The following is a 288,358-nucleotide window of genomic DNA, read 5'->3' as shown; positions in this document are numbered from 1 at the left end:
TGAAGAGGACCTTATATCCAGCCTCAGATATGACAGTATTTAGTAAGCTGTGTTTTAAAGGACCAGTAATATAAAAAAAATTTATAGGAGCACCGGCCCGGGGTTTCAGGTAAGTAAATACAATCACTTGGGGGTGCCTAACATTTGGCATCCCCAAGTGCAAAAATACTTTGCTTCTCCTTTAAGATCTTTCTAGGCTAGGCTGCAGGATTGTCACCATACCTGATCTAAAGATTTACTATAATGTGTGACAAATTTTTCTTGTGTGAAAACATTTTTGTCTTGGGTGATACTTTCCATTAGATGGCCATCTTAAGAAAAATTATCTTATGTTGAAAACAAAAGTGTGGAGAATTTCTGAATCAAGATTTTGACAGACTACCAGAAAACTTGCTACAATTAGGTCATAAATTATTATGGTTTCCAACATAGCACGGAAGACACGATGGAAGAAATACTAAAAGAAATGAAAAAAATACTTCAGAAATAGCTGTATGCATTTTCATTAAAAATAAGTTTCCTAAAGTGATACTGACACTAAAAATGTTCTTTTCAAAATACTTCGGAAAAAAAAATTAGACCTTTCTGCCCCAAATAAAGTAGATTCCTGCCAACTCCTATGTGTTTGCAATAGGAAAAAACTTAAAGCACCAACACATAATTTAGATGGCTACAGCTGCCGTTAGAGCAGTTTTTTTGCTTCACACTTTAGCATTTACCCTGCTCTATTACCTGGCTAAGTGAACTGGATCAGGTATCAGCCTACACCTGGGAGGGAGATCATGTTTGTAGCCTTGGTATACTATCACACTGTAATGTGTACCCTGCTTCTAGAACAGATTGAGAGGAGTAAGCAGATAAGTCCTTTGGAGCAGGAATAAAGCACTTTATAATACTTCACAGAACCATAATTCAAACTGAATAAGTTAAGCATATGTAAGGCATGACTTTGCTAGTGCAACAATATTTATTATATACATTGATCCCATCCAAAGCAGATTTCCAATTCTGCGGTGGGAAACAGATACCACAGGTGCAAAGATGAGGGAATTCATCTACAGGCGACTAAATCTCCTCGAATCACCCAATGTGCCCCTACCCTTAAGAGACAGCCAAGACGAGTCAGACTCTTGAGGCCAACAAGTTCACCCGGTCATGTGTCAAGTTGAAAAAACAGTAAGTATAAATGGCATTGCCTACTCTATATTTTCAAGCTGCAAAAAAGTCAGACCTGAAGCATTTTCATTATTCTGCTTCTGATATGCCTTCTTTACATTGCCCTATTTTAAAAATTGACCTCCTATTTCTATATTTCTTTCATCCCATTCCCAAGTTCACCAAGGCTGATTTCATGTATAGTGGTTTCTCCACCTGCATTAATCCCTAATATTGGCCTTTGTGTGACTGCAGTCCGTGTGTTACTGTGCACACCGAGTAGATTTTGTGGTGACATTGCATACAGTGTACTTTTGGAAACAAGAATTTGCCTTGATGTCTTTTCACGTCAGTTTATTGTATTGTTTGTACAAAATAGTGCCAAGGGGCCAGTTAGCCTGTATCACTTGCTTGTATTTTACTTTAAGAAGCCACCATACACAGACTTTCCAAGCGTTAATATAAGTCATAAATTAAAAAAAATTTAGCCTCTCAGAGCAAAAGTTTATGGGCTACTTGCTCAGTGGGGTATCTGGCCACAGAAGCTACAGGGCTGTGTTTGTATATAGGCACACAAGGGCCTGTTCCTAGCGAAGAGTTATGGAACCAGCTCTCAGTTGCCTATATGTAAAGAAATATATGCTGGTCATTTGCATCTTAATATATTAACAGTGCTAAGAGGGAGAGTGATAAATGATGTGAGTCATATGGTTAAAGGAAATAAAAGGAATAAAGCAAAATAAAACGAAAGAAAAAAAAGAACAGTTTTTAACCATCTGAGCCTGGGGGTTGTTTGGGGATGGAAAGGGGGGAATAATTATGGTTATACGGCCCCAGTCTATTATTTTGATCTGAGGAGGTATTGTAATTTAGTGACACGTTTACTGGGATTTTTTAAGATCCCTTTTTTAGTTATTAAACATCAAAATAATAAATATGTGTTTATATATATTTATATTATTATTGTACTTCTGATTTCTTCTGATACAGGGTCTGACTATGACTGTTACTCAGTAAATGGGGATGCTGATACAGACGGATCTGGCAACTTTGACAGATCAGCCACTGTGCCTCGGAGTAGAAGCCTACCTCAGAACTACATATGCTTCAGATCAAGCGCCCAGTCTCTACAGCAGGTCTGCCCAGTGCCACCGCTCCTTCTGGGTCTGCACCACCACCACCACAAGCAGCTTCTACTTCCGGAATGGCAACCATTAGATGTACTCCAGCAGGTGGGGTACAGTTATGCCGGACCCTCACCAACGTCCGTTCAGCTCCCTGCATTTCGTGATTTGGTTTGGTGGGGTAGTTAGGATTGGTGCTCTGAGGGGGGGAGGGAAAGATCATAATAACAAATACTTTGATGAAGGGGGCACAACACCTATAAACCAAGTGTTGCTTAGACCAGCAGTAGAAGTCTTTAGATAACTAACTGACCAGCATTTAATCCATTCCGTGCTGGAGGAATGCAACCTAGTTTGCCATATTTACCTTATACTGTATATTACCTTGGCTTGGATAAGGTGGTGTTTTCAAGCGTGCTACTTACTGTAGTAAATGGGAGGCTATGACATTTTAAAGTAAATAGACTGTAAGGCATATGTTACTGTCTGCAAATTACAGCAAAGTACAGCAGGACTCTAGGACATGTTTTTCCTAAGATCTCCATTATTTGGCTGCACTGGACATTGGCTAGTTTTGTTAGAGGAAAGCAAGATAATTTTCCTTTTGTTGCCTGTTTTCATAGGTATAACACATATATTAATAGGTATGAACAGGGACAACTTCAATGAACCCTTTTGAGCTTAAGCAGATAAATATTGTTTTATGCAATAATAGCCTTTTTAATTTATGTTCTCTACCATCTACCTAGGCTGCAGTGTTTTCAAGTATTTTGATCTACTGGCCTTTTTTAGTGCACATAAACGTTGATTGAATGTAAGATTTAATAACTGAATGTGGTGTTTTCCAAAAGGATAGAGGTAGTAAAATGGCCATTGTAACATACCAGTTAGATTAAGAACCCAAGAATGAAGCTACTTAATGTTTGTCTGGCATCCAGCCAAAAACAGGAGGGCCCATGGGCACTGGTTGTCACAGCTGTTAGTGGCCCAAGATCTATGTGGCAGAGAACAGGCCTAGACCAATAGTCAGGGCAGGCAGCAAAGGAGCAGAGTCTGTGCACAATCCAAAGGTCAGAGCAGGCAGCAAAGGATCAGTCAATCAACAAATCGAAGAGTCTTTTAGGAGCTATAAAACACAGACAGCAGTTTGGGCAAGAAAGTGAATCAGGAAAGGGAAGTGCATCATGGGTGTCCTGGTGATCACATGTCCAGTAGGGTACAGGGAAGCCACAGGACAGGCATGAAGCAGGCACATCTGAAAAGAGAGGTAGAACTAGAGAGGCATACCGGTAACCCAGTACAAATGTTATTCTGTTTATATTAAAAAATTGCCTCTCTAAATGTGAAGGAAAGCTACAGTCTGCTGAATAAAACACATTTTAATTAGTGATGGGCGAATTTATTAGGCAGGCGCGAATTAGCGGAGAATTCCCGTGATTCGCTGCTGGCAAATAAATTAGCGAAAATTCGCCGGCGTAAATAAAAATGGACGCCGGCGTCAAAAACAATTCGCCTTTGCGAATTTTACGCCGTTTTGTGAATTTTTCGGCGCAGCAAAACACCCCAAATTCGCCCGTCACTAATTTTAATTTAAGTTATTCTATATAAGGAACATGTTTTAAAATATGTGAATATTCAAAGAATATAAAGAATAGATGTGAATGATATTTATATATAAAGGATAGTGGTAGAATGTAAGAAAGCACCCAGTTATTTCCATGTGGAACACATGATTTCAAATGTCCTGATATTTTTTTACTGTTATCATTCAGCTAGATTTGATATGTTTGCAATGGGCTATGGCAAGCTCTGCCCCTGTTTGTATAGAACTTGTGTACCTCCCAGGTTGTGGATGTCATGTTACTGGGAACTATACTGTTTAAAAATATAGCAGCGATGGTCATGTGGCCTTCAGCTTCTCATGTCTGATTTATGAAGAATCAGAATGTTTAACAAAATCTGATTGATACCATATGGAAATGAAATACTTGAATATGGTATATCAATCAGAAATCTTCTTTGTACCTAGACTTATGTTGTATATAGGGAATAGTACTGGCTACTGTAAAACAGAAGGATTTTCACAATTCACTGTGGAGTTCCAGGTCCATATACAGGCAAAATGCCACAGGCTAAATCATAAAATGCCAAGGTTCTCTCCAATATTTTACTGAAAGAGGAATGGTATTTCTTATAATACACATGTTCCATTGAGTCAGGAGACCAAGTAGCCGTTATAACTGATGACACCACTAAACACTATTTATGAAGATCTCAGGTTATTCATGACTTTTGTGTATCATAAAGAAATCAACAACCAACATAGTTATTGTGTCAAGTTCACACTGGCACTTGTAACATCACCAAACTGTGATTTATTATATGCCCCTAGGAATATAATACTGTAGTACAGTACAGATTCTGTAGTTTCTCAGATATTTTTATCACATGGTTCTGTGAAAATCTTTTTTTGAAAATACCCAAAAGTGTGTGGCTTGCAAGATGTCAATTATAGATTTGTAGTGTAAAGGAATGGTGCCATGAAGCTCTATCGCTATATGTTGCCTCCTACTGTGAAGTGTCAGGTGAGACAACCAATGGCGGTAGTTGCCAAATAGAAATTGCGTAGCTAAGGTGTTTTCCCAAGCTGCTCCGAACATTACATTCACTTATATGAAGTTTAGAAAGCTGTTTTTATACTTTTCAGTAAGGTCCCTAAAATCAGGTTTCTGATTTTAAGAGTGAGCAAGCCTTAACCTGTATATTTATATATGAATTAGAATAGTGTATTAATGCGTCTTGCCTTATTTCATAATTCTTTACACACATATAGAACTATTGACCGTTATAGACACTGACTTATGTTGAGAGGCTTGTCTAGGTTGGGAGGCTACATGTTTCCTAAAGAACAAATCCTAAAATACTGATTAATAATCATTCATAGGGTACCCCTGCTTTTGGATATGAGTAGTTCACTAGCATGTCTTATGTGCCAGTAATTTAAAAAAAAAAAAAATTGTGCCATCTTTGTTATTGCTTATAAACAGTAACGCCTTTTTAAATGTTATAAGTGGAGTCGGTATGCTCAGTTCAGTTTCTTCTGGAGTTCTATACTTTAAAGGACAAATCAACTGAAATTTACTGGGTGTGCCAATGTGTTAGGCTCCCCCTAGGAAATAAAATCCCTTATTTTAGACCCCGGCCAGTGCTCCTGTTTGCTGAAAAGTGTGTCGGCTTGGTTTGCTAGACTTTGAGAACGGTGCCATCATCTATTCCAATCTCATTGCCATGCATTTTGCTGTCTAGGACACTCGGCATGCACAGTAGTTTACTCTGTTCAGGAAAGTGCAAATGATCCCTGGGACATTGGAAGAGATGTCGGCATGGTTCACAAGCATAGTACCTATGGCTGGTGCACTTTATGGCAAACAGGATCACTGGCCCGGGCTTGAAGGTAAGTGATTATATTTACTGGGCGTGTCTAACACATTCACACCCCTCCCCTAGTATATTTCGTTTGATTTCTCATTTATTATAAATTTCAGGACAAATGTGTATTCACTTGGATATTCCAAAGTATTCTACTCACAAATTTTTATTAATTTACAGAAATTTTTACACTGTGGGGGTTATATTTCAAAGTCCGATTTTATCTCAACCTTTTCTGCTGCAAACCCCGATCAAATTACTCTTATTTATTATTACACTTTCCCAAAATTTTGCTTTACGGGAAAAAAATCAGATTTTCACGATTTTTCACTTGAAAACTCCGATTTCTTAAGCTTTTTTGCCCGAAAACTTCAGGGTATTGCACGAAACCCAGCGCACATCAAAAAATCATTGGGACTTCTCCCATTGACTTATATGCAACCTCGACAGGTCTGAGATGCTGGATTTTCTGATTCAGACTTTTCTATCCTCGGGGTTTAATAAATCCCGAAAAATTTGTCATTTTTTAAAATATTTTTTATAAAAAAAAAAAATCCCTAATTTTTCAGGAAATTTGCATTCAGAGTTTAGTAAATAAACAAAAAATGTTTAAAGGGATCCTGTCATCGGAAAACATGTTTTTTTCAAAACGCATCAGTTAATAGTGCTACTCCGGCAGAACTGTGCACTGAAATCCATTTCTCAAAAGAGCAAATTTTTTATGTTCAATTTTGAAATCTGACATGGGGCTGGATATTTTGTCAATTTCCCAGCTGCCCCTGGTCAAGTGACTGTGCCTGCTTTCTGGCAGGCTGCTGTTTTTCCTTCTCAATGTACCTGAATGTGTCTCAGTGGGACATGGGTTTTTACTATAGAGTGCTGTTTTTAGATCTACCAGGGAGCTGTTATCTTGTGTTAGGGAGCTGCTATCTGGTTACCTTCCCATTGTTCTTTTGTTTGGCTGCTGGGGGGAAAAGGGAGGAGGTGATATCACTCCAACTTGCAGTACAGCAGTAAAGAGTGACTGAAGTTTATCAGAGCACAAGTCACATGACTTGGGGCAGCTGGGAAATTGACAATATGTCTAGCCTCATGTCAGATTTCAAAATTGAATATAAAAAAATCTGTTTGCTCTTTTGAGAAATGGATTTCAGCGCAGAATTCTGCTGGAGCAGCACTATTAACTGATTCATTTTGAAAAAAATGTTTTTCCCATGACAGTATCCCTTTAAGGTCAATTACCATCAAAGTCAAACATAATAGTTCAAACACTGGGGCAGTGCAATTCACTAATACTCTACATCACCTGTAAAAGTAAATAAGTATTTTTAGGAATTCCATCAGCTGAATGTTTAGTCAGATATCAAATCATTATAGAGAATAGATATCATTCAGAGAATAGACCTAACAAAATAAAAAGGAGTATTAAATGACATATAGGAAGAAGCTTTTTTAAAGGAAAAAGTACTAACACAACTTTGCTGTTGTTATCTTTTTAAATACTGAGATGTTCACCATATAAAAAAAGGATGAGTAATCAGTCTGACAGAGAGATTTTACATTTATTGACTGGTTGGTAATATTATTAAGTACAGGAACTATTGAATAAAATTTTACCTCCCCAAAAGTTAAAACAAATACTTCTGTTACAACAAAATAAATGATGTCTTATGCAATGTGCTGGGAGGGTATGCTGAAACGGAGCTTTTATTTTAGAAAATTAAACTGTTTTACAGCAATGGCAAATATTTCCAGATATTAACTGGTTTATTAATTGGTGATACAGTAAAGAAATCACTAGATGCTGATACTTGCAGTATGGCTTTCAATGCTCCATATCAGCATGTGATGCATTTTTGGGCTATTCTTGCCAATGTATGTTTTTGGATTCTTTAAAAACACATGGATGCCCCATCTCAGCCCTGCAGCAGTTGCTGAACTATTTTTATACCTTAGAAGTTGTAGTTCAGCAATAGCAGGTGGGGGATGAAGACTTGACATCAGTGGTTCAATTGTGTATAGAGAGACGGAAGAGTAATTAAAAGCGGGCATTAGCATAAGTTCACATTACATTAGTGTGAACATCATAATATAACATGTTACTTAGTTGCACGGGAAACCATATCCCAGTCCTGTAAACCAAAGCAACCAATGAGCAATTACCTTTTGACTGAACTGCTGTAGGAATGATGAAAGCAAATATCTGATTGGTTGGTAAAGGTTACTAGATCAGAGTTCCTTTTTGCCTCATAATTGTGAGCAAAGGATTCTTCTACTGTAAATGTTCTCGTTGGGCTGTGTATAAAGGGGGCACCATGAAAATTGTGTCTGTGTAGTGAATTACTTTTTGTAGTCCTAAGCAAAAAAATATATTTGTAGTGATTATTCACCTGAGATACAGAGGTTATAATGGAATACTGAGTTGGTTTTCTGACCCCTAATTGTAGTTTATATGAAGATGAGCACATTTCCATATCTAAATGTGCATAGATTCCTAATGTAAGGAAAGACACACAAGTATCCAATAGATGAGTTGGAGGCAGAGGAAGGTTACAGTTGTACCCCCCCAAAATGCAGGCAGATATACTTTGCTTGGGATAGATACATGTAATCCTTTACTAAATTCCAACAGTTATGTATTATTCTGTGTTACACCCTCTTGGCGACCCCCCTGGTGCCAAGGTTGTACCAGCTTACCAACTCGGGTCCTGAGTTCCCTTTGCAAGTTGAAAGGGTACTGGGAAAACTCTTCTCTGGCAGTGCCTCCACCTAATGGGGTCCTGGAATACTCCTGAGGATATTCCCATTAGGAAACAAATCACCCACACACTTCATTATATAACAATATAACTTTATATAAAACAAGTGTACTATTAAAGGGGAAGTAAAACACATTCACATCATATAAAATGACCCACTCCCATGGGAACCTATGCAAGTCCAATCCTGACACCTCCCTGCCAGGCAAAGTCCCGCACTACTCCTTTTGGCAGCCCAAGAGTTCCATCCCTTGTCCCCAAAAGAGTACACTTGGTCCCAGGTAGTGCTACAGCCCAAAATACCTTTCCCTTCGGTTAGGTACTGGCTCGTGGCCGGCATCAACAACAGCCTGTGTCATAAACAGAAACCATCCTGGATCCTCTCTTTTTCTACCCTCCCCATGGCACACCTTACCCTGGGGATTCACACAGATGGGTATTCTCATCCAGAGCTGGAGCAGGCATCCACAGTGATGAATCCATTCCATGAAACACATGCAGCTTGTTTGATCCTCCATTCATAGCTCCCAGCACTGTCTATAGCGCGAGCACAAATTGACATCATTGCTGAACTGCATCTCTCACCCATCTCCAAACGTGAATACAGAAATCCGGCATCCAAATTCCAAACCATCTTAGTTGAGTTATCCAGGCACTGGAGGATCCTGCCCAGCCTTTGGCAGGCCTATCATACTCCATTAAAGGCCTACATTTTGCTGGTGTTGTCACTCTATCCCAAGTGAAACAAATATCTGCAGCAGTCACTGTAATCTGAACTGTAACCTGAACTGTAATGGCTGACAGAGCACATGGCATCATCTTTTATAGGGTTGCACAGCACCACCTTGTGGTTCCTTTTGGGATCAGCCATGTGCACCCAAAGGCTCTGCCCCTGGAAAATTCAGGCAGAAAACCCATATCTCAAGCCATGAGGCTCAGGGGAGGGGCCCTTAACCTTTTAAACCGTGGATTAACTCTACGGGTCCCTACATCTGTATAACAGAGTTTTTTTTAACTTGGATTGGGAATATGCAGTGTGACTGTATATAGGGTGAACATGAGCATTTCTCTCACGTCACACTTGTTTATCATTGTGGGATACACTTGTGATCATCAAATAGCTTCTAGATGTATTTTAACATAGAGCCACTTGATGGAGTCACCATGTCTAGTCATAACCAGGATGTTACTTAGCAGCATAAACAAATTCCATTTTACTAAGTCATAATTTTGCTATATAATTATAAACGTTGCCCACTGCTACCATGGCAGCCATTTTAGGAATATCAGTTTTTTAAGGCCATGAAAAAGGCCTTGTATGGTGGGAATTATATTTTTAAAAAGTTGAATGACTACAGATTGGAAATCCATGATTTAACTATACCTTTCCTGCTGTCCTAATGCTTTTTGCCCACATATTGTTTATATTTAAAGGAACAGTAATACCAGAAAATGAAAGTGTTTTAAAGTAATATAATGTACAGTATGTTTGGCTGCACTGGTACAATTGGTGTGTTTACTTCAGAAACTCTACTATAGTTTGTATAAACAAGATGCTGTGTAGCCATGGGGGCAGCCATTCAAGCTGGAAAAGGAGAAAAGGCACAAGATACACAACAGATAATAGTTGTAGAATACAATGTGATTCTTCAGAACGAATCTTTCTACTGTGTATCCTGTGCTTGATTGGCTACCTTCATGGCTACACAGCCTAAAAATTGGTAGAAGACTCACATTGACAATCTGTTAACTAGAGGGTTAGAAAAACAAATATTATCAAGAAAGTCATGATTGTTCAGAATCTTTATCGAATTTTGTTCCCTAAGGGGCAGATTTATCAAGGGTCGAATTTCGAAGTGGAAAATACTTTGAAATTCGACCATCGAATAGAATCCTCCGACATTCGAAGTCGGACGATTTTATTCATCGTACGATCGTAGTACGATTGTACTTCGAATCGTATAATTCGATCGATTTTATTGTACTATTGGGCGATTTTCCTTCAATACCCAAAAACTTAGAAATATGCTCTGGCAGGTCCCCATAGGCTAACATAGCACTTCGGAAGTATTGCGAAGTATTGAAGTCGAAGTTTTTTTAAAGAGACAGTACTTCGACTATCGAATGGTCAAATATTCAAATGATTTTTACTTTGAATCAAAGTAAATTCGAAGTCGTAGTATCCTATTCGATGGTCGAAGTATCCAAAAATTTTTTTCGAAATTCGAACTTTTTGTAGCCCGAAAATCCACTCGATCCTTAGTAAATCTGCCCCTAAATGTCCCCTGACAGTTTCCTTATATTTTAAAGAATCAAAAACAACATTTATTTTAGAACTATTTATTAAGGAAAATTATAGCTACATAGTAGCTAAAAAATGTATTTTCAGATTTTTTTTCTTCAAGAAAAAGTTGTGGGAAGGCCATAAAGGTATGGGTCTAAAGAAGCAAGTTTTTAAAGTTTATCAAAATAGGAACATAACTGTATATACACAGTCAACAGTATACACAGTAGTCTAAGTATGCCTCTCTACTTCTGTTGTCTCCTTTTTTCTTCCTTCTTCTTCTTCTCCATGTCAGTCAAATTATCAGATGCCATGTTTGGGCATGGTGCATTCCTTTCATTATATTTTTATGATTCTTCGCACGCTTTTGCTCAGCATTTGAGCTACAGTTTTGATAAACTTTTTAAAGTTTATCAAAATAGGAACATAACTGTATATACACAGTCAACAGTATACACAGTAGTCCAAGTATGCCTCTCTACTTCTGTTGTCTCCTTTTTTCTTCCTTCTTCTCCATGTCAGTCAAATTATAAGATGCCATGTTTGGGCATAGTGCATTCCTTTCATTATATTTTTATGATTCTTCGCATGCTTTTGCTCAGCATTTGAGCTACAATCGTCTTAATGTCCTGATAATTCTATTGAGCAAGTCCTATAACAGCAGGCATAATAAGTAAATATTCTTACATAATTGCTCCATATATTTAGAATCAGCTTTTACTCAATTGTTTACCTTCTTCAGCTGAGACTATGTCACTCTTTTCTCTGAAAGGCAATAGATAATAATTACAAATGAGATCTTCAAATGGAAATAGATCAAAATGGTAATAGAAAAAAAGCAGAATTAAAACTAAAATACCTGCTGAACTTGATGATCTTCCGTGCCAAGTAAAATATGGAAAAGGAAATAAACAAACAACCAGCAGCGATGATGGAGCAAAGCATAATTAGATAGAGTCTGTTGGACTCAAGCAGATCCTTCTTCATCTCCATTATTAGCTCTGAAAAGGAATGAGATTGTTAAACCAATCCTCACTAGATTATAAAGAAGAATACAGACTATAAATTTTTATGGCTATTGATAACTAATAAAAATTTCTGGAGTTTATTCTCTGCTTATCTTTCCTTGATCAGTTAGTACTGTACAAACATAGACCATTGTATACACCAAACATTACAGAGTATGAGCTTTATTAAATTTCACTGATAAATCTTTTGTTCACACAAATATCCATTGCTTTATTTGGATTACAATAAAAATATATTAAGCGCTTCCTCACGACTACGAGGAGCAACAGAGTTATTATCATCATTAGGCATAAAAAAATAGCAATAAAAAGAAATGGATTTACTTTGTTTTGAAACTGTAATTTCAGGTGCTGCTGTCCTTATGGGCTTCTCAGATAAACCTGTAGGAAGGAAGAAAGCAAAATATTTATTATTAGAATTTGCAACCAACTACTAAATACTTGTGGAAAAGGCAGCACAAACAGAAACCAATCTAGGGGGGTTATAGTAAAATTCAAATGTATCTCATAATATTAACAACTTGACCAAACCAAATTTAACCAAATTTATTATTAAAATAACTCAAATTAATTGGATCGTGAAAAAAACTCAAAATCGAGTAAAAACTCAAATCAAATTTTTTTTTAAGTTTTTTTTCCAGAATCATTAGATTTTTTTAAAGTTTTTGCCTGAAAACCCTGAAAAAGTTGGATTTTCAAGGCTAAACCCAAAGCAGACCACAAAAACTTCAGATTGGGATAGCTGTCTTTCTCGTTTACTTACATAGGAACTCGACAGGTCTGAGATGGTGGGTTTTTAGATTCTGGATTTTTGCAGCATTGGGTTATAATAAATTTCGAAAAATTCAAGGTTTTATTTTTTACACAAAAAATTTGAGTTTTTAACAAAAAAAGCATAATCAGAAAAGTTCAAGGTTTAGTAAATAACCCCCTAGGTGTAATTATGTGAATTCTACTGCAATGTAAAGCAGTCTTTCATCTAAAAACAGTAATTCTAACAAATTTTCCAATATTCATAAAATAAAAAAATGTATCTATTTAGGGTTAATAGAAAATATAATTGCAATTAAGTGTTGTATTTGTTTATTCCTTTCTGTTATATTTTTTTAATCAGCAAATGCTACATTATTTCTGGTGTCAGAAATGGCACCTTTAATACTAATTACATTAACAAATCATTTTAACACTACTAAACATATTTAATGGCTGTATATTGGAAAGTTGCTTAGAATTAAATAACCAAAACAAAATTGAAAAGCAGACTTGGAAGCATTATTAATGGCAGATGTGTCCCGATGATACAATCACATAGCTATTCTATTCAATCTCATACAGATAATATAAATGGGTCTTTAACATGATTAATAATTAAACTATTCAGCCTTCTTCTTAATAATAATGATATGGTATCTATCAAGCTTATATCAAAACATTAGTCATATTTTATTCCCAGCTCATTTAATTGTCAGTATAAATAATATATATTCCAGTATGCGCTTTATATGTATCCTAAGAATATAATTCAAGCATTAGCTAAAACTATAAATATATATGAATGAAACCTTACTTCTTGATGCTTGCTGAATTTCAGAATTTGTTTGAGATTTCTTGTCGACTTCTTCATCAACATCTGGGTAATAGTCTCTGTCTTCATAGACATTAAATTTATCATAATTGTTGACATTTTCTGTATTGCTATCATCAACAGAATTTGCTTCTATGACATAAGAAAAACAATCTTATTATAATGTGTATTATAATGTGAAAACAAGTTCTCTATGTATTCTAATATAAATTAAAAGATCATACCTGATTTTCTATTTAACGTTGCCAATAAGAATAATAGTATGAAATACAAAATTTTTCTTGATTGATTCATGATTATTGTAGAAATTAGTGTGTAAACTGCAAATGAAAGACAGGAAAATCCTGTGTTCCTCCACCGCAAGCTCACACAGCAATGAGCACGACAGTTGGTAACTTGATATCATGTCAACATGCATTGTGATGTCATCAGGTTGTTTTGCATAATGCTTGAAGGATTAGCAATACTATTATGATGTCATCAGGTTGTTTTGCATAATGCTTGAAGGATTAGCGATACTATTATGATGTCATCAGATTGTTTTGCATTATGCTTGAAGGCTTAGCAATACCATTATGATGTCATCAGGTTGTTTTACATACGGTTTTAGCAATAATATTTGGTTGTTTTACATACTGCTTGAAGTATTATAATACCATTGTGATTTCATCAGTTTGTTTACCATACTTTTGAAAGATGGTCAGTACATTACCCAATACCAATCCCATAATCTTTGTAATTTTAATAAATAACCAAACATTTCTCATTGCTATCTGTCCAATAGTAAATCATTAAACTATCATCATATTATTATGGCACACACATAAAAATATTATTAGGTAAATGTAATCTTACCTGAAAACGATCTGCTCGATTTATTAGGAATAGCAGCATCATCCTTCTCATCATCAGTGACAAATTGTATGTTAGCTCCTACATTAAGAAAAAAGGGCCTTAGAGTCAAGGTAATCTACACAATTAGAATGTTGAATTAAAAAAATTGATATAAAAATAATTAAAAATTAAATTAATGCTATATTAAACTGGTGTACAGGTATGGGATCCCTTATCCAGAACCTGATATCCAGAAAACTCTGAATTACGGGAACGCCATCTTCCATAGTGTCCATATTCAGTAATAATTCTTATTTTTAAACATCTTTTTTCTTTGTAGTAACAATAAAACAGTACCTTGTACTTGATCCTAACTAAGCTGTATAAATCCATACTGGTGGCAAAACAATTCTATTAGGTATATTTCACATTTAAATAATTTTTAGTAGACTTATGGTATGGGAATCCTAATGCAGAAACCTTCACATATTAGATCCAATACCTATGTTTTCTATAACATTCATATTAGCTAGTGTTTAGTGTTAAAAACACATTTTACATTTTTTTTTTATAGTAAACATATTTGTAAGATCACTTTTTACACTGAAAGCTCTTGTGGCAGGGCTCTCTTTACCCAATCAGTTACTGATTGTTTTTGTATGTAAATCTGTGTCTTTTATATGTACACCTAATAAATATATGACAATACTAATTTCATAATGGTTGAATCACATTACACCTATAATATTGACATGAAAACAAGTTCTCTATGTATTCTAATATAAATTAAAAGATCATACCTGCTTTTCTATTTAACGTTGCCAATAAGAATAGTAGTCCGAAATATAAAATTGTTCTTGATTGATTCATGATTGTAGATTGTAGAAATTAGTGTGTAAACTGCAAATGAAAGACAAGGAAAATCCTGTGTTCCTCCACCGCAAGCTCACACAGCAATGAGCACAATGACAGTTGGTGACTTGATATCATGTCAACATGCATTGTGATGTCATCAGGTTGTTTTGCATAATGCTTGAAGGATTAGCGATACCATTATGATGTCATCAGGTTGTTTTGCATAATGCTTGAAGGATTAGCAATACCATTATGATGTCATCAGGTTGTTTTGCATAATGCTTGAAGGATTAGCAATACCATTATGATGTCATCAGGTTGTTTTACATACTGTTTTAGCAATAATATTTGGTTGTTTTACATACTGCTTGAAGTATTATAATACCATTGTGATTTCATCAGTTTGTTTACTATACTGTTGAAAGATGGACAGTACCTTACAGAATGGCATCCTCATTACTTTGTTTCCATATAAGCAGAAGATCTAAATATATTAGAAAGCTATAGTATTTCTATACTAAAGATTACAAATTTGTAGGCCCACATAATGTTTTAACTGCAATACAAGGGCCTAAAATATTCACATAAAAATGAGTTCTTTATATCTTCTGAAATACATATTTTTTTAAATCGTACGTTGTTTTCTTATGAAAGTCACCAACAACATATGCGTGGTAGAGCCTTCTTGAAATTCCTCATTTCTAATCAGAGGAAGGTAAAGAGAATGCCAAAATTGTTTACATGCTATATGCCATGTTTGCCAAACTGTATATATCAGGGGATTATCAATCCAGTTATCTAAGAGTTCCTGTTTGTGCATGTGTAAAAAATAGATTGGGTGGACCAGATATAGGAATTGGGCGTCCAAGTCGCATTTTGTATATAAAGAAGATTCATGTATCCAGTCCATCAGAATCCTCATAAGTGCAGCCAAGTTATATTTCCTAATGTCCAGGAAATTATATCCAGCATTAGTATGTGGTTGCTGTAGCTTGGATAGGCCTATACGGGGTTTCTTTCCATTCCAAATAAAATCTGTGAAGATAGAGTTAAGTCGTTTAATATCTTTAGGTGTTAAAAGGACTGGGGATATAAGAGTTTGGGGAAGGAAATTAACTTGAGTAAATTTATCCTGACAGTGGGGGGCACATTTACTAAGCTCGAGTGAAGGATTCGAAGTAAAAAAAACTTCGAATTTCAAAGATTTTTTTGGGGTACTTCGACCATTGAATAGGCTACTACGACTTTGATTGAATGATTCAAACTAAAAATCGTTCGACTATTCGACCATTCGAAAGTCGAAGTACTGTCTCTTTAAAAAAAACTTTGACTACATACTTCGCCACTTTAAACCTACCGAGCTACAATGTTAGCCTATGGGGAACTTCCCCATAAGTTTTCTTAGCTTTTTCTGATCAAAGGAAAATCCTTCGAATCGTTCGATCAAAGTATTTTTCGGTAAATCCTTCGATATTCGAAGTCGAAGGATTTTACTTTGAGGGTCGAATATCGAGGGTTAATTAACCCTCGATATTCGACCCTTAGTAAATGTGCCCCTGGGTGTTTGTGCCATGAGTGTATTTCTTTTGCAATTTTGTCACTAGTAGAGGTTACATTGGCTGAATATAGTTTTTGTGGGTTCCTTGTGATTTTTAGGCCTAGTTAAGTTATGGAGTCTTGGTTTTGAAGGCAAGCTTTAGTTGCATAATAACCATGTGTACTGCCAAATAGATTCTCCTTTAGGCTGCCTGTCCACATAGGGACTATCAATAGCCAATTACAGCCCATATTTGGCACCCCCAGAAACTTTTTGCATGCTTTTGTTGCTCTCCAACTTTTGGTAAAAAAGGTTGGCGTAGAGAATGTCGTAGATTTGTTCATGGTTTTTTAAGCTTGATAAATACTTGATTTGAAGTTCGTGTTTTAGCTCACAAAAATTTTAGTAAAACCCTGATTTTCAGAGTTTAGAAAAAAATCATCTTTTTATATTGGGAAATTACTGCTTGATGGAGTCTTCCTACTGCTTGCACAATATGGCTCCATCAGACATAGGTATTGCAGGCATATGTTTCCCATGTAAAGTACATGTCTTAGGCCAATTGTCTGCTAAGCCCCAGTCATAAAACAACATTTGGCAGGCACCTTCCATACAAAGTAACACTCACCTAGAAGAGCCCCAAATAAACAAATAGTTGTATATACAATAGTTCAAGTTGCTTGCAGTAAGTCCAAACATGCTTAAAGGGAACCTGTCGCTCAGACATAAAAATCTGTATAATTAAAACATTGAAACATGAAAACATGAAACCTAATTTCTTTTATTTTTAGTGAAACACCCATACCTGTGATAAACTTTGGTAAAAATCTCAGCTGTCATTTATCCCTCCCCTTTCTTTCTTCTGTATCCCCCCCTCCATTTGTTGGAAACCATTTCAATAAAAACTATTGAAAGAAAAAAGAAAAAAAAATCTCAGCTGTCAATCATTTATTACCTGTCCGTCCTCTTTGCTTTAGGTATAAAGACAGGGCAGGCAATCAGGTCTTTCCTTCTTCAGTGACCCTAGGCCACCAGATCTTAGCTTCCGCCTGCTTTCACTCATTTCTCCCTCCCCTGTGAGAGTGCGCAAGCTGTGAGTCCCCAATGCTCCCTAGAATGTAGCTGGGTGGCATGCCACCCTAGGCCCAGGCTTTTGTATATTACATTCTGTATTTTCTAGATATCACTTCTCCCACTTCCCCTCTCTCCTCACTGTCTATAATTGTGTAGCCTATGCATGGGCATCAGGTCCCCCATTCTGATACATAAATAAAGCTTGTTAATAACAGTGTTCACAAAATGGCTGCTGACTGCTTTCTTTGGTTGTGAATTCCAAGACTGACTGAAGGCAGCAAAGATTTAAATAATTTATATAAGGAAAGTACAGTTTATTTTGCTTAAAAAACACAATAGAAAAGAATTGGGAATTATTTCTTAGGGTGACAGGATATATTAAATGGAATGGATTTGATGAAAAAATTATTGTCTTAATGAAATGCACGTCAATGCAAATTAATATTTGTCTTGTACTACATTTTATAGTGAAATGGCATTACAAGTTAGTTTATTTGTACATGGGTGTTTACATGATCTGCATATTCCTCTCACCTTTCTATTAGACAGCGATGTCAAAATATAATGGTAAAGTTCAGTCAGCATACCCCCACCACCACCCATTTTGAATGCCACGACATTGACAATGGGCCTCCACTAATATCAGTTATCACACATATACTGTATCTATGGACCACTACACTATTCACTTGTTTTCAAATTATGTCCTGCTTTTGTTCTTTCCTTCTATTATTTGTCCTAATTATTTTCCCTCTGATTTTTCTACTTACCTCTCATATTTCCCCTCTTCTTTTTGTTTCTTGTTCTCCTTTCCCCATCTCTTTTGCCACTTCCACCTATTTCCCACTTTTAAAATTCTTGTTGTCCCCTCTGATTCTGATCTCCAGTCTCAACAATTCCTTTCTTTTATCTACTCCTCTTCACCTTTTCTCTTTCACCGTGTTGTCTCTGGTAACCCTGCATGTCCTGCATTTTTCCTATTTGTTGCATGCCATATAATTATAGATTTCATTTTATTTAATGTCCAAGAAATGTGAATAGAATAGAGCCTGTTAGAGCCTTATTATAATGTACAATATGTGAAAAGCAGGTAGTTGTCCCATGACATCATCATCATTTCTACTTTTCATCAAAGACACATGAGCCAACAGCTACTACACTTCATTATATGTACTTCCAGAGCAATCCTCTGCCTGTTCGTTAAAATAGTAGAAGCAATATGACACTTGCTTGTGGGGTCCCAACACTTTTTACATTTAAATGTTGCTCAAAAGTAAAAAAATAACCTTCCCCCAATGTATTCCCTGCTCCAGGGTGCCATCTAGTGACTGTAATAAGTAAAACAATAAACTATTATAAAATAGATTAACATCTCATACATGCCAACCACCAGGCCCGGACTGGCAATCTGTGGGTTCTGGCAAATGCCAGAGGGGCTGCTATAAGTTCCCATAGAAAGTCAGTATTTAGTGGGCTGGTGGGGGCTGTTTGGGCCTCTGTGTCGGCTGATTGGGCCTCTGTGTACCTGAAATGCCAGGGCCTATTTTAATTCTCAGTCCAGACCTGCCAACCACAGCCACAAATGTGCTATTATATTCATTCCAGATGAAGATGTCATTTTAGAGGTATCCATGGTCCCCTTGGCACCTCTGGTTCTAATGCCTATGGTCAGTGGTGTAACTATAGCAGTATCAGACCTGATGGGTCTGCTGTATATAAACCCTTTCATTGGGCCCTCTCTTTTGTAAAGTACGGCACAGGAGTGGCTGGGCAGAAGGGGCTTTTTAGTTAGAGCGTGTGCATTCTAGGCCCCCGAAAAAAGACAGGCATGGAATTGTGATGAATTTCTGCATTTCGCCACCTGCACATTTTTTGCGACACTGGCACTAAAATTTTATGCAACGAAAAAGTCACATGTGTAAAAATTGTTGCGCATCAAAATAATTTTGACACCCATTGACGTTAATGCATTTGGACAAAAGAGTTGTGCATGTAAAAATTTTGCATGCATAAAAATTGCTGCACATCAAAATTATTTTGATGTCCATTGACTTTAATGCATTTGGACAAAAAAGTCGCACATGTAAAAGTTGTCGCGTGCGTAAAAATTGTCACACGTCAAGATTATTTTGACGGCCATTGACTTCAATGTGTTTCAAACATTTTTTGCCGTTTTGTAAATTTTTTCGGATTTGCACGAATTTTTCGGCAAAGTGAAACAGGACAGATTCGCCCATCACTAGTCACTGCCTATGGTGCTTTAAGGAGCAGTACTATTATTTTGCAATAATAAGCAAAATTCACATTTATACAACATTGCAAGGTAGTTTTAGAGGGAGGGAGAATAAAACAAAATTAGAGAATAAAATTGAAGTAAAAATCAAAAAGAAAAAGAGGAAAGAGTATAATAGGAACTTTAAGCCTTTAAGTTCAAAAGAGAAGAGGAATAATGAGGTTATACATTTGTATTGCATTTATGACTTTGTTTGAAATACAATTCTGCTATACACACCCATAAATATAGCGCATACCTGTGATGTGGGTCCATTAAGTACCCAAGCAGACCAAACCTTCAGGTAGTTGGGAGTTTTGTTTCGTAGAAAATCTATTCTTTCATCAAAAGTTGTGTTGTTATGGTGATTACCTCTGCTATTGTTGGAGGGTTTGGGGTCTTCCATTTGGCTGCTTTGGCCATACGTGTGGCCATTAATACATGATTGACCAGAGATTGGGTCTGCTTGGGTAACACATGAAAAGGTTTATCCAGAAGGTAGGTGAGTGGGTCTCTGGTAAGGGTACAAGTAGTTAGCTTGGTTAGTAAGACTGCAATATTGTCCCAAAGTTTCTGTATCCTGGAACAAGAGAAGTCCAAAAGATATGAAGCGGGGTTGCCACTTCCTGCCTCCAACAGGAATTAGGATGGTTCAGAAAGATTGCATGCAACTTATATGTTGTCTGTGATATTAAAAAATTATTAAAAAGTATTAGATATCAGTATTTAAAAAAAAAAAAAAAATCCAGTTTCAAAGTGTTCTTGCCTGAAACTTGTTATCTGGCACATTTTGTAAGGCTCCTAAAAAAAATCTTCAGCTAGGATTTTGCAAGGGTCATTATTGCTGGATCACTTAGTCTTCTGAAGTTTTAAGTTATTATCTACAGAAATGTTTTACTGGAATGTAAGGGAGGGCAAAACAGGTCCACTCATGTGATGGCTGAACAACTAAAATAATTTGGAGGAGCCTGTATTCTTCCATATTTTATGTAACATGATTTTGGGCTATTTAGGCCAACATAGCTACCAACCAGCTAGCTCACTAGAGCATGGAATACATTTGACTATAACACTTAAAGAGAAGCTGACACCAAAAATAAATAAATAAATAAATAATACTTCATCTAAACCTACCTATAGGTCATGCAAAAGATTTTCTCCTTAGAGTTTTCTTTTGCACAGTAAATGCAATACTCAGTTTTTCTACCCGACTGTCTCCGACTGTTTCTCTCCCCTGCTTCCTGTTTTCAGTGTGGCTGGATGACATCATCCACTTACTTACAAGGGCAACAAAGTAACAGGCACTGTTTGAAATTCAAATTTCGCGCCTGCTACAAGGAAAGCCGGTGCAGGCGTTTCCTATTGGCCGGCGATGTCACATGGTGCGGCGCAATGCGTGATGACGTCACGCGCGCCTGAAGCAGTAAGGGCAGAATCTCTTCAAGCAAGCAGACGCGTCGGATTGGCTCTTACAGTTTTTTTTCCAGCAGGAGGCGTTGTCGACAGGAAGCGCTGAATGGACTAGCCAACATGGATACCTCAAAGGCTGAACTGAAGATCGTCTTGTTTAGGTAAGTGAATCATCGTTTTTTTAAAAAAAAGGCACAGTAACAATGCTGAGAGGATACAGGAACCCACAGCAAGGTTAAAAAAAAAAAAAAAAAAGTGTCAGAATCGCTTTAAGGCAGGGCCTTCGCAAATTGGAAGAAAGGGAAGTGTGGTGTAGTGCTACTCCAACTCCCACAGGCTAATGTGTATAAAATGCTAAAAGTAGGAGGTTCTTGCAAATCACACAGAACAGAATAGTTTATTTGTCAGAGACAAATGATCCACAGGGGTACTTACAGTGCAAAAAAGGCATAGACAGAATAAATATTCACAAGGCTAGGACAGAACATCAGATCAGCTGAATGTGGCTCCCCTGCAGGTGTAGTCAAGGTAGTAAGAGAATTAGTATTAACAGTGGAAAGGGGTAACAGATACTGCCGCTTGATGAACTCATAACTTGAATATTGCATTCAGTGACTACAGAAAGATATCCCTGTCCAGAGAAGGGTGCCTGCGTTGTTGTACTGTGTAAATAACAAAGCATACAACAGGTTTCAACATATACAGTTTGGTGCTATACCATAATTGTCCAAATACACAACATTAATGGATTTACCAGATGTGATGAAAGCATTATTTATATTACAGGTTTGCCATATATGGTATCTCAAAACCCAGAACAGATGCCAAGGTTCTGGTCACGGCTCACACTTTCACCTATAACAACTGCTTTCACCTGTGAGAGAACCAAGGCGAGAGTTCTGGGCAGACAAGGGAACCGTAACGTGTGACAGAAGGGACGGGGGTAGAGTTAAACGTAATCATAGAACAGGCCAGAGTCAAAACCAGTCAGTCAGCACAGTACAGAGTCAGGATCAGGAATATTCAGTAACAGGCGAAGGTCGGTACAGGAAGCGATTCAACAGAGGTCAGACAGGCACAGGTCAAGAACAGGAAAACCAGACAATAAGAACACCCAGGAACTATCTGACAATAGGCCTACATTGGGCGATGGGAAGTAGGACATAGCACCTTTAAATATTTGAATTTTGAGCCAAACGCAATGACATCATGCACACGCTGAACAGAAAAGATGAGTGCGTCAAACCTGAAGAAGAACGTGCCAACCAGCAACTCAAGAATAAGGATGTGGGTGTCCCAGCCGACCCACTAAACCACCAGGCCTGGATTTACAAACTGGGTGCCCCTAGGCTGGCTCGTCTCCCCCTCCCCTTCCCCGTCTATTTCCCCTCTTCCCAATCTGCGTCCCCCTTACTGTCCTTGTCCCCCTCCTCTTTACTCCCCATCCCCTTCTTGTGCATGTGTGTATGCGCACATTGTTATCTTTAGGGTCCGTACAGCATTGGAGACTGATGTGTGTGTGTTCTCAGTGCTCCTAACTAACTTGAATGCGGCTGGGGGCATTCGGCCCATGAAATTCTACCACAAATCCGGCCCTGTAAACCACCCAGTTCCATTGGGGAATTTTGATTTCATTTTGATCTAATTTTTTCTTTTTGATCAGCCTATGACCACAGTCATATCTCATTGTCCATTTATTTTATATTAGAGATCTGTTGGTAGATTGGTAAAGGGTAGGGATAAAGGGTCTGTTGTGAAAGAAGGGATATGGGCTCAGAATATCTATTTCAGCAGAATGTGGTATAACAGTGTCGTGCACGGCTTTCAGAGGAGACGGTTTCAGTACTCATTTGTTTTGTTTCCAATCCAGAATTCAGTTATATAAAAAGTGGTATGTTGGGGGACAAGCATAGCTTTGTAGTGTCAGTGATTTGCTTTCTCTGCCATTTCATAGGAAATAGAAACTAAACATTCCTTCACCAAATGCTCACAGATGGCAATGAGCTGATAGGGAGAGAGCTCATCATCTGAAGGACAGCTATTGGTTTACTATAGCCATTCTCAGTCAAGTATATGTACCATGTATATTCCTGAGCTGAATCAATGTTTCAGGAAGTGGATTTTACAAGTCCAAGCACCAAAACAGCTATCACTGCATGTGGACACCTCAGTCTTAATTCTGTCTTTATCTTTTCACTGATAATAAGGGATAGGACAGGATTGGCTGGGTAAATCATTTAGTGCTAAGTACACAAATGTAGTCCTGATTGTGGTTACTATAATGTAGAGGTTTTAGTGCACAAGTTGGTGCACAGCGTCAAAATGCACAGCATCACTCTGCACATGCACATTCATCTTAAATAGATTTCACCCACCATACTTCATTACAAAGTATTTGGCTCATATCTGAACTGACTTTCTTGATTGTTCTTTTGTTGCTGACCTGTGCCTATTTTGTTGTCTTGCTTTGATTATCTAAATTTGACTATTGGCCTAAAGTTTTAGAATTTCTACCACCTGCATTGGCCTGGCCTGTTCCTGACCTATTGCTTGCTGATTTGGCTATTCTAACTTGGATCCTCATGGTAGTTGCACTCTATCAATAAAGTCCTTCCATCCCTGTACACACCCTCAAGAGCTAGTGGGAGGTGAAATACAGGCTGTTCTTCATCTCTGGATTCCAGCCTAGCTGTGATAGAAAGACAGGGCAAGCTATGTAATAAAATGATAGAGAATAAAAAAAATGCCTTTTATTGAGTTTTTAAAACCAGATGATTTCATTTCAGAATCTGTAGAGATGTTATAAATCACATAAAACATATTCTTACATAACAAAAAACAAATAATGAAACAACTTGGCTCACTTGGCTCAAATTGTTTAATAGACTGTGTTGAAATAAAAAAAACTTAAGGGGTAGTTTATCACAATATATATATGGAAGGTGAAGACAGCCTTAACATAAACAATAAAAAAAATAAGACTAATGTTAAAATTGAAGCTTTCATTTGCAGTTGTGGGCCATAAAAAAGTACAAAATGAAGACCATTTCAACAGTCCACATGCACACATCTCATCCACCTACCTTGGATTGATAAGGTACATCGCCGAATACTCCACGCATCCCATCCAGCTCTAACTTATACAATGGAGGTTTGGGATGCACTAAAGTATCAGCTGCACCTCTCAACCTCACCTTCTCCTCTCACTCCGGTAACCAATAATCCGGCATTCCCACCTGCCTTGAATTCTAATTCATTCCAGGAGTGGTTAGTGGATGGCCACCTCCAAATGATACATCTCATGATAAATGATCAATTAGCAGACCTCGAGAAACTGAGACAAGCCAGACCGACCAGTCACTTGCCAGATTACCAATACTTCCAAATTAAACATTTCTATCATTATTTGGGGGGGAACGCCTGCCTGGGCAGGACCCTTACATCTTTTGAGCAACTATGCTTAGCCCCTGATCCTCCCAAACACTCTATTTCAACATTATATGGTCTTCAAACACAGCGGGAATTAATGACACACTTAAACTTTGTCAAAGCTTGGGAACGGGAATTGGCGGTGCAACTTTCAGAAGAAGATATCGGGAACGGAATAAAGGCATTGCTTTTCAGTTCGCGATGTTGCCGAATTCAAGAGATGAATTACAAACTCCTATCCAGGTGGTACTACACACCCCAGAAATTGAAGCAGATTTATCCAACAGCCAACAACATATGCTGGAGGTGTAAATCAGATGTTGGCACACTTCTACATATTTTCTGGGACTGCAATTTATTACGACCCTACTGGGAATCAATCCTGGATGCTTGCTCCCAGTTACTAGGCCGAGAAGTAGTGCGTACCCCAGCCCATTCCTTACTGAATCTTGCAATAGACCAGTCCGAGATACCACCAGATTCTGCCTTAGAAAGATGTCTGCTTAACGCTGCTAAAATTCTTATCCCAAGTAGATGGAAGACGACCACCTCCCCCTCCTTTACGGAATGGCTAGGTAAGGTAAACGAACTGGCAAAATTTGAGGAATTCTCAGCTAGAACTGAACGACAAAATCAATCCTTTAGGGACACATGGCTACGATGGTTCCTATTTAGAGACTCAGACACATACAAACAACATAGCCAGGGTACCTGCTAAAGTGCTAGATACTCATTAAATATTCTTAGGAACCTGACTATTTCGTCCTAAAAATCAATAAACCATTCCATGTGATGACCATTCAATTAGATGTGCAACAGTAACATATTGGAGTACTTACTGTGGTAAATCTAGGCAATGGGTAGTCCCTATACTCTTTGACTTTCCGATACCACATACTGCTGTAAGGCATTTTATACTTCATAGCGTGTAATTGTTTTGTGATGCCATGTTACGTGAATGTTGATATTTCTATGCAACCAATGTGTGGCAACCCCTCACCTTCATTTATTTTGTAATTTTTCTCCCTTTGTTTTGCTATATACCCCTCTCCCTTTCTTTCTTCTGTATCCCCCTCCATTTGTTGGAAATCATTTCAATAAAAACTATTGAAAGAAAAAATGAAGACCATTTAAAAAAAGTTACTTAAAATAGATTCATATATAAAATTAAAGGTCCATCTATAACGTGCTAAAAGTTCAACTTTTCCTTTATGGATATAGCAACTCAAATGTTTTGTTTACTCTTGTTCCTTAAAGGGGTGGTTCACATTTACGTTAACTTTTAGTAGAATGGCCAATTCTAAGCAGATTTTCAAATGGCCTTCATGTTTTTTAATTATTTGCATTTTTCTTCTGACTCCTTCCAGGGTCACTGACTCCCATCTAAAAACAAATGCTCTGAAAGGCTACAAATGTATAGTTATTGTTACTTTTTATTACTATTCTTTATATTCAGGCCTCTCTCTCTATTCATATTCCAGTCTTTTATTCAAATCAATGCATGGTTGCTACCCTAGCTACCAGATTACTGACATTTGCAAACTGAAGAACTGTTGACTAAAAAGCTAAATAAAGAAAAAAAATACAAATAAAAATGAAAACTAATTGCAAATTGTTTCAGAATATCACTATCTACATCATACTAAATGTTAATTTAAAGGTGAACAACCCTTTTAAAAAAGGTGAGCAGAGAGACATAAACCACAAAGTTACATAGTAGGTTGGAAAACAACAGACGTCTATCAAGTTCAGGGGGAGAAAATTCCTTCTTCACTCCCAATTCCTTCTTCACTCCCAATTCCTTCATCACTCCCTTTTTCCCTTTTTAAAAAATGAAAATTTAATATAAGCTTCATCATACTGAAATAAGGAACTTAAATACAATCAATTAAATATTCTGCATTGTTTCTGAAGTAATTAAGTTTATGTTCACTATTCCTCTCACTGCATCTGTTTCTCTTGATTCTGTCTTCTTGCAGCAGTTGGGTGTCAGATTGTATGTATCTTATAGGGGGGTTCCTTTCCTAGTAGATGAATAAGAGCTCACTCAAATAACTGATTCCAGTACAACAAAAAAAATCGACTGCAATAACTGCCTTTTGCACAAATTCTGCATGTAGCGAGATGTGATGTCTGGTTATTTTACCACTAACATGAACTATTCAGCAGTGAAATAACTAGTTATTGGGCCCCACAGAAACATCATTGGACCCCTAAACACAGAGCTGCCAATCAACCCCCATGTCATGAGGAAGATAATGATTCAAGGTTTTTTTTAGGCCTGAATCTACCTTCACATTAAATGATAACATAAAATAAGGTCTCAAAAAGGCCTGGAGTGGATCAATATCTCTCTTGGGTCAATTGACAGTTCTGTGAATGTACACAATTTAAATAACTTATGGAAAGACTTGCATTACTTTTGTAGAAACGTACATAATTTACATAACAAACCAGAGCAGTGTGATGAGGCATGAGGGTAAGTAGGTTTTAAACCTTAATAAGCAAATGAATTCATGGAACTATTTATATGAAATACTTATTATAAATATATATATATATATATAATATGACAGTGGCGTAACTAGATTTTACTGGGCCCCACAACAAATTAATTTTAGGGCCCCCAACATAAGCAGAGGTTGTCCTTTTTAACCAATATATGTTGAAATTGCTCATTATTTAGGGCCTCCTGTGGCCCCTATACCTCCTGCCCCCCTGCAGTTGCAGGTTCTGCTTCCTCTGTAGTTACACCTCTGCAGTAATATCAACTATTTATTTTGGGAGCTATTTACTGAATTATATGAATTATCCTACGTGAAATTTGCAGCAGTGGAATGACTAGTTATTGGGCCCCACTGAAAGACATTGGGCCCTAAACTTATATAAACACACATTGAAGCTGCTTATCAGTCCCATGGAGCCCCCTATATTTGCTGGGCATCCAGCAGTTGCAGTTTCTATTTAGTGAAAGATGAAGAAAACTGGAGAGCCTTCCAGTGTGAATAAATGTAGTTTATTTTTTTTACAGCACTACATGTTTCGGACCTCAAAGGTCCTTCCTCTGACGCAAGTTTCTATTTCCTCTATAGTTGCACTCCTGTTTTTCAGCACAAATGGCCAGGTTCAATTCAGTGAGAAAAAGGTTTAACATGAAAAATCAAGGACGATATTCAATTTGAGATGCAATTCAATTAAGAAAAACTTGTCTCACGGTTTATCACATGAAAACGCTGTTGATGTCTATGGGAAAAAAGCTGGAACTGAATTAGGAGTAAGGTTTTTTCTCCATGAATTGAATCTCATCCATGAGTTTTCACTTGATCAACCATGAGATAACTTTTTCTCACTGAATTGAACCTTTTGCCCCAGCAAAACAAACCTACATGTTAGTTGATCATTTGCGCAGCATACTCAAAGGGTATGGCCAAAATTGTTGGTACTGTGTGTTTTTGTTCATGTGGGCACTATATAAATACAAAATAATAGAAAGCATGGACATTTAAAGGTATAAGGATAAGCTTACCGCTTTTCATATAGGGTCTTGGAGCTTGAAGCACTATATAAATAACTTGTACGGTTCCCAATGGTGGCATTGAACATGGGTTCATATAGAAAAGCACCTATGGACTAAGCCCACTTTTAGAGAAATTCACAAAAAATGTTGGTAATGAAAAATGTTTTATGACTAAATATATGACAATATCACAAATTTATAGATGGATTTTTACAAAATGTTACAAATGTTGTTAAAGGGGGCATTGTTATCTTTGTGACGTGGCTATGACATGAAGAATTAGTTGTAAATGAGACATTATGAGCAATATTTTTTAACTTTAAAATTACACCAGCACCATAAAAATGTCAGGCAAGCAATATTGATACTCCTGCCCAGCAATAATGACAGATTTTTCCCATTTATATAACACTTCCTTATGAAAAATCTATAACTACCAGATACCTGCTGTGAATTTGTTGTACCTAAGATACTAATACAATTGGGTGACCATAACCAGCTTCCTTACTGACATTAACCCGTTTTAGACAGAAAAGACAGGGAACTGGAAAGATAAGAATATCAAAACTTTTAATCAGTTATAAAATGATGATGATGACACTCATAAACAAAAGAAAACTCTCATAGTGTTACAAAAATATTATTCAGAAAGATAAATATTTCTACAAACAAATTAATTTGCATTTTTCTTACATTCAAGAGCCACAAATGAAACGTGTGCCAGGAATTTTTATTCACAAAGGAACAACACGGTACAGAATATCATTGTCCCTTACTTCCCAAAGAACAGTTACTGGCCAGTGGTGTAACGAGAGGTACCTAGGACCAAGGGGGAAATTCTGCCCTTATTGCCACCCCATAATTGCCTACCTGATGCCACCCCCTTATCCCTGCATTTAACAGCTGAAATTTCAGCTCAAAGTTACCAGGATTGGCTTATTGATGTCCCTGGTAACCTGGGGAGCACTGCCACCTTTAGACAAGTTTCTCTTGACTCATGACAGGAGCGCCCTTGCATGGGACCCTGTGCAAGATAAACTACTGGCTCCCTACTTGCCATTCTAAAATATTCATAGCATGGTAACCAACAATTTCTTATTCCTAGAATCTCTACCCTTTACCCACCCATTAAATAGAAATTATAACCCTAAATATTGCAGGTATATAAAAATAAATTGCATAAAACAGTCCATATGTAAACTACTGTTTCATGTAAATAAAGCCATTTGATTAAAAATATACTTTCTAGTAGTATGAGCCATTGGACAATCCAATACAGAAAGACTGCTATTTAAGTACGAATTTCCAGACCTCAGGGTCTCTGGCTTGAGACCCTATGTTTTTATTCTCTTTCACTGTAAATACATTGAGAGCTGAGACTGACTGAAAAGTATCTGGTTGGTAAGCAGTTTCATGACTATTCATTCAGCACTAACTACTTTGCACATAGAGCATGGTGCAATTTGGATTATGGGAGTAGGAGAGGCATTGCATGTGATTGATTCCTATTAGTCACTCATTACTCACAAATGTGTAATATTTGGTTTAACAGTATTGTTCCAGGTTGTTCTTTTTGCACTCTACCTTTTAGATGTTTATTTTTGCAAAATTTTAAATCTCCTGCATGCCAACCGATCTAATTGCAAGTCTCTCTCTCTGTAAGGAAACAATGCTTATAGGTAGATATGTATTTGACTACTTTAATAAATGCACAGTGCCAGGCTAGCCTATGCACAGTCTGCGAAAAAGGACTCCAACAATAGGGGAAAGGGCTCCAGAACCAGGGAACCTTGGCAGACTCATATGTCCCAATCTATTAACCTCCAGATTCTTAATCCCAAACCCGCTATACACAGACTATATATGTATATATATATATATATATATATATATATATATATATATATATATATATATATATATATAGACACATACATCATTCATTTAAAGTTTTTAAAGCAGTTTTTTTCTACTACTATATTAAAATATTTAATTATATATGCCTGGGCCCTTGACAGTTGTCAAAGGCCCCTGCAACCCTAACTGTACGGGGAAAAAAGTTAAAGTTTCTTAAGATACATTTTAAATATATATATACTTTGGTTAGGGTTAGCAATAGATAATATGGATTCTACATCTCCACTGACTGAATACCCAGGCTAAAACCTGGGTAAAGACAATCAACCTGTGACCGAGGGACCAGAAATTACTGCATCCATGTGGCGAAGAGGGGGGGATAATATTGTTTTTCACGGAAGCCAGGAAAGTGGCATAATTCCATTGAGGAGAACAGATTTAGGTCCAATACAATCCATTCTTTAAATTTTAATTAAATATCTTCAGTCTAAAGAAGGCAAACTTGCAATACCCTCACACACCCTCTCAGCAGTTATGCCATTAATAAATATGACAACAGGCTTGTAAGTACCCTCACATCAACTCTTACCACTGATGCCATTAATTATTGTAAAATGTATCTGTTGTGGTGTGGAGAAGAAGAGTTGCATCCCTCATTTCCATGATATCAGTTGACAAACATACACGTGCACAGAGAAATCCCATAACCGGTCATGCAGCTTTGGTCATGCGTCTGAGCTGAGCTCACAAAGCCATAAGACGGCTGCTATGCAAATAAAAGAAAGCAAGAAAATGGTTAGAGAGCATGTATCCCATGGTGGGAGCTCTGACAAAACATCAAAACATCAGCACACTCTGAAAAAGGTTCCCTCAACAGCAGTGGCAACAATTGAATGTTACACAGATACAGAACATCCACTTTGTATGCATGAAACAGTTCAAATAAATTATTGAAAAAGACAGCAGAAGCAACAGTGGAAGCTTTAGTAGTGCAAGGTAATGGATTTCACCTACAAAATTATAAATCCAACTGCGGTTAGAATATAGGAGGCTTGTGTCAATGCAGGCCATGAGGAGACATAAGATGCTTCCATCAGGCAGTGCTTCTAAAAGGGCAGCAAAAAGCCACCCACATAAAAGTGTTACAGTACTTGCAAAGTCAATAAAGAGTCAAACTTCCATTTTTTAGCAGAGAGCTTGGTTGGTTTAGTCAAGATCCAGAGCAGAAGGACTGAAACAGATGTAGAGAGGGAGCTGCTGGGCTAAGTGTTCTGTTGGATTCTCCTGAATTTCTTGGCAAATAGGGAATACAGGATTTTGGAAGATAGCTCATTCCATGCCATAGTCAGGAAGGAATTGTTTCCCCCTCTGATGCAAATTTGAGAGGCTCCAATGGGATTTTTTGTCTTCCTCTGGATCAACTGGCAGTTAGGCAGGTTAAAATAGAGTTTGAAGGTTGAACTTGATGGACATGCGTCTTTTTTCAACCTAACTTACTATATTACTATGTAAAAGGGCCCCCAAATTAGAGGGGGGATATCAAGGATGTTCAACCCTTGGCCTTCCAACTATTGTTAAACTAAAATGCTGTAGTTTTGTGTCATCTAAATCTCCTTTAAGTAGGTCATAGCCTTCCTCTATTGTCAGGTGCTTCCCTTCAAGTAAGAACTAGCCTTCTTCCATTGTGAGGTGATCCCTCTTCTCCAGCAATGGTGCTACCCATTACTAACCTTCAGTGCTGTCCTTTATATATCATTTTTTTCTAAGGAACAAGACATATTGCACTAGGGAACAACGTGCCAAGCAAGTGAAGAGCAAAGCATTAGGGAACGACACACCAAGCAGTAGGGGAACATGGCGCCATTCATTAGGGAACAATGCACCAAGCACTAGGGAACAATGCGCCAGGCACTAGTGAACAATGTGCCAAACAGCGTAAAAATCTATTCAGAGAACCTTTACATCTATTGCATTTTTATTAATCTGCATTTTTGTAGCCAGTTTTCACAGTACTGAATGAAAATCATAGTGTGAAAATTATATTTATATCATTTATATATAGTTTGTTTTAATCATAGTGTGAAAATTATATTTTAAAAATGCAATAATAAAAATAGTACTAAATAGTGCAATACCATGGAAATGTATATCTATATTTTATCCATGAAACAGCATTCAGATATGGCACTTTAATAGAAACCTTCAATTCAGAACTGGTTTCCATATTCATTTACCCTTGCATGCACTGCAATAATTATTCCATAGTGTCTAATACATGGTACAATGCAATTGTCTTTAGTTGTACTAAATAAAATTATGTATTGAGAATGGAAGGAAGCCTTTTACTGGCTTTCCTGATTTTCTAACATTTGCAAAATCACAAAACTGGATTTTACTGTATTATCTCCTATCATATGAGGAGCTTTCATAATCTATTATAGGTGGCATTGTCGCTGAAGGACACAGTGTGTCATCCTCGGCTTCTGACCTGGGGTTACAAAGATTACATTCCTCCTCATACAGTGCATACAGGACTCGGAAGCAGTTATCCAGCAGTGCCTTGGGACGAACTGATTTTCGTGGTCCTGTATCATCTGGTTTCCTCAGTCTTTCCATGATATCCTGAATGATTTCTGTTTGGTGCTAGCAAAAAAGAAATAAAACACTGCAATAAATTCCTAAGATCACATTGGCTTAAATGAACCATAATAATTAAGAGGGTACATATTCAAATGAAAAATCTTTTATTGTCCTTGTTTAACAAGCATCGCTCAAGTGCAAAAATTAAACAGATTGCACCGTGAAAGTGACATATTTCATGCCCTTCAGGGTACAGTACTTCATCAGAGATGATGTATTGCCTCCTGCATCCCCATAAATATCCACATTACACATGATTTTTTAAGAAAATAATTGCTTACCTTAAAGTAATGTCCAATGAGATGGTGAATAGGTGGAATTCAATAAAAACATCTTTATTGCCAAGTATCTTTAAAAACATGAACAGGTATCTTCCTAGAGGCCTTTAACTAAACCATGATGTGTCTAGTCACCTGACGTGTTTCGTGCCTCACTATGGCACTTCATCAGAGGTGGAGTCTAGTCACAGCTCTCTACCTTATATAGTGTGTATAATTAAAAGCATGTATCATTTAAAATTTATATAATACACTTTTAGTTTATCACAGGCTGTTATTTACCATTTTAATTAGTGGGAATTATATATACTGTCTTTTAAATGCGGATTAATCTCTAAGGGTATTTTCCTTATTGAAATGTATCTATACATATTCAATTTAGAGGAAACAGGAAACCTCCCAATCACTATTTAACCCTTGTGGGTGGTGAGTTTTCAGTGTGAATATCCAATATACCTCTCTCTGGTCTATTATTCTCTGCAAATCCCCTTCTCTCACTCCTAATTTGACATGTCCAATGCCTTGAAATTTCATTAAGCCAAAATTGCCATTGTGCTTTAAGATAATATGTTTGCTTATAGCTTAAGCTCTCCTATGGTTGTGGCTTGCTTGGTCAGAATCACTTAAGTCTATTGGTAATGAAGTGCCATAGTGAGGCACGAAACGCGTCAGGTGACTAGACACATCATGGTATAGTTAAAGGCCTCTAGGAAGATACCTGTTCATGTAGATACTTGCCAATAAAGATTTTTTTATTGAATTTCACCGTGGTTGTTAAGGCTTCCGTCTATTCACCATCTCATTGGACATTGCAGATTTTGGCTGGAGCGGAGTCCAGTCGGCAGGAAGCCACCACGAGGGTAACTACAGAACTGCGCACATGTAAGTGCCTAAAGTACCTTAAAGTAATACCCATTACATTTAAAGGGATTCTGTCATAATTTTTTATGGTTATATGTCATTATTTTTTATTTCTAAAATACACTGTTTACACTGCAAATAATTCACTCTACCATATAAAATTTCTGTCCTAACCCAAGTCTATTTTGTTAGTTGTAATCTTGGTGTGTAGGCAGCCATCTCAGGTCATTTTGCATGGGCATGTGCTTTCAAAAAGAGCCAGCACTTTAGGATGGAACTGCTTTCTTACAGGCTGTTGTTTCTCCTACTCAATGTAACTGAATGTGTCACAGTGGGACCTAGATTTTTACTATTGAATGTAGTTCCTAGATCTACCAGTTCACATTTAAGTTAACTTTTAGTATGTTATAGAATGGCCAGTTCTAAGCTACTTTTCAATTGGTCTTAGTTCCCAGACCCACCTCGTAGCTACACTGTTGGTTCAGCTCAATCTAGTCAGTAGCTGACTCAGGATATGGTTCATAAAGATTTACTAAATATTCATGTAAACAAGGCACCAGGGTCAGATGGAATACACCCTTGGGTTCTAAGAGAGCTTAATTCAGTTTCAGAGCTCTATTTCTGATATTCTCATACTCACTTTCATCTGGTATGGTACCTATGGATTGGAGGAAAGCTGATGTAATTCCTTTATTTAAAAGGGATTTACAGGCCAGTAAGTTTGACATCTGTGGTGGGCAAATTATTTGAAGGCTTGTTAAGGGATCACATTCAAAATGTTGTCCTAGTGAATGGCATTATGAGCAGCAATCAGCTTGGCTTTATGAAGGATAGGTCATGTCAGACAAATTTGATTGCTTTCTATGATGAGGTAAGTAAGATGCTGGACAGTGGGGTAGCAGTAGGTGTGATCTATTTGGATTTAGCCAAAGCATTTGACACAAAATTGGAGAGGCTTCAAATGGGTTTTTGCCTTCCTCAACTAGCAGTACGGTAGGTTATATATGGGCTTAAAAGGTTGAGCTTAATCAAACTTAATAGGTTACTAAATAGCTGACAAACCTTTATATTGTATCAACAGTTTAGGCTGTTTTAGCAAATAATACCCCTTGCACAAAATTAGATCTAGACACAAGGTTTTTGGTAAAATGGGGATGGAAAAGACTATTGTAGCAGGAAAGGGAGGGCCAATTTCAAATGTCATACTATGAAATATGAAGAATAGAAGTCACTGAGGTAGTAATAGCCCAGTGAGGACTGACACATTGGACATAATACAATACGTGATTAAATAAAACACTTTTTTGATCATTGAAGCACTATTGGTAAAGAAGCATTCTTGTTATATATACAGTATCACTATTTGCACTATTTCTGTTGAAGGTACCGTTATAGTGTCCAGTAGCAGTTCTTTAAAGATTTTCAGAAGTTCTGTGATGTAACCAAAGGAGGGGTGTCTGTCTGGCAATACTTCCTTGATTTTTATCAATATGTCTTCATTTACTATACCCCACAGGTAACGTAGCTCTTCTACGGTGATTCCTTGGTTAATCTGCAATAAATATAAAGGTAAAACCAATAAATCAGACCTGCAAAAATATATAATGAACTTTAAAGATATGAAAACATGAATTAAAGTCAAAATGCATGTCTAGAATAGCAAAAGTTATGTTAATTATTATAACATTACAGTATATCATCTGCACAATTTCTGATATTGTTTCAGTCCATGTAAACATTAGCACAAGACAAATGCCATTGTTTTGTGTGGAAAAAGCTTATCTGCCCATCAATAGGGTCTTCCAATGGGGCTACACCCCGAATATTTGGCCAAAAATCAGTCAGATGCAGGTTTGATTTTTACATTGGATCAAGGACCACATCAGCTCATTGATATGGTCCGTTCAGACTTCCCCATTCTGATTGTTTGGCCCTAGGGCATATTGGGGGAAAGATCCGCTCATTTGGCGACCATACCAAGAAAGCGGATCTTATAATGCACATGACCAACTTTATGCTTACTTTATTGGAAAAAAGTATAGGTCAAAATTGACTGTCCATTGCAAAATGCTTTTTTTATAATTTCATTCCTGCTTTTTTTTTTCTTTCTTTTTTTTAGCAAAATGTGCTCTGATACTTTTAAATAATTAAGATGTTAGGGAGAAATATAAAAACGAGTTTACCAGGCTGGTGATGTTTTGGCAGCGGAGAACTTCTTCATACCTAACAATCATTTTGTAATCCTTTGGAAAGTAATCCCCCTGTACCAAAAAGAAACATTCAGGTTAAATGGATACTGTCACAGGAAAATATGGGGTTTTTTTTTCAAAAAACATCAGTTAATAGTAGATTTTCTTATATTTAATTTTAAAATTTGGCATGGGGTAGACATGATATCCATTTCCCAGGTGCCCCTGAGCCACGTGACTTGTGCTCTTATAAACTTCAGTCACTCTTTACTGCTGCACTGCAAGTTGGAATGATATCACCCCCTCCCTTCCCCCCAGCAGCCAATCAACAGAACAACGGGCAGCTAACCAGATAGCAGCTACCTGACACCACTGCTGATGGATTTGTTTTCATTGCTAAAAGATAAACCCAGCTTGGGTCATGGTTAAATACAATGGGAAGGGGAGAAACAATAGCCGTGTCAAAGCAGTTCCATCCTGAAGTGCTGGTTCCTTCTCAAAACTCAGAATCATTCACAATGGCTGCCTCCACACCAATATTACCTTTAGTGGTTCAAGAATACAATTTTAAATGGTAGAGTGAATTATTTGCAATGTAAATCCCTTTAATTTAGAGCTGAAGAACTGAATATCCCCATCTTTTATATAACATATTAGGTACCAGTATGGGATCCATTGTCCGAAAACCCACTATCTCAGAATAACGAAATCTCCCATAGACTCCATTTTAATTATTCATTCATTTATTTTTTAGCAGACTAAAATTAATTACATTTTTTAGCAGACTTAGGGGCCCATTTATTGACCCCTGATTTTTTAGGGGAAAAACCAAAAAAATATTGTGGAAAAATAAAAACTCAAATTTTTAGAGATTTATTATACTCCAAAACTGCCAAAAATCCGAAATTACGCCATCTTAAACCTGTCAAGGTCATATAGAGGTCAATGGCAGGTGTCCCTTTTACAATTTGAAGATATCATGATCTGTACTGAGTTTCATCTGATAATCTGAAAAATTTAGGATTTTTTGTGTGACAACTAAAAAAATGTGAGAGATTCAGGCATCAAATCCGAAAAAATCTATTTTGTCGAGGCTTTTCCCAACCCGACTTGAGCTGATTATTTGATAAATGAGTTAAAATCATGGAATAGAGTTTGGTCGGATTTGTTTTCATTAACAAATTTGATTAATTAGAGTTAAATTAGAGTTTTAATAAATGTGCCCCTTAATGTTTGGTGATCCAAATTACGGAAAGATCCCATGTCCAGAAACCCCTGGGTCCCCAGCATTCTGGATAACAGGTCCCATACCTGTAACATACATTAGGGATTGTTTGTTAAATTGTTAGGGGTGACTTGTTTAAAAGCTGAGTTGGGCTCATTTAAGGTTCAAATTGATTGAACTGTTTGTCTTTTTGATACGTTAACAGCCTCTAGTCTTATGGGAAAGTATTTCACTAGGTGTTATTACATTTTTGTTGAGATTTGCGTTGATTTAGCCCAAGTGAATCAAAGTTGTGAGATTAGTGAGGATAGATGCTGTTATTGGGTGATCAGGCCTGACTTGTAGTTGCTATTGCAATTTACGGCAAGGTGTCCGGTTGGGTTGATGTTAGGGCTCTGTTTAGGCCAATCAAGTTTTTCTATTTCCTCTACCACAAACCAGTTAATTATGCATGGGGCATTGTCATACTCCAAAAACTGTTGCTAATAAAAATGAAGTGCGAGTGTTAAGGTTTGAGTTCACTAGAACCAAATTCCCTATTAAATACAGCCATAGACCTTTATTCCTTTTCCAAAAAATGTTACAGTATCCATTACTTATTCAGGAAGCAGAATTTCCCCAAAGTCTGCCAATTCAGATTGCCAGATGATGAAACATTATTCCAGAGAACAATACACTTTACATCAATCCAGCCAATGCTGTGTATGGTGATGTCAGGCGTGTGTGTGTGTGGCTGCTGATCCATGAAGAAAACAACTTTCTATTAAATTGCACTTGTGCTTACTTTGCTTAAAGAGACAGTTTGAAACGTAACAGTGAGTCTGCAGCATGGGATTTTAGAAACGTTTAGATACTTTTGACCATGGGGGTATGTCTCATTGAGTCACCCACAGCCGGTACATACAGTATGTCACTGTGTTACATGTATATTGTTTTCTTTTTATAGCACTAGCATTTAATACATTCATTTGACTAACTGTCTTTTCACAAACATATTGCATTCCCTCTAATTATATTGTGCACAGCGAGCACTCTTTTAAATGTAGAAGATGTTGCCTTAGAAGGATGCTGGCACAAGTATAGTACTTGATAACAAATGGAGTATAGTAGTGGGAGATTGCAAGCTGCATCCATCCCTGTTCTCCCTTGTGTAACATGTGCCCACTATATTTATAGTAACAAGCAATTGTTTAACATTTTAAAAAAACACCGTAGTTGTTTTGCTCGCCAAGGGGTAAATTTACTTACATGCGACTTTTCAATTCAGAAAGGCTCTGCCAGAACCTGGCAAAATAGACTTTGGGAGAAAAGGGTAACGTATTGTAAAGTTCACACTTTGGTAAACTCGCGGATTAACGATCCTTCACCTAAGTGAAAATTTGCCTGGTGAAAAGGCACAAAACTTCCTTAGTGCTGAGCTTTTTCACTAGCGAATTGTTTTCTTCAACTTTTAGTAAATTGGCGATGTCCCTGCAAATTGTCATTTTGGTGAATTTTTGCTAAGTGTCTGGATAGTGCTGAAACCAGGACGCAACCTATAGGAGGCTGGCAAAATACATATTTGGGTTGAGCCCAAACTTACAAACCCAGACCATTCCAAATGAATTTGAATAGTGAGCAAACAGCAATCACATCCCCATCATGTCAGTCTCATTCTATGGAATAGCATACTCTGCCACCTCCTCACTCCAGTCACATACGCACACAAAGACACAAACACAAACAGGATATCCATTCATCCAACATCTATGACAGTCTTTGTCTTTAAAGGAGAAGGAAAGCTACGGAGGCATTTTATTGCCAATAGATTAGCTGCAATAGTGCAAGCTAGAATGCTATATTTATTCTGTAGAATGTTTTACCATACCTGAGTAAAAAGCTCTAGAAACTCTCTGTTTGTTTAGAATAGGAGCTGCAGTATTAATGTGGTGTGACATCACTTCCTGCCTGAGTCTCTCCCTGCTCTGGGCTCAGATTACAGTAGAGAAGGGAGGGGTGGGGGGGGGGAACAAACTGAGCATGCTCTTGCCCAGGGCAATGAGGTTTAAGATGAAGGCAGGAAATCTGATACAGAAGCCCATGTGTACACAATAGAAGGAAAAAAATGCAGTGTTTCTTTTGACAGGGGACTCAGAGCAACATTACTTTGGGGGTTTATGGTATATTTAGATGGACCTTTCTGATAAGGCTTACTTAGTTTTAACCTTTCCTTCTCCTTTAACATCATTTCCAGCAGCAGAGTTAATCCAATTGTAAAATTACTTTCTACAATCAACCATAAAACAATTAAGTTCTATCTTCTCATTCACAAGACTCGTTCATTGTTTGTGTCCATGATGTATGGGCTTTTATAACCCACATTTCCTGTAGTTATTTTCCAGTAGAAAATTTGCCTTGCAAAATGGCGAAAAACTTCTCTAGTGCTGAGCTTTTGTCGCTAGCAAATTGTCTTCTTTGCTTTTTAGTGAATTGGCGATCTCCTTGCAAATTGTCATTTTGCCAAATTTTCTCTAAAAAAACACGCTTCGCTCTTTAGTAAATTTGCCCCAAGTGTCTGGATATTATACATATTTAGGTTGGCCCCAAACTTACAATTCCAGACCATTCCAAATGAGTGAGAAAACAGCAATCACATCCCGATCATGTCAGTCTCATTCTCTGAAGTAGCATACTCTGCCACCTCCTCACTCCAGTCACATACGCACACAAAGCCACAAAAGCATGCCCATTCATCCAACATCTATGTCTTTGTCTTTGAATTTGTCTATAACATTTCCAGCAGCAGATCTATTATAAAATTACTTTTTCACAATCAGTCACAAAACAAAAAAGTTTTATCTTCTCATTCACAAGACTCTGTTGTATGTGTCCATGATGAATGAGCTTTTATAACCCACCCTTCTTGTAGTTACACATCTTTATATTTTATTATGCTGGTCCTGCACTATGTCTGCCCAGCAGCATGTCCATTACTGTGTATGTTAACATCAATATATGCACTTTTATTCTGTACATATCAAAATTTGCATTACTGTGCTATCCACATTATTTATATTACTGTGTGCTATATACATAGAAATAAGTACATTACTGCACAAATTACTGTATTATTTATTATTATTGGTGCTCACGTAGCAATATTTACATGACACTGCTGTGCATACCCTGCAATATGTGCAATACTGAACTGTGAGTACTAAGCAATTGGTGAAATTCTTCACTGGAATTAGTATTTACCAGGCAATATGTGCTTTGTTTGCTTTACTGTATATATCCATCAATATGTGCAGTAGTATAAATGCCAAGAAATATTTGTACAACTGTACTGTCATACTCAACAGCTGCTGTGGAATCTGTCTTTTATAGTATATAATAAAGCTGCCATTACAGATGTGTTATATTTACTGTTGTGTTCACAGTGATACTTGTGTAGGAAACACTGGTAATGCTTAAACAACTTACACTGAAATCTCAATTTTTACATACCCTGATTTTAAGTTTTCCTGCATTTTACATAGTTTTTGTGGTCCCACCAATTTATAATGCATTTTAATTTATGATTTTCTCCCCCCATAGGCTAACCTTCGTGCTGCAATGCTCAACCCTTACAAATATTGTAGTAAAATCGACTCCTGTGCTTATATCCTTTGAGTGCGTAAGGAATATGTTGCTTTGACACAGTTCCTTGATTTTACAATGTCCCAGATTTTACATTATTTTTTTCTAGTCCCCTGAAAAAAATTAAATGGGGGGCTGGGGGTTCTACTATATTAATAGAGCTCCAACATGGCAGACGTTTGCAAGAAGGAATTATATCTAACCATAGAGATCCAGTAGAAATGAAGATAGAAAAGCACATCCATTAACAGAGAGAATACATATTTATGGAACATCATTTAGACATGCAGCTCCCTCTAGTTATACACAACAATTACCAGGTAGGTCAATCGCTTATCATAGAGTAGTTTGTCATTTAATGCACGTGTGACTTGACACCTTTTGTAAATAACTGCTGTTCTCCCCAGAGCTAGAATACCTGTAAAACAAAATGAATTTTATGAAGGTTAGTGACAACTGCAAGGGATATTTGGTGAACACAATTTAAATTGCCAATATTAAAATACATCACAAAATCAGGAAAATTAATAAATAAATATTTTTTTATTTGCCAGTCATTAAACTGCACTTTTCAATGTGGATAGGACTTTTTAAGCTTGAAGAGGTAGGGGGTCTTGCCACAAAATAACTTTGATATTGTACAACATACACTGTACTATAGATTGCTCAATATTTTCTCCACTGGCAGATGAGTCACTAAAATATTTATTTGCGTCACAAACCTTATGTTATGCTTAATACAAAGAAATATGGCCTGTATTGAGCATATTATTATGATTAATAATTTTTCATAACCTTACACATCACGGTTGCTTAGCTCTGTATATTAGTGTCTACTATATCTGAAGCATAACCTTTACTCATAGTGCTCCCAAAACATTAATGGCCTCAAACTGAGGTCAAGGTGTAAAATGCCAAAAAGAAATAACCAGGCCAGTCATGGAGATTGCAAAGAAAAATCTAGGTAGCCCCCTTTCAACATAAGATTAATGATGAGCGAATTTTTTTTTGGCAGCCATGGATTCGCAGTGAAATTGCACATTTCACAATCTACAATTTTTTTGTTAAACTGTGGCAAACATTTTCCACAGAAAAATTTGTTGCCTCAAAAAAGTTGCAGAGACAAAAAGTCGCCATTAGAAAAACACCCAAAAGAAAAAAAAGTCAGTTGACTGTAATGCATTTTGAGAAAGAATATTTATTGTGTGTAATAAAAAATGTTGATGCCAATTTTCCGCAGTTTTGCTAATTTTTTCACAGTTTCACAAATTTTTTGACAAAGTGAAACAGGACAGATTCGCTCATTACTACATTAGATGCCCTAGTTCTGCAGCACCACACTTTTATGATACTATTACAGGTATGGGAACAATTATTTTTAATACTTCTACATTTTTCCGTATAAGAGATCTAAAACCTTAAAGGGATCCTTTGACATTTTGTCAATTTCCCAGCTGCCCTTGGTCATGTGACTTGTGCCTGCACTTTAGGAGAGAAATGCTTTCTGGCAGGCTGCTGTTTTTCCTTCTCAATGTAACTGAAGGAGTCTCAGTGAGACATGGGTTTTTACTATTGAGTGTTGTTCTTAGATCTACCCGGCAGCTGTTATCTTGTGTTAGGGAGCTGCTTTCTGGTTACCTTCCCATTGTTCTTTTGTTTGGCTGCTGGGGGGTAGAAAAGGGAGGGGGGTGATATCACTCCAACTTGCAGTACAGCAGTAAAGAGTGATTGAAGTTTACCAGAGCACAAGTCACATGACTTGGGGCAGCTGGGAAATTGACAATATGTCTAGCCCCATGTCAGATTTCAAAATTGAATATAAAAAAATCTGTTTGCTCTTTTGAGAAATGGATTTCAGTGCAGAATTCTGCTGGAGCAGCACTATTAACTGATTCATTTTGAAAAAAAATATTTTTCCCATGACAGTATCCCTTTAAAGGAAAACATGTATAATCACTTACAGAAGTATACTGGGTCAATGCAGTTTTCTTCTCGCAGGAGCACCAGCCTGGGGTATCAGGTAAGCTATTATAATCACTAGGGGTGCCACTGATTTTAACTTCCTATGGGTCTGCTAAAAATCATTTAAATATTGAATAAACTCAATAGGATTGTTTTGCCACCAATATGGATTCCTGCAGTTTAGATACCATCAAGTACAAGGTATTGTTTCATTATTGGTAACCTAACTAAGTGTCTTTGACACAAAATGCGTCAGACATGAGTAGTTTATACCAATAAAGATTTCTATTTTTACTCCACTCCCTGCGTGACCTTTTGAGTGTCTTGCTCCAACATCTTTGCTTTCTTATATACTGTTTCATTATTACAGAGAAAAGGGGAATCATTTTTAAAAATTAGAATTGTTTGTTTAAAATGAACTCTGTGGAAGATCGCTATCCCCTAAGTCGGAGCTTTCTGGATAAGGGGTCCCATAGTTCAAACTACAAGAGATTAAGAATATCCTTGCCCAAAATATGCCAAATTGCTTTACATACAAAGTTGCTGTACTTACAGAGAAAGAGTAAAATTCCTCTCTGCATTGTCACTTTGACAACAACAATTCTGTTGAAGTTAGTCCTGCATATTAAATGGGGGAAGCCAAAATGAATCGCGTAGATAATCCCTTTCTGTGTATGTCCAGTGATAGATGCCTTATGGATTGTTTCCTTTACCTGCTGAACCAGAAACAAAACAGTCATTGTCACCATTTCTATACGATGAGTATAACAGCAGCAGATGAGCACAGAATAAATCAGTTAGCTTGATATTTATACACTCTGCTGTTATAATGTAATACAGAAAAAGTTGACCCCTGTTTGATACAAGTTAAAGACAAATGCATCGTATTCTAAATGACTTATTTGTTATCTGATGTGTAAAGTGAGACCTGCAGCCCTACTGGACCTGTGTCGACCTTGGCTACTGCATAGAAGATTTTTTTTTGGAGAGGGAATTTTACAGAGTACATAACAGAGTACATAACGTAGAGAGAAGCTGAGCAAGCACAACTTCTGACATGAGAGTAGTACACTGAAAAAGCAGGTGTCTCTCTAGGACTTGATCAGAGATGTCAGTAACCATATCTAATTTCTACAATAATGGGGGATGGGGTATCTGTTACCTAAGGAGTAAGGACCCATTACTACAGGGCTAAAATGAAAAACTTAATGCCAGTATGATTTAAGCAAAGTACAGTTCCAAACGATATGTGCCTATATCCACATCATATCTCTAGCACATCACTTCCCCTATTCATTACATCACCGCCTCTGGGAGTGATGTCATACCTTCAGAATCGCAGACTGACCCCCTCAACTCGGCTACCAAATGTATGCAGGTAATCTCTGTCTGCTGCTGGGGAGGTTTTTTTTTAATCTTTCTAAAAATAAAATTAGCAAATATATAGGCACCACAAAGCTATTGCCCTGGGCACATGCCCCTTGGTGCCTATATATAAATATGGTCCTGAGTGTTGACAATTCCGTATTCAGAGTCCATTTTATTAGGAAGGTCAGAGAGAAGGGCTTGAAAAATTGTGTGGCCCACTGAAGCAACGCAGGAATGTTGAGACTGGCCATTTTTTAGTTGCCTTCAAACAATATCCCAATAGAAGCTTATTTATAAGACTACTGGAGTTTCTTTTTACAATGACTGTAAATAACTGTAAGCCCTTTTGACTAAACATTGGATTTACTGAGGAGGACCCATTTCTGTGGGGGTTTATCCTGTTTGTTTCCCGTTGCTTCCAGGAACAGGTAACTCTATATTTGAAGCTGAGCATAGGTTTTGCATGTTTTTTTCCCTTTTATTTTATAAACTGTTTGTATTTTGTTGCTTCTGATGAAGTGACATAATGGTCACGAAACGCGTCAAGCGCACATCCCCTGACCGCTGGTGATTTTAATCTATATCTAATAAAGCATTTACGGTTTTAATGCTGGTTCCCTGAGTTTCTACTGTTCCGGTGGAGTCCGTCCCTGATTTTTTGCAAGTTGTATTTTTTAATGTATTTCTTTTTGTAACATATTATTGTTCATTTGAACTGTTATACTATATACCACAACGTTACACAGCCACTTATTGCCATTGTATAAGTAAATAGCCGTTGGATATAATTCTTCTCTATAAGCACATCTGCACTTTATCATGTTCTTTATCATGTTCTTACTACTATCATATCACCATGATACACCCAACATGTCTGACATTTAGCATTATTTACTTAACATATTACATAAGCTGAGTGTGCACTGTCTTGTCCCTGCACTGTGCTGTCCTGTCTTGCAGGAGTTGCACTTGCGTTTGTCTGTTGTTACATCTATGTTGTGTGTAGCACCATGGTCCTAGAGGAACGTTGTTTAGTTTCACTGTGTACTGTACAAACGTATATGGATGAAATGACAATAAACTCTCTCTTGACTATACTTTTAATAATATTAAATATAAAGTATAGTAAGTATGTCTTTGATGCTCTAAACAACTCCAGAAACGTATAACTATGAGCCTTAGGCCTCTGCATGCTGCATGTTGATTAATCAATTGATTTCTGTAGGAAGCGAGTGTGTCTTAAGTATATTAGCCCTTCCACTACTAGAGTGCCTGATCTCTCTCTCATCGCCAGGGTATGTGAAGTGCTGGCAGAAAGTTTTGTATGAGTAGCCACACCGCAAGTCACGTACAGCTGGAAGTGCCATAATCATGTCAAACAGTATAATTGAACTTTTTTACAAAGTTTGTGGTCACACAAGAAAATTATTTTCCTACGGAATATTGTATTTTCTACTTCATGTGCTGCCCCTTATTGTGAGCTAACTATTGCTGCTAAGACTGAAGTGATACAGCTGGGGTAACTGGTAAATGCCATGTGTGTATATGACTAATATGAATAAAGTGAATATGCAGACACTAATTAAGCAAACCACATTCAGCAGCAGCTAAGGGCAGATATTGAAAGGATTATTTATGGCTGTGTTCCTTCAGTTGCTAGGCTGTATGTTCCATCCATCTATCTGCCTATGTAACATAACACATATTTCTGCTTTCGTGACCTCACTCACAGACAGTGCTGTGTCTGTTTTGTTTGGGCCGTCTATCTTCTGTTAGTTGGCTACATAACATAGGCATAAGCTGGTTTCCAAGGCAGGTGACCAATTGGGCACTCATATAGTAACACATACTCTGTACTTTACCTGGGCTGTACCCATGCTTTGCTTTCCTCTTAATATAATTTTAAATGCGTTGTAACCATTTATCTAATCAACTGCAAAGAATTAAGCAATGAGTACTACACCCGAACTGCCAGTTACTAAGTTCACTTCTTTCTGCTTTAATAGTCTTTGTTCCTTATTCTTCTTTTGTAAAATTCTACATGCATTAAATCAGACCATGAATGTGTGATTGGTCAATACTGCAGTTATAGTTTTATGTAAAAATTTCTCACCTCAAAAAGTCCAAGCAGTACACTACCAAATCTCCAAAGCACTGCTCCACAAAACTGCATACTTCTGATTTCAAGGCCAAACATTCTACTAACAGTAGGTTTACCCTACAAAACTACACATTTTTGAAAAGAAAAGGTTCTGATGAATCCAAAATGGGTAAATATACCTTTGCAGTCCAAACTACCAAGCCGTAATTCTTTCCTAAACTTATTTTTTAATTAAAATTTGTGAATTTTTTTAAAAACAGCCTCAAAGTTTCCAGTCTACAGCATCATATCTCACACATATCATTAGGTAACAAGCTTTGTGTGAAATAATATGAAGGCTGGACAACTGGATCCTGCAACGCTGGTGAATATCTGCGACGTTCTCCTGTGCAAGTCTCTTCCTGTGATGCTCACGTCGTGGGACCAGTGTGGCAGCCTCCTTGGCTCATTGCCTTGGGGTTTGTATCACTGCCTAATCCTCTATGGAAGCGGCAAAAGCCGCAGATGCAGAGGGTAATGCTCTAAAAGGGTAGAATGTATCTACTACATTCTTGGCGCTTAGAACACTTGTCTGCTAGCCCATATGTGCTTGGCAGGCAAAGTGTTAAATGCCTGTGTCCACTATTAATATTATCTCTAAAATGTTGATTGCCCAGTCACATTGTGCTTGCACACCATTTTATTTATGCCTTTCTCTTTATGTTCTTAAGTATAACTAAAAAGAAAAACACGTTTGTAAAAGGTTGATCCATTTGTCTAAAAATATGTTGATTGTGAGATACACATCTGCTATGTCTGATAGATTGCATGAGCGCTGGCGTCAACTGTAGTCAAAACAAACTGAATCAGATAAAAGTGGCCATCCCTGAGACAGGCATTGTATGTATGCTATGTCTATGTGACCCAGATTCAACTCTCAGCAGTTTCAAGGAACAGTAACATCAAAAAATGAAAGTGTTTTAAAGTAATAAAAATATAATGCAGTGTTGCCCTGCACTGGTAAAACTGATATGTTTGCTTCAGAAACACTACTATTGTTTATTTAAATAAATTGCTGTGTAGCAATGAGGGCAGCCATCAGGGCCGGATTCACATAGCAGGTGCCCCTAGGCCCGCTGCCATTAATTGCCCCCATCCCCTCCCCTTCCTTTGTGCTGGGGATTCGTGCACATGAAATTTCAAAAACTATTATCTCCTGTGAATCTCCAGTGCTTCTGAACCAATGCAAGTGTGGTTGGGAAGCATGCCGCCCCCTAAAATTCAGCCGTCCTAGGCCCGGGCCTTTGTGGTCTTTCCACAAATCTGGGCCTGGCAGCCATTCAAAGAAGAAAAGGCTCAGGTTACACATTAGATAGCAGATAAGCTCTGTAGAACATAATGGTGTTATCTGTTATCCATTATTTAACCTGTGCCCTATAGCCTTTTTTCAATTTCCACCATTGCTACACAGCAGCTTGTTTATATGAACTATAGTAGTGTTTCTGAAGCAAACACATTAGTTTTACCAAATGAATAAATATATAAATATATATCACATATGAAACGTAACATATACTGTCATATAATCAGATACTATATATAGCTCCATATTACTGCAATCAAATACATAACAGAGGCAGAGAATATCAAGTGTCTGGACTGAGAAAGATGACTTATGTAGTATTAAAGGGGACCTGTCACCCTAAGAAATAATTTCAAATTCTTTTCTTTCTTTTTTTTTTGTATTTCAGAAAGCTTTTATTGAAAAGTGAAAACAATCAAAAATACAAGGAGTAGCATTAATCCTTCAATAAACACGAAATAAGGCAGAAGATTACAAGAGAAACCGAAAAAGAAAAAAGAAAGAAGAGTGAAAAGGTGAGTAGAGGTAAGTGCATATTGAATCAAGAGGTTTCAAATTCTTTTCTATCATGTTAGTTGAGCAAAATAAACTTTACTTACCGTATATACTCGTGTATAAGCCGACCCGTGTATAAGCCGAGGTACCTAATTTACCTAAGAAAACTGGAAAAATGTATTGACTCGTGTATAAGCCTAGGGGCCCCATGTCAGATTTCAAAATGTGAATGTGACCCGGCCGCAACAATTGGGGGACACTGGGCAGGTACCTGTTAAAGGGTCCTCTGTCTACCCCTATTTCATGTTTGCTTCCCTCTGCCACTTCCCCCCCCTGCCCTCCCCATCTGTCGCTCTCCCCACCCCGGCCCTCACGTCTGCTGCTCTTCCCTCTGTCACAGTAAAACGTGGCGGCCATGGGCGCCGCCATTTTGGGAGCGAACGCCGGCAGGGAAGGACGCGCCGCCCGGAGCTCCTGGACCTGCTCCGGGCGGCGACACAGTCAGTCACAGACAGTCCTGCTGGGGCCGCGGTAGGAGGTATGACCCGCGTATAAGCCGAGTTTGAGTTTTTCAGCACATTTTGGGTGCTGAAAAACTCGGCTTATACGCGAGTATATACGGTACACTGTATTTATTATTTAAATTTTGTTTCCTTCTGTCTTGGAATTATACAATCACAGCAAACAGGCCGCAGCCATTTTGTGGACACAGTTATTAAGAGAAATTGTGTATCACCCCAAAATCTTGTGTATGCACCAGAATGGGGGACCTAATGTCCATGTGCAGTGCCCTACACAATTATAGAGCCTGAGGAGGGAAGGGGGAATGTGTGGAGTGCAGTGACACGTAGGAAGTGCTGAATGGAAAGTGAAAGTAATTGACTGCCCCTCCTCTATGCCACGGGCATAGAGGCGGGGCAGGTAATATTTTATTGACAGTTTAGATATTTAAACACCTTTATAACAGGTATGGATGTTTTAATGAAAAAAAATTTGGGGGTTTCATATTATAATTTGAAAAGGACTTTCATTATGCAGCTTTTTATGTATAGGTGACAGGTCCACTTTAAAGGATAAAATATAACACTTTCAAACAGGCAAACAACACTTTAAGGAAGGGCATGTTCATGCTGCTGAGGATGCACCTCTGATTCTGTCTCCTGCACAAGGTCAGACTGGGCCGGCGGGTCACTGGGAAAAAACCCGGTGGCCCCCGGCTCTTGTGGGCCCCTTCGGCCCAGATCTGCACCCAGATCTGAGATTTGCAGGGTCATTCCTGCCGCTCCTTCCTGTTGCACCAGCCCAAAAAACATAGTGTGCGGCAGGGCAGCAGGGGGGACATCAGCCCTGGTGGGCCCCAGGCCCCCCAGTCCGACTCTGCACCTGCATCATATAAATTGTGTGGCGTCTGCATTATTACGCATGAGCTGGGAAGCCATGTGGTCCAAAAGTTGGATATTTAAACCCCACTGATATCAATAGACGTTGCAAGTTTTGTGGGCTATTGCCTGGACACTGAACCTTGCACCTTGAAATGAACTTTAGACATTTTTTCCTATTAACCGTGCATGCGCCAGTATTTATCTTGAGCCTTTCTTTGTTACCTTTCTTTTGTGCTTTTGCCTAATTTCTGTTAACCATGCCTGTGCCTCAGTAAAGGACTTACTCCCAGATTTCCACCTTGGCCTCCTACTAGGTCCCTACTCCAAAGGTATATCATAGTAGCACCTTTAAGGGCTATGGCCTGCACGTGCGAATTAGAAAGTGGTATTTCATCCATTGTAATGATGTGTATATAACTTAAAGATTTCCTTAGTGTTGTGTGTGTGTGTTGAAGTACAGGAATTTTTGCTTGAATCAAAATTATAAACCCTAACCCCTTTCTAACAGCAGGAATGTATGCTGGAATTAAAGTTATAAACTAACCCTAACCCCTTTCTAACAGCAGGAATGTTCCCTCAGTATAACAGATGGTATAGAACCGAAAGAAAAAAGATTCTTTAATGTCCACTGCTAAGAAGAGATTATGCTTTTCCTGATATTTAGAGATCAATTTTGTAGCAATGTAATGAGGGAAGTTATGATAATGTACAATAAATATTCAGATAATTTTACGCAACAGCACACCTGACTCTTACTTCAGTGCAGCTGGGTGCTTAGCTTGACACCCACCCATTACCAAGTAGCAAAAACTGACCAGCACAACAAGACTGTCATAACTAAATAAAGGCAAGAGAGATATTCACATTCACTGCTGCCACTAGGAGGGCACTGGTGGTACTGTTGTAGTGGGCCTGGGCCTAAAGGGGGACTCAGCTGTGCTGCACTTTTTGAATTAGCCGTGCCCCCCCCCCTTGACAGCAGAGAAGTCATGCACCAAAGAAGCGCAGAAGCACCGAAGACTCAAAGCCATGAACAGAGTCAAAGCCGCTAAAAGACCCAAAGCCACAAAAAGACCCGAAGTTGAAGTACTGAAGCCGCGAAAAGACCCAGAACCACAAAGGAGCCAAAGCTGAAGCAATGAAAAGACCCGAACCATGAAAGGAGCCTAAGGTGAGTTCCACTGAACACCAATGTGGTTTTTTTTTTTAAATTTTATTAAACCCCTGGCCACCAATGTATTATTTTTTAAAACTTCAGTTTTATTTGCAATATTTGAAAAGAGAAATGGTCATGCAATGACATATACGACATCATAGGGATATGATTTCTCACACGCAGAGGACATCTCAATATGAAAAGTACAATTGCAGATAAAATCAACCTCCAACAGATAAACATGTCAGCTAACCAATGTATTATTTTAATACTCTATAGGCCTCTGGCCACCAATATTTTTTTTAAATATTCTATGGGGACCCTGACCACCAATGTTTCTTTTTGATTTGTATGTGGCCATGGCCACCAATGTTTTAATAAAAAATGTTAAACATATATACCGTAACAATATTTTGTTATATACAGGGCCTAGTGATTTCTGATGCATGTTCACATTGCATGGTCTTGTTCTGCCGATCAATTATTTGGTTATACAGATATGAGACCTGTTATCCAGAATGCTCGGGACCTAAGTTTTTCCAGATAACATATCTTTCCATAATTTGGATTTTCATATGTAAAGTCTACTAAAAAATCATGTAAATATGAAATAAACCCAATAGACTGGTGTTGCTTCCAATAAGGATTATTATATCTTAGTTTGAAGTACAAGGTACTGCTTTATTATTACAGAGAAAAAAAGAAATCATTTAAAAAATTTGGATAAAATGGAATCTATGGGAGACGGCCTTTCCATAATTCAGAGCTTTCTATATAATGGGTTTTCCCGATAACAGATCCCATACCTGTAATAAATATTCGTCCCAGATGCTTTTATTTGCTGTCTGTTGACTCCAACAACATTAAACCGAAAAAACACCAGCATTGTGTGTGGTCCACAATAACTGTCCTGATAGAATCAAAAAGAATATTAAAACACATTCAGCATGATTTACACAAGGAATTATAGGGAATTTCTTCCTTATTTGATAACTAAGCACAGAGACAAAACTGAAAATAATTAATCCCAGAAAACAGCCCAAGTTTAAAACACTTAATCAGTCAGGGCCAGATTTACTACTACTATATGGCGTCCCTAGGACAGAGAGAGCACTAGCACCTCAGATCTGTCCATGCTGGTTGCACCCTCACTCCCTCCACTGCTTGTACCCCAAAACAGAGTGCATTTTCTGGCATAGGCCTTACTGGCATTCCCATTAATCTGGCCCTTTTTGCAATTAACTAAATAATATACAAAGTGCTGAACATACATTCTATAGGCAAGGGAATGAACACAACTAGACAAAATAAATATATATATTTATACGTATTAAAGATAAAGGAAATTTATAATCCCTGTGACATACAATAGGCACCACCCCTGATTACCTGATACAGGTGTAGTAAACTATGGCAACCCATGATATGAATGTTTATTAACAGATGACCAGTAGATGCTACTGCAGATTGTATTAGCTGATAAGAACTGTAGCAAAATGTTGCACCTTATATTACATATCCCCCAAAGTAGGAAGGAGGGCCCTGTCCAATGAAGCTTACAGTTATAGTAAAACTGCAAGTATTTAATTACCGGTAAAATATCTATTGGAATAGTCATTAACAATGTTTGGCACTAATATATTTCTTATAACAGGCATCTTTTGGAAAGATTCACTTCCACCTTTTCATAGGGAAGGAATTGTCAATTATTGACAAATAATTATTGCCAATGAACAGTAAATATAGTGGCTCAGTGGGTAGTGTGTCTTCCTCGCAGCACTAGGGTCCTAAGACCCTTAATTAAATTAATTTAATTAAAGCAATACTTCCATGGGAATTTATTTTTTTCAAAACACATCAGTCGATAGTGCTTCTCCAGCAGAATTCTCAAAAGAGCATATTTTTTTAGATTTAATTTTGAAATCTGACATGGGGCTAGACATATTGTCAGTTTCCCAGCTGCCCCCAGTCATGTGACTTGTGCTGTGATAAACTTCAGTCACTCTTTACTGCTGTACTGCAAGTTGGAGTGATATCACCCCCCCCAGCAACCTAACAACAGAACAATGGGAAGGTAAACAGATAACAGCTCCCTGGTAGATCTAAGAACAACACTCAATAGTACTCAGGTCCCACTGCAACATATTAAAGGGATACTGTCATGGTAAAAAAAAAAATTCAGAATGAATCAGTTAATAGTGCTGCTCCAGAAGAATAATGCACTGAAATCCATTTCTCAAAAGAGCAAACAGATTTTTTTATATTCAATTTTGAAATCTGACATGGGGCTAGACATATTGTCAGTTTCCCAGCTGCCCCAAGTCATGTGATCTGATAAACTTCAATCACTCTTTACTGCTGTACTGCAAGTTGGAGTGATATGACCCCCTCCCTTTCCCCCCCCCAGCAGCCAAATAAAAGAGCAATGGGAAGGTAACCAGATAACTGCTTCCTAACACAAGATAACAGCTGCCTGGTAGATCTAAGAACAACACTCAATAGTAAAAACCCATGTCCCACTGAGACACATTCAGTTACATTGAGAAGGAAAAACAGCAGCCTGCCAGAAAGCATTTCTCTCCTAAAGTGCAGGCACAAGTCACATGACCTGGGGCAGCTGGGAAATTGACAAAATGTCTAGCCCCATGTCAGATTTCAAAATTGAATATAAAAAAAATCTGTTTGCTCTTTTGAGAAATTGATTTCAGTGCAGAATTCTGCTGGAGCAGCACTATTAACTGATGCGTTTTGAAAAAAAAACATGTTTTCCGATGACAGGATCCCTTTAAGTTACAATCAGTAGAAGAAACAACAGCCTGCCAGAAAGCAGTTCCATCCTAAAGTGCTGGCTCTTTCTAAAAGCACATGACCAGGCAAAATTACCTGAGATGGCTACACACCAATATTACAACAAAAAAAAAATACACTTGCTGGTTCAGAATGACATTTTATGTGGTAGAGTGAATTATTTGCAGTGTAAATAGTGTAATTTAGAAATAAAAACATCATAAAAATCATAACAGAATCCCTTTAAGTACAGTTTTCCATGGTGGCATTTGGACAGAATAGAAGGTAATCCAATTTTTTCATAATGCGCTGGAAAGATAACTATATTGTTTATGACAATTTCAAATCAAGGTCATTAAGGTAGAGATGATACAGGACAACTGGGTTCCCAGGAATGCTGTATAGTTAATTAGGCAGTTGTCAAGGTACATGGTGCTAGACTGTACAGAATGCTCGGAATTTCCAAAAGAGCAGGGTTGGCAAGGTTATTATAGAACAATGCTGGATTGAATAGCTTGCATTAGTTGTTAGGGAATCAGCTTTTCTATGTAGTTGGTTCTTAATGGTGTGAATGGAAGGTGAACCTTATTGAGCTTGGCAGAAATAATGCAGGAAAGATTGGATTAGACCTTGCTGTAATTTAGAAGTAGAGACATATTCCATCTGATACAACTCAGATTACTCAGAATGCTCTTTTTGTAAAAAAAGAGCATTTTTCTCCTTTTGTTTCCATGCTATTAGCATATGTACAGCTTCCATCAACACCTACACAATTTTCATGATTTGTTACTTTCAACCGCCCAAGTGTCCAGGACAGTAATTTTTATCCATAATTCACTCACCGTTTATTCTACATATCATCAGTTTAAACTGTTTCCAAAAATTCCCGGTTTCCTTGTTATTAAAAAAAGTGCACATTTTTGTTTATTTTGCAGTGTTTATAAAGTACCACTTGTGACTGAGTCATATAATAAATCAGCCTTGTAATTATTGAGCCCTTTATTTTGTAATATACACAGGAAACAGACAGGGAGAGCAAACTTCCTGCAAAATGCCCAGGCGACTAGAGGTTACTGTTTTCCTTAAAACTCTATAGATACAGGCCTCTCACAGTTTTGCTGCCGAAAATAGCAGGAAAATGAAATCTACATATGTGAGGCAGAGGAATAGTCACTTAATCATTGTTGTTTCACTTGCCTTCAGTTTGACAGGCAGAAATAACCATCTGGAATAATTGTCAGTATTCCCGGTTGTAACATTCTGTATAATCTTTTGGGTAATGCAGACATAACAACACACATCAAAATAGATAGTTTTTCTGAGGAAAATTATGATCTAATGCTATGTAAGAAAACATGTATTGCAAAAGCTTCTCTCTGTATTTTAATATTTACCAATCATTGGGGCAACAGCAGGCACTCACAGATCCCACATGCCTATGTCCAAGTGCCTAAGTGCATGAAACACGTAAGGCATTTTCGTGTATTAATTTACTTTGTGGCCTGAAATTAAGTTCTCAGTTCTTTTACAAGCCTGTTTTGGGATCTGTGAGTGCTTGCTGTCTTCTGTTTTGGTTGGATACCTTCACCTTGAGCTGTAGGTCTGGGGCATCTGCACCAAGATCACACGTACTACTGGTGAGATTAGAAATTTATTGGCCTTGCATTGGGAATTTCTTTCTTTGAATGTATCGTTTATAACAGTCTGTATATAGTACCAAATGGAAATATGCGTGTTGTTCCAAGTCAGAGTTTGCCACCAATTAGAGATTAAAAACACCCACGTGCAGGATAGGAAAGAATCAGAATAATAAGAATTAATGCCCTCTCCATTGTAAGGTCTGGGAGCAGCCAGTTGAATGCTTGGGTCCCAACTATTACAGTGTAAAGTAAAACTGCAGCATGAAAGATTATGAATGTTGATTTAATTATTTCGAAGGATACAATGGAAGGTAAAGTTTCAGAAGAAAAGACAGTGGCCTTTCTCAGCGCACTCTAACAAAATAATAAAAGTCATTTTTTTCTACTAGCCTTAAAGGGCAATTAAAGTTTAAAATGGAGTGAGGCTAGAAATGATGTATTTTGTATACTAAACTTAAACGTGAACCTACTGAACCAGAAGTCTAATCAAACAAATGATTTATGCTTTGTAACTTTGTTAAACATCATTGCAAGACCAAGACTGTGAACATGCTCAGTGTGGTCTGGGCTGCTTAGGGATCGTCATAAATCATCAAAACAGCATGAGTCAAATAATATCTGCCCGAAGCCGATACAGCAAGACAGATTAATAATCAGAATATGCAGACTGCACTGGGTCCTGTGTTGTCATGTGGATTTTATAATTTTTTGTATTGTTTAATACAAACTTTTTCCAACTCTGCAGAACCAGTGGCTGCAGCAAAATAATCCTCCAAATAGAATCCTAGTTTATCTGTTTAAATCTGGCTCCATGATCTTTGTCCCTGCAGCTGGAGTTGGAAACATTAAAAGGGATGTAAAGGCAAAAATATAATCCAATACAAATCTCTACACAGTCGCCGACTGCTCTACAGGGAAAAAACCAAAGCTGCTTGAGTTCTGCATGGCTGGGAAGTAAGGCGGGGGCTCCCCCTGCTATTCATAAGTATGATTGTTTCTCTGCACAACAGTTAGGCACAATCTGACAATTCCTATCCACAGCAGTAAATGAAGGGAGAATTTCACTGCATACAATCAGGTTTCTTATAAAAAACGGTACACATTTTTCATTTAAGGTATATTTGTGATAGGTTTCTTTTTCATTAAAGAAAGTAAAAATGGAATTTAACTTTTGTGTCTTTACATACCCTTTAATGTGAAGGTGCCCATGAGAGAGCATATATTGAGTGCATTCAATTGGCACATGGATGGGACTAAAATTATTGCCTTTCCAAATTAATATCTTAGCATAACTATAGATATATGAATATATATACACATTAAGGCTAGTAGAACACATTTAGTTTTATTATATATAAATGCACTGCTGTCCAGGGATCACTGTACAGCTCACTGTAAAAACAGCATAATGATAAAAGGATAGCCACTTACACTTGAATGGTTACTTGTGCATTCCTATTCTTAACATGTGGGAACACACAAATTAACAGAGCCCATTTCTTAACATTGGGCATGTACAGATGAGAATATAGTGAAGCTCTGAGCAAACATGAGATGCTGCATGTTGCTCAGCATAGTCCTGGCAGAACATATAAGAAGCCATAGTACAGAATTCTACAAGTAAATGCTCATTTAAAGCTCACTTAATATGAGAACATAGATAACATTTTGATATACTTTATAACACTGAAAGATGCCCAATTGTTAGCCTTGTTTGTCTATAGACAGCTATATCCACATATACTGCTTCACTGTTGTGATCTGTGGAGAAAGATGAAGGGAAACATCATCCAAATTTTATTACTCTAGATTTCTTCAATCCTATGCAAGCTCAGAAACATAATATTTAGAAGGTGAAAAGACAAGGAAAGGTAGAATCGTTGAGGGGTGCTACCATGTTATTTTAAAGTGATTTTAATCACTTACGTCAGACCTTGGACTGGAGATCCTTTTCTTCTACACTAGCTTGTGGTACTTTTCTTCTTAGCACCACACTGAACTAGAATTGAGACTATTAAGAAAAAACCTTCATTAACTGAAAAAAATAGCAGTTCAGAAGCTCTGCTTTTTCTCTGTTCTCATCAACCAACTGACCCTGCGGCGATATAAAGGGTTCCACCCCATCCTGCTTAATTTCTTTACTGTTTACATATAGTTTAGTTTATACACTAAATGGCAATGTGTTGGGAGTTTCCTTAAATGAAAAGGATCTAGGGGTCTTTGTAGATAACACGTTGTCTAATTCTGGGCAGTGTCATTCTGTGGCTACTAAAGCAAATAAAGTTCTGTCTTGCATAAAAAAGGGCATTAACTCAAGGGATGAAAACATAATTATGCCTCTTTATAGGTCCCTGGTAAGGCCTCATCTGGAGTATGCAGTTCAGTTTTGGACTCCAGTCCTTAAGAGGGATATAAATGAGCTGGAGAGAGTGCAGAGACGTGCAACTAAATTGGTTAGAGGGACGGAAGACTTAAATTATGAGGGTAGACTGTCAAGGTTGGGGTTGTTTTCTCTGGAAAAAGGCGCTTGCGAGGGGACATGATTACACTTTACAAGTACATTAGAGGACATTATAGACAAATGGCAGGGGACCTTTTTACCCATAAAGTGGATCACCGTACCAGAGGCCACCCCTTTAGACTAGAAGAAAAGAACTTTCATTTGAAGCAACGTAGAGGGTTCTTCACAGTCAGGACAGTGAGGTTGTGGAATGCACTGCCGGGTGATGTTGTGATGGCTGATTCAGTTAATGCCTTTAAGAATGGCTTGGATGATTTTTTGGACAGACATAATATTAAAGGCTATTGTGATACTAAACTCTATAGTTAATATAGGTATGGGTATATAGAATTTTAATTAAAAGTAGGGAGGGGTGTGTGTATGGATGCTGGGTTTTCATTTGGAGGGGTTGAACTTGATGGACTTTGTCTTTTTTCAACCCAATTTAACTATGTAACTATGTAACTATGTAACTATATATTTAAAAAATATTTTTGGATTCATTTTACTCCTCGCTGCAATAGCATGTTTATTTGGAGCATTTTTGGGACCTTTAATGCAGTTTTTAACTATTAGGAGAATTTAACTATAAGGAGATTGTTTAATTGCTTTATTAAAGTATATCACTAACCTTTATCTGATTTTCCAAATGAATGGAGCAAAAACCATATTATGTTGTAATTGTAATGCCCTATAAAGTATTATATTTACATATATTTACATTCTGGGCTCCTCGCATGTTCACTGTTAACTTTTAATATGAAATAAAAGCGATATTTTCAGACTAATTGCAAATGATCTTTATGTATTCCTTTTGTATTTTTTAAATGATTTTACTTTTATTAATTATTTAATTGTCCAGCTTCTCTCCAGTTCGGAATTTCGACAGATATCTGGTTGCTATGGTCCAATTTACCCTAGCAACCAGGCAGTGGCTTGCATGAGAGACTGAAATATTTAAAAAATGCAGCCATTTTTTGGCTGCGGGGGGCAGTAAGTCCAATTAGAGAGCTGAAAGGAGGCAGAAGAGGAAAAGCAAGTAATTCAAATAATTAAAACTATAAAAATGAGGACCAATTGAATATTTGCTAATAGGCTATTTTATAACAAAAAAAGTAAACTCCCCCTTTAATTACCTATTACAACACTCATACTAGTAGCTATTGTGTGTCTTCATTTAATAGGCTTCCATTTCCTTTTTTGTCTGTTAGTTTTGCCTGCAGATGCCCCTCTTATATTTACAGTATTTTTGCATTATGTATATTGGAAAAATATTTGATTGTAGGATTGAGATACTTTTATATTTTACTTTTTTTTCTGCAACCTACAAAACTGTTAATAAATCTATTACTCAAGCCCTCCCATAGTCTAAATTCTGAAACTCAGAATTCTACACAGACATCATTATTCTAGTGAATGATATTATTGTGGGGTTGGCTGGTCCAGACAAAGAACACATATAGTATGCAGATTGCAATAGAACAAAGTCAGTTTAGCAATGTCTGGAGCATATTTATAATCAAAGGGTTCGCAAATCTCTGGTATTTCCCTTGTTAAATCTACAAATAAAAACGAGAACTTGTGCAGACATGAAAACAAAGCATTGATTGTTTATAAAATATAGCTGAATGCTTTGAAGTTTATCAGAGCACACTTATGGCAACTATGCATTTTCTCAGTTGGTGTATCTTTGGCAGGGGAGAAAATGCCAATCCACTTCTTTCTGCCCCATCATCAATGTGCACGGACAGCAATGGCATTTCTCCATTTGTGCACTAACAAGCGGTTAGAACTAACAGTGGTTTGAATGAGAGAGGTCTAGGCTGGAACAGAAACATGAATTATAAAAAGTAACACTAATACTGCCCATAAGTTGTCATATGATAAACCATAAAATAATTGTAGGGACCTATAGGTTCTGCTAGCCCCTATAGAGTTAATCCCCTACCTTTCCTTTTAGTTTCTCTTATCCTTTGTTATTGGGCAAAGCCCTTGTTAAAGTGTAACTCCCTCACCAATTGGACAAAGAGTGTAATGACACTCCCCTGCCACACTGCTATATAGTGTTGTACAGGGAGTGGCCTCTTCCTCTTTGGCTCCTGGTGCTGCTGCTATGTGAATCCCCATTGAGCCTGGGATCACCATAGGCCCCAGTAAGTCATTTACCCCAAAGGGACCTGACACCTTTGGTGCTTAAGTCGGGACCAGGTAACCCCGTGAACGAGGAACAGCTAGCATAGTAAGCTCCTGTAATAGACTCTCTAGGAGAGTAAGACAGAGAGGTGTAGCAGAAAGAGCAGTTGTCACTCCAACAATGATTTTAGAAGGAAGAAGCTTTCACACAAGGCCTGTTTGCCTTTAGAGCAGGGAACTCAGTTTATAGGCATCTAAAGTACTACTTGTACCCTACCTGATCGATCCCCTCACTGGCAACGTCGGTTAACTGGGAATTGATGTACACCTATCTGCAAATACCTAAAGGAGTCGCTTCTGTCTGACTGTGATCCTTACTATGTCCCAAGTGATTTCCATCTGCTGTATCCAACAACTCCTGCGTGAGTAAACCTGATGTCATTTGCCTCTGGCATAATAAACCATCTCTCTAGTTTACTATTCAAGAACCTCCTGGCGTCCAATTCATTTATTTTACACTAATATGCCTGTGGGTTGTAGTTTTACAACATCTTAAAGGGCAAGCTTCCATTTAGCGGAGGCTCTGCCCTGAGTGTAGTTTCGCAGTGTAACCCATGCTCATACACTAGCTGGACACCTTTAACTATCTATGTACTGAATAGCCCAAGAAAGCATTACATAATATTTACTAATAGAATCGATTTTTGCCTATAAGTGTGAAGAAATCCTAGGATTCCCATAGAAGTCCCTCGTTTTCTTTTTAGCGGAACAATATGACCAACAGACTCCCAAGTTAAATGGAAATCAGCATTGCCATGTTTTTGTTTAATGGATTCAATAACATACGCACCTTTATAAACAAAATAGTATTTACATTCTCAGACAGTTATACAGCATTTTGACACAGACCTTTAACCCTGTGGTAAGTGATCCGCATGTCATCAGATACAAGAGGTAAGATCTTGTCTTGTAAACTCAAGGCTCATTACACCATGACGGTATGGAAAGTGTTACCTCCTGTTGCCTTAAAGTTCCATTTGATACACCAGGACAAATAAGCATGCAAAATATTGTCTTCTTGTAGGTTTTATGGGCCATGAAGCTCTGATTTTCCTGTTTGTAAAAAGGGTCAGTTTTCAGAAATAACCCAGTTCATTATGTTCTCTTTCTTTCTTTCTTTCTTTCTTTCTTTCTTTCTTTCTTTCTTTCTTTCTTTCTTTCTTTCTTTCGCCATGTCATGGTGCGATAAATTGGTATAGGCAACAATGCACAGACAAACATGTTCTCTTACGTTAAAGACCAGTTATGCAGTTATTAAATCTGTTATCTTTAAAACCCTTTATCCAGAAAGTTCTGAATTACAGAACTGCCACTTCCCACAGACTTCATTTTAATCAAATATTTCAAATTTTTCAAAATGATTTCCTTTTTCTCTTTAATAATAAAACAGTACCTTCTACTTGATCCAAACTAAGACATAAAAAATCCTTATTGGTAGCAAAAAATATCCTATTTAGGCTTAGTTATTTATAGCTGATTTAAGGTATGAAGAGCCAAATTACGAAAAGATCCCTTATATAGAACACCCCAGGTCCCAAGCATTCTGGATAACAGATCCTATACCTGTATCAACAATCTGGATAACAACACCACATTCAGTAGCATACAACCTATAAAGGGGAAAGTTGGGATTTGGGTTTATGAAACCTGGTACAGGTATGGGATCTGTTATCCAGAATGCTTGGGACCTGGGGTTTTCCAGATAAGGGATCTTTTGTGTAGTTAAGATCTTCATACCTTAATCTACTAGAAACCCAACAGGATGGTTTTGCTTCCATTAAGGATTAATTATATCTGAGTTTGGAACAAGTACAAACAATTATTTTATTATTAAAGAGAAAAAGGAAATCATTTTTAAACATTTGGATTATTTGGATACAAAGGAGACTATGGGAGATGGCCTTCCAGTAATATGGAGCTTTCTGGATAATAGGTTTCCCGGAAAATCGATTTCATATCTGTACAGCATTAAACTCACAAGTTCTATTGTTTCAAGTAAATGGAATGTTTTTTGTATCTCAGTTAAGTGTAAAGATTGTCACTTTCTCAGCAGCATCCCAGGGCCATATGCTCTGCATGCTAGTGCACTCACCTTGTGCTGTGTGATTGGCTGATCCTCTTACTCTGGTAGCCACTTGGTGCTCTCTCCCTAGATCCTGTTCTCACTTCTGACTTTGTCCTATTCTTGCATGGCGTTCTATATATTCCCTTTAAACCGTGTGTTGGTATGTCATGTCTGAGTCGGATGCTTCCACTGTCTGAATTTCTCTTTCGGTACAGAGGGTAAGAGAAGGGGAGGGCGCAGTAAACAGCAGACATGCAGAGAAAGGAAAGGAAGAGAAGCTGTGACTGTCCCTCCCTCTCCAGCCTTTCCCAGCTGCTCCAGCGTGCTGCTAAATTATCTCAACTTCTGTGGCCCCAGTGTATTCTACAAACTGCAAAGTCATCTCTCTGTACTCTGCCCAAGCCCATAAAGAGACTGGTCTTCTTCCCCCTAAACTGTCTGTAGCTAACAAAAGACGTAGTGCGGCTGCTTTCTTATTTCTTTTCCACAGAAAAGAACAGCACATACTCCCTGTGCTCTGGCTGCAGTCATCCAGCTGATGTCAATATATCCTGATCAGTGAGGTTACACCTTTAATTCCTAAGTATCAACCTCAGACTAACCCCCGTGCCCCCCACTCATAAAGTCCTCTCTGATGCCGCCCCACGTGTGTACTTTTTACGGATCATCAGCGCGAACAGATTATGGAAGGAGGTAAGTAGTGGGAGTGGTGCAGGTAGCATGTCTGTGCCGACGGGGCCCACTGGATTTTTCCCGATATCCCACCGGCCCAGTCCAACCTTGCTAAGTATGACCCATTACTAACCTGTAGACTGTCAAGTTATAAGTACAAGCACCAGAAAACCATAGAAAATACCTTCAATCTGCCTTGTCTGACATTAGCAGCAAAGAGCACACTCCAGCAAAAAAGGACCACACTCAACAGGCTCAGAGCAACTGATTTTAATAAACTAACAAAATAAATTCCAATATTTCGAGCATATTGTGATCTTACTCATGGAACAGAACTAACAAGAGTGTAAGCAGTGCAAACCCTTAAGAACCCTCCCCCTGTGCAGAAAATGGCACCAAAAATCCCATTAATTACATTAAAAACCAGAAGTGGGTGTAAAAACAAAGGAAAACCTTTAAAATAAATAAAATGAAAGAACATGTTAAGTGTAGATACTGAAAGATGTGGAAAGTCAAGTAGTTCAAGCAGCTAGGATTATTCATAACAAAATTCAGTGGAACACAGTACAAATACAGTGGAACACAGTACAAATACAGTGGAACACAGTACAAATACAGTGGAACACAGTACAAATACAGTGGAACACAGTAGCTAGTCTTGTTTCTTGGGAATAACCAGAAAGCCTTGTGAGACAACTGTTTTTGGTGCCATTTTCTGCACAGGGGGAGGATTTTTAAGGGCTTGCACTGCTACATTCTTGTTTGTTTTCTTCCTTGAGAAAGATCACGATGATGTGATCGAAACGTTGGAATTTCTTTTGTTAGTTTATTAAAATCAGTTACTCTAATTGAGCCTGTTGAGTGTGGTACTTTTTTTCTTGCTATATATGTATGTATATATAACTTCCAAAAAAGAACCAGCAACACCGGGATATTCTTGAAAATGAAAAAAATTATTTAGTGAAGCATGTAAAGCAAACATAATGTTTTATCCCCATTGGGACCCTACTCAAGGGACCCACACCCTACACACATTGTGATATATATATATATATATATATATAGCCAATAAACCGCACCAGCAATTAAGGATCATATTCAAAGAGATGTATCAAAGTGATTGGTGCAAGACATTAAAATGATTAGTGCAAGAAATTAAGCAGGGGAAAACTCCTCTTACATTATTGAATGTGACAAATGCTTACTAATTTACTATATTCATATGAATATTCATAACAATAGAACCAATCCAATTAATGCAAATTGTGATGAGAGTACTGTGCATAAAAATGTTAAAAGTATATCCAATATATACAACAGCTACAACAGTATCCTATAATGCTGACTCAACCTTAGGGGCCCCCTAGTATACCTTTCCCTAATTCTCTAAAATATCAACCATTTCAATAGTACACTGCGTTTCAAGCCATCTCTGGCTCATTATCAAGCTAAATTTAATTTTAGCTTGATAAAGAGCCAGAGATGGCTTGAAACATTGCTACTATTGGTCTGTGCCATGTTTTATTACATTAATAAGGTGCTGTTCTTGTCTACATTGAATCTTCTACGGTGTGGGGTGGCCACCATTGAACGTGCACCAGAAACAGTGGAGGAGTTGTGTGCTGACACAGAATCACTAATAATAGTACATTGTGTAACGCACGATACATAATATCTTATAGTTAACTCCATATCATGTGCAATACATATAAATATATAATTATAGATACATATAGGTATAAATATAGCGTTACAAACCCATGTACACTGGAGAAAAAAAACATAAAACAATTACTAGACCCAAATAAAGGCACCTTCATGTTAATCCCATCCGGCAACTGAAACAATTCATACACAGAAGATATGTCCACAAAAAAAATCCATCATGTGGATAAAAAGCAATTCAGTTGTAATGCACTGTTCAAACTGCAGGGGAATACACACTCCAGTTCAAATGTCCAGAATGCCCCCCTTTGGAGTAATAATCAATTCCCCCTTGTGATAAATCTTGAATGCAATCTATGGGCACACATTTAAAAGACTAAGCTGGATGTATAGTTTGTAGCCAATGCTGTCCCCTGTAATTTGGGTATTACATTTAACACAGTTCCCACACTATATATACTGTATATAGTGATAGTGTGATAGTAAAGAATTATGTTTAGTACATGTGGGCCTGGGAGAAGCCCTCATGGGTGCAGTACAATAATTTTGACAACCACCAGAGGTCAAGTAGGGCACCCAAGGCCAGTCCCATTACTTGATCACCCCACCACCCATATCCGCTTCTCCACCCACTCATCACCTCCCCCTCCAGTTCATGCATCACCTCCTGCACTCCCCATTACTACAGCTGCTGCCGAGTTATAGAACGGCCCAAACTGAATAAGGAGTAGGTAGACAGAAGAGGTACGTGCCTGGAGCCCACCACTGTTTCAGCCTTGGCATGTGAATCTCCTGCCTACCCCTACTTCCAGCTCTGGGGTTAGATACAAGGTTTCTCCACAACTATAAAGCTGTGGAGCTAGTTATCGGGCAGATGAATCGCTAATCATCATCATTTATTTATGTAGCACCAGCAAATTCAGCAGTGGTTCATATTAATGTGTAACAAACAGGGGCCTTTAACAAAGGGGTACAGAATAAAATCAATCAAAGGGCTTACAATCTAAACTTCTTAACCAGAATTTTTAATCAAATTTAATGATACATTATTTATAGGAATTGTACAAAAGCAAGTAATGTAAAAGTAATGACAAATCCATTTTTATCCAAATTTCCATCAAGTAAAGTTTCAAATGTCGACATGAGCTGCAGCCCACAAGCACAGAACACACACTAACTGCAGCCTGATGGTCCATGTCAAAAACTGCAACATCAGAAATTTATGTGACAGTTCAAGAGGAAGGTCAGTTAATTACTATTTAGGCATATAGCCATGGAAACTTTTTTAAAAATGGTTAAAAAAAAAAGCAAATATATTTCAAGAGCGTGAGAGCAAGATTGTGTTTTATATGGAAACCCCCTATGGAATTCTGAAGTCAGGGTAATTTCCCAGATTCTAAATGAAAGGTTTTTGAGTTGTTGCACGATTTCTACTGGCATAGTTTCAGATGGTTGATAATGTAAGTGGACTGTGTCGTGTCATGAACCAGTATAGTTTAATTACAGCTCAGAAAGCCTATTGTCATGACAGTCAAGAGTTCTTATATCATGTTATTTGGTGTTGAAAACCTGCTCTTTTCTTAACTAAGAACAAAATCTTTGGTTTTATACTTTTAGCAAATTGTGTGCTTACTGGGGTGGCTGCTTCAGAATATTGTATATACGACTGTACAGATCAGGGCTCATTTACATCTGCAGGCGTAGTGGGCGACTTGTGCTTTTAACCGCAGCGCGTTGCATCTAAAACAGCTAAAACAGCTTTCATTAAAGGATTCAAATGCGACGTGTAGTTCCGTATAGTTGCACTCAGCACCAATCTGTCATTTTTTCCTTCTGTGTTTAATTGAGCGATATTGCAATTTTTGATGCATGGCAATGTGCAAAGTGGAGCTGCCTAAAGAATCAGGAGCAGGGTAATATTTCCTTAACTTGTTTTCTTCTAGGGTACCCTTTTAGTGCCTGCCGTATGATCATACCTTAATGTGGTCAGTGCACCCCTTGACCTTAAAATAAAAAGAGTCAGCCATACACATACTTACAGCTTGATTGGTATGCATTTTTTCTTCTTATTATTGCAACTTGCATATTCTACACAGGAAGCCCTGTGTTTGGAAAAACTGGAAGATTTGAAACGGTTCTCAACATAACATTGTCAAAGGAAGCAAATGTAACCCTGCACATGGCCCCATCATCATTCACAGACCCTGGGAACGGAGGGTCATCAAAACCCTGACCTCTTTTTGAAGTTTGACTTCTACTACCTCCCAATGTTTTAGAGCTGATTTAAAATTTCTACACCAAGAAATTGAATTTAACTCCATAAATCAGTAAACCCCAACCAGTGACTCACAAGCAACATGTTGCTCACCAACCTCTTGGATGTTGCCCCAGAGGCCCCAAAGCAAGTGCTTATTTTTAAATTCCTGCCTGGAAAGCAACTTTGTTGAATATAAAACAAGTGTAGTGTCAATAGAGATTCATGTAGCCTGCCACATAAAGGCTACCAAAAAGCCAATCCCAGTACATATTTGACACCCCCAGGAACATTGCTCCACAAATCTTTTTACATTTGACGGTGGCCAGGCCCGGACTGGCAATGTACCCGTTCGGGCAAATGCCCGACGGGCCGCTCAATTTTTTATAAAAGTGGGCTGCTCCGAGGCACCTTCCTCCCTCCCTCGGTTGCCGTGCAAGAAAAAAACCAGGCACAACTCTAGACAGCCTGTGTGTGCAGATCTGCTGCTGCTGCACGGAGCATGGGGGCGGAGTCGGGGGCGGAGTCGGGAAGCGAGCAGGAACTTTCTGCACAGACTAAGGAACGAGGTAGCTGGGCAGGAGAGGAGCAAAGAACAGTAAAGGTGGCCATACACGGGCCGATAAAAGCTGCCGACAGACCAAGTCGGCAGCTTATTGGCCCGTGTATGGGGGCCCCCCGACGGGCTTCCCCGATCGAGATCTGGCCGAAAGTCGGCCAGATCTCGATCGGATAGGGTTAAAAATCCCGTCGGATCGCGGCCGCATCTGTTCGTTGATGCGGTCCCGCGATCCGACCGCCCGTTTGGCGAACGCTAGGATCCGATCGTTGGGCCCTAGGGCCCACGATCGGATCAGCCCGATATTGCCCACCTCAAGGTGGGCATATCGGAGGGAGATCCGCTCGTTTGGCGACATCGCCAAACGAGCGGATCTATCCGTGTATGGCCACCTTTAGTCTGCTCCCATAGTGCATACAAGCCCCTAAACCATGGTGCTATTTTTCTAGTCTGTCACAGTAAACGATGACACAGTATTTGAATTGTGGTGTGTGTTGGGTCCCCATGTACAATTTCTATTTGCAACACACAAGTCCAGCTTGAACGTGAATTCATGTGATATTTTGATTAAATAATGTGGTTCTGCACCATTGAATTATATGTTTTATTATGACTAGTGTCAAAATACTCATGTATTATAAGGGATAATGTACCCCCTACTGTAAATGATAAGGATAATATAAGTCACTGAGGGGTTGTTCTGTGACCATATAAAGGCACAAGGCTGCAGGCTGAGTTATACAGGGAACTCTCAGTATCACTTGCATATTAAAATAAGTAATGTACCACCTACTGTAATGGTAAACTATTGAATAGTTGTAATTTTTAAATAAGACATTCAGCTTATAATAAATGGCAAATCAATAAAATGGTTAATAAGGACACACTAGATTTGTGTGGTGCCAGTAAAGAATATTTTACTGTACTGTAACATAATAATAATAAATTAATATCTGTAATATTTTACATTAATTAGTTAAGCGAGAAAGGCAGCTCTTTATGTACATAATTTTTGCAGTTTTACCCCAATATATGTGTGGATGAGTACAAAACCATTGTGTGTTTACATGTGGGCTGCTTTGATTTTTTTGCCCGGGCTGCTTTTTACTCCCAGTCCGGCCCTGACGGTGGCTCACAGGTAAAAAAATGTTGGGACCCCCACTCTAAAGGAATGTGGAAACCCTGAAAAAACTCCTCCTTCGATAGCTTAGCCGACCTATCTTTATAGATAAGGGTGCATTTCGGCAACAATCACCAGAGTCCTCCCTTTTCTGTTAATGGCATCTCCCTTGTCCTGTCTTTTAAAGCAATCTGAGCACTTGTGCTTGAAATGGCAGGTGCTCTCAAATTTATAGGATCCTTCATTGTAACCATATATTGTAATCCTTCATTGTAGCCCTGTCTGTGGGCTGTGAACTCCCACTGAACCCCCCTCCTAAAAAGGTTGGTTGATTGGGGCACATTAACTTGAGCCACAGACCGACATCTCTGTGGTCCCATTGGATTGTTGTTGGAACTGCTCGTCGTAACATAGCCAAGCAGATTCCCACCAAGTGTCCTATATGCTTCAGAAATACTGCCTAAAAATAAAAAAGGCCAAAACAATTATTCGGTTCCTTTTCTCCTTTGGTGCTGGCCAAAATTACAAAAGCCTGTAGCCAATTAAAAATGGTCCTAGGAATAAGGTGGTAATGTTTTTTCTCTTCCTCTTCCTTCCTGCTTTCGTCTAACTTGCCTGATCTGTTCAGATTAAACTGTTTCAAAGAAACCAGTGAAAATATCTCTATGTACTCCCCCTTCCATATCCCATATCTTTTACCTCTTTTTTTAAGGTGGGCACCCAACAGCTAAGTTCTCTATTGTTTATCCTTTTTTCTTCTCCTTTGCCCCCTCCTTCTCATCTGTAGGTGCTGCATTGCTTGATTCCTTTCCCCCTCCCTGTCGGACATTCTCTGTCCCTTACCCCAAACTACTGCTGGATGGGTTGTAACTTGCTTGGGCACTGACCCCTGCACCCCTGTCCGCTCTGCCAAGCTATTCAAAAACTCCTTCATGCCACCCAGGAACTCCCATAGCATGTCAGTGCCCAATCTCTATGAAGGTGCCATGTAAAAGTTACCAGGGGATCATGTACTGCAGTCTCTGCTGTTCTTCTACCCATAAGCTAACTTGGAGCTGAGATCCTGGCAGATGCCCCTGTATTCCCTTGATGAGGCGTTCCTGTGGTGGGTGCACTGCTCTGTGATGTTGTTACCAGAAATCCCAATCTGAAACTGCTGCTGTTGTTGCCTGCCTCAACTGCTGTGCAGTCTTCCATCTGGGTGCCAAGGGTCCCTGGAGCTCCTGCCCAGCCACATGGGGGCCTCATTTTTTCCCTGCTGCTCTGTCTGGAACTGTTCTTCAGATGATCTGGACCACAGCTCTCTTCCCAGTGGTGTGTGGCAAGCCTCACCATACCTCCCAACATTTTGAAAATAGAAAGAGGGACAAAAAGTTTTGCTGCTCGCAGTGCAGCGTCCATTTTGCAATATTTGGCAGGTTGTTGAAAGTTTGAACACATTTCTGGGGGTTTTAGGGTTCAGGTTTTATGTGTTATTACAGTTTTGCTAATGAAGGTGAATTGCCCTTTAAGCTGCAAGTCACAGTTTCCCCAAGAGACCTGATTATCTTAAATTGTTACAATTGTTTCTTTGCTTATCTTAAATTGTTACAAATATATCTTAATGCACCTGCCACGTATTCTGGGCTCTCTGCCAAAAGCCAATTAAGTTTTAGAAACTTTGTATCTTTTTCTGGTTGTTCAGTGCGGGAGATCAAAGAGAAAGTCGGAGTATTTCGGTAACAATCTGGGACTGCGAGCTGAGTCACAGTTGGGAGGTATGGCCTCACCTTCGGAACTCTGTGTTGCTCAACCACCTGCAGCCCCCAGAATCCAACTGTTTCATTACTGTGCATGTGTCTGCATGGGGCACTGAAGAAAGTAGAAGAGGATCTCTCTGTGGCTCTTGCTAAAAAGTATTTGGCCTTGCAGTTTTCTACAATTTGGCACCCTCAGTGATAAATAATTCCTTTATAAAATGTCAGTGTTTTTGACATTATGGAAATGTAATGGCAATTGAAAGCAGTATTTGCCTATCCTTTTCTATTCCGTATGCTAGCTCTGACTCTTGAAAACAATGCAGCAGACGCCAGCAGATTAACAGAGCTGTAAAGAAGCATGCAGGGCAAGGATTTGAAAATTGCAGTCCTGGCTGGAGGAGAGCGGACTTCTGCTACATGAGTTGGAAACCTCAATTTATAAATAACTAAGCCATTAACATTGTTTAGATAATGCATATTGGAAAGTTGCTTAGAATTAAATGAACAATCCTACATCCAACCTGCAATTTTATGGCAACACCTTGCAATAATATACACAGGTGCGTGTGCTGATACTGTATATGAGCTCCTACATATTGATATATATATAAATGTTGATGGATAGGCCCTTACCTGTCATACAGTGCTGGTTTTAAAGTTTTAGCCTTATGGGTATGTGTAATAAATGTATATTTTAATGTGATTGATTGGTAATTGTGATAATTAATTTAGGTTGAGTTCTGGTGGGGTTTAGCCTCCATTCAGTTGTAAGGTATTGTTTAGTCACTCACCTGACCCAGATAATTGCTAATCTTTTTACTTTGCTCTCTTTCGATGTGTGTGGGAGAGAGTAACCTGATATCCAAACTTTTTTCAAATGCCAAGGGTGGTGGAATCCCAGAGAAGATTAAATATGGGAACAGGAACCAATGATTGATGAATAGCCAGAGCAGGGCTAGATCCTAAACTGAAGTGACATTTTAGCAAAAGTTGCTTAGTATTCAGAGGATAACAGATCTCATTCCAGGAGCTTCTTGAAGAGCCAAGGCACTGTCTGTAGACTACCTTATATGACTAGTACAATAAGGTAGGGCCAGACCATCACTGATCTCAGCCTGCAGAGAAATGCAGTCAGATAATCCTCTTCCCCACTGCTCCTCCACTCCTGCTCTACCTGCTGGAAGCCTGGTCTTCGATCGGGTGCAGGGAGGCACCGCGGATTTCATGCCGAAATGCGACATTTTGCATTTCGCGACCAAAATCTGCCCTGCATGAAGAAAACAAGGGGAGCATCAGCAGGACTGTATTTAGGTCTCCTAAACAAGCCCTTACGTTGTGCGAGTGAGATCAGTGCATCATGAGCGTGAGGTCAGCGTGTTGTGCACGTGACATTACACACCGTATTCAGCAGAAGTGTCATCAGCATCCCATGCACGTGACATCACTTCCACATGCTTCCTTTGCACCCCTCAGCTCTGTCACAGGATTTTTTTATTAAAAAAAACAAAAAAAAACACAAATAGCACCCCTTATATAAATACGGCCCTGAGCATCAGGAGAGCAGCAAGGGAGAATTTGCAATCGTAGTCTTCGTCTGGCCCTAGCCTAAAGAGGCATTTTTTAGAAACCATGGGTACTCAACATTTGTGTCTGATATAGGTGTCAGTAGATTTTACAATTATTACATTCAACAGTTAAAATAATGGCCAGAGTTTATTAACACACATGATGTTGTAGTGACTATGGGCCATTTCAAAAGCGGGATTATGTAAAAAATTACAAAGTAAATGTCATTTTTCTTTTTTATATGTATGGACCCTGGAGTTAGACATTTCTCAGGCATTTCATCCTTTGTATTTTGGACGCCTAAAGAGATCCTTTCACCAGGCAGCTATGTCTCCTTCCTGAGTCCAGGTAATTTGGTTTAGTTATGGTTTGTCCACTAGGTGGCAGCTTATGAAAGTATAAAGAGGTATAGCCCCATGTGCTCAAGGTCTTTCCTGGGACCTCACCTCTGAGAGATTGTCATAGGCCCAGGGATACCATGGTCAAGATTCAGAAAGTTTTGCTCTAGGAGCAAGAGGAAGGCTCAGGGAAGGTAGTGAGCAGGTTCCATTCCACCAAGGAGGAATAGTGGGGTTAGGACCCCGTGGTGAGTAAACCACTAGTGCAGGGATTTCAGTGGGTGAGTTGAGGACCAGTTAGGGCAGTGCCGGGCCACGCTGGGCAGGCCCAGCAGTCGCGGCGCCTGTTTAGTGTGCGCGTGCGCAAACTTGCGCTTGCATGCGCAGAAGCGCACAAAGCGCGAAAAATACATAGAGTCAGCAAGAGAAGGGAACCGGACTTGGGGTAGGCGACAGAGGAGGTACGTGCCTGGCGCCCTCCCAGCTTTGCGCCCTAGGCACGTGCCTACACTGCCTACCCCTACTTCCGGCCCTGAGTTAGGGTGCCATGATACAAGACCCCAGGCTGAGGATCCCTATGCACAAGTGTGGTAACTTACATTTTGCCTACTTTACAGCTGGGAGGGATCTGTCACTACTGTATTTGAATGTGCCTTAAAGGAGTGACTGCTCATTTCATTTAGAACTGTTCTACTGTGCTACTGTTAATAAACCAGTTATTGCTGCAAAGAAACTTCTCTGGTGATTTGGATTCTTTGATGCAAAGAGGAGTCCACAAGGTATCCGGAGTTGCCCGGGTACAAGTGGGTCAGAGGCACACCAGGAATTAGTCCTGGTCACACACTATAATTCACACAGCTAAAGTGCACTGAAGGGTGTGCTACATATATTTTTAATTTATACAAAGGACAGACTTTACATCTTGTGCAGACGGCTGTGGTCTATGCATTGGTGCCTTATACAAAGTAGACCATTTATACTTCATGGTCTCACAATCTCTAAATATTTTAGCAGAAATGTTCCAATCTAAGATTATTCAACTTTACAAACAATACAGTTGTACTTTAAAAGAAAATAAGCAATTCAAACTACAAAGTGACTTTGCAATGGAAAATAAAGCCCCTGGCTATAAGCATGCCGGTAGTAACTAGTGGAGAATGCTCACAGAAAAGATGTTATTTCAGGTCTTTACATTGCACAATATAAACTAGAGGAACTTTGCTATGGATCAAACTGTTTTCTTTATTGCACCGCTGTATCACATCCATTCAGAGCCGCCATTAGAAATCACGGGGCCCCGTACAACAAAATTTTGTACTCACCAAGTCCCCAATCCCCACACCACAGTTAAAAGACCACACAGACATCAGCGCTAAAAATGGTAAACCCCCCACACACACACAAGTTAAAAAAAGCCATTTTAACCCTATAAGTTAAAAAAAACATTGGTGCCGGGGACCCCCATAAAAGTTTTTTAAAAATCATTGGTGGTCAGGGCCCATATGGAATCGTATGAGGCTCAGCAGGCCCGTATTGGGCAAGTTCTTGAAGCTCTCCACACTTGCATGCCTACGGCCTCTCCCGTTCCAAGTAATCCTCCTACTACTGTATCCCATCCTCCTACGACTTTGGCTTCTACAAGTGAACCCCGTATTCCTCCGCCTCCACGCTAAATCGGAGATCCTGAGGCTTGCCGGGATTCGTGAATCAATGTCTTCAATTTCAGCCTTCGCAATATATGTCCAAACGTGCTAAAGTGGGTTATATAATTTCCAGGTTGGTTGGAGGGCAAAGCCTTGGATTGGGCATCTCCTTACTGGGAAAATAATTCTCCCCTAATCCATGATGCCAAGCTATTGCTTCAGATATTGCTTCAGGCTTTCTGTAGTGTATTCGATGCCCCGGGTCGTGTGGCCTTTTGGCTCCTGCAGATCCACCAGGGGAATCCTATTGATTATGCCCTAACCCTTGCAGCTGAGACTAATTGAAACAATGATGCCTATGTGGCTACTTTCTATCAGGAACTTTCTAATAAATGTAAGGATGACCTAGTGTCCAGAGATCTCTCAGAGTAGCTCATTTTTCAGATTTAATTGCTCTTGCTGTCAAGGTGGATACTCGGCTAAGGGAGCATCAAGCTGATAAGCATCGGGGCAAGAGATTTCAACCAACCCTTGCACCACGTTTCCAAAGACCTCTTCTCGAGCCCTCCTACACTACCCTCTTCTAGCTCCACAGAGGAACCCATGCAGATTGGATGAACACGTCTTTCAGAGCAGGAAAAGTCCCGTAGACGATCTGCTGGTTTATGCCTGTACTGTGGTGGCAAGGCCCATTTTGCCAATAGCTGTGGGGAAACTCCAGTGCCTAGGTAAGATTGGGGAGTCTTATCTGAGCGGTATTAGATCCTCTCCCCAAATGAAAGCTCATAGATTCATGCTTCAGTTACAGATCCAACTGGCTGTGGGAGCTGTCTATGTTTAAGTCTTTCTTGATTCAGGAGCTGCAGGGAACCTTATGGCCAATCCTTTGCCGAACGTTTGGAGGTTCCCCTTCTTCCATTGGCTCCTCCTCTGCGGGTTCTAGCTATAGATGACAAACCACTGTCTACTGCCTTCATTTCGAAGACCACTAAGGAACTGACCTTGACAGTCGGTTCACTGCGTAAAAAACAATTATCCTTCTTTATTATATCTTGTCTTTCCACTTCTGTGGTTCTAGAATTGCCTTGGCTTCGGTTGCACAATCGATGGAGCCCCTATTGTCAGAAAAACTGTCTTACTCCTAATGGTTTTCAATGCATTTCCCTTGCCTCTCCCTGCTGTACGTCTGGAATATCAAGACTTCACAGATGTGTTTTGCAAGAATTCTGCTGAAATTTTACCACATCATCTTCGTCCCTATGACTGCCCCATCGACCTACTCCATGGTACTATACCTCCTTGTAGATGCACCTACCCTCTCTCTCCCATCGGAAACTAAGGCTATGAAAGTATATGTTCTGGAGAATTTACAACGAGGGTTCGTCTGGCCTTCTTTCTCACCAGCTGGTGCGGGTTTTTTCTTTGTGGTAAAAAAGGATGAAAGTTTATGGGACTTAACAAGATCACATCCAAAAATCGATATCTGTTACCCCTCATCTCTGAACTGTTCCATTAACTCAAGGGGGCTTGTCTTTTCACCAAACTTGATCTTCATGGGGCATACAATCTAAACCATATCCGGGAGGGCGATGAATGGAAGACGGCATTCAATACTCGTGATGGGCATTATGAATATCAGGTAATGCCCTTCAGTCTTTGTAACGAGCTGCCGCTTCCAAGAATTTGTCACTGTCATATTTTGAGATTTATTGGGCCAAAGTGTTGTAGTGTATCTGGACGATATCTTAATTTTCTCCAAAGATCTGCAGGTGCATAGGGCCCAAGTACGGGAGGTTCTTTCCTGGGCAAACTGGAAAAGTGCACCTTTGAACTTTCCAAGATTCCCTTCCTGGGCTATATTAACATATGGGAAGGGTTCGAGATGGATCCAACCAAGATTGGTGCAATTCAAGATTGGCCTTTTCCCACCTGTACTAAGGCTAAACAGAGGTTCATTGGATTTGCTAACTATTATAGACAGTTCATAAAAGGATTCTCATCTCGAATGGCCCCTATTCTGTGCCTCATTTGAAAGGGGTTGAGACCTTATTGTTGGCCTCCACAGGCCCTTGAAGCCTTCGAATTCTTGAAAAAATCCTTTGCTTCGGCTCCAGTCCTCAGACATCCAGATCCCCTTCTACCCTTCCATGTTAAAGTGGATGCATCCAACATCCAACGTCGATTTTGTCGCAAAGGCAGACTTCTGATGGGAAGTTTCACCCATGTGCTTATTTACTCAGAAATTTACTTCACCTGAACAAAATTATGATATTGGCAATCGGGAACTTCTCGTAGTCAAATTAGCTTTAGAAGAATGGCTGCATTTATTGAAAGGTACTACCTGTTACTATCTTTACTGATCTAAAAATTTGGAATATATTCAAGCACTCAGAGGTTAAACCCTCGATAGGCTCGTTGGGCTCTTTTTTTCTCGTTTTACCTTTCAGCCTGGTTCCAGGAATAAGAAAGCAGACGCTCTTTCCAGAAGTTTTTTCCCTTTAAGTTGTCAGTTGGAGGATAATGATCCTATCATGTGAATGTGCTCCCACAATTTGCTTCCCAGATCCTGTCAGCCCAGTCAGATGCACCGTCCAACACTCCTGTAGGTACAGCTTATGTTCCTTTGGATCTTCATTGCGCTATTCTTCACCAGACTCATAGCTCTAAGCAGGCCGACCACCTTTTGATAAGAAAGACGTTAGATCTGTTTGGTGGCCGTCCATGCACAAGGATGTCAGAGACTTGGTGGCTTCCTGCTCCATCTGTGCATCCTCCAAATCTAGTCATTCTCTTCCAAGTGACTAACTCCACCCATTACCTGTTCCTTCTCGTCCCAGGACTCATCTGGCTATGGACTTTATTGTGGAGTTACCACCCTCCTTATTTAACAAGGTCATATGGGTAGTAATAGACCGATTTAGTTAAATGGCCCACGTCACTCCATTACATAAATTACCCTCTGCTGTAGAGCATTCCCAGTTGTTTATCCAGCATATTTTCATGGATTCCCGGCTGAAGTGGTATCCAATAGATGAATTCAGTTTGTTTCAAAATTTTGTCTGTCTTTATGTAAATCTCTGGGCATTTCTCTTTAATTTTCTTCCTCCTACCATCCCCAATCAAATGGAGGGGCTAAATGAGTAAATCAGGCCCTTGAACAGTTCTATAGGAGAAGGAAACCCTTTTGCAAAAAACCCCGTACCCCCCTCCCCGTGGGGTAGTTGGCCTTTCTACGTGTGGTGGGGGGTATGGAGTTTTTTGCAAAAGGGTTTCCTTCTCCTTTAAGGTGCCATGTTTCCTTATGCCAAGACGACTGGTCTGATCTTCTTCCCAGGGGCGGAATATGCTCACAACAATATTTCTCATGCTTCTGGTAAATTACCTTTCCTGTGTGTATATGGACAACACCCTTTGGCTTTTCCCCAAGATCTCCTGTTGTCTGATGTGCCAGCAGCCAATGATCAAATTGTCCATATGTCTGCAATTTGGCAGGCTACAAAGGATAATCTGGAAAAAAAGCTCTTTGACTCAAAAAACATTTGCTCTGAGCCATTGCCCGTGAATAGGTTCTGTTTCGTGCGTTCCTGGGTGCACTCTTTGTTATCTGTGGACTGAATTCTGATCCTGACCTCTGCTTGTTTCCTACTACATATTCTTTGCTGCCTGAACCAACCCCTTTGCCTGGATATGACCACAAACATGTTTAACCCCTTGGATACCTCACTTGGATTATATGGCTCTCTGCTTCCTCCTTGGCCCCTATTTCAGAATTGGAGCCATTCAGCCCTGACAATTATAAATCCTCGGAAAGAACCTCCTGTACAATTATGCTATGTTATGTTTAACCACTTCTATTTGTTTTTCACTCCAATGACATTCATTTTCTCTCAGTATTTACTGTACTTGCAATTTTCTATTCAAGGGACGAACATTCTATTGACATTCTCTTGACAGATTCTGTTGCTTGTGCTGGAAAAATTTAATGAAAAAAAAAAAACTAGTTTAAATCCTTATTGGTGGCAAAATATCCGCGTATCTAAAAAACCCCAGGAAGCATACATTCCTTTATACAGTAAAAGATCCTACATGTGTATTTAATTCAGTATAAATTGCTGCTCATTTGACTCATTTCTCAACAGTCCTCATCAGGAGAATTACCACCCAAAAAACCCCAGATGCAATTAAAAGCTAGCCTACCATATCCCAGTTATGTATAAATTATACTTCCCATGTGTGACAAAACTATATTATTATTTATTATTATTGTATTATCATTCTTATAACACTGTATTATATTTAAAAGCTGAACTGGTATCTGCCTTTTCTCCTTTTTTTCAGCTGAATGGCTGTCCCAGTGGCTACACAGCAGTTTGTAGCCATACTAACATAGTTAGTTAGGTTGGAAAAATACACCAATCCATCAAGTTCAACCTTTTAAGTCTATATAAAACCTGCTAGTTGATCCAGTTGAAGGAAAACAATAACTTCTGAACTATGAACTATCTCCCATAACCCTGTATTCTCTCACTGCTAAAAAGCCATCCAATCCTTTCTTAAAGCTATCTAATGTATCAGCCTGTATAGCTGATTCAGGGAGATAATTCCACATCTTCACAGCTCTCACTGTAAAAAAAACCCCTTCCAAATAATAAGACAGAACCTCTTTTCTTCTAATTGGAATGGGTGCCCTCATATCAGCTAAAAGGGCTGACTTGTAAATAAAGCATTAGAGAGATAATTATATGATCCCCTCCCCCTTATATATTTAGACATAGTTATCATATACCCCCTTAAGTGTCTCTTCTCCAGCATGAACAACCCCAACTTGGCCAGTCTTTCCTCATAGCTAAGATTTTCCATATCACCTTTTACCAGCTTAGTTGCCCTTCTCTGGACCCTCTCAAATTCAATAATGTCCTGTGCTGGAGACCAAAACTGCATATTCTAGATGGGGCCTTACTAGCGCTCTGTATAGCAGATGAATAATCTCCTCATCCCACCAATCTATGCCTCTTTTACTACAGTTTGCCCTTGAAGCTGCAGACTTGCAATGCTTGCTACAGCCAAGTTTATTATCCACATGGACATTTTCCATTATCCTCCTCTTTCAGAAAATCTCCTCTCCCACACTGCTCAGGTTTGTGTTCTTTTTTTTAAGATCGTGCTTTTAATGCATTCCCTCTTACTAGGATATATATGTGTGTCCCTTTTCTGCTTGCTTTTCCTGCACTAACATAGTTACATGGTTACATATTTAAATTGGGTTTAAAAAGACAAAGTCCATCAAGTTCAACCCATACAAATAAAAAAACCCCAGCATCCATACAATACTCTCAGATAAATTCTATATACCCATATCTATACTAACTATAGAGTTTAGTATCACAATAGCCTTTGATATTATGTCTATCCAAGAAATCATCCAAGCCATTCTTAAAGGAGAACCAAACCCTAAAAATGAATGTGGCTAAAATGCCATATTTTATATACTGAACTTATTGCACCAGCGAGAATAGAGAATCTATTGCTGATCCATAACAAGTTAGGATAAATAATTGGAGCACAACTAATTTTGTAAATAAGCATGTGTCACTTATTTATGCACACATGTAATTAATTGTGGTTGATTGAAACACAGTAATTGTTTTTATGGAATTTGGTTTTTAACCCACCAAGAATGAAGTCACTGTGGTAAAATTGTAAGCACATGTCACTTTGAATTTATTTATTTGTACACAGCTGATTTATTAAGTCATGGACTACATTTATGAAATTCCTTTTTCATTTCATGAAACAATAATTAATCTATACACAAGCTAATACACCTAATTTTATACCAGGAATTTTTTGCTGTAAAAGGCCAATGAATTGAACAACCTTCATTATAGTATCTAATATTAATTTTAGAGTGTGGTTTACTTTTGAGGGCAATTGTAACCACAAAATAAGGGCCTCTTTTCCTTTGATTCCTTAATATCTCTTCTGCAAACAGTGACTTGCCACAACCAAGAAAAAGTTTGCACTTCTAGTTTTTGGCAAGTCGCTGTTTGCAGAAGTCACTGCTTAAATTTTCTTTGTATTGTTCATTGCAAGAAATAACAAAACACATAGGTATTTCTTAATTAAAACAACATGCAATGATGAGCACAGGCTCAATCCCTCCAGCTAATGTTCAAAAACGTGAATATAATTTCCCTTTAAAGTTTCCATAGAAATGTAATGTCATTTAAAATGGATTGGGAGCTGGGAGGGGGCAAAATAATGACAGTATCCCTTTAAAAATGGTTCCTGGCATTAGTTAGACTGCAGCATAATACGAGCAGCAAACAGTCCTGTACATATTTAACAGTGTCTCAATATGGCTGTCCCAACCTGCTCTAACACGCACAGCAGTCTGCGTTAAATGCAAAAGATCATTTGAGACACTATAAACACAGGGTAACTTAAGGTCTACAGTTCTTAGGTAACACTATTTAAAATATGTACATGCTATCCGATGATCTTTCACAGTGCTCTGATATTTTTAGATGCCATATACACAAAGAAAGCGTGACCAGTAACAATCTGTACCGGTTACAGACTTACATACTCTATATGATTAGCTAAACAAGCGATTAGACACCAATTCATACTACCTCTGTATACAGTAAATCTCAAAAGCAATAAACATACAGTATAACATCGACAATATGTTAGGGTTAAACAGACAATGCTTCGCTTAAATATAATTCTAAATACATTTTGTTGTATATATATGCTTGTAATCAGAGAGGCAAGCAAGTTGAGATACTCAGTTCTTAGTAAAATACTGGTTAAAGAGCGAGCATATCATATATTTATTATAATGTAATAAAAAGGCACATCATTTGCCCAGGAGCAGTAACCTGTAGCAACTAATCAGCAGTTACCTCTTACTGGTCACTGTTTAATAGCAAATGTCTTAGTGGTTGCTGTAATTTAGAAAATGAAAATATCATGTAGTATTGCCCTGCACTGGTAAAACTGATGTGTTTGCTTCAGAAACACTACTATAGTTCATATAAACAAGCTGCTGTGTAGCAATGGTGGAGATTGAAAAAGCTTATATGGCACAGGTTAAATAGTGGAAAACAGATAACACCATTATGTTCTACAGAGCTTATCTGTTATCTGCTGTGTAACCTGAGCCTTTTCTCCTTTGAATGGCTGCCCCATTGCTACACAGCAGCTTTTTTATATAAACAATAGTATCCAGCATGAGGTAGTGCTCTTTATTTCTTCCCCTTGTTATAAATCCCCCTAATCTATGTAACATAGTAAATTAGGTTGAAAAAAGACACACTTCCATCAAGTTCAACCTTTTAACTCTATTTTAACCTGCCTAACTGCTAGTTGATCCAGAGAAAGGCAAAACCCCCATCTGAAGCCTCTCCAATTTGCCTCAGGGGGAAAAATCCTTTCTGACTCCAAAGTGGCAATCAGACTAGTCCCTGGATCAACTTGGACTATGAGCTATCTACCATAACCTTGTATTCCCTCACTTGCTAAAAAGCCATCCAACCCCTTCTTAAAGCTATCTAATGTATCAGCCTGTACAATTCAGGGAGAGAATTCAGGGAGAGAATTCCACATCTTCACAGCTCTCACTGTAAAGAACCCCTGCTGAATATTTAGACAGAACCTCCTTTCTTCTAATAAGAATGGGTGCCCTCTTGCCAGCTGGAAGGACCTACTGGTAAATAAATCATTAGAGAGATTATTATATGATCCCCTTATATATTTAGACATAGTTATCATATCACCCCTTAAGCGCCTCTTCTCCAGCGTGAACATCTCTAATTTGGCCAGTCTTTCCTCATAGATAAGACTTTCCATACCTTTTACCAGCTTAGTTGCCCTTCTCTGTACCCTTTCCAGTCAAGTCAAGAGAGTCAAGAGTGAGTTTATTGTCATTTCATCCATATACGTTTGTACAGTACACAGTGAAGCTAAACAACGTTCCTCTAGGACCATGGTGCTACACAACACAACATAGGTGTAGCGGACAACAGACAAAAAGCGCAAGTGCAAAAATATGCAACTCCTGCAAGACAGGTCAGCACAGTGCAGGGACAGGACAAGACAGTGCACACTCAGCAGATGTTATAGTAATATGTAATATGTTAAGTAAATAATGCCAAATATCAGACATGATGCCACGGAATACAATACAATAATGTCTTGTTTTGGCACTAGAGACCGAAACTGTATGGCATATTCTAGATGGGGCCTTTCACCAGTGCTCTGTACAGTGTCAAACTGGGACATCAGGGGTCAACCCAAAAACCTTAGACCAAGGGCCCACTAAAAAACCTTAGATCAGGGTCCCACTCTCAGTACTATTATTCTTTCACTCCTTCCTCAACCTCTATTCTCCTAGTCTCTTTTCTCTACATACTTTAATCTATTATTCCATCTATTTAGCCTTCTCATAGAAATAGGGAATGGCCATGAAATAGGCCAAATGTTTAGCAGCATGAGGGGCCACTGACACCTGGGCCCACTAGGAGTTTTTCTGGTATCCCAGTGGGCTCTGTACAGTGGAAGAATAACCCCCTCCTCTCATGAATCTATACAAGACCTCTCGTGACAATCTAACCACTTCAATATGAAACTGAGATAGTCTGGTTACCACCATTTTCCACCACCTCCCAAAGGTGGAAACCCCTGAGGGTCAGCACATGGTGGTCAGTATTGGGTCATTTAATGAATTGGTGGATTTCTGTCTTTAGACAATTCTAGATTTGTTTGTCTAGAACTCCTTTGCCTGTGCTGATTGAAACAGTGCTGATACTGATTCTATAATTGTTTCAGCCTTGTTATTCCAGTTAAGGTAGCCATATAAAGGCCAAGGCAAGCTGCTAAATCGTTCCCTCCAGGCCAAGATTTTTGGTTTCTGTCTGGGGTATCATTTTCACAGGTCTGAACTTATGATGTTTCGGAGGTCTGGAGAGCTCAACACTTTATAACTAATCCATCTTGCTTATGGGAAGCTTTATCATTCAGATAATGACTTGGGTCAATTATTGTTTTGCCCCAAATGCAAACAGGAAAAAGTAGACCTCTTCCATTACCTTTGGAGTTGTCCTCATATTACCTTAGTATGACAACAAATAATAGACTTTGCTAGAAGATTAAATTAAATTTAGTTCTATCCCCAGTGTATGCCCTTTTAAACATTGCTTCTCCATCTTTTACATTGAGAAAACATTGTAAATCTAACCCTAATTTGATCTCGAACTTAATTTACCGTTTTATGGCGGCTACAAAAAAGGCCCTATTTCTGTTCTAGATTTTAGAGTTTTCCCCTTCCATAAATTCAATTAAATCAGTTATTAATTGAATTTTGGAGCTGTTACAGGTTTAGTTAATTTATTTTACTTTTTGGGCCGCTTTAGTGGCTCTTTATAAAGCTTTTCGATTTCGTATTTCCACCATGCGAGGTTTACTTTAATGTTGGTCAGATTTATTTATTATTACTTTATTGGTTTAGTTGATTATCACCCTTGTACAATGAAGTAATTGTGCTTATATTTATAGAAGTGTTTTATTTCTTTGCGTTGTAAGCTGCATATACTTTCATGATATGATGGTTAATATGAACTGTTAAATTGAAAATCTTTTATGCTTTGGAAAACCTAATAAAAACGATGAAAAAGACACAGCACTCAGTATTCTAAATGCAAAAATCCAAGTGTATTAGAAAAATCCATAGCACAAATCCCCTGACGCAAACCCGCAAACACGGACCACCAGTACCCCAACTGGGAGTCCTTACCGCAGAGACTACTCATGGGTCAGAACCGGGCCCAAAAGTGCGCCTCTGAGGCTGCAACTCGCCTGGAAAAATACGCTCGGGATGGTAAAGCAAACCAAGATGGCGTCGGAACCTCTAACCACGAGGATGACGAGCTGGACCAAGAGCAAGTGCAACAGCCGACCCTCTTTGATATTATAACGGAGATCAAGAGTACGAAGGAGGCCTGCACTGCATTAATCAACACAAAAACAGATGAGATTAGGCTCGATCTCTCCATTATTAGGCACCCTACACTACCAGGACTCCAGGATCTCTATCTATGCAGACTTCTCATCGGAAGTTCAGAAGATGAGGGCCAAATTCCAGGATGCCAAGCGGAGGCTGAGAGCAGAAAACCTGCAGTACGCCATGATGTACCCGGCGAGGCTCCGAGTTACCGCTGAAGGCTCCAACCACTTCTTTATCACACCCAAGGATCTGAACGACTGGCTCGACTCCCGCAACGCCAAGCCCTGAGACAACCCACGGATGAGGGGATGAGGGATCCTCACAGACGGGCATCGTGACAGCTCCACAGCACCGTTGGTTCAGCACCTTGTTCTTCACTTTTTTGGCCTTTTTTTCCTATTTTAATTTTTATTTTTTACCCCACTATCCTGTTGGCTTTCTTTTTTTTTTTTATCTCCTTTTTTTTTGCCGTCCCACCTGGACCCTTCATGTCCCGTTTCTGGCCCCCTGCCACGAGGATGGTCCCGGATTCTCCTCAACCATCTACGCCCCTCCGCACCACCACTACAGTACCGCCCGGTTACGCTGGACTATGGACACAGGACACAACTCGACACCATGGGCAGGTTGTATATGGCCTTTTTTCTATTTTGCAGGGGGTCCCACAAGACACTAATCTCCGTAGACTAAGGGGTACAGATCCTCATCATGGCGCTACCGCTGGCCCCGGGAGAGAGGAGAGAGGGCGACCTGAGTTTTAGCACCCACCTCTCGGCTCTTCTAGGCCCAAGTAGGCCCTACACCCCCCCAGCGTTGTCTGAACAACGCATTTAGAAACTCTTTGGTTTTTTGTATGGGATATAAGTTCTGCCTGCGTTTAATGGTGGAAAGGGAGGGAAGGGGTTGTTGGGTAATTCATAAATGATGTGTTATAAATGTTGTAAATGTCAAATGCTCAAGACGGGGATACACTGATATGTTGCGGGTAGACAATACCAAGCCGGGGATTAGGGTCGTGAGACACCCCGGGGTGATAGTTAAGCTCAAACGACTCCATGGCAGTTAACATACTCTTGGAATGTCAGGGGTATAAATAACCCCATAAAAAGGAAACTAGTGTTAGACTTTTTGAAGCAGAATAGTGCCCATATTGCCCTGCTACAGGAAACCCACCTAACTGGGAGTAAAACGTTGGCGCTCCGACGTCCGTGGGTGGGATGGGCGTACCACTCCACCTATTCTAATCACTCATCGAAGGTTTCTATACTAGTCCACAAAAAAGTCCCCATTGCTTCATTTACGTTCAGATGTAAAAGGGCGATACCTGTTCCTCCATTGCTTGGTGGGCCAAACTGAGCTGTTACTGGCAAACTTCTACATCCCACCCACGTATGCAGACACCTGTATCAAAGAATGGGCCAAGTACCAAGTAGACTTCCCCCGGGCCACCCCTATTTGTGCAGGGGATTTCAACACGGTCATGAATCCCAAAATAGACAGAGTGAGGCGGGCAGGTTCCCAAGGTCCGGAGGGGTACTCCAACTTAAAGCCTCTTATGCAGGAGCTCGGTCTCTTGGACCTGTGGAGGTGTCAACACCCAAATATTCTCCAGTACTCATGCTATTCCACATCCCACAGTGTACTCTGTAGACTTGATATGCTGTTCACCACAGCGGCATTTGCTACTAGAGCAGGTACGTCTAGGTATTTACCCCGGGGCATATCGGATCACGCCCCTCTGCTCACCCCACTCAATCTATCACAGCCCCCAACCCGGGCGAGATGGTCCTTCAATCCGATTTGGTTTAGTGTACTTAATAATCAGCAGGACCTGGACGACGCAATCAATACCTTTCTAGACGCCAACCTTGGCTCCACTGACACACTTACACTCTGGGAAGCACTCAAGGCATATCTTAGAGGGGTCCTTAATGCTCAGATTGTCTGCCACAAGCAAAGATCCAGGGCTGCCACAGACATGCTTGAAGCTAAAGTGGCTGGGGCGGATTGGGAGGCAAGCCAAAATCCATCAGATTCTAACCTGCAGGCCCTAAAACAATTGCAGGAGCAATACGCACAACACATGTGGGAAAGGGCGCACCGTAAACATCTTTTCTCAAAGATAAACGTCTTTGAACACGGAGAGAAAGCTGGTAAAATGCTTGCATACATGGCCAAACACCAGGGGGGTCCTGACCCTATAACAGCCCTTCAAGACACGGCTGGGCAGCTCAAAACTGATCCACTAGAAATAGAAAGCATACTTGTATCCTTCTACAGGGAACTAGTCCTGCTCTGTCAGGACTATGTGTTAGCCCCACAAAATCGGTGCTATTCCTACTAGACCCACTGACAGACTCTGAAAACCTCACGCACTGCCCACTGCAGTTGGTGAACAAGTTTACTTACTTAGGGATACAGGTTGTCCTACCGGTGGAACACTACTACTTACACAATGTGGAACCTATGCTCACCTGGGCAAAAACCAAGACTGATCTATGGGCCAAGCTCCCACTAGGACCAATGGGCCGCATACAATTGATTAAAATGCTAGTTACCCCAAAAATTCAATATCCCCTCTGGCATTCCCCGATCTGGATTGACAAAGATTCTTTACAGCTCTCAATAATACTCTTAGAAACTTTATATGGGGGACCGGCCGTAGCAGACTCTCCTTTGAAATCTTAAGACTCCCACAACAGGCAGGAGGAATAGCACTTCCAGACATGTTCCAGTATTATATCTCAGCCCAGTTAGCCCACTGCAGGCAAATGCTACCCCACATAGCAGATGAGAGCCTCCTGCATCTATGGTCCACTGTTACCCCACAATACGAGACGCCCTTCCAGGGCTTACTAGCCAGTGGTTCGCCAAGGGGACACGCACAAATACATCCCTTACTCACACTGCAAAGGAAAGTCTGGACCATAGCACATCGGCAGATTGAATTTTGTTCCATGCATCCCCACACCCCAATTACGAATAATCCGTCTTTTCCAACGATGCGCCAGGTTGTACTCCACAAGGTTTGGGAAACTGGGGGTCTGACTGCTATAGGCAAGATATGGGATGAGGGCAGCCCAGTCCCTTTTAGGACTTTGAAAACCGAACACCTCCTTCCTAATTCACAGTGGCTGGCATACAGAGCCATCTGTTCAGCACTGACCAAGCATAATAAAACCAAGCCTATCCAAGTTGACAGTTCCCCACTGGCCAAAGCTGTAGCAGCTACTACCCACAAAGGGCTAGTGTCCAAACTATACAAGGTTACGCAAAAACATAGGGCAGAACACTATATGATCAAAGCACAGGATAAATGGGACCATGACCTGGTTTATCTTTCTGACGCCCAATGGGCCCAGGCCCTAAAGGTACCCTCACTAGTCTCCCTCAACTACAAGTACAGGTTAATACAACTCTACATATTGCATAGGGCGTACTATACTAAAACTAGATTGCATTTAATCAATCCGAGCATATCCCCTCTCTGCAACCGTTGCAACCTACACCAAGGCACTTTCTTGCATACGATGTGGGACTGTACCCACCTGGTTCACTACTGGTCCACAATATTGAACACTCTGTCCCAACAGATTGGACTCCCCGTACCCAAAGATCCTAAGGTGTGCCTTCTAGGGATAATGTCTACCCATGATATCCCTTCTGATAAGCAGCTATACCTACAAAGAGTCTTATTCCTAGCCAGAAAGGGTATTACCTGCCGTTGGAAAAGCTCTGACCCTCCGACATTTGAACAATGGTATAAATCTGTTCAAGATTTACATAATACAGAACAAATTATATGTAGAAAAAATGTCAATCTTCTTAAATATGAAGTAATTTGGGGCTCCTGGCTCAGGGCACAGGAGGGAGTTACTACCTAGTGTGTAGCTTTTCTTGTATATCACAATTCTATCCTCGTTGTAATTCACCTGACGTGATAACCTGTGTCTATGTATGTAAGAACATGGAATGTTTACCCGTGTATTGTATCTGTTTACTTGCTTTTCAATAAAAACCTTCTTGAGCAAAAAAAAAGTAATACCGCCCTTGTGGGTTGCAACAAAGAGGGGTCGAGATAGTGATCTCCCTTTCCATGTTGAAGGTAACAGTGATGAGGCGGCCATCTTCAGACATGGAGATATGCATCCTTGATGTCTAAGGACATCATTAGCTGCCCCTGGTCCATTGCTCGAATGACTGACCTCAAAGTTTCCATCTTGAACCATACTGATCGAATGAATTTGTTGAGGGCCTTGAGGTCGAGCACTGGTCTGAGAGAACCGTCCCTCTTTGGTGCTGTAAATATATAGAGTAAAAGCCGGAGAATCTCTCTGTGGGTGCTACTGGAGTGATTACTCTGGTTCTCTTCATCTTTTCTACGCAATCTAAAAAAGCTTATGCCCTCTGGGGATTTTGAGGAACCCTGAACATGAGGAACCTGCTGGGTGGGATGGTTGTAAGGTCCAAGTGATATCACTTTGTCACAATTTCATTGACGCATGCATCTGAAGAGTGATGGATCCATTCCTTCCGGAAACTTAGTAATTTTCCCCCAATACATTTTGATGATTCCAGAGGGAGTGCCCTATCAGGCTGAGATGAGCTTTTCCCCTGAGGTTTTGCTGGTCTTCCATGGGGGTCAGCTTTTCTCACTGGCTTTGGGCGAAAGTGAGATAGTTGTCCCTGTTAATACAGGCACCGTGCCAGGCAGGAGCAGGACACTTAAAACACTGAATAGGAGTGTACAGTGTGTGGGGTAAAACCTGATGGACACACAGCCTGATGGACAGGCCCCTTAATTACTCGAAAAAACTCAAATATCACGAATAAAAACCAATTGCAAATTGTCTCAGAATATTACTGTCTAACATACTCAAAGTTAACTCAAAGGTGAACAACCCATTTAAGCTGTTGGACAATTATATAATACCAATGGTATCCATTGGTGAGAAGGGTGGCATGGGCATGACATGCATAATATCCTGGTTGCCTTGGCTTCATAATTTGGTTGGCTTGGGACAAGAGATATAGCAAATGTAACTTTTCTTTTTGGATTCATCCGAATTCCAAATCTTTCACATAGGATTAGACAATTAAGCCAAATCTAAAATTTAATTTGCATATGCAAATCATATTGAATACATTTTGAAATTTCCTTGTGAACTTATATATCACATGATTTCATACGTTTGGATCCCAACTAATCCTGCTGAAAGGATAGAATATGTCCAGATCTGGGGTTCAGTGCATCCCTACTTGGGACCCAGCATAAAGAGATATTGGGGTCTATGAAGATTTTTATAGAACGGAGTTGCAAAGGTCACTGTTCAAGGGAATACCTTTGTTTGTTGTGTGTTATTTTAAGGTAGTGGCAATACAACAGAGGAAGAATGTAGAGTCCTTTACCAAAGGAGGAAGTGGTCTTTACAAAAGCTCAATGTGTCCCATCTCAGAGATATAGCTTTAGGCCATCATAGCCTAGCGAATGAGTGCATTGCCTTGGCTGGTGAATACTTAAAATCTTCATATGGTTATTGTGGACCCAGTTAAAGGCAACCTGTAACCCAGACATAAAAACCTGCATAATTAAAGTCAAACTAAACACAACCCCAATTATTTTCCCATTAAATCATCCATACCTGAAACATATTTCATAATATCAGCTGTCAATTATATTTTGCCTTCACCCACTCAATGCCTCAGGTGCAGCACTTCCTAGATATCACTGTCCTCCTCACTGTCTAGAATTGTGAATCCTGGGCATGGCATCAGGTCCCCCATTCTGGTACATAGAGTAGATTGGCTGGCATGATGCAAAGTTTGCCTTAAAGGAAAACTATACCCCCAAAATGAATACTTAAGCAACAGATAGTTTATATCAAATTGAATGACATATTAAAGAATCTTACCAAACTGGAATATATATTTACATAAATATTGCCCTTTTACATCTCTTGCCTTGAATCACCATTTCGTGACTCTATCTGTGCTGCCTCAGAGATCACCTGACCAGAAATACTACAACTCTAACTGTAACAGGAAGAAGTGAGGAAGCAAAAGACAGAACTCTGTCTGTTAATTGGCTCATGTGACCTTACATGTGGTTTGTATGTGTGCACAGTGAATCTTACGATCTCAGGGGGCGGCCCTTATTTTTTAAAATGGCAATTTTCTATTTATGATTACCCAATGGCACATACTACTAAAAAAGTATATTATTATGATAATGGTTCATTTACATGAAGCAGGGTTTTACACATGAGCTGTTTTACTCAGTATCTTTTAATAGAGACCTACATTGTTTGGGGGGTATAGTTTTCCTTTAACAACACTTCTCACAAAATGGCCCGTGCCTGTAGGTTCTAATTGTGGATTCAAAAAGAAAGACAAACACGATTTTGTATATAATGTAAGTTTATTTTGCTTGACTTAACTTGATAGCATAGCCTTTAGAATTGTGACCAGTCCCTTTCACTGTATGCAGATCTGATGCATTATATTGGTGCACCGCAAAAAAGTAGTATTCATGGTGGCTGTTAAGATGGCCTCGTGTAGTGAAATGGAAAATTGCAAGTCTAGCAAAAGCAAAGCACAAAACCAGCCAACAGAAAGAATGAACAGGTTACGTTTTTAACAAAAAAACTATTTTTATTGATGCGCAGTCACAATTTTCAGACAGAATCTTCAAGTTGTCATTTCATGAAACTTTTTACAAAACAAGTCATTATACAAAATAGTATTTACAAGTTAACGAGTGACAATAAAACATGACAATTTCAGGGCAGAGACCAAAAGTATTAAATGCTAACCATATATGCGCATCCATGTCAGATTGGTGCCCAAACTGAAAATACAATCAACCAGCGCACTTTTCTGGCAGGTGCATCAGCAGATAAAGATTAATAGGAGCTGCAACTCCTTCACCACCTGTCTGACAGCCATTCAGCCTAACTATCCAAACAAACAGAACAATTGCATTTGGCCACCCCGGTGTATGGTCCGTTATGCAGTATCCATCATGGGACTAATGGTCAGATGCTAAAGGGCCAGCCAGAATATGGCCACCATAAAAAGAAATGCACAGTTACGAGTACACCAGATAAGGTCTACTGTTTAAAAACAAATGGCCATTTAGAAGAGCTCCTAAAGCACTGCCTCCACTATTATTGCATTCAATTCTGCATGTTAATGAAAGCATCTCTGCAGTATGAACGCATCAATTGTCCTTAATTTGAAATCCAAAGCTTCTTCTGTGAGACTTTATCTTTTATCAGCTTCAAATCTTGTGAGTCTTACTCCCAGAATGCCAATGATGTAAATAAAAAACAAATGTGTTGCACAAAAACACAAAAGTCAAAAGGGAAGAGGACAGAGCAGTGCAAGAGAATTGGCACAGAGAGTCCCTATTAAAAGGCATAACGGGTGCGAATGTCTTCAAGCTTTTTGGAAACTTCAGGTGGTGTTCGGTCCAGTTCCTCTGCAACACTTTTCTGTTTGGCTGGCTCCATTGAATTGAACTGTTCACAAAGATCCCCATCTATCACATTCTGAAAATAAGAACAGAATGTGCCATTAAAGTGGGCTAAAAAGGTGACACTGACATGCATTTTTTCCTCTCAATATTTTAAAAAGTAAGTGATGTGGAGGCCCTATGACTTATTTGGCAATTTAAATGCTGGGTTAACCTTCCCCCGGTTTAAAACTATGAACCCAGCTGCTGTAATTGAATGCAACTTTTTGCAGGAACTGCTTTGTAAATATTGGTTTCCTTTAGAGAATCAGCTTTGCATTAACCTTTGCAAATCCATTATTCAAACTAAGACACTTCTAAGGCTGCATAAATAACCAAGAAACAATTAATGAATGCAATGCACTATAGGAGTTTGTGCAGTTCTATATCCTACACCTACCTTGATAGGGAAGTAGTATGAGCGGAAGCTTAAGTGGTCTCTACCACAGATTGGAGGATGCTCTGAACGTAGATGCATTTCCACATGCTGGAAGAAATCATGATCCTGAGAAGGTAAAAAGTGGGATAATGTCATAACCATACAATCCAAAAGTATGTGTCCTGTGCAATGGATTTACCTACTCAAAAGGACCCATTAATTAACATTACGTACAACAGATTAAAGGGGAATTGCTGTGCTGCAACTCTGAATGCTCAAATAAATCACAAAACAAAATAGACTGGGACACTCTATATGGGATTTTTCAAGTGATTTTTTATTTATTTTTTTATGCACTTTTTGGATGTTATTAATTGAATTCATGGGTTTAATGATTAATTGATATATTCACTATATTTTGGGACGCAACATATATAGACTATTTGGGGTATACTAATGTGTAGTAATTACCAAATATGGGGGGTTGTTATTGGAGGCACACACAGGTGGGTATGGATACTACGGTGTTATATTAATGGTTGGAGGGTAATAGATACTTCTGATACACTGATGGATTTTCAGGGTTGTTTTGGGTTTTTTGATATAAATTTACACGACTAGCACCTGTTTTTTTTTGTAGGTTTAACACATAGCAACAAGATGCTTTATATCTACACAAACCAATGGTGGGAACTTCGCAGCGACACTGATGTAGTGGGATCCACTTGTAACACTGCCCTAACCTTCCCAAGAACCTATTAACTAGTTTCACACAGTACTCTGTTGCTAGTTTAGGAAGCTCATAGCAACAAAATGCTTTATATTTATACAAATCTAGCTTTACATAATTCTGCCCTCTCTCATCAGCACATACGCCGACAGAGCAGTACAAGATATGAAATGGTTAATCCACTGGAAAAATGGGAGATCGATATTTATTGTGTTTGATAACGAATTGTTTCTCAATAACTAGGGCTTTGGTAACTTGCGGTTTATTTTTGAACATATGCTATACCTTGCTGATATATGGTGAATGAATGTGGTAATTGTTTAATTGATTTTGACCATGATTATATGAGTTTTGTTATAGCTGATGTTTCCCGCCAGAGTGAATATAATGTATGACTGTGAATCATTTGGCACTTTGAGAAAGGCCTTGGGAGGCCGAAACGTCAGTCCTGTGTAACTAATAAATTATTTGTTTTTGAAAAACCAATAAATTGATGAAACCACAAATATTGCTGCTACTACCTTGAACGCTGATGTTTGGATTTCATATATTTTTGCATTCTTAGTGATGTGGTGGTTTTGCTTTTGACGCCAAATTAGAAAGAATGTACTTTCATCAAGCAAATTCAATGCAAACGGACGGGTCAGATAAACAGCAAGGAAATGAGCCCAAGTGTGCATGTAGAATGCCTGCCCCATACAGGTATGGGATCCGTTATCCAGAAACCCATTATCCAAAAAAGCTCCACATTAAGGAAAGGCAGTTTCCCATAGGATCCATTTAATTTAATAATCCAAATGGATTTCCTTTTTCTCTGTAATAATAAAACAGTAGCTTGTACTTGATCCCAACGAAGATATAATTAATTGTTATTAGAAGCAAAACCAGCCTATTGGGTTTATTTAATGTTTACATGATTTTCTAGTAGACAAGGTGTGAAGATCCAAATTACAGAAGGATCCATTATGCAGAAAGCCCCAGGCATTATGGAAAACAGGTCCCATACCTGTACCAGGAACAAACTCACATGAATGAGTCAGAAGTCAAAGCAAAAATGCTCACAGGTCCGAATGGAAACAGGATAAATATTAAATTGATTAGTTTACAATGTCCCCCAGTTGCCTGACATATCATTAATACTAATTTAGCAGCTTGTGAGACAAGGGTGCAAGCAAACGTTATTACTTTTATTTTCGAACATGCAAAAAATATATAGTTACCTCATGTGATGTGAATGGTACAAGGATACCGATGCCTCCTGATAAGGTAGTGTACACCAGGGATTCCGAGCCTCCTGGGATTAGTGTAGTCTTCTGTACCGAAAGAATAGTCTCTCCCACATGGTAATTTACAATTACTTCAGCCTGAAACAAATAGCAATGATCAGAGCCGGGACAGGTGCCCTAGGCAACCAGGCTGGATGTGCGCATGCATGAACAGCTGCACGGCACGTTTCAAAATGCGCAGCAGAGCAAATACACCGGGCATATAGAACAGAGACGGGGAGAGAGGGGCCGGACATGGGGTAGGTGACAACGGTACGTGCCTGGCGCCCCCTCCAGCTTTGTACACTAGGCACGTGCCTACTCTGCCTACCCCTTAATGATAAATAGGAGTAAAGAAAACAGAAACAAAAGACTTTTAGAAACTTACCTTCTGAGATGCTCCATTCAGAAGACCTCTGTCCCATAATGCTTTGTTACCAGTAGGATCCTCATCAACATCATCATTGGTATTAGAAGGTAAACGAACCTATGGAATGTAATTTTAGACAATCCAGCTTTTAGCGTGAAAAAGTAAGTTAGCAACTATACCAGACAAGGCATTTTTGTATTATTGAGCTACTCTAAATCTAACATTTCTGCAGTCTCTATGCATATTTACAGATACATTTTGCAAAACTAAAATCACAAAGTAGATTCAAACAAAGCTGAGTTATTATTTATTGATGTAGCAATTAAAAAAAAAAATCCAATAGTTCTCAGTTAGAGAGGCAGGACCACAAGGGTCACCATGCTGTTTAGGGTGGGTCATCATGACATTTTTAGCATGATTCTGACATTCCATCAAGATTCTCACAGTTCCTAAAACACTGTCTATTTGGTAATAAAGCATTTTGTACAGCCAAAAAAACCCCAAATGTTCTTTTATAATAAAGACATGTAATAATGAAACTTACTATGCAGATATTTCCAAACTTGTCTGCTCCAGCCACTGTGTCATAGTCCATGATGCAGGAGGTTGTCATCCAGCGTGGGTATGTGTCATCAGCAAATATAATCAGCTGGTTTTCATTGCGCTTGTAACGCACCCATATTAAACTCTCCTGCACATCAGACAATATCACACGCTGCCCAATAGTTTGTATTCCCACAATAAAGTTGGGAATGTGCTAAAAACAAAATATGAAAGCCTAGATTAGAGATATAAAGAAAGATACAGAAACTTTTTCTTACAACAGACGCTAACAGAGCTATGGAGTCAGAAGCAATTTTGGGTATCTGGAGGCGGAATCACCAAAAATGTTCGGACTCCTAATAACATTAAATACAAGCACTGAAAATGATCAAATCAGATTTAAAGATTTAAGAGCTTCTATGTAGGAGCATGGCAGAAGCAATTGTGTTTCTAACAACAATACTTTGGTTAATTTTGGATTTTATTTAGCAGTTATTCTACAGTTGTATGCCAGGTTATATGTGCTTAGGTTTTTGGTTTTCTGTATGTACTTTAATAGTAGTGATAAAATGCCTTGTATGGTGTGTACTTAACTTCTTTCAATCAACATGGAAAATACATTAAAATATTAAAGGAATATTAATACCAAAAAATGAAAGCGTTGAACATATTATACTGTTAGCATGCCCTGGTAAAAGTGGTATGTTTACTTCAGAAAGACTACTATAGTTTATATAAACAAACTGCTGTGTAGCCATGGGGGCTGCCATTCAAGCTGCTGGAAAAAAGGCACATGTTACATAGAAAAGATAAGCCCTGTTCAATACAATGGTGTTTAATCTGTTATGTATCCTGTGCCTTTTCTCCTTTTCCAGCAGCTTGAATGGTTACCCCCATGGCTACACAGCAGCTTGTTTATAAAGCTTCATAAAGCTAGCAATCCACTGCAACCATACATCATCACTTTTCAGGATAGGATAAACTGCTACCCCTCTACTACCTTTGTTTTTCCATACTTCAAACCTCCACCTTTTATAAAACACTGAATTAACATATAGGCTACCTCAGACTTGTGGTACTACAAGATTCAAAGTTTTAAAGAAAACTGCAAAACCAACAAACCTTATTTTCACATTTTCGCAGAAGCTTCTTCTTTCCAAGGTCATATATCCTCAACAACTTCCCAACTCCAATCAAAACCCGCCCCTGAAAAGGTGCAATTGCCGAAGGGACCTCCTCAACAGGTGTCTGTTCAAATAGAAGAGATGATTACCCCGCGAAAAACAAAAAAAAATACACAAACAGTAAAAAATAAAGTGCACCACCATATATCTGTGAATGCAGCACAAAAATGTGCAGCTCTCTAACTCTGAGTTAGTCAATCAGCAAAGTCAGAGTTTGCAATTGATCCTCAGCATTCAGCTCAGATTCAAAAGCAACAGTTATGACCCATGTGCCCCCCCCCTTAAGTCACTGATTGATTACAGCCTGGTAACCAATCAGTGGAAACCAAGAGCTGCAAAGCAGGAAGTAGTGTTCTGGCTATTATGTTAGACATCCAGTCGCTACAAACTTTAGAGATTACATTTTTGGCTGTGTGCTCACAGGCTGACCTAGTGTGGCATAAACCTAAAAGGTTAAAGGATCAGTAACACCAAAAAATTAAAGTGTCCTAAAGTAATGAAAATATAATGTACTGTTGCTCTGTTCTAGTAAAACTAGCGTGTTTGCTTCAGAAGCACACCTATACTTTATATGATAAAGCTGCTGTGTAGCCATGGGGGCAGCCATTTAAAGCTGAAAAAGGCACAGGATACACAGTAGATAGATACTCGTATACTACAGAGCTTATCTGTTTTCTGCTGTGTATCCTGCACCTTTTCTCCTTTTTCAGCTTTGAATGGCTGCCCCCACGGGGCAGCTTGTTTATATAAACTATAGTAGTCTTTCTGAAGCAAACGCACCAGTTGTACCAGTGCAGAGCAAAAGATCATTACACTGCCATTCCTTTAAAACACAAATTTTTGGTGTTACTGTTCCTTTAAAAAAAATGAAGTCAACCTGCAATTTGCCTTAAAACATTGTCTAAATCATTCTTATTGCCAGTTTTAAGATGGCCTTCTAAAATACACAATTTCATGGGCAAAGTAAAGTTTATTATATTATATAGATTTGTATTGTACCAGCACATCAATACAATATAAAATTAAATAATTCAGAACATACAGTGTTGAGTATCATGAAAGCACAACTAACCTATTGCCATTTGTTCACTTACCTTGTGTACAAATTCCAATTTTTCTCCGTTATTCACCAGTTTGTAAGTGTATACTAATCCAGCAGCAACAGATCTGGGATTCAGGATAAGGTCTTTAGCCACCCCCACCAAGACATACCAGTCATCTCCAGTATTCGTGAAGCGGCACACTGCCACACTATATAGGAGGAAAGAAAAAGCAGACAATGAAATACCACACAACTTTTACAATAAGTATACAAATATACAAATGATGCTACAATAATAGCACCAGCAGGCTGACAAATGGTTTCAGCAGCTTGTGGCATTCGAATGGTGCATCAATAGGCTACATAATAGACACATCCCTGCCTAGGCACATTGCAATATTTTAGGGGATCAATCAGCTTTGTCTATACTGGTCACAATCCAATGCTACACTATTCACAGCCAAGTCACACTGTGCAGCATTCAATAAAACAGGCTTTCCTTCCAGACATATAGATTTAGACTACGCAGTCTGTCTCTTAACCTTGCAGATTAAGTAGGATATTATTGTCTTAGGCTGCCAATCTTAACCCCTGACAGAATAGCACATGGCTACTGAACAGATCAGGGCAGACCCAAAAGAAGGTGAGAGGACATTATTGGAAGATGTCTACCGTCCTAAGTATGAACATGAGGGAGCCAGGCCTGGAACAGGAGTGTCTATTCACCTGGCTGGAGGAACTTTACTACAAGGTGTCCAAGGTCTCCAATGCTAAGGAAAGGAAAAAGGGGGGAGTTGTGGGTGCACACCTAAGGCCAATTTCAAAATATTTAAATCCCTGACTAAGTAATTCAAGAAAATATGCAAGGGCATGTAATTTTAAAAACAGGGGTTTTGTTACAAAGTTATGATAATAAATTGATAAGCCACCATACCACGTCAAGGTAAACCCCCACACGGTGGTCCCTAACTGGTTTACCTTTTTTGAACCGAAAATGTTAATGCCTCTGTAAGAACCGAAGTGTGTTTCTTCAAATGCAGAGAGTATATATCAAAACTGCATTTATACGAGGCAACATTAAAAATCATTATGCTTCTAACACACCTGAAAGCAGCCTCATTTTGTTCCAGTTGCACCAAATCAAGAGTATTTCCCTGGATAGGGTTCATTACACGAATGACTGATGCCCACTGGCCATTGCCAGCCTTGGGAGAGCCAAAGATGGACTCTGGCAGATTCTCATTCAGGAATGCAGCTGCCATCTCTGCTGCCAGTTCTCTTTCATCCTCCCCTGCTGCCTCTACCATTTCCTGCCAAAAGGATGACCAGGATAAAAGCATTCGAATAAGACTAGTAATAGTCACAATAACAATTTCATGAAAACAAAGCTATACAATATTGCGGTTCTTAGATAGCAATACAGAAGAAAAGTGCTGTGCATTATAGCTTTTTCATGATTAAAACTTGCAAAAAGGGTGTTCAGTTTAGCCCTATTCATTGAATTCATTGTGAATAAAAGGGTATACTGCCCCTTTAAGTGATGATGTTAAATGGCATACAGATCTGCAATTAAAAGGCAAGTCAATCCCAAAATAAAATTTGTCTAACAAAAGAAAACATAATTCTGAGCAACTTTGCAATATACATTCATTACAAATTTTCTATGGTGTTTAAGTTATTTGTATATGTATTGCTATTAAAATCAGTGTTTGTTCCTTTCTATTCTCTGCCCTGATGGCTCAGACTGTTGATGCAATGTAAGACAAGAAGCTGTTACTTTTTAAACAAAGTTACAACAAAAAAGTAACAAACATGAGTTAAGCAAATTCAGTTTTTAATAGCAATTGTTTTTACAAAACTTTAAAAGCACTTAACATTTTAATAAATGTATATTGAAAAAATGCTTAGAATTTCGGGGTTTAATTTTCTATTTTTAGTGGTTTTGCGAATTGTAGGCTTTTGGCTCAACTGAAAGTTAGCAACCTTATGGTTAATGCAATACAGGAAACACTTAAAGGGGTTGTTCATCTTCCAAACACTTTTTCCAATTCAGTTGTTTAGATTGTTCCCCAGAAAATAAGACTTTTTTCAAATACTTTCCATTATTTATTGTTTACGTTTTTTCCAAAATCTAAGTTTAAAGTTGAATGTTTGTGTCTCTGGTGTTTGAGTCTGGCAGCTCAGTAATTCAGGTGCAGACTCTAAACTGTTATTATTTTGCAACATTGGGTTGATACATTTCTCAGCAGCATCTCTGGAGTATTAGCAACAATTGTATCAATTGTAACAGCTGCCTGTAATGAAACCCAGAGATTCTGCTCAGCAGGGACAAAGATAAGAAATGTATCAACTAAATGTATCCATTTAGAACAGTTTACAGGATCGGCGACCCCCCCTCCCAGAGCTGCTTCAGAAGGAGAGAATTGACACTTTACCCTTCAATATTAGAAAAACCGTCACATATAGAAAATAGAAAGTCATTGGAAAAAGTTGTTATTTCTGGTGATCTATCTGAAACCAACTAGTTGTTTCAAGGTGGACAACCCCTTTAAAAATGCACAGAGATTGAGGGTCACTGACACTATTGGTCTTCATTGAGCTGAAAGCCTGCCTAGCATTATAAAACACTGCTAATATAGCAGAAAACAACTCAACCTGAAGAAATTGTAAATTGCAGAGGTTTTGATTTGGATCCATTTTAAGTAATGTAACCAAGTGTCATTTGAAGTAATTCTGCTGTAAAACATGAACATTCTTTGGCTAACTAGATATAGGAGGGCTCATCTAAGTAGTTGCAATTGCGCAGAGACTACAATCATTGTATGATTCTGCACCAGGGCTAGTCCACCTTCAAATCAATTTTTAGTATGACTTAAACAGTGATATAATAAAGAGTTTGCAATTGGCCTTCATTTTGTATGGTTTTCAGTTTAACTCTCCAGTTTGGAATTTTAGCAGCTATCTAGATTGCTAGGATCCAATTCAGCAACCATGTAGTGGAATAAATGAAAGACTGGAATATGAATAGGAGAGGGACTTAATAGAAAGACAAGTAATTAAAATAGTGATAATAAAACGGTAGCCTCAAGGAGCAATAGAGTATTGGCTGCTGGGGTGACTCCCATTTGAAAGCGGGAAAGAGGCAGAAGCATATAATTTCAAAACTAAAGAATAAATAGTTGAAAAGTTGTTTGCTGTAATGAATTGAGCGCAGTGTGGCTATTAAACAGGGAAACTGTGGAGCGAACACCAACGAGCACTGGACCATGCCCCGTGTATACACAACAACACAGGAATGATTGAAAAACATCCCGCAATGTGGGTAAAAAAAAGACATTGCAGATGAAACAGTAATTTGCACACTGCACTTGCAGTTGTAGACTGGGGGCAGCTGGGAAACTGACTGTCTAGCAACATGTCAGATTTCAAAATTAAATATATAAAAAAAATCTCTTTTCAGTGCAGAATTCTGCTGCAGCAGCACTATTAACTTAAGCTTTTTGAAAAAAAAAAAAAAGCTATAAATGCTGTATTTTGTATACTAAATATAAACATGAACTTACTGTACCAGAAGACTAATAAAACAAATGATTTAATGCTTTCAAAGTTGGCCGTAGGGGGGTCATCATTTTGTAACTTTGTTAAACATCTTTGCAAGACCAAGACTATGCACATGTGTGAGCTGTGGTGTGAGCTTCTGTTGGGAGGTTAAGCTTAGGGATCGTCACAAATTATCACAACAGCACAAGTCAAATAATTTCTGCCATAGAAGCCGATACAGCAAGTCTACGGATACAAATCTCTATACGGTCAGGGAAACAAACAAATCTGCTCTAGTTCTGGTAAGTAAGGTGGAGGGCCTCTGCCTGCTGTTTGAAAGTATGATCAGTTTCCCTGCAGAGTAGTTGGGAACTGTCTGAAATTTCCTATACACAGCAGTCAGATCAAGTAAAACGAAGGGGGAATTTTACTGCATACAATCAGGTTTCTCATAAAAACGGTAGACAATTTAAGTATATCGGAGATAGATTTATTTTTCATTTAAGAAAGTAAAAATTTGATTTTATTTTTTTGCCTTTACATCCCCTTTAAAGAGCAGATTCCACCCATTACTAGAAGGTAAAATGAAGAAAACTAGCATTATATAAAAACTAAAGGTATCAGTACATCTAGTCACATACCTCTGCCATCTGTTGTTTGCGTTGGGCTTTTGTAGCCTCAGTATAAGCATTATGATCCGTTTCAATGATGATAACATTGTTACTTTCTGGGTGAATGACAAACTTGCGTGGAGTATACTGAAGTGGGAAAGCCACCTGGTTAAACACGGCTCCCAATTTCTCCAATGCCAAGATCCTAAAAAAAAAAAAAAAAAAATTAGTAGGTAGAAACCTAAAAAAAATGCACACACTGCATTACTGATTAAGTAAACCTTTTCATTTATTTAAAAAAAAATATTAAAATGATTATTTCCATAATCACGATCCAGCACAGCTGAAGAAAAGAGCATCCACTTTCTGTACCAGTTTGAAGCCCCACCCTCTTCAGCCTACCGTGCGCCGATTCTTCTCTGACCCGCTAGTCAGAGAAGTTTTACCTGAGCATGAAATGTCCCAGTGAGCATGCACTTTTTTTTAACTATGTTACAAGCTAGATCCTGGCAGTAATACAGAGTCAAGCCTGCCTGGTTATGCCAAAATTTGGGAGGAGAATACAGATACCAAGCAAAATGGAATTCATCATTGCTGAACAGTCAGGGAAACAGAGTGGGAAAGAGGCTCTGGAAAGATATTAAAGGACCAGTAACATCAATTTAAAAAAAAAAAAAAAAAATAGTATACAATGAAAAAAAACAAAAAAAAAACAGACAAATTAAACTTTAGAATCGCTAAGTCTCTATTAAGAAATAACTTACCGAATCTCCGCTTCAGAAAAGGCTATCCGGCGATCCAACGTGCAGAGCTCGTTTTCTTCTCCCTGCTTTCCTTATAGGAGATAGTCAGGGAGGAGAAATCGAGCGCAGCACGATTGATAATTGCCCCTTTCGCCTTTTCTGAATTGGAGCGGTAAGTTATTTCTTAATAAAGACTTGGCGATATCAAAGTTTCATTTGTGTTTTTTTCGTTGAATACGAACAAATTTTATAAATAAAATAAAATAAAAAAGGCGTTAAAAAAAGCTAAATAAGTCTCAGGCATGCATACTGTATATATTGTAACTGCATTTATGCCAATAAGCAAGAAGGTTTAAATCTTCTTTAAACTGCTCTAGCCTGTAAATCTTGCGAATGTGGATTAAAAAAATATTTTTAAATAATTATTGCACAATCCAACCAGGAATTCCTGGCAGGATTCAGATTCCTGGTAACAAGGTGTAGTTCACCTTCAAAACATTTTTACTTCTATTGTCTTCAAATAATAAAATGTAAGGTTTAAAAAACATGCCTTCTATGAACTATTTTTTCCCCTCCAAAACTTGTATGTAAAGCCCTCATTTGGACCCCTTTCAGACATCTAGATTCCAGCCCTGCAATTCCCATAAAAATGTTGGCTTTTGCAGATAGAAAGACAATTTTTACAGATATGTTTATGCCAATTTGGTTACATTTCTTTAATAGGTCTTGATATAAATGATCTGTTTCAGTGTCCACTGTAGGTATAATAATAAAAATAATATATAAACAAAAATGTGCAAAAAATATACAGCAGGACAATCATATCGGCAAATTAAATGAGAAGAATCCCATGCAGCTATGTTGCCAAGTAGTTGAGGTAACCAAATTAAGGTACACATTCTTCGGGTAACAATCTTGCGAATACAGCAAAACATCAAGGGACAGGTTGCTTGCAAGTTAATCAAAAGAAGTCTAGCCTAGGCTAACGGTTCTGACAGCAATAGTTTATGAACACTGGAAAAATAAGAATCAAGAAATACAAAAAATATTTTCTTTCAAAAGCAAAGGAGTATTTTTTATAGTTTGTGGCTATTTGGATTCAAATGTGGAACAAACACCCCCCCCCCCCCATCCAAACCTCGTTTATTCCCACCTACCTCAGTGTGTTTGTAGAAATAGCAACAATTCCTTCAGGACACTGTTCAGATGCAAACCCAGAGGCATATTCCAGGGTCTCATATGAAAGTGGGGTGAGGTGGAAGCGTGACTGATAAGAGTAGCTCAACCAGGAGCGACTTGACATTGCCAGGACCTGTAAGCAACACACCAATAAGGTAAGGTTTGCTACAGAACAAACAATACAGCAAATAAAATGTTCATAATGTAACACAGGGAGAAAAGTATTTTTTATAAAAAACATGAAAATAAATAAATAAAAAACTAACTTACCGCCTCCTGCCCCTGCATTTTAACTCGGAAGAGTTTGACAGGTCGAGAGCCAAGATATCGAGTTCGGGTATCAGAAAGATCACCAGTAATTGGGTCTAAGACTGTTCTAAGCAACACTCCATTCTAGAAGAGAAGTGAAAAAATAGAAAATGTAATTCCTCTTTAGGGCTGTGTGTTTAAAAAAAAAAAACCCACAGAAATCAAAAGTTTATATACACTTTTTCTCCTTCACAGCTTCATGGTGAAGGATTCATGGAAACAAAGACTAAAACAAAGATATAAAATAGTAATTACTTTCCATTCAAAATCAGTTCCACTAATAGTGGTTCTAGCTGTTTGTTGCCCAGATGATTAATTGCTCTGTGTTGGCCAACAGTTTGGAAACATATCTTTGAACAGCAAGTCACTGACTTAATGGTACACAAGCGCTGAATATTACACGTTTTTAAAAACATACTTTCAGTTACAGTAAGAGATACAAATCTATTAAAGAGCAAATGAAAAAAAAAAATCACTGGAAGTAATAGTCCATGCTAAAATCAATCTAGAACAATACACCTACCTGAAGGCCTATGTTGAGGTAAAGGAAACCGATAGAGCCACGTTCTCCCAGCTCATCCTGTCTCTCTGCACCACCCATCTCTACAATACACAGGGCCTCTGGCTGTGCGGGCAATGCCTGCATACTGAGTGGCTGCAGGCAGTCCTGAAGAAGAGTTAAAATGATTTCGGTTAGACTATCCAGATAGTCCACAAAATATAACTATATGATCTTCTATGATGTAACCTGTTTGGTACACAAACACTGCACCTACCGAAGGGTCAAGACTGATGATGCGAACAGTGTTATCAACAAGCCCCACGGCCAAGAATCGGGAGCGCTGTTCTCCAGGGGGTACGTTAGCCAGACTCATGCATACCACATCAGCTGACATTTCTTTTCTTTCTGTGTACTCATTTAACTGCCCAGACTAAAGGAGAAGAAAAAAACACATAGCACATCAGGTCATAAGTGTGTATTAAAACCATCAATTTGAGCATAAATTCAAAGATATTTATGATGCAGGGCCCCAAATGGTTCCCTGTTAAAGCTCCACTTACAGGATCCATCTCAAAGTACACCAGCTCTCCTCCAGTCAGAGCAATCACTACCTGACGCTGATTTACAGCACATTTCACAATGATCTTTTTGCCTGGTGTTTTCCACTCATTTACTCTTTTGTCTGCACGTATGTGTCTGATGCCATCAGGATACACCTGGAAAACAATAATTCAAATATTTTCTCAGTTGACATGCCTATGACTAAGCGCCGGAGGGTGCGAAACGCGTAAGGTGGGATATGTGGGGAAGTATGTACTGGATACTTTTTTAAATTTGAATATCAATAAATTATTTCTGTTTTTACTCTAAGAGGCCTTGGGACATATATCGTTTTTGATATAAACCTTTTTCAGTTTACTAGCACTCATCCTCCATACCTACTCTGCTGTCTTTGATATGAATATGCTTAAGAACTGTGCTAAAAATAGACATTTTGGATGCATATTGTACCTGAACCAAAGCATCATCACCCAGTAGGGAGCAGGAGAGAGTTGGAGTAGTCCCAAGAAAACCAGAATCTGTCACTTCTTCTACAGTTTCACCAATAGAGAGTACCAGAGTGGCATTCACGAAAGACACAATGATATAAGCATCATATTCATCTGTAATAAGACAGCACAAGAGAAACCAGTTTGAGTATCTAAATCCAGAGCGTCAGTTAATCAAATCTACAACTACATACAACCACATAAACATTATCACAGATCTCTGAATATAACTTAAGTCACTGCCATAAGGATCCTTAAACACATATTTCTAAATAACAAAATAAAACCTAATAATGCATTTGCTCACAGAGAGAAAACAAGCAACATGCAGAGATACACCAGAGATCAAATACAATATAAACAGACCTATGAATGCAAAACCACTAAACCCGCATTTCCTTTAAAAAAAAAAAAAAAAAAAAAAAAAAAAAAAAATCGGATGTGTTTGTCTAAAATGCTCTGTTAATAGAGCTGCTCCAGAAGATTTCTGCATTGAAAAGTCACTCTCTACTGCTGCACTGCAAGTTGGAAATATATCGCCTAGCTCCCTTCAACCCCCCCCCCCCATCAGCAGAACAATGGAAAGGTAACCAGATAACAGCTCCCTGGTAGAAATAAGAACAGCACTGAATAGTAAAATCCAGGTCTCACTGAGACACCTTCAGTTACATTGAGTAGGAGAAACAAAAGACTGCCAGAAAGCAGTTCCATCCTGTGGTGCTGGCTCTTTCTGAAAGCACATGACCAGGCATAATTACCTGACATGGCTGCCTACACACCAATATTACAACTAAAAAAAAAATATATACTTGTTGGGTTAGGAATAAAATTTTACATGGTAGAGTGAATTATTTGGAATGTAAACAGTTCATTAAGAAATAAAAACTACACCGTAAAATCATGACAGAATCCCTTCAAAGGGAATGTCAACCACAAAAATATGTTTGCCCAATAAAAAAATAAAACAATTCTAAGCAACTTTGCAATATACATTCATTACAAATTTCCTATGTTTTTTACATTATTTATATATGTATTGCTATTGAAAGCAGTGTTTGTACTTTTCTATAATCTGCCCTGATGGCCCAGACTGTTGATAAAATGTAAGACAAGGGAGCTGATTTAACAGACCTGTCTCTGCTAGGGAACGAAGACTTTTGCAACATTGTTTAAAAGTAACAGGAGTTAAGCCAATGCGGCATTCAATGGCAAATATTTTTACAAATATCTTTAAAAGCACTGAAAATTTTTAATACATGTATATTGGAAAGTTACTTAGAATTAGGTTCTTTTATTAGGCAAATTTTTATTTTGGGGTTGACTTGCCCTTTAAGAACACTGTAGAAAGCATATTATTTTGCATTAAAAAAGGGGAGAAAATGATCATTGGTCACCAGTTTTTTCCCTAACAGAATGTAAAAATGCAAACATAGCTTAAACAGGACATTGCTTCTCTATATATGTAAGCATGAGCCACTTGACGAGATGAATTGTTTCAGAATTAAAAACAGACACAAAACAAGTGGTTTTATGGTACATGGCTAAGCTAGGACACGTGATCATGACAGCTCTCACATACAAGTAATTTTGTACACAAAAGAACAGCACAGATGCCTGGATGCATAAAAAAAACTCACATACAGGAGAGTTTGGCACAACACAGGACTTGCAAAAAAACTTTATAATTTGTGCATAAGAACCAACGTTAAGTCCCCACTTGAATATATTATATAGTGAATAAAGTACCCCCTCTTGTAAAAATATAAGGATATTATAAGTTACCGAGGAGTTTCATGACCGAAGGCCGAGTGTTTTTATACAGGTCATGGAACTCCGAGGTAACTTCTAATATTCTCATATTTTGCAACTGGGGGTACTTTATTTATTATAATACACAAGCTTCAGTGAGTCATGTGACAGAAATGACATCAGAACTCACCGTTTATAACTGATGACAGAACTCACTGTTTATAAGGATATAATTTACAAGATATTCATGGCTTTTGTGTATTATATACTCATACAAGAAAGGCAATGCAGCTGCTCCTTGCACACGTAAAATGCATGGAGAGAATGAACGGGCTTGTATTTTACTGCGTAACAGAATTAAACTATATCTGCTTATAATCCTGCTGTGCTGCCTTTAGTTGTTTGGGGCATAAAATGTTCCAGTTGTACTGCATGCTGCATGTGTACTACTCTCAAATGTCCACTTTTGGTGATCTAATATAGGAAGCTACTAATGTAACAATTTGTTTGTGCCTTTAGGCACCAAATGAATGGCTGGTCATCTAATGTTGAATGACATAGGGACATAGTACTCTCGACTCTCAGAGGAGACATGCTTCCCTAACTTTAGCGGGCTAGGCCTGTTTGTCATGGAGGGCAAAGAGATATCAGTGGAATCAAACGTTTCCGGTAGGAATGCACCGAATCTACTATTTTGGATTCGGCTGAATCCCCGAATCCTTTGTAGAAGTTTCGGCAGAATACCGAACTCGTGTACGCTATCACTGACGAAGCGGGGCAGTAAGCTCCTGAAACGTTTGATTTTTTTGTACTCTGCACATTAAAACTTTTTGGAGGTACTTTGGTACACCGCAGTAAATGTTGGAGTGCGTCTTTTCATTTCACTGGTCCTTGATATGTTCATGCTGAGTCACATGATTGGGAGCAGACAGCGCTAACAGAAAATCTATTAAGTATCCTCTACAAACTGTGAGTGTATTGAATCCCATTAACTGTCCTTTATATATTAACACATGAATAGAAATATATACTGGTTCGTAGTTAAATCGAAGCCTGACAGGTTATAGTGGGAATCATGGCATTTAGGGGAGCTTTTTACATTGGCATAGCTAGGCAGTGATCCAGTCTTCTGACAAACATTGTGGAATCCAAGTCAGGATTCTGAAAATCATATGAATGGTCTTTAAAGTCTATATTTAGAACTAGATCAGAAGATTTAGGATTCACAATCAGCAGGTGAGATGGAAGCTATAAATAACGTTGCAGATACTGCTACAGTTAGATATGTGTAAAGAAAGTTTAACGGAACAGTTCAGTGTAAAAAATAAAAACCAAGTAAATATGAAAGTTAGCATTGCATAAGAAAAGGAAGTTTGCTGGTAATTTAGCTCAGCTTGTTTCTCAAAACATCATTAGAAAGAAGTAAACGTGATTATTGTACCCGACAATTTTACAGTTGAAGGCGTTTGTCCTATGTGTCGTTGTAACAGAAAAGACAATTCAATTCTAAGGGGATCAGTGGGCTTTATATAGTGGCTCATAGTCAGGAACAGCTTGACAGGTTATAGTCTGAAACCCGGTATTTAGGGGAATTATAGGGGAAACCCTTAGGAAATTATGACTTATTTTCTTACTTTATGTAAACCAAGCCTAAAACTGGCACAGCCACCTGTTAGTCCTGGCACTCAATTACCAACCGGTCTGATTAAAATATATCTTTATGGCTTGTTTTAGAATATATGAATACAAATGCTGCAATATATCAACAAAATAAAAATGCAGTTATTACTGAAAGACACTTAATATATTAGCCAAAAACTAAAGGAGACTAGGTAAGGCAAGGTAACAATCTATGTTATGTATAATCATTGACAAAATGGTGTTCTGGTTTAATTTTTTAATAAAGGTTGTAGCAATAAGATGGTAGAAGTCATATCTTTCCAGCTTCATGTTGGCATGATAACACACCATGAGTTATTTGCAGCTCAGCCATCTACAATTACCAGCCTTTAATTACCACATTCTTTCCAGATTTAGCAATCAAAGTATTAAGAAAGAATCCAGTGGTTTATTTACTTTTTGGTATCCGGTATTACTTATAGATATTGAATATTCCATTCCATATAGTTATTTAGAAAACTGCAAGAGCCAAATAAATCTACATTCACATAGACGGTTTTATAAAATAATGCCTAAGGGACTAGTGTCGTCTTTCAGTGAATTCCCCGGCAAACCCTAGGAAGGGAAAGCTCTGCAAGCCTGTTCCAAAGCTGTAAACTAACAGATACAGAGTAACTGAAGGACGCAGCTTCTTAAGAGTGGACAGAACATCCCAAACTGCAGGCACCATCAGAGAACAGTTCAAATACACACCTGCCTGTGTGGAGGGGGGTTAAATCAGCACCTCCTCCACCACCAGCCACCTGTGGAAGAAAAAGAGAGGCTTGGTATTGGGAGTATATTTCACCAAGTACCAGCCAGAGTTAGTATGAGTTGTCAAAAGATGACAGAGTATGAAATGAGATGTTTGGGGGCTTGCACTACATTAATATTGCCATGACATTGCCCCTAACACATTTATTACCCTCAATAAATTTTTTAGTACTCTTGAAAAGCAGGCTTTGGTCTTTATACTAAATACCATAATGGGGTGGGGACCTAAGATTGTAGGCTCCATTGCACCAGGGACTGAGAAACAGTCTCTATAAAGACCTGTTTAAAACTTAGGCACATTTCTCTACTATAGCGGTCTCTATTTACGGCACCTTTCAGTCAGCACTGATCTAATTACACTAGATAGCATGCTGGTTTGCGGGATCACACCCCCTTATGTATTCTTGTTTAACACATCAGAGGGCTACAACAGGACTTTATAGTCCATATAGATAAAGGAAAAGGAATTCCAGCAGGGATTACTGCAAACAAACTTTTATTCCGAGTAGCAGTCCCCTTTATAAAATGTATTGTACCCGAAACATGTCGTGTTTTGCCACTACTCTGAATAAAAATTTGTTTGCAGTAATCCCTGCTGGAATTCCTTTTCCTTTATCTATATTTGGACCATATGTAGCAGTTGCAGCACAAAGCAACCTTTAAAGGAACAGTTCAGTGTGAAAATAAAAACTGTGTAGATAGATAGGCTTTGCAAAATAAAACATGTTTCTAATATAGTTAGTTAGCCAAAAATGTAATGTATAAAAGCTGGAGTGAATGGATGTGTAACATAATAGCCAGAACACTACTTCTTGATTTTCAGCTCTATAACTCTGAGCTAGTCAGCGACTTAAAGGGGGGGCCACATGGGACATATCTGTTCAGTGAGTTTGCAACTGATCCTCAGCATTCAGCTCAGATTCAAAAGCAACAGATATGAACCATTAGGCCCCTTCAAGTCTCTGATTGGTTATTGTCTGGCAACCAGTCAGTGTAAACCAAGAGAGCTGAAAAGCAGGAAGTAGTGTTCTGACTGATTTGTTAGACATTCTCTCCAGCCTTTATACATTTTTGCCCAACTAACTATATTAGAAACATTTTTTATTTTGCACAGCCTATCCATTTATCCAGTTTTTATTTTTACACGAAAAATTCCTTTAAGGAATCGGAGACAAGTTGTTTGAAAATTTGTACTGACCACCATTCCCCTTTTCTACTTAAACAGGACTTTATAGAGATGTTTGCAGCCAGCCTGGAATGCATGGAGAGCTTATGCAAACCTAAAACTCACCGAATCCACTATTTTGGATTCAGCCGAAGTTCGGAATCCTTTTGCGAAAGATTCGGCGAATAGAGAAGCAAATCCTAATTTGCATATGCAAATAAGGGGCTGGAAGGGGAAAATATTGAAGTCCTTGTTTTGTACCAGTCACGCTATTTCCCTCCCAGACCCTAATCTGCATATTCAAATTAGGATATGATTCAGCCTGGCAGAAGGAGTCTGCCGAATCCTGCTGAAAAAGGCAGAATCCTGGCCAAATCTCGAAACAAATCTTGGATTCGGTGCATCCCTAGTTATACGGAGTAAAAATGTGCAGAAATAACAAACCTTGGAAATAAGATCTAAAAGATGAATGGGGCCTTACATATATGTATAGTTTGATACACACAGCTTTTCCTTTAACCATGACTAAGAACAATTTGATCATGTGGGGGCAAAAAGAAAGGGCTTGGGTTGCTATGGCAGAGATGGTGGCAATTATGATCACTTCCTGTGGAAGTATCCTAGAAAAAAAGCATCTCTCTGCAGCTTATAAATTGTAAACCTTTTTTTTTATCTAGGTGATGAGGCTTACAGGATGTACTGTTTAAACTAACTGTACGAATATATTTGGGATCTCTGGTAAAATGTTATATTACTATGCCCAAAATGTCTTGTTAAATAGAGAAATCTTTCTATAAGCCGAATACCTTCGATGTGCCTCCTAACAGTCCATACAGCATTGGGATTACCAGGCAGCTCAGAGACAGCCATTTCAGACACCTAGTACAGGAAAAAAAGAGTGGTAGTTAATTTTAAAGTCATGTTTTATAAAATATTCTTATTCCACTGAATACATGTAGGTTAAATCAGGCACCTCAAGTCCATGCCTCAGGACCCGGAGAGATGATCGTGGCCCTCGACCGCAAGCAACATATAGCTGGGGCGTGTCTTCATTGGCCAAGTCAGCAATCTAGAAGAAAAACCATCACATAAAACAGGGTCATCACTCTGAATAAACAGAGGGCAGGTTACGCAGCATTCTACAGAGTGTAGTACCAGTATTGGTACTGGTCTAGTCACAAACCAGCAATATACACTCATAATTTGGAAACCAAAACTTGGAATGTGCAGCGAACAGGGTGATCCCAACTTTATTGAATGGTGCTCATGACACTATACACAAGATCATTTGTTATCTTGTGTATAGTGTCACGAGCACCATGCAATAAATTTGGGATTACCCCATCCACTGCACATTTCCAGGTATAGGTTTCCAAATTTTTTTTATGAGTCAGCTTCATCTGGAGCCAATTATACTTCTAGACCATGCTAGAACTAGGATTCAGCCTTTTTCTAATCTTTCTGCCCGTCCAAACCTAATCAGAATTTACATATGCAAATTAGAGACGGGGAGGAAAATCACATGAATTTTTGTCACAAAACAAGGAATTTAAAAAAAAGTTTCCCCCTTCCCACCCCTAATTCGCATATGCAAATTAGGATTCGGATTCTGTTCGGTATTCGCCGAATTTTTTGCGAAGGATTCTGCCGAATCCAAAATAGTGGATTCGGTGCATCCCTAGCTAGGACATATAAACTCCTTGCAGGTGCCTTGGTTAGAATCAAATTCAGAATCTACAGCAATGCCAGGCAGCGGTGCTAACTACTGAGACTAGCCTAGCAACAAAGCAATAGTTTTACAGAGACTGGAAAATGAATAGGAGAGGCCCTGAATAGAAAGTATATAAAAAAAAAAGGAGTAACCGCGATAAATTTCAGCTTGACAAAGCAAAAAAAAAAAAAAAACTCAAATGACCCCATTTGAATAATAAAAAGGACACAAAGCTAGGGAAATATATATACTATTCCTCAACCACTAACAAACAGTAAGCATTACAGAGCATGTGTATTATTATTCCTGCTGTTTTTCAGTTGCTTGATTAAACTACCTGGCAGGACATAATAGGGGAGAGGCTGTCCTGTTCATCAACAAGCACAAGGTTCTTCAAAGGGCGTGGCTGAAAGAAAAAAGTATCTCCTTCCTCAAGGGGCATAGCAGAGGAGAACTCTGGCTCATCATCATCATCACCCAAGTGAGCAATTTGGTAGAGGTAACTGCAAAAAATAAAAATAAATTAGATGTCAATAAATAAGGCATTTCTCTGAAGCAAAATCTAAAGCTGGCCTTAGGCTTGATCAAAAGCCTCTGGTATGTTTTACATTAAAGAGAACACAAAGCTGGGATTGTTCTTTCATATTAAATCGGAGTGTGTTTTGAAAAAGCCAGTAGCATTATAATGAACGTTGGATAATTATCTCCACCACTGCCAGATTTTGCGATTAAATGGGTTGTTCACCTTCCAAACACTTTTTTCAGTTCAGTTGTTTTTAGATTGTTCCCCAGAAATAAAGACTTTTTGCAGTTACTTTCAATTATTTATTTGTTACTGTTTTTCCAAAATCTAATGATTCGTGTCTCTGGTGTTTGAGTCTGGCAGCTCATTAATTCAGGTGCAGACGGGTCTGAACCGTTACAATTTTGCAACATTAAGTTGATAAATTTCTCGGCAGCATTTCTGGAGTATTTAGCAACTATTGTATCAATTCTAACAGCTGCCGGTAATGAAACCCAGAGATTCTGCTCAGCAATATAAAAAAAAAAAACTGTGACACAGAAAATAGAAAGTCATTGGAAAAAAAGTCATTATTTCTGATCTATCTGAAAACAACTAGTTGTTTGAAGGTGAACAACCCCTTAAAGGACTGAAGCAACTCTAGCAATAGAGAAGCACATAAGGGAAGGGTGACCCTTTTTATGTTTATAACCTATTAAAAATGAATGGTTTTAAATTTGAAATGTATAATTTTTTTTGAATCAAGATTTTTACAGCAACCCCCCCCCCCAAAAAGGAATTTCAAATCCAAGCAGTTCATCAGATGTTTTATCCTCTCCATATTTTACATCAGAGAAGAGACATGAAAACTCATCATTCTGGGTTGCAAGGATATGAAAATATTTTACCCCTAGATTATAAGTGAATCATTTAATAATGGTTTACAGTACAACCAAGTTTGGCTACTTATTCCAGTAAGAAAATAATATACAGACAGGATTAGCTTATTATATATATTAAAATTCCCTTTTCTTAAGGGCTAAAAAAACTGATCAATGTAGCATGTTACTTAATTGGAGACATATAAAGCATGACCAAAACCTCAGCTTTAACTTTAATTAATCTGTCACCCTCACAGTCAGTTGCAATTAAGACACACAGGGCACTTACTGGTTTCCGAACTCCGAAGCCACAAAGAGAAAGCCAGTTTTAAGCACACACATAGCTGTTGCAACTGGAACGGTGTCAAAATATTTCAGGCGGATTTCTGTTACCTAAGTGCACATACAGAATTTAAGTTTAATACTAGCTGTAAGCTATGGTGAGAAAAAGCAAGCCAAGCAAAGCAAAAGTCAACATCCTTATACCACAGGTATGGAACCCGTTATCCAGAAAGCTTGGGACCTGGGGCTTTCCAGATTACTGATCTTTCCGTAAGTCTACAAGAGAATCATTTAAACATTAAACTTTAATAGGCTGATTTTGCTTGAAATAAGGATTCATTATATCTTAGTTGGGATTTATTACAGAGAAAAAGGAAATAATTTATAAAAAAAATAGGATTATTTGGATAAAATGGAGTCTATGGGAGATGGCCATTCTGTAATTCAGCGCTTTCTGGATAATGGGTTTCCGGATAATGGATCCCATACCTGTATTTAAACCGATAGACATTTAGATATTCTGTCCAACCCTATACTTTACAAATATTACTTTTTTTTTTATAGATAATGCTTTATGGTTTTAACAGAACATACAGTAAGAAACAAAAACAATACAATGCTTTTATAATGCTGTTGGTATATTTTTAATAGATTGTGATGTTACTAGGTAGGAAATGCAGGCAAACCTAATAGCAAAGAAACCTCACAGAATGGCAGTGCTGCAAATGCTTGAGTACACCAACCAGCCTCAGTTATCCTCACTCCCTTTTAAACTACAAGGAGTAAGGGTGATTGTACTATTTTACAATGCTCTCGGCAGAGTTAGGAGGTTTATCAACAGCAAAGTTGGATCTTAAAGGAACAGTAACATCAAAAATGAGTTTTAAAAGTAAAAATATAATGTAGCTTTGCCCTGCACTGGTAAAACTGCTGTGTTTGCTTTAGAAACACTACTATTGTTTATATAAATAAGTTGCTGTGTAGCAATGGGGGCAGCCATTCAAATGAGAAAAGTCTCAGGTTACACAGCAGATAGGCTCTGTAGAACATAATGGTGTTGTCCACTATTTAACCTGTGCCATATAAAGTAGCCTTTTTTCAATTTCCACCATTGCTAAACAACAGCTTGTTTATATGAACTATAGTAGTATTTCTGGTGTAACGGTTCCTTTAAGATTGACAGCAACTAGCCGACAACTATATAAGAAAGCATATTCCAACACTGTAAAGCGTTTTAAGAGCTGTAGTTAACAGCAACTGGAAACCTTTCAGATGTCATATGTTGTACAATATGTAGCAGTTTTACTCCAATTAACTTCTTTAGATTTCAGAATCTAAACTGATGGAACATATGGCTGATAAGAGAAGCTAAGTTGCCAACTCACTGAATAGCACATGGGATGCAATATGTACAGCATAGAACAACACATAGCACAGTTGTAATAAATCAAAAGGTAAATAAGCCCCATACTGTAAAGATCAGAAACACTACATTTCAAATTAGCATTGGTTAACTCCATGCCTTTGTCTCAGTAATGTCAATTTTACCAAGGAAACAAGACCTTTTTAGACATTGGTTTAATATAAAAAAAACCACTCAGGGAAGTTTAAAATTTGACTAATCAATTTATTCTCCCTCCATTATGGGACACATAGCTATATAAATAACAGGTCAATAAACACAGCAAGCAAAATGTCTCTACCCATCAGCTTTCCCGTGGTAATCTACAGCTAGACAACTGGTATTCAAAAGTTATCATTTACCTGCTATCATACTACAGGCATGGTATCTGTTATCTGGAATTCACCATTCCTTAAGGCTACTAAAAGATTTAAACATTACAAAAAAATCAGAATGACCAACAAACATTTATGCTAGCTTTGCTTCTGTCAAGTAAAAGTTATGTTTTTATTATTACAGTGAAAAAAGGGAAATCAGGCACGAATACAATTAGAGCTTTCTGGATAATAGATCCCATACCTGTATACCTAAGGCAATTAATCAAGTGAATTTTAAAAGCAGCTTACCATGTCCTCATCAGTTTCTAATGTAATCTTGAAGATATCTCCTTGCTCAGTTTGAGCCAAGAAAAAAAACATGGATTTGGTTTTGTGTGTGGCGGAGCAGACAAATATCATGCCACGTTCCGGATCATCCAGGTCATTCTATTCAGTGAAGGAAAGAACAATAAAATATTGTGCTTTTTAAAGACAATATTCCAAAAAAAATTCCAAAAAAATTCTCAAAACAGAGCTAAATAAGCAATAGTTATTAATTAGCAGCATTTAACAAAAGACCAACAATTTTCATGAAAATGTGCAGATTACTTGTAGGCACCATTGCTCATAATTTGAGTAAATAATAACCTAATAAGTAAAATAACCCTTTATGTTAGGCAAAGCACTCTCCTGAAAAGTATCTGGGGTCGGTACATTTCCCAGCAAATAGAAAACTGCCCCAAGGTCTGAGTTAGGCAATTATAAATCCCTGGGGGAAGGTGTGGAGTAGTCAAAGCCAACACACTGGCATATCCAGTTATCCAGACTCTGTCCTTTAATGAGCTAGTGTAGATTATACACAAGTACAATTTAAGTGAAAATGACAAAATATAAATTCTCCATTTAATACACAGTTAGTTAATACACAACTATTGCCAGTATCTGTACTGGCTCAGTTTAAGAGCCAGTGCCACATGGGGCCATTATGGTTGCTGAAACCACCTGTATGATCGGTACATAAGAATCATGCAACAATAGTTTTTTTTTGTTTTTTTTAATGAAAAAGAAAAAACGTCAGAATGCGAATTGTGGGTGCTGAAAAGAAAGGATCAAACTCACCCGTCTCCTAGGAATAGGACAGCGAATATCTGGCTGATCTCCAAAATTTTTATATGTGATGTAGTTTTCTGAACAAATGAGCACTCCACTGGGCCCGTCTGATCCTCCAGGAACTAGTTACGGAAGAGAAGTTATATTTACTTTAAAGGGGTTGTTCACCTTCCAAACACTTTTTTCAATTCAGTTGTTTTTAGGTTGTTCCCCAGAAATAAAGACTTATTTCAATTACTTTCCATTATTTATTTTTTACTGTTTTTCCAAAATCCAAGTGTAAAGTTGAATGTTCCTTTCTCTGGTGTTTGAGTCTGGAGGCTCAGTAATTCAGGTGCAGACTCTAAACTGTTACAATTTTGCAACATTTAGTGGATACATTTCTCAGCAGCATGTCTGGAATATTAGCAACTAATGTATCAATACTAACAGCTGCCTGCAATGAAACCCAGAGATTCTGCTCAGCAGGGACAAAGATAAGAAATGTATCAACTAACTGTATCCACTTAGAACAGTTTACATGGTCTGCGACCACCCCCTCCCAGAGCTGCTTCAGAAGGTTAAGAGAGACTTTTACACTTTAATATTAGAAAAACGGTCAAAATAAAATGTAAAGTCATTGAAAAAAAGTCATTATTTTTGGTGATCTATCTGAAAACAACTAGTTGTTTGAAGGTGAACCACCCTTTTAATCAGTGGTTATCAAGTCCCAGCAACTTATCAGCAGTATTTTATTCTCTCCATGATTTTCTCAGAGAAGAGACATGAAAACTCATCACTTTGTTGCAAGGATAGACAACACTATACATAAAAAACACAAAAATCCTGTATGTTTCAAATCCTGTGGAACTATATATGTGATTTTAAAACTTTAAAGGTTGTTCCTGTACACACTTTCCACTTCAACAGTGTTAACGAAAGCATAAACATGGTGTCAACGTATATACATGTGTGTAAAATTTTAAGAGGATGTTTTTTTTTCCACATTGCCACACATGGCCACAAATAATGTATGGCATTAAATTACATTTGCAGCAAGACTTCTGAAAACTTGTTTTAAAGTTTAAAAAGTGCAGTATTGCTGATAAACACTTTTCACAAAATAAAACAATGGGAAGAGAATTGGGAAGGCCCCTAAAATATACAAAATACAATGACATCAGTTTAGGTTACAGAGACCACCTGATTTTTTGATACATGGGGGTCAATGTAAACTAAATCTGCCTTCCAGTCACTGTTTTGGTGCCTGTTCATTGCATCCGCAGACTAATTTTGTATGATTGTGGACTGGGATATAAGTAAATTATTGCCCAAGAATTTTACACAGTTTACACTGGTATCTAGTCGTTTAACGATTTCTGTACCATAACCACTGTGTTGCCCATCCATGGATATGTAAACTTAAGTTGCTCACATAAAACAGAGCAGAGGACACTACTGAGCATGATCTTTCTGGGGTAATTTAGCGGACATTGATCTGACTTGACCACCAGGAAGAGCTAACTGCAGAGGCATAGCTATTGTAAAATGTTCATTTTATTTAACTGAAGCTTTTTCAAAGTGAATTCAATTCCATAACATGTTCATGTCTGCCACTGGGGGGTAAAAGTGGACAGCCCCCTTTAAACTTAATCTCTAGAAATCCAATGACACATTTCCCACATTTAATCCCCCATTTTAACCTGTAATTAAGAAGTTTCCATGCTCTTCCAAGGGCTCACTGTACTTCCGCACAACATGGTTCAGTCCCAGGTCCAACTCATAAAATGTCAGTGTCTGCTGTGTGTTGGCTGCTGCTTCTCCAGTTGGATCATTATCAGCTTCCTAAGCACAACATTTCCAAACCAAAAAAAATTAGTAATCTTCAAAGATATTTTAATAGCAATTTACAGAAAGGAAAACAATGCTCCGTACAGCCAAATGTCAGAGTTATTCATATTCTCCACGGTCTCTGTCAGAGAAGAGACATGAAAGCTCATCATTGTGTGCTGCTTAAACGAACTATCATTTGAGTTCAGCAACGCTAAGTATCTCACAAGCTACGAATTGTGGGAGACAAAGTTAGTGAGTTCAGCCAAATTAGCTTTGATGGAGATAATATGGGTATAGGAATGTCATCCAGGAAAGCATGGAGAACAAAGAAATCAGATTCTCAAAGAATCTGGAAAATGTGGAAATAAACACTGCTTAATAGACATGCACATCAACATTTACTTTCAGCTGTTAAAAAGAACATGACTTCATATGCTCAGGGTACTATATGAAGTTGTATTTGCATGTGTGTATAAAGCAGTGTTTAGATTCTGCCCTCAGCTACAGGTCAACAAAGAAGCGTTGGAAGTAACCTATGAGCAGCATTCATTGAAACATGCAAATTGTATGAGTGAAGCAACCCACCACATACTAAATAAAAGCAAATAGAGAGGCTAGGGTCTGATCACTAGCCATCTTGTTTTTCATCAGTTATTATTAAGTAGATGACATCCATCTTCTATACAGGATCCACTGTGCAAATTCAAAAGTTGCTTATTGAGTGTTGGATGTTAAAACCTGTTTCTAGCAACCATTATTTGCCCTCCAGATTTTGTAACGGGGATTTTCTTTGCAAGAATTAGTGCCATTATCATTATGAATAATAAAGTATCCATTACAAAGATATGTCTGTATTTATAACAATACATTTTAACAGTTTACTCAATATAAAGAACATCAAGCACCAATGAAAGTTAAAGCCTTACCTCATAATCCATCTCCAGGCAGGCAAACATAGGGTTTTCAAAACCAACATCAACTCCTACAACATGGTACACTAGAGTGTTAGCCTTATGTGCCTCCAGTGGTGAAGAGATTGTGAGTCGAGCTGCCGCATCTCTGTTTAGAATATATACTAATTTCTGTTTCTCAATTGCACCTGTGAAAAGTTTAAAAAGAAAAAAATAAGCTTTAAACATGTTACAGATAATGAACACATGGACATAAGTATCAGTATAGTACATGGCGTAGGCCAGGGAAGCACAAATCCTAGGCGGCACTGTGTAAAAGCAGCACTGGGGTAAAGCAGAGAGACTATGTATGTGGTTTCTATACACAGACACAAAAAAAAAAAAACCACACACACAAACTATGTTAATGTTAACTTCTGTCTTGAACTCTCTAAATTATTCTGTAGAGCGTAAGATACGGCATGTCATTGTCGGTGTAAATCAGAAATAACCAAAGAGGGAATTATACAGGAATGGCATTAGAAGAAGCAGACAGCACAAAAATATGCAGCAATATTCAAAACACACAATTAAAAATACAGCCAAATGTCAGAGTTATTCATTTTCTCCACTACTTGTCAGAGAAGAGACATGAAAGCTCATCATTCTGCGCTGCATATACAGCAGAAATATTATTATTATATGAATTAAAGACACATAGTTAAAAGCACAATTAAACGTACTTATCATTACAGCTCTGCCTTTGGGATCCACTGCAATGAACTGGCCAGGTACAATCCTCCGACAGCCACTCTTTCCAAAGGTTTCCTGGTGGATCTTTTCGAACATGTTCTTAGAAGGATGGTACTCCAGGATGATAATGCGCCCTGAGTCACTGCCTACTACAATATAATCCTTTGTGCCACCAGTCAAGCGGAAAGCCATAAGAGAGCGTATAATACCAAACACCTCCACAGTCAGAAGTGTATGCACTTTACCAGTGTTGGCATCAGGTCGAAGCAACTCCAAAATTTTCCCACGTGAAACTACAATTTCCTGCAATTTAGTTCCTGTTTGTAAATAAGAAAATATATAGGTTAATGTCTAATCAACAGCACAACTTCACTTTATGTATTGATTTTTTAAAGGAAAAGACATCCCTCATTTTTACATAAGATCATTCAGTTGGGCTTATGTAAAAAGGTGCATAATCACTATCTGAACTGCCAAAAATAAATGTTAATATATTACTTCTTAAATTGAAAGACAACCATGATACAAATATTTATACATATATCTCATCAAAAATGAATGACACATTTTATGACCAGTATAGAACATGATAATCATGATCATTCCCAGCAAACATAGGAGAATTTAAGCATCAATCAGCAGCTCCTTCAGTTCAGTTAAACGAAAACCATATCTCCGGAATGAATATACTGCTTATATCATGTTAAGTGGCCTAAATAGAGAACTTAAATTAAGTGGCTTTTGTAACCTAAAATGTAGTTAACCCTTGGTTTGTTAATGTGCACAGTGAATACTATGGTGCCACGGCCCTTAGAACCTACTTTAAATTTTCTATTAAAGGGGTTGCTCACCTTCCAACATTATTTCAGTTTAGTTGGTTTCAGATAGTTCACCAGAATTAAAGACTTTTCCAATTACTTTCTATTTTCTATGTGTGATGTGTGCCAATTTTTCTAATAAAGTGTAAAGTGTCATTTTTTTCACCTTCTAAAGCAGCTCTGGGAGGGGGGAGGGGTTCGCCAACCCTGTAAACTGTTCTAAATGGATACATTTCTTATCTTTTGCCCTGCTAAGCAGAATCCCCCAAATCTCATTAAAGACAGCTGTTAGAATTGAAACAATAGTTGCTAATACTCCCAAGATGCTGCTGAGAAATGTATCAACTAAATGTTGCAAAACTAATAGTTCAGTCTGCACCTGAATTACTGAGCTGCCAGACTCAAACACCAGAGACAAATTTTAGAAAAATAGGAAAAAAATAATAAGTAATTGGAAAAAGTATATTTCTGCTGAACAATCTAAAAACAATTGACCTGGAAAAAAAGTGTTGGAAGGTGAACGACCCCTTTAAGGATTACCCAATGGCACATACTACTTAAAAAACAAAAAAAAAAAAGTATATTTTTTACATAGGAGCTGTTTTATGCAATATATTTTGAGAGAGGCCTACATGGTTTAGGGGCAGTTTTCCTTGCTCTAACCCCAAACACTCAACTAATAGGCCACAAATGTTTCCAGAACAGGAGAACTTTTTAATACGAGTTTATGTGAAACAATGAATAGATGACTCAAGTTCACTTACCTGAAAAGTTGCCATAAATGGCAAAGCTTATGCCTGTGGCCCTCTGTAGGGTAATATTGTAAAGAAACATGATGAAAGAAGTCGGTGAGATCCACAAAGAATATCAAACACAACTGTAAGGAAAAAATGAAAATAACTTATGGCAGACATCTAAAAAATAAAAAAACTCATGTTTCCAATTTGTTTTAAAACTTTGTGTTGTCAATCCGTACTCTTACTATTGCAAATTCAGTTATTTAGAGCAGGTTCTGTTCACATATTAAACTCTCTGAAGTTCTAAATGCTTGTTTTTCAAATATTTGCTTCTCAAATATACCTTTTGTTCTTATCTTAGCTCTGATGAAACAGGATATTCTGTGCAAAAGCATCCTGGATGGCTACTAGCCATCTGAAGAACTATTGCTATTGATGAAATTTGAAGTTCTCTATCTTTCCCTCAAAGTAAACATATTGGAGCACCATTATATTACAGCACAGCGATGCTCAGACATTAGCAATGTGGGATTGGTAACTTCAGGCTCTTACACTTGAAATTTTACAGTGAAATGGAAAATGTAACTTCACTGCACTAAATGCAGACACATTTTGCATTTAAATGAATACCAAACTTCCCAGACCATTTTATGTTAAACTGGATTAGTGGGACCTACACAGGGCTGATTTAACGACACTGCCTTCTGCTTCTATACAGCTTTCAAACGGGGTCACTGACCCATCAGCCAAAAAGAAAAAAAAAACAATTGCTCTGAGAGGCAACAATTATTGTTAATTTTTTATTACTACTTATCTTTCTATTCAGGCCCTCGCCTATTAATTTCCTATTTAAGCCAATGCCTGGTTGCTAGAGTAAATTGGAATTGAGCAGGAACAGGAGAGCTGTTGAACAAATGAAAATAATTCAAAAACTACAAAAATGTAGACCAACTGAAAATTGTCTAAGAACTCAGTTGCATCATTTCAGCAGTTGATTTAAAAGTGAACTACCCAAAATCTACTTTAACAAATCCTAAAGTTGGACGTTCATAGTATCTAAGACAGCAAACAGACATTCCCAAAAAACTCAGTACAAAAGCTTAAGCTAGAGGCCCCCTTTCAAATTAGAATACCTTTCACTATGGCCTTTTCACCTTGTACACATGCATGTGCTTTACACTTATTTTAAAGAGCCAACATATGCATTAGCTTTCATGTATTCTACTCCAAACCTAGCCAAACCTTTCAGTATTCTTATTTTCCCCTTTTTTCTTGGTTTCTCCTTTAACCCCCAACTTGTCATTGCCTCTCTCTCTTCCTCGACAGAGTCTTTCAATCCTTTCCTTGAACCCCTCTCCTTCCACTCTCACTTCAATTGCCAGGCTCTTTCATTTACTCCTTGTTGTCTTCTTCACCCCATGTACAATTCTTTCCTCCAATTCCCATGCATCTTTATTCTCAATGTATCCCATATACCATTCTTTTATTACACATTTGCCACTCAATTTTTACCCCCCCCCCATACCACTGTTCCAGGGTTGCCAACTGGCCGGTGTTTTACTGGCCTGGCTGGTAAAATTGATGGTTGATCCCAATGTTATTAAAGGTGAATGAAAAAAACCCTAATTTTATAGGCAATTATAAGAAATAACATGGTGCTAAAAAATAATATCTTTAAAAATGGTTGGCATATCCTAATGGTCCCATCCCTGCCAGAAGCACAGTAGGAGGGGACAGCCAATCACAGCCCTGCAGTCACACAAGCACAGACAGGCTTCAGTTTCCTATCAGGTCCTGCTAGCTGCTTATTGGTTCCCGTCCTACAGTGCAGTGAGCAGAGAGTCACCAGCTCCCCTGCACAGCCTGGGAATTCAGGGAGCAGGAAGTGGAAGAGAATGGAGGGCTTTTCAGGGTTTTTGCAGAAATAATCAATAAATCAGCCTGAAACACTACTTTTTTTAACCACAATTCTTCTATAGCTAAATGAGTATAACCCACTGGTACATTCTTGTTTTTTGTTACACAAAATGTCTCCTTTAATAGGGAAAAAAGATAAATAATTAGGAAGGCCAGTATTTTTTTTCCAGAAAAAGGTGATTGTAGCCAATACTAGGTCCTTTATCCAACAGTGGTGGTGCATGTAGTCTTATTTGAAATTGGGCAGATTGTAACAAGCTCCCACTTCAGATGCTGGATACCCAGATGCCTAATAAATAATGTAAGGCTGTACAGTGTTGTGGAGGTTTAGTATTCATTAGCTTCACATTCAATGGAAACGTAACATACACTGCCAACAAACCAACCCGGCAGGAGACAGGGAACCGCACACAATGTACCAGTCGCATACACGGCGCTGTATTGATCCGCCAGCTGCAATGGTTGGAAGCATTATACAGGCCTAGCCACTTACCTCTCCGTCGGGGACCGCTTTCCCGGAAATAAAACGATACAGGCTCTTGCGTGTGATCCGCGCGGTGACCGTGGATTTTACAGATCTCACAACACAAGGATGGTAGCAGAATTAGCCGGATGGTAGGCGCCAATCATTCGACCGCCATTTCGCGCCGTCCTACCACAAATCGAGCGCTGCACGGGGCCCTGTGAAAGGCTCACAAAGTGCTGTCCAGAGGATTGCCTACACTGCTAACCATTCACGCAAAATGTACAGCGTGAAATAAAGCTATTCGTTTTGGCTCGCGTATATGTATATCTAGCGCAAATCACACTTCACAGATGAAGAACGTTTTTACCCCCGTGAACCAATAACTCGCAGGCAATAAAGAGGACAGCTAACGACGTCTTTTGGAAGCCGCGTTTAGGGCGGGCGGAAGTGCTAGTTAGTTAGGAAGGAAAAAAAAAAGAATACCGCAAGCCCAGGTCGGAAGTGACGTGTCTTGTCAACATGGCCAGCTCACAGGGTTTCCAGGGTGATGGGGGTTCGGTATTGAGCATGGAATGTATTCGGTCCTTGACTGATCTGCAGGATCTGGAGGAGGCGTATGAGAGACTGTGTACTGAAGAGGTGCGGGCAATAGAAATCGGAGTTTTATGTGCTAATATCTTACTGGTGATGTTCATAATCTCGAGACATGTCAAATACGTCTTAACACGTATTTTCTTCCTGTATGTAACGTGATGTTGCAACTACAGCGTTGTGATGGCAACTATCGTTTATAAATCGATATATTTTCTATGATAAAGTACCTGGTCAAATATTCTATTCGATTTTTCACTCTATACTTGCAGCAGATTTCTTTCAATCATATAAGACATGTGTTCTCTAAGACAATTTACCTGAACACTCCTTTCACACACCCACAGAGAGCCTAAAGGATATTATTTGGAGTCTGGTTTATTGTGCCACCAGATCATCCATTACTATTTATACTTATCAGTGGGAGTTGACTGTGCTAAATTTGCAATGATACATATGAGTGTGACCTCTTTGTTGAGGTGAATCTGAAAATTCTTCTCTACGCTGCATCTGTCAATACTGAAAGGGAATGTCTTCCCCAAAAAATAATGAAAGCAAACATTTAAAGCAGTGTTTGTCTGTCCCTTTCTGTTCTTTGCCCTGGTGGCTCAGACTGTTGATACAATGTAAGACAAGGCAGCTGATTAACAGACCTGTCTTTACTGGGGAATGCAGATTTTTGCAACATTGTTTAAAACACACAACGAGTTAAGAAAGTGCTGCGTTCAAAAGTAATTGTGTTCGCAAATAACTTTAAAACAAGTAGGGGCACATTTACTTAAGCTCGAGTGAAGGAATAGAATAAAAAATATTTCTAATATCGAATATTTTTTTGGCTACTTCGACCATCAACTACGACTTCGAATCGAACGATTCGAACTAAAAATTATTCGACCATTCGATAGTCGAAGTACTGTCTCTTTAAAAAAAAACCTTCAACCCCCCCTACTTCACCACCTAAAACCTACCGAGCATCAATGTTAGCCTATGGGGAAGGTCCTCATTAGCTTTATAGCCAATTTCTGATTGAAGGAAAATCGTTCGATCGATGGATTAAAATCCTTCGATTCGTTCGATTCGAAGGATTTAATCGTTCGATCGAATATCGCTAAATCCTTCGATATTCAAACTCGAAGGATTTAACTTCGGTGGAGGAATATCGAGGGTTAATTAACCCTCGATATTCGACCCTAAGTAAATGTGCCCCTAAACATTTTTTTTTAAATACTTTATTTTGTTTGCTTGCATTCAGTAAAAATAAAATATGTTCACTTTTCAGATTTATGCATATTACAATATTGTATGTAGTATATCACAGTGTAGTCCACTTTACAATCATGACACATATTTCTTTCACAGAATACAGGTCAATTAAAGGTATATTTTACATAAATGTCAACTTTTTAAACAAATATATAAATAGACAAACAGACAGACAATACTGGGCAGGTAGCATTGTTCTTGTCATCAAATGTTCTCTAAGCAGAGAAATGATGTTCATCAGTTACACTAAATTATAGGGAGAAGTGAATTGAAGTTTTAGTTGTGGGGGTGGTTTGTGATCCCCAGTGGAGTGGTATCAGCACTTTAGGCACTGTAATTAGAATTGAAATGATTGATTTCTTATATTGTGCTAACGACATATCATTGTGATGTAGCAAAAAAAGGCAGCTGAATCCTTTATAGCAATGTCAGTGACACTAAACATTTTTAATATATGTATATTGGAAAATTGCTTTGAAATATGTTCTCTTTTATTAGACAAATATTTATTATGGGATTGACTTGCCCTTGAAGTGTATTAGAAGCCTTCCAAAGTGAAAATTCAGGTTCAATTTCTATGAATGTATCATTGCAAATGTATAGGTTTGTTAAGTAAAACAAAAGATTCCAGATTATTGTAGAAGCTGAAAGAACGTAAAAAGTAGCCAAGCAAATTAAATAAGGACTAAATGAAAGCTGAAGGTACAAGAGAGAAAATAACTGTATGGGATAGAATGAGAAATCAAAAATCTTAAACTAAATATCATAAATTAGGTAAATATGAGGAATAAAGAATGTCATTTTAAGTGGAATAAACAGGGCACTGTATGATAAAAATAAGGTTGATGGCAACAAAATATTAAAAGACACCAAAAACAATGAAAGTTATTCATTTAAACTGACACAAAATGTTTAATGTCAAGCAGAGGTCATTGTATTTTATTGCAGTGTACATGTAATTTGCTGTGATTTGCTGGAGTGTTAACCATCTTTTATATGTTGTGTAAACTAATGTCTAACTGTTCCTGTGTAATTGGTCAAACTTATGTTATACATACTACATGTTTGGAGGCCACATTATCTCATTTAAATAATTCTATAAAGCTTTTGGGCAGGTGTGGGCCCTTCAAATACCTTGGGCCCCTCGGAGCCTCCAGTTGGTTAGGTCCAGCCTTTTCAACAGTATTCGGATTTCTCTGAATCCAAGAGTTTGTCCCAATTGAATCAGAATCCTTAAAATCCTTGCATTTTATTTACTTTTAACCCTACCCTAATTTCAATTTGGTTTGGGATTTGGCCAAATCTTTCATGATTTGGGTTTCAGCTGAATCCCGAAATAGTGGAATCAATGAATTCTTAATACATATGCATACTGGACATTTTGACTTCCTGCCATTACTGGCCTTTTAAAAAGTAGTATATGACAAATCTGGAGACCATAAATTCAGAGGAATAAAAGAGAAATTAAAAACAAAATAACATTAGAAGCCAAATCTAGTCGATGAGAATTTTTTATGTCTTTTCCACTAATTACTATTTTGTCAACCAAAATAATATTAATCACTATTAATTTTGTCTCATTCTAATAAAAGTTTTTCAATGCATTTGTCCACAGAAAGATGTGGAAGCTGAGCTCCAGGCACTTCTTGGACAGCAGACGATTGTAGAAAAAAAGATGCTAGCCTTGCAGCGGATGGGGTAAGGATTTCAACTCTATAAAACTACATAAACTGAAAAATACCTGAAATCCTGTGCCAGTGAATGAGTTTGCTGAACTGAGGTTTTCAAGATTTATCCATTGAAAAGTTTTGAAGAATTCGAATGAAAAAAATGTGGCTAATAAATCCTGTCGAGCTTTTTCATAAGTCCACAGGCAAGCTATTTTATAATTTGTGTTCTTTTTAATAGTTGAATTATAAAAAGTGAATATATTCTTACCACTGTCTGTGCACATATCTGCATTTGGTGTTGCAGGGGCTTCATTATTTGAATATGTATACTCCTATCAACTGAAGAAATTAAAATTTTTCCTTCTTTAGTAATTATTATTGGACTCTTACACACTGATGATTATAGTGCATTTCTGTGTTCTGGCTTTTTCATACATTCCACCACATGTGAACACAGGAGTTAATGTATTTATTTTTTTATGCGGGTGACACAGAGTTCCCTAACGCAGGTGAGACACATAACATGCTTACCTGTGTTTACTGGTTTAGCATGACTCTGTGAGTAGAAGATACAAGGAAAATAATGGTCTCCATTAACTCCTGCATTTCTGTGCAATGGAACCCATAACAAATGCATTTTAAATCACCTTTGTGAAAGACAGTATTCATGCATGCGAGGGATATTTAGAATAAATTATAAATGGGAGCATAGCAAGGTACGTACACACACACTATAACTAATCTTTTTTTTTTTTTTTAAATCACTATCTAAGACCAAATCTGCAGCTGATCGAGGGTGATGCACAACAACTTTCGGGAATGATAACATTTACCTGTAATTTAGCAGAAAATGTGAGCAGCAAAGTAAGGCAGCTGGACCTTGCAAAGGTAACGTAACACATGTGATTCTTAAAATACATTTGTTTAATATTAATTTGCTGTTCATTAGTCTGTTTAAAATTCATATTTGTTTTTTTTCTCAGGGCTTCTCTATGCACCTTGTCTGCTGTGATAACATCTGTTGTTCAGATTATTAGTCATTTAAAACACACTACTTCCAAATGTGCTGCTCTATGCATAGTCTAATTCACTTTATTTTTTGGATTAATGTTTTGTTCAGTTAAATATATTTGCATAGCTAATCCCATCTACAAAGCCTTATTTTTGGTTTTATATATATATATATATATATATATATATATATATATATATATATATATATATATATATATATATATATATATATATATATATGTATGAATATATATATATATATATATATATATATATATATGTATGAATATATATATATATGAATGGATTTAGCTCTATTGGATTTTCTCATGAGTGCAGACATGAGTATACTTGAATGTTACCTCTTGACGGTATGGGACTCTCTGTTACAGTTATATCTTGTCTTTTAGAGTCGACTCTATCAGGCCATCCAAAGAGCAGATGACATTTTGGATCTTAAGTTCTGCATGGATGGTGTACAGACTGCCATGAAGAATGAGGATTATGAGCAGGCAGCAGCTCACATACACAGATACTTGTGCTTGGATAAATCTGTAATTGAACTCAGCAGGCAGGGAAAAGAAGGTAAGAGAGTTAAAAACAGCTGTGTGTCACACTGTCATACCAAGGGCATCAGACCCTGCCAAATTTGGTGAGTAAACATCTGGTCTCATATGTAAGTTTGAAGAGGAGAATTTTGTTGTTTAATGCCTTATGCAAAGCATCAGTGCAAAGCTATGGATTTTTTTGTGGTGTCTCCAACTAGAATGCATGTTCAGGACCCCCAGTAGCCAGGTAGTAGGAGCAATGACCATGGGGAACCCTCATTTGGAAACCAAAATACACCCACCCTAGTCCAAAAACCACAGTTTTTTGCCACATCTTTTGTAAGAGAAGGTTATTTCTGAATTCCGTTGCTAATGCAAGTGACAAAAAGGTAGTGGGTTGTTTTATATTGGTCGTCAATCTGGGATTTTAGTGGTTCACCACATCCCTCATTTAATGAGATGTCTCTAATATTTTATTTAACGAATGTGGGGTCTGCTGTATAGCTAGTTATGCCAGTGCTATAATCTGCATTATACTGTGTTCTGTGTATTAGTGGGAAAACATTTAATGAGATATCTTTAATATGTTTGTTTAAAATTAGCTATAATTTTCATTATATTGCAGTCTGTGTCTTAGTGGGAAAAACATTTAATGCAATATCTCTAATATGTTTGTTTCATATTAGCTATAATCTGTATTCTGTTGTATTCTTCGTTGTACTGGGGAAAACCGCATTATTTCTTATAAAGTCAGAACGCATTTAAGAACATAATTAGGTGTTGTGGAATGAAAGGTATACATTTATACTTATAGTATAAAACTGATATTCCTGTGTCTTGTGATAATTTGCTGTTATTAAAAAGTATTCAATAGCTCCCATTTATCATAGTGAATCTCTAATATGATAAAGGCATATCCATAGCTCTACATCCACAAAGCCAGTGCCTGGGTGGTTATTTTGTTGATTTTGACAAATGTCTCTTATATCTCATAGGCAATATAATTGATGCCAACTTACACCACTTGCAAGAAGCAGAGCAACATCTAAAAGTTGTCGTGAGTGAAAAGTTTGATGCAGCAACAAAATCTGGGGATCTTCCTCAAGTTGAGCGATTTTTTAAGATATTCCCTCTGCTAGGACTTCATGAAGAAGGGATCAGCAAATTTTCAGGGTATCTATGTAAACAGGTAACATTATAAACACTTTCTCCATTAGAAAATCACTTTGGAATAAAATGCAAATGCTGTGCAGTACACCTTCTATATTTTTGTGCTGAGTATGGGGGGGTATAGGGTTAAGAAGGTGCAGACCCTGCAACCCTGAAAAATATTTTTGGTATTGTGACATGCCACTGGCCTGCACATGCACTTTTATGGGGGAATGAGCTTTTGGTAGGCAGGTAGCGTAGGATTTTGGAGCTTAGAGACAGGGACACCAAGGTTTAGGACAAAAACTCAGGTTTATTAAGCACTGGACATTCCCAACAAAAAGGCAACAGAAAAATGTTCAGGTTACAGTTCAACTTCACTGTAAAACATGCAGGGTACAGTTCAGTAAATACACTGCAAAACATTCAGGGTTTTCCCCCCTCTGGTCGCTCACCATCAAGGGAAACTCTCACCCTCTTGTACCTTGAAGTATTTGGGCTTCACACTCAGCCCTGCTGGCTTACCCTCCTGGGACTCAGACTCACTAGCCTCTGCCAGTCCTTTCCTCTTTCTTTCCCCACAAGGGATTAAGGCTCCAAGCTCTGGAACTCTCTTGCTGGCAGAAAAGACCCTTCTGCCCAGCTCTGTCTCTCACAGCACCTCACTTCCCTGGAGAGCCTTGAGCTATGCTCACACAGCCCTTTTACATGGTCAGGTAGATCCTCTCTCAGCTGCCACTTAATTACCTGGCTGAGAGGGAATATTAACCCTACCTGAGCCAAGTATTCCTTTTCAACACCTATCTTGCAGTTTAAATGTACTCTTTTCCATGTACTTTCCTGCAAGACAGTGGTGTTTTCCAAACACCCTGTCACAGTATGCAAATTAGGGTTCATATTCAGTTTAGACCTTAGTTTGCAATTGTGTTATTTAGTTGGATACCACGCAGGTTGGGCCCGTGTATGGTCATCTTTAATACATATTTCATACATATATCAGGAATATATTTAAAGGGGTTGTTCACCTTTTGAGTTAACTTTTACGGTAGTATGATAAAGAGAGTGATAGTCTAAGTCAGTTTGCAATTGTTTATAATTGTTTAATTATTTTTGTTTTTTGAGTTATTTAGCTTTTTATTCAGCAGCTCTACAGTTTTCAGGGTCAGCAATCTGGATGCTAGGGTCCAAATTAACTCAACAACCCTGCATTGAGTTGAATGACAAACTGGAATATGAATAGGAGAGGGCCTGAATAGTCAAATAAGTGGAAAAAAAAGTAGCAATAACTATAAATCTGTAGCCTTACAGAGCAGATGACCCTTATTTAAAAACTGGAAATTCAGAAGAAAAAGGCAAATAATTAAAAATAAATATGAAGACTTACTGAAAAGTTTGAATTGGCCATTCTATAACATAATAAAGTTAACTTAAAGTTGAACCACCCCTTTAAAGTGAGTAAATGGTTTACAGGGAATGTCAAGCAAAAAATAATTTGTGCCTGTTAAAAAAAAAAAAACACAATTCCAGGCAACTTTGCAATATACATTCATTACAATTTTTTTTTATGATTTTTAAGTTATTTGTATATGTATTGCTATTGAAAGCAGTGTTTGTGTGTTCCTTTCTATTCTCTGCTCTGATGTCTCAGACCGGTGATACAATGCACAAGGTGTTGTGGTAAAAAAAATCACTCTTGTATTTTTAAAGGGTCAGTTCAACTGTAAGTTAATTTTAATAAAATTGCATATTTTAGTGACTTCTCAATTTTTTGTTTTAATTATTTGGCTTATTCCTTTGACAACATTCAGATGGCCAAGAGCCAATAAAAACTCTTCAAATATTGCTCTTTGAGGCTCCAATGTAATTGTTCCTTTTAATTATTTATTTTTCTTAAATTCATGTTCCAGTATCTCATTTACACCTCTGCTTTGTTGGACCTTAGCAAACAGATAGCTGCTGGACAAAAAGCTAAATAATTAAAAAAAAAAAAAAATGAAAAATGAAGACCAACTTGTCTACAATATATTAAAACTTAATTTAAAGGTAACTGTTAAATCAGGACATTTATTAGCATTTTGTGTTCAGAAACTTACCGATGCAGCTGCGGAAGGGCCTATCAGGACCAGGGGCGGATCTAGGGTTAGGCAGAAGAGGCATGTGCCTAGGGTGCAACAGTGTTTGTGTGTGGGGGGGTGCAGCCCATCCCGGGCAAAGAGCCTGTAGCCGATTGACGCTCCTGTTTGAATCTCCTATAACTAAAACCTGCCTTTCCTTCCTTGCACTCCCCCCACCACCTGTATTAGAGACACTGCCTCCCTAAGAGTCCGCCTGCTCCATACATGCCATTTCAGAGCGGTCCTCCCCAGCATCTTCACCCAAAATAGCTATTATGTTGCTGTGAATCAGCACCCATTCACTTCTGTCCCCTACTTCCCTACTTACGTTTTGCTATTTTGAATTGTTTGACTGTCCCTTGCTGTAAACTTCATACACTGATTGAAGCCAAGTCACTGATGCCTGTTATCTGGTGGTGTATTTCATAGGTGGCTAAGAAAGCTGAAGAAAACCTGCAGCTTGCATTGGAAACAGAGGGTAGCGAACGAAGAGCAGCACTTATTTTTTCAGATACTTTGACGCTCCTGTTTGAAGGTATCCTGACCACAGATTTCATTACACAATCATATTTGTATGATCAATGTATACGCCTATTTATTGTAAAGTGCTGCAGAATATGTTGGTGCTTTAGGAATAATAATAAAAATAAAATGATATTTTATTTAGAGGAGCAACATGCAGCTGTGTTAAAAAATCATAATGAAGTCTGTAATGGAATGCATTCTTACCATTTTAATAAAAAATGGTAGAGAACAGTGACATTAAAGCCACATTCAGTTTACACCTTTTTGCACCTGTTGAAATAGGAAAAATTGTCTTTCCAGTTAAAAAACCGGCATAAGAAAATCCCCCTGTCCTGTTCTGTTAACCTGAGGGTCGTCAGGGATGCAGACTTGTGACTAACAGATCAACTCAGCATATCATACAAAGAGATCCATTATATCACCCTTCTAGATACTTCCTGTTCAGATTTTTCAAATATTGGCTTGAGACATTAATGTTCATTTTAAATACAAGACTATGTGATTTCTTTCAGTATAACACAACAAAGTTACTTTATGTATGTAACTCTCTAACCAGGGCTGGCCACCCCTCTCTTTTCCCATTTTGTGCTAATCAAAAAGAGACTGGAAGCAAGGGGTACCCCAGGATTTAGAAGTCTACGCTGACAGGCTTGGGGTATTTATTTTCTTCTGCTTTTGTCAGCTTGCAGAATGGATAATTTGCATGGGTAAAATATTCAATTAAATGTCTAAAGTATTGAGTGATTTTAATGGTGGCAGTATTGCCACGTGGATTGCAATTTAAAGGTGTCTTTGTTCTTCAGCCTGTAGATATTATAATTATGACCTGCCTGATAATTGCACATGGAATTAATTTGTGATTTCTTTTACTGACAGGGATTGCAAGAATAGTGGAGACACACCAGCCAATCCTGGAGACATACTATGGACCTGGAAGACTTTATATGCTCATTAAACACCTGCAAGCAGAATGTGACCGTCAAGTTGAAAGAGTGGTGGACAAGTTTGTACAACATAGAGACTATCATAGGAAGGTAAGGGTCAAAGAATTGCAAATTGTCCCAGAATTTCACTGTTTGCAACATACAGTCAGTTTAAGGTGATCTCTCTCTTTAACTGACTTGTGTATGGCTTCTACAGCAATTAGATGATATATCTGAATCATGATTTGCAAATATCACTAATTCAGTGGCTTTAAAGCACCATATAAATAAAGGACAATGTTCACATATGTATATGATATTATAATACATTAACAATTCACTGTAATCCACAGAGATCAAGTTATGACAAATTAGGGTGAATAAAGTTTGGCTATTCGCTAAGATTTCTTTTTTTTAAATGGATATGTCTTGTAGTCTTGTATTAAAGCGGTACAACATGCAACTACCAGAAAATTCTATAGTATTCACTTTCAGGGACCTGAACCAACACTGCAAAATTTACAGTTTTTAGTGGACAATTGTGGACAATTCAAGACTAGTTGTTTAAGATGAAAGTAAGGTTTAGACATGCTGACCTAGTGATTTCTTGCAGTTCCAGCAAGTTCAGAGCTGTATGATGCGAGGATCTTTAACAGACAAGATAGAACCTAGGTAAGACTGAGCATATTGATTTAATATAAGCATTTTAAAACTATGTTTTATTAAACTATTTTTTTAATTTGATGTCCTCAATAAGTATTACCATAATAATGTAATATAAATATTACCAGTTTATTAAATAGTATATGTAATCTTCAACAGCTAAATAACTGTTTAAAAACCCAGTGACCTGATGTTTTTTTTTCTTTCTTGTTTTAAAGACTTCAAATTAATCTCCATGTTCCTAGAGTGCGAATTTATTTTAGCCTTTGAGAGTGTAGGAACTAAAACATCTAACATGGAAAAAGGATTCTCTCTTGCTCTTTTTTGGCTTGCAATGTACCGCAGTCTATGGCATTATCTTAAATTTCACCTCATTAAGAACATGCAAAAGTAGCATTGCTTAAGATGCCTTGTGGTTCCTTTTGTGCAAAGAAATGTATTTATGATGGTATTTTAAAAAGTGTCCGCATACAAGTATCATCAGATTCACCGTGTTATGGTGTTCTCTTCTCCCCTTAAACTGGCAGTATTGTATAAAAGGATAGATTACTGAGCACATTAAATATCCTTCTATATTTTCATATTCTACTTCTTACCTTAGCAGTGACATCCTCCACTGACAACAAATCAACAGCTCCCTTAGTGAAGCGGAGAATGTCTTAACAGACTAAAACAGCATGATTATGCTATTTTGTTCTCGTTAGCACAACATTTTAGTAGTTCATTTTATTTTCTGGTGTCCGTTCACCTTCAGATACTTTTTTTTTCAGTTGAGTTGCTTTCAGATGGATCACCAGAAATAAATACTTTTTCCAATTACCTTCTATTTTCTATATGTGACCGTTCTTCTAATTGTGTAAAGTGACATTTTTCACCTTCTAAAGCAGCCCTGGGAGGGAGGGGTCAGCGACCCTGTAAACTTTTCTAAATTGATACATTTATTTGATACATTTCTGATCTTTGTCCCTGCTGAGCAGAATCCCTGTGTTGCATTAAAAGCAGTTGTTATAATTGATACAATAGTTGCTAATATTCCACAGGTACTGCTGAGTAATGTATCAACTAAATGTATCAACTAATGTAGCAAATTGTAACAGTTCAGAAGCTGCTTCTGGATCATTTTGCTGCCAGACTGAAACAGAGACAGCGACATTAACTTTAGACTTCAATTGTGGGAAAACGATAAAAAATAAAAGATGGAAAGCAATTGAAAAAAGTCATTGTTTATGGTGAACAAACTGAACACAACTCAACTGAAAAAAGTGAAGATAAACAACCCCTTTAACCCTGATTTTATTTCAAACTCATAATCTAATTGTATCATCACAGAGTAGCTTGTAATAGAGTAGTTATTGTACTTGTATCTAATTTCATGGATTAAAACAATCTAGGAAAAAATCCAGAAGCACACCAAAAAATTGTTGCTTTAGTGAAATAGGTGATTTATTTAACCCATAAACATTCACACAAAAAGGGCAACGTTCCGGGCCCCTCTGGGCCCTTTATCAAGCCTTTATTAATTCTTAATCAAGGATTAAAACAATCTGTGACTCAGGGGTCAGTCTTTGCACTAGTAACCAATTATGTTAAGGATTTTTAGGAACACAGGACAATGCTTTCCTTCTACTCCTAGGGATCTAGACCCAATCTTATCTGAGGTAACACTAATGAGTGCCCGGACTGAGCTGTATCTGCGTTTCCTAAAGCGTCGAGTTGTGTCTGACTTTGAAGTTGGAGACTCTATGGCAACAGAAGAGGTTAAACAAGGTAATGGCATAAAGGTATAGGATTATTTTCTGCCTTTAGTTTTGTGTGTTCCTGTAAGTATTCAAAGTCATTGTCAGGGTATAAACTTTTTCTTTTTTATAATTTCATATTAAATATTCAAATGTGGTTTACCATACAAATATGTATCCTATTGTTTTGTATTGGACTCTAAGTTCCTAAACAAAATTTTACAACCCTATGTGCAGGGTAATTCCAGTGCTGTCATAGATTTTTAGTATCTCTGTACACAGTATGTGAAAAGCTATGGGGTTGATACAGCTTGTTGTTACTACTGTATACATAATTCCATCTTCAGATGTTTATGATTCACCAAACTCCATTGACTTTGTTGGCGTTTTGTGCAGGTACTAATATTATAGCAACATTTTGGGGCAGTGAGAGGTGGAAGAAAGCCAGACATAATTTTATGTTCACCAGTAATATTTACATTTGACAAATATAATAAAAACATGAAAATATAGCTCTTGTTTCACTTTCTACCTTTTCTTCAGAGCATCTGCAGAACTTGGAAAAGCTGATAAAGCATTGCCTGCTAAGCTGCTCAGTGCAGGAACTTATTGGATATTATATTACCATGGAGGAGTTCTACATGAGAGAGTCTGTGAACAAGGTAACAATGCTGAAAATTCGAAACAAATTAGGGCTACGTTTTTACATAGACATGTTTGTTAAACGCATAATTTCCTGTGTCTTTTTATCGGTCTCCTGCAGGCTGTGGTCATGGACACTTGTGAACGAGAGCAGCTGACCTCCAGCATGGTGGATGATGTATTCTACATTGTGAAAAAATGCATTGGTCGTGCGCTTTCCAGCTCCAGTATTGACTGTCTTTGTGCCATGATAAATCTCTCTACAACCATGCTGGAGTCAGATTTCAGGTGACGTTTTGCTGCAGTGCCCATATTCATGGTTATAATATACTTTTTAATAAAATATATTGACCATCAGCTTATCTACCTGCAACTGCAGCACCAGGAGGGCAATGCCCTGAGCTTGATCTTTAGAGGAGCAGAATTTTAATGGCACATTATGATCAAAATCAATGTTTTGTCCCAAGCTTCTTTGATAAAAAAAGAAATATGAATTTCAAACATTGACAAACCGCAAACTGCAGCAGACAACATAGACCTATAAAATAGTTTTTGCACAATTAAATTAAATTAATTAAAAAAGCTGCACATAATGATATTACAGCATCCCTTTAACTTTTCTTAACTTGCAGCTTTTTATATCAAGGATTCAGATTCAGAGTTTGTAACTCTTAAAAGGGACCATTTACAAAGTGTGGTCATGCAAAGCTAGCTGCAGTCGTTATAAGAAATAATGCCATTCATTAAAGGCATTGCGTACAAAGCCATTTGTTGCACTTGCTTGGTTGATCCTGCCTTATCTTGCATATTGTGTACTTTGCCTGTTTGATGCAGGGCAGCCTTAGAACTTCTGCCACCTTGGTTGTAGCTCCAGGTTCCCCACAGTCATTTTGACACAGAACTCCTGAAATGATGACATTCCATCACAATAGCTTCCAATGTGCAATAAAGCACACAAGTTTTACCACAACAGCCTCACTGTGTTGTGCACATCACCACATTGCAGCCACAATTATGCTGGGAAAATGCTACATTGTGGCTAAAAGACATGGCAACTTGTGCCCAAAATTGTACTTTATACACTGCACTTGGACTTGTAAATCAGCATTACAGTTATGAGATTTAAAAGGATTGGACAATTAAAAGCTTAAAATATTTTCTTCAGAAAATAATGCAAATGCATCGAAAATATTTCAAATATGCAAGCAGATATTTTTTTCTTTATTCCTATGTGCTTGGTGCAGGTTATGTTGATATTAGCCTGTTAGAGAAAATACTATTTTAAAAGGGTGTGGGGATTATGGTCCAGTCACCTATAGACCTTAAAGGGAAACTATACCCCTGAACAATGTAGGTCTCCATAAAAATATATTGCATAAAACAGCTCATATGTAAAACCCTGCTTCATGTAAATAAATCATTTTCATAATAATATACTTTTTTAGTAGTATGTGCCATTGGGTAATCATAAATAGAAAACTGCCATTTTAGAATATAAAGGCCGCCCCCTGGGATCGTATTATTCACTGTGCACACAAAAAATCCAAACAAACCATACATATTGGGTCACATGAGCCAATTAACAGACAGAGTTGTCTTTTGCTTTCAAACTTCTTCCTGTTACAGTTAGGGGCAGATTTACTAAGGGTCGAATATCGAGGGTTAATTAACCCTCGATATTCGACCAGGAACTAAAATCGTTCGAATATCGAAGTCGAACGATTTAGCGCAAATCCTGCGATCCAACGATCGAAGGAATATCCTTCGATCAAAAAAACGCAGGCAAGCCTATGGGGACCTTCCCCATAGGCTAACATTGAGTTCGGTAGCTTTTAGCTGCCGAACTAGGGGGTTGAAGTTTTTCTTAAAGAGACAGTACTTCGATTATCGAATGGTCGAATAGTCGAACGATTTTTAGTTCGAATCGTTCGATTCGAAGTAGTAGTCGAAGGTCGAAGTAGCCCATTCGATGGTCGAAGTAGCCAAAAAAACACTTCGAAATTCGAAGTTTTTTTAATTCGAATCCTTCACTCGAGCTTTGTAAATGTGCCCCTTAGAGTTGTAGTATTTCTGGTCAGGTGATCTCTGAGGCAGCACACAGACCATCACAAAATGGTGGTTCAAGGCAAGAGATGTAAAAAGGCAATATTTACTTAACTATATATTCCAGTTTAGTAAGATTCTTTAAAGGAGAAGGAAAGAATGTTAGGCACCCCAAGTGAATGTATTTACTAGAACGAGCACCACGGATCGCTTATCTTCTGGCTTCATCTGTCTTCAAATTTCCCGGGGCAGACGCATGACAGTAGAATGAAAAAGCCGAATTTTTAGTTTAAGTTCGGCTTTTCACTCTAATGCGCATGCACAGCTGGCTGACAGAAGACAGAAGAAGCCTCAAGAGAATCAATCTGTGGTGCTTGCCGGTATAACACCGGGCCGGTACAGTTTTCTGCTGATAGGAGCACCGGCCCGGGGTTTCAGGTAAACAAATACATTCTCTTTGGGGTGCCTAACATTTTTGCCCCCAAGTGGTTAACGACTTTGCTTCTCCTTTATTATGCCAATTTGATATAAACTGTTAAATCTGTTGCTTAAATATTCATTATGGAGTTTTTTTTCTTTAATTGATCATTTTATTTGAAAAATAACAGAAGTTACTAATGGACATTTTAAAGTTGCCTTTACAGTTGTGTTAAAATATCTAGTCATATAGTTTTAATATAGTATAGCACCTTGGCTCCTACATTGGTTCTTAAATACCTGCTACTTCTTTTCCTGAAGGGAGGTTCTATGTAACAAGTTACGGATGGGTTTCCCAGCTACCACATTCCAGGATATCCAGCGAGGGGTAACAAGTGCAGTCAACCTAATGCAAAGCAGTCTGCAGCAGGGAAAGTTTGACACAAAGGGTATTGAAAGCAACGATGAGGCCAAAATGTCCTTCCTGGTAAGAAACTCAAAGGCAGACATCAGGCATATGAACTTATATCATTATATTGTTCTCTTTCATTAATGATTATTATTATTTATTCTGCCTTTTTTTCAGGTGTCACTAAATAATGTTGAAGTTTGCAGTGAAAATATCATGACTCTAAAGAAAAACCTGGAGGTATGAGAACCTGCATTGCTACTGAGTAACTGGGGGGGATAAACTGAACAGCCAGAATGTGAGAAATTGTATTTGCTCCTAAAAGGAACAAGAAAAGGTGCAGTCAGAGCAGAGAGCAGACAGCCTATCTATAATGAAATGAGTCATTATTTTGATATCCCAATTGTGAAAATGGGAAATCTGTAATCAATTTTTTGTTAACAGACAAATAGACACATTTATCAAAGCTGATCAATGTGCCAGTTTGTTACAATGTGTTTGACTGCTTATAGCAATTGAAGCCAAGTCTGTGCTGTGGGTAGTGTTGCCACCCGGCCGGTAATTTCCCGGCCTAGCCGGTAAAACACCAGCCAAGGCCGGGGCCGGTATTACAAATTTACCGGCAATGTAGCTGCCGGTAAATTTGTAATACACCTAAAAAAAGCCCATGGTCTGCCTCCAGCCTGCTCAAAACTAACCTTTTTTTCCTGGGCTTCTTTCCAAATGAGCAGATTGGCTCCGCCCCCTTTTACATCGCGCCCGCCCAGCCAATAGCGCATCACGGCACCGCCCCTTTAGCGTCACAACCCGCCCTTTTAACCCCGCCCCTTCCACCTGCCAGTCAAGATTTTTTTAGAAGGTGGTAACCCTAGCTGTGGGGTATTAGGTGAATAGCAGTGCTGAGCATTAACACCCCATATGAATATTTAAGCCACAAAAATTACTACTCTATGGGAGCTTTATCTGTTGCAAATTATTTTCTATGCCACTACAACTAGTAGTAATGCAAAAAAAATTATTTATAAATTGGATTTGCTTGTTTTATTGTCTTGTTTTACAAGTAGTAACTGTTACCACTTGTAAACATTACAAATACCCATAATACATTTGGTCCATAATAATAGGGTACTGATTAAAGGGGTTATATTTAAAGGAGAAGGAAAGCTATGGGGGCATTTTATTGCCAATAGATTAGCTACAATAGTGCAAACTAGAATGCTATATTTATTCTGTAGAATGCTTTACCATACCTGAGTAAAAAGCTCTACAAGCTCTCTGTTTGTTTAGAATAGCAGCTGCAGTATTAGCTTGGTGTGACATCACATCCTGCCTGAGTCTCTCCCTGCTCACTTATAGCCCTGGGCTCAGACTACAGCAGAGAAGGGGGGGAGCAAACTGAGCATGCTCAAGGCTGATACAGAAGCCCATGTGTACACAATAGAAGGAAAGAAATGCAATGTTTCTTTTGACAGAGGACTCAGAGCAGAACTACTTTGAGGGTTTACTGGTATATTTTCTGATAAGGCTTACTGAGTTTTAACCTTTCCTTGAGCTTTTTGTATGATGTAGAGAGTGATATCCTGAAATAGTTTGCAATAGGGTTTGATTTTTTATTTAATTTTTTGAGTTATTTATCTTTTTTATTCAGCAGCTCTCCAGTTTGCAATTTCAGCAATCCAGTTGCTAGGGTCCAAATTTTACTAGCACCCTTGCATTGATTTGTATAAGGCATTGGAATATGAATAGTAGAGGGCTGAAATAGAAGGATGAGTAATAAAAAGTAGCAATAACAATAAATTTGTAGCATTACAGGGCATTTATTTTTTAAATGGGATCAATGACCCTAATTTGAAGGCTTGGAAGTGTAAAAAGAAGGCATATAATTGAAAAACTATTTCAAAGAAAAAGGAAAAATGAAGGCTAATTGAAAAGTTGCTTAGAAGTAGCCATTCTATAACATACTGAAAGTTAACCTAAAGTAAACAACCCCTTCAAAAGCAGTATATCTTTCAATTGTTTATATGCAGACTTAGGGGCAGATTTATTAAAGGACCAGTAACATCAAAAAACTAAATTGTTTTAAAGTAATAAAAATATAATGCAGTTGCCCTGCACTAGTAAAACTGCTGTGTCTGCTTCAGAAACACTACTATTGTTTATATAAATAAGCTGCTGTGTAGCAATGGGGGCAGCCATTCAAAGGAGAAAAGGCTCAGGTTACACAGCAGATAAGCTCTGTAGAACATAATGTTATCTGTTATCCACTATTAACCTGTGCCTTGTAGCCCTTTTTTCAATTTCCGACTGCTACACAACAGCTTGTTTATATGAATTATAGTAGTGTTTCTGAAGCAAACATATCGGTTTTACCAGTGCAGAGCAACACTACATGATATTTTCATTACTTTAAAACACTTTCATGTTTTGGTGGCGCTATTCGTATAAGGTTCGAGTTGTATTTTTTAAGTCAAAACTCATATTTCCAGGTTATAAAAACTGAAATTGAAGAATTGAAAAAAGTAAAACTTAAAAAGATGTATTAGACCCTGACCCTGGAAACAGCTCAAATCCAAAAATACAGCACCTAAAACCTGTCTAGGTCATGTAGAAGTCATTGGTAGAGGTCCCTTGAACCATTTGAAAAGGTTAACAGCCTGCTAGATGTTCCAGTTTTTTTTTCGTTTTTGGTATTTGTTGTATTGAAGTCACTAAAAAATGAATCTGTTTGTTACTCTTACTCTAGAATGACTGCATCAAAATGTTCAGCCAGGGCCTTGGTGGGGATCAAGCCAAAGCCAAGATTGACAGTTGCCTATCTGATATGGCTTCAGTGTCTAACAAGTTCAAAGATCTCCTACAGGTTAGAATACTGGATTCATTGATGTCAACTGTTCATTATTGCTGGGATCTTAGACAATGAATTCAAATATTAAAAAAGGGGCATAATAACCAGATTACATTTTGGACTTTTTTTGCTACAGGAGGGTCTAGGAGAGCTAAACAGCACCGCTGTAAAACCCCAAGTCAAACCATGGATTAACCTCTTTTTGTCAGTGTCTCATAATATTGAAGAGGTAGGTTTGCAGATGGATACAGATAATTATGGGCGAAATGTGACCTGTTCTTGGAACAAGTTGTCATGAAGAATTAAAGTACAACAAATCTATTCTGGCAGCTGACATATTTCTTTCCAATTTTACTTATCAGGAGGAGTTTAATGACTATGAAGCAAATGACCCTTGGATGCAGCAGTTCATAGTAAACCTAGAACAGCTAATGGCAGAATTCAAGGTACTTACCATCTCATGCACAATTCATGACTTTTATGGATCACACAGAACTTACAGTGACAAGTATACTGTACAATTGGATATTAGTAGGAAGGATAGCAATTGTTTCCCACTGGCTAAGCATTTCACTTTTCTTCAGTAATCTAAAGATTAATCTTAGTACTTGGGACAGTTATGTTTTACAGTTTTATAAATAATGTTTGCTTTGTAGTATTTGTAGATATGAATTTTAGCACTAAATTTACAAACACATAACATTTTTTGACAGCTGTGATTTTCTTTATTGATTTTTAATAATAAGCATGAAGAAAGAAAGGAAAGAGAGAAGAGGAGGAGGAGAAGATAAGGGGTGGGCATTCCCATTATGCAAATAAACAGTATCTTATAGTACATAACTTGATAGACAACCTTCATATTAACTAACTTTTAGGGCTGCAGTGCCAGTTTGTGGATCAACAAGCCACCTGTCCCATATTTTCTTGAACTTATCCGGGCAGGCTCGTATTCGATATTTCAGTTTGTGGCTGGGAAGGATATTGTTAATAATTTCCATCCAGAATGCTAGGGTAGGCTGTTCCAAGGCTTTCCATGTGAGCAAGATGGCTTTCTTTGTATAGTGTAGGAGCTGCTGTAGACACAACTATTGATAGAGGGTACAGTAAGTCCCTCTAGATATCCTAGTAGGCAAAATGGAGGTGTCTGAATAATTGGGAGTCCTAATGAGGTGTTAAAGGGGTTGTTCACCTTAAAATTAACTTCTACTATGATGTAGAGCAGTGCTGTCCAAGTTCTGTGGTACCGAGGGCCAACATTTTACTGGCCTATGTGGAGGAGGGCCGATAATGGAAGTCAGTGTTGGCCACACCCCCTTTTAAACCACACCCACTGTAAACCACACCCATATTACCACAAGAATTTTTAAGATCATATCCACATTAATGGTGGTAGCACACCAAAAAACCAAATGGTTGGTGCTCACTGCAGGGAAATCCCTCATCACTCGTGTGAAAAATTTAAGTCATGTTAAAAACATACCCTTAAATCCATATGCCTCATCCTCCCCTGTGGATAATACAACAACCCCCCCAACACATGATTAAACACCTTAGGGGCCCTTAACAACAATTTCCAAATACTAACAAACCCCAAGAACAAACCCCTAACAGGCTTACATTCTACAGGTAGCATAGGGCAAGCAGAGAATGGCACACACAAGTAGCACTGGGCAAGCAGAGAATGGCACACACAAGCAGCACTGTGCAAGCAGAGAATGGCACACACAAGCAGCACGGGGCACACAGAGAATGGCACACACAAGCAGCACTGGGAAAGCAAAGAATGGCACACACAAGCAGCACTGTGCAAGCAGAGAATGACACACACAGGGAGGCAGGGCAGGGCCAATGTATTTTTGCACCCTAGGCAAAGGCTTCAATCAGTGCCCCCCCACCCAGTCCTGCATTACCATTTCCCACCTTACCAGTCATATAGCCCCCTGTAACTGTGCCAGCACCTATCATATTGCCTCCATTTGTACCTATGTCAATGGCAGTCAATCCCCCCCAGATTGCCCCCAATCTATACCTGTGCCAGCATAAGCCAAAACATCCATCATATTTTTACCCCCAATCTGTACCTATGCCAGTGGCAACCAAAATAATCCATCATATTGCCACAATTTGTATCTGTTCCAGCAGTAGCCAAAAATCCATCATATTGCCCTCAAACATCTGTCTACCTGTGCCAGCAGCCACCATATTGCCTCATGTACCCGAGCCAGCAGCAGCCAATCCCTTATATTGCTCCCAATCTGTACCTGTGCCAGCATCAGCCAAAAAATCCACACTATTGCCTCCATATATGTACTTGTGCCAGCAGCAGCCAAATATCCATCATATCATCTGTTTACCTGTGCAAGTAGCAGCCAAGATATTGCCCACAAATATGTACCTGTGCCATCAGCTGCCAAAAGGGAGCTGGGAGTGATTCTGTCTGGAAAAGGGGGTTTATAAATTTGAAAAACTATTAAAGGCCAAGCAAATCAGGGTTTAAAAAAGAAAGAAAGGAAATTCCCCTTAAAAGTGTGCCCCCCCCCATGATTGCGCCCTAGGTGGGCGCCTACTCTGCCTGCCCCTAGTTCCAGCCCTGCAGGGAGGGAAGGCAGAACAGAGCAGGAGACAAGGAAAGCTCTCAGTCTAATATGTACTACATACAGTGACACAGTGCTGGTGCCCCATTAGCATTTTGAATAAAGTGTGAATAGGTGAACAATATGGGCAGTTTCAGTCTGGGTCTCAGGTAGAACAGTACAGGCTTTAGGGGAGTGAACAATAGGTGTCACAAGTGTGAACAATACAGGGGGATCACAGGTGTGAACAATACAGGGGATTAGTTTGAATTTGAGGTTTAAACAATGCAGGGGTCAGTTTATCTCTACAGTCATACCTTTTAAATCTTACATATGGTAAACAGACGCGGACCGCCAGTTGGACAGCCCTGATGTAGAGAATGATATTCTGAGACAATTTGCTTGTTTTCATTTTTTATTATTTGTGTTTTTTGTTATTTGGCTTTTCATTCTGCAGCTCTCCAGTTTGCAATTTCAGCAATATGGTTGCTAGGGTCCAAATTACCCTAGCCACCATGCATTGATTTGAATAAGAGACTGGAATATGAATAGGAGAGGCCTGAATAGAAAGATGAGTAAAAAAAAAAGTAGCAATAACAATAAATTTGTAGCCTTACAGAGCATTTGTTTTTTGGATGGGGTCAGTGACCCCCCCCCCCCATTTGAAAGTTAGAAAAAGTTTTAAGAAGAGTTTTTAAAATAATTTAAAAACTATATATAAAAAAAATAAATAATTTAGACCAATTGAAAAGTTACTTAGAATAAGCCATTCTATAGAATACTAAATGTTAACTTAAAGGTAAACCACCCCTTTAATAACTGTAAGAACTGCAGTCCAGTATTGCTGAATTGTATGTGCTTTTGATTTTTCATTTGGGAATCTCTTATTAAGTTACTGATGTTGGCTTTATATTGCTTTTTGAGCTGCGAGACAGTGGTGGGGCTTTTTTTTCTGGCCCAGGCTCCACCCCCACAGGCCACCCAAGGCTTGTGGGTGAATTGCACTTTTTATGGACCCCCCCCCCCCCGGGCCACCTGTATAGAAGAAGCATTTGAATATTCCTTGCAGTCATCTCAGAGTCAAATGTATTATGTTTCACAGTCCTTTGTTAGAATAGATTTGTTGAACGAGTATATAAATGTCAGTTATTATAGGTAACATGAGATTAAACGTATAAAATGTAAGGAGGTGAAAGCTTTGTTAGAAAAAATGTAAGGAGGTGTTTAATGCTGCTAGTAAACATAGGATATTAACGCATTAGAATTTATTACAACTGGATTATTAATCTGGGAATGTGTGTAAAGGAATATGTTGTGACAAAAAAACAAAGTAATAGAAATGCAGGATTAATCGGCCCATTTAAGGACAGGTACATTTGGATATAGTAATTGTGACTTTTTCCATAAAAAAGGACAGCGTTATAGTTAAAATCATTTTACTTCAGGGATTATTTAATTTCACTAAATGGGGTCTAAAAATGAATTTACTCAGGATGCTTCTGTGGACACATTTGAGTTTACATTCATTTTCTATACTTTTTCTTTTTTTTTAAGCTTTATTTTTATTTATTTTTTCATGTTTTTTTCACATTGCAATGAAAACCACATGATAGATTATTAGTTAGATATTACATTATTTGCATTATTATCATAACAGTAGAAAAGAACATCAAGAAAATCGCATTAATAATAAGTGACTACAAGAAAAGGAAAATATAAAAGAAATGAATTAATACCTTACTAGAGCAGCCGGTCGGTTTTCATTTTCTATTTTTAACAGTTTCTGAGATAGTTGTAGCTTAGACTCCTTTTAGACTTTTCACTCAACAATCAGCTACCCTAGGATTAACTGAATTTAGAATGTGCATAGAAAATACATAGACAATTAGGGCTATTTACACTCTGAGCCTTTAATGAGAGCTGTTGAGCTGAAGTTTTTCCAGCAGTATATAACTGCTACTATCTCAGAAACGACTAAAAATAGAAAACAAATGAACCGTACGTTTAAGGCTACTTAGATCCCCTTTTAATGTCCTTATGGGCTTTCATATTTAGGACAATGTCATTTTGAAACGGATGTGGAGTGCATCATTTGTTGCTTTCCGTCTGTGCTATTATGCGTTTAGCAGGGAGTGAATAGTGGGCTATTACTATATTGTGTAAAGATAGGAACTTGTCTAAAGAATTATTAAACTTGAAGTAGCATGGATAAACACACACAGATTAGAATCATTACATTTCAAAGGTTAAAAGAAAGCTAAAGCTTAACAAAAGGGTAAAAGTACTGCCTGTAATGTTTTGTGGTTCTGTACTAGCCTAAGGCAACCACAGCTCTTTAGCAGTGAAGATCTGCATCTGAATATGCCCCCAGTAGCCCCCCACCCTCTTTGTGCAGAATTGCAATGCATACTCAGTACAAGTACTTGAGCTTAGGCACCTACTCACACAACATATATATATATATATATATACATATAAAAGTCACAATACAAGGCTGATTAGTTATTAATTCAGATTCTTGGTATGATGGCTTGACTGTTCTGTTCAGAGTGACAAATACAAGAGTCCTCTGCACTCAACCCATTATCAATATATTTAAGACAGAGACATTTTGTGCATACTGCTACTAAAAAATGCCTTACCCTTTAAACAAAACAGGGATTGTTTGCAATATTGCAATATATTTAAGCTGGCCAACTACGTCAAAGTCATCCCATATCTGGCCAGTCCTACGCTCAATTTTATCTGATTCATTAAGAATTCTATTGCTTCATTATACATTTTACAAAGGGACTAAGTTTTACCTGCAACTTACTTGCTGCTTTCAAAGTAAAACTCCCAAGCTTGGCTGCCCTTTTATTATACACCAGTGGGATCACCTGACTATAGCTGGGAAGGGTGGGAGCTACAACATGGAGCTGGTCACTGCTCCTGTATAACTATAACAAACAGGGGAAAGTTGTGCTCACCACTAGTTTTTAAAACCATTAGGCGGGGGTGCAATGAGGGTGTGACCACAAAATACATATAGTCAAATACAAGAGGTCCTCTGCACTCAACCCATTATCAATATATTTAAGACAGAGACATTTTGTGCATACTGCTACTAAAAAATGCCTTACCCTTTAAACAACACAGGGATTGTTTGTCCATATATTGCAATATATTTAAGCTGGCCAACTACGTCAAAGTCATCCCATATCTGGCCAGTCCTACGCTCAATTTTCATCTGATTCATTAAGAATTCTATTGCTTCATTATACATTTTACAAAGGGACTTGGTTTTACCTGCAACTTACTTGCTGCTTTCAAAGTAAAACTCCCAAATTTGGCTGCCCTTTTATTAGACACCAGTGGGATCACCTGACTATAGCTGGGAAGGGTGGGAGCTACAACATGGAGCTGGTCCAGAGTGACAACCATTGCTCTGTCTTTAATCTTGCAGGCCAGTTTGTCTTCAGTTATATACGAGAACCTGACAAGTCTCCTCACCAGCCTGATTGCCATGGAACTGGAGAAGGTTGTGCTAAAATCAACATTCAGCAGGGTAAGAATAAATCACAGGCACTGGGCTGAATACCACTCATGTTTGGCTTTTACACTGATCCATTTGTAATGCAAGATAGATGATACTGTTGTGGTATCATGTAAATAATGCTGCTCCTATTTTAAAGTCAGAACTGTATGACTGTAAAGATGTTATCAAGAGAGCTCAGAAATATCTGATATAAGAGTTGAATTGAAGGAAACTACTGTATGCTTTCCTTACTAAAAAAATGCAAAAAGAGTCTTGATTGCCACAGGGAAGGGGCGGAGGGTTACTTAGTGGAAGGTTCAGTGCCGTGGTCAGAAGCACTAAGTTGGCAAACAGGGGCTCCTAAGTAGAGTCCACTTTAAATAGAGTGACCTTTATGATTTAGGACTCTTCCAGGGACATAACTATAGAGAAAGCAGACCATGCGGCTGCAGGGAGGTCCAGGGGCCCAATGAGTCCCTAATTAATGAGCAATTCATCATATATTGGTAAAACAAGACAAACTCTGGATATGTTGGGGGCCCTAAAATGTATTTGCTGAGGGGCCCAGTAACATCTAGTTACGCCACTGGACTGTCTCTCTCGGCATGTACATTTTGCCAGATCATAATCTCAAACTGACACCTGTCCTGACTGGTTTTATATTTGGGAAATATATATATTTTAAAATAAGCGATTAAAGTTACTTTCAATTTGTTTATTCATCTGACTACTCAGGAAGGTTGGCGCAATTACTGGATCCATGCATTCTACCATTTACCTGATGAGTTTGATCCTGCGCACACTCTGATTTTGGTTTCATTTTGGCTTTCCGCAATTTATACTTCCCCCTTAAGTGATGAGAGAGTGGGAATTGAAGCGCATTATTTGAAGGGGAAGTAAAGTAAAAAAAACTAAGCCCTAATGGTCCCAGGTTCCCTGTTAAAAAAGAAATATATTTCCAATGTACGTTTATTAAAAAATCCATACTTTTTATTTTTTTTTTATAAAAAACGTGATCCCTTGCCTGCAATTCCCCATTTGCTCCACTAGCTCTGATTACTGATTGCACAAATCCTTACACAGCCACTAGTTGGACTACAGTAAAATGATGGGCATTGCTTTGACTTCTGGACAGTAGCACACATTTTTAACCCTTTGTTTCATGCCTTTGCTTCTCACTAAAGCTGATCTCGGTCAGAAACAGCCTTCCTTTCCTGCTGTCAAGAACTCGGGTAGTGATTTTGGACTTGAACTAATGCAGCCAGTGGTGTCCTAAGATTTGAGTGATCAGAGTAAGTGCAGTGAAGGCAAAAATCACAGTCAAGGGGGTATATTTATCAAAGAGTGAAGTTAGAGATCGCCACAGTGAAATTCCGCCACTCTCCATTCATTTCTATGGGATTTTGAAAGGCATATTTATCAATGGATGAACTTTCACTTTCACCCACTGATACTCTTTTAAAAATCCCATAGAAATAAATGGAGAGTTGTGGAATTTCAGGAGGACTGTGGCGATCTCTAACTTCAATAAATATACCTCCAGGGATAACATTTTGTATAAAAACAGTGGATTTTTTAAATCAATGTATATTAGAAATATGTTTTTTTTTGTTTAATACAAAACCTGGGACATTAGGGCCCCTGGCTTCCAATGTGTGTTTTGGTTTTTAACCACTAGGCTCTAGGGGCCCTGATCATTTTGTTGTACGGAGCCTGGTGATATCTGATGGCAGCCCTGGTGCTAACTAACCAACTCCAGCACAAAACTGCTTAGAGAGAGACGGATTTCTGAGAGGGGGTGGTGGAGAGTAACTTTTTAATGTATTCTATTATGGACATTTATTACTTCCATGAGATGAAGCTTATATCACATTTTTGTTACTTTTGTTTACTAACTTTTTTAAATACAGCGCCAGCATATTACGCAGAGATTTACAGAGATGATGCATCATTCACATTAGTTCATGCTCCAGTGGAGCTTACAGCTTAAGGCCCCTATCACACTCACTTTCAACTTTATCAGGAGCCAATGAGCGTGTGTGTTTTTGGAATAGGGGAGAAAATACAAAACTTGTTGCAGATATGGCTGGGGCAGGAATTGAACCTAGGAGCCCAGGACAAAATATTAACCACCATGCACATGCAATCCTAAGGCTATGGGCACATGGGCTGAACACTGATCCCAGTCTGCATATTTTGACCTCCGCTTCACGCTGCTGTGTGTTCACAAACAGGCTGATCCAGGTCTGGACTGGGAATCAAAATAGACCCAGGCATTACAAGTACAGAGAGGCCCAATCAGCTCCTGACCAGCCCACTAAGTAGCGACTTTCTATGGCATCTTATGGCAGCCCCCACAGATTGCCAGTCCGGGCCTGGGCTGATCAGGTTGAAATCAATGCAGCAGGGGCAGGGAGCAGATCTGATTCTCTCAGCCTTCAAATATTGACACAAGCTTAGATCAGCTGGAGCCTTCAGCCCGTGTGTCTATAGCCTAAATGTTCAACCAAACCCATTACATAATGTGACTGTAAAGCTCTAGACCACTTAATACAACATTTTTTTTGTTCACTTGATTCAATATTTCGATTTTTCTCAATTGTATATATGCAGATTTGGTACAATAAATGGATTCATGATTCAGCAGAATCCAAAAAATGTAAAAAAAAAAATGAACTTTCACCCACTGATAAAAAATGCCCGTAAACGTAAAGATCTGTAACATTTCCTCCTGTAGAAGGCTATTCCTATTTCATGCCTTGATAAATGCCACTTGGAGAGAATGGCATCCTCGTTCTATTGTGACCTCTTTATTTTGTTCAAAGCTGGGAGGCCTGCAGTTTGACAAGGAGCTGCGCTCGCTAATTGCTTATCTCACCACTGTTACAACTTGGACCATCAGGGATAAGTTTGCTCGTCTCACCCAAATGGCAACCATCCTGAACCTTGAGAGAGTGAGTGTGTTTTTGTCCGATTTCACACATTGTCATGTATTTATGTTAAAGATCAATCCGTGTCAGTATCCAAAAAAAGCAGACTTGTAATTGCTCCCCTCTCTTTACAGGTGACTGAAATCCTGGATTATTGGGGCGCTAATTCTGGGCCTCTGACCTGGCGTCTCACACCTGCAGAAGTCCGACAAGTTCTTGCATTACGCATAGATTTCCGCAGTGAGGATATTAAGCGCCTTAGACTGTAGCTGAACTGATAAAGAAGCACTGCGGTTTAACTTGCCCAAAAAAAACGGAATATCTTTCTTCAGCAGCGACTAAAATCAGGCACTTTAGCCTTGTGTTTGATGACACAGGTGTAAAATGAATCAGTTGATTGCTTCTATGGTGAACTCAATAGGGACTAGGGATGCACCGAACCCCCGAATCCATCATGAAAGATTTGGCTGATTACTGAACTGAATCCTAATTTGCATATGCAAATTAGGGTTGGGAAGGGGAAACATTTTTATTTACTTCCTTGTTTTGTGACAAAGTCACGCAATTTCCCTCCCCACCCCTAATTTGCATATGCAAAATTAGGATTCAGATTCAGTTTGATCAGGCAGAAGGATTCGCCGAATCAGAATCCTACTGAAAGGCCGAATCCTTAACTGAATCCTGGATTTGGTGCATCCCTAATAGGGACTGAGGGTTGCTTGACTGACGGGTTTGTGAAACACTTTCATTGTTGTCCTATGTGAATTATACTGTAATTTGCCATGTGTTGGGCTGTCAAACAGAATTATAGTACAGTTTGAATGCCCAATAAAAGATGTTAAGTCATACTTTAGTCGAAATCTGGTGAGTTTTGTTTACTGTAAGAAATAACCATTTCATAGAACCTTTGAAATCACTTTCAAGGCATAGGAGACTCTTGATGCTCTAACCAAGGGTGTGTTTATCCTCTAAAATATTACAGCACCATGGTTTGATTTGGCCCAAACTTGACAGCAGGCAGTAAACATACAGACTGTAACATTCCATGAAACTGTTAAAATTATTCCTTATACAAAGCCAACATTTTTGAACTGTTCTGTTGCAATGGAATTATTTTGGGCACAAACGTGACAATTTGCACTGCGTATAAAATACTCATTGGTTTGGTTATAATCCTGAAATCTCAATGAAAATGTGTGAAAATGCAATGGCATTTATACACTTATTAACCAGAAGACAAGGACAAGTTCTAATTTTGCTGCTTGAGGAATATAATAGAGTAAGACAGAGGTGGTATAAATCAGCGGTTTTATTTACTAGCTTGCACTATAGTCTATGTAATTCATAATTCTATGTAGGAAAAACAAGACCGTTACCAGGTGGGAACAAATATAAACTGAATTTAATTGGCAATACAACCATGATCAGCGGTAGACACAAATCAAATGCTTTCATCTATTAAAAATATTTATAACTATATATTACAACCCTCCACCAGTTCATTCGTTTGATCTTACAAATCTGGCAGAGCTTCCCGCTACCCCAAAATAAGTCAATAGAGTGGTCTTCAGAGTAGAGTGCGATCTACTGAGAATTACACATTTGTACTCCAGTCTTTCTGAAGGTTCTTCAGGCAGATCTTTCTCTTATGGACTTTCCCCCTCATCCAAATGCACTGTGAAATTCTCCGTATCTAGCTGTACTGTGTGTACACTGCATCTCTCCAGGCCCTGTAATAAAATAAATTGCAATAAAGTATAGGTATGGGACTGGTTATCCAGAATGCTTGGGACCTGGGGTTTTCTGGATAAGGGATCTTTTTGTAATTTGGATCTTCATACCTTAAGTCTACCAGAACATCACGTAAACCCAATAGGCTGGTTTTACTTCCAATGAGGATTAATTATATCTCAGTTTGGATCAAGTACAAGGTACTCTTTTATTATTACAGAGAAAAAGGAAATTTTAAGAATTTGGATGAAATGGGAGTCTACGGGAGACAGCCTTCTCGTAATTCGGAGCTTTGTGGATAACGGGTTTCTGGATAACGGATCCCAGACATGTATTCCATAACAGTACTACAGCTATAAGCTCTCTGAATGAAATAACGGAAACCATACACAGTACAGAGTGCATCTTACACTATTAAATGTATGGCTCTCCAGCTACTGTGAACTATATCTCCAAGTACAGGTATGGGACCTGTTATCTACAATGCTCTGGATCTGGGGTTTTCTGGATAACGGATCTTTCCGTAATTTGGATCTTCAGAAAATCATGTAAACATGAAATAAACCCAATAGGCTGGTTTTGCTTCCAATAAGGATTAATTATATCTTAGTTTGGATCAAGTGCATGGTACTGTTTTATTACATTAATATATATTATAATTCATTTCTATATTATTACAGAGAAAAAGGAAATCATTTTAAAAAAAAAAAATTTTGATAATGCTGATCCCATACCTGTATTTTAAAATGTCAAATATTGTAGGTCCAGTATCTGCAAATCCCACTTATATTTATAGATGTTATTAGTCAGATACCATACACGGATGGGTATTGTTTGACCACCTCTTTTATACTTCAACCACACCCACTGAGCATGCGCAAATACAAACGTTTTTTTTTAAATTTCCCATGAGCCAATCCCCATTGCTCTGGTCCAGATGATGAAAATTTGAGTGAATAAAAAGGTAAGGGACAGGGGCGTTGAACGACAGTGGGCCTAGGGGCACCCGCTATGTAAATCCGGCCCTGTTTGTAACTTACACGAGTGCGCTCCAACAACTTCTGAAGTACATCTCTCTGTCCAGGTTCTTTTGTTAGAATATACAGAAAGCCGCCTCCTCCAGCTCCAGCTAGACTCTGCCCATATACATATGGTTCTAAGACATCCATTATCTTTCTCACTGCTAATGGTTCACAGCCTGGTGCCATGAACTTCTTCTGCTGCCAGTATCGGCTCAAGCATTGTCCAAGTAGTGGCAGGTCCCCTGCAAAGAATAACATTCTAGTATGCAATATGGAAATCCGCTGTTGATGAAAATATTCAGCTTATAATGGTTTTCAGGCCAAATGCCTGTATCACTTGCCTGTTTGCTAAGAAACATTATGTATGCCTGTTTACTTTGTAGGGATCAGCTTTTCCAGACAACTGCAAGCAAACATCTGCTTGGCTGCCCTGAGTTAAGGTGGCCATACACAGGCCGATAAAAGCTGGCGACAGACCGAGTCGGCAGCTTATTGGCCCGTGTATGGGGCCCCCCGACGGGCTTCCCCGATCGAGATGGCCAGATCTCGATCGGATGGGACTAGAAATCCCGTCGGATCGCGGCCACATCTGTTCGTTGATGCGGTCCCGCGATCCGACCGCCCGTTAGGATCCGATCGTTGGGCCCTAGGGCCCACGATCGGATCAGCCCGATATTGGCCACCTCAAGGTGGGCATATCGGAGGGATGTATGGCCACCTTTACTGCCCACATGCAGTTTTGTAGTGTGTTAAATAAGGAGCCCAGCTGTGTGCTCCATTCTCTATATTAAACAGAATATGCCCTCTCCTTATCTTGAGTTAAAAAGTAAAGGTGGCCATACACGAGCAGATTTAAGTGTCAATTCACCCCCTTCAGATGGGAGTCAGCAGCTTATCTGCCCCAGTATGGGGCCCTTTGACTGGCTGCCTGACCAATATCTGACCGAAAAAATATTGATCAGGCAGGTTTAAACATCCCATAAGGGCAAGGGCTGATCAGTCCGACCATCACTGATCTACCATGCACTGATTTTGGCCAGGTCACTAAAATAAAAAGATCTTTTACATGTAGTTTTAAGTTTCCATTTTTCACACCCATCTCCATAAAAACAAAAATAACCGGAAGCTGTTAGAACAATGGCAATTAAAGCAAATCTTGATGGTGTTATTCTTAGGCTTTACTGAAGATAGAAATGTCATTTTATTTCAACATTAACAGATGATGAGTATATCCATTAAGATAGGGATTGACATGAATTGTGGAGCAATCAGTAGTCTGATTTAAAGGAACAGTGACACGAAAAACATGAAAGTGTTTTAAAGTAATACAAATATAATGAAGTGTTGACCTGCCCTGGTGTTTCTGTGTTTGCTTCAGAAACACTACTATTGTTTATATAAATAAGCTGCTATGTAGAAATGGAGGCAGCCATTCAAAGGAGAAAAAGCTCAGGTTACACAGCAGATAAGATCTGTAGAACATAATGTTATCTGTTATCCACTTTTTAACCTGTGCCATATTGCCTTATTTCAATTTCTGCCATTGCTACTCAGCAGCTTGTTAGTATGAACTATAGTAGTGTTTCTGAAGCAAACATCAGTTATACCAGTGCAGGGCAACAGTACATGGTATTTTCATTACTTTAAAACACTTTCATTTTTTTGGTGTTACTGTTCCTTTAAGTAGTGAACTGAAGGGTCAGAAGTTTAAAATTTGACATTGCAAAATTCAGTGTTTCGTACACCATTAAAGAATAAGTACAATATCATTAAAGTCTGAATGCCAAAAACTTGTAAAATTCCACTTTTTTTAACTATAAAATCTGAATTTTTAGTGGGAAAAAAACCTCAAAAGAATTTATTATACCCCCAGACTGCTAAAATTCAGAATCTGAAATGACTCCATCTCCAAGCTGTCGGGGTCCTGTAGAAGTCAATGGCAAAGGTCCCATTTCAAATTTGAAGATATCATGCACGGAGTTTGGCCCAAAAATCTGAAAAAATTTGATCGATAAAACCCAAATTTTTTTCAAACCAATATCATCAATGATAAATAAGATCAAATTGTGCGTTCTACTTTGGTCGGACTTTTTTTTACTTAAAAAAAAATCCGATTTTCATAAATAGCTCGCTAAATATCCATCCAAAACAAAAAGAAGATTAAATGTTATTGTAACAAAGCAGTATCTGTTCTCTGGTTCTAACTAGGGATGCACTGAATCCACTATTTGTGATTCATCCTTTGTGAAAGATTTAGCTGAATACCAAACCAAATCTGAATTAGCATATGCAAATTAGGGGCAGGAAAGGAAAAGGTGGAAAAAATTCTTCTTGTGTGACAAAAAGTCATGTGATATCCCTACCTGCCCCTAATTTACATATGCAAATTAGGATTTGGTTTGGCCAGGCACAAGGATTCGGCTGAATCCGAATCCTGCTGAAAAAGGCGGAATCCCGAACCGAATCCTGGATTCGGTGCATCCCTAGTTCTAACTGTAGAATCAGAGCAGTCAGGTCTTGAAGCAAGCATTGTTTGTCCTCTAAGCATCACTCTTATCCAAGAGAAGCAGGTGAGAGGTGGCATTTAGGCATTCCCTTTCCTTCTTTATACGCTTTGTGTATGTCATTCAGATGCTAATGTTACACACAGGATGCACTGGGGCCCTGCCTTAAAGAAGAACTAAAGCATAACAAAAGAAGTAGCTAGAAATGTTGTACATTATGTTTTGTGCTTCTGTACCAGCCCAAGGCAACCACAACCCTTTCGCAGTAAAGATCTGTGTCTCCAAAGATGCCCCAGTAGCTTCCCATCTTCTTTTCTGCTGATTCACTGCACATGCTCTGTGCTGCTGTCACTTACTGAGCTTAGGGACCAACTCACAATATACAGTACACATAGAATAGAAATGTCACAGAATAAGGCTGATTAGTGATTAATACAGATAATTACTACATGGCAGCACAGAAACCAGTGAGACTATTAGCCTTGTAGCATCAGCTTTTATTACAGGCCAACCTAATTTTGTGCTAAAATTTGCGACAACCCCTAAGCTTAGCTTCTCAACAGCTGCTCAGAGCCCACTGAGCATGTGAGTGTCACAGACACTTTCCAAGATGGTGACCGTGACAAGTTTGAAGTCCTGGAACATTGCTGCTATTGACAAGCTGAAACTTAAGGCTGGTGCATTAATTCAGTATATAAAATATGCAATTTTTAGCCATATTTCTTTTAAGAATTTAGTTCTCCTTTAAGGCATGTAGTAAGGACAGGGCTCCTCTGCACCTCCTGATGATGTGGTGTGCTTTTCAATTTGGAGCAGAGTGCAGCATTCCTGGGGTGCCAGTGCATATTAGACGAGTAATAAAGGGTGCACCCTGTGTCCCTTTAGTGCGCTATCACTTGTACCTCAAAGAAAACCATATGACCCCTAAAATGTGTTGTAGGTTGGAGCAAAAATATAAAATGAAACAAAGAGGAACATACAAAGAGAAACATACAAATGTAAAATATCACATTGAGTTGGCAGTTCAGATGAATTTGTATTTTTAAATTTTTGTATTTTAATGGCCTATGAATTTGTTGGTTTTTGAAAAATTGGCCAACAACATGGCAAACGTTAGACTGCACCGAGTTAGGACACAATAATGAAGTACAACATTTTATTTGCCCAATAGCTTACCAGTTCTGAAGGCCGTAGCGCATTGCTTTGCATTACTCACTAGCTCGTCTGTATTGTGAACAATGTCTGGGAGGCGGGCATACCAATTTCTCAATACATCCTGTTGGAGAATTTTGAGGAATATAATAAATATTTGATTAATGATTGAGGCTTTAAGTCTAAACAGGACGGCAATCTGAAACCTGCTTTTTTTTCCCCAATGAGGCCTATGCAGTCATGTTGAAAAGTAATAAGTAATGCAATAAGTAATGCCCCAGCAATGACTGGGCCTACTACATCTACAACCCCTTAACCACCCTGATGGCTGTCCTGGGTTTGAAAAACTCTGGTAAATGCTTTTGTATGTGTTTGTAAAAACTGGGCTAGAAACTAAATGCAGCCTAGAGCATTCACAGGAGAAAACCAAAGTATAGTCTGTGGGAACATTACAATCTTCCCAGTCTTATAGCAATAAATAGCAAGAGTTAATGGTTAACTGCAATAGAAAAAAAACAAGATCATCAATTCTCTCTCTATAAACTTAGATATCTACATTCAGCTTGTTTCATTTATAAACTAGTGTAGGCCAGAAAATGATATGCTTAACTCCCCAAACTGGTCTCCTTCCAGTGAAATAATTGATACTACCTCTTCTGCGATTCATAAAGAATAGATTATCTCTATTGTTCTGTGTCCTATACCAGACTAAGTATAAATATTCCACGTCAAGTTCTGGATCAGCCAACCACACAATGCTTTCAATCATCTCTCCAACATGCATTTTAGGGGGATTTTCACCTTAAATGTAACTTTTAGTATGTTGTTGACAGCAGAATTCTAAGTAAATTCACAATTCGTCTTTTTTGCATTTTTATTTACATTCTTTGTTCTGCAGCTTTTGGGGTTGGAATTTAATCTAGTTGCTAGAGGTTTGTAACTCTGGCAACCAGGGAGTAGTTCTGAAATCAAAATGAAGATGCAAAGTGTCTGAAAAGCAAAACAATTGAAAATAACAATAAAATTGAAGCCTTACGTTCAATCTGTTATTTGGTTGCCGTGGTCAGTGACCCCTAAGAGTAAGGCCACGCTGGGCGTTTTGGGGAGATTTGGTCACCTGGCGACTAATCGTCTCGTCTTTGCTGAGACCAGTCTCCCCAAACGCATTCCCTCACTCTGCGCCGGCTAAAATGAAAAAACACCGGCGCTAATCACACGCAGCAATTTGTTTTCCAAAGACGCCCGAAGTTTCACTTTCATTTTAGCCGGCGCAGAGTGAGGTAAGGCGTTTGGGGAGATTGGTCACTGCAAAGACGAGGTCAACAGGCGACCAAATCTCCCCAAAACACCCAGTGTGGCCTTACCCTAATACCGAACAGTATTTTCAGGAGCAGGCTGGAAAAAGCCAGAAATAACAAGGCAAATACATAAAAAAACTAAGAAGAAATGTTGTTTAAAACAGGTATATCTTTATTTGTACTAAAAGTTAAAGGGATACTGTCATGGGATAACATGTTAATAGTGCTACTCCAGCAGAATTCTGCACTGAAATCCATTCTTCAAAATAATTTTTTTTTATATTCAATTTTGAAATCTGACATGGGCCTAGACATATTGTCAGTTTCCCATCTGCCCCAGTCATGTGACTTGTGCTCTGATAAACTTCAGTCCCTCTTTACTGCTGTACTGCAAGTTGGAGTGATATCACCCCCCTCCCTTTTCCCCCCAGCAGCCAAACAAAAGAACAATGGGAAGGTAACCAGATAGCAGCTCCCTAACACAAGATAAAAGCTACCTGGTAGATCTAAGAACAACACTCAATAGTAAAAGCCACGTCCCACTGAGACTGATTCAGTTACATTAAGTAGGAGAGATAGCCTGTCAGAACGTAGTTCCATCCTAAAGTGCAGGCACAAGTCACATGACTGGGAGCTGGTTGGAAACTGACAATATGTCTAGCCCCATGTCAGATTTCAAAATTGAATATAAAGAAATCTGTTTGTTCTTTTGAGAATTGGATTTCAGTGCAGAATTCTGCTGGAGTAGCACTATTAACTGATGAGTTTTGAAAAAAACATGTTTTCCCATGACAGTATCCCATACCTCCCAACATTTTGGAAGTAAAAAGAGGGACAAAAATTTTTTTTCCACACATAGCGCAGCAATTTTTTGACCACACCCATTTCTGTGGCCATACCCTCTAATTACCATGTTTCTTTTACAAAATTCGGCAGGTTATGAAAGTTTGAAAATATTTCTCCTTATCTAAACTGTGTTTTTGTGTCTCAAAATTGTTACAACGTATCTTATTTGCACCTGTTAGCTGTTCTGGGCTCTCTGCTAAAAGCCAATTAAGTGAGAAACTTTGTTTCTTTTTCTGGCTGTTCAGTGCAGAGAAAAGAGGGACTTTCCAGTACAAATGAGGGACTGCGGGTTGAGCTGTCAAAAGAGGGACTGTCCCTCCGAAAAAGGGACAGTTGGGAGGTATGGTATCCCTTTAATGTAAAAGTGAAAATCACCTGCAATTTGCCTGTCATTTACCATGGACAACAAGCATCAAAATGATGGCTTTGTGGAAGGCACATTACAGAAAAATAACTCAAACTAGTCATTTACTTATAAAACCAAACTGCAACAATTTCCAGCTGATCATCACTTGGTAAAACTAATCAGATATCAAGGAACATGGTGTATGAGGTGTCAGTTTAGAGTGGGTTCTTAATACAGGAAATAAACTATTGTATAGAAGTGTATTGGTGTATCACCTGCAGAAGGTTGCGTGCTAGGCGTGTCTTTCCAGTGTACACCAGGAAGATGTGCTGGTTTAAAGTTTGCAGAAAGCCATCAGGCAGTGCAATGTGTTCCACCTGTACTCTCAGAGGTAACTCTGGAGCTGAAAACCCCATTTTCACTCCAGGGATCAAGCCTCCAACTTGGTCCTGCCAACCTCCACCTGCAGAGAGCAAAGACAACAGATGACAATGTTATTAATAGGGACAAAAATATACAAAGGCCAGTCGTTTTCTCCAAAAAGGTGGCATACTTAGGTACGGGGTAAAGGGGTCGATTCTGGGGGCATGGTTGATTTGGGAGGGGGCATGGTGGTTACTGGTTGAAAGGGGTGTGGGTGGTAATTTCCCTTCAATCATTATGTTTTCTTTAGATCCAGATATTCAGTTTGCACATTACTGAATAGGTTGCGACACTGGTACCTGTGGTAAGAACTTGTTCCAGGTGTAACACTGCATGAATAAGAGATTCAGCATCTGCGGACCTTCCAGATGCTCTGTACAGCACAGCCATTACTGCTCCAGCCAGGATGCTGCTTGTGCCTAAAGCACAAAGAAAAATAAGTAGTTGCACAACAATGCAGACAGTACATGCAGAGCAAACTTTATGTGCACCCATAAGTTTAAATGCACCTGTAGCCACCTGAAGTAAATACATTTCTACTTGATTGTTGCAACGGTGAACCTTTTCAGGCAAAAATCTCGTTAAAAAATGGCACTAGTTTCCATGAGATCTACATAAAATGACAGCTAAGCATCTTACCCATGCCAGATCCATGAGGCAGCTGGGACCAGGTGTGCAACTCAAAGCCTCCCCCATACGTCTTATAAAGCTGATCTTGCAAAGTATCTTGAGAGTTAAGGTTTAAAGTCTCAGAGCAGATGAAAGCTGCCTTTAGCAGTGCCCCTAGGCATACAATGAAAAAGTAGTCATGTAAATATAAATACAGCTCCAAGTATAAATGTTAAACATTTAAGGGGCAGATTTATCAAGGGTGAATTGAAATCGATTTAGATAATTCAAAGTTTCGATTTTTTTTTTATGGTCAAAACTGTCAAATTCAACTAGGGAGTTATTCAAATTCGATTCTTTTCAAAAATTCGAATTCGATTGTCGAGATTTATCATACTCTGGCCCTTTAAGAATTTGAATTTGACTATTCGCCACCTAAAACCTGCCGAATTGCTGTTTGAGTCAATGGGAGAGGTCCAGGGATCAATTTGGAGTTGTTTGCAGCGTTCAAATGGAGTTTTTAAAATTTGAATCAAATTCGATTCGAGTTTTCAGTTCTATTTAATTCACCCGAGTTTTAAAAATTCTATTTTTTTTAATAAATTTAGATCGGACAAATTTAGAATTTATGGGAGTTTTTAAAAACTGACATGAATTTGAAATTCGACCTTTGATAAATGTGCCTCTTAACGTGCATCAAAACTGAGGATCACCTGGGGCATGGGGTTGGCAGTAATCTTGCAGGTCAGAGAGGTTAAGGCATGTCAGCTGAGTGTGCAACTCTGTCCCCGGTGGGCCACTGTCACTACACAGACGCAATTCCAGTTGCTGGATTCTCCTTGCACGAGCACCAATGGGTCTTTGGCCATCCACTAGCACAGCCACATTCACCACTGCACCACCATGCTCATATGTAATTGGAGGGGTGTCACTCCAGCCACCTGTAAAAGGCATGATATGGAAAACAACTCCATCGATAAAATAAACCATTTTATGTAATAAAAGTTACATTACAAATGTACTAACATTCACTGTGCAAGAATGTCAGAGCATGTTTTATTGTTTTCTGTTGATACAAAATAACAGTAGTCAGCCAGCTCAGCAAAGTAGTCAGAGAGATCAGCAGGAGAGCAGGGGGCTAGGCTCAGGGAACCATTAAAAACCATGACATGTCTGTATTTTTTTAAATGATGTATATTGCAAAGTTGCTTGAAATTATGTTTACTTTTCAAAAAGCTTAAAGGGCACCTATCACAGCCAAAATCAAACACATATTAACAATCTGACCAGTACAAGCTAAACACGTTTAATCAAACCACATATATAGCTTTTTGAAAAAATTGCAGGTTTTAAAAAAATCCTTTAATTTGTCAAATGGGTTCTTTCACTGAGGGAGGCCATATTGAGACTATAATATGCAAATTTCAGGAGCATGCTCAGATTGTAACACTGCTTTGAGTATTCTACCCAGAATGCCTTGTTTAAGTAAATTCCTCCACTAGAAGTATCAGGATATTTCCCTATCTTGTCCCCTGCTGGTGATGTCATTATGCAAATGAAGGGCACACAGTAACTTCCAGCAGGTGGCAGTACTACTGAACAGCAGCTAACACACAGGTTTGGCTGATTTGAAAATAGCTTAGAAGGGTTGATATGCAACAAGGAATTTCAACTGAGCATGTGCGAGATTTCAGAGCTGCGGTTGGCTGGGAAGATATAGGTAGGAGGAGCCAGTGAAATCCAAGATGCCTGCCTCAGCTAGAACTGCAGTTGAGATAGGGGAGATCTTGCAGAAGGTATAGTGAGCTGATCATTTACATCATACAAACAATTCTAATCGGATTTCTTGAACTTTCACATAGTGTATATACTTGGTAAACTTGGTCATGATTGGTGCCCTTTAAGTTATGTTTTTGTGGAGTTCCCCTTTAAAATCACTTGACTTTTTGGCACACAAATTTTTTTTTTCCTTTTTTTGCCCTTCGTAGTCCTAATTTGCATATGTAAATTAGGTTTCGGATTCTGTATTTGGCAGAATCTTTAACATAGGATTCGGCCAAATCCCAAAATAGTGGCTTCAGTACATCACTACAAGTAATGTATGCAAGGACTATTGTACAGGAATTCTTTCTTTTATACGTAACTAAAGCATTTAATCTTTTATTTGCCTACACTCACCAGACATATCAATGCGAGCGGGACATTCAGCAGACAGCCAATGACCCATAGCTGGCAGCTCTTTCTGGGAAATGGAAACAAACTGACAAGATGACATAACAGCCCGCCGGATTAAGATTTGCTCTGCCCCTTCATAATGACGAGCTGCTCGTAGTAGGAGGGCTGGTCTAGTTAAGAAAACATTCAATATTTAATTAAAGCCCACAAAAATATTTACGCTTTTAAGAAATATTAAGAGGTAAATGTATAACCACCACCACATTCTGTACACAGTAATTTAGGTTGAAAAAATGACACACGTCTGTCAACTCCAGCCTTTTGTGAAGGTGTTTGTAACTCAACCCAGTTTGCGGTTTTAGTCTTGCCTAATGCTGATGGACCACAACCTTCTTTTTATGTCACAAAACACTGTTATCCTCTTAGGCAAGAGGTGTAGATTCACAGCATGTGTCCTACTGTCATTGAGGGTCTGAACATGAGTGCAAAAACAATACTCCATAAAAAGTACATCTCCCTATATATTCTGATAATCTATACAAAGAATTCCCATAAAATTAAGCCATTTTCTGGTGTTCTGGCACAAACACACCTCTGTGGATTATAGACTGCACCCAGGGCAAGAAGAAGCTCTTGTGCAACCTGGCCAAGTCCCCCCCTTCCCCAAGTCACACCATAGAGAGCTGCCTCTCCTGGCTACCCCTAGTTCTGGCCCTGCCTTTCTGTGATCAGCACATGCACAGAACAGTCTATGAGTTGTTGTACTGACATCAAGTCCAAAGGGAGCAGCAGACCTAAATACAACCTTAGAAAGAAGTCAATGCTTCCTATTTGCTAGAAAGCTCAGCAGCCCTCAGCAGCACTCTTAGCGGGTTATTTAACAATGGTCGAGTTTGTGGGGTTTTTTTATACCTCAAATAAACTCACAACTCGAATGTTTGTTTATTTATGAAAAAAACTTGAATGGGAAAAACTCTTTAAATGGTTGAAGGGGTCTCTGCCATTGACTTCTACCTGATCTCGACAGGTTTTAGCTGGAGTATTTTCAGAGTAAAGCTAATTCCAGCTTCTTTTTTTTTAAACCCTAAACTACCCTCAAAACCCCAAATTTTTTGAGAAAAACGCAACTCGACCCTTGATAAATAACCCCCTTCAAACACTTGTGTTTGTTAACACAAAAAGAGCCCTGTTCTACCACTGCACCATTTGCCCATAGGTGCTCCATCTTGTGCCTACAGAATATGTATTCCAATAGTCTAACCATGCGATGCCACTAACATGCCAGCTGTGCAATTAGGGATGCACCGAATCCAGGATTCGGATTCGGCTGAATCCTTCTGCCTGGCCGAACTGCAAATGAGGGGCGGGGAGGGAATTCACTGGACTTTTTGTCACAAAACAAGGAAGTAAAAGAAGTTTTCCCCTTCCCACCCCTAATTTGCATATGCAAATTAGGATTCTGACTCGGTTCAGTATTTGGCCAAATCTTTCACGAAGGATTCAGGGGTTTGGCTGAATCCAAAATAGTGGATTCGGTGCATCCCTATCTGCAATATTCACAACCAAGCACAAATATTTAGGTCTCTTCAACTGAGCACAGCAGCCAACCGCAACTGCATGATGGTAAAATTAGGTACATCAGGATCACAAAATTAGTTATTTGTATCAGTTTTTGTACCCAGTCCATCATTACAAATATGCCCTTATATGTCTGCCAAATGTATACATGTCTACAAAACAACCACTGTGTATAGACATGTGCAGAGAGAGAGAACAATGGAAACATGCACATGGAGAACTCAAGCAAATATTTCTATAGTTTCATACTCCATTTGTTGCTGCACTGTTATACCTTCAGCAAAATACTAGCCCAATGTAAATATCATATCAGCAGAGCTATATGACATTACCTGCCAAGCCATTTCTCACGTTCCAGAGCCAGCTGTTGGACACCTTTGGCAATGTCTCCTTTCTCCAGAAGTTGGTAACCAAAAGACCAGGCCTTGTTACCTGCTGGCCCACTTCTTAGCCCCCCTTCTCCTCCTGCCATGCAGCCCAGGACGTCAGCCACACATGCAAGTGCTCGAGCTGCTATTCCTGGATCTTCAGCCACTGATGCCACTAAAACAAAGATATATTAGCCAACATGGTTAACTGTCAGTGAAGAAATTAGGAAAAGCTAGATTTGTCTAAGTAAAGCAAAGGATATGGCATAGGTCTGTCTAGGTTTGGTACAATATTTCTTTTCTCTGCTGTCCCAGTAGATAGAATGTACAGTATTCAGATGAAAAGTTTAACATGTGCAGTGTATGATACAGGAAGCAATATGTATTTCCATATTTGTGTGTGTGGAGGGAACATTATACACAGATATCTTAGAAAAGCTGGAATTTACATAATCATTTAATCAGCGCCAGTTAATAGAATAAAAAGCAAATTTTGTGTACTCATCGTTAAATCTCTTTCTCTTCAGTCGCTTGGGGGACACAGGGACAGTGGGTATATCTGGTACATCCAGGAGGCAGGACACAACTAAGAAAAAACTCAACAGGAATCAATAATTCTCTATAACTTAACATTTAATCAGAAAATACAAAAATTAACATGTCTGATGGAAAAAGAGAGAGCCTCAATCCAGGGCGAGAAGCCCTGTGTCACCCAAGCGATTGAGGAGAAAGAGATTTAACTGTGAGTACACAAAGGGGCACATTTACAAAGCTCGAGTGAAGGATTCGAATTAAAAAAACTTCGAATTTCGAAGTGTTTTTTTGGCTACTTCGACCATCGAATGGGCTACTTCGACCTTCGACTACGACTTCGACTACGAATCGAACTAAAAATCGTTCGACTATTCGACCATTCGATAATCGAAGTACTGTCTCTTTAAGAAAAACTTCGACCCCCTAGTTCGGCAGCTAAAAGCTACCGAACTCAATGTTAGCCTATGGGGAAGGTCCCCATAGGCTTACCTGTGTTTTTTTGATCGAAGGATATTCCTTCGATCGTTGGATTAAAATCCTTCGAATCGTTCGATTCGAAGGATTTAATCGTTCGATCGAACGAATAATCCTTCGATCGTTCGATCGTAGGATTAGCGCTAAATCGTTCGACTTCGATATTCGAAGTCGAACGATTTTAGTTCCTAGTCGAATATCGAGGGTTAATTAACCCTCGATATTCGACCCTTAGTAAATCTGCCCCAAAATCTCCTTTTCTCCAGATCTGCTTTAGGGACACGGACAGTGGGGACATACCAAAGCTGTCCCCTAAAATCCCGGGTGGGAGAGTGAGGCCTATGTGGAAGTAACCACTGCGGCTTGAAGCACCTTTCTGCCGAAGCGAGTGTCAGAAGCCGCAAAGGTATCAAAATGGTAAAATTTGCAAAAAGAGTGGACTGACGTCCACATAGCTGCTTTGCACAGCTGTTCTGCTGAGGCCTGATTTCTGAACGCCCAGGACGTACTCATCCCTCTGGTAGAGTGGGCAGTAATCCTAGTTGGCTGGCGACTGGCTTTGTGCCGTATAGGCTAGCTGAATGGTTTGCTTGATCCAACGGGAAATGACAGCTTTAGTGGAAGGTGAACCTTTGTGAGGTCCCAAAGGCAGGTTTAGTAGTGCTTCAGTCTTACGTATGTGCTTAACTCTATGAAGGTAGAATTTTAGAGCTCTAACAGGATCCAGAGAGTGTAGAGCCACCTCCTTGGGATTGGATGGAGGAGGACAGAAGGTTGGAATTTTTATTTCTTGGTTCAAGTGAAATTCTGAGACCACCTTGGGCAGGAATGAAGGAACGGTTCAGAGAACCTGTTGTGATGGAAAACCAAGAAGGGCGGTTTACAGGATAAGGCGTTGAGTTCAGAAACATGTCTTGCTGAGGAAATTGCCAAAAGGAAAACTGTCTTCCAGGTGAGCCATTGAAGGGACACTGACCCTAGTGGTTCAAAGCTTGTTTAGCTCATTTAGGTCTAGGATGGGACGAACTGACCTATCTTTTTTGGGTACTACAAGTAATACCCTTGAAACAGACTTTTGGGGGCACGGGAGTGATCACCTTTGAGAGAAGGAGATTGGAAATGACGTTTTGGAAGGCTATCCGCTTGTCTGGCTCTGTTGGAATTCTGGACATGAAAAAACAATGAGGAGGAGGAGGAGACGAAAACTCCAGATGATATCCTCGAGTCACCAGACTTAACCCCCCTCATATTGGTGATGTGGTTGAAGGTGTAATGACACCGTCATGCTGAGGTAGACTTGTCCACAGACTTAGGAGTGATCTTTTTGTTGTGCCAGACTGGTCTTTGCTTGTTTGCGAAGCGCCCCCATGCCATGAATGATTGCCTTGGAGTGGAGGCTCTCGCGTTTTTCATTTGGGAGCCACGAAAAAACTTTCCCCTTCGAAAGGTAGGCCGTGCCTTGGGTTGCGGTAGGAGGGTGCTCTTTCCCCCTGTAGCTTGGCTGATAATATAATTCATAATTCATAATAAGTCAGGACCAAAAAGAAGCTTGCCTTTGAACGGTATGGAAGTCAGGGACTTCTTGGAAGAAAAGTCAGCTGACCATAACTTCATCCATAAGGACCTGAGGGCTGCAACTGCCAATGCCGAAGATCTACTGATTACTTGGGCTGCGTCTAAGGAAGCCTTGGAAATAAAGTCATTAGCCTCCTTTATCTGAGAGGCCCATTGGGCAAGTTCATGGCGAGGAGCCCCAGAGGCGATTACGTCGAGGAGAGAATCAGACCAGGATTGAATGGCTCTGCTCACCCAGGCCGTTGCTAAAATGGGAAGCAGGAAAGTGCTTGAGGCCGAAATAGAGAACGGAGAAGGCTTTCCAGCTACTTGTCCATGGAATCCTTGAAGGAAGAGGCATCAGGGACTGGAAGAGCAGTGTTCTTGGAAAGCCGGGACACTGGAGCATCCACAGATGAAAGTACTGACCATTTTTCTGTAGCCTCAATGGAAAAGGGACAGAGCTTCTGAAACCGGCAGTTAGTTTGAAAACGACTTTCAGGGTTGTCTTGTTGAATGATTTGGTCAAGTTATGAGTGGGAAGGAAAAACTGGAGACGTCTTACTGTGGCGTTTGAAAAGGGCCTTAGAGGAATCGGTAGAGGATTCTGCTTCTTGTAGGTGCAGAGTCTGTAGGACAGAAGAAATAAGAGAATCCACCGAATCTGAGGAAAATTTTTGAGAAATCATCCTCTTGTTCAGAGTTGGAGGAAATCTCCCCTTCACATTGGTCACCTTCGTCCGCCAAATAAAAGGGATGAACTGAAGTGATTCCAGAGGGTGAATCACTATCTTCATCTGATGGTGAAGGGGCCCTGCGCTTGGTGGGCCTTACCTTGGGATGTTTAAGGCGTGACAATAGTTTATCTAATGATAATGCCAATTTAGGAATCCCTGTGGCAAGTTGGTATGACCATTCCAGAGGGGAAGGAGGGCCTTTGGGTGGAGAAGGGTCCATGTTTAGAGATGAGGATTCTCCCGGAGTAGTCTGGTCTCCCTGAGGGAGGAAAGGGCCTGGAGATTCAGGGGGGGAGTGCCTATGTACACCCAATGAGCACTGCTGGGAACTGTGAAATAGTTTTAGACTTACCCCAGGAGGACCCTCTGTCCTCCGGCTAGTCTTCCTTACAGGTGGAAAAAGGGGATATCATGACTGAGTGGTCTGTGTGCCAAGACACTCCTAGACCGCGGTCTCACGCAGGGGGGAGTCAGTAGTGTACCTCTACGCAGTGTAGAGGGCAGACTACCCCCAGATGCCAGACTAGCTGAGCAAGGTTGAAAGAAAAAATAATAAAAACTCTAAGAGAAAACAGGTCCTAATCTCCTGAGGACACAACTCAAACTGAGTGATGCTCTGCCTGCTGGGGGTATAGCCAGTGGAGGAGGAGCTAGTTTTTTCTTAGTTGTGTCCTGCCTCCTGGATGTACCAGCTATACCCACTGTCCCTGTGTCCCCCAAGCAGACCTGGAGAAAATCCTAATTAAAATGACATATTTACTGTAGATAATTACTTTCACTGTATCTTACCATGGTCCAGAGTAGTAAGCAGAAGTTCATGGCTTCTTTCCTGCACTGCTGCCCTGATGATAGGTAGAAGGCTTCGCTCCTCCCTGTTCAGTAAAGCTTTCTGCAGTTTGGCCTCTGCCTGTCTGAAAAATGTCTGCCTGCGGTTTTGCAGAGTTTTCTCCTGGTCCCGGTACTGGCGCAGCTCTTGCCAAGACATGCGCCAGGAGCTGCGCCACCGCTGTAGCTGACTTTCAAGATCTCCACTGCCCTTCTTTGAACCCAAAAACCATAGTACATCTCTGACCCTTAAGGGTTCAGAAGGGTGAAGTACAGGAAAAAGGGGAGCACTTAATAAACTGTGTTCATTTGCATGTGTACCAAGTCCCCACAGGTCATTGTCGCTGTTAGGGCAAACAAACCAATTAATACACTTGAAGACTGGGAAATGACTAAATTAATATTTAAAAATAGTTGATTAGAAAGCATATATACCCTGTTTATAAGTAGACTTTTATTATTTTCATTAAGCACTCCTTCTTACTTTTACTTCACTTCCTTTGAAGTCTATTACACAACTCTTCTCTCCTTTCTCTTTTCATGTTAAAGCTGTAAATCTGCTGCCTGGCTCCCTAAGTTTCAGAAGAACTCCAGTAGAGGAACCATTAAACTCATTCTGACTGCTTAAAGTTCAAGTTCATACTTCCCTACAACAACACAGCTCTTTTGCCAACTAAGCAAACTTTTCTAATTTCATCTCTATCCTCTAAACTCCACCATTAGTTTGCTAGATTTAAAGGGGTGGTTTATCTTTTAGAAAATAATTTTCTATGCAGTCTGCTTACAAATATATACTTTTTCAATAGTTATTCTAAATTCACTGACTTGGAAAATGCCCCTGATTGTCTTGAGCTGGCCATACAGACACAGATATAATTATACTAAACAACGGTCCATATGATTTTCATTTTCAGATCGTTGCATTAAAATGTACTCCATAACTGGCTTCTTCAATCCCATTCCCTTTCATCTCCTCTGCACTCTTTATCCCTACACCTAAGGTGACCATATACAGGCGCAGTATAATACACTATGGTTTTAACTAAGTAGATTTTACAATCAATGGCAAGTGAGCCATTCATTTCTAAAGCAAGGTGTAAAATATAGTGTATGTGAATGTGTGAACTATATGCACAACACTGATAATAATTGTATCCTGTAGTGTGAGCAAATGTCTGTATCTGTATGACAAAAAACTCACCATATTCCAGTTCCATGGAAGAACTCCTCCCAGGAAAGACCAAGATAAGTGCCTGAACTACCATCATGAAAACACTGCAGAAGACAGCAAATATGACACTACTGCAACTTTGAAAGTACGTGTAATATAAATATGGTATAGTTATGGAGAATACATGGGGTGAAATCTAATCTAATCATTATCTGATAAAAAAAATGCTTGGCAAGTTCTAGGTAATAGAATAAACTTTTGGAAATACATTATAAGTACATGTTTATGAGACATGGATAAAGGCCTGGTGTGTATACGACAGAAAGATACAGAAAAAGGACACAACATGAGGAAAAGGATGGGAAGCATAGGCTGTCTATGTGAAACAAGTAGTGGATATAGAAAGACATAATAATAAAATATAACTTTTAAATATCTGGATACAACAGATACACAAGTCCAGGTATACAGTACATAAGCCCATGGGAACTCCTGGTCAGTAACTAATTGTGCAGCAAAATGCCAGTTGAATAGGCACAGCCAATAAGTAAATCTCACCTTGCCTATTTCCATTTTTTGCCACGTGCCTCTACCTGAGAGGACATTAAGTAACAAAATATTCCTGCTGGGGTCTGGGTTGATGCCCCTAGACTATTCCTAGCAGGAGAACTGTAGTCTATATTCCATATAGCATTGATGCCCAGCAGATTAATGTCAAGGTGTTTGTTATACCTGCAGTTGATCATCTGTACCCAGGAGACTATACACAGTAAGGGAAAGCTGCTGCACACGAATGGGATGAGCTTGCAGTATGACATCATTCAGCCGGTGCCCTCTCAACTCTGATGCAGCTTCCTGGTCAATGCCAGTCAGTAAACATCCGCTTCCCACAAACAGGGGACCCTGAGACACAAGAATGAAGTATAAGTTGCTACATGTAGAATGTTCAGTATGGCACAGTATTAGAGGACATAAGAATAGAGATATGTGTGTCAAACATTAATATGGGAGTGGGGACACAAAAGAGAACCCACTGTACTAGAGGTCAAGGGAGTGCACCTCAGTATCTCACAATTACAGGGAACAGAAGAGTAAATATTTCTGATTTACAGTATTGGGTCAAAGATTATAGCATATATCTGTAGGTTGTCTTCCCCAGATGAATACCCACCTCCAAATCGCAGTTCTGTATCACGCTGTCCGAACTGACAAATATTTCTCCATTCAGCCGACTGTTCACCACTGAACTGCCATCTTCTATTAGCAGAGGATGCTACATCAAATATAAAGCACTAGACTGAGATTGAGACACTGTTTTCAGCTAAACCTACAGTAGTTGCTTAAAGGGGTTGTTCACCTTTTGGACAATAAAGCTAATTTAACAGCCCTTGTCATAAAAAAACATTTTTGTAATTTCTCTGTATTACTTAAAATGTTTGCATTCAGAAATACATACCATAGAAGTGGATCATCTCTGTAAAAACTCTCAGTTCTCTCCTCTGTGATTTGTGATCGTGGGACAGGCTCTGTGTAAAGGTGGCCATACACGGGTCGATAAAAGCTACTGACAGACCAAGGCAGCAGCTTATTGGCCCGTGTATGGGGCCCTCCGACGGTCTTCCCCGATCGATATCTGTCCGAAAGTCAGGCAAATGTAGATTGGTCATGACTAAAAATCCAGTCGGATTGTGGACCACATCTGTTCATTGATGCGGTCCCGAGATCCGACCACCCGTTTACCCATCGTTATGATCCGATCGTTGGGCCCTAGGGCCCACGATCAGATCAGCCCGATATCGCCCACCTCAAGGTGGGCATATCAGGGGAGAGATCCGCTCATTTGGCGACATCGCCAAACGAGCGGCTCTCTCCGTGTATGGCCACCTTTAGAGATGCAGGTTGCCAAATAAGGAAATTCATGACTGAATCTGCACTGGGCATGCTCTCTCTCTCCTGCTTCATTTGCATATATTTGATCCGATTGGCTGAATCTTGCCAGCCAATGGAACTTCCTTATTTGGCAACCTGCATCTTTTACACAGAACGTGTTGGCTAACTCATAACATATAAGAACCGAGAGAGTTTTTGCCAAGATGATACATAGCCTCTGTGGTATGTATCTCTGAAAGCAAACATTTTAGGTAATAAAGATAAATTACAAAAATTTTTTTATGACATGGGCTGTTAAATTAACTTTATTGTCCAAAAGGTGAACAACCCATTTAAAGGGGTTGTTAAACTTTGAGTTAAATTTTAGTATGATGTAGAGATTGATATCCTGAGACACGTTACCGTTGGTTTTCACTTTTTATTATTTGTGTTTTTGAGTTATTTAGCTTTATATTCAGCTGCTCTCCAGTTTGCAGTTTCAGCAATCTGGTTGCTAGGGTCCGAATTACATAGCAACCATGCATTGATTTTCATAAGAGACTGAAATATGAATAAGAGAGGGTCTAAATAGAAAGATGAGTAATAAAAAACAGCAATACCATTACATCTGATTTTAAGAAATGTTTTCCCGGTTTTTACATCAAAATTCTGTACTGATGTACCCAAAAACTGTTTTTTTTTTCTCTATGAATGTTATTATTTGTGAAATAGAGGTTTAAAATACTAACCAGGTGTATATTTTGCCATGGTTCTACCTGCAAATGGTCAATTCCAAGTCTGCCCCTTATACAGTTCTGCACCAATCACTTATAGCTTTAGGTTGTGTATATGTCTGAGGCCTTGCACCCCCCCCCCATAGTGTAATATTAACCCTGCAATGCTTAATCCTTATAATAAACAGTAAATATTGTATCTCAAAGTAAAACGGATTCCTGTGATTATAGCCTTTCAATACTTGAAGAACACATTTCCCTGATTTTACATTTTCCCGGATTTTACATAATTTTTTCTTGATCCCCTGAAAAATGTAAAATGGAATCTCTACTGTATTTCTCATTTACATAGTAATGATTTCCACCACTAATAAAAATGTGTTATAATTTACGCTCCCTTAATACATACACTCATATGTACACTTATACATACAATCATTTTCGGGTCTCTTAATATTTGGGATGCACCAAATCCATAATTTTAGTTTCAGCTGAATACTGATGCAAATCCAAACGTTCTTTAAATATTCAAATGAGAATTTTTTTTTAAGCACTGCATCACCTATGAGCAAAAGCTTTTCATGTTCAGTTGTCCTGGAATGAATCCCGGATTTGGTGCACCCCAACTTAAAAGAAAGTCTATAAAGAACCAAATCCATCAAACACTTTTGCACCACTTACCGTAACAAAGGAATGTGCTATTTTGCTGCAGGGGTGCTTTCCTGATGCTGCCTTGGTCAGGTTTCTGATATGATCCCGAGGGCTTAATGTCATATATTCATAACAACCATCTTCTATGTAAACTGCAAGAAAATCATGAGATTAAATTTTATTCTGTGTTTGGTTTGGGGGGGGGGGGGAAGGAGGGTTATGTAATGATATACCAGTGTTAATGGAATTAATTGACTTTCTTTAATTAAATGTCATTTAATTCATATTGCCTGTATTCAGTTTCATTAAAGAAATTGTCTAGTAAGCTATTGTTTTAATCTGCTCTATCTGCTCTACTAAAGAGGATTGGGTCTGATTTCTCAGGAGAGACCTGACCTGTATGTTTTTGAAGAATGGGAGAAAATCGGAGTGCTCAGAGGAAACACAAGCTGTACAGGTAGTTTATTTAAAAAAAGAGTAATTGTGCAAGAAAGTATAAATGCTTTTATAGCATAACTTGTCTCCAACCAAGTGCACCAGGTATGGACAGACATTCCAAAAAAATCCCACAAAGTGGTTGTAACCAGTATATAAAAATTACTGTATCATCCCAGCACTACTGTATATGAAGCAGGTACAATCATAGTAATAACAGTATCATAAATTGTAAAAAAAAAAAAAAGAAAACAAAACAAAAACAAAAAAACAAGGGGAGAAGTAGGGTTGGACTATTGCTATTTTAAAAAAAAAATGCTTTTCCCACATGGTATGGGCATGAAGTATAAATCACATGTTTGGCATATTAGAGAGCTTATTTATCACTAGTATTGTTTCAAATGTTGGATTACTAAGGGGTACAAAATTGCAACCCATGGGTGTACTAGTTAATAGCTCATGTTTTAAGCACATCTAGGAGCAAAAACTGGAAAACTCCTAGAACATCTTTCCAGATGGAATCTTCTGTAGTGCCCATTGTATTTGAAGGCTATTTTTACATATGCTTTACCTACTGTTGATATATTGCTTATGCTACTATTGAGAATAAGACACAAATCCTAACCTTTCTACATTGATGATATAATAACTGTCTATTGAGACCTTTTTTGGCTCTATGAGCTTTAGCAAAAATTGTGTGGTCACATATTTTGGAAAAAAAATTCACAGACTGTATGTCAAGGGTCAGTGAATATATTTCTTTGTAAAACTTTATCACATTTTAAAATAAAAAAGTAGAACTGCATGATGCTTGGTGTTATTAATAATTGCTTTCTAAATTATCTAAAAGTATATAAGATATAAAAGCATAGGTTTCCAGGTCCAACCATCCCTTCCCAGTATATAGTTCCTTATCTCTGATCTCTTCTTACCCATGGTTAGTGGGAGATCATGTAGCTCTTTCCAGAGGAGGGCACGAGCACCTCTTGTCCTATCAGGGTCTCTGGGCACAATGCCGAGAGCAGGAGCCCCTTTAAGAAAATCCTCCTTATTGACATCCTGAGCCATAGCCAAGAGCACATCCAGGAAAAGGGACACCTTAGTCAAAGTACAAATATTAGGATACTTACAAGCCAATCCAGTAATTTACTAAATACACACCTTCTCCACAAAGAGCAAACATCTGTAGAAAATGCATATTATTGCAACATTGCTCGCTCTGTTTTACATACTGTACAAAAATGAACCATGTAAAATAAATTGCCATTAGTTGTAATTAGACTTCATGTTTTATTGCTAAACTCTGCCAACCTAATAGTTTTCCCCCATGTAGTCTGCTGAATTATGCTGTATGCCCTTGGCAAACATGCAAGTAAGACAAAGGAAAGGAGCAGCAGCACAACTGATTACAAAGCTTACAATTACATCCAGTGTTAAATCCATCAGGCCACTTCTTAATGGCACACAATGCAATTGAGGGGTGGGGGTCACCCTAATGTAGGTAGTGCTCAATCCAAGGACCATGCTGCAGGTCTCTCCGAAAAGGAGCCCAGAGGCCTGTGACTACTTACACAATGTAGGACAAAGTGTGCAAAATGGTCGATTATTTCCTTTTTTGCACTTTGCACACTGCATCCTACATTGTATATGACCCAAAAAGAGAAACATACACCTTAATTCACTGCACTGCTCGTTGATAGTTTTCCCTGTGGATTATAGCAGTTTCCTTTCACTGAGTTGTGTTTGTTAGAGACTATACACAGTACATGGTACAGTAAATTAAAAAAAAAAAAGCTCATTTGAGGAAGTCAATTATGGAAAGTAAAATACAAAAATGTAAATAGAAAACAAATTATATCTAGGGAAATTATAGGTTTTACATAGTCCACCCACCCAGTATATCTATAAAAGAGCAATATATTCGAACTAGTCATCTTGATCACTCTGGAGCAAAAATCTACCATAAAAGGAGATCCCCCTTTTGCCCCTTGTTGTTCCCAATTACACCGTTGTTTTTTTCTCCCACTTATTAAAGCAAAAGATAGGTAACCAAGTACAAACCGCATGACTCCAGCATGAATATTATTACATAGCAGAGTGTAAGGCCACTCACCGTCTCCAGATGGATGTCTGTTCCTGAAACGTCCTTGCAGGCAAGTTGTCAGTCGCCAGCGGTGACGCGCCCGTGCGTTCGTGCGCGAGCGTTCGCCTTGTCGCGCGTGCGCCTAGTCGCGCGCGCGTCTTGGCGTGCGCGCGTACGTTCGTGCGCGCTGTGCGTCCTTGCGCATGCGAATTGACGCTGGGCCTATAAATTCACTGCTAACATGTGAACAAGTTGCTAGGTTATCTTAGTACATTTCCAAGAGACCCCAGCACTGTTTATTGACTTCCTGATATTGACCCGGCTATCCTTGACTCTGCTTGAACGCTACCTGCATCTGACCTCGGCCTGTTGACTCTGAACCTAAGCTGCCTGCATCTGACCTCGGCCTGCCTGACTTCGAACCTGAGCTGCCTGCATCTGACCTCGGCCCGTCTGACTTCGTCCATCTTGATCCCTACTGCTACTTTATCCGGACTCTCCGGCCTCTTTTCACGGCGCATTCTACCTGTTCCACCTTCAGGTTAGTCTGCTGTCGGTGGAAGCTGCTCGTGAGCCCTCCTCTACAAAAGATCCACTTAACGTCTAAACGTAAGTCTAACAGCAGAGTAAGGTTAGCGGTCCCCCCTAACAACTTAAACAGACACACTTTCTCACAGATTTTATGTAATTTCATTACGCATGTACAAATGTCAATAAAACTTGAATTAAAAAAGAAAACAAAATATCTAAAACACTAGAAAAGCAATCAGAAGGGGATTACAAATAATTTATTTAGCATCTACTATGCTACTAAAGCCAACAATTTCTATATGATGATTATTCTGTGTAAGAGGGCTTTTGGTATTACTATATGTGTATCTGAGTGAATTATGAGGTCTCCTACCTCTAAAGGTTCAGCTCCAGAATCTAGTCCTAGGTAGGTGCAGCCATCCAAGGGAGGGGACACATGGGTGCTAAGAAAACGTTCAGCTGTATCTGAAGAAAGGAACACAATTCCAGATACCTAGAGCAGACATGAAGATTTCTGTAAGCAATGCACGGACAAAAAACAACTTAATTTTATACTGCCTTATGACAATAATGACTTTAAAAATACAAAGCTATGACTTATATAGCAATAGAAAGCATCTACTGATGAATAAGAGTAATAAAAAAGATCCAGGATATTGCCAAATCCCAAGTATTTTGGGGTTCATTTACTTAGACATGGGTGTGGCTGCAGGTTGCACCCAATACCAGATAAAAAAAAATGGCACAAGGTGCTAAGACTGGTGGTAAGTAAAAGGCAGGCGGCACCCAATGCTACTTTAACTTGTATACTCAATGACGCACAAGTTAGGAGGAAGGTAGGGGGTGAGAGGGAGCCTTCACCTGCTCCTCATAAATATAGGCCTACTGGAAACAGTATTCCTAGTTGCGGCTGCAGGACAAATTAGGCTTCAGCTTAGTATTCCAACAAATCTTTTGCAAAGGGCTAAGTATTGGACTGAATCCAAACACTTATGGATATCTTAATTCTACAACTCTGGATGCATCTAAATAGGGCCCAAATTCTAGTGTTAAACTCTGCACATAGATTGCTAGAGTGGGCTAGTTTATGTGTAAACTACAAAGTGGAATTGGATTTGCCCTGCACATGTAAATAAAACCAAAATTTAAAGGAAAACTATACCCCCAAAATGAACATTTAAATATAATGTAAATATTACCCTTTTACATCTCTTTCCTTGAGCCACCATTTTGTGATGGTCTCTGTGCTGCCTCAGAGATCACCTGACCAGATATACTACAACTCTAACTGTAACAGGAAGAAGTGTTGAAGCAAAAGACAGAATTCGGTCTGTTAATTGGCTCATGTGACCTAACATGTATGGTTTGTTGGTATGTTTGTGTGCACAGTGAATCATACGATTCCAGGGGGTGGCCCTTATTTTTTAAAATGGCCATTTTCTATTTATGATTACCCAATGGCACATGCTACTAGAAAAGTATATTATTATGAAAATGGTTTATTTACATGAAGCTGGGTTTTACATATGAGCTGTTTTATGCAATATCTTTTTATAGAGATATACATGACTGACCACTCAGAGACCAGATGGTTGAATCTTGTCCAGTCTGGCCATTCACCGGAATGGCATGGATCCACTCATTTTGGTGCTCAAACAAGCAGATCTTAAAGTAGGTGACGGGGTTGTGGCACACACACATCAAAAAAGATGTATTTTGAAATTACATTTAAATTCCACACAGGGGAACTATGATCCAGTAAGATTGCAGGCTTTGGTATAAATTCAGGTGCCAGTAGATGCACTGAAGTAATACTAAAATCAGCCACAACTGTGACTCCTAACTCATCTATACATCTGCAACAACCAGTATTTGAGTGTTATCACTTTTCCTGGGGAAAAAGGTTAAATTAAAAAGAGTAAAATTGTTGCAGATTAACATTTTCATTTCTGTCCTTCTCAACAAAATAAGTGGATCCTGATTTGATACTAGATCTAGAACTGGGAGTTCCAGTCTGTGGACATCATTTGTTGTTGTAGTACCTAACATCTGCCACCTGTCAAAGCATGTCAAAAGCTGATGGGATTACAGGTGCTATGGCACCCAAGTTGTATTCTTTACTAGAATTTTTCAGCTAGTGGAGAAGTGCCTTTCACTGCCGCAGCCATTTAAGATGGAAATTTCAAGTGTGCGAGTTGTAGCTGCTGTTAAGTGTTATTCTGACTGGGAGTGTTCTGGCATTCTCTATGCTTCATGTGCCATTTGCCTAGCAACCAAAATCTTTCTTAACTGTGAGGACAAAATCCAATTTAAAGACAAAAATCAGGGTCTTTTTTATAGCGCACTCTTGCGCTGGCTTAAATGAGCACAGCACCGGCGATTTTTAATTTTAGCCAGCACAAGAGTGAGGGAAGGTGTTCGGGGAGATTGGTCGTCACAAAGACAAGACGATTAGTCGCCAGGCGACTAAATCTCCCCAAAACAGAATTCCCCTTGAGAAAGGCTAAAAGCCGAAACGTCGGGGTGATTCTCCTCTTAGGGCAGGTGTATCCGCTTTTCTCTTTGTCCCCTATTGCTGTTTGACCATATTTAAGTGGTATGTATAATTGATCTCTCGTGATATCTTCTGACATATTTTTACCCTGTATTATGTATGTACATTCTTTTTTTAAATATATCTAAATATATGACTATTCAAATACCACTTGGTCTTGCTGTTTATTTGGTGTGCAGGCCCTTTTTGGTTAACATAAATCTCCCCGAAACGCCTAGTGTGACCTTACCCTAAATGAACAGGGACCCCCATTGTGAATTTTAGCAATCTGACAATTCTCATAGTTGTAGGGCAACAGAAACTACAAAGCTAACTGAAAAGCTAAATACTTACTTGCTTAAGATACAGATAAGCAAAAAATAGAGAAGTTAAAAGAAACAGATAGCATACCAGAGGGACCTTCTGATCTCCAATGATACACTGCTGAATTCTTTCTTCTGAGCCACAATAGACAATGTCTCTAACTAAACCCTGGAGAAAAAAAATAGTTCAGCAATAAAGTATATTCAAAATGCACATAACCAATCTACACTAAGAGCTCAGTAAAGGTATTAAGTTCTAATAATGTGGAATCCTGATTGTCTTACTTGAAGCCATTTCACATTTACAACTCTTACTTATTCAAAAAGCAAATCAGAACACAACCCCAATCCCACCCCCAGGCTTTGTGTCCCTATCCACTGCTTTAAGCCCCATGGTGACACAATCCAACAGTTTGGAAATTCTGCCCTTTAACTAAAACTGTTCTTGGTAGAATTAAATATGGAGACCACATATTATGTGGATAGATTACACAACATCCTACATACCTCTTTATTAGTCAGATAAACTCCATGATTTTTGGCATAGGCAGGAGTTCCTGGCACAGAGACTACTAGGGCACCACTAAACATATTCCAATCTACACCTAAAAAAACAAGTGTTTGTTAGAAAATTATATGCGAAAAAGAAAAAATATGCAAATGTATTCCTTCTATAAAGAGCAAAGTGTTCTGTTTTTCTTCTCTAGAGTGTCTTGGTAGACTATCGGGACTAGCTCTCCTGAATTTCACCTTAAAGGAAGATTAAAATGCAATAACAGGAACATTTCTTTTCCTGCTAAATACTGTCTTTCGCTGTTAAGCAAGTCAGTTTGGACATTTTATCATTATTAATAATAATAACACATATTTATAAAGTGCCAACATCTTCCGCAGTGCTGTACAATAAATAGGTAGAGATATTGTACATACAGATTTGCCTACAAAAAAACAATAATCGATAGATGAGGTAGAGGGCCTAGCCCAAATGAGCTTACAATCTAAAATATATATACATTGATAAAGTTGCATAACTACAGAGAGAGGATAGCCCACAGTCATGGGGAAGTCCGGGTCTGCTTCCTTTGCAGATGGGCCTCTGGGCGACCCACAATGTTCGCTAAATCGTAGGTCACCAGAAGGCCCGGACTGGCAATCTGTGGGTTCTGGCAAATGCCAGAGGGGCTGCTATAAGATGCCATATACAGTCAGTATTTAGTGGGCTGGTGGGGGCTGTTTGGGCCTCTGTTTGGGCTGATTGGGCCTCTGTGTACTTGAAATTCCAGGGCCTATTTTAATTCTCAGTCCGGACCTGGTCACCAGCAGTTTTTTTGAGCATCACAGGTGACATATACATTTTTTTTGGTCAGGGGTGATCTGCAACTTTGCCCGCCGGGGTGTGGCCCTGGACCCCCAAAGCTACACCACTGCACTTATACGCACATAAAAACATCAGATTGCGCTTTGGACCACCACCTGGGTGATCAAACCAGGTAAAGACCTGCTCATTAGGCAGCCAAAGAAGAGAATCTGCCTTTGTACACCTGGCTTAAGTAAAACTCAAGCAGGCTCAAGTAAAACACAAGCAGGACATACACTGTGCAACACACACTAATGAAAAAGACCCACAAAACCATGCAAAAAGAGGCTTGTACAAATGAAACCAGGAACATTGAAACAGAGGTACTTGCACACAAACCAGAGAGCAAGATAGATATAGACAGAAAGAAAAAAAAGCACACCAATAGAAACACACATCGGTACACAGGAGTCAGGCATATATACAATGTAATTTAGATAAACTTTACAGACAAGACAAAAGTGAAAGTGCAAGTGAAAAAACAAATAAAGAGTAGTAGGGACAGAGGCAGAAAGAGGAGGAAACAGTCAAAGTAAAAAGGATGCAAGCACACAGAGAATCAAAAGGATTAATTTACAAACAAGAAGGTAGGCGAAAAAGTACAAAATATGGACGCAATCTGGCTTTTTTTTTATTTTTGCATTTTGTACCCTACCTAAATGAATTGCACAGAGTCTGTGCTTTGTCTTTAGCACAGAGATCTGTGGCTGGCCCCATGAATTCAACATTCTCTTTGTTTGGCATCACTGTATTCATTCAAATTAACAATGGTGGATCACCCCTTTTTAGAAATAAGGTAATAAGTAACTTACTTGGTTTTGTGGGAACAGTCAATACCATGTCAGTACTGCAGATCCACACACCTGGAGGGGAGCCAGGGCACAGCTAGATACAACACAGTAGAACAAAGTTGATAAGCAGTCAGTTGAAAAAAGTCACTAACCCCAGAGCATGTTAAAGGGATACTGTCATGGAAAACATGTTTTTTTCAAAACACATGAGTTAATAGTGCTACTCCAGCAGAATTCTGCACTGAAATCCATTTCTCAACAGAGCAAACAGATTTTTTTATATTCAATTTTGAAATCTGACATGGGGCTAGACATTTTGTCAATTTCCCAGCTGCCCCAGGTCATGTGACTTGTGACTGCACTTAAGGAGAGAAATGCTTTCTGGCAGGCTGCTGTTTTTCCTTCTTAATGTAATTGAAGGAGTCTCAGTGGGACATGGGTTTTTACTATTGAGTGTTGTTCTTAGATCTACCAGAGAGCTGTTATCTCGTTACCTTCCCATTGTTCTTTTGTTTGGCTGCTGGGGGGGAAAGGGAGGGGGTGATATCACTCCAACTTGCAGTACAGCAGTAAAGAGTGATTGAAGTTTATCACAGCACAAGTCACATGACTTGGGGCAGCTGGGAAATTGACAATATGTCTAGCCCCATGTCAGATTTCAAAATTGAATATAAAAAAAATCTGTTTGCTCTTTTGAGAAATGGATTTCAGTGCAGAATTCTGCTGGAGCAGCACTATTAATTGATTAATTTTGAAAAAAAAATTTTTTTCCCATGACAGTATCCCTTTAAGTGTACCCCAAGCATTCCTGTACCTTTCAAAGCTGACAGTTTCAAGCCATGACAATAGCACATCTAGGGGCACATTTACTTAGCTCGAGTGAAGGAATAGTAGAAAAAATACTTTGAATTTCGAATGTTTTTTTTGGCTACGTTGACCATTGAATTGGCTACTTCCACCTTCGACTTCGAATCGAACTAAAAATCGTTAGACTATTCGACCATTCGATAGTCGAAGTACTGTCTCTTTAAAAAAAGCTTCGAGCCCTTACTTCGCCAACTAAAACCTACTGAGGTACAATGTTAGCCTATGGGGAAGGTCCCCATAGGCTTTCTAGCAAATTTCTGATCAAAGGAATTTCGTTCGATTGATGGATTAAAATCCTCGAATCGTTTGATCGAACGAATAGCGCTAAATCCTTCGACTTCGATATTCGAATATTGAGGGTTAATTAACCCTTGATATTCGACCATTAGTAAATGTGCTACTATATGTCATACAACATACTGATGTTAGGCTACCTTAGTTTAAGAAATCCTGGTTTGCCTTGCCTTACTAAATGTAGCTTGAAATAACCTCTGGCTGCACTTCATGGAAATTAAACATGATTGCACTGCAAGATTTGACTCAGATGTTTATATTTCATCTGAAAAGCTACTTTTAAACCAACCAACAGGTTAGCTAGTTCAGAAACATGTTAGGAGATAAATTATTCAAGATGTTAAATGCTCGATGTGATCTATAATCCTAATGCTATAATCCTAATATATATCTATAATCTCAATAATATTTACACTGTAAATGCATGGCTATAATATAGAGGTCACCTGGTATTTCAAAGTATCCAGCAAACTGTCCAAGTTGCAGGTCAAGGCTTCAACAGGCTGTCGAGGATCTTCAACAGGAAGTATGGTAAAACCCCTACCACAGTCATCAAACAGAAAGTCACGACCCTGCAATGAAAATAGTTATTATTATTATAGTGATTGGACTATCCTAGTAACTGTTTGGATACTACAGTCAATATTTCAAGGAATGCATGTGACTTTTTTGAGTTTTTACAAAATTTTACAGAAATGTACGTGACCAGCTTAGTAGCCTACTTACCATGTGCAATATTAACAAGCGTGCCCCCTGCAAGACATCTAATGAAACTACCTAAAAGAGACAGTAAAAAAAAACAAAGGGTTTCTTGAAAACTTTTAATGCAATCAAAACTCAGAAATCACAACTTAGCACTGCAGAGACGATGCTATGAATTTTTTATTAATTAATTAATTATTTTCCCTATGCACGAGCAACTTAAAAATGCAACTTAATATAAAATACAAGTTGATCAATAATAAAAATGCATATTATAATATTCAAATACATATATATCATAAATTGTAACAGACATCATTTAGCACTGAATATAGACTTGCTATTCAACTAAATATTTATATATATACATGATTTGAAAAGTACAGTATTCATTTTAAACTGTTTTCACTAGGTTTTATTGTGAGTGCAATACGAGTGCAAATATTATTTTGCAAAAATGGGGTTTACTATATCATACACTTTAGAAGATACAAATATCCAATTGAAAAATTTGAACTTTTTTATCCTGTAACTCCTGCAGAGCTAAACTAGCATGGGCATGCCAAAAAACCTCATGTATTAATATTAGCAACAATATTAGATTTAAACTTCATCCTCTTATGTCCCTTAACATACTTTTTAATTGCAATGTTTGTGCCCCTTCTTGACTATTATTGCATTGTAAAAAAGTACTGCCTACACAGTAGCACTATATAAATAAAAACTCACACAGTACAAATGTATATAGATCGTTTAAAAAACAATTATTAATCACCCATAATTATTCCACCCGCGTACGTACAGACTTTTCCCAAATCTAAAAAATTGGAATTACATTAGAAGAGGACACGCTATACAGGGATATGTTTGAGTTTGGACACTTACTGTGTAACCGGCCTTGGCACTCAAATGTTCCGCAGCTACCAAAAGTGCGTTTAGGGTTGCACCGCCACTTCCAACATGAGCCTGAGGATCCTCAACAGTCAAGAGAAGAGCTCCAGGGGGCAGCACACCACGCCGCTGCCTTATCTCAAGTTCTGGAAAGGATACAAGTATACACATATCATAGAAAACTACAGGTCAAGACACAGGAGGTGTAGGAAGGATAACACCTGTAATGTAAAAGTTTCTACTTTTAGAAACCAGGGGGGTGCAGTTGACCGACAGCACAAGCAAAATTGCTGGTCATCTGCAACCCCCCCTGCACAAAATCATTGAGAGGGCCCAAATAATGTTTTCAAGTTTTTTCAAGTCACGCCTCTCTTGCCTCTCACTAGCCAAAGACAAAGACAGTTGTGTTTTCTAGCATTACTCTATAGATCCCTAGTTTTACATCTACTACAACTGATACTCAAAACTTCCACGGCTTTTGTCACCATGACAAAACCATCACTTTAATACTAATGGCATAGGATATCTGAGTTTTCATATATAAAGTAAAAATAAAGATTCTGAGCTTTAATAAAGGAGCAGAAAGTCTGGACTGTAATGCAAGAAACTATTCTGGTGCCGATGACTGTATATAGTTAAAAAAAATAATTGTGGTCTTACCTCTTTGAAAAGCACAGACACTATCTTTATGCTGACAGGTAAGAACCAGAACTGTCCAGTCTGCCTCTTGTGAATCCATTTAGCTCACATATGTTCCAACACCAGGATGAAGAAAATACAATTAAAAAAAACAACAGAGAGGCTGGAAAAGACAAAGTAGCACTTGTCAGTACATGATTACACAATATTTTATCTGTAAGTCGGGCTCTGGACTGGCAATTTGGAAACAGGCAAATGCAAGAGGGGTTGCTGTAAACTGTCATAAACCTGGACTTTATATATTTATTTATATTGTTCTTATTATAACTTTGTTGGACCATAGACATGGATAGAATAAAATGATCTTTGTGACTGATCATAGAACAAGAAAGCTATAGAATCCTGCAGCCAACTGCATCTGTTGGTATTGTGAATCATACCAGGCACCGCTAAAATATTTTTGTAAGTCAAAAGTAAAACAAATATCTCAGATGATAAATTAGGGCATGATTCTCTTTTTAAAGGACAGGAAGGTACAATCTGTTTCTAACTGGTTCTAACTACACAGTGTACTGCAAATATTAATAAATCTACTTAGAAATGGCCCAGTTAAGACTGCAAGTTTCAATATGTTTTCTAATTTACAACCAGAGATTCATACTGCCTAGCCATTCAAAATTCAAACCTTTAGACTAATGTTACACTTGGTATTTTCTCCACAAGCTGAGAAAATGCAACTTGAATTTGTAGCCAGTAAAATTAACGTCATTTGTCACATTGCCAGATTTTAGCCAGAAAATACCAAATGTGACCAGCGTCAGACTGGTACATTGGGGGCCGATCGGGGCTGTGACATGAAGGCCCCCCTCCTGAAGTCCAACTTCCCCCCACTGCGAATGCAGACACCACGTCACATTGCACTGCGTCTATTTCAAGTACTTCTTAAGTGGGGCAGGCAGATCTGGGAAGCAGTCGTGGGCTGGTGCCCACTGGGTTTTTTAGCGGTGTCCTGACGGCCCAGTCCGACCCTATTGGCACTACAATTAACAAATAATTGAAACTGCTCAGTCCTATAATATTTGAAAAGGTAGTTAATTTTCATAGGGTGTTAATTATAAACATCTCAAAACGCTAAAAAAGTATTAGCTTTAACACTTTCTCACCCTATAACAACTATGACCTGGGTGTAGAAACCCCAGGTCCGACGCTTTCATGTAAATCACAATAAATGAAGGCCGTCTGAGAATGGAAAAAACACTCACCTGACGTATCGAGTGGTCCGGGTGCATCGCCCCAAACCCGTAGCAGTAGGTGTCTGTGCAGATAATGAAGAAAATCAGCAAGCACTCGGAAACAACTCTTTAGGTAAAATTCAGCTTTTATTTCAACAGGTTAAAACCATTACATCCTGACGCGTTTCGTATCTAAACAATATATATAACGCGACTATGATTACGTATCGTTTAGATACGAAACGCGTCAGGATGTAATGGTTGAAATGTTGAAATAAAAGCTGAATTTTACCAAAAGAGTGGTTTCCGGAGTGCTTGCTGATTTTCTTCATTATCAACCCTGAATGTGGCATTTGCCTGTTTATGTGAGAGTAACTCAGGACCCCAGGGCTGCAAAGCTCCCATCCCAGTGCTACACAATGAGCCACCATGCTGCCCCCTTTCATTTGCCCTGTGCTTAAAGTGATACTGACACTAAAAAAGTACATTTTAAAATATGAATGTACATTAAAAGATACCTATAGGTCATGTTGATCGTTTTTTGCTGAGAGGTTTGTTTTTGTAAGTTATTGTTAGTTGAAGCTGGAGAGTAAGAGCTATACTATCATTGCATTGAGAAGCAGGTGCATTTTGCTATAATTTCCTGTTGTCATAAAACTGCTCATTTGGTTGGACTTAAAGCAGGATGTGTTGCATGAGAGTGGGGTTTGAGCCAACAAGAGAAAGAAAAAGAAACAGCCTTCTTCCAGCGCACATCATCAGGAGAGCCTGGTAAGCAACACTGGTATAGGTCAAGAGAAAATTGAGTCAATAGGTAATATTATGCCCACGACTGATGGGAATCTGAAGCATTCTAATAGTGCTTAACTGAGCTCAGCTGACATTCAGGGGCCCATTTACTTAGCTCGAGTGAAGGAATAGAGGAAAAAAAACGTTGAATTTCGAATCTTTTTCTTGGCTACTTCGACCATCGAATCGGCTACTTCAACCTTCGACTTCAACCTTCGAATCGAACGATTCAAACTAAAAATCGTTCGACTATTCGATAGTCGAAGTACTGTCTCTTTAAGAAAAAAACTTCGACCCCCTAGTTTGCCACCTAAAAGCTACCAAAGTCAATATTAGCCTATGGGGAAGGTCCCCATAGCCTTTCTAAGTATTTTTAGGTCGAAGAAAAATCGTTCGATCGATGGATTAAAATTTCGATCGAACGAATAGCGGTAAATCCTTCGACTTCGATATTCGAATTCTGCAACTGGGCAGTAACCTATGGCAATCAATCAAATAGTTGCATTTTATTGTTCAACCTGCGGCTGGCTGAAAAAAAGTCAGTAATTGATTGGTTGCTATGGGCTACTGCCTAGGTGCAAATTTGCCCAGTGTTTATAAATGAACCCCTACAGTGTGTGGTGATGGCTAAGAGAAGTTATAGCAATATATAAATATGCAGGTGATAGTGTATCAACATAGGGTGCAATGTGATGGGAAAAGAAAAACGTAGAAAATACAGGTAAAATAATGCTCTGTTCTGAAAACAACATTAGGAAAATTATATTCTCTTTTTTGCATGTATGTAAGATGAAGCGGTGTACATATTACTATACATTATTTTAGCCCAATTATAGGTCTGTAACTCTGTATATGTTTTTTGTAGCCCTTGACCACTAACATTCATTGCAGCCTTGGACCCAAGAACAAATAATTTTAAGCATTCAACTCTTTCTAGGCATAATCAATAAAAAATCAGCAGACCACTGAGTAGCCCTCCGTATAAACAATCCTTGCCCATCACCCAGCTTATTAACGTTTTAGATATAAAGCAGCTCGTTACACAGATGCTTCTTAGTGGACTGGCAATGTGTTTTGACTGTGACTGGATGATCAGGAAGTAGAATGTGACTTTACTTTTAATGTCAGACTTCCTTGTTTACTGCAAGAAATAACAAAAACTGTACATATTTCCTAATTCAAACAACAGGCGCAGTTTGACACATGCCCTATTCATTAAACTAATGTTGATATATGGCATATACTGCCTCCTTAAAGAAAAAGTAACACCAATATATTTTAGTAATCCTCTAAACTGCTTTAAGAATATGTACTGTAAATACTGCTCTCTTTTACATTTTCCAGCTGCTTCACCCAGAAATACATTTACAAACTGTTTCTTAGCTCTATTGCAGTTTCTAAATAGGGAAATCAGGCAGCCTGAATACCTCTGCAAGCTCGAACCGGAAGTCAGCACGTCCTGTCAGCTTTGTACTGGAGGCGTTTCAGTAATCAGCTTCTGCAGTGTAAATTTATGTCTGGAATCTGTCACAACCCTCCCCCAAAATTCAAACAAAAGCTGGCTGGAGGGACAAAAATGTAATTTTACACTGCAAAGGCTGCAGAGAAGTCTGTTTGCTAAAGCTCTGATGACTTCCGCTTTAGCAAGAGCCAGTATTCAGACTGTATGGTGCCTGACTTAAAGGGACAGTATACCCTATTTTTCAACATAGATTTGGTAAATAGAGCTTGTGCTAAACATACTTTTTCCCTGTTCTTTTAATTTGAAAATATCTATATATTTTGTTATGTTTTACTCTAAACAGGACAACATTTGAAGTTGAAGCTAAAGTCACATTCTACTTCCTGATTGGTGGCATAACTAATGAGGAAGTAGCGAAAGAGGGTGTCACAAGTAGGAATGCACCCAATCCAGGATTCTGCCTTTTTCAGCAGGACTCGGATTCTGCCCTGCCAAACCGAATCCGAATTTGCATATGCGAATTAGGGGCAGGGAGGGAAATCACGTGACTCTTTGTCACACAACAAGGAAGTAGAAATTTTTCCCCTTCCCACCCCTAATCTGCATATACAAATTAGGATTTTGATTTGGTTCTGTATTCGGCGGAAGCTTTCGCAAAGGGTTCGGGGGTTCGACAGAATCCAAAATTGTGGATTTCGGTGCATCCCAAGTCACAGGTGACCCATAATTTTGCACATGAGATTTCACACCTGTCGGGCTCCAAACAGACCAGCAGTCCACTGAGAAGCCATTGTACAATGAGCTGCTCTTTATCAAAAAAAAAAAAATACAGGATCTAGCTGGGGGGATGAAAGGGGTTTATTTACTGTATACTGAGGCTGCTCAGAGGACTGCTGATTTGTATGAATTTTGACACATACAAATAAAATCATTTGAAAATTTGTTTTGTATAATTATATGCGCGTGTATTCTGTGTCCCAATGATGTAATATGAATATCAGCTGATTTGGGGACCAAGCAGGTTTGAAATTTTTTTCTGGAAATGTACCAAATTTTTTAAATTTAAAATATCTAGTGGTGGTCAGGGTTCACTGGCCTTGGCAATGAGAAAGCAAATGAGAATACTATATATCTGAAGGATAGAGAGAGAGAGAGAGAGAGAGAGAGAGAGAGAGAGAGAGAGAGTAAGGGACGCACACCCTAAGCAAAATGTAGACTTGGGTGCCAGTCTGGAAAAAATTCGATAAGCAATGCAGGATGACGGCACACCAAGAAGTAACAGCAACACAAACGTTTTAAAGATAGAAAGGGAGGTTTATTATATATATATATCCTTCAGAATGGACCAGCACACCAGATTTTCAAGTGTTCAAATTTTCTTTATTGCCATAACACTCGTGCATCCAACGTTTCGGCCCGCATTGGGGCCTTTATCATCCTTGATAAAGGCCCCAATGCGGGCCGAAACGTTGGATGCACGAGTGTTATGGCAATAAAGAAAATTTGAACACTTGAAAACCTGGTGTGCTGGTCCATTCTGAAGGATACACATTATTTTGACCAAAGCACCCACAAAGAAAAGCAAAGGCAAGAGTGCAGGTACTATCTGGACATTTATATATATATATATATATATATATATATATATTTAATAAAGAAACCTTTTAAACTTTATCTTTACAATGAAGCTGTGAGTGCTTTCATCTACTGGACTATATATATATATATATATATATATATATATATATATATATATATATATATATATATATATGTTTATTAAAAAATGTAAATGTAATGTAAAAACCCAGAAGACTTTATGACTGTTGGTAGTTTAAATATACTACTATGCATCATGTCTGATGGTCAAGAGGGTGCAGCTGAACTTGAAAACTTAAAGGGATACTGTCATGGGAAAAAAACATTTTTTCAAAATGAATCAGTTAGTGCTGCTCCAGCAGAATTCTGCACTGAAATCCATTTCTAAAAGTTTTTTTATATTCAATTTTGAAATCTGACATGGGGCTAGACATATTGTCAATTTCCCAGCTGCCCCAAGTCATGTGACTTGTGCTCTGATAAACTTCAATCACTCTTTACTGCTGTACTGCAAGTTCAAGTGATATCACCCCCCTCCCTTTTCCCCCCCCAGCAGCCAAACAAAAGAACAATGGGAAGGTAACAAGATAGCAGCTCCCTAACACAAGATAACAGCTACCTGGTAGATCTAAGAACAACACTCAATAGTAAAAACCCATGTGTCACAGAGACACATTTAGTTACATTGAGAAGGAAAAACAGCAACCTGCCAGAAAGCATTTCTCTCCTACAGTGCAGGCACAAGTCACATGACCAGGGGCAGCTGGGAAATTAACAAAATGTCTAGCCCCATGTCAGATTTCAAAATTGAATATAAAAAAAAACTGTTTGCTCTTTTGAGAAATGGATTTCAGTGCAGAATTCTGCTGGAGTAGCACTATTAACTGATGCGTTTTGAAAAAAAAATGTTTTCCAATGACAGGATCCCTTTAACAATAGTTTTTGTCGAATTTGATCAGGGATGGAACCTCCTTGCCTTTCAACTTAGCCACATCTACACAGAACCTGCCCTAACACTAGCTGGTCTAACTATAACGGTGATGTTAGAACTGGCTTTCACCTGGACGCTTCACCTGAGGTTGGTATGCAGAGGCTCTTGGCCCCATTAAAGGAACAATAATACCAAAAAATTAAAGCATTTTAAAGTAATTAACATATAATATACTATTAGCATACACTGGTAAAAACTGTATGTTTGCTTCAGAAAGACTACTAGAGTTTAAGATGCTGTATAGTCCTGGGGGTTGCTATTCAAGCTGGAAAAAGGAGAAAAGGAAAAAGTTACATAGCTTATTACAGATAAATCCTGTCCAATGCAATGTGTTTAATCTGTTGTCTGCTATGTAACCTGTGCTTTTCTCCAGCTTGAATTGCTGCCCCATGGCTAAACAGCAGCTTGTTTATATAAACTATAGTAGTCTTTCTGAAGAAAACATTATAATTTCATTACTCTGATACACTTTCAGTTTTTGGTGTTACTGTTCCTTTAATTATCTCCGAACATCAGTCAAAGAGCCCTGTCACAGCTCTTCATTTCTTTATTAGCAAACTCCTGCTAGAACCTTCTACACCAGGGGGCAGATTTATCAAGGGTAAATTTTGAAGTAAAAAATACTTCGAAATTCGACCGTCGAATTAAAATACTTCGACTTCGACATACAAAGGATTTTTCATAGAATTTGGTAATCGAATGTTCAAAGTAAAATAGTTCGGTCGAACGATTAAAACGTTCGATTCGACCGATTTTATCGTACGATCGAAAGATTTTACTTCGATGTGTAAAGGTCCCCATAGGCTAACATAGCACTTCAGCAGGTTTAATTTGAAGTATTGAAGTCAAAGTTTTTTTTAAAGAGACAGTACTTTGATTATCGAATATTCGAATATTCAAACTATTTATTCAGTATATAACTTAGTCCTGAAAATGTATGAAACAATTAATTGGGTATTTAAGGAATGGGCTGCACAACAGCCACACCTCCTCTGATGAAGCGCCCAATGGCACGAAATGCGTCGGCATGGTGGCAGAAAGAATCTCTTATTTGTATAAGGAAGGAATAGTACCAAGAGATCTAAGGATCACTAAAAAAAGTGGCCCACCTTTGGCAGGGATGATGCAGAGTTTATGGCAGCATGGAAAAAGACTTTACAAGTTCTGTGAATCTTATGACATTAACTATAAAACAAAAAAGAAAAGAACTTAAAGAATTAAATGCTGAAATAAATGAGATACAAAAAGATTTGTCCCAATTTAAGGCCACCGAATTATTTGAAGATTTAAATGAACAATCACAAAAATATTTCCAAATCTTTGAAAGAAAAGAAATAGTACACAGACAGAATAAATTTGAAAGAGACCAAATGGATTATAAAACTGGTCATATTTACTGGTGAAGGTTAGAACGATCAGAACCAAAATATAATAAAACAATAATGAAATATCACACAAAAAGTGGTAGAAGCAATGATAATACTGCTGTACATAGTGATACATCTTTTTTTTTTCGAGTTCTGCAAGTTTTTTTAGGAAGCCACGCGGATCTGGCGTCCCCTGTGCAAACAAAGATGGCAGAGAGAGCGAGAGATTGCGAGACTGTGACACAGTGAGGACCCAAAAGCAACAGCGAATGGTCTACTCCCAGAATGCTAAGCGAACCCGGAATTACCAGCGATAGTATGAATTTATACTGTCCCACAATATTATGTCGTTTAATGGCCAAATTTACCGCCAAATTACAGGCAGGGCTGTATTTTCCACCACTGTTTTATAAGTTGACTAAACGCAACAGGTAGCTTCGCTCTCAAGGCCAAAGATGCAGTAAACAAGGCTAGCTTGAGAACAGAAACTATCCACTACTCCCCTCGATAAAGGCTTTTAAACCATTGACCTGATGTAAGGCCCGAGGGCCCCGAGGTAGTAAGGACCAAGGAGGAGGTAACAAAGTCCGAGTTCGCAGTACAGAAGGAGTAGGCAGTAGAATAGTCGTAATCAGGCAGTAGAATCAGTTCAGGCAGACGAGGTTCAAAGACGAGAGTTCAGGCAAGGTCGGTACACAGGATAAACAATGATAAACACACCCAGGAATCAGCAAGCAAAAACCTATAATTGGGCATTGAGGAGAGTCTGAAACTGCTTTAAATAGGCCTGGGTTTGGCGCCAATTTGGACGCGCTGACGTCATGACGCGGACGCTGACGCACTGACGCCAGCGTCCTGACGCCGGCGCACATTCTGACGCCGGCGTCCGTTCCGACTCCGGCGACCAATCCGAGGGCGAAAAGACGCTGATGTCATCGTGCTGCGACCAGCAGGATCCAGGAGGCCGCCATCTTGGACGCCATCTTGGCGAAGATAATCGGTTTCCATTACACCTGAACATCTGCTGTCTTATGTGCTTTTTGTGCTGGGTGGTATGTATATAATATTTGTTTGTAAAATGTGTTGTTTGAGGGTGTTTTTTTACTTAGTTTGCAGGATCTTTATGTGTGTTATTATTTGTAGGTCAATCAGAATAGCCAGAAACAGACAAGAAAGTCAGGAACCATCAAATCAGTATTAAACAGTAATGCAGTGTACCCAGGAGTTTTGAGAATTTAATCTGGCCACCCGATCTGACAACCTACACTCTAGGCCAAATCAGGCCGGTGCAGTCGTTTGGCCCCTGTTCCAATGATCATCCGATCATTGGAACAGGGACCAAACAACTGCACCAGCCTGATTTGCAACAGTTATGGTCAGTTATGATCAACGTACTAATGTGGTCCCTGCCGGATGGGATTTTTAAACTTGCCTAACATATAACTGGGATGATATCAATTGGGTAAAAGCAAGTTTCAGTTTCTCAGTATTTTTCAGTGGACTGTAGCATGATAATGAGTTTTTGTAGAAACTTTAAAGAAAAGTCCACCTTTTTTTTAGCATGCTGTACATTAACTTCACTTTGCACACTGCATTCTGCTTTGCAAATGAGGCAAAAGGCTCCTCAGCATTGTCACAAGCTTTCACAATGCACAAGCTATCCTTTAATGCTATGTATGAATGTATACCTCAAATAAAGTTGTCTGGTTAATATATTAGCAGTCCAGAATGGTTCTAGTCAGGCCCTGTTGCTGACTCTCTAGCCCGGACTGGCAATCTGTGGGTTCTGGCAAATGCCAGAGGGGCTGCTGTGAGGTGCCATAGAAAGTCATACCTTAGTGGGCTGGTGGGGGGCTTTTTGGGCCTGTTTGTGGGCTGTTTGGGCCTCTGTGTACCTGAAATGACAGGGCCTATTTTGATTCTCAGTCCAGACCTGCCCAGTGCTTAGCAGAATACTGTCCTGGCCTGGAGTTCTCCCAGAAAGCACCACATTGAGACCTCCTTCCTGCTTCTTCTTTTGTTGCATGGGTGTCCATGCCCTGTCATTTTGAAGAAAAAAGAAGCGGAAGAAAAAGATTGCTCTGTGGTGCTCACTGAAAACAACCCCAGGCCAGGGCAGTTTTCAACTATTGACTTAGGGTATCAGGTAAGGTGATTATAATCACTTGGGAGTTTTTATGGAAGTTACAATCTGATTGGGACTAAGGCACCCCATTCAGTCCACTGACACGCTCTCTTTACCTTTATTTTTCTCACCTTTCTCACTGCTCTGCTTACTGATAACCTCTTAATTTGTCATCAATGCTCCAATGGCCAGCTGTGACATCTGCAATGCCATAAGTCTGGAAGCTAGTGTCGACTGTCATTACTGCAGGTACGCAACCTTAGGTTCTGCGCTGGAACAAAGGGGGCACAACAGGGGGGAACATGCCCGCTGGGAAATAAGGGGCTTGGCACAGACATATCGGCCCTGGGGGCCAGAGGAGGTTACTATTTGGTGCAATTCAACATGCACAATCTCCTTAGAAGCTCATCTGTCTTTCTTTCAGTTGAGCACAGTGGGATTTGTAATTACCAAGACTTCCACATACAGTCGGTCTTGAAAAGACTCAACTTCCCACAATCCCCTGGTGCCAGCAGCTCACTGCTGTTTAAAAATATCTAATCTGCAGATTTTGGGGGGCTAGGTAAAGGGGGATAATTTTCATTGTACAGGGAAATTGGAGTTCAAGAAGCGGAGATGAAAAAAGTCGGGGGGGGGATTGGACAAAGGCCCGCTGCAAGCTAAATATTGCTACGTACACAGTATAGTATACTGAGAAGATCGAATTATTGCGGGTGCCAGTAGCTTACAAGATGCTGCTTTTGTAGCTTCAGTATAGCGACGTCCAATCATCATTCTTACAGCATGTTTTGTACACTACGATGCCCCTGTGTCTGTTGATGCTGGAAGCTGTAGTCCTGTAGAGTATGGCCTGCTCTCAGCTGCATGGGCACATCAAAAAAAAACCCAATAGTTATAGTTATTTCAATAAGGTTAATAACAAGAATTAAGAATTCTTTTTTTTGCAATAAACCTCAGTTCTGGACACACTTAGAATATAATGGATTCACTCAGCGTATGCGTTTAGGATCCCTCAATCTTGTGTCTCAAATGTGCACCAAAAACTAAATGACACATTCAAGAGCCCTAAAAAAAATCATATGACTGTTTAAAGTTATGTTTTTTTTTTTAAAGAATTGAATGAGTCAGCCAACACTTTTGTGGAAGAAGATGAGGTACTTGCCAGATTCCATAAAAGGTGGATTTGGTGCATCCTTACCATATAACATTTGGGCTTAAAACATTTTGTGCATAGATAAAGCTCATAGATAAAAGGCAAAACAACTTAAAGCTCGTAGCTGCTGCACTTCTAACACCCCCTACCCATCTCAGAGTCCAGAACAGTGTGAGAGTTGTAGTTCTGTGACATGAACTAGCAGATCAGCCTTTTTACCACCTTCCAGCTGGACACAGGCAGATCTGCCCTGGGGGCCAGAGGAGGATTTCTATTTGGTGGATTTCAACACCCACAATCTCTTTCGTGGCTCATCTGTCTTTCATTCATTTGAGGGCAGTGGGATTTGTAGTGAAGACGCACCGAATACTTTGCTCTTGCACGTACAGACGGGGGTCGAAAAAACTCCATTTCCCACCATCCCCCGGGGCCAGCAGCTCACTGCTGTTTGAAATATCTGATCTGCAGATTCTGGGGGCTGGGAAAAGGGAGTTCCTTTTCATTGTACAGGGGAGTTGGGGATTAAAAAGAGGAGACGGGAAAAGCCGGGGGAGGATTGAAACAAAGGGCCGCTGTGAGGTAAATACTGCTATGTACACATTATAGTATAGAAGAACGCTGTTGACTGAATGATTGCGGGTGTGTGGAGCTCACAAGATGCTGCTGCTTTGTAGCTTCAGTGTGGAGATGTTTAACCATCATGCCTCCTGCATGCTTTGTACACTAATATGCGCCTCTGTCTGTGAATGCTGCTAAATGTAGTTCTGTATAAATGAATAAAATCACTGCAGGGAGGCTTTGCTAGGGTTTATGGTTAGAGAGCAAATGGAAGTCCCCAAACCCAGTTTGGGCATCATCGTTCAATATACTGAGTGCAAGGGTGGGACCCAAACAGCACAGAGAGGAGGTGAGTATTGTCTTGTTGCTATATACACATCCATTCTGGCTGGGTCATTTTCTGCAACATCCACAAGAAAGGGTCCCTTGTTCTGACTTGGTGATGTTTACAGAGCACATTTGTATTGTGTGCATTTGACAAAAGGTAAAATGAGCCCCTACCCCCCTGGAATCCAGCCACAATACCCCAATTAGGGTTGCCACCTGGCCGTTATTCTACCAGCCTGGCCGGTAAAAATGATGCTTGATGCCAATGTTATTAATAGGAAAAAAACGGGAAGAATATAGGAAGGCCGGTATTTTTTTCCCGAAAAGGCGGCAACCCTAACCCCAATAGAAGTGCAACCGGCTATTTGGTGTTCGTGTTACTGCTTTGCCTGTTCTGCACAGGGCAAAATCCCAGCCACTGAATAGTACAGATTAGTAACAGAGTATTCCATAAAATGCATTGCTGGCTCATCACTAGCTCTATAGGCTGCACTTTATCCAGGGAGATAGGACTCGCTATAGAAGGTAAGGCTTTGTTTGCACTACAGGATTTGATCCGATATTTGACGTCCAGATTGCATCAATGTGAATGCTTACCCACTATATATGTGGAAATGCAATTCAAAGTTGAAAGCAGTTGCAGCTGCAATTTCAGAATGACCTGAGCAGTTGGAACGATTCCCATTCATCTGCATAGAGCAGGGTTTCTCAATATTTTTCTCAGGGGACCCGCATTAAGTCAGGGAGTGAATGGCACAAACCGATAATTGGTTTAAAATTAATTATGCATCTAATTTTAATTACTGTGGTGGAAATTTGTGTTACTGTTTTTAAAGGGATCTGGCTGGTATATGCCACCAATCCGATCATATGTACACGGCGCAGTTTATATGTGAGCTATTCAGATGACTAGTTGTAATCTGAACGGGTTTCGTTAAATCGGATTTAATTAAATGATGTGTCCAGTTCAGATTTATTATCCAGACACGTGCAGATGCATTAATATGTGCAGGTTTAATGCAGCTTTGTGTTTTCAGGATATTGTCCAGACCACAGAAGGCTTAATAGAAGAATAAATAGTTTATGGTTAAACTGTTACAGTTTTAGAAATTGAAAACCTGGGACAGTGTAGGACTAGGGTATGTTGTTGCTTTTCTTGTAAACTTTATGTTAATGATAAACTTAATGATCTTGGTCATATATATGGTTTACAAATTTATTATTCAGAATTGGGTTTACCTTTCATCTTTTAGATAATATTTGTGTGTGCAGCATTGCCTGGGGGGCCTTGTAGGTGTGGTCAGATTTCCATCATCCACAAAAGAAACCTGAAGCCCATATGCAATATGGTAGGAATGCACCGATTCCTGGGTAAATTACCTGCCCTTATAAGTGTTAAGGTCCTTTTAAGGTGGCCATACACGGGCCGATAAAAGCTGCCGACAGACCGTGTCGGCAGCTTATTGGTCCGTGTATGGGGCCCCCCCGACGGGCTTCACCGATCGAGATCTGGTCGAAAGTCGGCCAGATCTCGATCGGATGGGACAGAAAATCCCGTCGGATCGCGGCCGCATCTATTCGTTGATGCAGTCCCGCGATCCGACCACCCGTTTGGGCATCGTTAGGATCCGATCGTTGGGCCCTAGGGCCCAGGATCGGATCAGCCGATATTGCCCACCTCAAGGTGGGCATATCTGAGGGAGATCCGCATGTTTGGCGACATCGCCAAACGAGTGAATCTCTCCATGTATGACCACCTTTACTTGCACAAAGAATCCAGACGACTTCTAAATTGCATGTGCAAATTAACAATAATTCCTGGAGTGGGGGGTGGTATAGTTCTATGCTGTCTCTTGGCCTACATTTATATGCAGGCTGAGAAACAGCCTTGCATGAGCGAAGCCTGAGACCATAGGTCCCCAACCTTTTTACCCGTGAGCCACATTGAAATGTAAAAGAAGCTGAAGAGCAACATAAGCATGCAAAAAGTTCTTGGTGGTGCCAAATATGAGCTGTGATTGGCTATTTGATAGCTCCTATATGGACTGGCAGCCTACAGGAGAGTCAAGTCAAGAGTGAGTTTATTGTCATGTCAGCTCTGTTTGGCAGTACAGCTGGTTTTTATGCAACCAAAACTTGCCTTCAAGCCAGTAATTAAAGGGATACTGTCATGGAAAAACATGTTTTTTTCCAAAACGCATCAGTTAATAGTGCTGCTCCAGCAGAATTCTGCACTGAAACCCATTTCTCAAAAGAGCAAGCTGATTTTTTTTATATTCAATTTTGAAATCTGACATGGGGCTAGACATTTTGTCAGTTTCCCAGCTACCCCAGTCATGTGACTTGTGCCTGCACTTTAGGTTGGAATTACTTTCTGGCAAGCGGTTATTTCTTCTACCTAATGTAACTGAATCAGTCTCAGTGGGACTTTGCTTTTACTATTAAGTGCTGTTCTTAGATCTTCCAGGGAGCTGTTATCTTGTGTTAAGGTCCCCATAGACGCAAAGATTTTTCTTGCCGAATGACTTTAGCGAAGTCCGACCAATCCTTCGAAATTATCGTGCGGTTAGTGGGATTCGAATGATCGTACATCTTTTTACATCACTTTCAGCCGACATCAGTCAGAAAATTGATCGGCTAGGTTAAAAAATCTTTATCGGTCCCAGTGCAATCTATCTATGTTTGCAGGGACAAGCAGGCAGCTACCCTTTGTTTTCCTAGCATATCACCTAAAATGGTCTTTTTAGTTTAATGACAATTCGTACGATCGTTTTGAAATAATCGTGGTCTCGCGATGACGATCGGATCTTTTAAAAATCTTTACATCTATGGCCAGCTTTAGGGAGCTGCTATCTTGTTACCTTCCCATTGTTCTGTTGTTAGGCTGCTGGTGGGGGTGAGGGGGGGGGTGATATCACTACTTGCAGTACAGCAGTAAAGAGTGATTGAAGTTTATCAGAGCACAAGTCACATGACTGGGGGCAGCTGGGAAATTGACAATATGTCTAGCCCCATGTCAGATTTCAAAATTGAATATATCAAAATCTGTTTGCTCTTTTGAAAAATGGATTTCATTGCAGAATTCTGCTGGAGCAGCACTATTAACTGATGCGTTTTGAAAAAAAACATATTTTCTCATGACAGTATCCCTTTAAAGAATAAGCGCCTGCTTTGAGGCCATTGGGAGCATCATCCAATGGGTTGGTTGGGGATCATTACCTAGACCAAGTGAATTTATGGCTCTTGCATTTTATTGTGCTTTTGAGTACATGTAAATGCATGCCATATGCAGTCGTTTCATTGCATTTTTTAAATACAACATGGTGCATTTGCGATTGATACACGTTCATAAGACAAGAAGTATATAGATCGAATATAAGCATTTTTATGCACTCATCCTCTACCAATCTTGGAAAAGTTTTCTCACCAAAATTCATTGCAGGGAGGAGCTAGGACAAATGACCCTGCAGCGCCAGATATAGTCATGCCATAGCATTATATTTGGATTGTTGAATTCAATATTTCTGAAAGATTATTCCAACTACCTGTTACCACCTCATATATGGTAATTTGTTGATTTGTCAAATGCAGTGAACTTTAGCAGTCTACGTAATTGAATGCTAAAGTTCACTTTTGTTTGATCCAGAGCAGTTATTTAATATTATTTATACAGCACCTGCATGTTCTGCAGCCTTTTACTGCAGAACATCAAGTACAACCTTAGTGGAGTTTACATTGCCAGGACCTTCTGACTTTCAGTGTAAATAATGTATTCGGATTTTGCTATCCACTGCCATCACTTTATATAATAGGCTTTTTGGGTGACATGACCTGCCACCTTGAAGTACAGGTATGGGACCTTTTAGACAGAATGCTTGGGCCCTGGGGCTTTCCAAATAATGGATCTTTCTGTAATTTGGATATTTATACCTTAAGTCTAATATAAAATCATGTAAACATTAAATAAACCCAATAGACTGGTTTTGCTTCCAATAAATATTAATTATATCTTAGTTTGGCATATACAGGGTGCTGTTTTATTATTACAGAGAAAAAGGAAATCATTTTTAAAATTTGGATTATTTGGATAAAATGGAGTCTATAGGAGATGGCCTTTTCGTAATTCAGAGCTTTCTGGATAATGGGTTTCCAGATAATGGATCGTACATCTGTATATTCAATATCTTGCATGTTCAATATATTCAATATTTTGAATACTTTGTTTTTTAATCTCTGCAATTATGAGTTGCCAGGACCTGTTGCCTCTTATATTATATTAAGTACTCACAGGTGTAAGGACCTTTTGCCTCTTACTGTTTATTAAATACTTTTGGTTGCCATGGGCCTCTGCCCCGAACTGAACTGAATTTTAGTAGGAGTTCCCAGAATCCACTGCCTTCCATTGTATAAGTATGGGATCCGTTATCCAGAATGCTCAGAATTACAGGATGGCCATCTCCCATAGACTCCATTTTAATCACATTTTTCCCTTTTTTCTGTAATGATAGTACCCTGTACAATATCCATATTAAAATAGACTTCTTATTGGAGGCAAAACAATACTATTGGGTTTAATTAATGTATAAATAATTTTTTAGTAGCCTCAAGATATGAAGATCCAAATTGCCCCCTATCCTGAAAATCCCATGTACATGAGGATTCTGGATAACTGGTCCCATACCTGTATATAATATACTGCCAAACCAGTTTCCTTCTAAGCCATGCACACACATCAATTTTGAAACTAGCACAATTTAGTGCTCGCAAAGAATTAGGCGTGAAAGCACATCATTTTGTACTTCTTCTGAACCACCCATTGCCTTCGCTCAGAGCCAATACCCACTGTTTTTGCCCTGTGTATATAGTGGTGCTTTGTTGACTGTCTCTACTGACTCTCAGTCTACAATTTTTTTTTTGTGGTGCCAGGATTCAGTTCAGGATTCAGCCAAATCCTTGTGCCTGGCCAAACCGAATCTGCACCCTAATATGCATATGCAGATTAGGGACCGGCACAGAAATCATGTGACATTTCGCCACAAAACACGGAAGTAATTTTTTCCTACTTTTCCTTTCTTGCCCCTAATTTGCATATGCAAATTAGGATTATGTATGACATTTGGCCAAATCTAGTGCATCCCGAGCCAATATTCACGGTTCCTAATGTAAAATGTACTTAAAGGTGCTAGTGCCCACTACCTTTCACTGTGTAATAAGCTTGTGGTGCTAAGTACTATATAAAATAGCTTGCCAGCTTTTCACTGTAGTGTGCTTGCACTCTCACTATATAATGTATTGGGGTGCAGGAACCACTATACTCTTTGAAAATGACAGAAATTCCGTTAAAGGATAAGTAAACCTTTAAAGTGAATGCAAAATTGATGAGTGCTATTCTAAGCACTTTTTGAAATTTTATTGTGAAACATGATTCATAAGGTAAACTTTATAAATTGTCCGTTAAATATACCAAAATCCGCTATGAAAGATAGGGTTGCGTCTTTAAAGAATAGGGATAGGAAGTGGATGCATGACTCATGACTGTTAAAGGGTGGAGCAAAATTCCACATTACATCAACTATAAGCACCTTGATTACATTTTTAAAAAGTCTATGGTTCCTTATCTTTGCCCACTATAAGAAATACAACACTGCAGTTATGTTTGCAGCCTATTATTATGTGCCGCACACTCCTCCTCAGGGCTCATTTACTTACATTGGGCAAACTTGCCCTTGTGCAGTAACCCATAGCAATAAACAAGAGATTATTGATCTCTTATAAAACTGCTTCAAAAATGGTCATCTGACATTTTTTTTCAAATTGACATTATCTAAAACATAGTTGAAACTTTGTCAATTGCAGTAGCATTTTCTGTTTTTTTTTTTTTTGGTTTTTTTTTTGTCCAAAGGCCACTTTTTCCCGTAGAGAGTAGAACATTTCTGTCACTTCTGAATTGTGCTGAAGATGAAACAGATATTTAAAAGGGAATACATCTACAACATCTCTTTGTTCATAAGAAATATGACAGCCTTTTAAAGCCAAGGTTTTAGAACTTATTTCAAGAACTCTCTTTGAAGTTCTGAATTGTATTACTCTTTTCAATTGCTTTCCATTATTTATTTTTTACTGTTTTTCAAAAATCAAAAAAAGTTTAAAGTTGAATGTTCCTGTCTCTGGTGTTTGAGTCTGGCAGCTTAGGGTCTGGCCACACGGGCAGATTCGGGGAGATTAGTTGCCAGGCGACAAATCTCCTCTTCTTCTCGTATGACTAATCTCCCCTATCTGGCATCCCCTGCCTTCCGGCTAAAATGTATATCACCTGGGGGCAGGCACAAGGAACGCTTTGTTTTCCTAAGTCGCTCATAAAATTGCCTCATGAGGAAACTTTGGCGACTTCGGAAACGAAGCGCTCTGTGTGCCTGCCCTCAGGCGATTTACATTGTAGCCGGCAGAAGGCAGATCAGGGAGATTAGTCACCGTGAAGAAGAGGAGATTTGTCGCATGGTGACTAATCTCCCAGAATCTGCCCATGTGGCCAGACCCCTTGGTAATTCAGGTGCAGTCTCTAAAGTTTAGAGTCTACAGCTGAATTACCAAGGGTCTGGCCACATGGGCAGATTCTGAGACATTGTAACAGTTTAGAGTCTAAACTGTTACAATGTTGCAACATTAAGTTAATACATTTCTCGCCAGCTTCTCGGAATTATTAGCAACTATTGTATCAATTCTCACAGCTTGCTGTAATGGAACCCAGAGATTCTGCTCAGCAGGGACAAAGATAAAGAAATGTATCAATTTAGAACAGTTTACAGGGTTGGCAACCCCCCTCCCAGAGCTGCTTTAGTAGGTGAAAAATGACACTTTACACTTAAATATTAGAAAAACGTAGAAAATAGAAAGTAATTGGAAAAAGTCATTATTTTTTGGTGATCTATCTGAAAACAACTAGGTGAACAGCCCCTTTAAAGGAAAACTATACCCCCCCCCAAACAATGTAGGTTTCTATAAAAAGATATTGCATAAAACAGCTCATATGTAAAATCCTGCTTCATGTAAATAAACCATTCTCATAATACTATACTTTTCTAGTAGTATGTGCCATTGGGTAATCATAAATAGAAAATTGCCATTTTAAAAAATAAGGGCCGCCCCCTGGGATCGTAGGATTCACTGTGCACACAAACATACCAACAAACCATACATGTTAGGTCACATGAGCCAATTAACAGACAGAGTTCTGTCTTTTGCTTCAACACTTCTTTCCTGTCCTTCACATGGCAGTGGGCACTAACGGGTTAACCCCCCTCGTCATGTGACGGACAGGAAATACCTCATCAATAAAAGCCTCCCTAGCCCCTGATACGTCCTCTTAATTTTTTCCTGTCCCTCGTCATTTGTGGCTCACCCTCGAATCCGGTGGATCCTGGCTCCATCCACTGATGCTGCGGGACAATGCATCATGCCTTTAGTGAGTCCCTGCAGGGCCTCTTCCTCCGGGGCCGTGGCCGTTGTTGCCAGCCGGCGCCATAAGCCGCAATGCTCCGCTTGGGGCGCATGCGCAGTAAGACGCCGGATCATCTGGAGCGCAGCCAGACGGATGACGTCATTTCCGGCGGAATTCAAGCACGGATAAAGACTGGCGTGCTCCGCGGGTCTCCCCGCATAAATTATATAATAACCTCAAGGAAACCAAGGTGAGATTTGGATCATCAACCAAGGACAACTTTCTAAGCCTCCAACTGGGATTAAGACACTGCAGTAAGTGCATCCACAGGGAACATTGGCAGTAAGGTTTTCTTTTTTCTACCTACTTGCTTATGGATAATTGTTACCTTTTCCCTAATACAGCTATGAGCTCTGGGAGGCGATCGCACTCAAGTTCAAGGGGGTGAGTGGACAGTGATTGAGCCGAAGAAAGCATTATTTTATATGTTATTAATATTATGGGCACTGTTTTTCACAGGCATTCCCCTGACAGAAGAAGATATGATCAGGGCAGAGAAAGAAGCGAAGGGAGAAGTAAATCCTCAAGGAAAGAGTGTCTCTCTTGTGAAAATCCAGCACTTTTAAACAAAAAGCTGTGTCAAGAATGCCTGAATCAATTAGCAAGCCCATCTACCTCACAAGAGGTCTCATCATTCATGGATTGGATGAAAGGGAAAGTAGATCAAACCATGAACGATATGGTTAACAAAGTTACCGAAAACGTTTTATCAAAAGTTTCCTCTCACGCTTTGGAAAGAAGATCTTTGACCATAACAAGTTTGGATGGCAGACAGAATGTGTCCTTATCGGATTCCCCCATTTCAAGTGACACAGAGTTATCTCAGAATGAAGCCGAAGACCGGGAAGAATTTTCTTTCAACATTGAGCTTGTGGAACCTCTAATCACAGCCATGAGGGAAACATTAAAACTAGATACATCCGCTAAAACAACGGAAGACAAAGACCTAATGTTTCATACAGCCTCAAAAAAATCAGCTGTTTTTCCAGTTCATAAGGTAATTAATGATATGATAAATAAAGAATGGAACACTCCAGATAAAAAATTTTACACTAACAAAAGAATAAAGAAAATGTACCCTTTCAAAGATGAGGAGATTAAAGAGTGGAACACAGCTCCCAAGGTCGATGCTGCTATTACTAGGGTCGCTAGGAAAACCACTTTACCAGTAGATGAAGGTGTATCTCTACGTGATGCTATGGAAAGAAGGCAGGATTACACGTTAAAAAAAGCTTACCTGGTGGCAGGCGCCTCCTGTAAACCGGCTATAGCCATTACATCCTTGGCAAGAGCAAACAACATTTGGATCCGAGAGATTGAAGAAGCTTTAAATGAAAAAATCAGCAGGGATGAAATCTTAAAAATGTTGGAAAAAGTAAAAGCAGTAAACGACTTTGTTTCCGAGGCTTCCTTAGATGGAGTTATGCTGGCTGCAAAAGGCATGAGCCTTGCAGTTGCAGCTAGAAGATCATTGTGGTTAAGACATTGGATGGCGGATACACCATCAAAACACAACCTTTGCTCCCTCCCTTTTGAAGGAAATCTCTTATTCGGTCAAAAGCTGGATAGCATAATTTCAAAAGCTTCGGCAGGGAAATCCTCTTTCCTGCCCCAGGATAGAAGAGGACAGGGAGACAAAAGGCAACCTCCAAGACCATCAAGGGGAGCTTTCAGACAAGCTAGATCTTATAGACCGGGCAGAAATTTCTCCGGGCAAAATTACTGGAAAGGCAAAAGCCAGTTTTTTCAACGTAAAGAAGACAAGAAGCAGGGAAATCCAAAAAAACTTATGATGGTTTGCGAGCCCTACAGCATCAGGTTGGCGGAAGACTTCTCGACTTTCATTCTGTTTGGGCTCACACAATTTCGGACGAATGGGTAACACAAATCGTTTCCAATGGTTATTGCCTAGAATTCAAAAATTTCCCTCCTCCAAAATTCAAAAGTTCAAGAGAACCAAAAACCGAAGAAGCGAATACAGCCCTAAAGATGGGCATTTTACGACTACTAGAAGAAAAAGTTATTCTTCCAGTTCCAATACAAGAAAGGGGAAAAGGCAATTATTCATCAATCTTCCTAAGAAGAAAGACATCAGGAGACTTCAGAATCATTCTGAACTTAAAAGAATTGAACAAATATCTGACAATAAAGAAATTTCGTATGGAGACAACTTCCTCAATATCTCAAATGCTGAAACCAGGAGATTGGATGGTGAGAATAGATCTAAAGGATGCTTATTTACACATACCTGTGTTTCCAGCTCATCAGAAATTTCTAAGGTTTTGCATTCGAGGAAAACATTTCCAATATGCGGCTCTCCCGTTCGGCCTAGCCACCGCGCCAAGGACTTTTACGAAGGTTCTTGCTCCACTACTAGCACACATCAGAACTTTGGGAATAGAGATATTTGCCTATTTAGACGACATTATGATCAAGGCCTCTTGTCCTTTGATTCTAAATCATCACACTCGAACCGTAACAAAGATCCTTCAAGATCATGGATGGATACTAAATACCGAAAAATCTTGTCTAATACCAACTCAAAACTTAAAATATCTAGGGTTTTACCTAGACACAGTGAACTTCAAGATTTTTCTTCCGACAGAGAAAGCAGAAGAGATTCATCATCTCATAACCAAATTCACAAAGTTCCCAGTCTCTACAGCCTTAATATGCCAACAACTCCTAGGAAAGTTAGTGGCTACAAGAGATGCTGTAAAATGGGCTCTATCCCATATCAGACCCCTTCAATCAGAATTCTTGAAGCAATGGAACAAAACTCAAGATTCTCAAGTCATTCAAATCAGCCGGGCAGTCAGAATCAGCCTAACCTGGTGGAAAATTCAGCAGAATTTGTTAAAGGGGAAATCTCTCTTATCTCCTCAGTGGCTACACCTGACCACAGATGCGAGCAAACACGGATGGGGAGCTCACATAGAACACAAGTCGGTTTGGGGAAGATGGAAATCTTATCAAATAAAGTATTCATCGAACTGGAAAGAGCTTATGGCAGTCCGACTAGCTCTCCTGAAGTTCAAAAAAGACATCAAAGGAAAGGCGATTATGGTGAACTCCGACAACATGACCACAGTGAGATACCTGATGAAACAAGGAGGCACAAGGAGCCGATCCTTACTTCAAATTGCTCAACTTATCTTCCAGTGGGCGGAAGCTCATATATCAGATCTTGCTGCCCTCCACATACCAGGGAAAATGAATGTATGGGCAGATTGGCTCAGTCGGAACCCTCACCCAGGAGAATGGGAACTAGATCAAAATATTTTTATCCAGATAACGGAGATTTTGGGTCTACCAGAAATCGATCTGATGGCCACATCAATGAACAGGAAGGTTCCCCTGTTTTATTCCAGGTTCAAAGACAATCAAGCCCGGTACCAAGACTGCTTCAGAATTCCATGGAACTTCAAACTTGCTTATGTGTTCCCACCAATCCCCTTGATTCCCAAGCTTCTCAGGAAAATCAAGGAGGACAAAGCAGAGGTAATAGCAATTTTACCTTGGTGGCCCAGAAGGATCTGGTTCCCCCAATTATTCAATATGGCACAAGCTCCCCCACTCAAAATCCCAGTACATCAGAATTTATTGAGACAGGGGCCTCTTCTGCATCCAAACCCGAGAAGTTGGAAATTGACGGCATGGCGACTGAAAGGTTAAACATGGAAAACCTAGGTCTATCTCATAGGACTATAAACACACTCCTAGCAGCCAGAAAGCCATCTACTTCCCAAAAATATTACAAAATATGGGAAGTTTACATAAACTGGTGTGTCAGCAACAATAAATCCAGTGAAGCAGCATCTCAGGAGCAGGTTGTGGAATTCTTGCAATCCGGCTTAGACAAAGATCTGAGTGTTTCCTCATTAAAAGGGCAAATTTCAGCTTTATCAGCCTTACATGGAGAGTCTTGGGCATCAAAACCTCTAGTATCCCGTTTCTTTCAAGCTTTAAGAAGAATAAAGCCCAAAATTAAAGAAAGAGTTCCGCCTTGGGATTTGTCTCTGGTGCTACAAGCTCTAACACAAGAACCTTTTGAACCTTTTGACACAGTTCAGCTAAAATTCACAACTTGGAAGATGGCTTTTCTTCTAGCAATAACATCAGCTAGAAGAGTAGGTGAAATTCAGGCTCTCATAGCCTTGGACAGTCACCTCAGATTCATGGATGATTGTGTTATCATGAAAACTCCACAAAATTTCATCTCAAAAGTAGTATCAGAGTTCCACATGAATCAGGACATTGTACTACCTACTTTCTTTCCTTCACCCCAAACAGAGGAAGAAGCTCGATGGCATAACCTTGACATAGTGAGATGCCTAAAGATTTACCTTAACAGATTAAAAGACATCCGAAAGGACGATAATATCCTTCTCATCCCTTCAGGCTCGAAGGCCGGCTGCAAAGCTTCAAAGCCTACAATAGCCAGATGGATAAAGTCTTGTATCTCAGAGGCTTACAAAGCTAGTGCAGTGCAAGTCCCATTAAACATTAAGGCTCATTCCACCAGAGCGGTTGCGACATCCTGGGCTTTCCATGCCCAAGTTTCGACAGAGGATTTATGCAGAGCGGCAGTTTGGTCCAGTGTCAACACTTTTATAAAGTTCTACAAATTAGACGTCTGGGCAGAAAATCGTTCAAAATTTGGAAGATCCATTCTTCAAGCAGCTACCTTAAATGAATAAATATATTTGCATTAGCCCGCCCAAGTGTTATCCTTTACTGCTTAGTAAGGTCCCGTTAGTGCCCACTGCCATGTGAAGGACAGGAAAGAGGAAAATCTTATCATACTTACCGTGATTTTCTTTTCCTGGACTGTAACATGGCAGTGGGCAACACTTCCCAGCCCTTAAGGGGAGATCATCGGTACAGAGAAAAAATTGGAGGACGTATCAGGGGCTAGGGAGGCTTTTATTGATGAGGTATTTCCTGTCCGTCACATGACGAGGGGGGTTAACCCGTTAGTGCCCACTGCCATGTTACAGTCCAGGAAAAGAAAATCACGGTAAGTATGATAAGATTTTCCTCTTCCTGTTGCAGTTAGAGTTGTAGTATTTCTGGTCAGGTGATCTCTGAGGCAGCACAGAGACCATCATGAAATGGTGGCTCAAGGCAAGAGATGTAAAAGGGCAATATTTACTTAAATATATATTCCAGTTTGGTAAGATTCTTTAATATGATATGAACTATCTGTTGCTCGTGTTCATTTTGGGGGTATAGTTTTCCTTTCAGTACATTGTGCACTAGTAATCTTAGGGGTATATTTATTATGCTGTGTAAAACAAAATTCACTGAAAAAACAGTGTAAAAAGCTGTGTAAAATAAATGGCGAATTTATCAAGGTGTGTGTGATTTTTATGCCATGCGAATGCCTGCTTTGTCGCCGTTATTTTACATTGCTTAAAAACTTTACACTTTTTTTTTTTTTTTTAACCTTTTTTTTACACTGAGACCTGGCTGTGTGGTGTATTATACCCCTGTTTTTTACACTGCATAATAAATATGTTCCTATTTGTCTACGTCACAAAGGCCAAACATAGAGTATATTCAGTTCCTGTGGCAAATACAAATATCACTTAGGATATATCTTGTATATAATAATTTAACTTTGTTTCATAAAGGAATTGTGGAAAATTCAAATACAAATACAATGTGCAAGAACAATCTCATCCCTAAATGTATAGGTACAGTAGCTAAAGGCCTGGTTATGTGAGTTTATTTACACTGTTACCATTTCTTAAAATATACTCAGTATAATTTACATTCTAGGAGGTTTTTTAGGTTGCTCTGCTTGGCTCCCACCCAATGTATCATAGGATTCTTCCTTTGTACCAAGGTTCAATTTTGTTAAAGGGGAATTCCTGCATTAAAAATACAAATTGACTGAATGTATAATTGGAATTGTTCTACAATAACTAAGAATGCTTTCCAGCATGTCCTGTAAAAGTTATCTTTTATTGACTTTAACTTATGTGTTGCATTAATATTAACAACTGAATAATAAGCCATATTAAAAAAAAAAAATGTATTTCAGGGAAACTAGTCCGCATGTTTATAAAGGGCATATGCTAATGAATACCGGGAGCACAGGCAGAAGTTCCTCATCAAAAAATAGTAAATGCATTGGCACACAAGGCTCGGTGATCCTGTAATTTTGCTCGGTTCCAATCACACTCATTGCATGGGACTTAATGCTGCCAATCTCTTTTCTATGTGTTCTATGGAAATATTGGGTTTATGGCACATCATCACAGTAAGTTACGCAGAGCTTTACATTAGTTTATAAACTAACAGGGGTCTTACAATAATTTAAAACACAAGGGTAACCGAGTTAAAACAGGATCTCTGTAAAACAGGCTCAAAGGACCCTACTTGCAAGAGCTTACAATCTAATCAGTGGTTAGGGTTCATGGAGTATTTAGGGTTCATGGAGTATTTACTTTAAAAATGCCTTGCATATTGACATGCTACTTTTTGAATCCCTCACTCCGTTCGAGCCTTGCTGTCCTATTTTTTTTTCCCCTAGTGTAGGGGGATGTTTATTTGACATACCTTATATCCATGGGCTGCACTATATGAAAATAATGTCTTGCTCTTCCCTCTAGTTCATGTATTTATTTCTGTAACAGAATTGTACCTTCTTTTTATTTTTGATTTTTAGAAGCTTAGCCTTATTGCAGGCTCATCATGTACTGTATTTGCATAGAGGAACGCTAGATCTGTAGTTTTCATTAGCTGCATCAGTGGATATTTTGACAGGGATGCTGTTTTTTCCAGCAGTATATCCCTGAGTGTAACTGTAGTTCATTATTGAACTTACAGGATCAGGATATTGGATCAGGTCTTGTGCCACAAATGAATGCACACTTCAATGCTTTAGTCATTGCAATCCTACCCCTGTGGCCAGTCACTGAGTGCTTAGCTCTGTCAACATGTCAATGAAGGAATTGCATCAGGCCAAGGTGCTGTAAAATTGCATCGTTGAACATTACTTATAAGTCATTGCATCAGTGTGTGATTGTTTGTGTCTGAAACTAAGGGGAGACTATCTTAAGTATATTTTAGTTCACATACCAAATAAACTGAGACCAATGAAGGTAGCTACATACAGTACGTAGCTGTCAGAATAACTATGTATAATAAAGGAGCAGATATATTGTATCTAAAGTATAATAAAGGGGCATCTGTTTTGCATCAGCAGATATTGCACTTTCAGTGGTACAGTGTTCCCTCTAATTTCTTCCTGGCTGTGTGTGTACTTTATTGTACTTGCGTGTATTGACCTCGGTGGGTACTTTATTTATTATAATACAGGTATAGGACCTGTTATCCAGAATGCTCAGAAACTGGAGTTTTCCGGCTAATGGATATTTCTATAATTTGTATCTTCATACCTTAAAGGGGTGGTTCATGTTTAGTAGGTTATAGAATGGCTAATTCTAAGCAACTTTTAAATTGACTGTAATGTTTTATTTTTTTATAGTTATTTAATTATTTGCCTTCTTCTGACTCTTTCCAGCTTTCAAATGGGGTCACTGAACCCATTTAAAAACCAAATGCTCTGTAAAGCTATATATATATAGTTATTGCCACTCTTTATTAGTCATATTTCTATTCAGGTCTCTTCTATTCATATTCCAGTCTCTTATTCAAATGTAATGTGGATCCTAGCAACCATACTGCTGAAATTGCAAACTGGAGAGCTGCTAAATAACTCAAAAACCACAAATAATAAAAAATGAAAACCAATTACAAATTGTATCAGAATATCACTCTCTACATCATACTAAAAGTTAACTCAAAGGTGAACAACCCCTTTAAGTCTGCTAGAAAATCATCTTATTTCACAGGTTGCACATTTACCAGACCACCATTTCATAGAAATGTAAAATGGAATTTTCCCCTTGCTACAGGCTCAGGGCTGCAGCACAAGGGCCACCCAAAAACTTCTGTTTAGTGTGTTGAAGATTTCAAATTTATCTTTAAAATCTTGATATGCTGAGGAAGTGGCTGTAGTTTAAAAGGAATTGTTCATTATAAAAATAAAATATAGTTTCAATGTAATGTATAAAGGCTGGAGTGACTGGATGTGTAACAAAATATCCAGAAAACTAATTCCTGTTTTGCAGCTCTCTTGGTATCCACTGATTGGTTACCAGGCAGTAACCAATCAGTGACTTGAGGGATGCGGCACATGGGTCATAACTGTTGCTTTTTAATCTGAGCTGAATGCTGAGGATCTATTGCAAACTCACTGAACAGATATGTCCCATGTGGCCCCCTTCAAGTCACTGAAGAGAAGCCAGAAGTAGTGTTCTGGCTATTATGTTAGACACCCAGTCTCTCCAGTCTTTATAGATTACATTTTTGAATAACTTACATTTTTAATATTGCACAGCCTATCTATTTAAAGGACCAGTAACTGAATTTTTTTTAATTCGTTCATATGCACCGGAAAAAACACAAAGACAAATTAAACTTTGAAATGGCTTTAATTTAAGTCTTTTTTTTTTTTCGTTTAATTTGTCTTTGTGTTTTCTTTTCGTTGTATACTAACAATTTTTTTTATGTTATTGGTCCTTTAAGCTTGGGGCTTGAGCACCTCAGCCATTTTTCTGATTCTGTGTATATTGTCTAAAAAAATACATATCACCTGTATCAGTGGTTGGGATAATACTAGAAAATCATGTAAACATTAAATAAACCCAATAGGCTGGTTTTGTTTCCAATAAGGATTAATTATATCTTAGCTTGGATCAAGTACAATGTATTGTTTTATTATTACAGAGAAAAATTTGCATAAAATGGAGTCTATGGGAGACGACCTTTCCATAACTTGGTGCTTTCTGGATAACAGGTTTTCAGATACAGATCCCATAATTGTATATAGAACTTGAGTGCGCTTGCACAAGAGCACAGAGTTAAATGGAAAACTGCAGAGGTAGTCATTGCCGCATCTGCAGAGTCAAAGGTCCTTTTGATTGGTTTGGTGCAGTAGTGATCTGCTTTATGGAAAAGACTACTTAAAACAGATTTCTGAGAAGCTTTAGCTTATTGATCAGATTATATATTTCATACACCCTCCCTTCTATTCTTCCCTGACTCGCAAACTCTTCTTGATTCTACATCAGCTTTCATGATGTTTATATTTTTGTTCAATTTATTATGGCTTCTATAAAAAGCAGTGTCTAGCTCTAAACAAAATCAGGGCACAAAGACAAAGTGCACCAGTAAGAAATAAGCTGAAACCAATAGTCAATAGGACCTGCTTCTGAGATCGTGTTCCCCAACAAGAGACACAAAGGATTTTTATTGCATTCACCCTTTACCCTCCTAGTATACACATACTATGGGCATCTGTTCATGATTTGGTTAAGGCAGTTATATTACAACTGTTGACATGCAATGCTTTCTACTTTAAGGGACAGAAAAATCTGGATGGTAAAATGTGCTAAATGTCTACTTTTTATTTCCAATAGTTCAGAAACCTATTAGGAATGATGCTCTTTTGGATCTGGTAAAAATTAATAATAATAATTGATTCACAACTCTAGCATTTGTATGGGTAAGCATTAAAGGGATACTGTCATGGGGAAAAAAATTTTTTTCAAAATGAATGAGTTAATAGTGCTGCTCCAGCAGAATTCTGCACTGAAATCTATTTCTCAAAAGAGCAAACAGATTTTTTTTATTTTCAATTTTGAAATCTGACATGGGGCTAGACATTTTGTCAATTTCCCAGCTGCCCCTGATCATGTGACTTGTGCCTGCACATTAGGAGAGAAATGCTTTTTGGCAGGCTGCTGTTTTTCCTTCTTAATGTAACTGAATGTGTCTCAGTGGGACATGGGTTTTTACTATTGAGTGCTGTTCTTAGATCTACCAGGCAGCTGTTATCTTGTGTTAGGGAGCTGTTATCTGGTTACCTTCCCATTGTTCTTTTGTTTGGCTGCTGGGGGGGAAAAGGGAGGGGGTGATATCACTCCAACTTGCAGTAAAGAGTGATTGAAGTTTATCAGAGCACAAGTCACATGACTTGGGGCAGCTGGGAAATTGACAATATGTCTAGCCCCATGTCAGATTTCAAAATTAAATATAAAAAAATCTGTTAGCTCTTTTGAGAAATGGATTTCAGTGCAGAATTCTGCTGGAGCAACACTATTAACTGATTCATTTTGAAAAAAAAATTTTTTCCCATGACAGTATCCCTTTAAGGGAACAATGAGATCATAACATGGTCTCTTTTGGTATTGTGTTGCAGAGATAACTCTATAAGGGAGTAGCTAAAACACAAAATTTTAGTAGTGCAAACGTTGGCAGTATAAGGGCATCTCTGCCATATATTAACTGGGAAAGTCTTTTAGCAGGGTTAAACACAGAACAAAAATGTAATGTCTGTAAATGATTTTTTTTTTAAAAGTAGTACAAATATAATGCAGTGTTGCCCTGCGCTAGTAAAACTGCTGTGTTAGCTTCAGAAGCACTACTATATGTTTATCTATATATCTATCTCGCAGATAGCAAATAAGCTCTGTAGAACATAATGGCATTATCTGTTATCCACTATTTAACCTGTGCCATATAGCCTTTTTTCAATTTCCACCATTGCAACATAGCAGCTTGTTATATGACCTATAATAGTGTTTCAAAAGCACACATCCGTTTTACCAGTGCAGAGCAAAAGTACATGTTCTTTTCATTACTTTAAAACACTTTGTTATTGGTGTTACTGTTCCTTTAACAAATATCATGTCAGAATATTCCCCTTGTAAGCAAGCAAAGATGTTGCAAAGCATTGGCATTGAGGTTGGTAAGAAAAAAACATCAAATTAAGGCATTCAAGTTAGCTGGGATAACTAAAACTTTTATTAGGTACAAATATGCCAGTAAAGAATGGAAAAAGGCTATTGGGCAAGCTAAAATAGAGAATGAGAAAGGACATTGCAGCAAAGAGTAAAATTATTAAAACATTTTTAAATAGTTAAAAAAAAGATTAAAGTCACTTAGGGATCTATTTATCATTTTGTGTAAAACAGCGGAGGAAAACATCACTGGTGATGTTGCACACGGCAACCAATCAGATATTTGCTATTGTTTTATAATTTGTAGTTGACTTGTTGAAATCTGATTGGAGAAAAACATCACTGGTGATGTTGCCCATAGCAACCAGTTTTTTAAACAGCATGATAAATAGGCCCCTTAGTATCAGAGATTGTTACCTTTTCATTTGTGTACTTTTTTTTTTTTTTTTTTTTATAGACCCAGTTCTAATAATATAACTATTGATGGATGGCTGAGGAAATTCAAAAGAGATTAGAACATTTGAAGGTAAACGTTCGAGGACCTGATGGTACTCATCCCAGGGTACTAAAAATCTTCGCTCTGTGATTGCCAAACCTCTTTACATTTTCAGGATTCTTCAAGGACTGGCATGGTGCCAAAAGTTGTAAATTGCTAACATAGCCCTATTTTTCAAAAAAAGGGGTCCTGTTTTCAGTCTAGAAACTAATAGTAGGCCTGTTAATTTGAAGAGATAGGAAAGGTTTTGGAAGAAGTGATGAGATACTGTAAATGACTTGAAATAATTGCAAATCACAATACAGGTATGGAACCTGTTATCCAGAATGCTCGGGACCTGGGGTTTTCCGGATAATAATCTTTCTGTAATTTAAAACTTCATACCTTTAAGTCTACTAAAAATTATGTAAACATTAAATAAACTCAATAGGCTGGTATGACTTCCAATATGGATAAATTATATCTTGGTTGGGATCAAGTACTCTTTAAAAATGTGGATAAAATTAAGTCTATAGGTGACAGCCTTTCCATAATTTGTAGCTTTCTGGATAACAGGTTTCCAGATAACGGATCCCATACCTGTAGTATAAATTTGTGCCAGCATGGTTTTAGGCATAATAGATCTCGCCAGATTAATCTCAATAGCTTTCTATTTGGAGGTGAGCATAGACCTAGACTCTGGGGTGGCAGTGGAAGTGATTTACTTAAACTTTGCTAAACATTTTACAGAATACCATAAAAAAGTTACTGATTAAATTAAAGGAGAAGGAAAGGTTAAAACTAAGTAAGCTTTATCAGAAAGGTCTATATAAATACACCAGCAAACTCTCAATGTAATGCTGCTCTGAGTCCTCTGTCAAAAGAAACATTGCATTTCTTTCCTTCTATTGTGTATACATGGGCTTCTGTATCAGACTTCCTGTTTTCAGCATAAACCTCCAGGGCTAGGGCTTGAGCATGCTCAGTTTGTCTTCTCTCCCCTCCCTTCTCTGCTGTAATCTGAGCCCAGAGCTATGATTGAACAGGGAGAGACTCAGGCAGGAAGTGATTTCACAGCAATCGAATATGGCAGCTGCTATTCCTAAACAAACAGACAGTGTCTAGAGCTGTTTACTCGGGTATGGTAAAGTGTTTTAAAAAAAATAAAAATGGTGTTCTAGATGGGATTGTTGTGGATAACACATTGACAATGAACTGCCTTGGTAGCTTTCCTTCTCCTTTAAGGAAAACTGGTCTGGAACATAATACATTATTTGTACTTGGATAGAGAACTTCCTGAAAGGAACAGTAATGTCAAAACATAAGTGTTTTAAAGTAATGAAAATATAATGTACTGTTGCCCTGCACTGGTAAAACTGTTGTGTTTGCTTCAGAAACACGACTATTGTTTATATAAATAAGCTGCTGTGTAGCCATGGGGGCAGCCATTCAAAGGAGAAAAGGCTTGGGTTACACAGTAGATAGCAAATAAACTCTGTCTGTCTAATGGTGTTATCTGTTATCCATTAGTTAACCTGTGCCATATAGCCATTTTTCAATTTCCGCCATTGCTCCATAACAGCTTGTTAATATGAACTGTAGTAGTGCTTCTGAAGCAGACAGATCAGTTTTACCAGTGCAGGGCAACAGTACATGATATTTTCATTACTTTAAAGCACTTTCATTTTTTGGTGTTACTGTTCCTTGAAGGATAGATTACAAACAGTGGCGGTAAATGGAACATTTTGTAACAGTTGGACTTGTGGGGTACGGCAGGGGGTCTGTCCTTAACTTTTGCTTTTTCATTTGTTTAATAATAACCTGGAGGTTGGCATTGTAAATACTTTCTCTGTTTTTGATGATGGTACTGAATTGTGCAAACCTATAAGTTCAATGCAGGATGCTGACAATTTGCAGACAGATTTTACTACATTAGAGAACTGGGCAGCAAATTGTTCAATGCTGATAAACACAAGGTTACATTTAAATGCTAGTTATACACTATATGGTAGTGTGTTGGGGGCTCCTGTCCTAAAGGTAAACATACATGGACCAAACACGTAGAAAGTGTGTGTGGGGTCGCACACAGACAGTATGGCTGCCTTTTAATTGTTTTGATTGTTCATGCAAACGGCATATCCAATGCACTAGAGAAAGTGGCAAAATAGAAAAAATAATGAAATGCAAACTATCTGGACAAAATAAACACAGTCTATTTAAATTACTTTCATACACTGAATATCACAGCTCTGAAAACATACTATTAGTATTTAAAGATGGACCACATAAGAGCTTGCACAGAAATACTGCTATTTCATTAAGTATAGTATTTTGGTGAGTCTGCAGCTGCTGTCTTTACATTTGTTGTTCTATTGAGTGGGGGTGGGCATTGTCCAGTATGTAAATGCTGTAATAGGGTCAGGGCCTAAGTGAGGCTTTTCACATTAGCATCAGTACCATGCTACAGCATCCTGATTGGCGCAACTATTATTGATGCAAAAGTGTCCTTCTCTTTCGGTTTTGGAACAGCCGGTGCTAATTTTTTTTTGACAATAATCATATTAAGGAGAAACTGAATGTAGCTAATCTTTTGCCTTTTAGAACATGCAGAATATTTTACCAAACAAATTTATTTCCCATAATTTGCATGAGAAAATAGGGCAAATAACCCCAAGGGAGGCATGCTTTCTTCTAGTTCTGCCATTCAATGGGAAAGGAGGTTATTCAATCAGCAAATCTGCTTCAGTATATATTTTCTGTTTTAAGATTTTTTTTTTTTTCATATTGAGGTTTGTACGGACTGTTCTATTTTTCTACTGAATCCATTATTCAGCGATGTTTATTTTTGTCTCCATCTGCTTTGTGGAGGGCATTTTCTTTCATTACTTGCTGGAAATTGAGGGTATGGAACAAAAACCCTTTCTCTTTTGCAGCCTTGATATGACCTATCAGATCCCCCCTCTCTCTCTCTCTCTCTCTGTATCTCTCACACTGCAGTACAGCAATTCTATAAAGGAAATCTGATAAAAGCTTCCGTCCATTTGAGGATTATAATAGCAGACAGAAAGGACATAGAGGGCACCTGGCTCATCTTCCACAATGCTAAATGGTTTGGTAATACAGGGAAAATAAAATGTACTGTTCTACACTTGTAAAAACTGAGGTTGTACAAAAGATATTGGGATATATTGTCTCATAGAAGGAACACAGGAGCATGCCTTCCTGTTTCTCGCTGTAATGCAATGAATATTCCAGACCTAATGCAGTGGACCCTACAATGTATTCAATTCGTGCAGGTGTTTGCAAATCATAGGAATTGTGGCACTGATTTCACACTTGGCTGTTTTTTGTTGTTTTTGTAATGTATTAGTTACATAACTGGATTTTAGATGATATTGTACAAACCTGTTTTGGTCATTTTTGTATCATAGGAATTGAATTGGTGCACTTTTCTCAGTTTGCTTAGTTACCATCTTGTACAAGATGCTATTTAGGTATCCGTGGCTGCGGCCTGAGCTTTCAATATCAGGACTGTCCCGTGAAAATCGGTTGAGAGGTATGTATGAATCCGCCAAAAACACTGGTTTCCATATAATAGATCATATTCCTTTTCTAAATTCAAATGAACTAAAATACTCCATAGAATAGATTTGAAGAAAACTTGCTACATATTTTATTTTTTTAATTATGCTTTCAAAAATCTCTACCTCTTCAAATGGAACACCTCCAGACAGCTTGGAGTTCCATTACTCTAACTTTCCTCCATCTGAGTTTTTGGCACAGGCAGGCATTGTGATTTGTCTCCACCTCTTGATAGGCAGCTTTCCATCCAGTCCATCCAGTCCTGGCACGAAGTTTCCGGCACAGGCGGGAATCGATCTCACGACCTTCGGTATTGTAGGCACGTGCCTTAACCATTTGGCTATTGAGGAGGCCCCCTTTTTTCAATCTCATCACTCCCCCCTTAGCCATGTGACAGCATCCAGCCATATCTGTATTCTGCTTTGCGTTTAACAGGATTCTCTGGCTGTTTTCTCCATTACTCAGCAAGTTTATGCACAATAAATAAAGCAATAAAGCTGCTGCCCTTGACTTAATCACATGAAACGTCCCAAAGAAGGGAAGCTTTAGGTGGAGAAAAGGCTAATTAACGCCCAAAACTGCCAGTCCCTGCAGTCAGTAACATTACAGGGATACTGTCATGGTAAAAAAATTTTTTTAAAATGAATCGGTTAAAAGTGCTGGTCCAGCAGAATTCTGCACTGAAATCCATTTCTCAAAAGAGTAAACAGATTTTTTGATATTCAATTTTGAAATCTGACATGGGGCTAGACATATTGTCAATTTCCCAGCTGCCCCAAGTCATGTGACTTGTGCTCTGATAAACTGAAATCACTCTTTACTGCTGTACTGCAAGTTGGAGTGATATCACCCCTCCCTTTCCTACCCCCAGCAGCCTAACAAAAGAACAATGAGAAGGTAACCAGATAACAGCTCCTTAACACAAGATAACAGCTGCCTAGTAGATCTAAGAACAACACTCTAGAGTAAAAACCCATGTCCCACCGAGACTCCTTCAGTTACATTGAGAAGAAAAAACAGCAGCCTGCCAGAAAGCATTTCTCTCCTAAAGTGCAGGCACAAGTCACATGACCAGGGGCAGCTGGGAAATTGACAAAATGTCTAGCCCCATGTCAGATTTCAAAATTGAATATAAAAAAATCTGTTTGCTCTTTTGATAAATGGATTTCAGTGCAGAATTCTGCTGGAGTAGCAATATTAACGGATGCGTTTTGAAAAAAACATGTTTTCCGATGACAGTATCCCTTTAAAGGCATCCACTTGTCACTGCACAAATGGGGTAAAGTTTGACCTAAAAGTGCTCAACTACATAATTTTTAGCCCAAAATCTTCTATGTGTGCACTGTGACGGTCAGATGCAATTGATGTCACAGTCTACAGCGTGGGTGGCAATGTAGCACAGTATTTTTATGCCAGAGGAGAGATTGACAAGTGACAATAGCTTGACAATAACATGCCATTTATTTTCTGGGTTAATTTGCATATCAGTTGGTGGAATTAGGTCAGTTCTGGTCTCCTCTGTATTGGATGTATACCGTAATTTCTACCAATGTCATACTGAATATGTAGCAGAGCCATAAAGCTAACCATATATGTGCTGATAAAAGCTGCCAACTTGCTCCTTCCAGACTGGATCAGCAGCCTGTTGTTGCTGTATGGGGTCAACCAATGGGCCCAGACGAAATGTGTTCAAATATTGGGCAGATATTCATTAGGTAAGTTTGAAAATGCCCCTCAGGCAAAGAAAACAGTGCATTATTTTGTTAATACTAGTCGTAGGGTTGCTTCCTTCTTCCGAGTGGTGGGGGGAGTCTGATGACGTAGGGGCGGGAAGATGAAGCCAGAGGGTGGGACAGGTGCCGGTCCAGGGTATGTGTCTGTGACGTCAGGGGTGGGGTTATCATGTGGCAATTAACGACTGGCTGATCGCCATGCCATTTGTTTTAAAGCCCTGTGTATTTCCTAATTTGGAAATCTGGACAGGCAGTTTTCATCCAGACAGCCCTCCCGAAATCCAGCGATCTGGGTAAAAACCTGATAGGTGGCAACCCTAACTAGTCTTCTCGCAGATTCTGCCTTGTGCAAACACCTCACTTCTTGACATAATCAACGGTTGCATAGGTTGTTCCAGATTAAATCTAGCAATTTTGAATGTTACATGTATGGTTTTGCTGTTTGAATAGAAATGGCTATATTACTTGTTTTTACAAGAGCTGAAGTCAACTGTGCCCCTATTGTTTCCTCTTTCCTTAGGTGTGTTTAGTATAACTTCTATTAGTTGGGGATTCCTGCTATAGACCATAATTTGGGCCTCATACACGGCACTGTAGACTGCCAGCTAAGATTCCTGTATGAGACTGCTAAGGCAAACGCTTTGTAGAAAGTAAGTGAATTGCGGTTTTAGGGCATTGGGGAAGCACATAATTGTTTGAAATTACTCTTGATTGTTATGGAAATCGCCACGAAAGTGTTTGTCATGTGATTATCCAAGCCACAGTTGCCTGATTTTGCACAAGCACAAAAATCACAGCCATGGATTAAAAACCTTTTTTAGGGTAAGGGCACACGCTGCCTCACAAGGAAACTTCGGATGACTTCGGAAAGCCGAAGCGATCCGACTGCCATGCCACTGGTGATTTACATTCTACCCCGTGGGAAGCCATTCGGGGAGATTAGTCGCCCGAAGAAGAAGCGATTTGTCGCTGGGCAACTAATCTCCTGAAATAGCAGCGTGTGACCTGGCCCTTAGTGATGATGGGCTTTTTAGAGGGGTAGGTGCACCTTTAAATTAACGTTCTATTATGCTATGTTATAGAATGGCTAATTATAAGCAACTTTTCACGTGGTCTTCATTTTTTCTTTTTATATAGATTTTGGATTATTTGCCTTCTGACTCCTTTCAGCTTTTGAATAGGGGTCACTAACCCATCTAAAAATCAAAATTATCAATAATAATACATTTGTAGCCTTTATTACTCCTTTTTCTATTCAGAACCTTGCCTATTCATATTCCAGTCTTGTATACAAATCAATCCATGGTTGCTAGGGTAACTTCAACCCTTTAATGTTATATCTTTCTGAATGAGTGACAAGTCAGATTTTTCTTACTCTAAATCTGTGACCATAGCTATTAATTTGAACTGAACTGATAAATTACCTTTCGCTGCTAAAAGGCTTGATACATTTTCCCATGTCTATCAGCAGTTCTACCAGAAATTTTGTTTGGAAATCATGATCCCCCCCCCAAAAAAAGAAAAGCCTCCCTCCTTTGTACCTGGAATTGATTTATGAAGCAATACTATTTTTATGGAAGCATCCTCCAACATAATATCTCTTGGTTTACCGACCAATAAAACACATGCATAGTATTTTACTTTTTACCAACCAGAAAATGCTTGCCATTATTATTTAGAAGGCGCTAGGTAGCCTGCAGATAACCCAATTCAGCCTATGGGCAAGGATTTTGGCAAGTATTTTGCATCCACATTAATCAGGGCTATAGCTCTGTATGAGGTGGACTGGAGTGGATCTTTCCCTGGTTTTAGTATTAAAGGACCAGTTACATAAAAAAAAAAAAAAAAAAAAATGTGTTAGTATACATTGAAAAAAACCACAGACAAATTTCATTTTAAATTGCAAAGTCTTTATTAAGAAAAAACTTACCGAAACTCAGTTTGTGCTCCTTTTCAGAAAGCGATCTGGCGATCCATTGTGCAGCGCTCGATTTCTCCTCCCTGCCTTCCTTATAGCCAGGGAGGAGAAATCGAGCGCCGAACAATGGATCGTCCCTGTGTCGCCTTTTCTGAAGAGGAGTGCAAGCGGAGTTTTGTTAAGTTATTTTTTAATAAATACTTTGCGGTTTTAAAGTTTCATTTGTCTTTGTGTTTTTTTGCTTTTTTTTTTTGATGTATACTAATGAATTTTGTAAACTTTTTTTTTTTTTTTTTTGATGTTACTGGTCTTTTAAAGTCATCGGTGCCTCGCTCATAGACCGGGAGGACTGCCCCCTCTGTATCCCCTTTAGTAAAGGGGTCAGTAAGGATGTAAGTAATTTCCCATGCTTAAAGTAAACCTCAGAAGGGAGGCCGTCCAGACCAGATGTTTTCCCCTAATTTGGTATCCTTAATAGGTTCATCTAAGTAAGCTCTATCTTGAAGGTCCAACCTGGGTAAGGGGGTGGTCTGGAGGTATATAAGAACCTGGGTAACAGTATATGATGTCTGGGAGCTGTAAAGATATGGATAGTAATCCCTAAATACCCTGTTGATTTCTAGCAGACTAGTTACTATGGAGCTATTGCTGTCACTGATTGCAGTTATATTTGTCAGAGGCATTATATCCCTGGAAAGCAGGGCTAAGAGTTTACCATTTTTGTCGCCTGTTGCGAATGCATTAGCTTTGATTAACTGTGATTTCTTTACTTTTTTGGCTTGTATAACTTGTAGAACAGTTTGAGCTGTGCACCAATCAAGTCTCATTTGTATAGAGGAGTTCTGGCTAAAAAAATCTTTTTAGCTTGAAGTACTTGGGCCTCTAGTTTAATGATTTTGCATTGATTATTTCTATTGAAGGTTCTAATTTGATGAATATATAGCCCTCACATGTAAGCTTTCATGGAGTCTCACATTACCTGTGGGTTGACTGATTCTAGCAGTTATTGCTTCTTGTTTGAGACAAAATATATTACGTTTCCATATCCTATCTGAGGGGTAAGGGCCTATTTTTATATGTAGCAGGAGGGGGAGTGATCTGATATACCCTCTGGTACTATATCTACGTGTACAGTTTGTGTCAAGCTATCGGGGGAACCGAAGGCCAGGTCAGTGCGTGACATTGTGTTATGTAAGGTGGAGAAACGTGTGTATCTCCTTTCTTTTGGGTGTTTTTCTCTCCAAAGATCTCTTAAATGGAAGGTGGAGAACAAGTAGAGGGTCTAGTGTCGGGGGTATAAACTATCCATTGGTTCAGACATCGCAACATTAAAGTCTCCCATCAGTATGGTGGGTGTAAGACGTAAAGTCAAATGTTTTTCCATAATGAGTGACCACAATGTCTCACTAAAAGGGGGTGGTATATACACATTGATGGTATTATACATATTACCATTTAGAGTACAAGACATCATCTAAAATCGACCTTCAGTGTCCGACCTCAATTTGGTTAATGTAACTGAACAGTTTCTAGTAACAAGAATGGAGACTCCCCATGCGCAGGTGGAGAAGGTAGGATGGTAATATGGTCCTAACCGTGGTTTTCTCAAATTACAGTTTGTTCCAATCTAAGTGGGTTACCTGGAGAAGTATTAAATGTGGATTGGCCCTCTGAATAACCTTAAATACTAGACTCATTTTAATTGTTATCCAGTCTTTGGACATTCCAAGATGGCAGTCTTACCTTGGACATTTGTTAGGGAGTGAAATGTCAGCAGCAAAGAAGGGCCTACAGAATCCAGAAGGTGAGAATTCAGCAATTTTTGTTATACCAAGTGCAATATATGGCATTATCCGAGGATTGTAAAAGGGAGAGAAATAAAGGAAAGGCAACAGCAGTTGAGTAATAATCCAGTTTCAGTTGAACATAGGACAGACCCTCCCAACCTGCTCTGCCCCAACTTGAACTTGTTTCATTCCCATAACCAAAAAACATAACAGAAGAGGGGAAACCAAAGGGTGTTAAGCTTAATTCTCTGGTTCCAAGGCCGTTGGTGGTGTAATCTGCTACATTGATGTGGCTGCTTCTGCAACTCTGGGTTGATCCATAGTGACCTGCCTCACATTATATACAGTATGAGGGAAGCAGGGTATGTCTCCTTTAATTGTCCCGTCGTGGTGAGTTGGGAAGGTGGAGGTGGTGGCGGACGGAGTTTCCTCAGGCAATGTAAAAAAGTAGGCTTTGTCATCTTTCACCACTCATAAGCGTGCTGGAAAGGACATGGAGTATGGCAATTGTAGTTTCCTCCGCTTTCCTTCACTTGAACTAATTTAAGTCTCTGGTTGCGAATTTTTCATAGTGTATAGAGACTAGGGTCCTGGCTTCCAGCAGCACAGATTTGCAATATTTCTAGTTAAGTAGACGAGCTATGTTTGCCCGTGGTGGGGAGCCCGGTGGAGGTGCTTTGCTGGGGACTCTAAGAGCTGTTCAATTATGAAGCGCTGTGAAAATGGTTTTCTACAAACAGCTCTACCTGTCTGTCCTCTGCACATTCAGGAATACCCACTATGTGAATATTGTTCCGCCACAGACTATTCTCTAGGTCGTCGGATTTGGCTTGTAGGCAATCTTCTGGGCATGATCCTCAAGGGTGTTTTGATAGGGCCTTGTTCTGTAATCTAGGTCCGATATGCCTCTTTTGGACTCTAGTGTGCGCTCTCTCGGTTTTCACTCATAATTAATTTTTATAATATTCAATCCATTTTCAGATCATCAAATTTACTGAGTGCTGAAGCAGGGTTGCTGCCTAGCTGTTGCATTATTTCCTTCAGGGTCAGCTCAAGGGGGGGGGGGCACAAGAGGGTTAGGGAGCTGCTTGCTTGAAGCTGTGGTGGAGCATGGTGGCGTTTATGTGGCAGAGGTAGGCATTCTGGCATATTTGCTGAGGAAATGTGCTGCATTAAGGCTCACCTTGGAGTGTTGGGAGGTGTGCTGGCCTTCCTTCTGTATGAGGAGCCGCCATCTTGTGAGGGTGCGAATTGGTCAGGACCGAGGTGGTGCTCCTTTGCTCTTGCCCAATCCTGCTATTTACTGGCACCCGAGGGGTGCCAGTAAATAACATTATCATTGAATACTATTTCGAATTTTGCCATAAAAGTATTCGCCTGGTGCTTTTATATTACCTTTTTTACCCCCATGTTGCTCTATGAGGGGGCTGCCATATTTGTGCAGCCGTAGTCGGTTAACATTAGAAACTCTGACAGGTTAAAAAGGGACAGTCAGGGTGGCAAAACAGTCAGGTTTAGGAACTTCAAGAAACAATTACTACAAAAGCAGAACTATCCGCAAAAAACGATCAACGTGGTTGTAGATTAATGTAAATTAAAATTTTGAAAATACATTTTTAATGTCGGTATCACTTTAATATCAGGCCACGCCCCCAATTTTTTTAATTTTATATATATATATATATATATATATATATATATATATTTATATATATATATATATATATATATATATATATATATATTTTTTTTTTTTTAAAGCACATTCCTTCTATGTTTAAGAGAGTATAATACACTGGTAAGGTTACTTTTATTATGTTATTATGTTATAGAACGGCCAATTCTAAGCGACTTTTCAATTGGTTTTCATTATTTTTTTATAGTTATTTGCCTTTTTCTTCTGAGTTTTTGCTGCTTTCAAATGGGCATCACCGACTCCCTTCTAAAAAACAAATGTTCTGTAAGGCTACAAATGTATTGTTACTGTTACTTTTTATTACTGATCCTACTATTCAGGCCTCTCCTATTCATATTCCAGTCTCTTATTCAAATCAATGCATGGTTGCTAGGGTTCTTTGGACCCTAGTTTCCAAATTTGTTAATATATAAATAACTTGTCTCAGAATATCACGTTCTACATAATACTAAAAGGTATCTCAAAAGTGAACCCCTTTAATGTATTTCTTGCATATTCAGGGGCGTAACTACAGAGGAAGCAGACCCTGCAGCTGCAGGGGGGCCCCATGAGACTCTAATTAATAAGACATTTCATCATATATTGGTAAAACAGGACAAACTCTGGATATGTTTGGGGTCTTAAAATGTATTTGCTGTGGGGCCCAGTAACATCTAGTTACGCCTCTGAAGTTGCTGCTGAAGTTACATAGTGGATTCATGAATAAGCAGAGATGTGTGATGGCATTTTCTGTCAATTCCTGCCTTATCTGTATGTTCCAGATTGGCTGATAATAGACAAGGTCTGTGAGTGCTGTGTTAGCATGCTAGTTTTTCTATGCTCAGCTCATGCTTCTTTGGCTTTCACAGGCTCTTTATCTTGTAAGCTGTGCAGACACTAGTTATCCATCATCAGGCGAATGAGGAGGGGTTTTCCAGCTGCATCCAGTCCTGCTGAGTGCTTTACTGCTCTTGCTCTGACCTCTAATACACCGTTCCGTGCCTCATCTTGCTGGGCACACTGCCCTATACATGACAAAGTGACATTTTACATCATCTTAAATCTAAACCGACATGAATGCTGCAGGTTCACGATATAACAAGATATATATTATGTATTAAAAGTTACAGTTATGGTTTTATAGAAATATTGTTTAGAAGTAAGGATATACTTTTTGTCTTTAGTTTAGCCTATTTTAAGCACAAGGAAAGAAGAATTGTATATTAACATTGCATGAAATGGTCCTTTTGTGACCACAAGACGAGGCAGGGGTTATCACCAGAGTGTAATGTAGATTGAGGGACTGTACATTTGTCCTTCCCATACATGAAATATACATGATACATTAAAATTGGCACTGAATTTACACTACCATGTGTTCTGGGGGCATTCTATATATATTGAACTTACACTTTTTATCAATGTGTTCAGGGGTAGAGTAGGAACTGACACTACCATCATACTGCAAAGTGTTCTGGCAGGCGTTTTAAATGAAATTGCCACTGCATGTGTCTTGCCGTGTTCTAGGTTTTTATACATTGAATTCATTTAATTTTGTCATTTTGTTGAGTATGGGGGGCATTTACTCTACCTGGGTAATGTGGGTGTTGGATAATGTCGTTCCATGAATATATTAAAAGCTGTATTATGTGTTTGCTCTGGTCTCCTTTGTCCAATATTTGCATTTTGTTTAAACATCAGAAACCATTCAGTGTGAAAAATATAAAATAAGCAAGAAAAAAATTGTTGGACTATTTCCTAGTCATGCAAGAAGCTGTGTGTTCTACTCATGTGATATCTGTGAGGTGTATTGATGCAAATAAACAGCTCTAATGAAAAGTTTAAGGAGTACATATCCTGCTAGCAACCATTTTAGAATTAAAGTACCCCCAGCGGCAGTCTTCCTCAGATGACATGCTAAACATTATATTAACGGAGTATGTTAACTGACCCCCACAATTTGCACCTGGTTGACTGGCAGCCCCCTATGTAAAAACCCAAGAACAAATGGCAGGGTAAATGTATATATTGCTACCCTTTTCATGGGTGGATTAGTGTAGTCAGGGACAGGGCTATTGACAGTGATAGGTGATTCGTTGGTTGCTGCAGCATTCACTTCAGACTCCTGTCTGGTCTTTCTAATTAGGACAGACTGCTTTCACTCTGACAACCTGCAACACTATAAATGTTGTGCTGTGCCCACCACAGAACTACAGTGTCTTTACTTTCATCCTGTGTGCTGTAGCAAAAGTATTGGTGGCGATGCAGGACATCTTAAGGCCCCCATACACGGGCCGGTAAAAACTGCAGACAGACTGAGTCAGCAGCTTATTGGCCCGTGTGCGAAGCCGTCCGACAGGCGTCCCCGAACGATTTCTGGCCGAAAGTCAGCCAGATGCTGATCGGGCAGGGTAAAAAATCTTGTCGGATCGCGGCCACATCTTTTCGTTGATGTGGTCCCGCAATCCGACTGCCCATATGTCCTCCATTCGGATCAGCCCGATATCGCTCACCTCAATGTGGCCATTTTGGGGAGAGATCCACTAGTTTGGCGACCTCGCCAAATGAGCGTATCTCCCTGTGTATGGCCATCTTTAGTCTAGTTCTTGAAATTAAATTGTGATTGTGTTGGTAAGCGGAAATACATCCAACATTCCCATCAAGTATCCATAAAAGAACTTGTACAGCCACTATATTCAAAGAGAAGTATCTATAATTTAATACATTTAGGGCTTTTTTTTTTGTCTTTAGGGAAAGCAAAAAAAAAATGAGAGATTTGGGACCTCATGGATTGAGTGATTGGTTGCATGTGTTTAGTTTTCATGTCGGAGGGTTTGGATTTTTTTTTTTTTTGAATATTGTTTGGAAGTAAGGATATACTTTTTGTCTTTAGTTTAGCCTATTTTAAGCACAAGGAAAGAAGAATTGTACACTTGTATATTAACATAGCATGCAATGGTCCTTTTGTGACCAGTAGACGAGGCAGGGGGAGTAGGAACTGGCACTACAATCATACTGCAAAGTGTTCTGGCAGGTGTTTTAAATGAAATTGCCACTGCATGTGTCTTGCCGTGTTCTAGGTTATTAGACATTGAATTCATTTAATCTTGTCAATTTGTCATTTGGTTGAGTATGGGGGGCATTTACTCTACCTGGGTAATGTGAGTGTTGGATAATGTCGTTCCTTGATTAAATACAAGAATATATTAAAAGCTGTATTATGTGTTTACTCTGGTTTCCTTTGTCCAATATTTGCATTTTGTTTAAACCATCGGAAACCATTCAGTGTGAAAAATATAAAATAAGCCCAAGTTTTCATGTCGGAGGGTTTGGAATTTGCATCTATATGTAGATTTGTCATTGCAAATCTTCAAGATAAAAAAAAAAAAGTGACCGCATCAATAAAATCTACAGATAAAAATAACCCCCCCATTATTTTGCTTTGCTCCCGTTACTCTCGTTTCCGAAATACAACCAAATCATTTTTATTTTACGGACTGCCCTTAAACAGGCAGAAAAAAAGCAAGCATCAAGCTGCCTTTTTTTTTGTGTCTACTGCGATAGAATGTAGCAGATTTGTGTATCCCTGGGCACTTAGTACAGATTAGTTTTACACTGGTACTCCACAAGCAAACTGCTTTTCAGTATAAAATATAAGTATCCTGTCAGCAAGGATGATATTGGCCTATTATTTTTATGTACTCTGCTGACTGTCCAGACTGTACCAATGGCATTAACCCCTTCGACTGATTCTGTGTCCAACCAGAGAATGAATCCATTTCTCCTGCTGCAATGAATCCTGCTGTTGGACTGATGTTAGCAGATCAGCAGCATTAATGTGAGGCATTTGGAGCAGGGGCAGGATTAGGTGTCACATGACCATCTTATCAGAGAATGAGGAATGCAGTCCAACTCTCTCTAATTGCTGAGTTCCTATTGCAGTCTTGTAGGATGCTGTTCAGTCTCTTCTTTCTCTGTGCTTAACCGTTTTTCCATGCTGTTGACTTTTTCCACTAATTAATATTCTATATATTCAGTGGATTGCGGGAATGGAAAGAAGCAGGTCAGTAGCAGTTATAGTTGCAGACTTCCCCAGCATGTGAGATGCTGCAGGAGCCCGGCCCCAAGCACACAAAGGGATTCATTACAGCCAAGTCCTCCCTATCTTGTAATAAAGTAGGTTTCGTTACGTGAAGTATCCACTTGTTTCAGTTCGTATTTCTTTTTTTTTTTCAGGTGGTGTCAGTTTAAACAGTAAAGTGAAGCAGCGTGTGATGAAGTGACCTTTTGCGGCAGAATGTGAGCAACAAAGCACAGAGTGATTGTCTCTGTGCATGAATATTGTGCACCTTCGCAGGAGCATGGAACTGTACGCAAACAGATGAAAGAGGAGTTCCTGATGTGAGCATGTTAACTGTGCAAAATGGATTGTGTAAATGTTAGAATACATAGTGATTTGCCGTCACTTTAGATCCTGATAATGCTCTGACTCCTTGGCATCTCATCCAGATGAACATTCCTGTGTGCTTGACTACTTTTGGAAGCTTGGGCTCATTGTAGCTCCTGCTACTGCTTGAAGGGTGGAGGTCCATGCTGTGGAAAAGTGGGATACTTATTCAGGGCCCTCTAACACGGACCCCTTCATAGCTAGCATCAGGATGAGGTGCACCCTACGAGTATGGATACTAAGTACCTCCATCTTCCTCTTTATCATGTCCCTGCTCTTTACTTACTCTCACAATGGCACAGATGGCCCAGCCAATCCAGAGTTAACAGGTTGGGCATCTGCTGATGGACACCCAGTAAGGCTTGTACCGGGGTACCCTGGAGTAAGGCACCGGCCTCCCCCTCCTCGGCTACCTAAAACTTGCTTGTGCAGACAATGTTTGCGGCAACCTGGATTCTCAGCCTGGTTTGACAGTCACTATGATGCATCTGTTTCCCCTGTGTGGACCTTGGAGAACAGAGAGCTGTCTCCCGAAGTCCAGCACTGGTGGATGGTGAGTATCTCTTTTTATGGTACTTTCAGTAGTAAGCTGTAGGTTATCAGTATGAAACATTGGCCCCTTAAAACGATTCCTCCCAACAGTTAAAAGCTCACAACAACAAATAGTTGTTGAAATAGTTGAACAAATAGTTCTGTTTTTTTAAACTTTAACAAAAGCAATGGTTTTTCTGCATTCTGTTTTGTCTAACTGTTGTTTGGCTCCTCAGATTATATCAGGGAATTACATTTTTGATGGATCCCTTTAACAAGACCACTGAAATCTTTATTTAGGGGAATGACTTGTAAATTGATAAAACAGAATTTTTGGAAAATTCACAGTCATTCAGTAAGAATTGTTCTTTTTTTAATGTGTGAATTAAGAAAAAGCACTTCAAAAAGTAGATTTGTAAAAGAGTTTTAAGGTGCTATTGTTGTTGTTATTATCATGTATTTATAAAGCCCCAACATATTCCACAGCAATGTACATTAAATGAGTATATACATTGAACATACAGGTTTACATACAAAGCAGGCAATAACCAATGCAACAAGTAAAGAGGGCCCAGTCCAAAAGAGCTTACAATCTAAAAATGTGCAGCTGGCTTAAAAGGAATCTGTAACACGGAAAACTTATCCAGAAAGCACATCTCCCATAGGGGTATATTTATCAAAGAGTGAAGTTAAAGATCGCCACAGATCAAGAGTGAAGTTCCGCCACTCTCCGTTCATTTCTATGGGATTTTTAAAAGAGTATTTATCAATGGGTGAAACTTCATCCTTTGATAAATATGCCTTTCAAAATCCCATAGAAATTAATGGAGTGTGGATGAATTTCACTGTAGCAGACTGTGGCAATCTCTAACTTCACTCTTTGATACTCCAGCAAAATTCTGCACTGAAATCCATTTCTCAAAAGAGTAAACAGATTTTTTTTTATATTCAATTTTGAAATCTGACATGGGGCTAGACATATTGTCAATTTCCCAGCTGCCCCAAGTCATGTGACTTGTGCTCTGATAAACTTCAATCACTCTTTACTGCTGTACTGCAAGTTGAAGTGATATCACCCCCTCCCCTTTTCCCCACAGCAGCCAAACAAAAGAACAATGGGAAGGTAACCAGATAGCAGCTCCCTAACACAAGATAACAGCTGCTTGGTAGATCTAAGAACAACACTCAATAGTAAAAACCCATGTCTCACTGAGACACATTCAGTTACATTGAGAAGGAAAAACAGCAGCCTGCCATAAAGCATTTCTCTTCTAAAGTGCAGGCTCAAGTCACATGACCAGGGGCAGCTGGGAAATTGACAAAATGTCTAGATTTCAAAATTGAATATAAAAAAATCTGTTCTTTTGAGAAATGGATTTCAGCGTAGAATTCTGCTGGAGCAGCACTATTAACTGATTCATTTTTAAAAAAAAAAAGAAAAAAAAAGATTCCCATGACAGTATTCCTTTAACAAAGAAGTAGGGTAGAAATGTTGTACATTATGTTTTGTGCTTCTGTACCAGCCCAAGGCAACCACAGCACTTTAGCAGTAAAGATCTGTGTCTCCAAATATGCCCCAGTAGCTCCCCATCTTCTTTTCTGCTGATTCCCACCACATCCTCTGTGCTGCTGTCATTTACTGAGCTTAGAGACTGCCTCATAATATACTGTGTGTGTGTGTGTGTGTGTGTGTGTGTGTGTATATATATATATATATATATATATATATAGAATATAAAATATAAATGTCATATGTGAAATTAGCATCAGAATTTAATTATCAACCCTGAAGCAGCAGCTTATGTGACCGATACAACTCAATTTCTATTTAATGATTTATATCCACCCCTAAGCTTAGCTTCTCAACAGCTGTGCAGAGCACACTGATCATGTGAGTGTCACTCACTCTCCTTACTAAAGTTAAGATTGTGAGCTCTTGAGACACAATTTGATTTGTTGCTGAATTGTTACTGTTTTAGACATGCAGTTAATGATATGAAATGCAGCATTTCTACTCGTATTCATTTACAGGGTTTAGTTCTCCTTCAAATGTACATTGGCTGGTTGCTTAGCATCAACTACAGTGAAATCTCAATTTTACATCCCCCTGATTTTAAGTTTTCCCTCACTTTACATTGTTTTTTTTTTGGTCTTTATCACTTCCCTGATTTTATTCTGGTCCCTTGAAAAACGTTGTGTGTAGTTTATTTTGTTAATCTTTGTAAATGCAAATATTTATCCCAGTTTTTGTTCACCCTGTTTGAACTATTTGCCTTATTGAAATAGACCTTATTGTGGTTATATAATTAGTATTAAAGTATAAAAAAATTATTTTTTTTAAATTTTATTTTTTACAATATCCTAAAAACAAAGTAGCTTTGATAGAGGCTCTCACCAATGGACAGTTAGAAGTGGCAAATTTTTTGCATGCTCACATGCTATTCATTTAAAAGTTAGTATGATCAAAACCGTATGACTGCCCAGTGATGGGAATGATCATTTCTTCAGCATTTTTTACAATTCCATTGTGTCCATAACTACACTGTTTGATAAGTCAACATTTTTACATGTCACGTTTTTGTCATCTGGTTATGAGAATAAATGCACAGAAACTGCACTTTAGAGTGCTTAGGGAAATAGAAAAGGTCTTTTTTCTTCTTTTATTTTTCTTGATCCCGATGTAGCTGTATATATGTCAGTATGGAGTTTGACCGCATCAAAATATTATGGATTCGTGAACCCCTAGTTGTTGTTGTTTAATATTTCTGAAGATCCACATAAAACTGAATCTGTACTAGTGTAATCTAAATAAATAATTGTAAATACAATAATGAAATAGATGGAACAATGCATCCATTCAGAGCTTGCATAAAAGACTGAACAGTTGCCAACAATGGCATAACAAGCAGACATGACCTAGGGTTTCCTTTTAAGGAATCTATTCCCCCCCCCTGAACCCACACTTAGTGGTGCAGAGCTAAGTAATTGGGCATGGATGGGAGTCTGTAAGACTTTTTGTTTTTGCAGGGGTGAACCAGGATGTTCAAGTTAAGGTGGCCATACATGGGCAGATTTAAGATGGCGATATTGGTCCTTTAGACTGTTTCGGCAGCTTATCATCCCACGTATGGGGTGTTCTGACATCCCCCCCCCCCCGACCATAATCTCGGCCAAAAATCTGCAGATCTCAATCATGGAAGGTTTGATTTTTCCCTTGAGATCGAGGACTGCATCGCTAGTTGATGCGGTCCTTGTCCTGTTGGTGCCCATTGCCATCATTGTTATTTGATTGTTTGGCTCCCTTTTAGCATAAAGGAATAGAGGTGGTTCATTGGTGGGATGATGTTGGCAAAGAGGTTAAAACAGTGTCCGTGCTTAATATAACATTTGATTACATTTTAACTAGGCACCGCCCATAAGATGGAGACTCATCATTTATCAGCCATCGAGTACTACAGCATTTGTATAGCATGTGATTGCACTTTATCGCTACATCACCAGTTCCTCGTGACCATAACAAATAATTTTTTTTTTTTTTTTTTTTTTTGATTATCATCATCATAAAAGTAAGGAAGTGAGAAGTGATGGGCTCTCTGGACTATGTATTCATTAAAGGGGTTGTTAAATTAACTTTAAGTATGATGTAGACTAGAGTGATATTCTGAGACAATTTGCAATTGGTTTTCATGTCTTACCATTTGTGGTTTTTGAGTGCAAATTACCCTAGCAACCGTGCATTGATTTAAATAAGAGACTGGAATGTAAATAGGAGAGGGACTGATTAGAAAGATGAATAATAAAAAGCAACAATAACAATACATGTGTAGCCTTACAGAGCAGTTTGTTTTTTTTTTAAGATGGGGGTCAGTGACCCCAATTTGAAAGCGTGAAAGAGTCAGAAGAAAAAGGCAAATAATTAAAAAATAAATAAACAAAAAATAATGAAGACAAATTGAAATGTTGCTTAGAATTGGGCTTTCTAGAACACACCCCTTTAAGTTGAATTATATATGGTGACTGTATAGTCATTATATTTTTGTAAAAGCAACAGAAAATGGAATCTGCATTGCTCCTGTTATTCCCCATTTATACAACCCAATGATTCCTTATCCCTTTTGTTTGTAACTTTGGTACATTCTTTCAATAATGGATATGTAAAAAGGTGAAACAACCAGCATTTTATTCTGTACACTGCGCTGTGTCCATAATACAAAGGTCTGTTTCTTTTCCTGTTTGTTTGCTCTTTACAGTTAAACTCTTAATTTTTCCCAAGCTTGTATCCCAAACACTGGTTACCTTGCAGTCCAGTCACTGCAGGTTTATTGTGTAGTTTGATTAAATAACTGGTGGGTAAATTGTGCTGATCCAGATGTTCTTCCATAGACAGATCACAACACACAAAGGTTATATGGGATGTATGGCTGTTGCAGCCATTGGTCAGCCAGGTAACCTACCTCCTAATATATCTGACAGGTATTCCAATGCATAGCCATTGACTTCTATTAAAGAGCATGTTGGTCTTGCAGAAGGGTAACATGAAGAGCCAGAGTATTGCATGCTAACATTATTTTATTGCCACTGCTGCTCCCCTTTATACACAACACTTAAGGAATTATCACAACCGTTTAGCCTATGGTGTGAATGCATTGGTCTTAATCTTCTGTGCTATGTGTGAACCCTGTCTAGATGCTGCAGCCACAGTTCAGATCACATAACACTCCAGAGATCCTTTCTCAGTTGTTCCAAATCATCCCTGGTCAAAACCCCTACAAGCAGCAGGACCCCCTGAGCTGTCGACATTGCGCAGTTGTTGGCAACTCTGGTAATTTGCGAGGCTCCAGCTATGGAAAGGATATTGATGGCCATGAATTTATCATGAGGTACAGTATGCGTCGTCTTCCATATCTTAAGCATTTATATGTCTAATTGTCACAGAGGGTTGGTATTGCCTTGGGTGCAAAACTATTTGGCCCAACTCTGAATAAAGTTTGACTACTAACCCTTGGTGACCAATTAAATATTTGTTTTTCAACAGCACCCGTTACATGCTGATTGGTTACTATACCATGTGCTAACTTTTATTACAATTCCCACTTATGCTGTAAAGATAGCCACATTAAGATTGAATTAGTCGGACAATTATTGACCATCATTCAGGAGTGGGAACCTTACTTAAAGGGATACTGTCATGGGGAAATTTCTTCAAAATGCATCAGTTAATAGTGCTGCTCTGAAATCCATTTCTCAAATGAGCAAACAGATCTTTTTATATTTCAGTTTGAAATCTGACATGGGGCTAGACATATTGTCAGTTTCCCAGGTGCCCCCAATCACGTGAGTTGTGCTCTGATAAACTTCAGTCTCTCTTTACTGCTGCACTGCATAGATATAAGAACAGCACATCAATAGTAAAAATCCACATCCCACCGAGACTCCTTCAGTAACATTGAGCAGGAGAAACAATAGCTTGCCCGAAAGCAGTTCCATCCTGAAGTGCTGGCTTTTTCTGAAAGCACATGACCAGGAAAATTAAGATGGCTACCTACACACCAATATTACAACAACAAAAAAAATACACTTGTTGTGTTAGGAATTAAATTTTATATGGTAGAGTGAATTATTTGCAGTGTAAACAGTGTCATTTAGAAGTAAAAACCACACCATAAAAATCCATGGCAGAATCCCTTTAACAAATGAGAGAACAGGGTCTTGTGAGGACAACAAATGGGATCCGTATTTAGGCACCTTTTTCTAAGGAAAGTTAACTCTGCGTGCTACCTGGACTTACTGGCATCAAATGTGCAAGGATTTCAGGGAGGCATCACTATGTTGGTAACATGCTAGGTAATAGATTCTGGGGGGAACCATGTACAAGAAGTTGATTTAGGAAGGACACCACTATCAGATTCAGGAAGGACACCAATATCATTGAAGTAGCTCTTTCCTGAGTTTTGAAGCTGTATTGCGCTGTGTACTACTATGGGGCTGTATGTTACATTCTTTTCATTTTGCTCTCCTATAACTTCTCTAAGCATGTTATCCCAGGACAAGCACAAAACAGAAAAGCATTAACAGAAAAGTTTTGTTGTTTCTAGCTACAGTCTTTCAGCTAACTTGCTAGACAAACAGTTTTTTTTTTCACGTCAACCAAAACATCTTCCTCCTAGGAAACAACATAATTGTCTTCTCCATATAAAATCATTGTTATTAGTTCCAGTGAATTGTTAATTGAAGGGTGGATTTGATTCACCCCACATAAGGGTGCACCTTCTAAATCATAATGTCTCCTTTATCTACTGACCTGCTTCTCCTATATCTTTAGGCCTATCAAACAATAAATGTGTCTGAATAACAAAGCAGGACATTTTGCATTACTTTTTTTTTTTTGCATGGCAAGAACCCCATGGAATCCGCATATATTATTCAGAACTCTGGCGCACAGCTCTGTTTAAAATTAGCTGCATTGAACCTCCTGGGACTCCTTTAGGAATGAGTCATCCTGCTGCAGATGTGGGTTCCCCATTTGATTTACAGCACGTCAACATGCATGCTCATTTATACAATAATACAGTGTTGGACTGTGCCTCCTAGGGCCTAACCGAGATCTTAATAAGGAAGCACTCGCGCAAAAACTAGATGTAGATGCAGTTACAAACATATAGATATTATATAGGCCTTTAGGGGAAATGAGAAATTTTGATGGGAATTGTCCTTGACTGGGGCCCACAGGGAGATCCTCTTGTAGTGGGGCATGCCAATACAGTCCTGCAGTAATATATCTCAATCTCTCTGCACCTTCAGCAGGAAGGATTTTAATAGCTTTGCCATATGCTTGTGTCATGAAAAGAGATTTATTGGCAAGACAAAATGTTAATTAGTGCAATTAAAGGTAGCTTTTTGCATTAATGACAATGTCCTTAAGATGTGGATGTTTAGGAGAGAGTCACCAAAGCAAAATGCTTCCGATAGACTTTAATTGGAGACTCATCAATATATAGACAGATGGCTACAAAATGCCAGTGTGGCATAAAGGCATGGGCACATAGTGAGTTATCCACTTTCCTTCTGTGTTTTACACACAACTGGAGCAAAGAAGATCCGCTGCCATCCATTGTTTCATGTACCCCCGTTAACAGGAACGGTGCCAGTGGGGAAATGGAATTATGGTGCACATATTTTAATGGTTCCGCACTGAAATAGGCTCAGTGTAGGTCCACACTAATTGCAGGCCGAGGAGAGAGGATGATCTGCTCTGTGTCCCTATCCTTAGCTACAAATGACTCTTGATTGACAGCAAAGCCACATTACATTATTGACTGAACACAGTGAATAGTAATCTGGATTTTAACAGTGTATTCTGAATTCTGTTTCCAGTTCTTCTCCTAGCAACTTCTGCCCCCTGCTGTTGATTACAAAATATATTTCCTAGTTATTGTAATCACATTATTATTTTAAAGAGGTCCTAAGATGGGTGATCAAGGCACTTTCTGCATGTTTATATCATAGATCCGATGTGAAGTTTAATTGTATTTAAAGATTTAATGACAACATAGATGTTGATTTGTGCTACACTGACTGAGATTTTAGCAGCTGTAGTGTCATGCAGATTTCCTCACACTAACTGCCAATATACAGTACAAGTTCTACCAAGTTAATGTTTGTAATTTGTGTCTTTACAAAGAATAAACCAGGCTCCCACAGTGGGGTTTGAGATGGATGTGGGATCCCGAACTACTCATCACTTCATGTACCCTGAAAGTGCCAAAAACCTGCCAGCCAATGTCAGCTTTGTTCTTGTACCTTTCAAAGCACTAGATTTGCTCTGGATCACAAGTGCTCTATCTACTGGGCAAATTCGTTTGTAAGTACCACCGTGTATAACAAGGTGTTTGCATAACATCATACAACCAATTCGTGATAGTACAATTACAGGCAAAACTATTAAATGAATTGCTTACGGCTTAAAACAATCCAGTATGTTTGTCTTCTTCCTTCAGTACATACGCACCGGTGAAGGCCTTCCTGCGTGTAGACAAGGAGAAGGTGAGCTTTCTCATTTGGTGACCGCAACTTGCTTGGATACTACTTCTAAGTAATGAACAAAGAATGTTAGCTGATCATTTTGAAGAAACCATTTGTATCATGTTGTGGTTTTGTAAATTCATATGTAAAAGAACTTTATTCCTTTAAATTTTGAAACATTTTGTTGTGTTCAGATGATTTTAGCAAAGGGTCTGCCATGCCTGTTTTTTGAACAATAGTTTAATATAAAACATGACTTAGAGCACAAAGAGCACATTGTATAGCAATTGAAATAGATTTTTGTATTCATTTCAGGGTCATGGCTCTCCATCTGTTGAATTACTTGCCCCAGCATACCACAGCAGTTATATTTATTTCCCTTAAATTAGGAAACCTAGCTTTCTTGCTTTTTTTTTTTTTTTTTTTTTTTTTCTATATTTACCCAGAAGAATGAAAGCCAGACTTCAGAATACTGTGATATAATGTTTATTGGTGTGCCACAGTCCTATCCGGAACAGCAGACCTAACCTGTTAAGCTGAACAAGTATTCTTGGAAGCTACAGATTGCATTATTAGATAAACCCCGGAGTCATTCCCCCATCAGAATTGCCATTTTGTTTAAATGTTGGCGCAGGATGACCGACCCCATAACACTAATACAGGCAGTCCCCAGGTTAGGTACGAGATTAGGTCTGTAGGCTTGTTCTTAAATTTAATTTGTAGGTAAATTTGAACAGGTGCATTTATCTATTAAATGCAACTTAGACAGATGTTTGTCTTAACATAGTATTTATTTTTACCTTTCTGTGCATATTTATTTTTACCTTTCTGTGCTCTGCAGTAGACCACACACACGACAGAGGTGGTTGGGGTGGGTGGTTTATTAAAAACAAAATGCTAATAAAGGCCAGGCAAACCACAATATGTCACTTTAATAGCCTCCCTGTAATATTTTGTCATGAATGGAAATTTTAAATAAGAAAAATATTTGAACTCCCTGCTTTGTCATTGATTATGTCTTGTATATACCATTTTCATATTTGTAAGACATTTATGGAACTCTGTTTGTGGCTAACATATAACTTCTGATTCTGCAGGTTCAGATCTATAATCCAGCTTTCTTTAAATACATCCATGATCGCTGGACTGAACATCATGGGCGATATCCTTCTACTGGCATGCTTGTCCTTTTCTTTGCTCTCCATGTCTGTGATGAGGTAAGCAAAGATCAGCACCAGACTGACTGTGGGGCAGATTTATTGTAGATCGAACTGGGGAAACCAGAAGGATTCCTATGGGTTTCAAGTTATCAGGAGTATAACCTGGGTCGAAAAAAGAGATAAAAAATAATCTAGTACTGTCACCACTACTGTAAATGGTGTAAAGCCATTGCAACCACAGAATATCTGTTTCTTTAGAAAAGAATCAATTCCAAGATGATATATTTATATTAGTATGTGCAACATGTTAACCCTTATATTCGAATCTAATCTTCTAGAAAGGACAATAAAAGAGAATACTTCTCAAAAAAAGAAAAATCTATAGAAGTTATTTTAATGCTTTATGTGAGATTGTGATGTACTAAATGTCCCATTTGTTCAGATTTTCTTACGGAATAAAATGTGCTTTATACTTACTTACCTACATATTTACAGTTGTATTAGGTGCTGTAGACAAAATATATATAAAAAAAATATTGTTTCCTTTCCAGGTGAATGTTTTTGGCTTCGGAGCAGACAGCCGTGGGAACTGGCATCACTACTGGGAAAACAATCGCTACGCAGGAGAATTTCGCAAAACTGGGGTGCACGATGCAGATTTTGAGGCCCAGATTATTGACACTCTTGCTAAAGAGGGCAAAATCAAAGTTTATCGCAGCACATGAGCTTCTGCGGCCTTAAATTTGTCCCATTTTTGTAAGCTAACAAAGAGGTGGAGAAGCTCCCTTGAACTCATAATCAAGATGGATAAAATGATATTAAGTGATCATGAGTCAGTCATGGATTTACAAGGTCTCATGATGTACTTGTAGAAAATTATTGTATTGTTGCTGCCAAACTGCTGCCAAATTTCTGAAGATACGTAATTTAAGGGATGAAATCAACTTGGTATTTACTTTACTTAAATCAGGAGATTCTTTTATCTGTAAGGTGGCACATTAGGCCGTTCTTATTTAACTTGTTGCCTCCCCCAATATATTAGCACTTTGTAAATGGTCAGAAATATGAAACAGAGCTTATGACGCTCATACTATTAATTAAAATTTGCGGCCTTACCAGTCGTATGCTTTTGCCTTACAGTGCTGCTTTGTCTCAATCAGGCTTTAAAGCTGGAATCAATTTTGCCAAAAGAAATCCAATTTCTGTCTCACTCAGTTGCTGCTTAGATTGAATTGTTCATTTTAAGGGTAAACTGATATATACTTTCTTTTGCAGTCACACAATCATCTCGCTACCAGATAGTACAGTACACTCTCATACTAGCAGTTTACAGTCCAGTTTTATTTCTTTTCACAATACTCAGTCAGTTGGACTGTCATGCAGGAATTGTATGTTTGCTTTTGTTATATATGGGTACATTTTTCAACCAATCATGTTTATGTGTTGAAGGAACAGGGGACCTTGGTGATTATAGTTTTTGGATTCTGTGCAGTGAATAGTTGATGTCATTAAACTATGTCTAGCTATCTTGCATAAATCGCTATACATCATTTAGAATATCGGATGAAGGTACATCAGGTTTGTATAAACATTATGTAAACATTTTACATTGCTTCAGAAATTTCTTGTAGGAAATCCGGATGATAGCACCAAGCCTTTCAGATTATCTTTTTATAGCGAAATGGGTGAATTTTTTTTCCAACATAAGATTGCTGCCCTTTCTATGGGGTATATTTTTCAAATTGTAAAATAAATTGTAAAATTAGAGCATATCACAATTCACTTGATTGAAGTTCCTCCTCTAACTATTGATTTCTTTGGGATATTTGGTTGCATTTATATCAATGGGAAAAAGTAAGAGTTCATCCTTTGATATATTCTCTTTAAAAAAAAAAAAACAATACAAAAACATTAACAGAGTGGTGAAATTTCACTGTGGGAAGTGAGCTCTAATTTCACATTTAAAAATGCCCCTGTGTAACTCTATATTGGGAGTAAGGCTGAGAATATTTTGTCTTGGTTCATAAGCTAAATACTGTTGCTAACATGATGTTGTTCTTTTGTTGGTGTACAGTAATATTATGTATAGTATTTGTGCGTTTGGGGGATCTTTACCTGATAAGCTCCAGAATGTTTCTTTTAGATGGCGGTTATATTTTATTTTGGCTCGTCATTTCCTTTTGAGGAGCCTATGACCCTCTTTACAGCAAGATGTATAAGGAAAGAATAGACCTTTGCCAATACCTACCAGTGTTCACAATAGTGTAGCCTAATTTTTAGGCCTAATAAAGTCAGGTTAGGCTATGTTAAATTTTCAGTAAGTTTCAATGCACTTTTGTGGCTAGACAGCTGAAGTAACTGGAGTCTGTGGGCTGTAATATACACTCTTCTGTCTATAGTCAAACACCAAAAATCTAAATAAAAGTGACGACTTCTTCCAAATCTATAAACCTCAGCTTAAGCTACTGCTACCACACCAAGAGATTTGTTAGTAGTTTGTAAAAAAAAAATTAACAAAATGCATGGAATTTCTCCTTTTTTCTGCCCCTTGTGCTCGATTGGAAATGTAAAAAAAAAAGTATAGGTTGTATTAGCATGCAGTAATTGCTCGTGTGCCACCCCTGTATAAGTTCTCTTGGTTTGACATTGGACTTGACTGCATACATTAAGGGAAATACCACATATCATGACTAAAGCCACCCAATAGCATAACATTATAGCATCTGCCCTTCTTATGAGAAACAAGTAGCTAGCATTCTAGCAGATATGTCTTAAAGTAGGCAGTGAGGCAGATGGGCACATCAAACCCCAGAAAGTCACCAGTTACACTATCTATTTATTCATGCACATTTTGAAGGTCATTATACAACTCTAGATATGTGGTGATTGTCCAGCACCAAAATGCTTACATGACGAGAGTGGTTTATTTCAGTGTGAGAACTGTTCATGTATATTATAAAAATCACAGTAATATGATCATCATTGAAAAATAGCACAAACAGTCAATGAAAACCTTTGTAAATAAAACTGTATAAACAAGAAAATAATCTTAGTGCCAGGATGTTGCATGGCATTTTGGTAGCAATCCCTGAAATTTTGGGCTAAATTCATCACTTTTTCACACCTATATAATTTCCAGTGTCTGACTGGCCCAATGGGATACCCGGAAAACTCCCAGTGGGCCCAGGTGTCAGTGGGCCTTTTGCAGCTAATTATTTAGTGGTCATTCCCTTTTTCTTAAAGGGGTTATTCACCTTTGAAATAACTTTTAGTATGATTTGCAATTGGTTTTCATTTTTTATTATTGAAGGTTTTTGAGTTATTTGGCTTTTTATTCAGTGGCTCTTCCTTTTGTATTTTAAGCAATCTGGTAGCTAGGGTCCAAATTACCCTAGCAACCATGCACGGATTTGAATAAGAGACTGGAATATGAATAGGAGAGGGCCTGAATAGATAGACGAGAATTAAAAAATTAACAATAACAATACATCTGTAGCCTTACAAATCATTTGCTTTTTAGAAGGGGACGGCGACGCCCATTTGAAAGCAGCAGAGCGTCAGAAGAAAACGGCAAATAACTATAAAAAAAATAAATAATGAAAACCAATTGAAACGTTGCTTAGAATTGGAAATTCTATAACGTACTAAAAGTTACCTTAAAGGTGAACAAACCCTTTAAGCATATAAAGAGTATAGTAAGTAGATATAATAGACTTGGAGAATAAAGAGGCTGAGAGGAGAGCAGGAATAATAGTTTGTAAAGTGGGCCTAGGTTTTCTGGTGGGCCCCTGGCATCCCAGTCCAACACTGATCATTTCCCATACAATGGATGGATACACTTCTCTGAGGTTTTATTGAAATGCAGACATTACTTTGTGAGAATAGTGCAATCTGTTTTAATCAGTAACCTCCTCCCCAAACCTGTTCTCTTTAGCCACAAACTGTGCATGTTTGCATCATGTCTACTAGATGAATTTCCTGACTGGTTTGATGAGCTATGTGATCTGCTCTGTGTAATTTAATTTACATCTTCCTTTTAGTTATTGTCTCGAAAATATTCCATATTGACCAAATCCAAGACTTCCTGCCTATTTAGATGACTACAAAGCATAAAAACGGCAGGTGAATACCAAATCAAACGTTAAACCTAGTTTTCATAGGAAAACAAGAGAATCATAAAATTGCTTCATCTCTGAAAAAGAGATTTGGCAGATCCAAAGCTAAATCCTATAAGCGTTGCATGCATAGAAAATACAGCCCTACCAGCATAATTCCCATGTCCATTATTAACAAATGGCAACAATGGCCATCCATTACATCTATAAGGTTTTGTTGCAATGCCAAAATATAGAACAAGCATGTAAGTTTCTCAGTCATGTGGTAGATTTAAAAAGGCAACTACAACTTTTCATACGATTTTGTCTTTAATGTAAATACAAAGCAATTCGTACTGTTCGCTCATGTTACTGTTGGTGCAGGGTATAGGTTAATAGCATACCTTGTTAGCTTGCGAATGAAAGCTGATAAAAAAAAAAAAGTGACCACTTGTCATGGAACAATCGCAAGATGGTTGTTTGGGAAACTTACTGTGCAGTATTAGGGTTCGTTCACACGAGGAGATTCGGGAGATTGTCGCCTGGCAACTAATCTCCTCTTCTTCTGGGCGACAATCTCCCCGAACTGCCTCTGCGTGTCTTCCCATCCGCTATAATGAAAAGTCGCCTGCGCTAAAGCACACACAGCGCTGCTTTTTCAGAAATCGCCAGAAGTTGCCTCACAAGGAAACTTTGGGCGACTTCGGAAAACGCAGCGCCGCGTGTGCTTTAGCACAGGCGACTTTTCATTATAGCGGATGGGAAGACACGCAGAGGCAGTTCGGGGAGATTGTCGCCCAGAAGAAGAGGCCAGGCGACAATCTCCCCGAATCTCCTTGTGTGAACTAACCCTTAGGGTAAGGCCACACTGGGAGATTTGGACCAATCTCCCCAAACGCCTTCCCTCACGCCTTGCCGGCTAAAATGAAAAAACGCCGTCGCTAATCAAACGTGGCAATTCTTTTTCTGAAGTCGCCGGAAGTTTCCTTGCGAGGCAACTTTGGGTGAGGGAAGGCGCTTGAGGAGATTGGTCGCCGCAAAGACAAGGCGATTAGTCACCAGGCGACCAAATCTCCTCAAAACGCCCAGTGTGGCCTTACCCTTAAACTGACATTGAAAACAATAAGGAAGGATTTACAACTATGGTAACTGTCTGGTAAACAAATACCTATCTCTTTAGATTTATCAGTCTCTCTTCCAGTGTCCAAATCATTAATCCCTCCTTGCAATATAAACCTGGAATTAATGACTTGAAAGAATGTTAAAGCTCTGTGCTGATAACGTAGGTTAGCAGCAGGCTTCAAATCCGCACTACTGGTGGTGACATATTGGGAAATCTGCTCCTATCTTGAACAACACCAACAGAGGATTTTTTAAATGTGGGAATGTAGCAAATGATAAAATGCAAGTAGAGCTACACTGATTAGGGTGGTGGCAGACGGGGGGATTAGTCGCCCAAGGACAAATCTTTACTACTTTGGGGGACTAATCTCCCTGAAATGCCTTCCTGCTGGCAAGAATATGAATCTCCGGTTGGATGGCATAATAAATGCTTCGGATTTCCGACGTTGCCTCATGAGGAAACTTTGGGCGACTTTGGAAAGGCATCTCGGGGAGATTAGTCACCTGTAGTAGAGAAGATTTGTCACTGGGCGACTAATCTCCCTGTCTGCCAACACCCTTATAATAATTGCACCTAGTTGTGGTGTAGTTGATTTTTGAGCTCCTTTTATAAATAAATTGTCAAGAAGGCAAAAGCTGTAGTATTAAAGTACAAAGCATGTGCCACAATGAAAACTGCCTGGTGATTCCCTTCGGAACTGTTCTTATAGCACATAAGCAGCCAGAATTGGTCATAGCTATACTCTAACACCTGAATAAGCCTTGTTGTTATGCTTTTCTGTCCTACCCAGGTATATCTAATGATGACAATCTGACAACAAGCTCACAGATGAAATGCTGTGAGGGTTTTCCCAGTGCCTGGTAACTGAATGTAACTATCACTTTGGCTGCTAGAGTCGCTAATAGGAGATTTGCTGTTAACACAACAATCCTGCAGTTGTAAATATTTGTGTTCATATTTGCTCCACTGTTTGTTTGTATCTGTATTTTTCCTAAGTAAGGTGGAGTTTCATCTTTAAATTAACTTTTAAGTATGTTATAGATCAGTCTTTTGGCAGCATTTTAGTCCGTCTTCGTTTGTGGTGTTTGATATATTAATATTCTGCTTCTTTCCAGACTGCAGTTTAAAATGAATGTCTGGTTGTCAGGGTCACTGATCTCTGCAACCAAATAACTGTTGCTTTGTGAGGCTACTTCCTTGATTCAGACGTTCAAACCACTGAATGGTTGCATCGATATGTGGGATGCTAGCAACCAGATAGCTGTTGAAATTCCAGCTGGACATCTGCAAAACAAACTATTTCATAGCACATAAAAATGGAAGACTATCTGCACAATTGGATTGCCTGCCTTTAAACTAAAAGTATTACCCCCTTTAAGACAAAACGATATGAATATCTGGGAGAATAGAAATGAAATGGTCTCAGCTGCAATTAAGAATATATTTGGAATATGGCACTGTAAATAACCCACTAGTTTGTGAGTACCAAAAACAATGGCATACCTGTTGTGATCAATATTTGTACAATAATGCATTTTAGAAAACATAGGAATTTTTTTTTATTCAGATATATGAATTTAATCTTGGATTTGCTTGTATTTCCCTTATTTGACTTTTTCGTATTCTTTCATATTCTTGGCTTTAAGATTTCTTCTACACTAGGTATCCTGTAAAATCAACTGTGAAATATTGCCCTAAACAACTTAATGGGAATTAGGGCAAAAATCAAAATAGTAGTTTTTTTTTTTCTTAAATGAGAAAATGATGGCAAGCATTTTGTGCCCTATTATTTGTATGCTTAAATTCTTGCACCATATCCACTATCCCCATTGCCTTTTGCAGCCTCTGCTTCTTTGTTGACTCCCACCACCTGTTTTTGGCAGGCTTTATCAGTATTATTTTCTGTGCACTTTTTTATTATGACTTGTAACTTTTGCTGTGGGAGGAGGAAGAGGACTTGTTTGAAATAATAAACAAAGCTTTACTTGTAATACTTTGTATGCCTGTTTCATAGCTTTTAAAGAGGTCAGTGACAAAGAAATAAGATTTTAAATGCATAGACCAAATGAATAATACTTTTACAAATGACCAAGTTCTCTTGTGCATAGGTGGGATCCATGGCCTCTGCCAACCCAGGTTTGCTCCCTCTGCTGGGAACTGTGTTTACAGGTATTACAGCCATTATCTGGAAACCTTTTATCCAAAAAGTTCCAAATTAACGGCAAGTCCCTATCCCTTAGACTCCCATTTTGTCCAAATAATCCAAATGTTTAAAAATTTGTTTTTTCTTTGTAATAAAACCGTACCTTGTGTTTGATCCAAATTAACATATAATTCATCCTTATTGGAAGCAAAACCAGACTTTTGGGTTTATATCATTTCTACATGATTTACTAGTAAACTTAAGGTATGAAGATCCAAAGATCCCTTATCCGGAAAAGCCCAGGTCCCGAGCAGTCTGGATAACCTATCCCATGCCTGTATTATATTCTGTAAGGGTAAAACCATACAAAATTAAATGAATAACAAAAAAAATAGTACGGGGGGGGGGAGTACACCTTTTCCTGAATCCAAAATGGATAAATGTTCATTATACCCCTCATATTATTAGGTAACCAGATAAAACATCTAAATATAAATACTAAAGGTCTAATGAACAGTTTGATGACCAATGTGCATCAGGTGCATTGGATTTTTTTGGATTTCTACTCCAAACTACCATACAGCAAGCCTTTCCTAAAACTAGCGAGTTTGATGGCATTTCAGAAGATCGTCTAAAAGCTTGCACTTTACAGCTTCTTATCTCCAATAATAATTACCGTATATACTCGAGTATAAGCCATCCCGAGTATAAGCCGAGGTACCTAATTTTACCTCCAAAAACTGGGAAAGCTTATTGACTTGAGTATAAGCCTAGGGTGAGAAATGCAGCAGCTTCTGGTAAGTTTCAATCAAAAAATTGAGGGTTTCTGCTCCCATTGGAGGTGCCGGTGTCTCGTTTTTGGATGCCGGCGACCATTCTTGGATGCCGGCGAATATTCTTGGAGACTATTCTTGGACGCTGGTGACTATTCTTGGGTGCCGGCGACTATTCTTAGGCGCCGGCGACCATTTTTGCGCTTATACTCGAGTATATATGGTAGGTAATAAAATTTAAATTTCCTAAATATGAATACCAGGGATACACTGGGAAAGCACACATTCCCCAAATCCAAAATGGTTAAATATTTCTACTCCAAACTGTAAAGCCTTCCTACAATTTTTCTGAAAATCACTGCAATTCTACCATTTAGCAGCATATTTTGTCTGATAAATATTTATGTACCAAGATCAAACATCATAAAGATGAATGCCAGGGGTCTGCTAAACAATTTGTTGACCAATGACGATGTAGGTTTACACAAGAATATGGCATGTAGTGGCTCCAAAATGAAAATGTTGCATTGAGTTTAACACATTTCTACTACAAAGTACCAAACTACAAAGCTTTCCTAAAAAAACAAAAAACAAAAAAAAAAACACAATAATGCATGGTAAAAAAATCACAAGTGTATTGAGACTATTTTAATTTCCCAGTGCAACTGATCGTTTACTAACTAATGTTGCTTTATTCCGCCATGAGCCAGCTGAAAGTAGGAAAATTATTTGCCACCATGCTGTGTTTTCAAGTTGCTTTGGAGCAGGGATGTCCAACTGGCAGCATACTCTTCCCTCCTCAGAGTTGCTCTGGCTTATAAAGATTAAGTGTTATGTGACTGCACACAAGGGGGCTTTGCAAACAGCTGTCCAATGCAAACATTCCCTGAACTGTTCCTTTGTGTGTAGTCAAGTAACAGTGTTTTGCTATTTGTCCATATTAGAAGCCAAGAGACGTAAGCAGTGCAATGCAAGGTGTAAAGGGAGCACAAAAGAAAGTACAGTGTATTATGGAAGAGGATGAATATAAGGATAGCACTGGTGCACATCTGGAGCACATTATTACTAATATGGAAGAACATCAGGGAAAGAGATGGAATTCTCAATCAATTTTCTGGGCTGAAATTAGTCGGCAACACCACACCAAATTATTATTTCAGAAGCCATTGCAGACACCAGCCATGGACACTCATAAATGGAAATATTGTTGTAGTGTCATCTAAATTTGCTGGGCTGAAATCGTCCTATGTGCATAGTGAAAGGCACACGGAATAGATGTTGCTGCCTACATGCACTGGCTGGTATAAGCAGGGCCGGATTTACATAGTGGGCGCCCCTAGGCCCACTGCTGTTAATGGCCCCTGTCCCCTCCCCTGTATTCATGCAAATTTTCATCATCTGAACCAGAGCAATGGGGATTGGTGCATGGGAAATTAAAAAAATGATGGCATCCCAGTGTTTTTGAACCAATGTGGGTGTGGTTGGGCAGCATGCCGCCCCCTTAAAATCCTGCCGCCCTAGGCCCGGGCCTAGGTGGCCTTTCCACAAATCCGGGCCTGGGTATAAGAATGAAATAGAAGTTACAAGAAAAAGAACTGGGGATCTGTAGTCAAGAAGAAAATGAAAAAGCACCAATGTTGATATATTTAGTTATTATTCAAGAAGATTTTGCTCACTGTTGCATGGGCTAAAATTTACCTGTGTGACTTCAGCCTTAAGATAGAAAATTGGCATTCTGAGCAAGAGTACATTAAGCCACATATGTAATAATAGGCATTACATTTACTTAGGTGCAGAACCCATAACAACCACTAAGATGTTTGCTTTTTAACAGGTAACCAGTGAGTGCTTCCTGCTGACTGGTTGCTATAGGTTTTTTGCACCTTTTATTACATAATACTGTATGGGGCAGATTTATTAAGGTTCAAGATGTGTTTTCCATGAAAAAGTTCAAGTTTATTTTTTTGGTCAAAATTCACATTTTTGTGTTTAAAAAAAAAAAAAAAAAAAAAAAAGTTCAATATTTATATCCCTACCCTGGAAATACACCATCTACAACTTGTCAAGGTCATGTATATGTCAAGTCACGTAGAAGTCAATGGCGGAGATCCCTTGAACCATTTGAAGACGTTAGCCTGCTTGATGTTCGAGTGTTTTTGTCCAAAAACTCGAATGATTAAAGCGATTTGAGGGGGGTTTTTTTCTTATCAATTTGAGGTTTCGGAATTCAAACTTGAACGGCTTTTCCCATTTAAGTTTTTTCTTAAATAAGATACCGTTCGAGTTATGAGATCGTTCGAGGTATAAAAAAACACTCTCAACCTTTGATGAATAACCCCCGAGTTGTGTTTTCCATGAAAATTCAACTTTTCGAGTTTATTTTTTGGGTCAAAATTTAAATTTTTGGGTAAAAAAAACTGAATTTTTCTAGATTTATTATACCCTGACCCTGAAAATAGCTTGAATCTGAAATGACACCATCTAAAACCTGTAGAGGTCATGCAGAAGTCAATGGCAGAGGTCCCTTGAACCATTTGAAGATTCTAATAGCCCATGATGTTCAAGGTTTTTCAGAGGGTTTTGCCCGACAACTCAATCAATTTGAGTTTCGGATTGTTTTTTTTAATTACTGTAGAAACCATTCAAGTTGCGAGCTCATTCAAAGGTATAAAAAAAACTCAAAAAATTCGACCTGTGATAAATAACCTCCTACAAGTCTTTTAAGACCCCCTTTAGAGGGGTTTTTCATCTACCAAAACTTTTTCCAGTTCAGTTAGTTTTCAAATAAAGACTTTTTCCAAATACTTATCATGTTTTATTTTTTACGATTTTTCCAAAATCTAAGTTTAATGTTCTTGTATCTAGTGTTTGAGGCTGGCAGCTCAGTAATTCGGGTACAGATGCTAAAAGGATTATTAGCAACTATTGTATCAATTCTAACAGCTGCCTGTAATGAAACCCAGAGATTCTGCTCAGCAGGGACAAAGAAAAGAAATATATCAAATTAGAACAGTTTACAGGGTCAGTGACCACCACCCCTCTCAGAGCTGCTTTAGAAGGTGAAAAATTACACTTTACAAAGTCACACATACAAAAAAGTAATTGTAAAAAGTCTTTATTTCTGGTGAACTATCTGAAAACAACTGAACTGGAAAATGTGTTGGAAGGTGAACAGCCCCTTTAAGGCATGGACTATTATCACTTTCACTGCACACCAGTGACACCCTGTGGTGAGATGATAGATTTTTCCTTTCACAAAGTTTTTTTTTTCCGGTAAAGGACAGTTGGTGATGTATGACTTTTGTGTGACGTCAGATTTGGTGCCAAATTTTGAAATGGGGAAACATTGGGTATAAATGTACTAAGTCACTGTATTTACTTATCCTTGAGAAAAGCCTTAAAGTGGGCAAAAGGCGGATGTACAGATGCACATAATATATACCCAAAGCCAGCATGTTATGCTAAAAGTTGCAGGCAGCTTTGTTTTGTAGTATTGTTAAATTAAGACCATTTTCTGTTACAGATTTGCCAAGAGTAATGTTACAATGGCCTCATTGTATGACTTTACATGCACCAAGTGATTACCCTTCACCCACTATTTACTGGGAATAGAATAAATATGCTTAAAAAAGTGGTCTATAGAAATATCAATAAAACAATAGCAGGTGGTGCATACATGAAAACAGGGATGAAAACATAATTTTGCCTCTTTATAGGTCCCTGGTGAGGCCTCATCTGGAGTTTGCAGTGCAGTTTTGGACTCCAGTCCTTAAGAGGGATATAAATGAGCTGGAGAGAGTGCAGAGACGTGCAACTAAATTGGTTGGAGGAGATGGAAGACTTAAATTATGAGGGTAGACTGTCAAGGTTGGGGTTGTTTTAGCAGGGGACCTTTTTCCCCATAAAGAGGATCACCGTACCAGAGGCCACATCTTCAGACTAAAAGCAAAGAATTTTCATTTGAAGCAACGTAGATGGTTCTTTACAGTTGTGGAATGCACTGCCGGGTGATGTTGTGATGGCTGATTAAGTTAATGCCTTTAAGAATGGCTTGGATGATTTCTTGGTTGGACCAGAGGTGGAACAAGATGATATTGAAAATTTATTGGCTACGCCGGTAAAGTAGAAAAGACTTTCACTGGCACACAGGATTTTTAGCTGCAAGCCCTTGCAATTTTTTAATGCAGTGCAGGTAAGCCGGCAAAGTGCCAGTTGGGTAGAAACGCTATTACCAATAAATGGCAAGGTTTTTTTATCATCTGTGGGAGAAGCAATTCTCCATGTGTCATTGCCCTTAAAGGTGCTGCAAGTTGGAGTGATATCACCCCCTTCCTTTTCCCCCCAGCAGCCAAACAAAAGAACAATGGGAAGGTAACCAGATTACCGCTCCCTAACACAAGATAACAGCTCCCTGGTAGATCTAAGAACAACACTCAATAGTAAAAACCCATGTCCCACTGAGACACATTCAGTTACATTGAGACGTAAATACAGCAGCCTGCCAGAAAGCATTTCTCTCCTAAAGTGCAGGCACAAGTCACATGACCAGGGGCAGCTGGGAAATTGACAAAATGTCTAGCCCCATGTCAGATTTCAAAATTGAATATAAAAAAAAAATCTGTTTGCTCTTTTGAGAAATGGATTTCGGTGCAGAATTCTGCTGGAGTAGCACTATTAACTGTGTTTTGAAAAAAACATGTTTTCCGATGACAGGATCCCTTTAACTTGTGTGTGTGTGTGGGGGGGGGGCTGACAACCAATGATTCTTTTTAAATTGTAGGGGGTGTTTTTTTTTTTTAAACTAGCAAAGGGGGGTTGACCACCAATGTTTTTCCTTTACTCTGTGGGGGGATCACCAATGGGTTTTTAGAACTCATGTTTTAGCGCTCATGACTGTGTGGCTTTTTCATTGTGGTGTAGGGGTGTACAGGGTCTGGGGCAGGACCTGTTGTTGGGGTGGGCAGGGTCTGTGGTAGGGGTCTGGGGCAGGGCCCCAAATTATTTTGTCATGCAGGGCACCGTGATTTCTGATGGCAGCTTTGCCATATTTTATACATTTTACTTGCTATTAGTTTTCTTTCTGTTCTGTCCCTCTTTTATTCATATTCATGTCTCTCATTCAAACCGCTGCCTTGTTGCTAAGGTAAACAAGTAAATAACTGAAAAACCACAAAGAAATTAAAACCAATAGCAAATGTCTCACAATCAATGTCTAGTTTATAATAAAAATGAATTTTGAAGTGAACAGGAATTATTGTGGTGATCTAGATATATAATGTTGCTGGATATATTCTTTACTGCTATAAATATAAATGGACAAAAGATATGTTTCTACCAACTCACTGGTGCAGATGCTACTGGAAGACAACTGCAACCTAAAGTAGTTGTCTTTATACCCTATAGAGAAGAGATTGGCATGCACGTTAATATAGACATGTTAGGATATATTTGTCCCTATCAACAAAGCCAACACTCTAGTTTAATATAATGATATTTTTAATCAAATATTTAAAACTGCAAGAAAATCAGATGTCATAAAGCCTTTAATGTTTTAAAGTAATGCCAAGTGCAGTTTGCTGCCACCATATAAAAAAGCCAGTAATCTACCAGCATGGAAAAAGTCAAAGGCTGCTTACAGAAAAAAAAACTGATTTTGCCCAGTGAAAGAAAATAAAATTGTAAGTAACAATACTGCTGGCTTGCAACATTGTTTTGGGAGTCAGAAGTAAAAGTAGAGAGACTATAAACAGACATAAAATACATAATCAATTGTAATTACAAAAACTATTGCAAATGTGTGGTGATGCATTCATATTGAAAAGTTGCGTAGCATCCCATGTTTTTTATTTATTATGCCAAAAAGAAGTTGGGTATAGATCTCCCCTTTAAGGAAAGTGAGAGTAGCTGCTACTATACGTTCAGAAGGCAGGGATATACAGATGCCATAGTAACTCAAACCAAAATCAACGTTATTTCTTGCAGCAGACAACTGTTGTTGAAGTGGTTTGACACATTTGCCCATAAATTCTGTATAGATACTATACTCCTTTTACATTCAACGTGAATGCAGAATTGCAAGCTATAATCTCCAGCTGACCATATACAGAATGTGCCACTTCAACAAGAACTTTGATCAGTCAGGAATGGTGGTTTTGACTTCGGGTGCTCTGGATTTACTGTAGAGCAGAACTGAGGCAGCATTAGCTTTACAGCACCATTAGTTGTGTTTGGGAGAGCTGCACCCAAGGCTGTGAGGATCACTTTGTGTCAGGCTCTGGTATGTTCCTTTTAGTGGCTTTTACCAAGCACTGGTGCAAAACCGGGTACAATCTCTGGCAGCCTTCCATGCACAGTCTAACCGCTTCCACTGAGCTTTCTCCTTCCCACTCTCCACTGCTGATAAGGCCAGAAACCTAAGGGAACAAAAGAACATGATGAAATATAGAACTGGCTCTTCCAGTAGAACATTCAGGCTGGAATTTATAATTTTACCGGCCCTGGGCCAGAAGGTCCTCAATCCAACTGCCCTCCGCAAATGCAAGCACAGGTTCTTCTGCAGCACTAGGGATAATGTATGCAGGAGATTTAAAGGAGAAATAGCTTTTATTCTTTTGGGGCTCAACGCCGATTTAAGGAATGTGCAGTTGAAGCCGATTCCTGAACCCCGCACAGCCAATCACTACATTATATGTCCTGCCTGTCCAGGGTTGCCAAATTGGCTGTTTTCCAACCAAATTGGGCTACTAATTTAAAGCCAAGGCAGGTGTAGGAGTTGGGAGTTACCAGATTTTGCCCTCTGTACCCCAGTCTCCCGTCACTCTTAAGCACTGTCGCATTTTCTGGTGACTTTCCTCCAGGCCTGGACTGGGAGTCAATATAGGCCCTGTCGTTCCAAGTACATAGAGGCCCAAACAGCCTCCTACCAGCCCAAACAGACCCCTACCAGCCCACTATATGGTAACTTTCTATGGAACCATACAGCAGCCCCTCTGGCATTTGCCAGAACCCACAGATTGCCAGTCCGGGCTTGCTTTCCTCAATTTCAGACAATTTTGGGGCAAAAATCTGCTGGCCACCAAAATGTCTAGAGGTTGGCCTGTTTTACCAATATTTACTGAAACTGTATATGAATTAGAGCCTTATGGGGCATCTATACGTCCTGTGTAGTTACACCCCTGGTGATGGGCCAATCTGTCTGATTTTCAATGTGGGTAAAACTGTGAAATTTAAAAAAGGTGTATTTTCACATATATTCATTTGTTTTTTAGAGTTTTTTCACTGCGCATATTGTGCTATTTTTGGGCTACTTTTGAAGTTCTAGTTCTACTTTAGAAGTGCTTTTGGCTACTTTTGATCTGGTTTTGTATATGAAACCTGACAACCCTGCGCCTGTGCCACAGTTGCCCCGGACCTGATTGAGTGTTGGCAGGAGACTCAGACTCATGGTGCCGCCACTGCCAGCCTCCTCTTCCTCATCATCAGGATCGAGTAGAAGTTCCCCTCCAGGGCCGCGGCTCAGGCCACATCCGAGCGCCAAGTCAAACATCTCAATTCCGGCATCGGCCAAAGCCAACGAGGCACAGGACACGGCCGCGGGCAGCGCAGAACCGCGATCCTCCAGCACCAGCAGCCACACAATCACCTCCGCTCGCGGATAGCGATCCAATCGCACGGCCGGTTCCAGACTTTCCTGCAGCAACAGTCCGGCCTGGCGGGGGGAGGGCCCAGCGGGACTAGAGCCAGACCAGGGTCCGCGGCGGGAGAAGGGAGCCCAGCGCAACTCACAGACCAGGCGACCCCGGGGCTCCGCTCTCTCCGCTCCCATCCCTCGCTCCCGCGGCCCGTGAACCGCACACAACACTTTGGTACCGCGAGTGCCGGCCTCTAGGTAGGCGGATCCTTTAGCTTGGCTCAGGAGGCCGGCCCGTACAAAAACCGCGCGGGGCTCTGATAGACCGCGGCCGCTTCTCCCTGCCGCCTTCCTGCCTTCTTCACTGGGTGCATAGAGCAAAGGGGACTGGGACTCTTCAGGGCCACGAATACGGCGGCTGTCTCCCGGCATGGCTCTAGACACGTACAGCAACGTGCTGCTACTGCTTCTTCTTCCTACTCCTCCCCCTGCGAGCGAGGAAACACTAATGACGTAACACACCGCCACCCAGTGGCCAATGGGTGAATTGCAGCTTCTATCGCCAACACCGGCCTTTCACTACAATCCTGTCACTCGGCAAAACCTAAAGAGAACTGTGACCAGTGTTAGACGCGGCGGCGACCCCTTCTTGTCTCAAGGGAAGGGTGACGCAGATTGTAACCCGCCAATAACAAGGTTGTTTTTATTCCCCTGCTCGGCCCAAATAGCCCTGCTCGAGGCAAACTAGAGTTTCCAGACGAGTGAAAATCATTATTTATCGAGATTTTCATTTTCCTGTCCGTCGCATGGCAGTGGGCACCAATGGGTTAATCCCCAAGCAATGGGTTAATCCACATTCACACGCACTGCCAAGCTAAGGGACAGGAGAGAAGTAGACGTAAGGCCACTAGTACAGCGTGCGCTACACAAACTGATCATGTGACTCGCCTTCCCTTTCCCCGCAGTTGCATCAGCCGGGTGATCCCATGAACCTCATATCTAATTGACAGACGGAGCCATTGGCCAATAGAAACGTAGGCTGCAACCCAACTGACCAATAGAGAATGTTCAAGGGCGGGGATTGCTTAGCAATAGTTGTGCGCCGGTCTGTGCCGACACAACGTGAGTGCTGCTTTGGCAGTGGGTCCAGTTTGTTGGGTTTAAGTCAAGAGCCCAAAAGGTTCGAGTCAAAATCTTCCTCAGGTAAAACCTTGAACTAGTACAGGGGCTAGAGGGAAGTGAATGATATACAGAGCTGGGTGCGGCTAGGATTCTATTGTGCGCTTCTGCCTGCAACTGGCTGAGCCACGTTTTAACATTGACACGAATAGTCTTCGTATGGGAAGCGTGTGACAGGGTGCGGAGGGACTAGAGGCTTACGGGGTTGCTGTGAGTTCTGTCTCTTGGGTGGGGGAGGGGTAGATGGGGTTCCTAGTGCAGCAATGATAAGCTTGCTTTGTTCAATTATCAAACATGTATTATAAATTGCCCATACACGTGTATATGTATGTATATATATATATATATATATATATATATATGTGTGTGTGTGTGTGTGTATATTTATATAGCTTGTATTTGAGAGATCATGAGAATGTTATAGGCAGATGGTCGGACCTGGAAAAAAATCATTCATTTTGATCCCAATAGAATCAGTAGCAGGGGTATAATAAAGTTCAAACACTCAATTAAGCTCAGTTGCTCAAACAATTCCATCATTTTTTTTTCGTCAGCTCTCATCATGAAGACTTCTATGACGGCCTCGGAAATCCGGCAGAAGTTTATCGACTTCTTCAAAGATAATGGGCACACGTATGTCCATTCTTCTGCCACGGTCCCACTGGACGACCCAACTCTGCTCTTTGCCAATGCTGGAATGAACCAGGTGAGTTGTCTATTAGAACTGCAAGTATGTGAGTTCACATTCTACAGTTAGACTGTTTATATTTTCATAATGCACATACAACACTTCATGTCTAAGCTGACGTGTTTAGTGATCAGGCCCAGACTGGCAATCTGTGGGATCTGGCAAATGCCAGAGGGGCTGGTATAAGTTCCCATAGACCATCACTATTTAGTGGGCTGGTAAGGGCTGTTTGGGCCTCTGTGTACCTGAATTTCCAGGGTCTATTTAGATTCTCATTCCAGACCTGTTAGTGATAAAACACTCAACTTTAATGTTTGAATGTCATCAGTTAAAAATAAAGTGTTGTTATAAAATATTGATGTGCTGGTACCTTACTCCCTCTAGATTGCACAAAATTTTCCCAGCAGTTTCACCTTTATGCTGGAGAGGTTGTCAGCTTACCGGCACACTCTATCACATTTTTTGGGATTGCCCTTCTATTCAACCGTTCTGGAGGGAGGTTAAGAAATTGTTGGACTGTTTGACACATGAAGAAATACCTTTGGATGTTACAACTTTCTTATTGGGAAAGCCCTTTGAGACGCTGTGTAGGCCGACTCAAAAGTTACTCAATCATGTACTAACGGTTATACGCATATCGATAGCTTCTAAATGGAAATCTCATATTCTTCCCACCTGGTTAGAAATAGACCAAAGGATTGACAGTAATAGAAAGTTTGAATACAATATTGCATTATTGCAAAATAGGGTTCCTCAGTTTTTAAAGGTATGGGCACCTTGGGACCTTCGTCTGCTTTAACTCCGGACGGTGGGATTGTAGTTAGCACTGGTGGAGATGTGAGGGTTATCGGTAACAGTTTTCGTACTTACACCTTATATTTTATTCTGCTATCCAGCAATGCATGTCATTTCACAGAGTCTACCCTAAGTTTCACAGATTTTTGTTGTTTATTATTGTTTTTTGGGATTGAAGCTATTTTCTCCATCCGTGTCTGTGGATTTATGGATATCTGTGATTGCGAAATACTCTATGTTAAGGCATTATGTGAGATATGTCGGTAAGATGCTTGACTGTGGAGCATTAATGCTGCTTTTGATGTAACCTTTGTACTTCATCTTGCCTGTAAATGCAACTTTTATTTTACTTTCGGAAAATAAAAATTTAAGTTACGAAAAAAATAAAGTGTTGGCTCATTTGACATGCCCCCAACAGATGTGTTGTAGAGCAACATGCACCCTTTTCCATTCATTAATATTTTGTAAATGTTGTTCCTGTGAAATGTCTTTAGCTCTGCAAAAAAGATTTTTTTTTGTACTTATTTAAAGCAACAAAGTTGGTACGTTTCTTTATTTTTAAGTGGTAAAATTGCTGCAGCTGAAATGCTTACTGGGCACCACTTTGTAGTAGCCACTGCTATTCGTGTGTGTCGATTACCTTTGCAGAAACAGTAGTATTTTTTTTTTTTTTATCAAGCTATGTCATGCTGTACTGTCAGTACTCTGGCTGTGCAGTATATCTAGGCTTGCAGATACCTCCCTTGATAATGAAAGCATGCGGGAAGGAGTGACCGCTCCTGATAACCCCTACTCAGCTTTTTTTGTAATGGGTCACAGCAGCTCAGCAAAGCTAAGCAATGGCAATTTCATCTTAATATGGTATATACATGATGGTTGCCATCATGGGAAACCATCATGGGAATTCAGTGTTTTAGTAACCCAACAGGTTTAGGATATATATATATATATATATATATATATATATATTATATATATATATATATATATATATATATATATATATATATATATATATATATATATATTTACTGTATAATGCTACTATGTATATTTAATGTATATTTTGAATTTAACTATGTAACTACCGTAAATATGTATCTAAGCAGCACTAATCCGGATAAATACATGTGTAGGGAATAATAAATTACAAGAAACATGTGAATAGTAATGATCTTTGTGTTTGTGTGAGGGAGTGACAGGGTTAGCAGAATAGCTAGTTTGTATTGCAGCTGCACACTGTGACTGCAGTATATGGCCCACATCCAGCATCCTTGCTCAGTATGCATTTTCCTACCTAGCAAATCACTCGCCCAGTGTGCTAGCAAAACTGACACTATGCTTTTTTGCAATTCACACATAAGGGGAGTTTAATTGTTCTCCTGTTCCTGCGATAGGCATCTCTATGTTGATTGCATGGCAAATGCCACGAGTCAGTAGTAATGACATCTGATTTCCTGTTGGCTCCTTTAAAAGGAATCCGATCATGGGAAGTTTTGCATTACTCAAGATGCAGATATGCATCTTGTCAAGGTAAAGTAGACAGTTGTGAGATTCTAGTTGAATATCTGAGTGAGACCGCCTCAGCCCTGGATGGTTATTTTCAAAAATATAAAAATATATATATAAAACCGGTTTATGGGAAAATACTTGGGAAATACCTCTTCAACAGATGTATTAGCCCATATGGCTGACCGTGAAAGCTGATGTAATGTTTTTTATTATTATCAGAAGTCGGTCACAAGATTCGTTTACTGTTTGTTAATTTTTTTGACATCCCTGGCATACAGGTTGCTCTGACCCCAGTGTTGTAGGTCAAAGGTACAGAGAGATTGCAGTGCTTTCTGTTGCTCACACAGGCTGATGTTTAATGCGTTTGGTAGAAAAAAGTAGGAATGTCCAATAAACAGTTTTTTCTTTGTTAATAAATATACACAGTGAAAAGGTGTTTGCGCTTATGGCTGTTGTCCTATTGGTGAGAAGAACTCGAAAACCTGCTTTCTGCACTAAATTTGCTATTCCAAGATTTGTATTGCAGGGCTGCTTTTCACTGTTTAACACCCTCTCCAGTGGACTAATAAAATTGCTGTAATTTACCTATGTCCCTACTTTTTAATACCACATATATATTTGTGTTAAGTAATATATGGCTGGATTTTCATTCTAGTAAGCAAGTTCTTGAATGAAAATTATCTTTAGCCATTTCCTTGCTAAGGATGAAGCTTTTATGCCACTAGCAACAGCTTTTCACAATGTAGAATCTGTTTTTTTGAGCTTAAAGTTCTCTGCAGGAAAAGAGCATTGCACAGCAATATAATGTTTTTAAATCTTAAAACAAGAAAATGCTGGCAGGGAAATACTTAAAGGCTAACAGCTGTCATGAACAGGTGCATTGCACTGAAAAGAATGATACTTGCTATGTTCCGACAGTAACATGGGGAAGATGATGTGCAATGCCTTCTGCATGTTCATTACATACACCATTTATTGTACAGTGCTGCATAATATGTTGGTACTTTATGAATATGTAATAATGTTTGTCTTAGAATACGGGGTGCAGGTAAATGTAATTTTTTTTAATTTCTGTTAGTTCAAGCCAATCTTCCTGAACACCATTGATCCTTCTCATCCAATGGCAAAGCTAACCAGAGCAGCTAATACACAGAAGTGCATCCGTGCTGGAGGCAAACACAATGACCTTGATGATGTGGGCAAGGACGTCTATCACCACACATTTTTTGAGATGTTGGGATCATGGTCGTTTGGGGATTATTTTAAGGTGAGAAAACCTACTTCCTTTATGTAAATGATCACAGAACATTTACTGAATTCACAGAACTTTTTCTAGATAATTAAATTCAGTATTTAACATTCAATTTTGCATACTTACCGATTTACCGTTAAGTGATATCTAATAGTAGTAGTAGTGCTGCATCAGTACATACTCCCACATAATGATACTGATTTTTTCCCCTATTTATTTTACCTCCTGAAATGAACTACCTAAAGCAGAAAATAATGCATGCAATTTGCATAAGAGTGTAAATATTTTGGATGGGTGTTAATACCGCTCAGTGCTGCGGCTGAACTGTGCTGAGTACTGACTAATTAAAGGGTCTGTTCACCTTTACATTTCACTTTTATTATGATGTAGATATTCATATTTTAAGACTATTTGCAATTGGTTTTCATTATTTATCTTTTATGTTTTTTTATAATTGTTTACTTTTTTGTTCTTTAGGTCTCCAGTATGGAGTTTCAGCAGCTGTATCTTTGCTAGGGTCCAGTTTATCCTAGCAACCAGGCAGTGATTGCAATGAGAGATTAGATTCTGTTCTTGTCAGACCCTATACTATTCATATAGTAATAAAAATTAACCATAACAATAAAATTTCCTCATAGAGCAATAGTTTTTTTGGCTGATGGGGTCAGTGACCCCCATCTGACAGCTTAAAAGAGGCAGAAAAATGACAATTCAAATACAATAAAAAATGAAGACCAATTGAAAAATGGCTAAGAAGAAGACATTCTATAACATACTAGAAGTTAATTTAAAGGTGAAACCCCCCTTAAAGCAGTTAAACACTGCTTATGGTGAAGTGATACCTAGATCTTCTTTAATAAATGTCACTTTAGCACTTTCCTGACTGTCAGCATAATTTTCCAGGTTTGTTTTTTAATAAATCTGCCCCCCATAATTGCCATATATTTAGTATTTCTTGTTTGTTTCCCTAATTGATACTTTTGGCATGCTTGAGTGGGGAGCCACTCAAAACGTTGCATCTTTGTACTTGCTGTCCTGACGTGACCATTGAAGGCATTTTAAAGGAAAATACATTTTGGAGTGCTGTCGTTTGACAAGATTTATGTACTTTTGGTGTCCTACAGGAGCTGGCCTGTAAACTGGCACTGGACCTGCTAACCAAGGAGTTTGGCATCGATATAGAGCGCTTGTATGTCACATATTTTGGTGGTAATGAGGCTGCTGGTCTAGAGCCTGACTTGGAATGTAAACAGATATGGCTGAACTTGGGGTAAACGTTTAATATTTTTGAAAAATGTGCTCTTTCACTTTTGTTTATCATAGAAGAAGTTGATGTTATAAACAAACAATTCGTCATCTTTAGAAAATGCTTCATAGATTATTTTCACCCCATTTATGGATTCTAGGCTGGCCGAAAGTCGTATCCTTCCTGGAAGCATGAAAGACAACTTTTGGGAAATGGGTGATACAGGTCCTTGTGGTCCCTGTAGTGAAATTCATTTTGACCGAATTGGAGGGCGTGATGCTGCCCATCTTGTGAATATGGATGATCCAAATGTGCTTGAGATCTGGAACCTGGTGTTTATCCAGTTTAATAGGTAATGAAATTCCAAATAAAGTTAGATATTTCTTGATATGAATGTGGGTTGGTTCCTTAAATACTGACAAATAGAAACTGAAATTGCTTTATAAGTTCCTCCTCTTATTTTAAGGGCATATTATGCAATGAACTACGTCTCCGTGCCATGGACTTTTTTTAGGACAAAGCAATTGAGGAGTCAAAATTTGAATTTAACTGTATATTAAGAGTCTAAGCTGCCTTTGAAACAACATTTATTCGTGAAACAGTAGCTCAGTGATCACTGGTAGAATAATAAGCATCTATGATACCTAGAGTCGACACTACTTTACTCAGAAAAAAAGCTTTACCAACAAAATGTTTGTTTTCAGAATCTAAATATATTCCCTGTAAATGATGTAAAGCTTTATTTAATATATTGCTTTCATTCTGCATTGCTGTACAAAAGGGATACCATGCAAATACAAACCAGTGAAGGTAACATTGTAAGTTAGGTTTTAAAAAGACACACACCCATCAAGTTCAACCTTAAGTCTGTATATAACCTGCCTAACTGCTAGTTGATCCAGAGGAAGGCCAAAAACCCCATCTGAAGCCTCTCCAGTTTGCCACAGAGGGGGAAAAAATTCCTTCCTGACTCCAAAATGGCAATCGGACCAGTCCCTGGATCAACGTGGACTATGAGCTAACTTTCATAACCCTGTATTCCCTCACTTGCTAAAAAGCCATCCAATCCCTTCTTAAAGCTATCTAATGTATCAGTCAGTAGGACTGATACAGAGAGAGAGAGAATTCCACATCTTCGCTTCACAATATATAGGTAAAAGGAGCCACTTAGTTTAGATAATTAAATTTAGGACATGGGTGATCTAGCAGTATGTAGGCCTATGGCACATGTGGCTTATTGTCTGCCAAATTTCTAAATACCATAAATCGCCGTCTGCCTTACATAATGTTAAACGGCACACGCACTTATCAGCCAGTGTTTTAGGTGATTGCCCTTAAAATCCATAGGTTGCACTGGGGTGATTTTGGCCATTTTGATGTGCAAAAACCCATACTCTTGTGCCATGCCTAAAGAGGCCCATAAAGAGACCCCACATCAGTGCCCTCCCCAATGAGTAACTGATTGGGACTCATTAAGATGTCGTGAGGCAGACTTGAAAATCGCATTTCACGTGGATTTGGTCTGTAGCCAATGACTCTGCACAGGTCCCCTATGTGCGATCTGATTGTTGGCTAAGGACTGAATGACCGGATCAGTTCCAATTGGCCAACTATGTGCCATGTCCACTTAGAGAGGAGAATAATTCTAGTAAACCCATTATCCAGATAATCTCCAAATTACAGGAAGGCGATCTCCCATTTTAAACAAACTATTTAAACCTCTTAAAACATATATTTTTAATCTGTAATATGAAAACAGTACTTTGTACTTGATGGTAACTAAGATGCATAAATCCATATTGTTGGCAAACTAATCCTGTTGGGTTCAATTAATGCTTAAATGCTTTTTTCAGTTATGGTGATCCAAATTATGGTGGGAAAAAAACATATCCAAAAGACCTTAGGTCCCAGTAATTCTGGATAACCGATCCAGTACCTGTATTTGTATATTTCTATTCATCCATTTTTTAACTGTATAGTGTGTTGATGTTCCTCCAACATTTGTCTTTTTGTAGGGAAACTGATGGAACCTTAAAGCCATTGCCTAAGAAGAGCATTGATACTGGTATGGGGCTGGAAAGACTTGTGTCCGTGTTACAAAATAAGATGTCCAACTATGATACAGATCTCTTTGTTCCATATTTTGAAGCGATCCAAAAGGTACCACAAACATTTGTCCTGTGATGATATTTTTACAACAGTAGTGAAAATAGATATTTTTATAAATAGTTTTATAATGCCATCTTTGGACCTGCTGTGTAAAATGTGTATATGATCTTGTCCAAGTCATTTCAAGTTTGTTTTTTTAACATTAGTTATGTGGAATATATTCACAGGGCACAGGTGCACGGCCATACACTGGGAAAGTGGGAGATGAGGATGTTGATGGCATAGACATGGCATATAGAGTTTTGGCTGATCATGCTAGAACTATAACTGTGGCACTTGCAGATGGAGGGAGACCAGATAACACTGGGCGCGGGTAAGAAATATTGTACTGAAGAGTTGTTCTTTGCTTTCTAATGAGAGCGCCCCTAATGATATCTGTTGCAATCTGTAATATTACATTCTAGTTGAGATTATGTGAACATTATTTGTGTGTGATATCATTGTATTCTTCCCTATCCTTTTTCTCATATTGTAGTGTTTAAAATTGAGCCAATATATATTTGAGCCTTACAGCTTGCAGTGTGTGTGCATGTGTTTAATTGTATCTGAAGAGAGACCACCAAATTCAGGTGGATTGGATAAAAGGGGTGGTTTACCTTTAGGGTAACTTTTTAATCTGGTGGTCTTCATTTTTTTTTTTTCATATTTATAGTTTTTGAATTATTTGCCTTCTTCTGACTTTTTCCAGCTTTCAAAAAGGGGTCACTAACCCCCCTCTTAAAACAAATGCTCTGTAAGGTTACACATTTATTGTCATTGCTACTTTTTAATGCTCAACTTTCTATTCAGGCCATTTCCTATTTATATTACATTCTATTATTCAAATCAATGTATGGTTGCTATGGTAATTTGAACTCTAGTAACCAGACTGCTAAAACCGGAGAGCTGCTCAATAAAGATTAAAATAACTAAAAAACGACAAATCATAAAAAATTAAAACCAATTGCAATTTCTCTCATAAAGGAATTGTTCAGTATAAAAATAAAAACTGGGTAAATAGGCTGTGCAAAATAAAAAATGTTTCTAATACAGTTAGCCAAAAATATAATGTATAAAGACTGAAGTGACTGGATGTCTAACATAATAGCAAGAACACTACTTTCTGCTTTGCAGCTCTCTTGGTTTCCACTGATTGGTTACCAGACAGTAACCAATCAGTGACTTGAGGGGGGCCCACATGGGTCATAACTGTTGCTTTTGAATCTGAGCTGAATGCTGAGGATCAATTGCAAACTCACTGAACAGTTATGTCCCATGTGGCCCCCTTTAATTAGCTGACTAACTCAGAGTTAGAGAGCTGAAAAGCAGGAAGTAGTTTTCTGTTCTGTTAGACGTCCACTCACTCAAGCCTTTACACTGCCTTGCAAAAGTATTCACCCCCTTGGCTTTTTACCTATTTTGATACTTTCCAACCAGTAATTTAAATGTTTCTTAATCTTATGTGGTGGATCTGCGCAAAATAGTCTAAATGGGTGAAGTGAAATGAGAAATAAAAAGAATTAAAAAGAAAAAAACCTGAAAATTGGTCTCGGCCTTTGCCATGAAGCACCTAGAAAATCTTGGTGCCATCAATTCCCTTCAAAAGACACATAATTAATCTTAAGTGTCACAAGATCTGTCTGTATAAACACAACTTTTCTGACATGGTAGCACAATAATGGTACCACAACAAACCTGCTGCCCACCAAAACTCAGACCGGTCAAGGAGGGCATTAATCGGAGAGGCAGCACAGAGACCAAAGGTAACCCTGAAGGAGTTGGAGTTCCACAGCAGAGACTGGAGCAGGGGTGTCCAAACTACGGCCCGCGGGCCAACTGCAGCCCGCGATCCATTTTTAATTGGCCCGCAGCAAATTCCAAAATAATACCAGAATATGCTACCAGGCATGCCCAAAGTACGGCCCGCGGGCCAATTGAGGCGCGTTTTTAAATTTACACCGGCCCGCAACCCGGTCTGGTCCCTGGTCTCTGCATCACTGGTAAGAATGCGCATTCCTGGAAAGTTTGTACTGCTTCAGCACCTGTACTCATGCGATACATGGACTGCAAAAGGGTGTGATCCTACCCACCGCTGCTGTTTCCCCCCCCCAGAAAGGCTTGTGAAAAAGAACATTCCAGTGTGGTAACTAAGTGTCCCGGGGCCACCCCCATATTGCAGGATTACAGGGGCAGGTGCCTTCTTTTCGACCACTGCAGCCTAGTCCTAGCACACTCTATCTCCGGCTGCTCCGATCCTGCAATCAACAGCAGCAGCCACAGAAAGCAGCGAGGCATCTTTCTCAGGGACGAATGGACAGGCAGTTGAGGGTTAAGCCTCGCCAAAAAAAAAGTTTGTACTCCCCTGGACTGGAGTATCTGTCTATAGGACCACAATAAGCCGCACACTCCATAGAGCTGGGCTTTAAGGAAAGGTGGCCAGAAAAAAGACATAGCTTAAAGTTAAAAATAAGAAGGCACATTTGAGTTTGCCAAAAGGCACGTGGGCGACTCCCCAAATGTACGGAGGAAGGTGCTCTGGTCGTATGAAACTAAAATTTAACTTTTCGGTCACCAAGGAAAAAGCTGTGTCTGGTGCAAACCCAACACATCCCATCACCCCAAGAACACCATCACCACAGTGAAACATGGTGGTGGCAGTATCATGCTGTGGGGATGTTTTTCAGCAGCAGGGACTGGGAAACTGGTTGGAGTTGAGGGAAAGATGGATGGTGCAAAATATAGGGATATTCTTGAGCAAAACCTGTGTCAGTCTGCCTGTGATTTGAGACTGGTAAGGAGGTTCACCTTCCAGCAGGACAATGATTTGAAGCATACTGCTAAAGCAACACTCGAGTTGATTTAAGGGGAAACATTTAAATGTGTTGGAATGGCCTAGTCAAAGTCCAGACCTCAATCCTATTGAGAATCTGAGGTCAGACTTGAAGATTGCTGTTCACAAGTAAAAACCATCCAACATGAAGGCGCTGGAGCAGTTTTGCCTTGAGGAATGGGCCTAAATCCCAGTGGCAAGATTTGGCAAGCTCATAGAGACTTATCCAAAGCGACTTGCAGCTGTAATTGCCACAAAAGGTGGCTCTAAAAGTACTGACTATAGGGGGGTGAACAGTTGAACGCTGAAGATTTCTGTTATTTTGTCCTATTTATGTTGTTTGCTTCACAATAAAAAAAAAAAAAAAATCTTCAAAGTTGTAGGCATGTTCTGTAAATGAAATGGATGGGGCAAACTCTCAAACAATCCATTTTAATTCCAGGTTGTGAGGCAACAAAACATGAAAAATTACAAGGGAGGTGAAGACTTTTGCAAGGCACTGTATAAATTACATTTTTGGCTAACTATATTAGAAACATTTTTTATTCTAAACAGCCTATCTATTTACCCAGTTTTTATTTTTACACTGAACTGTTCCTTTAAACTGGTGATCATTAGGTAGTTGGCTCCAGCAGAGTAAACATGTAAAATATGAGTTGAGCAAAAACCTAAGACACATGTCGCCTATGAAGGATCTTTTTCTGGATTTGTGCAATGTGTGTTTTTTTGTCCTTGTGGGATCACCAAGTAAAATTATGAAGAGACTTTACATAAAAACTCGGTTATAACATCAAAATCGGTTGTTATTTTTTTTCTGATATATGGCTACCCTTGTATTTCCAGGTATGTTCTACGCCGCATCCTTCGCCGTGCTGTGAGATACGCCCATGAGAAACTTAATGCATCAAAAGGGTTTTTCTCCACTCTGGTCGATGTGGTTGTCCAGTCACTGGTATATAATTAGCTCCACTTATATTTTGTATGTGACCAATAGTTGCTAAAGAGGTAGCACTGTTATTAAAAATGTGTTTAGTGATCTGCCTGTGCTGGTATGAGAATATATTGATTAATATGGTATTGCTGGAGTTGATCAGTGTATACATTTGTTTCAATTGAAAGCAACATTGGGAATGGCTTCTTTTAATAATTATTTGGCTTCTGCAGGGAAATGCTTTTCCAGAGCTTAAGAAAGATCCTGATATGGTTAAAGACATCATTAATGATGAGGAAACACAGTTCTTGAAAACACTTAACAGGGGTCGTCGTATCTTGGATCGAAAGATACAGAGTTTGGGAGAACACAAAGTTATTCCTGGTAAGGAAAACAGAAAGGTGGCTCTGGGGTTGATGTTAGAGAAGTTTTTTGTTTTTTTTTGGCCAAATAGTATTTTAATATATGTATTATTGTTGTAGTGTCTAACTTATATTAATGTTTAAAGGGGACCCGTCACCCAAACAAATTATTCATAATCCTATTTTATCACATTAGTAAAGCAAAATGAACTTTAATTACACTATATAAATTATTTAAATCTTGTTTCCTTCAGTCTGGGAACTTGTAATTATAACAAGCAGGCAGGAGCCATTTTGTGGACACTGTTATTAAGACAAGTCTTGTATCATCTCAGAATCTTGTTTGTGCACCAGAATGGGGGACCTGATGTCCATCCCCATGCCCTGGCTACACAATTAAATGGTAAAGAGACAGGGGGGAACGTGGGGAGAGCAGTGACATCTAGGAAGTGCTGAATGGAAAGTGAAGTAATTGTCTGCCCCACCTCTATGCCCAGGGCATAGAGGAGGGGCAGACAATATTTGATTGACAGCTGAGATTTTTAAATGAGCTTACAACAGCTACGAATGCTTTAATAAAAAATAGAAATTGGATTTCATGTTTAATTTGAAAAGGACTTTTATTATACAGATTTTTGTGTCTGGGTGACAGGTCCACTTTAAGGGATCTGTACAGAGTTACGGTAAAAATAAATACATTTTGGCGTTGTATATATTTGTTTTATTTTATATCTTATGGTGATAAAGTAGGACCATAATGATGATTGACTTGGCATTCTTGTATTTTTTTAGTCGGCTGTTTTTGAGGAAACGTAAACCACAGTGTTAATTAAGTATGCAGAGGCCCACTTCCACCTAGTCATTTCATTGAGCTGATCTCTAGAGTGACAGAGCTATATTCCCAAGTCTAGCAAAGTGCTGTTATACGTCTGAAAGCCCCTTTCAGTTTGTCAGTGATCTAATGCACAGTGCTCTCAGTAAGTTACAATGCAAAAAAGTGCTTGATATTGGAGGAAAGAAGGGAACATTGTGCAGGAGGTTTCTGCTCAGAGATGCCTTCTGCACAGGTACATAAACTCAAGTTGCCGGTCCTGCAGTAATAATAAAATACATGCTTTAAGAAATTCAAGTAAATTGATATTTTAATATTTTCCAAGCTTTAACGTAACACACAGAAATCCTAAAACAAGTTTATTCAAATGTTTAAAAAAAAACTTGTCAAATCATGGGGGCAAGGTTACTTCTTAGAGCAGTTCTGGAGAGTGGTGATCTGCAGCTCTATTTTAGAGGTACTTGGAGCTTTGGAAACAGTTTCTCGCAGAATGCATTATTCATGAAATTGCAAATTTCCTCTAACTCTGTAACTTTATAAATAGATGATGAATCTCATATCTTTTATTGATACTATGAACCCAATTAATAGCTAAATAGTTTAATCTTGCCAGTTGCAGCCTATTATCAGTGGAATACACTTGTTATTCACACTTCATGTAAACATTTTGGAATGCACAGGACATAATAGATTTGAAAGTTGGCACCTGTCTGTTAAACCCTTTTGTGTATGTGTTACATACTGTCTGACTGCATTACTCAGGTGACACTGCCTGGCTGCTGTATGACACCTACGGTTTCCCAGTGGATTTGACTAGCTTGATTGCTGAAGAACGGGGACTGACATTGGACATGGAGAGCTTTGAAGAAGAGCGTAAAGCTGCTCAGGTAATTCTAGTGCAAATGTGTGCAATTGTTACAATAAATTCAGTTACCTTCATGAAACAAAATCTAAAATGGAAAAATAATGCATCCTGAGCAGAACTGATTAATAATCCAATCATTAGTGTAGAAAACTACATGTCTCAGAGCAAATTTATTCATGCTCCAAGGTTCTATTTAGGCTACTAACCAGTCCTGACAATATACTTCTTTTCTTCTATTGATGCCCTTTTTAACCCATTTTGATCGCACATTTTAATTCCCACATTCAGCTTAAGTCTCAAGGAAAGGGCGCAGGTGACGAAGACCTTCTCATGCTTGACATCTATGCAATTGAAGAACTGCGTTCCCGGGGACTTGAACCGACTGATGATTTGCCAAAATACACATATACATCTAATGCTGAGGGTGTCTATGGTAAGTTTAGCTGGGACAAATGTGGAAGCGATTTCCAAAAATATTTAATTCAACACAAAAAGAGTGATTATGTATAATGAAAGAAAATGTAATTTCCCCGTATACTCTAAGTTGCAAAAAATCTATGGTTTTAAAGTGTTTTTAAACATAATTGAAAGCAGTATTTGTTTATTCCTTTTTATTCTCTGGGTCAGACAGATACACTTTCAGTAGGAAATACATTTCCGTCTATCTAAACATTTGCAACTAAAGGAGATATATAGGATAAAAAAAATCCCCCAAAAATTGTAGGCAATAATGAATAATATATGGTACAGGTATGGGATCCAGTATCCGGAAACCCATTATCCAGAAAGCTCTGAATTACAGAAAGACCATCCCCCATAGACTCCTTTATAATCAAATAATCCAAATTTTGTATAAAAATTTTTATGTAATAATAAACAGTACCTTTTACTTGATCAAACTAAGATATAATTAATTCTTATTGGAAGGAAAACCAGCCTATTGTGTTTATTTATTTTTTAGTAGACTTAATACATAAAGATCCAAATTACAGAAAAATCCATTATCCGGAAAGCCCCTGGTCCCGAGCATTCTGGATAACAGATCCTGTACCAGACTCACTCTGAGTTCAAAGTGATCATTAACTATAAAAATTGCCTCTTTACTGGGGCTCCCCATAGATCTGTTATGATTACTATCTGTGTTTTAAATAAGGGTTGGGTGTGTTCGAACAGTCCCTGCAAGAAGTACCATAGGACTGGGATAGTCAATTAGAGTCCTGCATTCACACAAGAAAAGACAGCTCTGCCTTCCCTCTCAGGTCAGCCTAGCAGTTAAATAGTTCCGGTTCTACAGTGCAATGTGCTGAGTGCTATCGGCTCCCCTGCACAGCCTGGGAAAGGAGGCAGCAGGAAGTGGAACAGATAGGCGGGAATAGTTGTGTTTATTGCAGAAATTTTCAATAAATCAACCTGGTAACTACTTTTAAAGTTGACCTGTCACCCAGACACAAAAATCTCTATAATAAGTCATTTTCAAATTAAACATGAAATCCAATTACTATTTTTTATTAAAGCATTCACAGCTGTTGTGATCTCATTTAAAAATCTCTGCTGTCAATCAAATATTGGCTGCCCCTCCTCTATGCCTTACTTTCACTTTCCATTCTGCACTTTTTAGATGTCTCTGCTCTCCACATATTCCCCCGTCCTCTTTACCATTTAATTGTGTAGCCAGTACATGGGGATGGACATCGGGTTCCCCATTCTGGAACATAAACAAGATTCTGAGATGATGCAAGGCTTGCCTTAATAACAATGTGCACAAAATGGCTGCTTCCTGCTTGCTATCATTTTGAAATCCCAGACTGAAGGAAGCAAGATTCAAATAATTTATAAAGTGTAATTAAAGTTCATTTTGCTTGACTAATGTGATAAAATAGGATTTTGAATAATTTCTTTGGGTTACTGGTCCCCATTAAAGTGCATTCCTTCTATTTTTAAAACTGTATAATGCACTGGCACATTCTTGTTTTTTAGACAATATGTCTCATTTAATGTATATTGGAAGGTTGGTTAGGTTTAGATTTCAGTTCACCTTTATTACTCGTGCCAATAATGGCAATGTATGTATGTTTAGGAGATTAATAGAATTAATAGTACAGGTTTTAGATTGGGTTATCTCTTTTTGCCTCTGTAACATGCAATTTATTGGTCTCATTGGTAGAATTTGACAATTTGCTGGCAACAGTGAAAGCAATCCGCAGAGAGAAGATGTTTGTGGAAGAGGCGAGCACTGGACAGGAGTGTGGGCTGGTGCTTGACAAGACCTGTTTTTATGCAGAACAGGGAGGGCAGACCTATGACGAGGGCTACATGGTTAAAGAGGAGGAGAGCAGTGAAGACGTAAGTTTTGTGCTGATCTTGTTAAGGCATAAGAATGTACTGAAATAAACTAATATACAAACTATGGGTGGTTTCATGCCAACATTTAGTACAGGGTTATTAAGCTCCCTTAGGTCTGATTCCAGGTATGACTGCAGTGCTAGTATCGAGAATGCTGTTTGTGAATTCAGTTTGTTGCCAGGACTTTGCTTCAGATGTTAGTACTTTGAAGTTTATGAATACTTTGCTTATACTTAAAATGTGCGTGCCTCATGAATTGGCACACTGCTTTAATACCATTAAGAGTTTAGTTAAATGGAATTAATTTGGCAGATTGAAAAATAATCCTTGTTCATGTTTTTATACCTATGCCACCCCCTTCTCCCCCAGAAAACAGAGTTTACAGTGAGAAACACCCAGGTTCGGGGCGGTTACGTACTGCATGTTGGCACATTGTATGGGAACCTGAAAGTTGGGGATCAAGTGCATCTGTACATTGATGAGGTAGGTAACGTAGCTTTATGCATGGCAGAATTAGCTGGTAATGTGAGATCAGGTACTTTTCGTCATATACATTTTTTTAACTAATATACCCAGTCATTGGTTTCCATATGTATATGCCCAGGCATACAACAGATCTGTGTAACCTATTGAATGAAATTACTGCTGAACATGTAATACATATACAACATGTATAGAGCTTTTTTTTGTAAATGGTTTAACTTCATTTTATTGTGCCCCCTCCCATTCTTTTTCTTAAAATACTTATTTTCAGCCGAAGCGTCGTCCTATTATGAGTAACCACACAGCCACTCACATACTGAACTTTGCCTTGCGCTCTGTTCTTGGCGAAGCAGATCAGCGAGGCTCATTGGTTGCCCCAGACAGGCTAAGATTTGATTTCACAGCTAAAGGTGCAATGACCACCCAGGAGATCCGCAAAACTGAAGAAATTGCAAATGACATTATTAAGGAAAATAAGGTAAAAATAATTCTGCCTTTATATTTTCACTGTTTTTGTACCACACCTGTAACTGTTGCAGATCATTATCCCACCTCTCCATAAGCACCATGTAAACACTAATAGGGTTGTGGCTTTTTCAGGTTGTATATGCACTGGATTGCCCTCTCGCAACAGCAAAAGCTATCCAGGGCCTCCGTGCAGTGTTTGATGAAACATACCCAGATCCTGTGCGTGTTGTGTCTATAGGAATTCCTGTGGAAGATCTGCTGGCTGACCCATCAAGTCCAGCTGGGTCTGTAACTTCAGTGGAGTTCTGTGGAGGAACGTAAGTACTGTCTAAATTTAAATCTAAACTTACTGAGCTGTAATATGGGAGTTGTGGAGGGAAGTGGGAGACTTGGCGAGTATTCATTTATAGTATAATACTTGTAAAACTAAAGAACCAGAAAAATACAACTGTTTTCTACACATTTTAATATATTGTATTGTTATCCTTCACTGGTAGAACTGCATGTTTGCTGCAGAGGATAACATTTAGTTTATAAAAAATAAGCTGTTGGGGAGCCATCAGGGCATATATTCAAATTTCTACACAGCAGACATTTACATAGATAAGAAAGAAACTGCCAGCCACCAGTCTAACCCATGCTGTAATGTTGACCAGCTGCTAAAAGCCCCATATGCCAGAGCTCCATCTATCTAACATTCTTAAATAGATCAGCTGCTAGAAATGATAAAAAGACGTTATTTAACTGAAAGGGAAAGAAAATGATTGCTTGTGCACAGGCTTTAAATATTATTCCAAAAGAAGAAGGGTTAGTATGACACTTTGGCCAAAGTATGTAAGCTCATGTGCGACATAAGTGCAAGTCCTACACTGCCTTTTGCTATAATAAATCTAGTTAATTTAGGGTACTAGCACTGGAAGAGATTCATTTCCTGCAATAAGTATCCTCTACCACATGCGACATACATTTTTCTCAACGAGCAGTATTGTCCTTCACATTCATGATCCTGTATGCAACATTTAAAAGATTTAAAATAATGTGGAATAAAAAAGAAAACCCCAGTAAGTAAAAGCTGGTCAGGTTCAATAGAAGTCAATGGGAAATTCTCAAGTAATTTGCCTGTTTATTAAATTAGTTCCCTTTAAATTCTAAAGTTATTCTATAACATTTTAAAACAGTGTTCTCCTCTGGCTTTTTTTGCCAGGCTGGCATTTTTTTCTCTCCCCTGCCTGGTTCCACTGCAGTCCCCATCTTGCGCTCCATATTAGAATTCTTCTTTTCTCCTTGTCTGCTTGGGGGACAGTGTGGTATAACTGGTACCTTTAGGAGGCAAGACTCCACTAGGAAAAAACTGACTCCTCCTACACTGGCTATACCCCCAGTAGGCTGAGCTCAGCTCAGTTTGAGTTGTGTCCTCAGGAGGATAGGACATTTTTATTATTTTTTCCTATTATTGTTCAGCCAGACTGACACCTGGGGATGATCTGGCTGGCCAGAGGACAGAATACAGAGGACCTTCCAGGGGTAAGTTACGCCTTTCCCCTGCCCATACAAGACTCCTTACTGCGGGACTATAGATAATTCTGCAAATCTCTCATCACAAGAAGAGTACGCTCATTCTGCAGCTCCAAAGTTTTTCCGGGCTTGTCAGAGGATGCGGCAGTGAGCGGTTGTGCGCACACTTTGTATTTGGCACCTTTCTCTCTTTCTGAGACACCACAATTCACACGTGCACCAATTCTCGCACAAATTAGAGCGCTTCTCACCACGTGGCCGCTATTTTGGGCAGTCTTCTCGCATTGTACATTCTCCCAGTCAGAGCTCCCAAACCCATTTGCACTTAGGGGCAACGCTGAAGCAGCTGCCTACAGCTCCAGATTCCTACAGTGGGGTATCTCCCTGGCTGGTTCTCAGTTACCAGCAGGGCACTACCAGGACAGCTGCTCCTCCTATCCTGCTCCTTACACTGAGAAGCTTCGCTAAGGGCTATAACACTCTCACATCATGTCTGAGAGTCAAAGCGACAACCTTTTTTCCACGGGAGTGCCTACAGCTTCTGTTAAATACATTGCCTGTGCCAAATGTTGCAAACGTTTTCCATCAGGGCACAAAGACCCCTTATGCACTAAATGTAAGCCCTCTGAATGTGATTCTGAATCTCCAGATCCTACTCTCCCTCAGGGAGACCAGGCCACTCAGGGAATCCTCAACCCAAAACAAGGACACCTCTCCATGCAGGGAGCCCCCCCTCTCCACCTGAATGGGCTTCTCAACTAGCTACGGGGATACCAAGACTGGCACAATCATTAGATAAACTCCTGTCACGACTTGATAATCGCACGGGACGGGCGCCAAAACGCAGAGCCCCATCTGATCTCTTAGACCCTCATCAGGCTCTGTGGACTCTCTAATCACTTTTGTCCTAGAGACTCTGCACCTCCAAGAAACAGAAGTTTCATCCAACTCCGCTAAGTCACTTTTCAAACGTCACAAGGACTTCTCCAGTTTTCTCTTCTCACTCACAACTCGACCAGATCATCCAACAGGAGTGCGACAAACCTGAGAGACATTTTCAAACAAACCGCTGTTTCCAGATGCTCTATCCCTTCTCAACCAACATTACAGAGAAATGGTCACAGCCACCCTCAGTGGATGCACCAGTATCCCGACTCTCCAAGAACATGGCTCTCCCAGTCCCTTATGCTTCTTCCTTTAAGTACTCTATGGACAAGAAGCCAGAGAGCCTCCTGCACAACAAGTCTACCTCAGCATGACGGTGTTCATACACCATCAATCATGACACCCATAGGGGGGAGACACTCATTCAGGATGGCTGGATTCACAAAGTGGTGACTTGAGGTTATTACCAGTTTTCCCTCACCTCTTCCTCATCGCTTCTTCATGTCCAGACTCCCGCTAGAGACAAGCAAGTGCACAGCATTCCAAAATGTCATTTACAAACTCCCCCTCTCAAAGGTGATCACTCCTGTGCCTACCGAAGATTGTTTCAAGGGATACTACTCAAACCTCTGGTGGTACCCAAAAAAATGCCCCATCCTGTACCTAAAGCAATTGAACAAATTCATCCGTCCAAGGAGATTCAAAATGGAGTCCCTCAGATCGGTCATTGCAGCGATGTCCCTGGGACAAATCCTGATTTCCCTGGACATAAAGGATGTATATTTGCATGTACCCATTGCCCTTCCTCATCAGAAATACTTGAGATTTGCCGTCCAAAATCACCATTTTCAGTTAACAAGCCTTCCCTTCAGGCTAACATCGGCTCCCCAGCCTACATCAACCACCAAGGGGGCACGAGCAGCAGAGGGGCTCTAAACGAAATTAAGTTCATTTTTCAATGGGCAGAAAACCATTGGACTCTTCTGTCCACCATATACATTTGAGGCCCGTTGAATTGGGAAGCAGACAGTCCATAGACCCAGGCAAGTGGTCGCTAAAGGATGAAGTGTTCCACGAGATCACTCAGATGTGGGGCATTCCAGAGGTGGACCTTATGGCGACTTAACACAATCAGAAAGTGACGGCTTTTCTAGCTCGCTACAGAGATCCCTTAGTCCTAGCCACCGATGCTTTCACAGAAGACTGCCATTTTCATCTGGCGTATGCCTTTCTTCCTCTTCCACTACTGCCCAGGATTCTCAGAAAGCTGCAGAGAGAACTGCTGCAAGAAAACCAGTTTCAGCAAAAGCCTACCACAGAGTCTGGTCCACCTACCGCCAATGGTGCGATCATCGCAAAGCATACTTCAAGGTGTATTCAGTTCCCAACATCCTAGAATTCTTGCAAAAGGGCTAATACAAAGGTCTGTCTCCTAGGTTCTCTCAAATCTCAGCGCTGTCGGTTCTGTTCCAGAAACACCTGGCTCTACTGCCAGATATCAAGACGTTCATGCAGGGGGTCGCCCAGGGCGACCACCAGCTCCGCTCTGGGACTTCACCCTAGTGTTACGAGCCCTACAAAACCTACCTTTCGAGCCACTAGGCTCAGTATCTCTCCAATCACCTCAGCCAGACGTGTTTTGGAACTCAACGCCTTGTCATGCAAGCCGCCCTTTCTAGTTTTCCATCACAACAGAGCAGTCCTCCGCATGGTCCCATTCTTTTTGCCTTAGTTGGAGTCAGAATTTCACCTGAACCAAGAGATAACGGTTCTAACCTTCTGTCTTTCACCGGCTAACCCTAAGGAGGTGGCACAACACACCCTGGATCCCGTTCGGGCTCTAAATCAGGCATCCGCAGAGCAGCTGTGCAAGGCAGCTACATGGACCTCTATTCATTTTTTTTCAAAACCCTTTTGATACCTTCGCACAGGCCTGGATTTGTGGAGAGGCCACCAAGGGCCGGGCCTAGGATGGCAGGATTTTAGGGGGTGGCATGCTGCCCAACCACACCCACATTTTTAAATTTCCTGTGCACCAATCTCAATTGCTGTTGTCCCGATGATGAAAAATTGAGCGAATAAAAGACGGTACATGGGCAACAAATTACAGCAGGCCTAGGGGTGCTTGCTATGTAAATGTGGCCCTGCCTTTGCGGCGTCTGACACTCGCTTTGGCAGAAAGGTGCTTCAAGCTGCAGTGGTTACTTCCACATAGGCTTCACTCGCCCACCCTGGTTTTTAGGGGACAGCTTTGGTACATCCCCACTGTCCCTGTGTCCCCCAGACCTGGAGAAAAGGAGATTTTGTGTACTCACCATTAAATCTCTTTCTCTCCAGTTGCTTGGGGGGGACAGGTCTTACCTCCCTGGATTGAGGCTCTCTCTCTTTTTTTCTCTGTCAGACATGTTACAGTATTGTTCTTGAGTGTTACAGGTTATTACTTTCATAGATTAAGTTATTATTCCTGTTGACTCTGTTACAAACGGAGCTGAGCTCTGCCTACTGGGGGTACAGTCAGTGTAGGAGGAGTCGGTTTTTTCCTAGTTGTGCCCTGCCTCCTAAAGGTACAAGCTATACCCCACTGTCCCTGTGTCCCCCAAGCGGCTCGAGAGAAAGAGATTTAACGGTGAGCACACAAAATCAACTTTTATGAGCCATTAGGACTCTGCGCAGTGTTTGCACAAGGCTCCGATTTTTCCCTGCCGAGGATTTTTTTTTTCTGGGGAGAGCATTATTAAAAATTACTGTATGTTAACCGTGAACCACCACTTTAAAACATTGGAGATTGTCAGGCTCATTGAAAATTAATGGAAACTGTGCAAGTTTACTTCATGACAAAACATAAATGCGAGTGCAGTTCGATTTTTATCTTGAGCTAGCATTTGAGAAACTGCAAAAACTCACAGTTCGTTGTGGCTTTTTTCTTCAGTGTTAGCAGGTTTTTTTCCTCAATCTCGAATTTTGATGAAAATTAGGAATTTAAATCTTAAGTTTTTTGCGATTTTTATATTTATAAAAAAAAGTGAAAATGTTGCATGCCTTTTAGGAAAAAAACCTTCAATTTCAATTGTGTACAAATGTGAAAAACAACTAGAATGCAGCAAAATCACACTCTTCCAATCATTTTTAACGAGTCTGCCAAATTTCAAATTAGTGTCAAAAAATTGAATTTTATTTGTACAACTGATTCTACATGAACTCCCCAGCTTTTAGATTTTATACAGGTATGGGACCTGTTATGCAGAATGCTTGGGACTTGGGTAGCAGGTCTTTCCCTAATTTGTATCTTCATACCTTAAGTCTACTAGAAAATCATTTAAATATTAAATAAACTCAACAGGCTAGTTTTGCTTCCAATAAAGATTCATTATACAGAGAAAAATAATTTTTCAAATAATTTGGATTATTTGGATAAGTGGAGTCTATAGGAGATGGCCTTTCTGTAATTCAGAGCTTTCTGGATAACTGGTTTCCAGATAGTAGATCTCATACCTGTATCTGAGTTTTTGAGTTTTTTTTGCACTTAAATCTCAAAATTGCATTTCATAAATTCAAATGTTGATAAATCTGCCCATAATGTTTCTGGTATCCAGTCTTGTTTTTTTCTCAATTGTGGTTGTCAATTGATCTTCATGCATATATGATTTACATAACATTTATTCTTATAATCTTTATACATTCATGGTATAGGCACCTCAAGAATTCTGGCCATGCTGGTCCTTTCATTATTGTTACAGAAGAAGCCATTGCCAAGGGAATTCGCAGAATTGTTGCTGTCACAGGTGCAGAGGCACAGAAGGTGGGATATTTGTCACTGAAGATTATTGGGGAGTAGCACTGAGTTATATATCTGATTTAGTCTCAGTAACTAAAATTGCTGTGCCTGGGGTTTTGCCTTAAAATATAAAATATGCTTCAACTAGCAGTTAGGCAGGTTAAGGGAGTTAAAAGGTTGAACTTGATGGACGTGTGTCTTTCTTCAACTATGTATTTGTTTTTATCACAGGCCTTAAGGAGACAGGATGCCATAAAAGTCAGTCTTTCAGATCTGGAGAAGAAAGTGAAGAAACAGACTGATCCTAACAAGGATGTACAGAAGGAAATTGCTGACCTCAGTGAGGTAAGACATATTTGAGAAAGCTTTGCTTATGCAGTTGACTTTAATTCTGTCTCTTGACACCACAACTGAAATGTTGTGCATGTCTGTGTTATTAGAACTGAACTACCAAAATGTTTAGTGCTATGGGGCACATTCCTGTGGTTTTGGTTTTCTGGCCAGCTGAAATCACACTAAGCACCTACTTGAAGGCGAAATATCGAAAACTTCCAGTGCAGGCACCTTTTAGTATGAAAAGGAAGTTATGGGGCTTTGCATTTAAATAAATGGAAGCTGCAAGAAGCATTATGCACTGCTTCTCAGCAGGTTGCAAAGTACGACATGTGCCATTGTAATCGGCTGATTCATTCAAAGACCTACAGAAGACCTGACTCCTGTTGCGGACCCAGAGAACAGAAAGGGATAAAAACAGTATTTTCAACTGCAATTACATATAACTAGGGATGCACTGAATTTACTATTTTGGGATTCAGACGAATCCCAAACTGAATCCAAACCTTAATTTGCATATGTAAATGTGAGTAACAGTATTAACAGGAACTGCTCTCACAGCAGGTTCTTGGCTTTGGCTGGATACAAATAACTTTGAGAGGCCAAATTCTGTCGAATCCTGGATTTGGTGCATTCCTACAAATAATTTGAAAACTACTTGAAAATGTTAATTGATGTATATTGGAATGTTAATTAAAATTACTTTTTCTCATAGTATGCAAAAAAATTAAATATTTAGATTGAGGACACCTTTAAATTAATTGTAAAATCCTAGTTCTGTGTGAGGGCTCCATGCAGCCACTAGATGGTTCAGTAACACAGAAAATATGTATATTGTAGTAGGGTTTTTATTACATTTTTTTCATTACTTTCCCCTTAGTTCAGTTTTGGTCGTCATTTTTTTATTTTAAGTCCTACTTGGCCATTCGGTCATAGTTCCAAGAATCCAAATCTTACATTAACTAACCTTCCCAATTCTCACCCTAATTGGCCTTCAGGCTTAGCAACCTCTGAAACTGCTCTAAGAGTCCCAAGGTGACCAGCCTCACAATGTGGGACCCACTTCCTTAAGATGGCCATATTAACTTTTTCTCTAATAGTAAAAGTGTTCTATACCTTGGCTCTAAATTCAATGTTCTTCTCCCAGAATCTTGCAACAGTAGTTATTGCACAGTGGCAGAAGGATGTGCTGAGAGAGCAACTGAAAACCTTAAAGAAAACTATGGATGATCTTGATCGGGCAAGCAAAGCAGATGTTCAGAAACGGGTTAGTGATGTAATCTGCAAGATTTGAGAGCGATTTTGTACTAGTAAAGCATAGAATTTCTCTCGCTTTGTTATTGAAATTGTTTATATGTTCTACAGAAGCAATGTGTTCTGTAGCATCTCTTATAGAATACAATTTCCAGGTTTGGTGGTTTATATATATTTATAACTTAATAAGTAACATCAAAATATTAATATTTAATAGTCTTCATTCTGCCACTAGGCGGCATGCAGTAAGTTAAATACTAAAACATTTTCTGCTAAATTCCTTATTCTGAATTACACATAGCCATTTCCCCATTTGCATATTTTTGCCAGCAGATAATCACCTATTATATTATATAAGGAGAGCAGGAGATCCTGCATTGCACGAACATTACACAGTGAATGGCAGTGGGTACTGGCAACCTGAGCACATTATAAAGTGAAAGACCATTGTCATTTGTATCTCAAACCCATAATACAGAAAAGGCCAGTGTGTACTGGCTCCCCTGGTGCAATATATTCATTGAGAAGCCCATCCCTCATCTGGAAATACAAAATAAAATATCTATTTTAATAAGAATTAGCATGCAGAATATTGTCTTTGAAATCCATATACACTAATAATTTGAACTGATCACTGATACTGGCATAACCAAATATCAACATGCTGATCTCAGTCTAAACTTGCATTTTCATTTTTGATTGCAGTTGACTTGCAGTTGATATGATTATGTTCTTAAAAACACCATACAAAGAAAAGAGTGTCTGTTTGGAACAGCAAGAAAGTGACTTTGGTGTGGCATTTTTTTTATTATACATCACAACTGGCGTGTGGAGTCAAGAGTCTGTCTATGTTTTGGCATTTTTGTGGTGCCCTTTCAAATGCCTCTTCTATTTAACGTTTTCTTGTTAGGTGTTGGAGATAACCAAGCAGCTCATAGAGGAACATCCTAATCAGCCACTGCTTGTACTTGAGATGGAGAATGGAGCATCTGCAAAGGTAAGAGCTCAGATATATACTGTCAATCAGTGTAAGAGTTGAGTATAGGGATTTTAGCAACTGGATCTGGTTATTTGTAGAGAAAATACCGCCTTTCAATCCTTACTCAAGCTGGCTAAGATCTTACTGGAAACTGCATGCAATATTTTTTTCCTCTTCTAAAGTGACATCTATAGACCCTGCTGCCTTGTGAGGGCACAACCACCTCATACATTCTCTACCATTCCCGGTGTCCTTTCTGTGGAAGTGTTTATGCATGCTCGATTCTGTTTCCAGTTTTCCCTCATACCCAATCTCTTTCATCTAGAGAGGGGTAGATAAAATAAAGGACAGGCAACTTATGTGGTTTTACTTCTGATGTGCCAGATATAATGTATTTATGTATGGGGACTAGGATCTGGGCTTGCTAAAATACAGGTTGGAACATATGTAGCTGATAGAATCATAGTAACATAGAATCATTTTGTGCTTCGCTCATGCTGTAACTTCTGCTTCTCTCATTTATTTTGTCTGTCTTGTCCCTTTCCAATGCAGGCTTTGAATGAGTCCCTGAAACTACTGAAGTCTCAATCTCCCCAGACTGCAGCCATGATCTTCTCTGTAGATAGTGATGCTGGAAAGATCACATGTTTATGCCAGGTGCCCAAGGTAATCCTATCTTTTTTTCTCCTGACTGAATATTTAAACAATTAGAAAAAAGAGATGCTTTATTTAGTTCCTGTAGTGCAGGGCTGACACCAGAAAACAATGTTTTTCATAGCACAAAGCTAAACTCTCTTTTAGCATATTGCTGACCAATCGGGCATTCATTTGTACATAGTTGGAACTCTTGCCTCCTTTGCATCATCCTCCCTTCAGTTTGGGATTGCAAGGGAGTAGAGAGACCGTAACCTGTTTTTACACTCTTGAGCTGCAAAAAAAGCAATTTGTGAATATTTCCAGATCGATAAAAAAAGTTGACAAGCTATAAATGAAGAGCAAGTGTAATGACCAGTGCAGCATGCATTGTGAGCTGTGTGTAGTGGTATAGCAACCCCAGTGCATAATAAAGTGAGATAAGTTAGAAATAGTATGCCCAGTACATTATACAGTGCAAGCAATAGATAATGGTGAAGAATCCCAAGGACATAAAATAAGAGCTATCAGAAATGGCACATTATAAAATTACAGAAATGGTTAAAGCCATCAACTTCATATTATATGATGAGAGCAGGAACCACACAAACATTATACAGTGAATGGCAGTGGACATGCCCCCCCCAAGCACATAACAGGTTGTTGTCATTTGCACCTCAAATTCAGTAAAAGGCAGTTCTGGCTCCCCATTACATTGGATGTCTATGGTTCAGCCACTCAGCGTACATTATATCAGTCAGTAGTTGAAGACAAATCAGAACTTATTATAATGTAGGTATTTTTGGCAGCTATGTGGTGCCATTCCTACCATGAACCCTGCCCAATTGCATATATTATAACCTGATGCTATGAACTATAGTTACACAATATGCTTTTTATGTTGTCTATGTAACTTGTATAAATGACTTGTGTTCTGCTTTACAGGAGACTGCAGACAAAGGTCTGAAGGCCAACGAGTGGGTACAGCAAGTGTCAGAATTGATGGATGGCAAGGGAGGGGGAAAAGACACCTCGGCTCAGGCCACGGGAAAGAATGTGGGCTGCCTGTCCAAAGTCCTCAAGCTGGCAGAAGATTTTGGCAAAATGAAACTGGAGTCCATGAAAAACTAAACACCATCATTTTTACAGTAACCCTTCATTTTAACACCCTTGGTGCCAGCAGCACTCTACATGAAAAAAAATCGTCCATTAGTTTCATAGCTATTAATTTCATGGTTTGACCAATTGCTCATAGGGCTGTGAAAGGGTTGGCTCCTTACTGTCCTTACTGACCACTTTTTAGGAGAGAGATTACACCTCATTATGCTGGTTTAGCAAGAACACCTTATTCACACTGTGAATGGGAGGAGAAATGATATTGCAGCAGTTGAATTAATGCCATTTTATGCTTGAAGGTTTTACGTGAAGCAAGTAAAATGGATCTGTTGAATATTTAAGTGGGTTTAATGAGTTTCATGCTTACTACTTCATATGCTGCAACGTAAGCTGCTGCATTGCTCTGGGTAAGAGCTACAAGGTAGCCTGGGATATAGCTGCTAACTCCCTGCACTGCTACATTAGGAATTGCTAGCAAATGCCAGGGTTAATGTTTTAGGTGCCCAGCCCCCTTTCCTCCTCTGTAACCTGTAATGACAATTTGGGCAATTTACCCTAGTTTAAAAAGTCTAGGCTAACCGAAGCAACCAGACAATACTCACGTCACCCCTAACTGTATGTTGTTGTAGGCCATTCATTGTTACAAAGACTAAATGTACATCATTCACAGAGAATAAAGCTGATACTGATTTGCTTGGCTTTAATTGTTCTTCTTTTCCCAGATTGGGTTTGACCTCTTACTAATAAACTTCATGGTATTGGTGTAGAGGCAAAATTACTATGAAGATCTTTCACTTAAGGTTAAGTTAATATGATCGAATTGAGGACATTTTTGTGGTTGATCACATGAACCCAGAAGGCAATATTAATACACTGAGGTTAAAGGACACGTAAAGCTGCAGAATGAACTCTGCCTATTTTGATCGATTAATGGACAACATAATGTTTGCTCAATACGTCGCTTTTGGCCTTTTGGTGCACAGCTACCAATCTGGGCATGTGTTGTTCCATTGGTGTCACACAAATATCAAGTACAGTGGGACATTAGAAGAATGTACAACAGCTCTGTATAGTTACATTGATCATTCTGCTGGTATTCCCAGAGGATCTAATAACCATATATATATATATATATATATATATATATATATATATATATATAATTATTTCAGGGTTTTTTGTATGTTTTCCTCTGTGATGAATGCAAGGTCACGTTTTTAGAGGAGTCTCCAATTTCTTTGTGCCAATACTCTGATCTGTAAAAGCCCCTTCTTCACGGTTTGAATGGATTAATTAATTACATGAGCTGCCCTGTGCCTTTAGGGATCAGCAGTTACATTCTAAAGTTGATTAAGACAAATCGGCTCTTTTTCTGGGCGGCTAATCTCCCCGAATTGCCTCCCACTTCCCGCCAGCTAGAATGTAAATCGCCAGCAGGATGGCACTCGGAGTGCTTCGTTTTCTGAATTTGCCCGAGAATTTCCCCTACTGGTGACTTCGGAAAATGAAGTTCTTAAAGTGCCATTCTGCCGTTGATCAATACATTTAGACACATCAAACAGCCAGTGGCCAGATGTTCCTTTGGAATGATATTTACATGGTGCAATGCATGTACTATTTAAGCAATTCTTCATTTTCACTTGTTTCATTACCTTGTACTTGATGGTAACTAATCCAGCATAGATTTATGCCAATGGCAAAACAACAAGGGTTCAGACACACTATTTTTTTTACTGCTTTTAAACTCATCGGAAATTAATAGAAAATTGTGCAATACAAAAGTCAAGCATTTGCTACATTATTGAACAAAGCAAATACATATTTTCTATGAATACCTATTTTAAAGCCTTTAAAATCAGACTAATGAACTCAAACGACAAGCTTATGAAAACTGTGTATAGGCACACAATTTTACTGGTCTGCAGCTCAAAATGTCTAGTAGGCACAATCTAACTTGGAAAAAATATAAAATATTTTATATATTTACATATTTATTCTTGCCCTTTGTACACGCCCCATTATACCAGACCACACCCCTGCTCTACTGATGGCAAACATTAAAAAATACAACTGGATTAAAATCCATGAATAACTTTTTTACATGCAGCCCATGTTGTTTCTGGGTCGGTGCCATTCAGAAAGCTATGATTAATAAATGATTTACTCACATTTTTAAAGATTAGATTTGATCAATTGTATAATCATTTTGCATAATGGAGATTTAAACTTGCTCCACATGTATGCACAACACATAGCCCAAAAGCAATAAACAAACTGAGAAGTGGCCTAGAGCCAAAGAATATATGTCTCCCACAGCTCCAACATGGCTTTGCCTGGTTCTATCAATTGCTATAGACACTATAATGTTACCACGAGCAAGTTCTAATATCCAGCAAACCAAGACTACTGTCTGACAGCCAGATAAGACCTGGGCAAAAGGATTCACTATGGGGATCCTCCTAAAGATCAAAACATCAAATTGAGAGTCATTCATCTCTGTGCCAGTTCTTCCTTCCAATGTTCCCATCCAGTGCAGCCCACAGCACATCAGTGCCAGCTGGAAGCCAGATAGCAGCTCCCTTTATATTCTACTGAAATAAACAAACCCATCAAACATTTTCTTTGGATGAGCCTAATGCCTCTCGCAGAGCTAGGTATCCATATTTACTCACAAATCAGCTTGAGACCAACGGATGTTTCACAGTGACTTAGTCAAGCTGCATCCAGTCACTGCCTTTTTAAGGTCAACCTCCTTTAGTTAAATACCAATGATATGGAAAAAGACCTTTACAAATAAAGAGGGTCTCCATCCAAAAACATTTTTTTAAGCAAACATTTATAAACATAAGGCAATGACTTGTACAAGTGCAATTCCTAACAGGAACCAATCAGCCCTTTTCTAACTTGTAGTAGAAATAAATACTGTCAATTGGGTGAGGTTGTCAACTAATTGTAAAAAAATAAGAAAATATTTATTTTTTAAAATATAGGCAGAATGCATTTTCAAACCAAATATGGTCATAATGCGCTGGTATGGAATTTTCTACATTTCTTAGTATTTCAATTGATTGTGCCTAGTGCATTTAGAAAAATATGTAACAAAAGAAGAGGAGTGAAAAGTTCAATTTGTCATGCCATTTTAACAGAGACCTGGCTGCAATGCCCTGGAAGTGCTAAAATTGAATTGAATAGATTAACTGCAAGTTCCATCAGACTCAGTCTATTTAGCCTCCATGCAAGAACACTTAGGGGCAGATTTATCAAGGATTTTTAACTTCGGGTGAATAGGCTGTATTCAAATTGTTCAAATCGAAGTTACCGCATTTGATCAAATTAGAATCCAAGGATTTGACCCAAAAAACGATGACCAAAAGACTCCAAATAGATTCTAGGAGGTCCCCCATAGGCTAAAACAGCAATTCGGCAGGTTTTAGGTGGCAAATGGTTGAAGTTTTAAAGAGACAGAACATGATAAATTTCGTTAGTCGAATAGTCACATTTTTTTAAAATTTTAATCGACTTTTGGACTATTCGATAGTCGAAGTACACTAAAAATTAGGGATCCACTATTTTGGATTCGGCCGAATCCCCGAATCCAACTTGGAAGATTAGGCCGAATCCCGAACCGAATCCTAATTTGCATATGCAATTTAGTGGGGGGGGGGAAAAAGTGGAAAAAAATTGGTTTACTTCCTTGTTTTGTTATAAAAATCACGTGAAATCCCGCCCTCCCCACAATTTACATATGCAAATTACCATTCGGTTCTGCCAGGCACAAGGATTCAGCCGAATCTGAATCCTGCTGAAAAAGGCCGACTCTTGGCCGAATCCTGGATTCGGGGCATCCCTACTAAAAATAGCAAGAAAAATTAATTTTTAATTTCTAA

General features: G+C 38.9%; 7 protein-coding genes across 15 annotated transcripts; 3 read left to right on the top strand and 4 right to left on the bottom strand.

Annotated features, from left to right (window-relative positions):
* Positions 1-30,218: 30,218 nt before the first annotated feature.
* il34.L (interleukin 34 L homeolog) lies at positions 30,219-62,436 on the bottom strand. 4 transcript variants are annotated; one of them, XM_041590252.1, is made up of 8 exons: positions 61,979-62,436; positions 51,573-51,676; positions 43,476-43,638; positions 41,278-41,378; positions 36,112-36,189; positions 35,316-35,480; positions 32,638-32,792; positions 30,219-30,915 (listed from the first exon to the last, which is right to left on the bottom strand). In XM_041590252.1, exons 3-8 carry the CDS (start codon positions 43,501-43,503, stop codon positions 30,894-30,896), a joined length of 549 nt encoding a protein of 182 aa, XP_041446186.1. In that variant the 5' UTR covers positions 43,504-43,638; positions 51,573-51,676; positions 61,979-62,436; the 3' UTR covers positions 30,219-30,893. The 4 variants fall into 4 exon arrangements, with proteins under 4 accessions (XP_041446186.1, XP_018113569.1, XP_041446185.1 ...); XM_018258080.2 differs by lacking the exon at positions 51,573-51,676; XM_041590251.1 differs by lacking the exon at positions 51,573-51,676 and having other exon boundaries at positions 43,476-43,635.
* Positions 62,437-90,143: 27,707 nt separating this feature from the next.
* sf3b3.L (splicing factor 3b subunit 3 L homeolog) lies at positions 90,144-123,586 on the bottom strand. The gene is made up of 26 exons (XM_018258075.2): positions 123,445-123,586; positions 121,062-121,174; positions 119,470-119,796; positions 118,763-118,935; positions 117,707-117,848; positions 116,034-116,146; positions 115,224-115,361; positions 113,203-113,306; positions 111,868-112,033; positions 110,793-110,888; positions 110,626-110,698; positions 104,435-104,586; positions 103,984-104,139; positions 103,698-103,853; positions 103,445-103,588; positions 102,883-103,005; positions 102,591-102,745; positions 100,721-100,895; positions 97,644-97,849; positions 96,592-96,748; positions 95,436-95,561; positions 94,315-94,527; positions 93,789-93,887; positions 93,356-93,499; positions 91,427-91,531; positions 90,144-91,063 (listed from the first exon to the last, which is right to left on the bottom strand). The coding sequence occupies exons 2-26, from the start codon at positions 121,129-121,131 to the stop codon at positions 90,923-90,925; spliced, it is 3,654 nt and encodes a 1,217-aa protein (XP_018113564.1). The 5' UTR covers positions 121,132-121,174; positions 123,445-123,586; the 3' UTR covers positions 90,144-90,922.
* A 336-nt stretch (positions 123,587-123,922) lies between these two features.
* On the top strand, positions 123,923-151,835 carry cog4.L (component of oligomeric golgi complex 4 L homeolog). Its single transcript, XM_018258076.2, has 19 exons — positions 123,923-124,056; positions 126,887-126,969; positions 127,715-127,829; positions 128,366-128,540; positions 129,499-129,692; positions 132,196-132,301; positions 133,168-133,325; positions 133,828-133,886; positions 135,511-135,644; positions 136,157-136,275; positions 136,377-136,543; positions 139,037-139,202; positions 139,302-139,364; positions 141,868-141,984; positions 142,106-142,198; positions 142,332-142,415; positions 147,988-148,089; positions 150,885-151,013; positions 151,124-151,835. Exons 1-19 carry the CDS (start codon positions 123,937-123,939, stop codon positions 151,256-151,258), a joined length of 2,319 nt encoding a protein of 772 aa, XP_018113565.1. The 5' UTR covers positions 123,923-123,936; the 3' UTR covers positions 151,259-151,835.
* Positions 151,836-152,280: 445 nt separating this feature from the next.
* Positions 152,281-188,504, bottom strand: ffcskk.L (fucose kinase L homeolog). The gene is given in 24 exon segments (NM_001114818.1): positions 152,281-152,719; positions 153,761-153,984; positions 157,423-157,522; positions 160,164-160,351; positions 160,611-160,730; positions 160,951-161,094; positions 161,634-161,861; positions 163,099-163,265; positions 165,006-165,216; positions 169,130-169,509; positions 170,367-170,440; positions 171,069-171,239; positions 171,508-171,609; positions 173,621-173,742; positions 174,958-175,123; positions 177,013-177,132; positions 179,584-179,664; positions 180,003-180,100; positions 181,665-181,737; positions 183,251-183,376; positions 183,531-183,581; positions 184,392-184,543; positions 185,058-185,199; positions 188,485-188,504. Coding segments are annotated over 23 exon segments (3,261 nt in total). The 5' UTR covers positions 185,137-185,199; positions 188,485-188,504; the 3' UTR covers positions 152,281-152,635.
* Positions 188,505-196,138: 7,634 nt separating this feature from the next.
* st3gal2.1.L (ST3 beta-galactoside alpha-2,3-sialyltransferase 2, gene 1 L homeolog) lies at positions 196,139-242,726 on the top strand. 6 transcript variants are annotated; one of them, XM_018256596.2, is made up of 8 exons: positions 196,139-196,333; positions 215,412-215,480; positions 230,361-231,124; positions 235,789-235,982; positions 238,784-238,963; positions 239,100-239,145; positions 240,222-240,341; positions 240,836-242,726. In XM_018256596.2, the coding sequence occupies exons 3-8, from the start codon at positions 230,783-230,785 to the stop codon at positions 241,007-241,009; spliced, it is 1,056 nt and encodes a 351-aa protein (XP_018112085.1). In that variant the 5' UTR covers positions 196,139-196,333; positions 215,412-215,480; positions 230,361-230,782; the 3' UTR covers positions 241,010-242,726.
* An 11,169-nt stretch (positions 242,727-253,895) lies between these two features.
* On the bottom strand, positions 253,896-256,631 carry exosc6.L (exosome component 6 L homeolog). The gene is made up of 2 exons (XM_018258073.2): positions 255,829-256,631; positions 253,896-254,830 (listed from the first exon to the last, which is right to left on the bottom strand). The coding sequence occupies exons 1-2, from the start codon at positions 256,477-256,479 to the stop codon at positions 254,675-254,677; spliced, it is 807 nt and encodes a 268-aa protein (XP_018113562.1). The 5' UTR covers positions 256,480-256,631; the 3' UTR covers positions 253,896-254,674.
* Positions 256,632-257,177: 546 nt separating this feature from the next.
* aars1.L (alanyl-tRNA synthetase 1 L homeolog) lies at positions 257,178-285,170 on the top strand (the record flags this gene model as incomplete). Its single annotated transcript, NM_001127870.1, is given in 21 exon segments — positions 257,178-257,250; positions 257,781-257,932; positions 261,300-261,488; positions 262,598-262,743; positions 262,880-263,071; positions 264,735-264,879; positions 265,056-265,201; positions 268,541-268,649; positions 268,862-269,012; positions 270,585-270,709; positions 270,976-271,120; positions 272,852-273,030; positions 273,400-273,513; positions 273,785-273,991; positions 274,114-274,298; positions 280,072-280,180; positions 280,388-280,501; positions 281,637-281,756; positions 282,654-282,740; positions 283,275-283,388; positions 284,301-285,170. Coding segments are annotated over 20 exon segments (2,907 nt in total). The 3' UTR covers positions 284,487-285,170.
* Positions 285,171-288,358: the final 3,188 nt, after the last annotated feature.

Source organism: Xenopus laevis, chromosome 4L (genome assembly GCF_017654675.1).
Source record: "Xenopus laevis strain J_2021 chromosome 4L, Xenopus_laevis_v10.1, whole genome shotgun sequence".
In the NCBI taxonomy this organism is placed as follows: domain Eukaryota; kingdom Metazoa; phylum Chordata; class Amphibia; order Anura; family Pipidae; genus Xenopus; species Xenopus laevis.
Note: the sequence above shows the minus strand (reverse complement) of the source record. Positions and strands in the feature narration are given on the sequence as shown.

Excerpts from the sequence above, each read along its gene's own strand:
- st3gal2.1.L (XM_018256598.2), top strand. The coding sequence starts at position 230,783 with ATGAGGTGCACCCTACGAGTATGGATACTAAGTACCTCCATCTTCCTC. Across the intron at positions 231,125-235,788 it reads AAGTCCAGCACTGGTGGATG|ATGCTGCAGCCACAGTTCAG; the intron begins GTGAGTATCTCT and ends AACCCTGTCTAG. Across the intron at positions 240,342-240,835 it reads CTCTCCATGTCTGTGATGAG|GTGAATGTTTTTGGCTTCGG; the intron begins GTAAGCAAAGAT and ends TTTCCTTTCCAG.
- exosc6.L (XM_018258073.2), bottom strand. The coding sequence starts at position 256,479 with ATGCCGGGAGACAGCCGCCGTATTCGTGGCCCTGAAGAGTCCCAGTCC. Across the intron at positions 254,831-255,828 it reads TCCTGCCAACACTCAATCAG|GTTTCTGGCCTTATCAGCAG; the intron begins GTCCGGGGCAAC and ends TTGTTCCCTTAG.
- cog4.L (XM_018258076.2), top strand. The coding sequence starts at position 123,937 with ATGGCCAGCTCACAGGGTTTCCAGGGTGATGGGGGTTCGGTATTGAGC. Across the intron at positions 127,830-128,365 it reads GGCAGCTGGACCTTGCAAAG|AGTCGACTCTATCAGGCCAT; the intron begins GTAACGTAACAC and ends CTTGTCTTTTAG. Across the intron at positions 139,203-139,301 it reads AGGCCAAAATGTCCTTCCTG|GTGTCACTAAATAATGTTGA; the intron begins GTAAGAAACTCA and ends CCTTTTTTTCAG.
- il34.L (XM_041590252.1), bottom strand. The coding sequence starts at position 43,503 with ATGCAGAGAGGAATTTTACTCTTTCTCT. Across the intron at positions 41,379-43,475 it reads AGGAATTTTACTCTTTCTCT|GTATTCTAGCTCTGGGGAGA; the intron begins GTAAGTACAGCA and ends TTTGTTTTACAG. Across the intron at positions 36,190-41,277 it reads ATAAGCGATTGACCTACCTG|GGGGATTACTTTCCAAAGGA; the intron begins GTAATTGTTGTG and ends TTTTTGGTACAG.
- sf3b3.L (XM_018258075.2), bottom strand. The coding sequence starts at position 121,131 with ATGTTTCTTTACAATATTACCCTACAGAGGGCCACAGGCATAAGCTTT. Across the intron at positions 115,362-116,033 it reads GTCCTATTCCTAGGAGACGG|AATGACCTGGATGATCCGGA; the intron begins GTGAGTTTGATC and ends TTCACTGAATAG. Across the intron at positions 93,500-93,788 it reads TGAATGGAGCATCTCAGAAG|GCTGAAGTAATTGTAAATTA; the intron begins GTAAGTTTCTAA and ends TATTTGTTTCAG.